The following is a 288,358-nucleotide window of genomic DNA, read 5'->3' as shown; positions in this document are numbered from 1 at the left end:
ATATCCAGCCTTCTCCTTTGGAGCACAATGCAGCGGGTATTGTACTTCAGCAGCGCCAAACTGCAGAGGGATGGGTGTTGAGTGCAGTGGTTAGTGGGAGTCCACGGTGCTGGACTGTGAGAAGGGAGAAGTGGAATGCTGCGGATAGAGACTGGAGCCAGGAGGTTGATAAGAGTGTGTTGGCGGTGTCTGGAGAGCACATGGGAAAGAGTTTTGCGACAGCAGCTGCAGGGGAGGGCAGGCATGGAGCTGCTCTGTTTGAAGAGCTAGTATCACCTGGAGCATGTCTGCTTGATGCTCCATAACATTTAAGAGCCACTCCATGGATTTTTTTCTGGCGTACCGCGTTCTCCTTTCGGTCCCTCTTCTCGCTGTCCAGCCACTCCTTCAATTCCTGTTTCCCGGTGGTGGAGCACATCATATCCTCACACAGAAAGTCCTCCTTAGTTCTTCTTGGCTGCCTTTTATTTCTGCGCAGCCATTCTGCTGCCGATAACAAAGAGGGAGGCTGGGCTCCCAAGGTCATCTCTGTGAAGTTTAAATGCAACATTTTACAGAAGCAGTATTGTTTGCAACATACACAACACTGATTCAGTGCTTTAAAACACAGCCAGTACTCACACACCTGTCACTAGCTGGCAAGCACACATGAGCCACAAGACCCCCAAAATGGTGAGTAGCCACAGGGGCAGGGTAAATCAGGGTTCCCGGACCCTGCTGTACACTGGGCACGTGGCTCTTGGGGAGAGCCAGCACTGTAGGGGGGAGGGGAGGGCTGATAATCATTCCTGTCCCCACAATTTCCACAGGGGGTGATCATAATGGAAGATATCTCACTGCTGAGGGTGAGCAGGGAATCAAGGGAGGGTCTTCTCCAAGCCTGCGGCTTCCGCCCTGGCCCCATGCGGCTCGCCTGTGTGCAGCAATTGTCGTCTCCCTCTCTCCCCTCCTCCCCGCCCCCGTGACAGCACAGTGGCGTGGGAAAGTTACCTTAATGGGGCAAGAAACAAAGCAGCTCTGCCGAAGAACCTGCATCAGTGGATTGCCCAGTATCTCCACGAGAGTTTCCTGGAGATCTCTGAGGGAGATTCCTGTGAAGTGAGGGAGTCAATCAACAGCCTGTTCCACCGCTCAGACTAGGCATGCGGTGGGAGACAAGCCTGCTTTCTGCAACCCTCCTGCCCCCAACAACTCGCTTCAGCAATTTCCAAAATCAGATCCACTTACTAGGGGCCTCCTCTCCTGTTTGCGCTTCACCAAGATCCGACTGCTGTGACTGGCTAGGCTCCTCCGGGGTAGAAAAGAGCTCCTGGCTGCTTGCATCTCTGGCCTCCAAGTCATCCTCTGCCTCTGGGTCCCGTCCCCCGCCACTCCACATCCTCATCCAAGATTTCCTTCTCCTAGCTCAGTCCAGTCTTGACTGGCAAGCGAGCCAAGGAAGTATCCACAGGGGCCTTTACAGTGGAGGTGGGGTCACCACCGAGTATCGCGTCCAGCTCTTTGTAGAACCGGCAGCTCATAGGTGCAGCACCGGAACGGCAGTTTGCCTCCCACGCCTTGTGGTAGGCGTTCTGCAGCTCCTTCACTTTTACCCTACATTGCAATGTGTCCCGGTCATGGCCCCTTTCTATTATGCATCGTGAAATCTGTCTGTAGGTATCATAATTCCTATGGCTAGAGCGCAGTTGGGACTGGACAGCCTACTCTCCCCAAATGCTGATGAGGTCCAGCAGCTTGGCATTGCTCCAGGTGGGGGATCGCCTGGTGCGTGGAGCAGGCATGGCCACCTGGAAAGATGCGCTGAGACCACTGCACGCATCACCGAGCAAACAGGAAGGGGATTTTCAAATTTGCAAAGGAATGTACGGGGTGGGGCTGACGGTTGGTCACCTGAGGGCAGGGCAGTAGAGTTCAAACCGAAGACCAGAGAGGTGAGAACAGGCATTGTGGGACACCTCCTGGAGGCCAATTGCAGCACTGTAGTCGCCACGGTGTCTGTACTGGCACTGAAGCGCTGTAGCCTTGGTGCACAAAGCTCTACGCCTCTCAGGGTGGTTTTCTTAAAGTACTACATCTGCACAGTTTCTGCACACTAAGTGACTTGGCATTGTGTACACCTCGGGAGTTACAGCACAGAAAGCTGCTTTACTGCGCAGAAACTTGCCAGTGTAGATATGGCCTTAGATGCATTGCCATATATCTATATCTATTTTATGAGCTTTTTCATATATGTGATGCATAATAATAATTAGGCTGTCAATTAATCGCAGTTAACTCATGCAATTAACTCCAAAAAAATTAATTGCGATAAAAAAGTTAATTGCGATTAATTGCAGTTTTAATCGCACTGTTAAACAATAGAATACCAATTGAAATTTATTAAATATTTTGGATGTTTTTCTACATTTTCATATATATTGTATTCTGTGTTGTAACTGAAATCAAAGTAGATATTATTTTTGATTACAAATATTTGCACTGTAAAAATGATAAAAGAAATAGTATTTTTCAATTCATCTCATACAAGTACTGTAGTTTGATCTCTTTATCATGAAAGTGCAACTTACAAATGTAGATTTTTTTTTGTTACATAACTACACTCAAAACAATGTAAAACTTCGGAGCCCTCAAGTCCACTCAGTCCTACTTCTTGTTCAGCCAATCGCTAAGACAACCAAGTTTGTTTACATTTACAGGAGATAATGCTGCCCTCTTCTTATTTACAATGTCACGAGAAAGAGAGAACAAACATTTGCATGGCACTTTTGGAGATGGCATTGCAAGGTATTTACATGCCAGATACGCTAAACATTTGTACACCCCTTCATGCTTCAGCCACCATTTCAGAGGACATGCTTCCATGCTGATTACGCTCGTTAAAAAAAATAATGCGTTAATTAAATTTGTGACTGAACTCCTTGGGGGAGAATTGTATGTCCCCTGCTCTGTTTTACCCGCATTCTGCCATATATTTCATGTTATTGCAGTCTCGGATGATGACCCAGTACGTTCATTTTAAGAACACTTTCACTGCAGATTTCACAAAACACAAAGAAGGCACCAATGTGAGATTTCTAAAGATAGCTGTAGCATTCGACCCAAGGTTTAAGAATCTGAAGTGCCTTCCAAAATCTGAGAGGGATGAGGTGTGGAGCTTGCTTTCAGAAGTCTTGAAAGAGCAACACTCCGATGCAGAAATTACAGAACCTGAACCACCAAAAAAGAAAATCTACCTTCTGCTGGTGGCATCTGAATCAGATAATGACAATGAACATGCATCAATCTGCACTGCTTTGGATTATTATCAAACAGAACCCATCATCAGCATGGACACATGACCCCTGGAATGGTAGTTGAAGCATGAAGGGACATATGAATCTTTAGTGCACTTGGCATGTAAATATCTTGCGACACCGGCTACAACAGTGCCATGAGAACACATGTTCTCACTTTCAGGTGACATTGCAAACAAAAAGCCGGCAGCATTATCTCCTGCAAATGTAAACAAACTTGTTTGTCTGAGCGATTGGCTGAACAAGAAGCAGAACTCAGTGGACTTGAAGGCTCTAAAATTTAACATTTTACGTTGTTTTATTTTGGAATGAAGTTTTTTTGGTACATAATTTTACATAAGTTCAACTTTTATGATAAAGAGATTGCACTACAGTACTTGTATGAGGTGAATTGAAAAATACTATTTCTTTTGTTTTTTTTTTACAGTGCAAATACTTGTAATAAAAATAAATATAAAGTGAGCACTGTACACTTTGTATTCTGTGTTGTAATTGAAATCAGTATATTTGAAAATGTAGAAAACGTCCAAAATATTTAAATAAATAGTATTCTATTATTGTTTAACAGTGTGATTAGTTGCGCAATTAATCACAATTAATTTTTTTAATTGCTTGACAGCCCTAATAATAATAAACAGAGGCACAGGAAAAATCAAACCCATGAACTTTGAAGTAAATGGAGATACTCTGATTTACACAAGACAAGGATCTGTCTAACAAAAATTATACTTTGCATTCTGTAGATTTAGTGAAGAGAAGAAAGCAAGAGTCACACCGACTAGTTACTCAGTTAGGGAAACACAATTGTTTGTCCTCTGTTTTGATGGCTGCTTGGCATGATGATAAGATGATAGCACGTCAGTTCATTTCTAACCATGCTTTACTTTATAATCCATCAGATCTATTTAATAGTATTGTCCACATCAATGTAATCTAACTTTTCTAATAACATCCCACTGGCACTGCATTAAATGATGTATTAGTGTAGTACAGTGGTCTCCAACCTTTTTACGCCCAAGATCACTTTTTGAATTTAAGGGCAACCCAGAATCTACCCCACCCCTTCCCCGAGGACCTGCCCCTTCCCCAAAGCCCTGCCCCACTCACTCCATCCCCCCCACCCATTGTTCGCTCTCCCCCACCCTCACTCACTTTCACCAGGCTGGGGTGGGGGGATTGGGGTTCGGGAGGGGGTGCGGGCTCTGGGCTGTGGCCGAGGGATTCACAGTGTGGTAGTGGGCTCTGGGCTGAGCATGGGGCAGGGGATTGGGGTGAAGGAGGGGGTGAGGAGTGCAAGCATTGGGAGGGAGTTTGGGTACAGGAGGGGGCTCTGGGCTGGGGCAGAGTGTTGGGGTGTAGGAGGGGGTACAGGGTTCTGGCTCTGTGAGGGGGCTCAGGGCTGGGGCTTGGGGTGCAGGAGGGGATACGGGGTGCTGGCTCTGAAAGGGGAGTCAGGGCTGGAGCAGACTGTTGAGGTGCAGGAGGGGGTGTGGGGTACTGACTCTGAGAGCGGGGTTCAGGGCTAGGGCAGGGAGTTGGGGTGCAGGAAGGGATTTGGGGTGCTGGCTCTGGGAGTGGGCTCAGGGCTGGGGGTTGGGGTGCAGGAGGGGGTTCGGAGTACACGAGGGGGTATGAGTGCTGGCTCTGGGAGGGGGCTGGGGGTTTGGGTGCGGCCTCCCGCCAGGCAGCATTTACCTTGGGTGGCTCCTGGTCGGCGGCGCAGCAAGGCTAAGGTAGGCTCCCTGCCTGCCTGCCCTGGCCCCACGCTGCTCCCAGAAGGGACCAACATGCCCCTTCGGCAGGGCACGTGGCTTCATGCGATGTCCCTCTCTGCAAGCACCGTCCCTGCAGCTCCCATTGGCCACAGCTCCCCGTTCCCGGCCAATGGGAGCTGCAGGGGCGGTGATTGCAGACAGGAGCAGCGCACGCCCACCCTCAGGGCCGCAGGCTGTGCCGTCCACTTCCAGGAGCGGCGTGGGGCCAGGGCAGGCAGGGGGCCTGCCTTAACGGCAGCCCCGCTGCGCCGCCAGAGATCGCATTTGACTGGGAGATCCTCTAGGATTGACCAATAAATCGCAATTGACCAGTTGGTGACCACTAGTTGTAGCAGATAATCTGACCTAGATTGTCAAATAAATGCGTAAAGCAACAGAAATGGCAGCCATATAAAGTTAATATTTACCAACATTTACTATGTCAGCATCTGAACTACAAAAGGTATTACCTTTTCTGAGCATATGGAAATACTTTGCAATATCACATTCCATACTGCACTAACTGTCTTTTTAATAGTGACAACTGTGTTTCTGTATTTACCTAGTAGTACTATGTTACTCACAATTAGAGCTGTGCAAATAGTGGATTTTTCAGTTCATTGGCAATTCCAGAAAAATCAAAAAATTGTTTCAGGTCAAACCCAATAACAAGTTTTTCAAAATGTTCAGACAACTGGCAAGTTGAAAAATTGTTTTGGATCAAACAAAACATTTTTTTTTTTTTTGGACCCAAAATGTGTTTTCTATTTTGAGCATGTTTAACACTTAATTTAAAAAAATTAAAGGAATTTCTAAATAAAGTGTCATTTTGAACTAATAAATATAAATATTTTATTTCAAAATGAAATATTATGACTTTTTTGTTTTTTCCACACAAACAATTCAGCGAAACCAACCTTTAATTCAAGAAACATTTTGGGGTTGCCAAATCTGCATTTTGCCAATAAAGTTTGGGCTGCAAAATTTCACCCAGCTCTACTCATATTGTTAATTCATGTTGTAGTTGTAATTCATGTTCATTTGTTATTGATGGCTTAGATTTCAGCCACTTTGAGGATTATAGTTATCTGAAGTCTACTAAAGGGTGAGTCACAATGACATGCAACTCTAAAACATTAATAGCCCATGGATGAGGGGTAGCTGCAATGGGAAAAAAAATCTGTTTCTGTCATATCTGCTGAGGGACAGAAAATGTTTACCTATCTTTTGGGTTCTGTTTTTACTAATATGGATGTATGTTTGAAGTAAAACTGTTGCAACTATTTATTATGAAACTTTACTTGTTGTGACTAAGAAGAGCTCTGCAGGTTATAATAAGGAGGAAGTGAATAGTGCTTTGTTGGAAGAATGAAACTGAAGACTGATGCAAACCTTTTTTTGTTGCAGTCCATCTATATGATATCTGTTGGATTCCTGGCATACGCTAATTTTATTGTATTTTTACTGAAAGAGGCTAATAGGTTTGTCTGGTGTGGACTACTTTCCATAAACTTATGTTGCTTATTGTTTATGCTATTACTATACATTTGGTATTTGCAGACTTTTCCCTTAATATTTATTCCATTATTTTAGTAAGCATGGTGTTAAACAAGATGATAGTCACAAAGACCAAGTTCCTCCTTTTTAAAAACTGTTACATTAATTCATTAGTGCTTCTCCAATCCTTTGGAATCTCATCTGTCAGCTATCTGTCTTTAAGATACTTACATGGTCTCCATTACCATAGCATCTGAGCACCTCACAATTTTTAATGTATTTATCCTCACAACACTCCTGTGAGGTAGGAAAGTACAGTATTATTATCCTATTTTAGGGATGGGAAACTGAGAAACGGAGGCTAAGTGACTTGCCCAAGGTCATACAAGATGTTTGTGGCAAAGCAGGGACTTGAACACTGGTTTTTCACATTCTAAGCTAGTGCCCTAATCACTGGACCATCCTTCCCATCCTCTTTTTACATAAGACCTGAACAAAATCTAAAAATAGATAATCCATTTCTATTTCTCCTAACTTCCACTACAAACATGCAGACTGAACACACAGTGACACCAGTTTTATCTTCTGTTGTAGCATTAGAATATATTGTGGTATCTGATATCACGATGAGCTAAGCGTGAATAAATGTAGACATACTAATAGTGACTGTTGTATGCATCTAAAGCCAAAAAACAAACCTGCATAATTTCAAACCGAGTCCTTCCAACTTTGTGTCATTGTTTTGAACTGTATCTGTGTGATTTTTACAATGAAGGCTCTTTGAGGCAAGTACTGTCTTATTCTAGGTTTGTACAGTCAAAGCACTCTTTTGTCTCATAGTAACAATAATACCTGGAAAGCTATGGTTTCAAGACAAGAAATGTAGTATAAACAATAAAATGTGGAGTAGAATTTTCTGAAACATTTGTAGATTTAAAATAATCTACAAGTTCAGACTATTAGCAGAAAATCTTGTTTTGAACTTACTGGACTTCTAGGATACACAAACTTAATATGTTCAGTAATGTAAATACTGAAATCATGGGTAATTAAGGCAATCCAGTGCATATTTATTATTATTATTTTATTAACTATTTTACATTTCTAAAGCACCCATCTCAATAGTGTCTAGGCACTGTATAGTATATATTGGGGCAGGAGGGAGGGAAAAGTTAGGATGACGTTAAGGTTCAGAGCATGTATCAGTAACTAAGGGTAAAAAATATTTCAAGGATATGTAATAAACCCAGGAAATTCAGAGTTGATGTTACACTTAGAAGAAATCCAAGCAAGTTAAGGTAAGAAATAGACAGTCAAGGCACTGGAACCACTTTAACTCTTCACAGTAGTGATGTTATGCAATAACCCTATGATGATCATTATGACATTTTAGTATTTGTGGTCCTAATTTAATATGTCTTTAAAAATCAGTTTCATCTAGATTTTTCCACATTATTCCCCCTCACGCCATCAACACAGGGAAGAGTTAAGGTTGGTGACACAACTGTTTTTTTTATGCAACATTTCTGAATTTCTTTTAAGCATAACTTTAAATTTCTTGGGCTTATAATAAACTCAAGGTTTGACCACCAGGCCAGCCAGATTTCCCTGCAGTTGTGCTTCCATAAGAGAACAGGCACTGGAGGCACAGCTAACAACCAAATTTCACAGTATGAGTTCCTAGAAGGGAATACTAGTAGTACGAAATAACTAGTCAAACTGACCTTTTAAATTTGATTCCTGGAAGAGTTTGCATGTGTGGTGACTGGGATGGGACTGGACAATATAATTGAAAAAGGAAATAACAGGCAGGAAACTCAACTCTTTTGTTCTTGGAGCGACTGGCTTCTGGATGTCCAACTCATTTTTGCTCTTTGACTCACGGCTGCAGCTAGCTCTTTCTTTTTCCCTGGATGTGAATGGTACCTGGGAGGCAACATACAATTTTGTTGTTCTTATTGGGACTACAGAGGTCTGAATTGATCTTCCTCATTCATTATTGAATTATTTAACAACATAATTTGGCTTTTCTTCTTTGTGATGTGGTCTTTCCATGATTTAGCTCACAATCATAGTGTGGACTACTCCATCGTCTTAACTATTTTGTCCAATACTTTAGTTTATAAGGTGCAGTAAATGTTGCTGCTATTTACAGAAAATAAACTGGACAAATTATGTTAATTTCGATCACTGACATGTTCCTCCCCTCTTATGTGATATTATCCTCTCCTTCCATCTCCTACCTGATTATTTCTTCTCTCACTCTAGATTATTTACCCAATGCATTGAATCATTGCCATTAGCTTGAACCGCCATTAGAATGCAATAATAGTGATCTTTTGGACTATGGTCATTCAAGAATTAAACACCTGCAATTTAGTGTTACCTGATACCTATGATTTCAGAAAATGGAAACAATTTAAAAACTGACACAAAGGAAAGGAAAACAGTAATAATGAACCACATCCCAATCTCATAGATGTAAATCCATTGCCTTCAATGGTGGTGTTTTGGTTTTTCACTATGTAAGATCAGAATTAGACACACCCCCGCCAACAGCAAAAACAACCTCCCACCAAAACATTAATTTGAAAAACAGCTACACAAACAGTGACAGCAGTAACAGGACATGGTTCAGTTCTCCATTTGGTCTTTATAGCATGCAGAGAACACTTAAAAATGCTTTTGACTGACACTCCCCCCCCTCCCCCCAATGCTATCAATTGAGCATTATCTATGAAGCTTTCCAATGGTTCCAGTTTAGGTCCCAGTTCTGCTCCTACTGATTTAAATGGGGGTTTGGCCTTTATTTTGATAAGGTGCAGACCTGATCCAATGCCTATTGAAATTAATGGAAAATGCCCTCTTGATCAATGGGAGTTGGATTGAGCCCTAAACCGTTTTTCACGGATGGTGCACTTAAGGAGAAATGGCAAACACTACTGCCCTTACAGTCTGATATTTCCAACATTTTCCACATTTTTTCTCTGCCATGTCAATAATTAATATAAAGCATAATAGGGTGGGGAAGTTAAATCATTGTGATTTTGAACACTTTCCAAGCAGGGCATTAAAACTGTATTGCTACGATAAAGATCTCTGTATGAGGAGGCACATTTCCAAAGTTCTCTTCATTCAGTGTGTTCTTTAAATAATGTAACAGGCTGGATGCCTTGGATTCATGAAATTTGGGCCCCTTTAAAAATCGACCCAAAACGGCTGCAGATCTAGAAATTCTTTTGACTTCTTCTTTTTTCTGAAGGCCACAGCTAATGAACGTTGCTGCAGTTAAGGGGCTCTTCCCCAGGGGAGAGACACGTTCACCCAGGTATTCTCCCTCCCCCTTTCCACCCTGCAGCAGACTGCCACAACCGTTTGAATCTGGTCTACACACTCCTATGGCCCCCTGTTGGTTCCCTGCGTGCCACAAGCTACCCCTTAAGCTGAATGGGAGTCCTGGGATGTGATGGAAAGCAGGACCCGTTGCAATACGGGTGCAGCATCCCTTTGGCCGGGGGCGGCCAGGCTGCAGAGCAGTTGGGTGGATGAAGGTGATTCTAAAAGGAACTCGCCTTTGTTTAAAAAAGAGGCCAGCGTGCGCCGGACCACACCCCAGCCCGGCCTCACCCTCTCCCCTTGTCCCCGGCAGGGCAGGAGAGCGGGGCGCCACGGCTTGGGGGCGCATGGCCCTCGGAAGGGCGCCGTCTCCTCAGCTCGACAGGAGGAAGCAGGGCCCGTGTCCTGGCGGGGGGGAGGGGGACAGTTTCACTTCTGCAGCGAGAGCAGGAGCCGAAGTTCCCCCAGAGGAAGGAGCGGGACCCGCGCGTGGGGGCGGGCGGGGGCTGCAGCGGCAGGTCGGCGCTTCCGGACCTGGTGGCAGCAGCTGTAGGCTCCGCGGTGGCGGTGGCTAGGGAGGGGGCGTCTCTGCTGCTCGGGCCGGAGCGACCCTGCCGGCTGCGCTCGCCCCCCGGGCTCCACCTGCCCCGCGGAGAGGGAGGCAACGGGCCGCGCCCAGCAGGGGGACGATGACGAGACCCTCAGGTGGGTCGGGGCTGCTGCCGGGATGGGGTGGCCGGGCCGGCGTGGGAGCAGAGCGCTCCGGGTGGGGAGCGAGCTGCAAAACGCCCTGGGCTCTTCCTCCTCCCCCCCCCCCCGCCAGCTTGGCTTCCCGGGGGGGTGGGGTGTCCTTCCCTGCCCCCACACCAGCTTGAGAGAGGAGGGGGAGGGAGGGAGGGAACAAAGGTGCTGGAACTGGGGGTGCTGCTCCAGCTCTTCTTTGAGTCCCCCAGCCCAGGCTGTCTCCCACCTGACTATGCCCTTTGGGCCTGGTGAACACCGAAGGGGAGACAGGGACCCACTTCTCTTCTTACCCCACCCCCCGCCACATGCTATTCACTAAAGTTTCACCATTATGAACCCCGAGTCCTGCTAATGAAAAATAGAGTATGACCCAACCCATCAAATATTGCTGGGCTGGGGTGATGCTATAAGAAGAGTGAAAATGTGCGTCACTGGGGATCTCTTACTTTGCTTCCTGAAGCAAAGGATGGGTAGAGGAAAGCCTACATTTTTATTTTGCAAAGTGTCTAATGTAGGAGTGAAAATGTCAGACAACTTTTTTTTTTTTTTTTAAATGGGATTTGTAGTAGAAGACTCTTGGAAGAGAGTTCTTGCATAGAGGAGTAGCTTAGCTGTAGGGACCATTGCTTATTTACAAAAGAGTAAGTTGTTTCCTTAAACAAAATGAATGCAACTGGTATATGCGTTGTTAAACGGTGAACAATAGTGTGATTATAATCTAGGATTTCTTTAGTGAAATATAATTGTAGACTTATGTCTTGGAAATATACAGCCCCTCCAGTTTGGGCTCCTAACATCATATCTAGCTAAGTACAACCACTTTTAGGCAAAGCGGGTGAGATAATATTTTTTTTGGACCAACTTCTGCTGGTAAAAAAGACAAGCTTTCGAGCTACACAGAGCTTTTCTTCAGGTTGTACTGAAATGAAAAACAAGGTCTAATGCCCGCAAAAACTGGATAGGGTTGCCAGGTGTCCAGTTTTCGACCAGAATGCCCCATCAAAAAGGGACCTTGGTGGCTCCGGTCAGCACCGCCGACCGGGCCGTTAAAAGTCTGGTTGGTGATGCTGAGGGTCTAAGGCTGGCTAGTCCCTACCTATCCTGGCATCGTGCTGCACCCTGGAATCGGCCAGCAGCAGGTTCGGCTCCTAGGTGGGGGTTCCACAGGGCTCTGTGCGCTGCCCCCGCCCCGAGCACCGGCTCTGCACTCCTACTGGTCGGGAACTGTGGCCAGTGGGAGCTGGGGGGTGTGGTGCCTGCGGGCGAGAGCAGCACACGGAGCCTCCTGCCCCCCCAGCTAGAAGCTGGGCCTGCAGGCCGCTTCCAGGACACAGTGCGGAGCTAGGACAGGCAGGGAGCTTGCCTTAGCCCCGCTGTGCCGCTGACTGGGAGCTGCACATGGCCCAACCCTGAGCCCCCACCCCTGCCCTAGTCCTGAGCCCCCCAAACCCAGAGCCCCCTCCTGCACCCAAACCCCTCATCCCCACCCCAGAGCCCACACCCCCAGCTGGTGGGGGAGAGCAAGTCACTGAGGGAGGGGGAATGTAGTGAGCGGGGGGTGGGGCCTCAGGGAAGGCGTGGGGCAGGGGCGGGACCTTGGGGAAGGGGTAGGGCTAGGGTGTTCAGTAGATTTCACCTTGTATTTCACTTGATTCCCATGAATATTTTAATATATTTTGTTTTGGACATTTTAATTTGTTAGTACCATTTCTCTGAGTGTTTTATATGACAAACTAAATTTTACTGATCACTTTACTGAAGACGACTACCATTATTATTCATAAGTGTTTAGCACCACAAGCCCCACCTATAGTTTTATATAACTGCTCCCCCCCAAAATATCCATCAATCATATGATGGTTCAACTTTAAACCTATGTATCATTACATACCAAAAAATACATTAAAAAAGTTATTTAAGGTTGCAAAGTCAAGCGTTTGAAAGTTAGGAAAGGCTAGAATTAAGGTAGAATGGGCAATTTAAATTCGGGTCCCTTGGAATGTGGATTGTCACATACTTTTTAATTAGATGATCACATACTATTTTTTCCATCTCATTCAATACTCAGGATGGACTGTGTTCGGTGATCAAGGCAGCTAATTCAGTATTTCTTTTTATCTTCATAATTCAATTTGTGATCTTCAGCCTTATTTTCTGCACACCATCCAAACCCTGCACTGAAGACAGAATTATTCATTTTTTCATGGTCTTTTTTTATGGGGTACATTGCCATGGCATCCAAGTGCCTTACAAAAATTAATGCATTTTTCTCCCAAACTCCCTTGGTATAAGAGTATTATTTCCATTTTACAGAAGGGGAAACTGACACAAAGAACATAGTAAATCAGGGTCAGATCCAGGATTAGAATTTAGGACTCCTGGACTCCCAACCTTGACCACACTGCTTTACTGAGGAAGGTACTGAGTATTTACAGCTCCCACTGATTTCAGGTGGAGTTGAGTGTTCAGCTGCACTTTTGAAAACAAGGCCCCAGGTGTTTTAAATTGAGCACCCAGAAAATGAGAAACACACAATTAGTGACCACCTGCCAAAAATTGGGTTTAAGTGACTTGCTTGATATCACATAGTAAGTCCGTGGCAAAGGCAGGGATCTATTTTCACAACTCTAGGAGACAGAAAAGTATTTTTACCCTCATCTTACCTATGAGAAAATAGATATGAAGGCCAGAATTTGTAAAAGTGTCACTATTTTCAGTGCCAACATGATTGGGCGCTCGCTCTGCATGAGACACCCAGGACTTTTTATTTTCTTTTTTCCCCAGTGTTTTTAGGATTTTATAGCACTTATGTTCAATACCCTAACTGATACTCACAACCCCCTTATGAGGTACAACAGAACCTCAAAGATATGAGCATCAGAGTTATGGCCTTACTGATCAACCAGACACCATGTGGAACTGGAAGTAAGTGGACACCAAAAAGAGGGGGGGAAAAGGCAGCAAATACTGTACTGCAGTGGTCATCAACCGGTCGATTGCGATCGACTGGTCGATCCTAGTGGATCTTCCAGTCGATCGCGATCTCTGACAAACTTCTTTATGCAAATTCCACTAAACATACTGTACCTACCGTAGATAAAGCATTCATGAATGGCCAGGGGTGAAAGTGAGCTGGTACGGGCCTGTATGGCGTACCGGTAAGAACCCGTACCGGCCCATACGCAGCCCACATTAAAGCGCTGCCGCTGCAGCGCTTTAATGTCCCTGCCCCTTTTGCCTCCCCCATCGGTGGCCCTGCTGGAAGGGTCCATACTGGCAGGGCCGCCGACAAGGGAAGCAAAAGGGGCAGGGACGTTAAAGCACTGACGTTAAAGCGCTTTAAGGACAGTCCTTTGCCGAGGCAGTGCTTTTAACGTTGCTGCGCCTCCCCATCGGCGGCCCTACCAGCAGGACCACCGATGGGGGGGTGGGGCACAGCAACGATAAAGCACTGCCGCGGCAAAGGACCCTACAGTGCTTTAATGTCCATACCCCTTTTGCTCCCCCTCGGCCATCGATGGGCGGGGGGGCAAAGGGAGCAGCTGCCCCGGGGCCGGCAATTTTAAAGGGCCCAGGGCTCTCCAAATTGCCACTGGAGCCCTGGATGGCACGGGCCAGGCGGCCTGGAAGGGCTGGCTGGGGGATGCTGACCTCTCCCCCCCACTCTACCCCTTCTGCCCAAGGGCCCACCCCTTCCGGGGGCCAGAGCGAGCCCCGGCCCGGTAAGTGTTTGGAGTTACTTTCACCCCTGTGAATGGCAGATCTTTTATGACATCTGTCTTCACTTATGGGATAATCCACTAATGGTGATGCCATACTTGAGTTATAACTCTTCTCCACATTCATGAAGATAAATGTCATAGCAGAGATTAGCCATCATGTATTCTTTATTTATATAAAGTGCACTTCTTGTCTCCCACTTGACAGAAATAAGTCATTAAAATTGATTGTGTTTGAATTGAATGTGTTAATCCTACAGGGGAATCTGGCCAATGACTAGGCTTGGAAACATTTGATTTTTATATTTCATGAATCAGAAAACAGCAATATATAATTCCGTATTTTTAATTTTTTAAATTAATTTAAATGTTTGCATTAATAGGAAATAAATAATCCTCAGCGCTTGACTTAATTCAAAATATATGTAAAGAGTGAGCTTTAGAGAAGATTTAGAAATATCACAGTATTTGATAATTATATTTAATATATTCTCAATATTTCTTTGAGTATAAAGAAATACTAAATTTTTTTTACAAGATCCTGTGGTGTGCATTCACACATGCATGCAATCGTGTTAGACAAAAAGGGTTTTTTGTGTATTAAAAATGCCCTTTCTATACATTTGCTTATTAATGATGAAAACATTTTGATAGTTTTTTTGGATGAAAGGAAAAATCTAGTCTTACTGAGATTTAAAGATTGAAATCTAATTATTCCAAGCCTAATATTTAAAGGTCGAGGTTAACCATTTCATCTCCATCCAAGATGCTATCCAGCTGCCAGTGTCTTCAAACCACCCCTACTGGCTGGAAACTTAACTTCCCTTTTTAAAAAACATTCAGCATGGTCATGGAAAGGAAAACATGTTCCATTAAAATAACATCCCGATGACCTAAAATATAAAGGACCAAGTTTTTTTCCTGCACAAAACTGGCATTAGAGGCTGGCATCATGGGTCATTCGCAGGCGAGTATTAACAGCTTGATAGGAATGAAAGACAATAGGTAGGGTGGGAATTGACTATGAAGGGCCTTAAAAATAAATACAAGCAGCATATGTTTGATGCAATAAAGAAGGGGGAGTCAGTGGAGGGTTTCAATGAGAGGGGTGACATGGTCAAGGCTATGGACTAGGAAAATTATCTTTGCAGCAGTATTCTGAATGGCTATGAGCATGGCAAGCTTGCATTTCTCAAGGCTAGAGAGAAGAATGTTGCAGTAATCGAGATGAGAGATAATGAAAGCTTGGATGTGAGTTTTAGCTGTGTGGCTGATTTGGAAAAGCTGTATGTTAGATGTGATGCAGAAAGAATTGGCACAATTCAAACATAGCCTGGATGTGAGGACCTAGCGCAGGGGTGGGCAAACTACAGCCCAGAGGCCACATCTGGCCCTTCAGACATTTTAATCCGGCCCTCGAACTCCTGCCGGGGAGTGAGGTCCGGGGCTTGGCCCGCTCCAGCTAGGGAGCGGGGTCGGGGGCTTGCCCCACTCTGCGTGTGCCATGGATCTGCACGACTCCCAGAGGCAGCGGCATGTCCCCACTCTGGCTCCAACGTGTAGGGGCAGCGAGGGAGCTCTGCACCCTGCCACCGCCCCCGCAGCTCCCATTGGCTCTGGTTTCCGGCCAATGGGAGCTGCAGGGGCAGCACCTGCGGATGGGGCAGCGTGCAGAGCCGCCTGGCCGTGCCTCCATGTAGGAGCCAGAGGGGAGGACATGCCACTGTTTCTGGGAGCAGATTGAGGTAAGTGCCTGCACTCCTGACCCCTCCCATACCTCAACCCCCAGCCTCAGTCCTGATCCCCCTCCTGCCCTCCGAACCCCTTGGTCCCAGCCCGGAGCACCCTCCTGCATCCCCAACTCCTCATCCCCAGCCACATCCCAGAGCCCTCACCCTCCTGCACCCCAACCCCCTGTCCCAGCCCAGAGCCCCATCCCACATCCTGAACTCCTCATTTCTGGCCCCACCCCAGAGCCCACTCCCCCAGCCAGAGCCCTCACCTCCTCCCACACCCCAACCCCCAATTTCATGAGCATTCATGGCCTGCCATACAATTTCCATACCCAGATGTGGCCCTTGGGCCGAAAAGTTTGCCCACCCCTGACCTAGCGAGAGGTCTGAGATGAAGATGAATCACAGTGTTTTTTATTCTTGCAATTTTTTCATAAGTCTTGTATTATTTGGTGCTTCTCTTAAAGTCCTAATTTCTGGAGTCATTTGGTTTAAGTGAAAATCTCAGCTTTTGTCAGAAAACAGTAAGTTCCAGCCTCAATGGTTTGTGGACAAAAACTTGAAAATGTGAATCCTAAAGGCTGAAGTATCAGAACGCAAATAAAAAGAACCCAGACTTTATTATTTTGAAAAATCCGTTGAGTTTTAAAGCCAGTCTTACGATTTTGAAAATCTTGATTTATGATTTTTGAATGCATGGGGTTGCACATATTGGCATCATAAACTTCAAGCAGAAACAAAGGGGGGATATTTTCAAAGATATTTGAAAATCATTGCTGAAAATCTGCCCTCCCATAATGATTTTTCTTTGTAGCTTGCAGCTGAAAAAAGTAAGAGTTCTATCAGAATTGAACTCACCCAAAGCAGTTTCCTTTCCTTCTCTGAACTCTTATTCCTCTCTCCTGTCTCTGGGAGCGTGGTCATCTCATATGCTCACTGAAGCTTAAAATAAGCAGTAGATTACACACATGTGTTTGGCACTGAAAAATTATGTCACTGAAGCCACAGTACAGGCAAAAGAAAGGGCAACAGTCTCAATTTCTAAAAGGAGGAGCATCTGTGTCCAGGGGGATGGGAAGCACAATATAAACACAGTTCTTCTACTCTCCTGTCTCTGTTTCTCTTGGTGCTTTCTGAGTGTCTGGTAAGCTTACATACTCCTATTTTTACACGTGCAGTAAAAAAAAAAAAAAAAAAAAAATTAGAACATTTGAACATAGTGCTGCAGTAGGCAGTACGAGGTCAGAATTTATATCTGTATAGGGGACCCATTCAATTCGGATTACTAGATAATCTGTTTAATGTAAAAGTAGTAACAGATTTTAAATGACATCTTAAGTATTTAAGCATTTTGAAAACAAATCCACATTTGAAATATTCCACATAGCCATGCAGTTAAGAAGGGAACAACGAATACTGAGGTCTGAAAGTCAAATAGAGATTCATATTATTTCCTAAGACAATATGGATCCTTATTTATCATCTGACACCTCCCTATTTAGAAATGAAACAAAGCCCTAATTATTCATAAAGTCACACTTCCATTGGTTCTGATATTTAAGGCAAGCTAATTTTAGATTTTTTTCCCCAAAAAGTCATAGTTATGTAGTTCTGCAAAGTTTCTGAGACTGTATAATCTTAAAAAAAATCAAGATATACTATATATAATATGGATATGTTTTGGTATGAGAGTATAATTTAAGCAATTGCATAGTTGAGTTTGGAAAGCACCCTTTTTGCTCTTAGATTACATGGTTAGCAGCTGTAACGGACTTGAAACTTTATACAAGTACTTATTAATAGCAGGAATTTGTGACTTTGATTCTCTCCTTATTAAAAGTTGGAGTGTGATGAACAGTCATTTTCATTATATGGCCAAACACCAAATACTGACTTCTTATGTTTAGCCATGTAATGAGTACCGTCAAAGAACCAGATTGTATAAACTGTATTTTAGCAGTGCTAAGAAATAACTTTCATAATAAAATAACTCAGAGCATCCGTAGGAACTATTACATAGTTATCTGCTGAATATAATCTATGTGAAAGGTAAGTACACAATAATTGTACTACTTTCATCATTCAATAATTACATATAATATTAGCATCCAATACAAGTATGGATTCATAGCACTGTAATACTAAAGTAAGCAATAATCTGAATTCTCTTACATGGTATGTTTTAATCTTTAATATAGTTTAAAAAATAAAGCCTATTAAACAGTTATTTGCTTTTTAACACGCTCTTAATAGTATGTCTGCACCTCACAAACAGAAAGAAACTGGATAGGTACTTAAATGAAGTGGACAGACTTTCAAAAATGCTCAGTACGAAAGAGCTCAGCAGCTATGGTGAAAATCTGGTCCAGAGATTAAGGCCAACTTTTTCAAGTGTCGACTTGTTCTGTGTGACTGTGTCTGTGTGCCTAGCCTTGGACACCCTGGGCCCAATCTTCAGACGTGCTAACCAACCATTGCCCCTATTGACTTCAAATGGAGTTGTGGATCCTTCTAAAAATCAGAGTCCGAAGTGGATTTAAAAAAAAAAAAAAAAAAAGGGGGTGGGGAGGAGGGACAATAAGTGGCCACTTTCGATTCCAAGTTGAGTTGACCTTTTATTTAAAATAAATAAAATAAAAAAGTTAGGGCACAAGTCTAAAGGGCTGACTCCTGAAAGACTGCCACCTTTGCCTCTCTTTTCTTTCATTCAGATTCTCATCTCTTATAATGGAAAGAGAAAGAAAAGGACCTTTGTTTAGTTTGTTTTGCTTAGAGAACCCCTCATATGCTATGAACTTGGAGGGAGACATTATAAACAACTTGAAGTAGGATCTGGTGGGGACTCAGGAGAGCCCTTAACACTTCCACATTTTGAAATGCTGAAAATGTGTTAATGTTCATGTAGGCATGAAATGTGTGCTTGCTGCGTAATGAGAGTGAAACACTGGTGCACAAAACAACTTATACCAGTGTAACAAATTGTCTTGAACAAACATTATATAAGTATAAAAAAACCAAATGTTTTAATTGGTGAAATGAAAAATTGGAACATTTCAGGCATCCTGAAAAAATAGTTATCAGGATACTATAACACCTAGTTTTTCACATGGACTGTGCTGGTTTAAAAAAAGAAATGACATCCTTACCTAAATGATTTGTCCAAGATCACACAGGAAGCACTCGACAGGTAGGAAGAGACCCAGAATTCTAGTGTAGCGTCTTAATCAGGAGACCATAATTCCTACAGATAATAATTAGAGTACAAACATATGTTGTAAAAATCATTCAGGGGGTCTTACCACTCCTTGAATTTCTGTGCAGCATCCTGACACAGTGGCCATGATTGTGACCCCTTAGGGAGTGCCTACAACATGCCCGTGTGAAGGCATGAAGCTACAGTGGAAGTGGCTCTGTGAGGGAGCTACATTGTGCTTCTCCAGTGGTGATGCAGTGGCTAATCACCTCTAGGCCGGGCACATGGAAGGAGTGTATTTGCCTCAGGACTACTGCCTCTGGGGTCTCTAACTGGGTGTTTGTGTCTTCATGCTGTTGCCTGCTGTGGTGTGTAGCTTAATGCTACAGCTGAGCCCTTTAGTTTGTAGCAAATAAAGACCCAGACGTTAATACTTGAAATTTGTTGTTGGTAAATGGTACTTTAAAAATAAAGAAAACAAACCAAGAAAACCTCACAAAAAACTCAGCTCATTGATGATCTGTCAATATTGTAAACACTTGCTCAGTAGCGTTTAACATATTCTATGTACTGGTGGGGGGACATTGTGTGAATGCTTACAAAGAAAAAGGGTTAGGGACTGTGGAATCTAACTTTTTTAATTACTTAAACAATTGTACCAAATCTGCAGATCCAGATTGACGATAGTATGAAATTTACTGCTTACACCTCAGTGCTGAATGTTTTGATACATAAGCTACTTTGTACTGATTGAGCATCCTGTGGTGACAATAGATTACTTCTTCTGAGGAATCAAGATGTTTTCCCTTTATCACAAGTCTGTCTGGATTGGTTCAGAGCTTCCCAACTTCCTTCGGTTTAATCAGAAAAACTCTAGCCACTCTATCCCCAGCTCACTCATTAGTTCCTGGACACATTTACTATTATTATTCCCTTTGTCTTCCATGGAACTGGCTCCACCACTTCCAAATATAGCATAGGAGTTTGGGGAAGGATGTGAAAAGAGAGAGAAAGAGAAGGTCTTTGCATATTGAGTCTTTGCTCTTGCACCCAGAGGATCTGATCAAATGGCTCCACAAAGAGACAAATTTTCTTGAACTGATTCTATTAAACAAAACCAGTTTCTCATAATTTTGGAGGAAGTAAACACTATCTAGCAAACAAAAAACAAACCAATATTAATATTAGCCAAGAACACTAACAATCTCTTATACCCAAACAAAGACAGAGCAGAAAACACTGAGCCCCTCCCTCCGCCCAAGGTTCTTTGTATCTGTCTGTTTACATCCCTGATCCTGCAAACACTTACGCATGTTACTTTATGCCTATGGTTAATTGCCTTAAGTTCCTTGGTACAGGGACTGTGTGAACTTCTTTGTATAGTACAGAGCAAACACCATGGTAGGCACAAATAATAAGTAATGATAGCTCCACTTGCTGGATACCTGTATGTTTAATTCCACAGAAATTATACTGAATATCAGTATATCACAGCATTCAGTTTGAGTGCTCCATGGAATGGAGGAAGGTTAGCTGCTGTATTGAATAGTAATAGAACTCAAGTTGATTGCTAGTTAGTCAAAGGTAAATGTTTGAAAAATACTAGTATTTGTTAACAAATAGAGTTCTTATAGGATATAGATCACATCCCTAACAACATTTAAAGTATTAAAGTGGTAATGTCTTTGTCAATGTTCAAACCTTTTAAAGATTTTGCTGAATAGAAAATGAATCAATGGACTTAAATTTTATAGAATTGAAATATATATAAGTCATGTTTTCATATCATGTATGCTTATTATTGTTTTGATTTACCCATTAAACATTTTACACTTGGTTATTTGAAGGATGAAAAAATACAATTGTATGCCTGGAACAAGTTCAACAAGAATAGCTGAAAACTATTTGAGGACTGAAGTCAAAAGACCCAACCTTTAAATAACATTAGTTTCTTCCTTAAAAATAGAAGCCTAAAAAGAGTACAGGACTCAATTAGTTTAACACTAAGGCAATACTGAGCAGTAAAAGCAAACAAATACCACTCCTATCAGCCCATACAAAATGTGGCATCCTGAAGATTGTACTGAGGTTTGTATTAATTCAAAGATCAGTCACAGTTGTTCACTTGTTAAACAAGTCATAATATGCTTGAGTGACAGAAACTACATGTTAAGTTAACAAATCATACATACAGTAGAACTGTCAGATACTGACTTCTGGTTCTGTTTATCTTTCCTTTTAAAATGTATAATATGTGCTAAAACTGGTAAATACTGTACTCACTATTAATCGGTCTCTAGAGACATATTCAAATTTACCTGACCTACTGTGCAATTTGGTGTAATTACCAGAAGTAAGTCCTGATGGTGTTATTTGTAGGAACAGAGCCAATGTGTTAGGGTTTCCACCCTCCCCCCGAGGCTTTAACATTGTTTTCAGTAATGTTCAAACAGCCAGGGCCAGATCCTCTTCTGTGGCCGAGGCACATGCAACATCAGTCAGGTGTGTGTGTGTGTGCACGCACACACGGAAAGAAGCCCAATCAGTTAATCATAATCAAGTAGTATAGAACTCTCCAGAACACTTTCATCCTCATGTAGGGCCCAGTTTAGCCAAGTGCTTGAACATATACTTAGTTGAATCAGAGCTTTAACTTTTTATTCAACTGTTCAGTTAACTTGAACATAATTTTTTTTTAAATCTATTGTGACAAAGTTCCTCCTCTATCTTGGTGGGTCCTGTGCTTATTGGCAGGATTTCTTGCCTCAGAGATTCACCATGTGGGTTGGGGAACAGCCCAGAGACCTTCCCCTCTGGAAGAACCCACAGTCGAGGTCAATTGGGAGGTTTGGGGGGAACCCGGGCCCGCCCTCTACTCCGGGTTCCAGCCCAGGGCCCTGTGGACTGCAGCTGTCTATAGTGCCTCCTGTAACAGCTGCATGACAGCTACGACTCCCTGGGCTACTTCCCCATGGCCTCCTCCAAACACCTTCCTTATTCTCACCACAGGACCTTCCTCCTGGTGTCTGATAACGCTTGTGCGCCTCAGTCCTCCAGCAGCACACCCTCTCACTCTCAGCTCCTTGCGCCTCTTGCTCCCAGCTCCTCACACTCCCACCACAAACTGAAGTGAGCTCCTTTTTAAAACCCAGGTGCCCTGATTAGCCTGCCTTAATTGATTCTAGAAGCTGCTTCATAATTGGCTCCAGGTGTCCTAATTAGCCTGCCTGCCTTAACTGGTTCTAGCAGGTTCCTGATTACTCTAGTGCACCCCCTGCTCTGGTCACTCAGGGAACAGAAAACTACTCATCCAGTGACCAGTATATTTGCCCTCTACCAGACTCCTGTACCCCACTGGTCTGGGTCTGTCACACTATCTTTAGTCCATCCAAGTTTTGTTAAAAACAGAACTGAAGTATGGTACCCTAATGATTTAAGGTTTGATCCAAAGCTCATTGAAGTCAGTGGGAAGACTCCCATTTACTTCAGTGGATGTTTGTTATGTACCTAAGCAACACCAAATGAACCGAAACCATATTTTTATAAGCCTAAATGGCTTTACCTGCATCTAGAGAACTACATTTTGGGGAGGGCAGGCCAGGAACTTGGGGAGGGTATCACAATATTACATTTTCATATCCAAACCCAATTTGTATCTCATTCACACTCTTATATTGATCTGAAAGTTAAAATAAAATTTCTAGCTCAAAAAGTAGGGTTAGATACTGTAGAATTTAATAAAGATTTAATTAGAATACACAACAAATAAATCTAGCTTGGAATGGGATTTCAAATCTAGCAAATCCAATAAAAAAATGCAAAAAGCTCAATACCACCCGTATTTTCAGGAATTCCAATAATTCTATTATAGTCTTTCAGAAAATTTCCCATAGCTTCAAGTTTCCTGCATACAGAAGCACTGGATGAGTTTCCCAGCTGCTGTAAATCATTATAGCTCCATTGAAGTCAATTGCAGAATGCTGATTTCATGCCAAATCAGGATCTGGCCCACTATCTTTAATCAAAATTCCACGTAAAGATTTCATACTAGCATTCTGTGTTTGTAATTCGGTAATCTTATCAAAAGCTTCCAAAGGTTTTCTTCCCCCAAGAGATTCTGTTCACTGTTCAAGATTAACCATTTTAGAAGAGGCCAAATCTAATTTGGACTTGAATGCATCAAACCTAGTCTGTAATGATTGAATTGGAGAAAAAATATTTTCTGCAGAAGCTTTTGAGGTTGCTTTTACATTTGTCAATTTAGAAACCGAACCCTTTCCTGCTAACACAAAACATTCAGGTCAATTTATTTTTAATTTTCTTGTCCTGCCCAATTATTGTCACCTAGTCTTCTACAAGAGCTTAAAACAACTCTATTTCATTGACAGACTCTTTGCCTATTTTTCACATCTGAGAAGGTGTTATAATTCATTAAAATGGCATTCCATATTCCTATATTTTAGCTTTTCAGATATATTGTATATATCATACATTTTGTACTCCCACATGCCAGAAGGCCCTTGATCATGGTGAACCATATATATAATCCTTATCATGAATCTCACACAGGAGCCCTACCTAAATCATACTCTAGATCACATGCCCCCCGAAAGTAGAACTGTACTCAACCTTACTATGGGCTTGTGACCTGCACATTCATAATGTTTGAAACATAGAGCCTTTAGACAACCATTGATTAGAGAAACTTTGATATGAGCAGGAAGTTGGTATGATGTTTGAATTTAAGTTACGATTTGTCTTTCAGATAGAAAAAGGTGATAAGAAACTGAGTCCCTTTAAATACTAAATATGAGGACAAGAACTTTACATCTAATACACAATAGTGAAAAGTGGTCCAAAGTCTAATTTCACAAATCAAAACATTGATGAATTGACTCCTGATTTTTTCAGCTCTTTTTGTACAAGACTGATCATTTTTTCCAGGAGCCAAGGAGCGACTGTAGAGAATATTTGAGATGATTTTTTTAAATAGAATTTTACTGTTTCCCCCCCCGCCCATAATTATCACAGATTAAATTTATGAAATTTAAGTTCCCCAAATTCACATTCTCACAAGAATAAGCTCTATGTTTTGCCTCTGAAAATTGTCAAGGCAAAGACACAAGCAGAGTTTCACACCGTTCTAGAAGGGACATTACTGTACATTTAATAATCCAGAATTAGATAATTAAGTTAGGTTTCTAAAGCCATATTTAGGCCTCTAAATGTTTAGAGGCCATAATATGGATGTACAAACCTTACTCATGGTACTCAGATGTGAAAATAATGGCCTATGAATTTATTATTCTACCTTGTCTACAAACAATTCAGACATTAGTATTTTTATTAGGCAAAACTGAGGCTTTTAAAAACTATTATTAAAGTGGGGTTCTTTTCTGAAAATGACTGTAAACATGTTGCTTTCTTACTCTACCCCTGTACATTAAGAGTCATAACTGTTGAATTTAGTGATAGGAGAAAACATAAATTTTACTGTTTCTGTTATCCCTGCTGATCTAACTCAACTGAATGTGAGTGGATTCTATTCCTTGTTACGCCTCATGAACAGAATTATTTAAGTTCCAGTTATAACTGTGCAAGTTCATTAAAACCAATGGAATTGCACAAGTGCCACTTGAGGACCTACTTTGGCTACACTGTTATAAAATCTTGTAACGATAGCAATGAGTTAATAAAATATATGACTAAAAAGAACAAAAAAGTAGTAGAACTGATAGTCTCAAGATGTTACCTTTCTTTTTATCTTTCTAATTGGCTAACCATTCAAGGAGAAATGAAATGAGAAGCTTGTTTTAATATGCAACTACTGTGAGATGCAGAGTGTCACCTATGAGGTCATAAATGTTTTCCAGTGCCATTGACTTCAGTGGGAGGAGTAGACACTCAGTACCTCACAGGACTGGCTCTCTGGTGGTATTTAGACAAGAGTGCAGGTACTGGATTAAAATCTAATGTAGTACTGGAAGGGTTTGTTGTTTTACTTTGAATTCCTATACATTTCTGAATATGTATGTATGGGAGACTGCATGCATCATGGAAAAATAAAGTGTCCTGTGAGATATTTTTCAGTATTATTCAGAATCATCTTGCAGCTATCTAACCAAGAAAAATCCTAGGAACAGTAAAATATTACGGGCAAAATCCTGTCCAGAGAGCCTATTCCAACTCGCATTAAAGTCAGTGAATTCAATAGGAGATAAGTCCCTTTCCAAGAGTTTGCAGAAGAGTGCCAGGGAAAGGCACTGGGGCAATATCCTGGGGACAATGCATTCTGCAGTGCACTTTACTGCTTTTCTAAAAAAGGAGAAACATATACTACTGCTGTTCTTCTAGTGTGTGATCCTATTGCAGCATGTGGGGTGTATTTATGCCCCTAAACAAGCTCTCCAGGCCTTCTTGGTACCTTGAAGCACCTAGAATATTTTCTGTTTTTCACCCCCATTAATGGTTGTGGACTTTAGTGCAAAATGTTTTTTTTTTTTTTGCTTCTGTATGTTAAATAAATCCCATGAGTTGTTGAAACTTATTATTTCCTATCTCTAAAAAATACAGGCTTTGTTTTGAGAGCATATGCCGTGAATTGAGAATTAATATGATTTTAGCGGTATTAGTTGTAATTGGTGTGTACCTGGTATGGAGCATGGAAAGCAAGCCAGAGGTGTAGTGAGCTGAACTATTTCTAGATATAAAAAAATATAATATAATTTGCTAAAACTTCCCAAAGAAAATCGAAGTCCGGTTATAATCTTTGTAATTTACATATGAATAATGTTTTCCTATGTGGTTTCCAACTCTCCAAAAAGGAAAAGAAAGGAGAAGAGAAAGGAAAAGAGAAGTTTGCAAAAAGCAAAGTTGACAGAAGGACAACAGTTAAAATGTAGCAGAAAGAAGCAAGACAGAGCTAAGTGTCAGAAAGAGAAAGCAGAGGGAAGTAAAATATGTGAAGTAGAATTTGAGAAAACCAGAGCATAGATGTCAGTACAACTTGTCAAGTAGTATGCAGCTGCAAAGAAAAATACAACAGAAAAGTTCTCTCTACATAGGAAAGTTGGGAACTAGTCAACTCAATACTTTGGGTTAGAGAAAAAGGTGTTTACATTTTAAGAGGATTATTTGGACACCAATGTGTTGTCCAGTGATTTTTGCTGGTTCCAGTAACCATGTCCAGAGGGACAACCCTGAGACAGTGATAGAGAAGAGAGTTGAAAACCCTGCATCTCCAGTCACCGTGGCAGGTTCCTGGAAAGCCAGCCAACCACACAGACTGTTCCCTCACATCTTGAAGTTTAGGACCTAGCTGGAATAAAATTCTACTTTAATATCCAAGTCAGAATTTTTTTTTACAATCACATATAGATTTTCAGGGTCACGTCCTGCAAATGGATCCTCACAGGTGCAGGTATGACGATATCACTGGATTAAGAACATAAGAATACTATACAATGGTCCATCTAGCCCATTATCCTGTCTTCCAACAGTGGCCGGTGTCAAGTACTTCAGAAGGAATGAACAGAACAGGGCAATTATTGAGTGATCCATCCCCTGTTGTCCAGTCCCAGCTTCTGGCAGTCAGAGGTTTAGGGGCACCCAAAGCATGGGGCTGCATCCCTGTCATCTTGGCTAACAGCGAAGATTAAGATTTTGTCACAGTTATCTTTAGTAAAAGTCACGGACAGGTCGCAGGCAATAAACAAAAATGCATTGAAGCCTGTAACCTATCTGTGACTTTTACTAAAAAAAATAAATATATAATGGTGGGGGCCTAATGGGCAGAGTGGAGGACTGAAGCCTGAGCCCTGCAGGGTGAGGGGGGAAGAGAGCCCAGGACTCACTGCAGGGGGTGAGGAGTCTAGCACCCCACACAGTGGCTCAGAGCTCTGGTTTCCCCAGCGGCAGGCCAATGGCTCTGGGTGCCCCTGCCATCCCAGTGCTGAAGCGGGAAAATGTCCCCAAAGTCTCTGAAATTCATGGAATCCCTGACTTCCATGATCGCCATGACTTAACCTAATCCTTAGTAATAGCCATTGATTAACCTGTCCTCCATGAACTTATCTAATTCTTTTTTTGAACCCAGTTGTACTCCTGACCTTCACAGCATTCCCTGGCAATGAGTTCCATAGGTTGACTGTGCGTTGTGTGAAGAAATATTTCTTTTTGTTTGTTTTAAACCTGCTGCCTATTAATTTCATTGGGTGATCCATTGTTCTGGTGTTATGTGAAGGGCCAAGTAACACTTCCCTATTAACTTTCTCCACAACATTCATGATTTTATTGACCTCTATAATATCTCCCCCTTAGTCGTCTCTTTTCTAAGATGAACAGTCCCAGTCTTTTTAATCTGCCCTCATATGGAAGCTGTTCTATACTCCTATCATTTTTGTTACCCTTCTGTATACCTTTTCGACTTCCACAGTATTCAAGGTGTGGGTGCCATGGATTTGTTTGGCAGCATTATGATATTTTCAGTTTTATTATTTCTCTCTTTCCTAATGGTTCCTAACATTCTATTAGCTTTTTAGACTGCTGCTGCTCACTGAGCAGATCTTTTCAGAGAACTATCCATGACTCCATGATCTCTTTCTTGAGTGGTAACAGCTAATTTAGACCCCATCATGTTGTATGTATCATTGGGGCTATTTTTTCTAATGTGCATTACTTTGCATTTACCAACATTGAATTTCATCTGCCATTTTGTCTCCCAGTCACCCAATTTTGTGAGATCCCTTTGTAACTCTTCGCAGACCATTTTGGACTTACTACTTTGAGTAATTTAGTATTGTCTGAAACCTTTGCCACCTTGCTGTTTACCTTGTTTTCCAGATCATTTATGAATAAGTTGAACAGCATATGTCCCAGTACAGATCCTAGGGGGACCCCGCTATTTACCACTTTCCATTGTGAAAACTGACCATTTATTCCTACCCTTTGTTTCTTATCTTTAACCAGTTACTGATCCATAAGAGGACTTTCCCTTTTATTCCATGACTGCTTAGTTTGCTTAAGAGCCTTTGGTGAGGGACCTTGTCAAAGGCTTTCTGAAAGTCCAAATACACTATATCCCCTGCATCACCCTTGTCCACATGCTTATTGACACACTCAGAGAATTTAAATAGATTGATGAGGCATAATTCCTCTTGACAAAAGTTGTGTTGACTCTTCTCCAACATATGATGTTTATCTCTGTGTCTGATAATCCTATTCTTTACTATAGTTTCAACCAATTTGCCTTGTACTGAAGTTAGGCCTATTGACCTGTAATTGAAAGGATCACTTCTGAAGCCTTTTATAAAAATCAGCAGTACAACTGAAAAGCATAAGTCTCTACTGCTGCTGATAAGGGACCAGGACTGTTTGCTCATAGGCACTAGGTTACTCGTATACCTCTGTTTGTGGTCTGGCAAGACAAAGACAAAGAGACGGACTGTGCTAATGTGTGCTACACAGGGGTCTGCCCATGTGTATCCTTTTGTAGGATCAGGGTATAAAGCAGTAATATGAGAACCCACAGTTTGTAAGAGAAGACAGTGATCACATGAAGTTAACCTTCTACTGAAAAAAAAGTGCTTGCTGGAAGAATGTATCTTAAATAATTAATAAACTTGAATGTTATTTGGGCAGGTTGGTTGATTTTGCAATATAATGTTTGAATTGTCTTAATACACCTCAACCCTGATATAACGCCGTCCTCGGGAGCCAAAAAATGTTACCATGTTATAGGTGAAACCGCGTTATATCAAACTTGCTTTGATCCGCCGGAGCGCGCAGCCCCACCCCCGCGGAGCCGCTGCTTTACTGCATTATATCCAAATTTGTGTTAGATCGGGTCGCGTTATATCAGGGTAGAGGTGTATATGGTGGTATAATGTGATTAAATAAGGAAAGAACATGTTAAAAATTGCTTAGACAAGATAGATGTTTTCAAGTTACCAGGGCCTGATGAAATACATCCTAGAATACTCAAGGAGCTGATTGAGGAGGTATCTGGGCCTCTTTAGCGATTATCTTTAAAAAGTCACAGAAGACCGAACAGATTCCAGAGGACTGGAAGAGGACAAATATAGTGTCCATCTATAAAAAGGAAAATAAGGACAATCCAAGGAATTACAGACCAGTCAGTTTAACTTCAGTATCCAGAAGAATAATGGAGCAAATAATTAAGCAGTCAATTTGCAAACACCTAGAAGATAATAAAGTGTTAAGTATGGATTTGTCAAGAACAAATTGTGTCAAACCAACCTAATAGCTTTCTTTGACTGGATAAAAAGTCTTGTGGATAGAGGAAAACAGTAGATGTGGTATATCTTGACTTTAGTAAGACTTTTGATACTGTGTCACATGAGTTTCTCATAAATAAACAAGGGAAACACAACGTAGGTGGACTACTCTAAGGTGGGTGTATAACTGGTTGGAAAACCATTCCCAGAGAGCAGTTATCAGTGGTTCACAGTCAAGCTGGAAGGGCATATCAAATGGGGTCCCATAGGGATCAGTTGTGGGTCCGGTTCTGTTCAATATATTCATTAGTGATTTAGATAATGGCATAGAGAGTACACTTATAAAGTTTGCGGACAAAAAAAGCAAACATCATTTTGGGATGTATTAGCAGGAGTGTTGTAAGGAAGCCACAAGAACTAATTCTTCTGCTCTACTCCGTGCTGATTAGGCTTCAGCTGGAGTACTGTGTCCTGTTCTGGGTGCCACATTTCAGGAAAGATGTGGATAAATTGGAGAAAGAACAGAGAAGAGCAACAAAAATGATTAAAGGTCGAAAAAGACATGATTTATGAGGAAAGATTGAAAAAATTGGGTTTGTTTAGTATGAAGAAGAGAAGACTAATGAGGGACGTGATAACAGTTTTCAAGTATATAGAAGGTTGTTACAAGGAGGAGGGAGAAAAATTGTTCTTGTTAACCTCCCAGGATAGAACAAGAAGCAGTGGGTTTAAATTGCAGCAAGGGCGGTTTAGATTTAACATTAGGAAAAACATCCTAGCCGTCAGGATTGTTAAGCACTGGAATAAATTGCCATGGGAGGTTGTGGAATCTCCATCATTGGAGATTTTAAGAGCAAACACCTGTCAGGGATGGTATAGATAATACTTAGTCCTGCCATGAGTGCAGGGGACTGGACTAGATGATCTCCCAAAGTCTCTTCCAGTCCTACGATCCTGTGCTTGATTATCTCTTTTGGTGGGGGGACGGGAGGTTTGCTGACTGGTGGGCAGTAATAAAAATAATATCTAGGTTATTATATGGGTGGAATCCTGAGTCCACTGTCTTAAGTGACTGTGCGGGGACACTAATTAATTTGGGCTTTTGTGTAGGAAAGTCTGCTTTCTGATAAAACTGTTTAAAAGTTTTACAAAATGCTTGTTTAACTTGGTTTCCAAGTGACCACTAGACTCATCATTGCAATTTTGTTAAATTATGTTTTTGTTTTCTTTGGTTTACTGGTAAACAAGATACTCCTGTTTCACTTACGTCCTTCTTTGTGCATGACTGTCATTAATGATGTCAATAGAGCTCAGCTGTAGGATAGGGTTTAGCTAACTTGTGCACCCTTTACTGGCAATAGAAACAGCATAGACTATTAGAGGTACTGTACATAGACACTGACTAGTGTTTTGATTCCCCCCGCCCCCTCCTCTCCCCCCCCCCCCCCCGTGCTAGTGGGACATTTGAATGAGGGATTGGAGTGGGGAGGATATTTTGAATCCAGAGGATCTTCCCTACTACATTAAAGACATATCATGGACTGAACATAAATTACTTTTCACTGTCCTTTTAAATGCTGATAGTGAAAATTCAAAACATCTAAAAGAGGACAGACAAAGCCAACAAATAAGGGTGGATTCAAAGCCAGTGTACAGAAGTAGATGAAGATCATGCAAAAAGGTAGCCAGACCCTTCTTGCCTACCCTGAGGATACTCTATTGACTTCTGACAAAAATTAAAGCATATTTGGCAACAGATTTTATGGCAGTGAGGACATAAGATTATTATATTAGAGGCTGTGACTGGACTAGTATGAGTTCTGTTTCTAGGGGAGTTCTACCGTGTAGATTTCCTGTGTCAGTGATTGTGTCTTTGTTTTTCTTAAGAATTGTTGTAGTGTTGTCATTGGTTAATACAGCACACTTGGCCCTACTTTATAATGAATTGAAAATAGAAATTGCTTTGAGCAGGAATCGCTTTAAGTAGTGGTTATTGCTGAAAGCGGAGTGCCCCAAGGGTCGGTCCTGGGGCGGTTTTGTTCAATATCTTCATTAATGATCTGGAGGATGGAGTGGACTGCACTCTCAGCAAGTTTGCAGATGACACTAAACTGGGAGGAGTGGTAGATACGCTGGAGGGTAGGGATAGGATACAGAGAGACCTAGACCAATTAGAGGATTGGGACAAAAGAAACCTGATGAGGTTCAACAAAGACAAGTGCAGAGTCCTGCACTTAGGACGGAAGAATCCCATTCACTGTTACAGACTAGGGACCGAATGGCTAGGAAGCAGTTCTGCAGAAAAGGACCTAGGGTTACAGTGGACAAGAAGCTGGATATGAGTCAACAGTATGCCCTTGTTGCCAAGAAGGCTAACGGCATTTTGGGCTGTATAAGTAAGGGCAGTGCCAGCAGATCGAGGGACGTGATCATTCCCCTCTATTCGACATTGGTGAGGCCTCATCTGGAGTACTGTGTCCAGTTTTGGGCCCCACACTACAAGAAGGATGTGGAAAAATTGGAAAGAGTCCAGTGGAGGGCAACAAAAATGATTAGGGGGCTGGAGCACATGACTTATGAGGAGAGGCTGAGGGAACTGGGATTGTTTAGTCTGCAGAAGAGAAGAATGAGGGGGGATTTGATAGCTGCTTTCAACTACCTGAAAGGGGGTTCCAAAGAGGATGGATCTAGACTGTTCTCAGTGGTAGCAGATGACAGAACAAGGAGTAATGGTCTCAAGTTGCAGTGGGGGAGGTTTAGGTTGGATATTAGGAAAAACTTTTTCACTAGGAGGGTGGTGAAGCACTGGAATGGGTTACCTAGGGAGGTGGTGGAATGTCCTTCCTTAGAGATTTTTAAGGTCAGGCTTGACTAAGCCCTGGCTGGGATGATTTAGTTGGGAATTGGTCCTGCTTTGAGCAGGGAGTTGGACTAGATGACCTCCTGAGCCTGATATTCTCCTGAGCTCTCCTGTCGACTCCTGTACTCCACTGCCATGAGAGGCACAGGCGGAGTCGACAGGGGAGCGGCAGCAGTCGACTCACCGCGGTGAAGACACCACAGTAAGTCAATCTAAGTACGTCGACTTCAGCTACGTTATTCATGTAGCTGAAGTTGCGTAACTTAGATCGATCCCCCTCTCCTGCCCCCTCCCCCCAGTTTAGACGAGGCCTCAGGGTCACTGATCCTTCTGGTAACATCAAAATAGAATCACAAAAACAGGGCCTTTGCACAGATTAAATTATCTTCTCTACAATATACATTTTCCTGAATTTAAAAAGAATTTAATAAGATATGTTTAGCTCTTCTCCCTGATGAAAGGAGATCTTTGGCAACCTACAGGAATACACAGTTTTCTTTGGCTCTTTCTACACAGCAATTTGAAATGGTGTTTCCACCTTTCTAGAGTGCTGCCTTTGAATAAGGTATTTGCCAATAAAAGGACATAACAGAGCTTCCTTGGATAGCATAGACAGGATCTAACCATGTTAAAAGTGGCTTGGGACAATTCCATTTTCTCAGCCTGTTTTAATAAAACTAAGGTTTTATCCCAATTTCAGAAGAATCCTGATCAGCATATCATTCTGGGTACACTACCATTTGCTATATTTGCCCCACTTTTTTCAGTCTGGAATGGGGAAGGGAGATCGGCTACCAATCCTCTAGCTTTCCAAATCTCCCCCACTCAAGGAGTCCCTAGTTTTTCACTTTGAAAAACTGGTCATCTAAATGGCAAGTTGCTGCCTTATGAGAGCTGCTCAGTTTCTCTCTCTTATGTATGGCATCTGCAGAGCAACATTCTATAGATAAAATTAGGGCAGTCACTAGTCAGGTCCATAAGCCATTTTAAAGCATCTTCTCTGCTCAGTGACCGGTGTGAAGCAAGTTGGTGCTCTGTGTCTAGTGGACAGCTGTCCATGACCCATAAACCTCTAAACCAAGCAGTCTTGTTGGCTGTCTCAGCAGAGGCGCCAAGGACAGAGTGGACATTGTTGCTGAATATCTTTTACAGTTCTAAATGAAATGAGGAAGATTGGATGAATGTCGCCTAGGCTATAACTCTTTGGTTGATAGTGGACTTCATTCTCCATAGTTGTCAATACAGTACTTTTCACCAATGCTAAAAATCACAAAAAATAACCACATATTTTCTTTGGAACAGAAAGATGGGGCCAGGGAAGTGCTAGGCTTTTAATAGTCAAATACGCACCTATGTTGTTATCTTAAACCTGGATTTCCACTGGCAGAGAAGCTAAACAGAATGCCATCCTAGGTGAAGATGTGCCATGCTCTCCCACTATCCCCAATTCCACTGAAACCCCTCTCTCCTAGTCTGCAGGGTCCTGACTCAGCAGTAATGGAGAGCTGCTTGGGGTTGAAGAGTGTGTTACTGGGAGTGGGTGCTCTCTGCTGCCTTATCCCCTCTTGAACTTACCAGGATAAAGCTTTGCAAAATAATGCTGACCCTGTCATTTCTTCATGCTGCCTATCAAGGAGAAATTAGGGCAGTCACTAGTCAGAAATCATGCTATAATGAGACAAGAGTGTGATGGAGAGATGTGCACAGGCACTGGTCTCCATGCGAAAGCCCCAGCTCACCACAGATATAGAATTTCTCCTCAGTATAAAATCCCTGTAATTTCTTGGTGAAAACCGAATGAGACTATTAAATTTAACGTTAATCAGTGTCCCTGAGATAACTAATTCTCTCCTCCCACATCAGGAGTGAATTCACCAGTCAAAGTACCTGGCACACATCCAGTAACATATCTCACTATGCATCTATCTATGACCTGCTAGACCTCAACAAGGCAAATCCCCTGAAGCAAGCCAAAATGGATTTGTGTGGGAGGGACAGCAGAAAACACTTTAGAGCTATGCTTGGATAATGGAAAATGTTTTCCCATATTGCTTCTCAGAGATTTGGCACTAATGGAAATGAAGATTACAACTATTTGCTTGTAAGCTTTAGAGTGAGATCATGAAGTACCTAAAATGCGGCAAAGCAGTGGGCACACCTGTTTCCGTTAAAGCAATTATCTTAGAGGAAGGGCATTTCTGCCACCACCACATGAACTAGCTCGGTGATTGTATTTGTATTCTCAAATTTCTATTAAACTATTGTGTAATGCGTACATTGTCTGCATTTCTTTGCCTTCAATTGCTAATTGCAATGATATTTGTGTAAGTAAATGCCTTCTCTTACTGTACATAATTAGCCTTCACCTCTTGACCGTTGCATTCAGTGATATTTAGTAAGGTTTTTGATACTGTCTCGCGTGACCTTCTCATAAGCAAGTTGGGGAAATACAACCTAGATGGAACTACTATAAGGTATGTGCATAACTGGTTGAAAACCCGTTCCCAGAGAGTAGTTATCAGTGGTTCACAGTCAAGCTGGAAGGGCATGCCACCTAAAATCCCTGGGTGCCTAAGTTTCACTGCTGAAGTCCCCATAGGCACCTAAAAATCTGCCAGTGAGCAGCCGCCTAATGTGTACAGCCGTCTAAGTCCTGTCTTATGCTTAAACCTGGGAGGGGGTCTTCAAACTAAGTGTTCCCCCACCCGTCAAGCTTGTGGGGCCTTATCCACTAGACATTCTCAGAGGTTGCGTAACAGATTGGGTCTGGCACACACACAAAAAAGCTGCCAGAGGAGTAGGCGGTAGTGCTGTTTAAGAAAGATGGATTCAAACTGAAACAGGTGCAGAGAAAGGCTACAAGAATGATCCAAGGAATGGAAAACTAGCCTTATGAGGAAGACTCAAAGAAGGATGAGGGGAGATATGATTGCTCTCTATAAATACATTAGAGGGATAAATACCAGGGAGGGAGAGGAGTTATTTAAGTTAAGCGCCAATGTGGACACAAGAACAAGTGGATATAAACAGCCTCATCACCAAGTTTAGGCTAAAAATTTCTAACCAGAGGAATGAAGTTCTGGAACAGCCTTCCAAGAGGAGCAGTGGGGGCAAAAAACCTAACTGGCTTCAACCCTGAATTTGATAAGTTTATTGAGGGGATGGTATGACAGGACTGCCTACAATGGCATGTCGTCCATCGGCTACTGAATGTAGCAAAAATCCCCAATGGCAGGGGATGGGACACTAGATGAGGAGGGCTCTGAGTTACTACAGAGAATTCTTTCCCAAGTATCTGCCCAGTGGGTCTTAGAATCATAGAAGATTAGGGTTGGAAAAGACCTCAGTAGGTCATCTAGTCCAACCCCTGCTCAAAGCAGGACCAACACCAACTAAATCATTTCAGCCAGGGCTTTGTCAAGCCGGGCCTTAAAAACCATTAAGGATGGAGATTCCACCACCTCCCTAGGTAACCCATTCCAGTGCTTCACCACCCTCCTAGTGAAATAGTGTTTCCTAATAGCCAGTCTAGACCCCTCCCCCCACTGCAACTTGAGACCATTGCTCCTTGTTCTGTCATCTGCCACCACTGACAACAGTCGAGCTTCATCCTCTTTGGAATCCCCCTTCAGGTAGTTGAAGGCTGCTATCAAATCCCCCCTCACTCTTCTCTTCTGCAGACTAAATAAGCCCAGTTCCCTCAGCCTCTCCTTGTAAGTCATGTGCCCCAGCCCCCTAATCATTATCGTTGCCCTCCGCTGGGCTCTCTCCAATTTGTCCACATCCTTTCTGTAGTGGGGGGCCCAAAACTGGACATAGTACTCCAGATGTGGCCTCACCAGTGCCGAATAGAGGGATATAATTACTTCCCTTGATCTGCTGGCAATGCTCCTACTAATGCAGCCAAATATGCCATTAACCTTCTTGGCAACAAGAGCACACTGCTGACTCTCATCCAGCTTCTCGTCCACTGTAATCCCCAGGTCCTTTTCTGCAGAACTGCTGCTTAGCCAGTCGGTCCCCAGCCTGTAGCGGTGCATGGGATTCTTCCATCCTAAGTGCAGGACTCTGCACTTGTCCTTGTTGAACCGCATCAGATTTATTTTGGCCCAATCCTCCAATTTGTCTAGGTCACTCTGAACCTTATTCCTACCCTCCAGCATATCTACCTCTCCCCCCAGCTTAGTGTCATCTGTGAACTTGCTGATGGTGCAATCCATCCCATCATCCAGATCTTTAATAAAAATGTTGAACAAAACCGGCCCCAGGACCGACCCTGGAGCACTCCGCTTGAAACCGGCTGCCAACTAGACATGGAGCCATTGATCACTACCCATTGAGCCCAACGATCTAGCCAGCTTTCTATCCACCTTATAGTCCATTCATCCAGCCCATACTTCTTTAACTTGCTGGCAAGAATACTGTGGGAGACCATATCAAAAGCTTTGCTAAAGTCAAGGAATAACACATCCACTGCTTTCCCCTCATCCACAGATCCAGTTATCTCCTCATAGAAGGCAATTAGGTTAGTCAGGCATGACTTGCCCTTGGTGAATCCATGCTGACTGTTCCTGATCACTTTCCTCTCCTTTAAGTGCTTCAGAATTGATTCCTTGAGGACCTGCTCCATGATTTTTCCAGGCACTGAGGTGAGGCTGACTGGCCTGTAGTTCCCCGGATCCTCCTTCTTCCCTTTTTAAAAGATGGGCATTACATTAGCCTTTTTCCAGTCATCTGGGACGTCCCCCGATCGCCATGAGTTTTCAAAGAAAATGGCCAATGGCTCTGCAATCACATCCGCCAACTCCTTTAGCACCCTCGGATGCAGTGCATGGACTTGTGTTCGTCCAGTTTTTCTAAATAGTCCCGAACCACTTCTTTCTCCACAGAGGGCTGGTCACCTCCTCCCCATACTGTGCTGCCCAGTACGGCAGTCTGGGAGCTGACCTTGTTTGTGAAGACAGAGGCAAAAAAAGCATTGAGTACATTCGCTTTTCCCACAACCTCTGTCACTAGGTTGCTTCCCTCATTCAGTAAGGGGCCCACACTTTCCTTGACTTTCTTCTTGTTGCTAACATACCTGAAGAAACCCTTCTTGTTACTCTTAACATCTCTTGCTAGCTGCAACTCCAAGTGTGATTTGGCCTTCCTGATTTCACTCCTGCATGCCTGAACAATATTTTTATACTCCTCCCTGGTCATTTGTCCAGTCTTCCACTTCTTGTAAACTTCTTTTTTGCGTTTAAGATCAGCAAGGATTTCACTGTTAAGCCAAGCTGGTTGCCTGCCATATTTACTATTCTTTCTATACATCGGGATGTTTTTTTCCCTGCAACCTAAATAAGGCTTCTTTAAAATACAGCCAGCTCTCCTGGACTCCTTTCCCCCTCATGTTATTCTCCCAGGGGATCCTGCCCATCAGTTCCCTGAGGGAGTCAAAGTCTGCTTTTCTGAAGTCCAGGGTCCGTATTCTGCTGCTCTCCTTTCTTCCTTGTGTCAGGATCCTGAACTCGACCATCTCATGGTCACTGCCTCCCAGGTTCCCATCCACTTTTGCTTCCCCTACTAATTCTTCCCGGTTTGTGAGCAGCAGGTCTAGAAGAGCTCTGCCCCTAGTTGGTTCCTCCAGCACTTGCACCAGGAAATTGTCCTCTAAAGTAATTTTCTCCTCAGTTTTCCAATTATTTCCTACTCTCTTTTACTCTATTTTTCTTCATAATCTCTTCTAATCTCTACCTTGGAATGAAATTCCACCCTCCCACCTGCAAAAGTTCCTGATTTTCCTCTCTACCAGCACCATGCAAAAAAACACATTTTTTTTTTGGTTTCTCCTGAAGCATACTAGATTAACATTTTTCTTTTCAAACCATGGTTTAGAGGGCACGTTTTATGGTAGTGTTGTTATGCTTTTATGGGTGACCACACATCAGTAACCTACAGAATACTTTGGCTTGTCAGAAAAGTCCTTTCCTGCTATGGATGACTACATAAACTTTCCTACTGTTTCTCATTGCAGAATTAATAATACATTTTATTTCTACCTTTGACTCTGCTTCCAAGTATGAACAGTTGAAGCATAGCTTAATTTTGTCAGGTGGTGATAGTTTCTATTACATTAACTTTCACAGGAACACAGTTCTTCTCAACTTTATACACAAAATGCAATAACTTCAAAGAAAAATAGTGAGAGATAAAAACAGTAAGGGGAAAATTCTTGGTCAAAAGTGAAATACCTGCTATTCTGTATTCACCATTGAGAGCTATTGAATTATATCTGGACTTCATCTTTTTCTGTACCCTGTAATAATTATTTTACTTTGGGGAGTGAGGGAGGAGATCGAAGTCTGGGTGTAATGTAGTTTTCAAGTAAGCTTCCTTAGAGAATTACATCTATATTTTAAAGAGAAATATTTCTACAGGGAAAAATAATATCGTGATATACAAAGATGAATGTTTGGGGCATACAGTAGGTTTTTGGCTTTGTAGAGGCTTTTAACTGTTACTTGGTCTATAACTAGTGAGTTGGTGAACAGTTGCAGAACCTTTCATCTCTAAGAAACTGAGTCAAAACCAACCTAGGTGAAAGAAACAAATAAATCCTATCTGTTGAGTGTTATATGTGAAATACTGGCTCCACTGAAGTTAATAGCAAAAACTCCCTGCCTTACAAGGAATAGATTGGTGGTCTCTCCTTTTGTGAATGATGGATGGTTATGACAGCAGTTCAGGGTGCAATGAGGAGTTGTGTCACTACTTGCCCTGCAACCCTGGGTGTGTCACAATGTTTTGCTGCTGTAGCTGCCAACTTGGGATGTTCACAACAAGCCCACAAGCATGCAAGTCACACTCTGAGTGTCTGTGTGCTAGGCAGACCTGATTCAGTAGCTTGGACCCCAGCAGCCTATCTACAGACCCACAGCCACCCTCTGGCTTGCAGCAGCCTTGGTTACTACTTGCAGGGTAATACACACTCCCAATCCCGAATTTTCCCCAAACCCTGTGCTCTGTAATATCCTTCCCTCCACTGGACAGTTCAGAGAAATAAGGTTTGTTCTTGTAAAGAGACAAAAGCACATAACAGTTTAAATACACCCTTCCATTTAAACACAGAAGTGAGTTGATTTATAATGGAAAAAATGTAACACATTTATTAGCAATTGGACATAGGTTAAGTGATGCCAAGTAAAAGAAATAGTTTGAAAGGTTTACGGGCAAATAAAAGAATAAACATGCATCAAACTGTCTAAAGCTTAATCTAGCAAGGTACATTCTTTGTGTAAGTAGGTTTCTCATCTATATTCAGTTCCCGGAGACTGAGTGAAATACTTGCTATACTGTATTCACTATTGAGTTCTATTAAATTATATCTGGACTTCATCTTTTTCTGTACCCTGTAATAATTATTTTACTTTGAGGAGTGAGGGTGGAGGTGGAAGTCTGTGTGTAATGTAGTTTTCAAGTAAGCTTCCTTAGAGAATTGCATCTATATTTTAAAGAGGAATATTTCTACAGGGAGTATCTATCAATCTTTGGTTGAGGGACCCATCTTTCTCAGCTTGCAAGAGTTCTGGCCTCTTGTGTCTGTTTAGTGATGGATGCCAAAGATGTCGCCTGTCCTTGCTTATATCTTCCAAATTTCAGTGACCTTGCTTTAAGAGGCAGGATGACCTGATGCTGTTTTTCCCCTTCCTGTTGGCTTCCCATCCCCTTGCATGTAAAGTGAGGCTTCTGTTGTTTTGATTCCACCATGCTTAATTTGCATAGGAGACAGGTAAATAGCTGCCTTCTCTCTTGTCTGGGAGAGCATTTGTTTCTTCATGTTTGGACACAGACTTTAAAACATAATATCACTAAGTATCCATATTTCCTCATATAGTGTTAATACAAACATTTCACAATGCTGTTAATTAACAGTGTGTCATTAGCTTTCCGAAAAGACTTCACTCTATACACTTTATAACAGAATAATATTGTATAAATTAGTTGGTTCAATTGCTTATTCTTGAGGTTCAGACCCCTTGTCTTTATAGACCAATAAACCTTTGAAGCCCTTCAAAATAAAGTTTATGAGAAAGGGAACCCTGAGTCTGATGAAGGAAGCTCCATGCTCTTTCTTCCTCCATTTGTGTTTGCTGAAATGCAAATTGTTCTATTTCCTGCCATATCCTTCCGCAGCTGACTTGATGGTCCTGTTTACTGCTTATCTGTAAATTGAAGTAAACAATAGACCTGTTTTAACAAGTCCCTGGCTATACCTGGCTTACACATACTTTAGTCATAATTCCAGCATATATTCATAACTCTTAATATACATCATGTACATGCATCAAGCAAGAATATTAATGATCAGAGAGTTGTTAGTTTTCAGATGATACCTTACAAGGCACATTTTGTACAGATTATTACAATAGTGTGGAGGGTGTGAATACAGGAATACTTAGTGTCACAATGGGTTGTTGAATCTCACTGTGGCTGGGGAAGATATCTCATCTGATCACTTCCTGTAGGCTCCTTGCAAATATTCAAAGTAAGGGCAAAATTTTGCTCACAGTTTATATTGTAATTCTATAGTAATTTCACTGACTTTAATGAAGTTACTCTGGATAAGTAACTGTGAGTAGCAGTTAACCCTACATTTGATCACATATACCACTTTAACAGTGATTCCTGCCAGCTTTATAATAAATGTAATGTGGCAAGGCACCTTCTCAGTCTCACCAGCCTCAGCTGTTTTTTGCCTTGGTGAGATGGACTTGGGGTAAAACAGTCCCTCTTGGCTGCACAGGGGCAGTCCGCCCTTCTCTCAGCCAGTGTTTTGGGCTTGTTTTTCTCCCTTATGGGAGAAAATGCAGCCTCCCCTCCTGGAGAGGATTGCTCCCTTACTACTACTTGTTTACTGCTAGCTTGACAACTCACTCCTTTCCTTTCTTTTCCTCTCCTCTCCACAGGGGAGGGTTTAAAAAGGTCTCAGGCAGCCCTTAGTTGGAATCAGCTGATCCTAATTGACCTCAGATAACTCCCTCTCAGCTGACCCTGATTGACCTGTAGTCACCCCTCGTCAGTTGATAGGGAGGAGGGCCTTTTAACCTTCTGGGACTGTTTTCTACCCGCCCCCCCCGTACAGCCGTCTGTCCTGAGTTTATCATAGTAATTAACAAACACAGCTCTTACATTCATTATTAACAAAAAATGTTAAATTGAGACTGAGAAAGCAACAAATCAAATGGCACAAATTAAAAAAATAAGAGGAACACATAATGCAAAACAAACCCACTTTGTCTCCCACCTCTAAATCAAAGACAGCTGTATGTAATTTAATAGCACTTGCCTTCTTATTTAAACAATAAACATTTCACCAAACTGCTGTAATGAAGTACCAGTCCTATAAGTCTCCCCATAAACAAAAGATCAGGAAAGAAAAATGTCTTAAATTAAAGTTTATATGATACATGTCTTAGATCCCTTTCTCCAGCAAATGTATAATAGATACATCTCACTCACTCCCTTTCCTTACATAAATACACCATTGTGTGTTTTCTCCCTTTAAAAAACATCAATATTGCAACAAAGAGATACGGCCCACCTCTCAGTAAACAACTTAAAACTTTGAATATTAACCCAATCCTTCATACATAATAAGTAATGTATGATGTAGTATGTGAAAATTTTATTGTAATTTTGCCTTAATAAAAATCTTAAACCCCACCCTTCCCCAAACCACCACCTTTTTCATCTCCACTAAACAGAGGACATAGTCACACACTCACAGTGGAATTTGGGGTTTTGTATTCTGTCACGAGATCCCTGGGGTGCAGCCTGGGACTGTGGGACTGCTGTGCCCACTTAATTCTCTCCAATTCTTTCACAGTGCTTTGCTAGAGACCAGCAGCAAGCTCCTCCAGGCGCTGTGATCACTCAGCACAACAGCATGTGGAGCCCCACACCCAGCTAGATTGCATGAATGCTCCCAGAGACACTCATGAATCACACACAGAAAAGCACCAGCCTAATCCCCCCAACTCCCAGCACTGCACCTCAGGAATATACCATCTTGCACTGCTCAAAATGAGCAGTGCAAATTTATTAATTGGTTCAGCACTTCATCAATGGAAAGTGGATATACACCAGCCTTTGCAATACCTGAGCATATTTGCCACACACTTCATACAAACTCACTGGTAAAGATAAACAGTAAAACAGATTTATTGATTACAAAAGATAGATTTTAAGTGCTATTAAGTGATAGGCAAAAAGTCAGAGTTAGTTACCAAAATAAAATAAAATATAAGCACGCAGTCTAAACTCTCAACCCTATTAGACTGGGCAACAACTAGACTAAGCAGTTTTTCTCACCCCACTGGATATTGCAGCTCATAGTACTCAGATTTCCATCTCGAAATCTGGGCCAGTCCCCTTAGTTGGAGTCTTCAGAGTGTCCTTGTTGCTTGCAGCGTAGATGGGTGAAGGAGAAAGGCCCAGCATGTGGCCACTGTGTCTGTTTTATACTCTCAGTCCAATGTTCTTGGCATTGTCCAGGCATGTCTGGGGGCATTGCTGAGTCTCCAGGCAAGGTTGAGCAATTCCCCTGGTGTGGCCTCATGCAGGTGAGTCATTACATTGTAGCTCCCTTGCTGGACAATGGCTTTTTTTTTTGTTTTTTTTTCACTTTATATTATTTTTATTACAAATATTTGCACTATAAAAAGATAAACAAAAGAAATAGTATTTTTCAATTCACATCATACACATCCACTCAGTCCTATTTCTTGTTCAGCCAATTACTAAGACAACCAAGTTTGTTTACATTTATGGGAGTGTACTTATTGGGTTCCGGGAAGTGGGCGGCAAAGTCCGCCCACTGCTAAAGGATCCCCCCCCCAGCCTAAGGGGAAGATCTACAGGTTGTTTGACACCCCTCCTGGGTGTTGGTTATTTTCCTTGCTGTTGCCTCTGGGGAGCTAATATCTGGCTGATTCCCCAATGTACAGCATGTTTTAGTGACAACCATACAACACAATTCTCATAACTTCATATGCATTAATGATATACATATATGGACAGAGAAATGACTTTCAGCAGATCATAACCTTTCCCCTGATACCTTACAAGGCATGCTTTATAGGTAAGATCACAATTATATTGAAATGAGGAATATGGGGGTTACAGGACACTCCCCCAAGTTATAGAATGTCACATGTTCCCAAATCACTTAGGCTCTTTTGAGTATGAAATTTCTATCCAGGTGTATCATATCCACATGTGGTCCAGTTGTTTGCACAATATTTTAAAACAAAAACATGCATTTGGAAAAATATAAGGCTTTTTCATATTTCATAACTTAAAGGCATCTTTCCCACCATTCCTTCATCTTCAGACTGCGACTTCTCTTAAGTCTTGGACCGAGACAGTGCATAACCTTTCTGATGTCCCTCTGCACAGATATGAATTTCACCTTTTGTGTATATGATTTATATTTATGTAACACTAAAGGACTCAAAAGCACTTCACAGACATTTCTAGCCATGGGTTCAATGCTGCATGTCTGCCATGCATAGAACTCCTGCTGAAACCAACCTCTCTTCTCTTCTCTTCTCGTCTCTTCTCTAATTACTGGAAGACTGTGTCCAGTTCTGATGTTCACAAAAAGGATGGTGAGAAACTGAAAGGGATTCAGAAAAAAGTTACAAGAATGATTTGAGGTCTGCAAAGTATATCCAACAGCAGGCTGAGAAGTCACTTGATCACAGTCTAAAAGTACCTACATGGGAAAGAGATTTCTGATAGTAAGGCGTTCTTTAAACTAGCAGAAAAAGGCAAAATGAGATACCATGAAGAGACAAGAGAGATATATTCAGACTAGAAGGTGAAGATTTTTAACAATGAATACTTAACCAGTGGAATAATTTACATAGGAGTATGGTGAATTCTCCTTCACTTGAAGTCCTTAAATCAAGACTGCATGTCTTTCTAAAAGAAATACTGTAGCTCAAACACAAATTATAGGCTTGATGCAGAAATTGCTGGGTGAGGTCCTGTGGTCTGTGGTATAGGAGATCAGACTAGATAATTATAAGGGTCTTTTCTATCCCTACAATTTGTGAACTTCCATCTCCTCTTCTGACATTCCTTATGTAACTCTGACTAATAACATTTTTTTCTTTTATCCTTTTCTTCTGTACAATTTACCAAAATCAAGACAAGGATCTGAAAAAAAAAAAAAAAGCCTCACAGCCACTCCTCTTTCTTAAACTACTGTAAAACTGAAACCATTTTGCTTAGCCCAGTGTCCTATAACCAAATTCACGGTCCATTTTGGTCAATTTCAGTTATAGGATTTTAAAAATAGTAAATTTCATGACTTCAGGTATTTAAATTTGATATTTCACAGTGTTGTAACTGTAGGGGGGCTGACCCAAAAGAGGATTGTGGGGGAGTCACAAGTTTACTGTAGGAGGGTTGCAGTATTGCCAATCTTATTTCTGTGCTGCTGCTGATGGCAGTGCTGCCTTCAGAGCTGGGCTGCCGGAGAGTGGTGGCTGCTGGCATGGCGCCTAGCTCTGAAGGCAGCAGTGCAAAAGTAAGGGTGGCAATACCATACCATGCCATCTTTACTTCTGCGCTGCTGCTGGCAGGGCGCTGCCTTCAGAGCTGAGCGCCCGGCCAGCAGCCACTGCTCTCTGTCCACCCAGCACTGAAGGCAACACAGAAATAAGGATGGCAATAGTGTGACGACCCCCCCCCCCCCACACAATAACCTTGCGACTACCCCACCTCTTCTTTTTGGGTTAGGACCCCCAGTTTGGGAAACGCTGGTCTCCCCCGTGAAATCTGTATAGTATAGGGCAAAAGTACACAAAACAACAGATTTCATGGGGAGAGACCAGATTTCACAGTCTGTGACGCGTTTTTCATGGCCGTGAATTTGGTAGGGCCCTACCATAGCACTCAATTTTAGCTCTAAGTAAAATGAGAAATATAGTATTATAAAACACTTTTTATTAGAATTGCATTTTAAAACAGGGATGGAGAGCTATCTTGCATAAGGTTGATTTCACATTTTGACCATAGAAAATATGGAGGCCTCTATTTCAAATGTATTTTGAAAATTTTCAATCACCCCGGTTTGAGAGTGAGCAGCAATTCATTGTCAACCATTCTGGGATGCTATTATGTACTATACTATATATAAAGGATGAATTATTAGAACAGGTCGGCAACCTTCGGCACACGGCCCATCAGGATAATCTGCTGGTGGGCCATGAGACATTTTGTTTATGTTGACCATCCGCAGGCATGGCCCCCCGCAGCTCCCAGTGGCTGCAGTTCGCTGTTGCCGGCCAATGGGAGCTGTGGGAAACGGTGCAGGCTGGAACCGCAAACCGCGGCCACTGGGAGCTGCAGGGGGCCATGGCTGCATACGGTCAACGTAAACAAAATGTCTCGCGGCCTGCCAGCGGATTACCCTGATGGGCCGTCTGCCAAAGGTTGCCAACCCCTGGATTAGAAGCTAAGAAAGGAATGATGGTCCAGTGGCAATACACTTGACAGATATTGCAGGCGATCGCAGTATCTTTGCAGACCATATTATTTTATACCTATGAATAGTATTATGTATGACTGTTCTACTCCATGATGGAGGGTTAGCACAGCTTCTCTAGGAACTACAAATGGTGGGAGGGACTAAGGTGAATTACTAAGACTAACCAACTCTAGAGACATACCATACCCTGGATTGCTTTGCATATACTGGTTTAAGGTGGGTTTTCCAGCGACCAGCAGAAAAAGGGCTTTTGGCAGAAAAAGGCTGCAGGTAAACTGACTCAAAGCCTTTTTTTCGGATCCAGCAAACGGACAGAGTCTTCTGTCCAAGGGAGGGAGGCTCGACCCTTGCCAAAGAGTTGGAAGAACTTTGACCTACTAAGACCCCATAGATAATGCTGTGAGTCTGTCACGGAGGTCACAGAAGTCACAGATTCCGTGACTTTCTGGGACCTCTGTGACTTCTGCAGCAGCCGTGCGTCAGTCTCGGGCAACTACGCCTCCCCCCAGCAGCAGCAGGGGTCTCGGGCCTCAAGCTGCCAGCCCGCCCCCAGAGCACCCATGGTGCCTCTGGACCGCCCCCTGAGTACCCAAGATTTAGTCAGGGGTATATAATACAAATCATGGACTGCTCACAGGCCGTGAATTTTTGTTTACTGCTCCTGACCTGTCCATGACTTTTACTAAAAATACCCGTGACTAAAATGTAAGCTTTTTGCATGAGTATACGAATTTTTGTTGTGTCCTTATGTTTGTTGTGTCCTTATGTTTTGTCTTGTGTAATGCCTTTACCTTATGTAATGTCTTTACCTTAAGAATAAAGGTGCTTGCTTAGAAAGAGCAGCGTGGTAACTTGTAACTGCTGGCAGTATGCTGATCGTAGCCCTCGGAGAGAAAGCAAAGCACAGGCGCTGAATTTTTGGCAGGCTGGCTTGCTGGGGATATCACAGTGTAAGGCAGGGAACTGTGTAGGCTTAAAAACCCCTGGTCAGAGGACAGTGTTATAAGGGTCCCTACATAGAGATAGGTGATTGTGGGAAACTGGAGACCTGACTGGGAACGCCTGGAGTGTATCACAGAACTGGTAACACAGGAGCCATTACCCTGAAATGGTGATATCGCTAATCTAGGACTCTTGAGATCTGGGCTTTCTTCCCTGCTGTGCCCTGTGTGACTTTGGACAAGTCATTTAGTCTCTCTGTTCTTTAGCTCTCTATCTGTAAAATGGGAATAATCACCAGAGTGTTCTGAGGCGCTTTCTCTCTGTGAGTATATATAATAAAGATTGTGAGGTGCTCAGTAACTATGGTGATGGGGCCCTATAATTACCCAAGTTAGACCTTAGGATTTGACCTGAATAGACTCTGCAGAAAATCTTCATTACATAAGCATTGTTTCTTGCACAAAGGGTCATGTACTTATGCCACTGTTCTCCTGCACATGTAATATATTATATAAATGACAGAGGATGTTTGATTTATGAATTTTTAATTCTGTAATTGGTTAGTATTTATTGTTGGTGTGTGCTGTTGTGTGGTATGTGTTTATATGTCTATAAGAGCTATGCAGCTCCCATGGCTAAGCTTTGTTTGTTTACAGTATTTTAAAAAATCAAAATAACTCGTGTATAGTGGGATAGAAATGAACTTTCTGTTCATTTGGTGCTTTCTATTAAGAGAAATCTAAAACCGGAGCTTTTAAATTAATATAATTATCAAATATGTTGGGCCAAATTCTGTTCACACTTAAAATGGCATAAAGCAGGTGTAATTTCGTCAGTGTTGTTACTTCAGACTTACATCATTATAACTGAGTGTCGAATATGATCCATAGCATACAAACCTGTATTACTAAGCTAAAACTATGTAGTCTGTGGATGCTGTTGCTTAGAACCAGCTATGATTAACTTTGTGACAATTGCTATTAGAATATATTTCTATAATCCTTACAACATAAAAGAGCTTAAAGGGATAGAACTGTATTAATTCATTTGATGTCATATTGTATTTTGCTGTATACTGTTGTTGATCAATATATCAGTGGTGTCAATGGCATCCTATCATCTATAATGTCAGCATCATGGGTGTGCCGTTACCTACTTTATTTGACATTTCCTTTTGTTTCTCTAGCTGCAGCAACTTGCCAGATGCTGAACTATTCCCAGTTTTATTAGATTAGCATTTACATTAATATTTTAAAATAAATATATAGAAAAAACAACCAACCCAGTTCCCAACACGTCAATTGTTGTAGTGCATAAAATGACATACCAATCATCTATGTCAAGTCATGTCATAATGTGGTATGTCATATTATGAGGACAGAATATACTCAAAGTATTCTATTACTTTTTAGATCAAAACACTTCCTTATTTTCTAGATTAGTGTCTCCTGTTCAAGTTGTAATTAAACAGTTTGACACTTTAACAATTATTTTCTTATTGAAAGTGTCAAACTACTTCATTACATCACAAACAAGAGACATTTTCAACAACAAAATAAGGTGCTTTAATCTGTATTAAGTAGCAGCTGCACCAATATTTTTTTTGTAAATAAAATACAATAAAAATAAGAAAGTAATTGTTTTGAATATTATACTTTGTCTGCATAATATGACATGATATGTGAGATGCACTACTACTACTGCTAATGAGACATAATGAAATATAAAGACAATAAATACTATGAAAAGGAAAACATTAAACATATTTTGTTTTGAAACAATTTCAAAAATTTTCCTAAACAAAATTTTCAAAAGGGATATTTTATCAGAATTTCTATTCCACAGGAAATTTCAAAAATATTTATGTTCTGGTTTGGAACATAAATTTCAATTTTTTCTGCAAACAGTTGAAAATCCAATTTTCTATCTCTACCATTCTGTTTCAGATTACAAAGAGAAAAAATCTAACATGCTAGCTGTGGATATTAGATAAAATGGAGGTTAAAAATGTTTTCTTTCCTACAGAAAATACAAAGGACATTCTGGTGATTTATGAAGAAGAGGCAGAAGAATGGGCTCTGTATTTAAAATCGCTTTTCAAACACATTATAAAGGAAGAAGGAATCTTACTTTACAACCTAGAGACTTTATCTTTTCAGCATCTGGGGTCACACTCTCTATCCTGTTATAGATGTAAACTGCTCATACTATCAAATGGACTTCTAAAATGCCTGGATCAAAATAGAAGATATTTCTTGGACAGGGTCCTTGAGCCTCCAGGTAGGGTAGTGATTCTACTTTGTGGGGTGGAGAACTCAGACGTTCTACATGAGATACTGACCTTAGACCAAAGAAGCCAAGAGATCTCCACCGATCAGGATCCCGAGGAATATCTCTCCATTGTTGCTGGTGTTATTCAACAAGGTAATTTTAAATTTTAATCCTGCTGATGATATATTTGTCACTTAATTATGATTAAAGTTATCCTACTCTTAGATCCAGAATAAGTAGTATGCAACTTTGGAAAGTCTAACACTTCAGTGAATGTTCTTCAGAAGCTGTCTGGTGAGCTTAAAGGGATGATATACTCTTGTTTCTCTGACCCCTGGGTTCAGATAATTATATCAATCTAATGCCTGCCATTAGTATGGCTGAAAAATGTGTATGCATGTGTAGTGAGCCGGTGTGTCGCCCCTCCGTCCTGCATAGGGCCAAACTTCCCCTAACCCCAACGTGGGCGGAGCCACCGGGTCCGGCGCCCGCCCCTCCGAGGTCACGGCCCCGACCCGGAAGTATAAAAGCCCGCCGGCAGAGCTCAGTGGAGCCCAGGCCGGCAGAGAGAGCAGACGTCCCGGGCTGAGCTCCCGCTTGTGAGACAGCCGCAGGCCGCGAGCCGCCTGCTACCCCACCGCGCCGGTCGAGCCTACCTCTAGCCAGCTACCCCGAGGAGGACTGGCCAAGCCTGCCCCGGGCCAGCTACCCCGAGGAGGAGCCAAGCCTGCCCCGGGCCAGCTACCCTGCTGGAGAGCTGCTGGACCGGCCCCCAAGCCCCGTACCAGAGGAACCGATGCTGCTGGACTGGCCCGAACCCGGCGTCGCCGACGAGGTAGGCCCCGAGGGGAGACACGGAAGTAGCCCGGGGGTAGCCGACCCCGGTCAGGCTGCAGAGACCTGTGAGCCGATGTCAGTGTGTTTTGGTCAGGACACCCCACTGACCAGCAGCGGCAGTAACCGCTGCTAGGGCCCCGGGCTGGGACGCAGTGGAGTGGGTGGGCCTGCGTCCCCCCCTGCCACTCCCACTCACGGGTGGCAGGCTTCCCCCCTCACCCAACGCTCAGGTAGGAACCTGGGCCTGCTTAAACTGCTTGTCTGCTCAGCCCCTGCATCCAAGGGCCTGAGCTGTGACTGTTTGTGCCCCGCCCTGATCCAGGGCCTGGGCTCCTTAACTGCTTGTCTGCTCAGCCCCTGCCCCCGAGGGCCTGAGCTCCTTGACTGATTGCTCGCTCAGCCCTGCCCCAAAGGGCCTGAGCTGGGACTGTTTGTGCCCCGCCCTGCTCCAGGGCCTGGGCCTCAGGACTAACTGTTTGTCTGCTCAGCCCCTGCCTGAGGGCCTGAGCCCAGAGCTAACTGTTTGTCCGCTCAGTCCCTGCCTGAGGGCCTGAGTCCAGAACTAACTGTTTGTCGCTCAGCCCCTGCGTAAAGGGGCCTGAGATTTGACTGTCTGTGCTATAGTGAGCTGGTGTGGCGCCCCTCCGTCCCGGAGGGTAGAGCCCCGGCGCGACCCTACTACAGCATGTCTCATAACTTTCAGTAAAAACAACGAGGAGTCCTTGTGGCACCTTAGAGACTAACAAATTTATTTGGGCATAAGCTTTTGTGGGATATAATCCACTTCATCAGATGCATGGAGTGGAAAATACAGTAAGCAGGAATAAATATACAGCACATGAAAAGATGGGAGTTGCCTTACTGAGTGGGGGGGGTCAGTGCTAATGAGGCCAATTCAATTAGGGTGAATGTGGCCCATTCCCAGCAGTTGACAAGAAGGTGTGAGTATCAACAGAGGGGAAATTATTTTTCCACTCCATACATCTGATGAAGTGGGTTATATCCCACGAAAGCTTATGCCCAGATAAATTTGTTAGTCTCTAAGCTGCCACAAGGACTCCTCGTTGTTTTTACTGATACAGATTAACATGTTTCAGAGTAGCAGCCGTGTTAGTCTGTATCCGTAAAAAGAACAGGAGTACTTGTGGCACCTTAGAGACTAATAAATTTATTAGAGCATAAGCTTTCGTGGTAGCCCACGAAAGCTTATGCTCTAATAAATTTGTTAGTCTCTAAGGTGCCACAAGTACTCCTGTTCTTTTTACAGATTAACATGGCTACCCCTCTGAAACCTGTCATAACTTTCAAATTGTCTTGATTTCCTAGTTCAGAACTTCCTAGGCAATGTGCTAATATGGGAAATATGCCAGCCACAAAGTTTGGGCTCACTTCAGTCATTCTTTTTTTCTCCAACGCACACACAAGCTGAAACAGTATGCTAATCTTCTGCACCAGCTGAAACAAGAAGTTTCTGTGAAATAGAATTGCATCCTGTATATGTTTGTTATATGGCTGCTGAGGCAGATCAGCACTGAGCAGGAGGTCAACATAAGAGTTCTTTTAAGAGCGTAAGTAGTAAATAGGTCTTGTGCTGGCCCATTGCACAGGGTTGAAATTCATTTGCTAGTACTTTACTGTGCTGTAGAAATGGAACTGAGGAGTCACTTTGTACCTAGCACCATCTGTAGTCCGTTTTGTAGGAAGACTGTATCGCAATCAATTTGGGGAGGCCACTCCAGTAATATTATCACAGGCTCTACACACATCACCCAATATGCACTCCGATAGGCATTTGCTGCTGCTGCTTTTTCATAGCCTCTCAGTCCTCTGTCTGCTCCCTAACTCCTTCTGTTTTGTGTGGTTATACTACTCACACACACTCTTGCCCCCATATAAGTTAGTTTTTTGTTACAGCTGCTGTTCGAAAACTTTCATTCAGCATGCAAAGTGCACACTCAGTGAAGCAGGACATGAGCCTTGACCTCAGAAACTGCACATTATGTGCAGGGTAGAATGTTGTGCTGCTATCTAGCAAGTAGCTCCACATCAGAGTTTCTTTTCTTTTACTTTCAAAAAAAAAAAAAGAGGAATGAAAGTCCATCAAAAACTTGACATTAAACATTTGAAGGTTGGAAAATGAAGTACTCAAAAGTCAGGGAATATGAATTAAATCATAGCGTCTGATTTTTTTCTTCACTCCCTTGTCCCAGTCTTATGCTAGAGCTACTCCACCAAAGTGCTGTCATGAAGTGGAGTTGCACCAGTATAAAACTATGGCAGTGGTGTGGAGAAGTAGACCCACAGTCTTTAATTACATGAACATGGATTTACTCTGCAGTAACACTGGTGTGTAACTGAAAGCATGCTGGGACCCGAGTGAACGGACATGACTGTACTTACAAACAGAAGTCCTAGATCCCCTCCTCTGCATAAGCTTCTTTCTGCACATTTCCTGACGATTAATATTTCTCCCTGTAGGACAGGGGTAGCCAAACTGCATCTCACAAGCCACATGTGGCTCTTTTACAGTAAAAGTGCAGCTTGTGGAGGCCCCCCCCCTCCACCTGCCAGATTGGGGTGGGGGGAAGTGGGAGAACTTGGGGCTTCTGCCCTGTGGCAGGGTGGTGGGACTAGGGCCTTCTGCCCAGTGGGCGGGGGTCTAGGCGCCTCAGCCCTGCACGAGGCACCTACCCTCTTGCTGAAGGCCCAGGCCCTGGCAGGCGCCCCACTACCCTATCACAGGGCAGAAGCCCCGAGCAGGTGCACCTGGCTATTGAACTTCTGAAGATTATCATATGCGGCTTGGAGGATCAGTAAGTTTGGCCACCTCTGCTCTAGGAGCTCCTACATTTCCCTCAAGGCCTCTCTTTCCTTTTATGTTCTGGAGTAAAGCTAATCAGAGTCACCCAAATTGGCTTCCAGAAGGAGTCATCAGAAAAGTTCTGCACCTTCCTACAGTGCATTACTGATGCTTGACTATTAAATGGGAGAGAGCTCTTCGGCCCAGTAACCTCGTCATTCATGGGAATTAAATCAATGGGATCACACCAGAATAGCTAAGAGGAGAATTTAGCACAGGGACTGTACTTCCACATCAGTGGAAACTACAAACAGGAAACTGCGAACATTTATTAAAAAAACAAATATAGTTTCTTAGAAGAAAGGTGTTTCTTCATTTTGGTCAGTTGTCACAAAGCATTTTTTTACAGTGTCAGATTGCAGAATATGACAATGTAAAGTGACAAGGCACCCACAATATCCTGTCTCTAATAGTGGCCAGTATCAACTGCTTCAGTGGAAGGTGCAAAAAAAAAAAAAAAATGCTGTAGTGGACAAATATGAAAATCACTTGATTTACAATGAAAGTTTCTTCCTAATCTGTATCAGTTAGTGGTATGCCCTGAAGTGTAAAGATGTACATCTCTTATATTGGTTACATCTGTCTAATGTAGTTGTGGATGTTTGCATTATCCATGTTAATCTTTTATTTAGAATCCTGCTAAGCAGCCTCAATGATAACCTGTGGCAGTGATTTTTCACAGATTATTTTACGGATGTTGTAAAACCTTTTTTTCCTTTTATCAGTTTTAAATTTGTTGCTTTTTAATGAAAGGACAAGTGATACATTTGATTTACCTTTTGTATACCAATGTTTTGTATGCCTCCATCATGTCTCCTCTTACTCTTCACTAAGCTAAATACTTTCAAGGTTTTCAGTCTCTCTTCATGTGGTAGCCTGCCCACACCTAGGGTAACCAGACAGCAAGTGTGAAAAATCAGGACGGGGATGGGGGGTGGGGGCAGTTGGTGCCTATATAAGACAAAGCTCCAAATAGTGGGACTGTCCCTATAAAATCGGGACATCTGGTCAGCCTACCCACATCTCATTTTAATCTTCACACAACGCACAGTCAATCTGTGGAACTCTTTGCCAGAGGATGTTGTGAAGGCCAAGACTATAACAGGGTTCAAAAAAGAACTAGATAAATTAATGGAGGATAGTTCATCAATGGCTATTAGCCAGGATGGGCAGGGATGGTGTCCCTAGCCTCTGTTTGCCAGAAGCTGGGAATGGGCAACGGGGATAGATCACATGGTGATTACCTGTTCTGTTCATTCCCTCTGGGGCACCTGACAGTGACCACTGTCGGAAGACAGGATACTGGGCTAGACGGACCTTTGGTGTGACCCAGTATGGCCATTCTTATGTTCGTATTTTCATCACCTATCTCTGATCCCCTCTGTTTCTGCAACAACTTTTGACATAGTGACCAAACAGAACACAAAATTATATATATTTTACTCCTTCCTTTTCCATTTTCTCATAACATTATTCATTGCTGCTAATTTGTTCACTCTGCACATTTGTACCACCTTGCACACTACCTCTTATGCCTCCTAATCAATATTCATAAAACTAGGGCTACCATATGTCCGGATTTCCCCGGACATGTCCGCTTTTCGGTCTATAAATAGCCGTCCGGGGGGGGGGGGGGATTTTTAAAAATCTAAAAATGTCCGGGATTTCCCCCTGGTCGGCTATTTATAGACAGAAAAGCGAAGGCCAAGCGCCGCTGGGCACCCAAAGTCCTTTTCCGGCTCCCCCCATCCCCTGCAGCCTTACCACGCTGTCCGGCCCCGCAGCTGTCTTCCCTCTCCTCCCTTCCCCTGAACGCTCCGCCCACCTGCTCCTCCCCCTCCCCTGCTTCCCGCGAATCAGATCTTCATGGGAAATCTGAAAAGAAGCAGGGGCAAGCGGGAGGCAGCAGCAGGTAAGCAGGGGCGGAGGGGCGCGAGGAGGAGAGCTCCGGGGAGGCGCGGCCCTGGCCGAGCGGCGCCCGGCGGCCCCAGCGGCTCCGGTCCAGCTCGAGCCCCAGTGGCTCCGGCCCCGGTTCCGACCCCAGGGCGGCGACCCCGGCTCGGGCCCCAGCTCGCCCGGCTCGGGCTCCAGCAGCGCCGGCCCTGGTTCCGGCCGAGCGCGCCGGCCCAGCCCCGGCCGAGCACCCCCAGCAGCGCCGGCCCTGGTGCCGGCCCAGCCCCGGCCGAGCACCTCCGGCCGGGCCCCAAGCCCCGCAACCCCGGCCGGAGTGCAGCCCGATTCCTGGGCTCTTTAAAGCCGGCCCGGGACAGGGAGGGGGGGTCGGATGGGTCGGGAGTTTGGGGTGGGGGCTGTCAGGGGGGCAGGGGTGTGGAGAGGGGTTGGGACAGTCAGGGACAGGGAGCAGGGGGGGTTAGATGGGTCTGGGGTTCTGGGGGGGCTGTCAGGGGGCCAGGGGTGTGGAGAGGGGTTGGGACAGTCAGGGACAGGGAGCAGGGGGGGGTTAGATGGGTCTGGGGTTCTGGGGGGGCTGTCAGGGGGGCAGGGGCGTGGAGAGGGGTCGAGGCAGGCAGGTAGCAGAGGGGGTTGGATGGGTCAGGAGTTCTGGGGGTCCTGTCAGGGGGCGGGGAGCAGTTGGATAGGGCATGGGAGTCCCCGGGGGTCTGTCTGGGGGCAGGGGTGTGGATAAGGGTCGGGGCAGACAGGGGACAGGTAGGATCGTAGGGGGTTCTCAGGAGGGGGCAGTCAGGGGACAAGAAGCAGGGCAGCTTAGATGGGGGTGAGGTCCTAGGGGGCAGTTAGTGGCAGGGGTCCCAGGAGGGGGCAGTCAGAGGACAAGGAGCGGGGGGGGGGTTGGAGGTTCTAGGGGGGGGCAATCAGGGGGTGGGAAGTGGGAGGGAGTGGATGGGGGCGGGGCAGGGGCAGGGCTAGAGCGGGGCTCCTCCTCCCCCGTGTCCTCTTTTTTTGCTTGTGGAAATATGGTAACCCTACATAAAACTCTCCCATTCTTCTCCTTAAAACCCATGTATTCCACGGCACATTTCAGTATTAACTACCTGACACCACAGCATCAGTTCTCTGCCCCTGAGTTCCATTCATTGCAGGGCACAGGAGGCCATTTGGCAGCTGATTTTGGCTCCATGATTCAGTACTGGGCTAGTCCAGGCATTAGATAGAACAGAAGAGGGTCTGTTCTGATTTATATCACTGGTTTACAGTCTCTCAGACATCAATGTAGATTAGGTGTTAACAAACTCTGCCCTGCCGTGCCACTACGTCAGAGTGGGTGGCTGGCACAGAAGCAGGGTTTTCTGGCTTTACGCCTGGAGGGAGTTCTGGGCAAGGGGATTCTCTGCTAGTTAATTTCCAGCGGGACTCTATTCTCTTTGTGCTGTCTGAACAGCATGAAGTGGATAGAATGGACCAAGAAATCCAGCTCCATATCTCTTCATTTGGCTGAAATATCCTTTACCACACCATATTGTGCCAACTTCAACCCTTTGGCATTGCTCTCCAGCTGTGTAAGCTTATTGTGCTAGCCAAATAAATAATACTAATTAACATGCACACTTCAAATAAAGGTGTTAGTTGATAGTTAGATAATGTACCCCTAGAGATCCAGTTCACAGCATAGCATGATTCAAAGAAAACCTAAAATCAGGAGGGTTTGCTGTCTGTGGTTGAGAGCATACATAGGGGGAGCAAATGAGGAACTGAGACTCAGAGATTATGCTTTGTAACATATGTTTCCTGGATGGTGGCAGGTTTTACTACGTTCCTATTTAGTGCTAGGAAGAATGCAAATATTTTTGCTGTTAAGAGATTGGCATAGCAAGACTTCTTAAAAGGTGTGAGCATTTTTACAATGATGTTCTCTTGAGCAGCTCAATTAAACCTTTTCTTCTGGGTTTTTAACTGCCTGAATACTTGTCATTAGAAATATAGGCTGTACAGAAAAGTTAGGACTTAGGAGGTTGTATTTTCCCAAGCTAGCAACTAAGATTCTATTTACTCTTCTATATAACTGTGTGTTCAATTTTAATGCAAAGTGACTCTATTAATTTAGTATTTTGACTTTTCTTTGCCTCAACTTTTCTTAATATTGATGAAAGTACAGTTCAACACTGTGTTTTACTCTATGCCTTTCCCCCTCCTCTCTTCCCCCCCTCCCCTTCTCACCACTGTAGAGTAGCAGTCAATGTGACACTGCAGACAGCCAAGATTCTAGGCACGTACTTTCGCCTAGAAATTATGGTTACTATTATATATTCATTAAGAAAGAGATCCTATTGGCCTGGTTTTTCAGCCTAGACTTAATTGGGCCTCTGGTTTTATTCCCGCAATCATTTGTAGACACAGTTTAGACAGATTCTGCGACTAAGTACGGTAATTGATTTGCATGTGCAGTTAGATACTTAGATCTCTAAATGCCTTAAATTGTTTCTGCAGTTATTTCTGTCCTCATCTTGCAGATGCAAAAAGGGAGGGTAGATTTTGAAAATTTTACGCTCTATAGATACCTCTCTGTTAATGTTTCTAAAATGAGCTTATTATTTTAGGAGACTGTTTGGTAGGACTTTGAATCTATCTAGGACTTGGGAATCTTAGCATCTAGCACTCTCTTTAATGGCTCTATTTTATTTGATGGTGTTGACAAAAATAAACACAGCAGTCCTTTTCTCTTCTCCTACCAGCCTGTTCCCAAAGAAAAAGAGGGCCCTTTTTTCATGACACAGGAGAAATCCATTTATTTAAAATTGAGCACTTAAATAATGCCTAAATCTATATTTAGCCACTTACATCAGCCCCATAGATACCTAAACGAGAAATTAGGTGACTGTGATCAGACATGCCCCTATCCCAATGACAGCAAGTCTAACAACCATTCCTGCACTCAGGCAGTGCCAATTAGGCACACCTGCAGAGCATGCGCTACCTGGAGAAGGAGAGCTTAAAAAAGGTGAAGCTGGCCACAGAGCAGTTGCCTAAGAGGAGAGGCTACTAGCAAGTCTAGGCTGAGGCAGAGAGTAGACGCCCCTTTTTCCTCTCTTGTTTAGGGTAGACAGACAGGCACTGCAGCCCTGAGAGAGGTGCTCTGGAAGTCTGCTCTTTGACAGTGTCCTGTAGCTGGACCTAAGGAGCAGTGCCAGGGACTGGAGGTATTTGGACTCAGAAAGGACCCCGAGAGTGAGCTCAGCTCCTGTGGGGGAACCGTAAACTTGGCAGGTGCTGGGGTTCCAGAGGTGACCCAGCACAAGAGATGTAAAGAGATGACAGCTGAGCCTAGGCTGAGAGCTGGCTGACAGCAGTGATCAAGGTTGAAAATTGTACCCATACTCTCCATTGGCTTAGTCAGTGAACCTCACAAAATGAATACATATCTTCTGCCTGAGACAACAATATGCCATTGACTTCTAATCCTTGACTAAAATGTAATGAGTATACTACCACACACGTTGGTAGTATACACGTGTAAAGAACAACATTAGAAAAACTGCTTTTGCATCAATTAACAGGGTGCAGCTCTGAAACACTGCAGTATTGCAAATTTATAGTTGTCATATAACTAGTAGTCCAAAATGCAAACAAGCTGAGGCAAATAGAGCTTAAAATAGGCAAAGATTCACACCAAATTCAAGTTCGTTGCTTACTACACTTTCTCAGGGTAGAGGAAAAAGAATTAAACCCCTATATTTCTACTGAACCTGTTGTTGTATCAGTTTCCTGATATAAAAAGGGTAACATTCATTTATTGCTGGTGTAAAGACACTGATTTCACTGGAATTGCACCAGGGATAAATTTGTCCCAAATGCTCAAATACCTGTTCTACTGAGCATTTTGAATCCACTATGACATGTATTATGTAGACCCTTCATAACATTATAAATCATCTTATTTGACTACAAAGACCAATTCACACCAGTGCTGGACTATAAATAATTAATAAAAATGTGAACTTTCTTAAGCAAACAGCAGGCTACTAGTGCTAAATAATTTTTAACAAGGGGGTGAAATCCTGGCCCCAGTGATTTTTTGCCATTGACTTCACTGGGGCCAGGATTTCACCACGTTGACAATAGCAAGCAGTCTATCAAAAAACAAAAAAACAAAACCCCCCAAACTGAAATGCTAAATGATACTAAACTTCAACTAAAAAGGATCCACAGTGAGAGAGCCCCTTTGTCTGAATGGAACTAGGCCTTGGGGAAATGCTGACCTTTCTTGTGGACCCCACTCTACGCGATTTAAGTCAATTAAACATACTCAGTGAGCAATGTCTCAAATGCCAATTAAATGTTCTGTTTTAAAACAAAAACAAACTGGGTGAGTTTATTACTTGTGGAAGGGGCTTTTGGAGAACTGAAGTCCTCTCTTCATCCACAGACTCACACAGTAAGCTTTTCCATTTTGCCCTGCCAATATATCTCAGAACTATTCTGAGGGGACAACTCCTAGGACTTCCGGAGATGTTCATCTCCATGATATGTCAAACTTTAGCTTCGCAGACTGATTACAAGGGTGCCACTGTGATGGTGGCATTATATTTGTGATGTGGATATTGTCTTGCTCACTATTACTGACTCATTTCATGTGGGGCATGATAATTTTTATGGATGTTTCTAACAAGGACTGGAATTGAGCTGGAGGTAAAAACCTCTATAGCCAATAACCCAGCTCCCGAGACTGCCAGTCTCTTGCTAATTAAACTTCTTGACTTCCCCCTTCTTTTCTTAATCCTGAAAAAGCCAGAGGCCTTTCCTCATCATATAATCAGATTTCTGTAACTTTTTTGGCAGTTTGAATTTTGATGTGTCTAACCATTTGTGATGACCTGTGCCCTTGGATAATGAAGTATGTATAGAGTATGCAATGTTTTCCTCTTCTTTCAGACACTAATTGGATGAAAACTGCTTACACCTGGTAAAGTGAATACACTGACATCTTAAAAAAAATTTCTCAGCTAATAGGACAAGTTTATAAAGAGTTTTACTGATGATATATCTCAAATGAATAGAAAATTAAATGTTGCTGTCTTATACTGTATGCACTAAATCTAATGAACAGATTTAGTTTACTAACATTTGTTTATATGGGTTTATGCATTTCTTACTTTTTAAATTAATTAATGGTTTTATGCTTATTTTCCCTCTAAGTCCAAGTTTGTTTGCATTTAGAAATGAACTGTATAGTGTAAAGAAGGACAGCCATTAGTTAATATTTAATTACAGACCTGAGAGGTTTTTTAACTCTTCCAAATAGCAGGGGCTTAAGATTTCCAGCAAGTATTTTGGAAGGTTATATAATCTAGGGCTATAAAATGGTGGTGTGTATCTTCCTTGTAAGATACCACTGACATTTTTCTGTATTATATTTTAATCATTTTTATTAATTAGCTAAGAATTAATTAGCTCAGAAGAACATTTGAAATGCATTCTTTGTGTACTTTTTGGCACACTATTTTGACTGCAACTTTAAGCATCATTTGTAGTCTTCATGGGGAAATTAGGAAAAATAAATGTCATTATGTTTCATTGAATGAAAAAGTTGTCATGGGTGCTTAAGATAATACTAAAGACAATCAACCTTTAGGATACCAAAGTACTGGTGTAACTGAGAACAGAATTTCACTTAGTCTTCAGTGAAATTACTGTTACACACACAACCACTCCCCTCCCCACACACCCTGTGTTAAAAGCACATTATTAAGGTTACAGAGTTAGGCAAATCAAAAGTAGGAAATGCCAGAATTAAGGGTGGCGTCAGGGCGGGCGCGAGCACCCACCGGCACCGGGGAAAGTTGGCGTCTATGTGCCCAGCATTTCTGCAAATTGGACCCCAGGATCTTAGGTTGGGTACCCACCAAATGAGGAACACACAATTAGTTGACCATCTCTGAAAAGCTTGGTTTAAGTGATTTGCCTAGTATCTCATAGGAACTCTGTGGTAGAGGCAGGAATAGAATTAGAGCTAAGCCAATAACTGATTTTTTTTTTTTTTTTTTTTTTTTTTTTTTTTTTGCTTCATTGGCAGTTTCGAGAAGTTGAAAAATAAAATACTTTTTGGGTCATACAAAATGTTCTTTTTGACCCAATATGAAACCTTTAGTTTTAGATTTTGAGCATTTTAAAACATTTTTGATTTGTTATAAAATAAATTAAAGGAAATTTTGAAATGAAAAGTCTTTTTGAACTGAAAAATTGAAATGTTTTGTTTTAAAAGGTCAAATCAAAATGTTTTGATTTTTTTCTCAGAATATTTTTGTTGTTTCTACACAAACACTTTGGCAAAACTGACAGGAATTCATTAAATGTTTGGGGATCACTGAATCTGCATTTTTTTTTTTTGCCAAAAAATTTTGGTAGAAAAATTTCATCCCGCTCTGGATAGAATCCAATTCTTCTGAACAGCATTCAACTGCCTTAGCCACAAAACCTTAACCATGAGACTATTCTTTCTCTTTTTGCAATCCCGAGCCTCACTCACCGCACACCTTCCAACTTCTGTAACAAATGAGGCAGAGGTCCTCCAGACAACAACCTCCTTCACTACACAGCCACAAATCACCTCCAGAGCAGGTCCATCCTCCTAGGACATATGAAAAAAATAATATGTGATTTTTGTAATTAATGCACATGCACAAGGGGGCTGAATTAAAGTTACACAGGCAATCTTAATTCTGGCATTTCCTAACTTTTGAGTGAGAGATTCCATCATGTGGCATCTAAGTAATGTCTTATTTTCCACCCTCCTTTTTTCCCCTCCAGCAGCCGTTGATTTTTTTCTTTTACCAAATTTTCCTCAGGACTTGTCCTGCTGCAGGGAGAAGCAAGGAGACCCTCCCCACAAAAGTTTACTTTCATTTGCAAATGAATAATAAAACTGTGAAACAAACTTTGTATTGTCCCTGCCAGGCTCCTACAGCAGCATAGCTGCTACACTACTCATTGAGGTGACGGAGTGCAGAAGAATGTTGGGGTTGAAGTGACAGGTAGAGACTGTGAAGACTGAACCACTGACCATATGGGCTTAGAGTGGCAAAGCTTTGCATTTCATAGTATAAACTGTGCCAGTATAGTTTTCTTTTCTCACTCATGCTATCTTATTACCTATTCCACATAGTAAAAAATTTTTTTTACTAATTAACTAACATCTAATACATTACTCACTCCTAGTATGTAAGTTGAGGTATGTAGCTGAATAACAAGCAGGGTTCAATATTTTGAGGAAGAAAACCTCTGTTGTAGCTTCAGTTAAAAAAAATCTGTAATATATACTGCCAATGCCCTGGAATTAACTAGTTGTCCCAAAGTAAGTTGTTCCTAAAGTAGTTCTCATCCCACCAATGATCATCAGAGCTGTCCTTGCTAGAGTACAGAATTAAACATTTTAATAAACAACTTAAGAAGCAGTGGGAGACTGGCCAGGGAGATGCCCATTTCAAGATGTTTTCAGGGAGATGTCATCCATTAAAGGATTTTTCTTTTCTTAGATGAACCACAGAATGAAGAAGCCGAGGAGTCACTGTCTTGCATCTATGAAACAGTTCTTGCAGATGGTGAGTTTGAAATTCCCTAAACTACATGAAAATAGAGCAAATAGAGTTAAGTGTCTTTACATCTTGTGTGACACAAAAGGAAGTGATCTAATCTTTCTAGAATGTGGAACTACATAGAGGAACCTGTCTTGTTACTCACACATCCACCCGCCCATCCCTCCATGGGGTTCCAGAAGAGGAAAAGGAGCTGACAGAACCATTGCTCACCTCTCTCTTCCATGCTGGTGGGGAGGGAAAGATCTTCCTGAGGAGGAAATGAGGTTGATATGAGTCTTCCAGTTTGTACAGTACTTTTTCTCCTGTCAAGTGTCAGTGCTGCTTCACTTAAAGGCAGGTAGGCGTGGAGCCCAATAAACTCCCCAGCCAAGTACCAGTTCCTCCTGGTGCTTTCCATTCTAGATTATTTGCTTAATGAATGCTTATTTCATCAGTCAGTGCTAAGAAGCAGGAGGAGATGGAACGTGGAGAGATGAATTCCCCCCCAAGCCCAGGAGAGTAAGAGAAGGTGGAATTTTCCCTCTGCTTTTAGCAAAAGAGTTCCCACATAGCATACCCTCTACTACCAACCCTTACTTAAAGGCCTCTTCAGTAAATGTTTATTGCAGGGCTGATGTCAAGTCACACCACTATGTGAAGTCACTAGCTCGGCACCATCAACTTGCTGGCTGATGAAAAGGCTTTGGTGAGATTACTAAGTGTCTTTGGGAATTCCTGGCTTAGCACCTCCATCTTGCTGGACTCATGGCAAGGTATGAGCTTCTCTGAGGTTGCTGGATCAGCAGCTCTGCCTTGCTGGCATGATGTCAGAGCACAGGATGCTGTGAACTTTTAACTTGCTAGACTGAATTTAGGTCACATATATGTGAGGTATCTAGTTCACCATTTCTGGTTTGCTGGGCTCATGTCAAGATACAGGTATCTGTAATGTCACTAGCTCAACACCTCAATTTTCCTGATCTGATGTCAAGCAGCAGGCCACTGATGTCATTCACCGTCTTGGCACCTGTAGCTGACTGGGCTGATGTTAAGAAAAAGGGAACTCTGAGGTGACTAAGGCCCTCTGTCTTGCTGGTCTGAAGTCAGGGAGAAGGCTTTTCTGAAGTCACTGGTTCAGTATGTCCAGAACACTGGGCTGATGTACAGTCTCTTTGAGGTTACTGCCTCATCCCCTGTATCTGAGTGAGCTAATGTGGAGTGGAAACATACTGGGAACATACTGGCTAAACACCTCTAGCTTGCTGGCATGATAGGAGGAGGAATAGACTGGGGTGTGAGGAGGGAGAGCTGATCTCCCCGCTCAAGCCCAAGAGAAGAAAATAATTAGGAGCTGCACTTCCCTGTGCTCCCTCTTACTTTGATCCCTGACTCTGCTATAGCCTGCCTTCATCCTGCCATATTCTCCCTTTGGTAGCTAGAAAAATCCTTGGGGAGTCACCTAGGATGTTGTATAATCCCTAATGTATGGCACTTGGGAATCCCCAGTGTTTCCTGTTACCTTGCTAAGCAATTTATAAGGCTTCCCCTGTAATCAGTGTAGAAGCCGTCTGCAATGAAAGTGTTTCCCAGTTTCTCCTCTCTTGTTTGGGGAACAGGCTGCTTCCTGCCCTCTGAACACACTTTAGGGTTTTTGGGATCAGGGTTTCCTCCTTGATGTTGCAATAGGAAATAGCCACTTGACATCCCTGGAGATCCATGGATGGGGAACCTGGCCCAAGAAGGAAGAGGGAATGGGATGTTTGGCCACTAGCATGTCAGTGTCTCAGAAATCAGTCAAGATAAGGTGTCAAGGGGCAGCTGGTCATTCCCTTGAATAAGTATGTGAACCTCACAAACTAACCAGCATGGTTTGGCTCAGTGGTGACAGTTGCAACGTGAATCTTGTAGCTTTGCTTATCTCTAATAAAAAGGGAGCTTATCCAGTCACAAAACTGTATAAAGCCTGTGCTACATAGGTGCCAAGGAGCTTCCAGTTTACCTTAGACAAATATGATCTCTGGGATAAACAGCTAAAACACAAGTAGTTGTGGAGACATTATCTGAGAGAGAAACCTGGGATGATATCATGAAAGAACTAACTTTTAGGAAAGGATTTAAAAGGAGGTAGTCTGGCACACTGGAAGTTGGACTCTCTCTCTTAAGTGTACAGTCTGTCATAGAAAAGGCACAAGCTAAGAGTAGGATAATTTAGGCTTTAGCTGGAATGAAAGGTGAACAGATCAAAAGTACAAAGCTTAAATGAGAACTATGAGGCAACAGTAGTGGAAAGAACAGCAAGTAGCTGACAAGACAAATGGAAAGAAAGCAAATCATGTATCTAATAAAGCAAAGATAGATGGGGAATGAGTGAGACCTAACAATCAATAAGAACTGATTGACTAAAGTGAATTGTGTAAGTCCTTAAGGGAAAAGGTGAGAGTGTACATTGGAAAATAGAAAAACAATATGATCTCTGAAATCCTTTAGGGAAATATGAGTTGCAAGTAGATGTGAAAACAACTGATTTGTTAGTACCTGGGAGTGATGGAAAATATCCAGTGATAGAATGCTAATCATAATAATGTGAATTTATGAGGGTTCATTCCTGTATCTGATAAAAGAATTCTCATGAGCAATTTAAGTCAAAGGTATAGAAAGTGAAGCTGAATAATTCTGAGGCCAAAATAGTCTGAACAACTCAATGATTTTAGCCACTCACAACTATTCTTATATATTTACTTTGTTTCATTTCAGTGTTTTCATTCCATGTAAGAAAACAGACCAAGCTATATTAAAAAATTTTTTTTTTTCAAGAGATCTTATAGTTCCCTGCATAGCCATTATGGCAATTTATAAACTGAGTTGGAAAAAATGAAGTAATCTTGCTGGCTTCCAGGTATATTGGCTATAATAATCATTTAACCATGCAGTTGAAAATGTTTATGCATCATTGTTGAACTAAGAGAAGGTGGGAGAGGTAATATCTTTTATTTGACCAACTTTTGTTGGTGAAAGAGACAAGCTTTCAAGCTACATGGAGTTCTTCTTCAGACCATTGTTGAACTGACATTAATTAATTTACCTAAAAACTAGAGCTACCTAAAATTAAAGTACAGACGCTCCCTGACTTACACAAGCATTCCGTTCCGGAATGCCTTGTGTAAGTTGAATTTTGCGTAAGTTGGGAATGTATACCCAACAATTACGCCCCAAAAAAAAGAAGCTTACGGAACTTTTTCCGTAAGTGCGGATTTGCGTAAATTGGGTTTGAGTAACCTGGGGAGCGTCTGTACACATTCAGAATAATTCAACAGAGACTGTTCCAGTTTCATATTACAAGTTTGCCTTTTTACCATTGACCTAATGGACCTGTATTGAGTAAATAAAGAGATTAGTTCTGGGCATGATGTTAAACTGCATCATCCACTGCCTTGTGGATACTTGTTGGTGAAGAATGGCTAAAGGATCTCACCCTGACAGAAAAGGTGCTCACGCTGAAGTGATAGGCAGTTAGCAGCTCTATCTGGGTTGGCTCTCTGGCAGACGCTACAACCTTTGTGTCACGGAACATCCAGACTCACACTGGCTTTTAGATTCTGGCTCAGTGGTCTAAAGGGGGGGGACAACAGGTCTATGGCAGCCTCCGCTCCTCCATAATTTTGCCTAGGCATGTTTGCTGAAGGTCTTAGCAAGATTGTTGCAAGGATCCGAGAGAGGTTTATCGCTCAATTTCTACCCGCCGATTCCGGCGGGTAGTGAAGACGTAGCCTTGTTTAGAGATGGCCTGCTTGCCTTGTGTGAGGGTGGCTCTAGAAAAGGTGGGTTAAATAAGTCTTGCCTCATTGTTTACATCCTGGCTCAACTGTTTTCCAGAATTGCTTGCTGGAATATTTGGAGTTTGTCCTCTGTATACAACTTTGATCTGAATTCAGATTTGAGGAAAACAGTGATGTTGAGTAACAAACTTGCATGTTTCAGAACTGATATTGCAGCTCTTTTGGAAACTCAGGTTCTCAGATACAGGCTTCGTAAGGGAGAAGAACTACACCATTTACTGGAATGGCAAACCTGGAGGAGTAAGGAGGAGTATGATGAAGGTTTTGCTATCAGAAATGAACTTTTGTCATTGTGTGAAGCTCCGATTGCAGTGTCCTTACGTATCATGACACTTTGAGTTAGTTTACAGAAGGGATTCATCAACCTGTTCAGTGACTATGCTCCATCTCTACAAGCTAGTGGTGAGGAGAAGAATAGCTTTTACCAACAGCTAGAAGAATTGATCAGCAGGAATCCATGGAAGGAACCCATCCTAGTACTTGGAGACTTCAGTGCAAGTAGTGGGTCCAATGCTGAGATCTGGCCTGGAATTCTGGGTAGGCGTGGCATTGAACATATAAATGACGATGGTCAGAGAGTTCTCAAGATCTGTGCCAGTCAAGGCTTATCAGTGACCAACACCTTCTTTGCTAGAAACATCAGAAGAACATCATGGAGACACCTGAGGTCCAAGCACTAGCACCAGCTGGACTTGGTACTGAAAAAACATACATATTTGAAAGATATCTTACATACATGATCCTTCTAAAGTGCAGACTGTGACACAGACCACTCTCTTGTCTGCTGCAAAGTGAAATTTCAAGCGAAGACAATCCACTGTAACAAAACTGCTGTACAACCTCGTATTGACTTGTGTCGAATCAATGATCCTGTCAAGAAATGGCTTTTTAATGAAGAAGTAGCAAAGATAGCTGGAACGAATGAAACTGCGTCAGATGCATGGGAAGTCCTGAAGACAATTATGTACAATGTGGCAATCAAGAGCTTTGGAAAGAGTACTTGGAAAAATGTAGACTGGTTCTTAGACCATTCGAAGATACTGCTGCCACTCATTGAGAGGAAAAGATCTGCCCTGATCACCTACAAGTCAACTATTACTGATTTGTTCAACAACCTAAGAGAAGCTTGTAAGGTAGTTCAAATAACTTCCAGGAAGTGTGCTCAAGAATTTTGGCTGGGTCTTTGCAACAGAATCCAACAGTCAGCTGACGCAGCTGACAGTTGACAGTTGTATGAGGGCATTAGAAAGGCCATTGGGCCAATATAGAACAAGACAGCTCCACTGAAAGATCTGGATGGCAATATTATAACCGATAAAGGGAAGCAACTGGAGAGGTGGATTGAGCACTATGGAATGATATACTCAAGGGAGTCCTTAGTAGACCAACGTGTGCTGGATGAATTGCCTGAGTTTGAAGTTATGACTTTGCTGGATGTCAAATCTACACAAGAGGAACTTGAACAAAGCATCAAAAAGATTTCCAACAAGAAATCTCCTGAAGATCTGACTGTTTACCTGCTGAAATCTACAAATGCGCAAAGACTCGCTGCAGAGATTGCATGAGGTATTGCTACTCTGTTGGAAGGAAGAAACTGTTCTGCAAAATTTTAAGGATGCACATTTCATCCAACTCTATAAAAACAAAGGAGACAAGTGACTGTAATAACCACAGGGGTATCTCTCTTCTTAACATCTTGGAAAAAATCTTAAGTCATATTCTTTTACCTAGACTTCAAATTTAGCTGAGAGAATCTACCCTGTGAGCCAGTGTGGCTTCTGCTCGGGAAAGACCACCATATACATGATCTTCTCTGTAAAAAACTGCAGAAAAAGTGAAGAGAGAAGTGTATTCCACTGTACATGGCTTTTATAGATTTAACAAAAGCCTGGTCAATCAGGACTTTACATTGTTCTGAAGAAGCTTGGTTGTCCACCTATATTGCTAAACCTTGTGAAATCCATACACGATGGCATGAAGGCAACTGTAATGTATGAAAACCAAGAGTCTGACTCATTTGACATCAAACAATGGAATGAAGCAGGGTTGCATACTGGTTCTTATATGATTTAATATTTACTTCTCATTCCTGCTTCAGTATGCGTTCCATGATGTTCAAGAGGGTGTCTATCTTAGCATGAGACATGATGGAGGTTTGCTTAACATCGCAAGGTTCAGAGCTAAGGTGAAGGAAATCATCGTAAGGGACCTGTTTGCAGATGATGCAACCCTTGCAGTTCACAATGTATACAACATCTACAACATCTTATTACCAGGTTTTCTGATTCATGCAAAATCTTTGAGCTAGCATTAAGCTTGAAGAAGACTATCATGCACCAAGGCTCTTCAGAATCCGTTCCAGATATCAGCTTATATGGTATTCCTCTAGATGTTGACCAGTTTTGCTACTTTGGCTCTACTGTTACCAGCAATTTAGATTTTGATGCTGAGCTTAATAGTAGAATTGGCAAGGCAGTCAGGAACAGAGCACTATGTTGCAAGACAATGCCTGGAATAACAAATTGTCAACTAAAGTGAAAATCTGTATTTACGAGGCATATTTATCCACCCTTTTATATGGCTCAGAAACATGGATGACTTATACCAAAAGACTAAACAGTTTTCATATCAGATGTTTGCAAAAACTTCTTCTAAGAAAATGGCAAGACAGGGTGACAAATGTGGAAAGTGTTAAATCGTACTGGTATGTCATTCATGGGAACGTTGATTAGTAAGAAAAGACTCAGGTGGCTTGGACATGTCAAGTGGATGCCGGATTACAGGATCCCGAGGAGTGTGCTGCTGTACTCTGAAACTTACAAAGGGTCTAAAAAGGGAGGCAGACTGCTGTGCAGATTTCAGGATATTTGCAAAATATGATTTAGTATCCTTTGAAACCTCTGTGGATGATTGAGAGAGGCGTGCGGGATGCCGCTCTAGTTGGTGGAGTCAGCTTGTAGATGGAGCGAGTGCAGGATGCCGCTCTAGTTGGTGGAGTCAGCTTGTAGATGGAGTGAGGCAGACTGGATCAAGCTTTGTGATGACCAGTGTCAGAGGAGGAAAAAAATCTGTTGCTCGGATTCAGAGCATTGTTAGTGCATGGGAGTGCCCTAACTGTGGATGGAACTGTCACTCACGCATCTGACTCAGCAGCCATCAAAAAACGTATCCGTGCATACACGATGCTCTGTAAAGAGTGATGGTGCCATTGAAGAAAAGAGCTGGATAAACTGGGCATCACAAGATGACATTGATGCCTAATGGCTGACCACTAGAAAGTTTAACTCCAGATATATGTGTCTGCTCAGAAATCTGATCTAACCATGAACAGCATGGTTTGTTGAAGGATAGGTCAGAGCTCCATAACAAAATTGATGGTGCAGCTTCTGAAGGTTAGGCAGAAGAGCTCTCAGACCACCTCTGATCAAAGTAGCCCATGCTGTAGCCTGATGGTTTTCTTTATAACCCCTTTTGATAAAAAATGCCTATCCCAGACTCCAGGTAGTATTGACATAATTAAAAATATTATGCCAAAAAAAGCCTGCAGCTTTCTTTCATCCCCAAACCAGAAAATAACTAACACAAGATTAAACCAAACACAAACAGTATTCTGTATGACCTAGAGACAGCAGTCCTTATTGTATCGCTAAGTAAAGTGATAGGCCTCGTAGCATACCGTACAGGTCAACAAGTTTGGGCTATTTCAAACCAGAGGTGAGAGTGAATTCCAACATGGAGAGTCCCTTATGGAGAATGCTCTGCTGACAACCCACTTTAAAAATAAAGTTATTTCTGTCCTGAGTCCTTCTTCTGACAAGGTCCCTCACCAAAGGCTCTTAAGCTGCCATGGGATAAAAGGGAAGGTCCTTTCATTTATTGAGAACTGGTTAAAAGACAGGGAACAAAGGGTAGGAATTAATGGTAAATTCTCAGAATGGAGAGGGGTAACTAGTGGTGTTCCCCAAGGGTCAGTCCTTGGACCGATCCTATTCAACTTATTCATAAATGATCTGGAGAAAGGGGTAAACAGTGAGGTGGCAAAGTTTGCAGATGATACTAAACTGCTCAAGATAGTTAAGTCCAAAGCAGACTGTGAAGAACTTCAAAAAGATCTCATAAAACTAAGTGATTGGGCAACAAAATGGTAAATGAAATTTAATGTGGATAAATGTAAAGTAATGCACATTGGAAAAAATAACCCCAACTATACATACAATATGATGGGGGCTAATTTAGCTACAACAAGTCAGGATAAAGATCTTGGAGTCATCGTGGATAGTTCTCTGAAAATGTCCATGCAGTGTGCAGAGGCGGTCAAAAAAGCAAACAGGATGTTAGGAATCATTAAAAAGGCGATAGAGAATAAGACTGAGAATATATTATTGCCTTTATATAAATCAATGGTACGCCCTCATCTTGAATACTGCATACAGATGTGGTCTCCTCATCTCAAAAAAGATATACTGGCACTAGAAAAGGTTCAGAAAAGGGCAACTAAAATGATTAAGGGTTTAGAACGGGTCCCATATGGGGAGAGATTAAAGAGGCTAGGACTCTTCAGCTTGGAAAAGAGGAGACTAAGGGGGGATATGATAGAGGTATATAAAATCATGAGTGATGTGGAGAAAGTGGATAAGGAAAAGTTATTTACTTATTCCCATAATACAAGAACTAGGGATCATCAAATGAAATTAATAGGCAACAGGTTTAAAACAAATAAAAGGAAGTTCTTCTTCACGCAGCGCACAGTCAACTTGTGGAACTCCTTACCTGAGGAGGTTGTGAAGGCTGGGACTATAACAGAGTTTAAAAGAGAACTGGATAAATTCATGGTGGTTAAGTCCATTAATGGCTATTAGCCAGGACGGGTAAGGAATGGTGTCCCTAGCCTCTGTCTGTCAGAGGGTGGAGATGGATGGCAGGAGAGAGATCACTTGATCATTGCCTGTTAGGTTCACTCCCTCTGGGGCACCTGGCATTGGCCACTGTCGGTAGACAGGATACTGGGCTAGATGGACCTTTGGTCTGACCCGGTACGGCCTTTCTTATGTTCTGCTGACAGACGCTGTGGACAGTATAGCAGGTTGGCAATGGGTCCAAACCTGAAGACCTTACTCAGATAAAACTTTAGTGACTCTAATGCTGGTAGCTTAAGATTCCTTAATATTATATTTCAGCTGAATAGCTGGGCAGGTATCCCCTTCATGTAGAGAGGCTGGAAGATGGATTCTGACTTCTTGAGGTACTCCTCTCTCCCTATTCCAGGCTATGTCATCATGTAGAGGAAGACACAACATGGTTTAATGGATAGGAAACACTGGATTGGGACTCAGAATACATGGTTTCTATTACCAGTTCTGCTACTGACCTATGTGGCCTTGGGCAATTAGTCACTTTACCTTACTGTGCTTCTGTTTCCTCTCCCACAATTGGTCTATCTTATGTGTCTAGTTTGTAAGCTCTTTGGGAGAGGGGCTGTCTCTTACTATGTGTTTGGTACAGTGCATAGTATTTTGGCCACATGATTAGTATTAAATTAGTGCTTGGAGGCCCCAAGAGTGTTAAAGACTTGTGAGTGACTTTGATACATGTAATTTATATTAATGATGTAGCCATGTGTACATGCATGTGGTAGTGCATGCACAAAGTATGTATGCAATTGTGTATGCAGACTTTGGAGCTGGAAATCTCACCCTTATTCTAAAACCACAGTCTGGTTGGTAATTTCAGTCTTTTTGATGTCACACCCATAGACTGGTGTGTGATCAGTGTGTGGCTGGCAATCAGCAATGAGAAACCATATATAGTAAACTGTGTCTTGCTGGGAATTTTATGGCTTTTAAAGGAACTGTCTGTCTGATGCTTACTTTATTTTTGGTGAGCAACTTTTCTTTCAGACAACAGGACCATTTTGGATTCATAGACAATACTGGCCAGTTCACAGATAACACACATGAACATTAATTTTTGATAGAAGAGCTCAAGCGTAGAAGTAGAAAATGGGATTGAAAATGATTTTGAGCAAAACAAACCAATCCATATAGTGTGACACAGGCATTCAAGTATAGTCTCTCCTTTGTTCACCTACACATCCAATAAATGCCAATGGAATTGTCATGTTGCTCAGGTATCAGGACTGCTTCAAAGGAAGGTCAATATTTTTGACATAAGGATCATAAAAATGTGGGGGTGGGGTTATTTTTTTACAAATTGGGAATAATTTCTGTTAATATGCCGCGCAGATTTGTATTTGCACTTGAAGTGTTTTAAAATGGAGAGTTTCTCAGGGCCTCTGACCATTAACAAAAGAAGTCTTCCTTCTCAACAGAGCAGAAAGAGTCAGGCTAGTGATAGTCCCAAAGAAGTGAAGGGGTTGGCTTTGAAATGATGTGATTGCAAGAGATTTATAGTAAAAAGGAAATTAAACCCTTAGTTTCTCAGGTTACGTATAGGGACCCCTACTGCCTCCATGTCCCTCTCAGTCCTCCCCGCATCAGTAGCAAAATGGCTCACAGAGTTGCCATGTTGTCGTTGGTTCCCATCTAGCAGATATACCCATGTGAGCCCTCTAAAGGGGCAGAGAGCATTTAGAATTAGTTATCCCTGCTCCAAGCAGCACTAGCAGGCATATTTACCTGGCATAAATTTATGCTGGATTATAAAGGGAACACAAAATGTATAGAAATGATTCCTTGATTCCTCCACACTCCAACAGGCTTTGAATTATTTTTCCACAGAACTACTCTGAGGGATTAAATTCCCAGTCCTGAAAATCACTTACACGTGTGCTTTACAAGCCGTTTGGTGGATTCAGTAGGACACATAAGCACATGCAGATCTTTACTCACATGAGTGATCCCATGGAATCTAGTTGTACCACTCACAAGCTTAAAGCTAAGGATTCTCTTAAGAACTTTGCCGAATCAAGGCTAAATACAGTGGGGTTGAACACATCACAATCTGAAGGACCTGTACTGCCTAAACACCTTTCCAATCTGTATTGCCTTCTTAGCCCAATGCATGATTAAGTCACTTCCGATCCTCTCCATTGCTATATGATGTAAGGGGACATAGGGACCTTGTTCAGTAGATGAACATACACCTTTGCTTTTCAATTAAAATCGCTGTACCACTTTCAGTTCTCTACTGAGCACCACAGGGAGGTTCATATGTGTAAAGGCTGAGTAAAAACTGAGTAGGGATCTCAGGCTTTGGCCACGAGCCTTTTACCATGGTAACCTTAGAAAAAATATGCATGTTTCATTAAGTTCTTTTGCTGTTTTTAACACCCAGAGCCTGTCACACACATTGTTGATTCAAAGTATATAACGAGCATCAAATATCAAAACAGAGATAATTTGTGAACTTTGTAGGCTGCAATAAGGATTAAATAGAGTACATTTGAAAGGTTAGAATTCATTTTGGGCAGGAAGTTGGATGTCAAGTGTAGGTTGTCAGGAGCTGTGGTAAGGCATTCATGAAAAATTCTGTTTATGCAGAGGAATACAATTTCAAAGAAATTTCATAAGTTCACTTGAGAATGTGGAATTGAAAGCTATAATGTATTCCAAAAGGTTTTGCATAAAATATACTGGAATATGTCGCATAATATGAATTAGGAAGAAAGATTGAAATAAAATTGAAAGCATCAGTGCAGAATCCAACAAAACAAATAACTCTTAAAGTGTATGTAATAGATACATAGCTAATATTTGGTTACTGGGTTATGAAGCTAAACTTTTTATATTATTCCTTTTTAAGTATGAAAAACAGCAATAGATATTTGTCAAAAGCATGCCAAAGAAAGCAGCCTGTGAGATAGAGTATTACCTTCTATAATGGACTATAATTCTCAGGAGTATCTTAAATACCCCAAAAGAACAGGAGTACTTGTGGCACCTTAGAGACTAACAAATTTATTTGAGCATAAGCTTTCATGGGCTACGGCCCACTACATCGGATGCATAGAATGGAACATATAGTAAGAAGATATATATATATATATATATACACACACATACAGAGAACATGAAAAGGTGGGAGTTGCCCTACCAACTCTAAGAGGCTAATTAATGAGCAATTTTCAGCAGGAGAAAAAAAACTTTTGTAGTGATAATCAAGATGGCCCATTTTAGACAGTTTGACAAGAAGGTGCGAGGATACTTAATATGGGGAAATAGATTCAATGTGTGTAATGGCTCAGCCATTCCCAGTCTCTATTGAAGCCTAAATTGATGGTATCTAGTTTGCCTATTAATTCAGTCAGATTTGCGTCTATTTATTCTTTTGCGTAGGTTTGGCCAATGTACATCGCAGAGGGGCATTGCTGGCACATGATGCATATATCACATTGGTAGATGTGCAGGTGAACGAGCTCCTGATGGCGTGGCTGATGTGATTAGGTCCTATGATGGTCCAGCAGGGTCCCAACTATGGGATCTTTTTTGTCCTCTCCATCTTGATGTTCTCCTTCCCAAGACTCTCTTCCTCCTCATCAGCACAGAGACTGTCAGCCTGGGGGTGGGACTGCTCTACTGTGTCCCTGAACTCCTCCAGTTCAGTTACTCTGGTCTCTGAGAGCCATGTGCGACTTGCGCTGAATGCACACATATAGCACCTGCCCACAAGACAGATAATCATGCATGTTGCATTCAGTGCAATAAGATGGGTAGCCCCCAGTCTGCTCCTGGACTTCCGCCTGTATTATTTTTACTCTTGCAGGGTTGTGTGTGTAATGTGTGTGATGTTTTTTGCACAAGGAGAGTGTGTGTGTGTGTGGGGGGGGGGCGTTATTGGCCAAAGTTTAGAGAATATTTATTAGGTATATCTGGCTTTCACAATCCCTCGTTGAACTCCCCTACAAAAGTCCCCTGTTTGTTTGCTAGCTCCTGATAGCATTTGTGTTCATTTGACATCACTCCAAACACTGTTCATCACACTAAGTGGTCATTCACTGGCTTGTTTGTTCCTGGAAAACTCAGAGCAAATTCTACTTCGCATATAGCAATATGTCTTAAACAGGCATTATGCAATTTACAAAAATCAAACATTTTGATTGATAACATGAAAAATCAGGGATACTTCAGGTGTCATGGAATCATAGAACTGGAAGGGACCTTGAGAGGTCATCTAGTCCAGTCCCCTGCACTCATGGCAGGACTAAGTATTATCTAGACCAGGGGTCGGGAACCTTTCAGAAGTGGTGTGCCGAGACTTCATTTATTCACTCTAATTTAAGGTTTCGCGTGCCAGTAATACATTTTAATGTTTTTAGAAGGTCTCTTTCTCTAAGTCTATAATATATAACGAAACTATTGTTATATGTAAAGTAACTAAGGTTTTTAAAATGTTTAAGAAGCTTCATTTAAAATTAAATTAAAGTGCAGAGCCCCCCGGACCGGTGGCCAGGACCCAGGCAGTGTGAGTGCCACTGAAAATCAGCTCGCGTGCCGCCTTCGGCATGCGTGCCATAGGTTGCCTACCCCTGATCTAGACCATCCCTGACAGGTTTTTGTCCAACCTGCTCTTAAAAATCCCCAATGATGAAGATTCCACAACCTCCCTAGGCAATTTATTCCATTGCTTAACCACTCTGACAGGAAGTTTTTCCTAATGTCCAACTTAAACCGCTCTTGCTGCAATTTAAGCCCATTGCTTCTTGTCCTATCCTCAGAAGTTAAGAAGAACAATTTTTCTCCCTCCTCCTTGTAACAGCCTTTTATGTACTTGAAAACTGTTATCATGTCCCTTCTCAATCTTCTCTTCTCCAGACTAAACAAACCCAGTTTTTTCAATCTTCCCTAATACGTCATGTTTTCTAGACCTTTAATCATTTTTGTTGCTCTTCTCTGGACTTTCTCAAATTTGTTCACATCTTTCCTGAAATGTGGCGCCCAGAACTGGACACAATACTCCAGTTGAGGCCTAATCAGCGGAGAGTAGAGTGGAAGAATTATTTCTCGTGTCTTGCTTACAATATTCCTGCTAATACATCCCAGAATGATGTTTGCTTTTTTTGCAACAGTGTTACACTGTTGACACTATTTAGCTTGTGATCCACTATGACCCCCAGATCCCTTTCTGCAGTACTCCTTCCTAGGCAGTCATTTCCCATTTTGTATGTGTGCAACTGATCGTTCTTTCCTAAGTGGAGTACTTTGCATTTGTCCTTATTGAATTTCATCCTATTTACTTCAGAACATTTCTCCAATTTGTCCAGGTCATTTTTAATTTTAATCCTATCCTCCAAAGCACTTGCAACACCTCCCAGCTTGGTATCGTCCGCAAACTTTATAAGTGTACTCTCTATGCCATTATCTATTCCATGACTTTTCAAAGATAATTAGTAATGGCTCCGATATCTCCTCAGTCAGCTCCTTGAGTATTCTAGGATGCATTTCATCAGGCCTTGGTGATTTGAAGACATCTAACTTGTCTAAGTAATTTTTAAGTTGTTTTAACTTGTAAAGGGAAAGCAGCATTTTTTTTCTTTATAGTAAAATTTCAAAGCTGTATTAAATCAATGTTCAGTTGTAAACTTTTGAAAGAACAACCATAACATTTGTTCAGAGTTACGAACATTTCAGAGTTATGAACAACCTCCATTCCTGAGGTGTTCGTAACTCTGAGGTTCTACTGTATTGAGATGAACAGGAAGGGATCTACTTCCAAGGGATTTTACTTTCTCACCCCTTCTATTCACTGTGTAGATTGACAAATTTTGGTCTGCAGTTTTCTTCATATACTGATAATAGCCTGCTCTGTCTCTGTAATTGAACCTTCTTTCTATAGACTTTCCCAGTATCTCTCTCTGATATTCATTAGGTTAGGGATATTTCCAATACCAGTCAGCAATGTTAGGGGCTGTAGAGTAGACAGCTTGCCACATTCCTTCATCCCTTAAAACTCCATATTGATTAGTTCTTGTATGACAAAAGTTTATATTAATAAGATAATCTGTCAGCTATAATCTGACTTGATAATAAATGTACAGTATTGTTTTACACAATAACATGTGCACAAGCTGTTTTATGACTATCTGTTCACTGTGTCAGTCAGAATTCTCTGGGTCATTTATGATACAGGGGAAATTCTGCACCTGTTTTTGTAGTGAAATGCATGGCTGCCTGCAATGAAATTCATTGTGCAGAAGTTTGAGGAGCTTGATTTGGAAAGTCCTTGACGAGGTCTTGCACCCTGTACAGACTGCGGAAGATGGGAACAGGGTAGGTCAGGGGAGGAGCTGGAGCTGGGTTTGTGGATCTGAAATTATGTATATTCACTGGTCATCACTCCTTATCAAGCAGGGGCACAGCAGTAGCAAAAGCTCCTGCATCCACAGGGTTGCAGTAGCAGCAATGTAGTGGCACTGGGGGAGGACATCCCCTTTCCCGTTAAAGTCTATGCATGCAAGTCTGGCTACTGTGACAGACCCAGACCAGTGGGGTACAGGAGTCTGGTAGAGGGCAAATATACTGGTCACTGGATGAGTAGTTTGTCACACTACACAATTTGTGTGAGGAGAGAGGGGGCAGATTTTGCCCATGGTGAGGACCAATATTTGAGCTAAAACTGTATAATAATTACAAAAATAATTGCAATGTTGTCACAGGCTCAATGTCTCCTACTTTGAAAGCAATTATTTTGTCTTCTCTCAACACTGGCATTTATATAGCAGTAGTAGGCTTTACAATGTGAAACTGACCCAAGAAGTTTATTCTTACGTGTATGTAGAATGTTCTTTATCCACAGTACTCTCTTTCTTTTCTTTTTAATAAATCTTAGATTAGTTAATAAGAATTGGCTGTATGTGTATGTTTGGGTAAAATCTGAAATATTCATTGACCTGGTGGGTAATGCGTCCGATCCTTTGGGATTGGTAGAACTTTATATATGGTGAATAAGGTTTTAGTAATCCTCAACATATTTGATTTGGCTGTCTGGGTGGGAGCCCAAGGCTGGATTAGTAAGGGAGACTATTTTGGGGCTTCTTGGTAACCAGTAAGGAATTATAGAAGCTGTTTTGTTGCTGGCTTGGTGAATCTAATTATTAGAACAGATCACCAGTGTTGGGGATCATCTGCCCCATTCTTTGCAGTTTGCCCTGATTGAGCAATCTCAGCATGGCCACTCTCCAGCAATCACGGTCACAGGTTAACTGGACTTTCTGGCCTGCCTTAACCCTTTCTGGGCAAGTGTGAGGAGGACACCCCATCAGACACCTTTAGGGCTTATCTGAACTAAACCAAATTCCCAAAATGTTGAGGTCTGCCCATCACGAGTTTGCAACTCAGTGTTGTCTGGGTTCCATAATTTACAGTAATACAAAATGCTCTGGTCCTCTGACTGCTCACAGAATCCTGACTGGCTGATGAGAAGCCTGAAATATCATTAGACTACATTAAATGTGCTGCAGAATATTGGATAATCCTGCATCATTACGAATGTGCTGCTGTCCTGTGAGATAAGGTGGTGAGACTGTCTAACGTTTTGTACTATGGCAGAGCTAGTCAGTAGAATGGAGTAATAATGATAGAGCTGAGAAGTAGCAGGTGTGAAGAACGGCTTTTTCTAAAACACAGTTCTGGAGAGGCAATTGCCAATTCTTCTATGTTTTCACATTAAAATTCTGAGATGGGATGAAGGGCTCATGCTACAGCTCTTCCGGCCGTACTAGGATTGTGGAATAAAGAAGAAACCCATCACTGTAAATTGCACAGCAAACTAAATGGGATGGTATCTTATTTTAAAGTCAGAATATCATCTTGCACAGATAGTGTATATGTTTAGGATGCTGTGAGTCCAACTTGTTAGATGTGAATGACAGACGAAGGAGCACTAGCTCTGCTGCTCATTACATCCACTACATATTTATGGAAAAGACCTTTGTCTATGCCAGGGATTTGCCCTGGTTAGATGATCCATCGGTAGCAGCTCACTAGTGTAGCTGTCCTGAGGCAAACCCCTAGTGTAGCCAGACAAAGCTGCAATTGGTCAGAACACACAGGTGAATGAGAACAGGCACAGAGGTGGATTTAATGGCTGAACACAACTCCAGTGTCATCTGCCCCATTTCCCCTGACTCATGTGTACCAGACATTTAAATGGGTCAAATGCGAGGGTTACAGGGCTCCCACCATAAAGAACATAACTCAGAGTAGACTAACCTCAGCCTATCCCTAGGATTCAGCTCACTCTGGTGTATCTTCTCACCCTCCCCACTCTAATGGGGACAGACAGTACCAAAAGAGGGACCTCAGTCTGCAAAGACTTCAGGTCTCCCCTTCTCCCAGAAGCACAAGTCCACCAGAGAAATCCCAGTTCTCTTACTTCAGGGAACTGGCCATTTTGGCCTTTTTATCCACACTGGACACCAGCCACAAGTTATGACAAACTAAACATTCGCACAAGTTACTAATATTTATTTCTAAGTCCTACTGCCATTTAACATAACTGTCTCCATGGGGCTGTAAGGAAGGTGGAAAAAACACAGCAGGCCCCTCTCCATTTTGCACCAATGGGAAAAGTTCCTTCCTAACATCCCGAAAGAGGCAATTGGTTAGACCCACAAATCCTAAAATACACAGCTTGTATCCTAAAACTACAGAGGAGGAGGGTAGGATAGCTAAAATAGACCTGGGCAAAGGTTTAAAATAATGGGGTGGGGAGAAGAAAGGGGCCAATCACCTCCCATCTCCCTCTGGCTGGCCAATGGGAGGCAGAGAAATCCTGGAGGAGAAAGGGCCCACCTTTTGTGTTCTGGTATGTGTTCCCTCCCCCCGCCCTTTCCCCGTGGCTGTCTGCCCCAGCAGGTCCTATAAAGTTTCCTACCTGTTGAGTCAGGTGGGTGGCATTTGTATCAGTAAAGCTTAGCCCTGTTTGAAACAAGGATAGGCTGCAGTGGTGAAAATCATTGCTTATCTCAATTTACCCTGCATAGACTGGGGTTTGCTCTGTTGCAACTATACTGGTGGCAAATCCCCACTATAGACAAAGCCAAATTCTTTTGCTCTCAGTGGGACTTCATCTTGATAATCTTTACTCACATGAGAATATGGGTTGTGGGATCTTTTGGACAAGGACACTGGATGAAATCCATTGACTTCAATGGGGCCAGGATTTCATCTACTTTCTTTTATTTCTTCACATCAGTAGCATTTTGTAAATAATCATCGTCTAGCTGTTTTCAGCCCATCACATTTTATTTGTGTGGGATGACTAACAATACATTTCACTCAATATTATATCCTGCAGATTACCGAGATCACTCTGAAGTTAACTTGCAGTTGGATGAAGGAGGAGTATCAGTGAAAACAGATGTGAGTTTGGAAACTGAGGTAGTTTCTGAAACGTTGGAAACTATAAGACCATCAGTATTGGTGCTACCAGAAAGGATATCATGTGAGGTAAGACCTTTCAATGCTAAAAAGTTAGGCACAAATATCGCTCCTCTGCCCTGCCCCTGCTACAAGCTCCTTCATTGCAGGTCAGTTCTGGGGGGCAGATCACTACTCTGGAGCACAAATGAGAGTTTACCTGCAGTGGGAGTGATGCTGCCTGTGTGTCACATTCAATACAAACATCTACAAACTAATATGGATTTGGGACAATCACTGCAGGATTTTACTTCAATTAAAAATTGTTTGGCAGATTGGGTCAGATATAATTCTGCTTCAACATGTTTCATTGCAATGTAAAGGAAAACTAGTGAGGAACTTTTTCAAAAGATATGAATTGCTTCTCAGTAAGAATCAGGTTTGGGGTGGTAGATGTGTGTGTGCGAGAGAGAGAGAACGCAAACATATGAATGCTCATTTTAAAAAATCAACACCGTATGTGAGAAAACACAAAAGCATGAAAACTGTGTAAAGAGTGCAACATCTGAAGCCCAACCCTGTAGCCCTTAGACAAGTGAGTGGCCACAGTCATGTGAGGGCTGAAGAATCAGGCTAATAATGGCATGGCAGAGAAGTGGAAGGAATGTCGCACAGTTTTGGCTGCTATGTTACAAATAGGCTATTCCATGCCACTGAGTAGCAGTGGTTCAGCCAACCCTAGCTTACAGCTGAAAATCCGATGAAAGACATGCAGATAGAACATATTTAGCTTAAAACTTTTACTATTTTGGAAAACTCTTTCAGTAATCAGCACTGATTAAACCAATAGGTCTCTATATAAATTACGCTAAAACTTATAGAACTGAATAAAGAATTACAGTTAGTATGCTTTAAAATGTGTACTTCTGAGAAATACTGTTTTTCCTCACTGGAAAACCCCATTATGAAGATCGAGAGTATTATTCGAAACAGTAGAAACTTGCAATAGAATTTTAACCAACACATTGAATTTAATAATGAATATCCCTTCTATAGAATTCTCTAGGTTAGTTCAGATTTATTTATTTTTGGAAGAGTTTTTCATTGTCTGTTAAGTTCTATAGGACCTTTCCATAATATAAATTAGGAAATTATTATTTTGGGAAGGAGGGTATGCTAGAAAGTGTAAAACTGCTTCTCTAAACAGTGAAACATATATATTCCCTTTTGACTTTGGGGAAATCTTTCTGGTTAAAAAGATAAGAAAAACAAGGGCCTAGATTATCCCCCTACCCCCCAGATTGTTGTTCTGAAGGGTTCCTTCATGCACGGATCACCCCATCACATTCAGAAGTGAGATTATGTAGTGATATAATGGTATACATTTTGTTTTGAAGGACTAATAAAGAGATTAAGGGTGAAATTTAGTTCAGTTTTAGCTGATCTGAAGGGTGGCAAATATACCTCAGTGAATTGTTCATAGTGAATGATTGTTCTGACTCTTGTTCTGTTCTTCAAAGAACATTAGCATGTGTGTATATTTTCCCAGTGAAAATATATAGATTTGCCACAAATCAGTGGGCCAAGTTTAAAGGTGTTGAACAGTGCAACATTACAAACCAGTATGACAGTCGGAGTCAGCATGACTGAGTATAAACTAGTGCACTTGCATACAGAGAAGGTTGAACAGTGCATGGAGAACAACTCAGGGGCGGGTGCAGGAAGGCGTAAGATAAAGTAGTCAGCTTGTTTTATCTTGTACCTTCTTGTTAGCTCCTTGCCTTACTATAATTCTGCCTTTAGTATTTAAAATGCACCAGTTTACCCCTAAAACTGAGATGCAGTTTTACACCGCCTCTGAGATGCAACTTACACCATCTCTAGGTCACCTTTGAATTTGGCCCATCATGTACTGTAGCTCACTAATGTTCTCTATGTTGAAATTCACCCTTGCTCAGAGGTCTGTAGAAGACCATTGTACCACTTAAGTTCCTAACCCATGAATCAATTCTGAGGGTTTAAGTGTGTCTTAAGTAGTGTAGGGGTCCCCTGAATGAGGGGAATTTCACCCTTTGTGTACTGGAAGTGAATATATGATAGCCTCACAGTGAAAAGAATTTCATTATATATGGTTTTAGTAAACAGAGTTCAAACTATTACAGTAATCCTGTCAGTTTTTTACTTAGAGAAACATAAAGGATAACTTAATGAAATAGCATTACAGCTGTTATATAACAATATTTCAGGATATAAAGCTATTGGTAAAAGAACTTTTCTTGCAACTTACATTAAAGCATATGATTTACATTTTATGGTTTCAGTATAATTTGGTGAAAGGCTAATGGGAGCATATTTCTCACTTTATAGAACCCTGGTGAAATATTCATTCTTTTGAGAGATGAAATAACTGAAACTGTAGAAATTGAATTCATAACAGACAATCAACGAATTAGGACACAACCAGCCTTTTGGAATCAGACGGTCAGATGCATGAAAGCTTTAGGTAAGAGAACATTGCTGTAGCTTTAAATAAATAGAAAATTTTGGTCCTGGACTCTCTTCACTTGTCTTACAATAAGTATTTTCACTTCCCATTAGATTCTAATATTATTTTGTAAGTGTTTCCTGTGTATGGGTTTTGCATACAGAGCATTATTCTTTTTATTAATACACCAACACAAGGGCTTGTGATTTATGGGAAACTGGATTTTATTGGGTTGTTTTTGTGTGGTTAAGTGGCAGGTGGCATGCTTTAAAATGTCATTGATTAGTCACAGATTAACATTCTTAATAAATTCCTGCTATAAAATGCAAAGCTAATATTCTTATTACTGCATTAGGTTTAACAAGATGTTTTGTCTCTTATTTTATTCAGCGAAGTTGTTTTTTCTTTTTGCCCATATGCCTGTCTATAATTCTTACTGACATCTGAGAACATTTCCTTTCTTTGCTGTGATTTCATATCCATCCCGTTTCTCTATATTACTCAGTCCCCCTTGGTTTCTCTGGGTTTTGTCAATCACTTCATCCATAATATTAGCTATTCTATTTTCTTATTTTGCCTGGAGCACGATAAACAATACAACAACATTTTTCATTGTATGAGCTTCAGAATGCAGAGGGAATGGCCATACCTCCCTCACAGTTATTGGACTAGAGGTGTGATGGAAATATTCAGCTAAGAGTTCAGGATTCAATTTGCCTCTCTGTAGCATGTTGTGAATTCCCAAAGGGTAGTATATAATATTTTATTTTTAAAAACCATGGTAATACCACATCATTTAGGAGGAAAACACTTAAGCTACAGTTTTCAAACTTGGTCGCCTGAAGTTAGGCCCTAAAATCCATATTTTGGCATCTTTGTTTTGTCGATGAAAGCTGACTTTTCTCACCAAAACTGTGTAGTGTAGACAAGGTTTAAGTGGCTTAATTTTTCGGGGATGCTAAGCACTAGCAAATCCCATTGTTCCCTCTTAGGCATATGTGATCTGTGGGTGACAGAAGTGTACATCAGCTTCTCTTCACTCCCATGGGAGCAGCAGCTCTTTCTTGTATTAGTGTTCTCAGATCATCTCCTGTGGGAGGCTGCATCTCTCTTTGCAGGGAAGAAGTTGATCACAATCACTGACCTCATTCCTCTTCCTTTAAAGGAGCCACCACTGGCTCCCTCTCACTGGGGATCATAGGTGGCTTTGATAGTAATAGTTGTACTTAACATTTCTATGGTGCATTCAAAGGGCTATATGGACACTAATTGATCCTTAAGACACTATTGTGAGGTTAGATGAGTAGTATTATTCCCATGTTACAGAGGGGGAACTGAGGCAAGGAAGTTGTGATTTGACCAGTAAAACAGGCAAGTCAGTGACAGCTGGGATTAGAACAAGAGCTCCTGGGGTCCACCTCTCTATGAAGTCCATTCAAGTATGGAGGCACTCAGAGGTGAGGTTGCAAGTTGCCTGATTATCCATATGCTTGAGAGTTATTCATTACCAGGATGGCTCAATGGGGAGGTAGGTGGTGATCTGAAATGTCTATGGTTGGCCAGAGGAAGATCTTGGTGATGAGGCATCTTTCAGGAAAGACAAACTGAAATTCCCATTGACTGTATTGTGGGGGCTCCTCCAGGCATATCTTCTGGGGAAATTATTGGGCCAGGGCAGATAGCCGTAAGTGGTATAGATTAATAAACACAAAATACAAAGCATAACTAATAAGTTCAGTTTCTTTTTGTCCCAAACCAAGGTTAGTTTTTTGTTCCATTGGAGCTTTTAAATAAAAAGTGTTTGCCATTCCAACAGAAGCACTGGTTTTCCCCCATCATTGTTCAATTTAGCTTCTTTGTTATTTGTCCCCCTCCCTCCCCCCGGCAAAAACCTAGAATAACTAAAGTACAGGAATGCCCATTTGGACCAAGGATCCAGCTGATTTCATTTTAACAAAGGAAAGTAAAATGAGTTTGTGCTTGTTATCATTTAAGTGAATTGAGATACTGATTTCTATTAATCTGAGTTTCTTTGACTCTCCATTTCTTCTCTGTCTTCAAGTTTGTCCATTTTTAATTCTTTTGTGAGGAGAGCTAGAATTTTAGTTCTGCCGTTGGTAGGTTCAGCAGGACTCACGGCACAATGAATACTAATGAATTATAAAACATACTTATAAAGAGGGGTCATGCTGCATACACAGAGCAAGTTGTTCTAAAGTAACAGACTATACAAATACCTCCTTCCTCAGCTTTCAGTAGATAAACAACTGGAATGGAAGTAATTAAACTGTAATTTCTACAAAACTCAATTCTGAGAGGCTTGTCTGCAATTAAGAAAAACATTTCAAAAGATGAATAGTAAATCTGTAACTTGTAATAAATGACTGAATTTTTACTTAATCTGTAGGCAGAAGGCAGCTGATTATAGAGCATCAATCCATCAAAGGGAAGGTTGAAATGTGAAGCATTCTGTTTTCATCTAGCTTCTAATTTGAAACAATACATAGCTATATTTTATAAGAATTTACAGATATGTATTTTTGTTGCATTTTTGTGTTAAACTGAAGGATTTGGTTTAAAAATTATTGCATTGAAACATCTGTGAAATGAAAATCTTATTTGTTACTTTTTATGTGGTGTTTGTGATATTTCTCTGTTCTTTTACTTACTCCCTGAGACCTCCAGTCTGGCATTATAAAATATTTTCAGCTGCCGTTTTTGTTTGTGTTTTATAAGATTTTCCTGCTGGCCCTGTAAATGTAAATGTCTACTGTGGGGGAGTCATTAAGGCCGTGACACAGATTGAATACTACACAGCAGTAGAGGAGATTGAACGCATATTTAAAAAAGTGGCTGATCCAATAGCTTTTGCTTGTCAGGTAAGTTAACATCTCCATTAAGTTAATAAAAAAGCATAAAAGTGCCAGTATGAGATAGAACGTATACTGTGCTATAAAGGCTATTTTGATAGAATAATAACGAGCTATGGATCAACAAGAGTGGAAAGAAGCCAGTCTTTGAGATGTCTAGTTGTAAACAAATCAGACAAGTGAAAACAAATCTCTATTGAGCTATTATTAGTTGTGTTTTGTTATTTATTGTTTACACAATGACATAAATTTGAATGATTCTCTACAGTCATAGACTAATGTCCCTGCCTCATAGATGAAAATAATAATAATTAATTTCTATCAATCTCAAAAAAGAAACTGCTGAGTCTATTCTGAAACCAAGGGAAAATGTGCTTAAATCACACAAGTGGTTGGGGAGGGAGAGTTTTGGATCACAGTATATCCATTCAGCAGTAAATCCCTTCTTTTGGGTTGGTACTGAACACTGAAAGCATATGTATGGAAAATATTAGCTTACTATGCATATATAGACTGTACACAGCTATTCAGTTATAACTCATGAGGTCTGCTGGTTGCCATGCAGATATTTGCACGTGTTTAGAAGAATTCAGGCTTTGAAGCTGGACTTCATATTCAGCACTGCAGTATAAAGCCTCTGCAGCATGAAGTCTCCTTTACCAGCAACATGTAAAAAACAACAGGAAAAGAAAGCAGTCTTTAGAATGGACAGAAACTGAAATATCACTTGTACAAGGATTGGTAGTTTGAGCATATTTGACACGTCTATATTGTAATGACAAAGAAAGAACAACAACAAAAAAGTCTGTGTGTAACATAGACAAGTCTCATTTTCCTGTGACAAATATACCTTATCTACCACCTAAGGCATTACACTCATAACAAAAGAATTAATAAAAAATGATATATTTCATTATTAGTATTCTGTTTAAATACAGTGGTAGATTCCTTCCAAATACAATTCACTTTTGTTCCTGGAAAATAAAATAAAATAAAGTGTAGCTTATCCAGCCAGTGCACCTCCTGAAGTCTTTACAATATCTGATCATTCTTAAATCTCTAGATTAAAGGCCATCTAAAATGACCTTGATCTGGATTTAACAAAATTTTCTGTTGAAAGGTTATGGTGTGAGACTGAGTTTTAAAAAAATAGTGAGGTAGCAATACCATGTCTGTCTTAAATGTCTATAGGTTATTAGATTCTTTTGTTCATTAGGTTGGCCCCTCATCTCAACAATGTGACTAAAATTCAGTAAGTAAGACATATACAATTTTAAATAATATTCAAGTACAAATTGCAAATTTTCCCCATGCACAACAGTATGTGCACTAGGAAATACAATACTAGTGTTTTGAATGCCAGGCATATTTTAATGATCTCCTAACCTTTACTCACCTGAATAATAAATGGGGGTATAAATTTGGAGCTACTGTAGGTCTGGCTATTTAGTTTTATTTGCTCTGGGTTAGTATAGGAAACATAAGTCACTGCCAAGAGACTTTTTCATTATCAATTAAGTGGTCCTATCCACACAGCATGATGGCTGTTCTGTGGGAAAGAATGGTAATGGGAAATCCATTTTGTGTTGTTATTTTTAATGATGAACACCAAGCCATGGAGCAATGTAACTGCACTAGCTAAACTATTTCACACAATTTTCAAACTCCTTTAACCTCTTATTTTAGCAGCAGAGCAACAGCCTTGTTATACTTAAGGTTAAGATGAGCTTTCTGTTTAAAGCTTGACTCTTTAGTTTTGATATGCCTAATGGGAGCGTGGGTTCTGTTAGTGGTCCAAATTTGAGGACATTTGAACAAGGGGTTCCTGAGATAAAGCCCGTGGAAAATAAAAACAGCTTTTCTTAAAGTTCAGAGATTCTGACAACCTTTTTAGCTCACACATAAAGGTCAATCCAGGGCTCAGACTATTGGACCAGGGTCTCAAATGCTCAAGGTTATCCCAACAGAGTGCATGGCACCAGCCAGCCTTTTGTGGGAAATCAGCTGAAACCATTATTTGAAAAAGATGTTGCTTCTGCAGTTAGGCTTCCTGCAAGCCGCGTGTGCTTATTTTCACTCCTAATAGAGTTCACGGAACATGTGCAAACAGAGGCGTTAACAGGATTGTTAGCCAACCAAGTTTTATGCCAGTTGGTTAGCTCAAGGGGAAAAGTAGTGGTTCTTTGAATCTGACCCACCACCTAGAGTCAGTTTGAGCCCTACCTGGGGCAGAAATCTGGAAAAGGGGGAGAGGCTTATTACTAAAATCTGTCTGTCAGGATTTTTAAAAAATGATTATTTTTTAAAGTGAATGCTCGCTGGCAGGGAAGAGGTATCTGAAGGGGTGGAGGAGTGGGGGAAATAGGAATGAGAGGAGTTTGGGGCTGCAGCAAGGGGAGGGGGATAAATGGGGATGTGGAGGTGAGAGGGTTTGGGGGACTTAGGTGATGGAGAGGGACACTGGGAAAGAGATAGATGGGAGTTGCAGGAAAGCAGGGGGAGAAGCCCAGGAGCACCCATCAGCCTCATATTTTCCCTTTCTCTGTATGGCAGGATCTGGAGATCTGAGCTTCCTTCTCTCCCCACCCCCATGTGGACTTGTAGTCCCTTCCCCCTGTTGGTGTCTGAACCATAGTCCCTGTTCAAAGTGTGTGACAGGATGTGGGGGACCCCGCCCTTCTGTGGAGGGAGCTTAGAACAGGTATGCTTGCAGCATGCACCAAGAACAAGTGGCTGATATTGGAATAGGATCTGCGAAGGGGTATGCTTGACACACATCAGAAATTCTCCTCCTGCCCTGGGGAGAGGGGAAGGGAACACCCGCTGATATGAATAGATCAGTTCACACATTTCAGGGCTATTTTTTTAGGCTGTATTCATCCACATTGAGTAGCCTTTCATCTGAGAACATCTCATCGAGATGAATGGGCTACTGCTCACCTCTTTGAGCATGCAACTTTTAAGAAATCTGGGCAGAAATCTGAGAATGAACTGTAAGCATTTGGGGAAAATCTGCCTTTGACAGGCTTTTTTTAGTTAACCCTCTCCCCTCCCCCCCCCCCAAACCATCATCTGAGTATAACAGAATATTCAGAAGGTGCTGAAGCTCCTTTTGAAAAGAAATTGCACATGTGAATTCTCATTGGAGGGGAGGAATGAAGAGGGGTTTGTATCTGCAGTGAGGGATGGGTGTATTATGGGGCCCTAAATGGAAATGGATATTAGGGGAGAGAAGAGGGGTTGGGAGGTTCAGGTGCGGGGGAGGAGAATGAGGGGTAGCAGAGGAAGTTGGGGGTTTATGACTGGTGGGGAGACTACTGCCAGTTCTGAATTCTCCCCTCTGCAGGGGTCTGAGCCCCTCTCCCTGCCATTATGTGTTCTGAGATGTGGGGGATCTGGCTTCTCTTGGGGTGTCTAAGCCCCTCCATGTGAGCTGCGATCTGGAGTGGGGGGACTGAAATTTAAATATCTGAAATCCAGAAAATGAATAGGTAAGATACACATCACCCCACTGGGGATTGGTCCTGGGATCTGGCCAGTGTGTGGGAGAGGGGCAGACTGGATGGACCTGGGGCATGGCTGGGGAAGCAAGCTGAAGCAGGGACAGGATTCCCAGCTGAGGGTGGGTAGCAGGAGTGAGGAGCCCAGCTCCGTGTGCATCTCAGATCATGTAACCAAGGTAGCCTGTAGCTTTGAAGTAAACTGCTACCTGTGATGTGTACACACAGTAGGGTTGCCAACTCTCCCGGATTGGTGGGAGTCTACCGGAATCGGCATTGATCTCCTGGTGAGTACTGTAAGCAATCCGAGAGATTTTAATAGGCTGCTAAAAGTCGGTCAGTGGCGCAGCGGGGCTAAGGCAGGGTCCCTGACTGCCCTGGCGCCGCACGGCTCCTGGAAGTGGCTGGCATGTCCGGTTCCTAGGCATAGAGTCAGCCGGGGGTCTCCATGCACTGCCCCCACCCCGAGCGCTGGCTCCGCAGCTCTCATTGTCCAGGAACAATGGCCAGTGGGAGCTGCGGGGGTGGTGCCTGCAGGCATAGGCAGTGCGCAGAGCCCCCTGTCCCCTCCACCTAGGAGCTAGACATTCCAGCCGCTCCTGGGAGCCGCATGGAGCAAGGGCAAGCAGGGAGCCTGCCTTAGTCCCGCTGCACCACTGACAGGGAGCCGCCTGAGGTAAGCGCCGCCCAGTCAGAGCTCACACCCTGAACCCCTCCCGCACCCCAACCCCCTGCCCCAGCCCTGAGCCCCTTCCCATACCCAAACTCCCTCCCAGAGCCCGTACCCCCTCCCACACTCCTTCACCCCAAATCCCTCATCCCTGGCCCCACCCCAGAGCCTGCACTCCCAGCCAGAGCCCTCACCCCCCCACACACACACCCCAACCCTCTGCCCCAGCCCAGTGAAAGTGAGCAAGAGTGGGGGAGAATGAGTGACGGAGGGAGGGGGATGGAGTGAGTGGGAATGGGGCTTCGGAGAAGGGGCGGGACAGGGGCAAGGGTGTTTGGTTTTGTGCAATTAGAAAGTTGGCAACCCTAACAGACAGCAGCATAGGGCAGGAGACAGCAAGGAGCAACTTTTTTACATGTTAATGGTTTCTACAGTGACAACTAATGACTCAATGGGATGGGAAGGGGAGAGAGAACTGGAAATGTTGGCAGGGGAGCTACATGTTGCAGGAAGTGGTGTGGCAGAGGATGGAGAAGAGAGACACACCAGGATTCTCTCACACCCTTAAAGTTATTGTAACAACCATGTAATAACATTGACAAGGTTTTGAGACATAGACCAGAGATTTCTCTCACTGGTTCTCTTAGCAACTACACATTGTAAGCATTTCAAAACCTGACCATTATTCCCATTTCACTGGAACAAAATGTCCACTGAGGAATCCCGTAGCAACCATGTGGCCTAATGGAAAGACTACTGGACTGAAACTATTTGTAGTTCTGTGCCTCAGTTTCCCATCTGTAAAATGGGGATAATGTATAAGGCTGAAAAGCACTATATAAGACTAGTTTTTTTTTTATTATCTAGCCACAGTATCATATGAACTGTAAACCTAGGTGAGAATTACAGCTGCCTAAATGACCACTACCTCCTGTCAACAAACATTTCTCTTTCTATTTAAAAAAACCCTAGGAAATTGAATGGCAAAATCTTTAACACAGAGTTAAGGTTGCCGAGTGATAGCCCTTCCAGAATGTTGACTTAGCAAAACTGAAACTTCTGAAAAACCAGGAAATACAGAGTAAAGGTAAATGTCCATCCAACCTTAACTTTGCCCTCTTTGTGCCATGCCCCACAACACCCATAACACTCTGCTTTTTCACTGTGATGGACAGGCACTGTTTGCATTTGCCATGTGTTCAAACACTGAGCCCATCCCCCTGACAGAATCCTACCCTTGTAAAATTCAGCAAAAACTTCATACAGTACCCTTCTGCAACCCATTCACACTCACACACAGGATGCCACCTAAACCTATGCTTTACCCTCCCCATCATTAAATTCACATTTCATATTTCACCTCACCACTGATAATACCAATGGCAAGAAGACCCCAGTTCCCTGCTGCTGCTGATACAGTCTACGCAATTCTATGTTGAAATGATGAATACTGGAACCTCAAGGTACACATGCATCTCTTTCCTTTGATAACACACATGGGGGTACTCAGAGGCAGATCTCCTCATATCACAATCACAGCTCTTCCAAGCTGTTCAAACTTATTCCTCCACCAATTCAATACAGCTAAACCTAACCCAATGAATGCTGCTGGAATGTGTGCAGATAATTTCCAGTGGCTATTGCCAGCTCTAGGGGGACAGTTATGGTTGCATGGGTGTTTACCATAACTCTGTATTTCTTGGTTTTCAGAAGATTGAGTTTTGCTGAACTTGACATTTTGGAAGGGCACAAGCTATTACTAGGTGACCGTAGCTCTCTGCTAACAAAGTATAGCAGCAGGCTACATTGTAAAGTCTCAGTTAATGGAACATCATCTAACTGAGCCTTAAAAAGAGATTCACATAAGGAAAACCAGAACACAGTTTAGGAAGATCATTAGAATTCCCATCAAGTAGAAGGAATAGCAGTAACTTCTATTTAACCAGTATAATTAAAACCTTTGAGACTAGCATTTTATCTACAAAGGTATCCTGGGGCAACAGCAGTTTATGTAGAGTAACAATCAGACACAACATAAAACAAAATTAAAGTAAAATACAAAAGCTTACAGCAATTATTGATCAAAGAAACAGCATTCTGTGATTTTAAGAAAAGTTCAAGTTTCTTTGCAATCTGAGATGCTTATTAAAATCTCTTAATGAATGCAAATTAGTCCAATAAGACATACCAAGAATGTCAGGTTTGGATAATATACTTTTAAGAGATTGTATCCTTTGTTGTTGACCTTTCAAATTATTTGTACATGATGTGCATTAATGTCCACTAAAAAAAAAATAGGGTTAGAGTGCTCAGTTCATTTTTTTTTTTTTTTTTTTTTTTTTTTTTTTTTTTTTTACTGTTGGCCAATTCAGGACATAGTCACCATTAGGGCTGATCAAAATTTTTTTACAAAACATTTTAAATCTTAAAATGATCGTTTTTAAAAATAAAATGTTTTGTGCAAAAATGTGCCTTTTTTCCATTTGCTTCTGAAACTTTTATCAAAACATTATTAAAACATTATCAAAATGTTTGCCACGGAGGTCGCGGAAAGTCACGGATTCTGTGATTTCCACGACCTCCATGACTTCTGCGGGGACCAGCTGGCTCGGGGACCAGCTGCTCAGGTGCCCCCAGGGACAGCCTCACCGGCTGCTGCCTGGCGGCCTTGGGCACCTGGCTCTGGGGACCGCCTGAGCAGTGGCCAGTGTGGCTGGCCCCGGAGACCGGCTGAGCAGCGGTCCCTGAATGGCTGGTGCAGCCGCTGCTGCCAGCCCCCTGGGGCGATCCCCGGGCTGTCGGAGCAGCCGCTTCCCCAAGCAGCCCCTGGCAGCAGTGCCCGGGTGGCCAATGCAGCTGCTTCCCCGGGCAGCCCCTGGCAGCGGCTCCTGGCAGCTGGTGCCATGGCTGGTCCGTACCCCCCCGCTCCCCCGCAGCAACAGCCTCACCATGGTGCGCCTCCCTCCCGGCTTGCCCCCCAGCAGCAGCCCCTCCAGGTGCCCTACCCCCCCCCCCCCCCCCCAGCAGCAACTCCCTTAAGGTTTAGTCAGAGGTATTTATAGTATAAGTCATGGACAGGTCACAGGCCCTGAATTTTTTTTTTATTGCCCATGACCTGTCCTTTTATTAAAAATACCCATGACTAAATCCTATGCATCCGAAGAAATGGGCTGTAGCCCACGAAAGCTTATGCTCAAATAAATTTGTTAGTCTCTAAGGTGCCACAAGTACTCCTGTTCTTTTTGCGGATACAGACTAACACAGCTGCTACTCTGAAACATGACTAAATCATAACCTTAATGATGAGTGCTGAAAGGACTTGGTATCGAGATATATGGGAGGTGGGGACTGCTAATGGTTTAATTATAAAAGTGGGAACAACAAATGCATATAATACTACATCAAAAAAGCTCTCCTAGGAACATATCTTATTATACTAACTCCTTATGTAGAGACATGATCATGTGGCTGTTATGCTTCATAATTAGAGTTTTGTTCCTATTTCATTATATAATTTTCTTTAATTTATGATTTCAACATTGTGTTATACAGCTTACTGATTTTTCCTATGAGATTTTTCTACTACTACAAATATTGATCTACTTATTTAGATTTTTTATTTTAAGATTTCCTTTGATTTCAGAATAAAGATGGAAACCAGTTGCAGGTGCTTAATATTGAAATTGTGATGCTCCTGTTAATTTGACTGACTTTGAATATCTAGAGAGGTTTAGGGAATCTTCACATCAAACTCTTTTTGAACAATATTTTGAGACATTTGATATATCAAAAGATGTTTTTATCATACACATTAAACATAATTCCAGTTACAGTATGTAAAGTTTTGGGGGAGGGAAGAAAAGATAATTAAATCCAGCCTTCTCTATAAAAAGTTATATGAAATAGATACGACATACATGCTGTTGTCTATGTGATGAATCGCAGAGCCTCACATGCAGTCTGCCTATGAATCCATTTCCTTTGGGACTAATTTTATTATTTGGCCTTTATAAACAACTTCAACAGCTACCATTTAAAAATGTTTCCTTCTCTTCCTCCAAATGTGGAATCTCCGCTCAAAATGATGATAGCCCAGAATGGACAATGGGTAAAATTTTCACAAGTGCATAAGTGATTTAGGAACCTAAATCCTATTTTCAAAAGTGACTCAGGCACTGAAGAGCCTAAGGGCTGGTCCACACTAACCCCCCACTTCGAACTAAGATACGCAACTTCAGCTACGTTATTGTAAGTTCGAACTTACCGCACGCGGCAGGCAGGCTCCCCCGTCGACTCCGCGTACTCCTCTCGATGGCGAGCACTTCCGGGATCGATCTGGGATCGATTTATCGTGTCTAGACAAGACGCGATAAATCGATCCCAGAAGATCGATTGCTTACCGCCGGACCCGGAGGTAAGTATAGACATACCCTTAGTCTCATTGAAAGTCAATGATACATATCAGGGGCTAGCCGTGTTAGTCTGTATCCACAAAAACAACAAGGAGTCCGGTGGCACCTTAAAGACTAACAGATTTATTTAGGCATAAGCTTTAGTGGGTAAAAAACCTCACTTCTTCAGATGCATGGAGTGAAAGTTACAGATGCAGGCATTATATAATGACACATGAAGAGAGGTGAGTACCTCACAAGTGGAGAACCAGTGTTGACAGGGCCAATTCGATCAGGGTGGATGTAGTCCACTCCCAATAATAGATGAGGAGGTGTCAATTCCAGGAGAGGCAAAGCTGCTTTTGTAATGAGCCAGCCACTCCCAGTCCCTATTCAAGCCCAAATTAATGGTGGTAAATTTGCAAATGAATTTGAGTTCTGCTGTTTCTCTTTGAAGTCTGTTTCTGAAGTTTTTTTGTTCAAGAATAGTTACTTTTAAATCTGTTATAGAATGTCCAGGGAGATTGAAGTGTTCACCTACTGGCTTTTGTATGTTACTATTCCTGATGTCCGATTTGTGTCCATTTATTCTTTTATGTAGGGACTGTCTGGTTTGGCTAATGTACATGGCAGAGGGGTATCGCCGGCACATGATGGCATATATAACATTAGTAGACGTGCAGGTGAATGAGCCCTTGATGGTGTGGCTGATGTGGTTGGGTCCTCTGATGGTGTCGCTAGAGTTGATATGAGGACAGAGTAGGCAACGAGATTTTCTACAGGGATTGGTTCCTGGGTTGGTGTTTCTGTGGTGTGATGTGTAGTTGCTGGTGAGTATTTGCTTCAGGTTGGGGGGTTGTTTGTAAGCGAGGACTGGCCTGCCTCCCAAGGTCTGTGAGAGTGAGGGATCGTTTTCCAGGAAAGGTTGTAGATCATTGATAATGCACTGGAGAGGTTTTAGCTGGGGGCTGTGACGGGTTGGATCACAGAAACCCCCTTGGGAGCTGCCACCTAATGTACCAAGACTACTTCTATTCCTGTTTTCCCTGCCAGCTCAGGACTTCTGCACCCTGTCTTGCTGAGCCAGACACTCCCGTCTGCTCCAACGCAGACCCAGGGTCTGAATATATCTTGCCCCAAAGCTGCAAGTTTACCTGAAAACAGCTCACAGAAGTGTGCTAGCACTCAGATGCCCAACTCCCAATGGGGTCTAAACCCAGATAAATCCGTTTTACCCTGCATAAAGCTTATGCAGAGTAAACTCATAAATTGTTCGCCCTCTATAACACTGATAGAGAGATATGCACAGTTGTTTGCTCCCCCAGGTATTAATACATACTCTGAGTAAATTACTAAATAAAAAGTGATTTTATTAAATACAGACAGTAGGATTTAAGTGGTTCCAAGTAGTAACAGACAGAACAAAGTAAGTCACCAAGTAAAATAAAATAAAATGCGCAAATCTATGTCTAATCAAACTAAATACAGATAAGTCCCTCACCGGTTCCAGAATGCTCCCTTTTACAGGCTAATCTCCTTTTAGCCTGGGTCCAGCAATCACTCACACCCCCTGTAGTTACTGTGGTTTGTTCCAGTTCCCTTCAAGTATCCTGGGGGGGTGGAGAGGCTCCTTCCTTAGCCAGCTGAAGACCAAAATGGAGGGGTCTCCCACGGGTTTAAATAGACTCTCTCTTGTGGGTGGAGACCCCCCCTCCTCCCTCCTATGCAAAGTCCAGCTCCAACATGGAGTTCTGGAGTCACCTGGGCAAGTCACATGCCCCTGCATGACTCAGTCTTTACAGGCCGAAGCCATTGTCCACATGGTATCTTGCATGTCTCCAGGGGGACTTCTTATGTGGATTGGAGCATTCCAAGATGCATTGTTCCCCAAGTGCTTCCTGATCAGGTACTTAACCTGGCGAATTCCTTCCTAAAGAAGCTGACCAAATGCCTCACAAAGCTTACTTAGAAACCAAGCAAGCATACAGCCCATATTCTTAACCTCAAGTAGAAAATGATATATATGTACAAATAGGATGAATAGATATAGTAGACCATAACCTTTACGGAGATATGTTACATGGCACAGGCAGCACAAAACATATTCCAGTTATATCATACATACATTTATAAACACCCCCCCATAAAGCCTTATGGGGTACGCTGTCACAATGGCCAGTGGTGTTCTGTTATTTTCCTTGTTGGGCCTGTCCTGTAGTAGGTGATTTCTGGGTACCCGTCTCGCTCTGTCAGTCTGTTTCCTCACTTCCCACGTGGGTATTGTAGTTTTAAGAATGCTTGATAAAGATCTTGTAGGTGTTTGTCTCTGTCTGAGGGATTGGAGCAAATTCGGTTGTATCTTAGGGCTTGGCTGTAGACAATGGATCATGTGATGTGTCCTGGATGGAAGCTGGAGGCATGTAGGTAAATATAGCATTCAGCAGGTTTCTGGTATAGGGTGGTGTTTATGTGACCATCACTTATTTGCACTGTAGGGTCCAGGAAGTGGATCTCTTGTGTGGACTGGTCCAGACTGAGGTTGATGGTGGGGTGGAAATTGTTGAAATCCAGGTACATAGAATATATTGTCTGATACATAGAAGATATTCAAGTATAGTTCATCTGTATGAAAATGTGACTTTTGTTGAGCTGCCAAAGTCAATGAGAAATATGCCAGTCTACTGTATAAGTATTGGCTGCACAAATTAAGGGTCCAAATCTATTAACACCTGAGCACAGGCTGTGATTCAGGAAAACATGTATACATCCCTATTCCGAGAAATACTTAAGCACATCCTTAACTTTAAGTATGTGCTTAGCTTCCATTGACTTCAATCAGACTTAAAGCACACACTTAAGTTAAATATATGCTTAAGTGCTTTCTTGAATCAGGACCATAGTGGTATGGGATTTCACATGGTAGTAAGCCCTAAAAGCCATATCCTGGGGCATAACTAATTGGTACACTATGCATGGTAGAGGTCTCTGTGCAAAAGTGTCTGGCCAAGAGCTGTAATAAATCAAAGTGGTAGCAGGAATTGGGAGTGAGGGGAGAGACCCTAAATTGAATCTTTGCCACTGGAAGATGACCTTTACATTTGTTAGGCTGGTCAGGTTGGCTTTGGAAACATATTCTGATAGCAGTGTAGTACTACTGGCCTCATCATACTATTGAAAGTAGTCCTACCTTCAGAAGTAGTTACAGATCCTAAGCAGCTTAAAATAGTGGGTTTGGGCATGATGGGATGAGTTTTTAAAATATCTTTCTAAAAATAAACGGTTATTAAATGTACAATCCTAGTCACATAAACATGTGTGGCTCAATAGACTTCAATGAAGTGTTGCTATCTTGCTTTTATTTTTTTCCTCTCAGCTGGTTTTGCAGCACATTAATAATCTTTTCTGCTGTATTTTGGTTGTATCTTCCATCTTTTGATTCTTATCAGAACAGTTAATTGATTACCTTATTTTCCATGTACAGGAATGAATTTGTAATAATTCAAAGCAGTAGCTTATAAATTAAAATATATCCTTATAGTTATATAGTTAAATTCTTTTTACCTGGTATTGTATGTGGGTTTTCCATTCTAAAACAGAAATCAGTGTCACTTTACAATGAACCCCCTCTCACCTCCCACCCCCCAAAAATGGCAGCGCTGCATGGCTGTCATGATAAAGCATGGAGATCTCTCTGGACTAAGTACAGTATTTTGTAGGATCCTTTCGGAGCTGCAAAAAGTTGGCTTCTACTTTAGTTTTGCTTCTTCTGAAGAGGATATCCGTGTGGCTGGTCTGCAGTCAGTGTTTTCAATTTTTGTTTTCTTTTATTAGTGCATATTTTTATGTACAGCAGGGCATGCTCAGAAATTTTCCCTCAGTAAAAGGTTCCTCAGCTGCCATGAGTCTGAGGGTGTATCTGTACTACAGTCAGAGATGTTATTGCAGCACAGGCTGGAATAACCTGCACTAGCTTTAATTTAGCTAGCATGCTAAAAATAGCAGTGAAGCTGTAGCAGCACAGACTTTGCTTTGGGTTGTACAAGCACCCTGGGCACTTTTGCTACATACTCACCTTGCTAGCCTGCATTGCATCCTGTACTGCCACATCTTTACTTTTAGCCATGCTAGCTAGATTAAAGCTAGTGTGGGTATGCCAGCTGGTGCTGCGATCACACCTCCAACTGCAGGGTAGACATATCCTGATAAATTTACAAAGTGATAGCTCAATGTGTAAATGTCACCCTTCAAAACCTTTGTTATGTTAAACATTATATAATATACTGTAAGCCTCTTTGTTTCAAACTCTTCTCTCAAAAATCATTTTAGGATAGTAATAGTGACAAGCCATTTTCTGGGGTTTGAGCTGATGGAGAGAACATGCAAGGAACTTTTGTGCAGCCCGCTCTAGGGCTTGCCACAATTTCTCTGCAGTCAGACTACTCTCCTTAGCACCTCAAAGGTGGCAGGGAGGAAATACAGCTCTGGGCCCTGCTGTTCCACCTGTTTTCCTAGCCCACAGAAGTATTAGCTGCATGGTGGAGAGCAGACTGCACAGTTCCCACTTTGCGCCAGGCTGCCATGAGGCACAGTTGCTTCTTCAGCCCTTTTGAGTGTGGGGCAGTGATTGGGACATTAGCTTGGATCATTGCAGCTAACTTAACTTGGTTCCTGACATGATTCAGTGCAGTATGAGTGTCTTCTGTAGCTAAAAAATGAGCCAGTCAAATTGTTTTGCCATAAGACCACTAATACTTTCCACACAGTTACCCCTGATCCTCAGATATGTGTAGCTGCTTTACACTGTGTCACTGGTGCAAAGTCGACCTAAAAGTGTTGTAACCAGCCATCTTAGGGGGGATGCCTATTTGGTGTAGAGCCAGGTAATTATACCATCCTCCTCACTTGGGTCAGCCTAGGTAACCTCCTGCCTTGTGATCCCCAGCTGCAGTATTGGCCTCTTGGGTCTATTGGCGGCTGGTATACATTAGAATAACCCCCACGCTGCTCTAAATTAGGTCAGGATACTGGCCCAGTGCACTGCTGAGCCAAGAATAGGAGGAACACAGAGGTTTCTTAAAGGCCTTCCCCCATCCTTCTGAGTTTAGTCACAGCTAAGACTTGGGGCCAAAATGTCCACTTTTCCTTATTTTGGTCAAATTATCTTGGTGGTCTTATGTCAGATTACTTCTCCTTTGTGGTCTTTCAAAAATAAACTAACCTTAATGAGACTGAGTTGATATTTATTTTGTTTAAATCCTTTGATTTACTGCCACTACAAGGACATGGTTAATAATACATAAGCACTACGTGATCTGAATTTTTCTCTTATCTTTCTTCTAAACAGGCTTTCAAGTTTTCTTCTGTGGAGAAGCTTGACAGTACTCTGACCTTCTTAGTGAAAAGCAAGGAGTCTGCTTATGAATTCAGCGCTTTCCCGAATGAAGTGCACCATCAACAAGCTAGTGAGTACATTCTCATATGCATTTATTTGTACACTACTGTTGTAACAATTGCCTATTTAAGACAAGTTTTGGATGTACGTATAGTGGCTACTAGTGAAATGCAGAAGCCTACGTTAAGGACACCAATAACCAGGAACATTTTAAAATAGCTTATAAACCACTGTCACATTGTCGACACATACATTATCTAAAAAATTGTGCATGTTGTCTGTGTTTGACCATGGCTGAGAGTTTAATTTCAAGCTAAGGGTACTGTATATGTAATTGGAAAGACAGGCATTAAGAGAGATACACCAATATTGAGGAGACAAAAGAGAGAGAGAGAAACTAGGTATATTTGCACTACTTTTTAATAATCAATCTCCTACATCCAGATATTAATTTAATTTTCCTAATTATTGTTGGGATGCAACCGTTCAAAATGCAAAAAAGGTTGAGTGTCTGAAGAGGATAGATGTATTTGAATATTAAAACTGTATTAAGTATCTATACTCTGTTTTAGGGAAATTGGGCTTAATAGTTTCCATTACTTTATTCTGGCAGAAAGGTAGTCCATAGAAAAAGCATCCAAACTGGCCATAAAACAGAAATATAAACTCTATGTAACTGGTTCATTGGGATATCAACACAAACTACTATTTAAAGCCCAAAATCAAAGTCTTGGTTGAATTCATTTAGCCATTTTATGTTCCTGACACATTTGAAAGTATATTGCAATAAACTGATGGTATTTTCTCAGTTTATGCTTCTAAAGTGTCATGTTGGGCGTTTGCAGGATGTCTGTCAGCCCTCAGTTTCTCCAGGGGCCTTGCTGCAAAGTTAGAAGCCCAGAAAATACAAGTTTTCCCTTTTCATATGACTGTCAGTTGTGTGGGGTATAAGTTTGAGGCATCAAAATTATCCACAAGAAAGGAATGCACTTTGGAAAACATAATCCCAACTATACATATAAAATGATGGGGTCTAAATTAGCTGTTACCACTCAAGAAAGAGCTCTTGGAGTCATTGTGGATAGTTCTCTGAAAACATCCACTCAATGTGCAGCGGCAGTCAAAAAAGCAAACAGAATGTTGGGAATAATTAAGAAAGAAAATATCATATTGCCTCTATATAAATCCATAGTATGCCCACATCTTGAATACTGCGTGCAGATGTGGTTGCCCCATCTCAAAAAAGATATATTAGACTTCAAAAAGGTTCAGAAAAGGGCAACAAAAATGATTAGGGGTATGGAACGGCTGCCATAGGAGAGATTAATAGGAGTGGGACTTTTCAGCTTGGAAAAGAGACGACTAAGGGGGGATATGATAGAGGTCTATAATATCATGACTGGTGTGGAAAAAGTAAATAAGGAAGTGCTATTTACTCCTTCTCATAACACAAGAACTAGGGGTCACCAAACGAAATTATTAGGCAGCAGGTTTAAAACAAACAAAAACAAGTATTTTTTCACACAACGCACAGTCAACCTTAATATATTTGAAGACAATTTTCTATTGTTTTTCATGTCCATTGGAGGTAGGACAGGAGGTAATTGGCTTAATCTGCAGCAAGGAAGATTTAGGTTAAAAATATTAGGAAAACTTTCTAACTATAAGGGTAGTTAAGCTCTGGAAGAGATTTCCAAATGAGGTTATGGAATGCCCCTCGCTGGAGGTTTTTAAGAACAGGTTAGATAAATGCCTGTCAGGGATGGTCTACATATACTTGGTCGTACCTCTGTGCAGGGGAAGAACTCAGTGACCTCTTGAAGTTCCTTCTAGCTCTACATTTCTTTGATTCTATGCCAGATCTCAGTCTACTCTATGCCATAATTGCTATTTTGCCTCCAAGGAAGAAAGAGAAGCACACATCCAGCCTTATTTTGGTATGGAGAGAGTCCAGAGAATCTTTAATTGAGCCCTTCTGAGTCTGTTGCAGATCTCCCATCAGAAGCATGACTGAAGGGTATAAATGTGTTGAGACCTGGGGGATTCAAATTGAGATCCTCATTTTGGAAAAGGCAATTATCTTTAATTTTGGCTTTGTATTTTGCCATTTCTATTTAATTTTATAGTAGCTTCTAGCTGCCACAGGCTCCTCCTAGGCACCCCCTTGTGGTCTCAGGGCAGCCCTGCAAGTGGTCCCTTACCTCAGTTACCCCCTTGGATCCCTTGTAACTTCATGGAATCTTGTCCTCTAGTCCTAAAGAAGTTGCTTAACAAATGTGTAAATATTCCATAACAAAAGTCCCAAAACAGTCCATATCACCCCAGTGCATGTAGTCCTTAAGATCACAGATCCTCTTGGGCATTACCATAATACTTAAGGCTGCGATGTTGGCATGGGTATTTTTAGTGAAAGTCATGGACAGGATGTGGGAAATAAACAATAAATCATGGAAACGTACACAAGCCTGGCATTAAGGGATAGCAAGCAAACATATACACACCAATGAGTTACCATCTAAAACCTAAGAGAGACAGAGTTGTAATGATCGGTCTATTCAAAGTGTCTTTCAGCACAGATCCAGAAGACAGCCCCTGGCGGTCTCTGGCAGGGCCGGCTCCAGGCACCAGCTTGGCAAGCAAGTGCTTGGGGCGGCCACTCCGGAGAGGGGCGGCAAGTCCAGCTATTCAGCGGCAATTCGGCGGACGGTCCCTCGCTCCCGCTCGGAGCGAAGGACCTTCCGCCGAATTGCCGCCGCAGATCATGATCGCGGCTTTTTTTTTTTTTTTTTTTTTTTTTTTTTTTTGTGGCTGCTTGGGGCAGCCAAAACCCTGGAGCCGGCCCTGGTCTCTGGTTTCAGTTTAGAGTCTGTCCCTTTAGAGTTCAAACAGCCAAAAAAGATGACGTTTCTTCTTGTCAGAGATTTTTATTCCTTTCCCCCAGAGTTCCAGATGATGGGACTAGTTCACATGCATGTTTCCTCTTCATGGGTGGTGGTGGTGATGAAAAATCAACAGTTTTTTATCCTCTGATGTTCCACAGTGGTTTATCTGATGTCTATGGGCAATCTTTTGTTGGGCAGGAGATAACACTTCTTGTGGTTTCACACTTAGTCATGCTTCTCTTCTGACTGGAGAGGGGTGTGGTGGTGGTTTACAGTTGCAGAGCTGAAAATATTACCTTATACCATGGGGTATGGATTATTATAAGCGAGATTATGAAATGCTTGTATCAGAGTCTAAACACCAAATACATTCTTATAAGACTAATTTGAGCAAATCTAAGATACAGGTGACCTGGTCTGGTCTCCAGCTACGAGGTTATCAGTTCTTAGCTAATGCCTGCAGCCTTGGCAAGAGCTGGCATTTGGCCTGCCAGTGTCACAGCTTTACAGTAAGGAGTTATGGTGGTGTGTATTGACTGTGGTAGGCAAGTAAATATATATACAGCAACAACTCACATATAGCCTTGCACATATCCATTAGAAGTTATTTTTAATCACAAGAAAGCATGGGGGACCAGATTTTCAAAGGTATTTAGGCCCTTAAAGATGTAGATAAGCATCTAGTGGGATTTTTTTAAAGAATCATCCTATTAGGTGTCTATGTGCATCTTTAGGTGTCTAAATATCTTTAAAAAACTGGACCTGGGTTACTCCCTATCCTTATACACTCTGTTTCCTACTCATGATCACTAGCTACCTAGTTAATACTCTACTAAGCTGGACATCTGCAATAGCTTTACGCTCTGATCACTGCACTGTTGCTTTTAACTTCCTTCATTGGGGAGTGATAATGGAAAGAATAAAGAGAGAGGCTTTCATCTCTAGGTTACCAAGTCAGGATTTACATTTTTAGTGACCAAAAATTGTTCCCATCCCCTAGATGTCCTAGCCTAAAGTGGACACACAAAAGTAGTTCTTTCTGGCTCTACAGCTAGTAAAGGTTTTAGAGATATTCCCTATACTTAGCTTCAGTATGACAAATCTGCAAGTTTAAGGATAGTTATTTTCCTTCTAAAGCTTTTGTGTGTTCAAATAATTACAGTACTTTGCTAGCATATACAACATAAAACCTCTTTTGTCCCTCATTTTAATGAGTTAAATACAGTACAGTAGAACAATTCTTTACAGTAGAACATCTCTAATTTGAGCTAATAGGGAACCCATTGCAAATTACTGAATGTTGTGGATCAGCAATTAAGTGAACAATTACTATTTTAAAAAAGTAAGCTAAGAAGCAAAGTACATTTTGTGATGCATTATCCTTATTCACTTATTTTGACAGGTGAAGATTTAGTTTTTTATGATGATATTTCACAGTATAGCATATTTTATAACTATAAAAAATTCTCAGCACCAGAGATCTCACTATGGGTCTCTGTTAAATATCAGAGAAGGGAGAGTGCAGATTGTGTACATATTAGTGAAGTGCAGATAAGCAAGTGTCTACTGTACAGCATGTGTTATACACATATATTTTTATAAAAATCTAGCTAAAATGCAATGCAAGATGAAATCTCTAGATCATTTTAGCCAGCCAGTTGTTCTATATCATCTGTATTATGACAACACACCATTAATGACATACCATAAATGATTGCGGATAGTCCTGTTCCCTCTTGCTTCAAGAACATTTGATCATTCCAAAAATTCTCATTGTAGCATAATTTCTAGTGGTCTAAACAGAATCTTTCACTTCAAGAGAAGATTATCTTTATTTAAGGGGGAAAAACCCATATTTACTATTCAGATGTGGGTTTTCACCATGCCATTTAAATGAAAGGTGTGCGTAACAGGAGGTACTGGATACTGACTCTAGCCATGTGACATGGTATAAGCTTCTGTAACCAACTCAGGAAGTCAAGACAGACCTTTTACTAGCACTCGTATGTGTCACACCTTTACTAAAGGTGGAGCTAAAATTCATGCCCCCAAGAAAGTAGTTGGAGTCCCTTATAAACAGAATTTATTTTCCCTTCCTCACTGACTTTTGAACCAGATGCCATGAAAAACTAGGGAAGGTGGAAATATGGAAGAAGCTTACTAGCACCTCCATAGTTCAGATCGCATGGAGATTTGTATTTAAAATGAGAATAAAATCCTCTAAATCACACTTTAACAATTGAATTAAATCGCTTTAACACAATAATGCTTCAAATTTTCTGCAGTATATTTTTGTGATTGATTCAGTAACGATGGCAGAAATGAGCCTTTTCTGAAATTACCCCAGAGAGTCATAGGGTTTTTTTGGGCCCTGTATAGCTAAAACACCCATAGTCATTATAAACTGCAAACTTCATATACATGTATATTTTCATAAAATCTCACATATTAGTAGCACAGTTTTCAAAAGTTACATTAAACACAAACTCCTCTTAGTCATTATAATCCAATGTAGAGCCATAAACAGAGAAGCTGATGGAGCTGCCAGATGTGCCAGCTCCATCTGTTCTCTCATGTAGGCCAGCTTGCCTTCTTGATTCCCCAGCTACGTTCTGTGAATTCGGGATGTCATAGGATGGAGAGGAAGTGGGGCTGTGCCCAGGAGTGGGGAAGGATGATGTGATGAGAGTGGGTTCTGCAGGAGGGACAAGGTGAAGGGAAGATGCAGATGAGAGAAGAGCAATATTCCAACAAGTTGCTTATAAATTGTTGGGGAAAAGCTGCATTCTTATGAATTGTAGGAAGTTTGTCAGATTGCAGCTCCTCCATGACCCAGTATGTCAAGTTAGCCCCATTCCCACCTCCGCCTCCTACTATGTGCAATCTCTGCTAAGATGTGAAATGTAAATTCCTCATCCAGAGTTTCTGAAAGCTGAAGAATTAGGTTGTATGAGTGCTTTGCACCATGCTGAACTCTGTGTGTTCAAATAATTGCTGCATGTGTGTTCAATTTCTCTCTGCTGACACAAAAGATGTAGGTTTACAAGATTAACAGTAGTAATTATCTGTAATCAAAATGTTGGGTTCTGGAAAAGGAATACATACTGCCCATTTAGTAAGTGATAACAGCAGGAGAACAGGCACTCTTATGTACATTGTATTTAATGAGTAAAATACATGTGTTGGTTTTGAATTGATAAGCCAAAAATAGGTATAAAGGACATGTTTTGAATTGTAAACATGAGCATATGGCTCACAAGGCTTCCTGGAACTTGATTTTTTTGAAACCTGAAAAGCATGGAGCCATGTACAAAAATGTGCATTAAATGTGTGTGCAGTTATCAAAGTTGCCAACACATTTCCTATCTGTGCACACAAATGGCACAGCATACCTGACAAGTGGCACATACAAATACCTCATCATTGCCATTGTTATCGTCATGTATAAATAAAGCATACGGTTATTGCCCTTGCCCCGGTCTCAAATTTTCAAAACCAGGCCCACACTATCTAAGGGTATTTCTCCACTGCAATCCAAGGTGTGACTGCAGCTTGGATAGATGTATGTGTGCTAGCTTTACCCATGCTAGTTTGGCTAAAAGTAACTGTGCAGATGCGTCACCACAGGCTTTAGCATGGGTTGCACAAGAAGGCTGGGAACCCTGTGTACCCACTCACATTGCTAGCCCATGCTGAAACCTGTGCCCCACATTGTTAGCTATATTAGCATGGGTATGTCTGTCCGGGCTTTAATCTCATCTCAAAGGAGATATAGTTTTAGTTGATCATCATACAGCGCCATCACTGGCTGTAAGAGAGATGAGCTCAGCGACACACCAGTGTAGGGTTTTTTCACTTTGACGAGCTTGTTCATGTTTTGACAGGAAACTATATTACTTATTTTCATTGTTTATTATTATTTATAGTCAGATATATCTATTATGTTACATTACACTACATGCATGTGCACACAAAATACATAGGGACATGTGGGTTTTTGTTCATTCTGAAATCTGGAGAGGGAAGCTTTTAAAATATTCATAACAATCTTGCTGAAATGCAGAACCACAACCACAAATTGTAGTTCTTATTCTTTCTGCTTCCATTTTCCCATCTTGTAGGTACACATTTTTAAACACTGCTGATGCCATTTGGATTAATTTCTCTTATCTATAACATAAACAAACAGAGCCTTGCCAAAGCATTTTGTTTTAAACTCCTGATCTGTACTGCTATCTGGTTCTGCTGGAATTTAAATTTGGGTGGAGTTCAAATTAAGATGCTTTTTAACTTTCATTTTAGTTCTGATAACTCTAATCTTGTGTAATGTTAAGAAATGGTTTGTTCATCAAGTGTGATAATTTAAATCTGCACTGACTTCCTGACAAGTTTTGACATTACAGATTTTTAATTTTAAGTAACTGCATTTCATCAAGATACGTGTATTATTGGGAATTAACACTGGTTAGATTATTTTTCCCTAACTACCTTCCAAATTAATGACAACCGTCTAATAAAATGTGTAACAAATTGTTCCAGTGCCTCTCTTTTCAACGCACTGAATAATATTTTGGTGCATTAAAATAGAATCCCAGTTTGGGAAGGAGATGATGGACAGATGAATCTGAGGAACTGCTACAGACATTGGATTTTAGAAATTTTGCTTTGCTGGAACTGGAGTGCGTGAATGGAAGGGGAAGAAACAATACTTTTACTTATGCTGGGCTACTGCATTCTGTTGACAGGCTATAGAGTCAGAGAAACTGCAAATAGATATTGTGGATGAAATCCTGGCCTCTTCTGGGTCAAGATTTCACCTCAGGGGCTAGATTCACAAGCGGGACTGAGCCACCTAGCTGCCCCTTTAGATTTCTAAGTCCAACTTTTAGGTGCCACTGGCATTCACAAACCCCCACTCAGCTGCTGCCTGACCCCGTAGGTGGCTAAAGTCCCATGGTGCCAAGTTCTGCCAGTAAAGTCCCAATGGCACCTACATTTCTTCTAGTAGGCATGTGCAAATCTATGTCCTAAATGTGTTTAACTGCTTAGCACCTAAGCCCCAGTGAGGTCCTCAAACCTACTCATTCCCCTGCTTATGTCACCTTTGGGGCTCAATCCAGTGGGTGTGCTCTCAGCACGCTTAGCCTGTGGGGAGTTGCTGGTGCTGCCCCTGGGATGTGGGAAAACTAGGTTAATATCTCCACTCTGCCTGGTTTGGAGCAGGGACTGGAACCCATGTTTCCCACCTCCCAAGAGAGTGCCTTAACCACTGAGCTATAAGGAGGGGGGGCTATCCATCTCTCCTGTTGAAGTTGTTCCACATTGTATAAATAATTCAATATTCATGAAGCCAGAGAGAGAGAGAGTGAGAATGACCCTGTACCCGAGTGGTCAGGACACTCACCTGGGAGACCTGGGTTCAAATCTCTGCTCTAAATCAGGCAGAGCAGGCATTTGACCCTGACTCTCCAAATCCCAGCTGCGTACTCTGAACACTGGGCTAGTGGGTGTGATGGGGGCATCATCATCATCAGCACCACCTCCTCCTTGTTTTGTTTTTTGCAAGGAAGGGCTGATCTGCCTTAGGTGCCTAACTCCAGGAGAGGGTTCATGGCTGTGAATACCAAGCAGACAGAGGACCTCTTTGTGACCCAGAGTTAGGCTCTAACTCCCTTCTGAGGGACTGGGCTTAAGTCAACCGTCTCCTTGTCATTTCCTACTGGGTGGTTCAGGTGGCTCCCTGCTCATCAAGCTGACTTCTGTGAATCCCTTTTTTAGGCACCCAATTCTCTGCAGGCATTGGATAGGGAGCCTGGGCACCTAACTTGAGGTTGTGAATTCCACTGTGCAGCAAGGCACCTGAAAGTTAGGTGCTGCAACACTGAATAATGTAAGGCAAGTCCCCCTGTGAAGCTAGTCCCTGGTGCCTGCATTCCTTCAGCACCCAAAACATCCCTTGAATTCAATGCAATTGTGCAGCAAATGTAAGAATGAGCCCCCGCCCCGAACAGCAGTGAAGGCACGACAGCATGGGCCTCAGTGCAGACTAGCAATGTGAAACATACCTAGTATTAGGGGAGGCTTGTACACCCATGTGGAAGTCCATATTGCCCCTGCTATTTTTAGTGTGCTAGCTAAAATAAAGCTAGTGCAGGTAGGCAATCACATCTTCAATTGCAGTGTAACTATAACCTATATGTCATTAGTATAAAAGAATCGTAAATGAATTTGCAGCATCAGTAACATGACTGATATACAGAATACACTATACTGAACCTTCAAAAGGCAGACTAGCCTGATTTACTATAGGTACCTTACAATCTCTCTCTTTATTCTGCCTTGTCTATCAGTATTTTTAAATAACAAGACTCTAATAATCAAAGGGAATTAATGCCTTTACCACATCAGACACTTCACAGACTTTAAAGTCATTATTTCATCATTAATGTAAAACAATCAATAATCATTCAATTCCAAGTTGAATGAGATAGATGGGTTATTCATCCTTGTTTTGGACTGTAAAAATTATTATGGTTTCTTTGTTAATGTTATGTTAATTGTTACAGATTTCATACATTAATATTAAACAAGAAACCCTTGGAGAATGCCACCTTGTGATATCACTAGCAAACGGAATATATGTAATAATGCTATGTACTATCAACTTTAATTTTTTACAATTTTTAACTTTTAAGGCCAGATACAGTCTCACTGGTACAAGCTGGCTGCTTAAATTGACTGGGGTAGCACAAAGTTTCTGGATCATATTCTGGTCAATCTGTCCTTTAATTTAACATACAGCATAAGAATTTAATACCAGTATAAAGGTTGGATCCAGTCCAATGACCATTGGGAACTAAGTGACACTTTTTATATAGTTTCCTTCACACACTGTCTCATTCCAACTAATAGATTTGTAGCAGGGAAAGTAGTTGGATAGAAATAGTAACGATTGGTTGTGTGATAAATGTCCCTCTTTTCTCACATCAGGACTCAGTGTTTCTCCCCCTGGCATTGAGGGGGACCTGGGGTAAATCAGTCCTACTCTGCAGATTTAATACTTCACATTGGCTTATTTACAGGGTAGGGCTTAAGGTTGGCTCAAGGGCTTCTTTAAACAAAAAATAAATAATTTTTTTAACTCCTCCTGGAGCACTGCCTCTTCTTCTGCTGGCTCCACCCTCTTTAAACTACTCTTGGCCCAGCTATTCTGGGAATCAAAGCCTCCCCCCCAAACAGAAATAAACACAAGATTTCCCCTTGTGGGGTAAAACAGCTCTTGACCTAGCAGAAACATTTTTCCCTCACTGCACACAACCTTTCTGCAGCTTACTTCTCATTCCTCCTCTCCTTTCTCCCTCACTGGAAGAAGTTTTTAAAGATCACAGGCTGCCCTTAATTAGACTCAGGTGTCCCTAATTAACCTGAGATAACCTTTCAGTTAATAGAAAAAAGGGCTTTAACCAATCTAAGACAGGATATATCTGCCTTCAACCACACCTCCAGGTCCACTGGCTCCTTGGATGCTTGTGAGGAGCAGTGGGAGCTGTCCGGGGTTCTCTGCTAGGTGTCCCCTTCTGGTTCCCTAGTTTTGGCCCTTTGACCCCCACGCCTGTTCCCGTTATTGCCTTTGTTGTCCCCCGAACTTGGTTGAGTTCTGGGTTCAGTAGCTCCTCCCTAGGCTGGGGGAGGGACTTTTAGCAGTGAACGAGCTAGCGCCCGTCCATGTCGCAGCGCTCAAAAGGACCACACCTCCAGGTCCGCTGGCTCCTTGGATGCTTTTGAGGAGCAGTGGGCGCTGTCCGGGGTTCTCTGCTCAGTGTCCCCATCACGTTCCCTAGTTCTGGCCCTTTGACCCCCACACCTGTTCCTGGTTTTTTTCTTCCTTGTCCCCTGACTTTACTTGAGTTCTGGGCTCAGTAGCTCCTCCCCAGGCTGGGGGAGGGGCCTTTTGCGCCTGCCCACTTCCCAGCACCCAATAAGACCGCACCTCCAGAGTGGACAGGACTGCTCCGGTGCCTCTCTCTTCGGGGGAGGGGACTGGTGCTCAACCAACTGGTCCTGTCCATGCTTTGGCACCAGCTCAACACCCTGTGCTTGACCTCGGGGTTCCTGGACAAGCTCCTGAAGCTGATACTGGAGTTCTTTTCACCAGGACTGCATGGGGTCTCTGCAGGGGTTTGTTGTCCCCCGTAATCTGTTGAGTTTCCAGGCTCAGTGGATCCTCCCCAAAGGTTGGGGGAGAGTCCTTTAGCCATAAGCCCGCCCACTTCCCTGGAATTTCAATAGGACCACACCTCCAGAACTGTCAGGTCTGACTTTTTGTCACAGTTGAGTTACCTATAATGTCACAATGGCTCCATTCAAGAGTGACATGAGCTAATAACCTGTCCCCAACAGTCCATAATCATAACTACTTGAAAAATTTGAAGATGCTGTATTATTCCATAATTAAGAATGTTCGGGCTAAAAATAAAAATCCAACAACTATATAAGTTAAAATTCTTTAAAATACCAATTTAAAACATTTTCACTAATAAACTTATTTATTTGTAAATTCTCAGAAATTATTTTATTACTCATCCTTTCTAATTGTGAGGATGTTCTATATTCTTTGTTCATGACAAAGAGATTGAAGTACTGCTTTAAGTGGAAAATTCAACCTTAACTTAGGAGTCTCAACCAGTGCCTCCATAAAATACTAAACTGTCACAGTTTGCATACATTATAGCATTTTGTTATGCGTATGTAGACAGTACTGTGACAAATGTGACAAAAACATCTAAGTTCAGGTGCTGAGATTCCCTCACTTCCCTTTGTGGCACCCCTTATGATGCATTTTGTCACTTCCTCCCATCTCAAGCAATGTGTGTGAGTGGAATTTATAAGATGATAGAATTAGGACTTATTTTGCATTCACGGCCAATTATATCTGGTTTAATTTAAAGGCATGGAGTTTTTCCTTAGACAATGTCATTAACATGTTGTAGAAGTTTTTTTGCATAAAATATTTGACCTCTTGAAGTATGCTTGCAAAATATAGGCTGGAAATTACATTTTTTTTGTTATCATATCCTCTCTAAAATTATCCTTTAACCTTTTTCAACTTTTATGTTACTGCTAGACACCTCCAAAGGCAGAAAGTTTAATATAGGCAACTCAGGGAAGAAATCTTTTTTGAGATGTTTTTGAAATACCAGCTATTTTTTAGACATTTTACTTGTAAAAGAATCCCACGTAATGTGCAGAATTAGACCTAGCTTTGATGTTTTTGGTCTAGTTTTCAAATTCCTTGCATATATTATACTGTTAGTGTGACATCTCCTGATAGTGTGTGTGTTTTCTCCAGAGATTTTTTCTGCTGTGTGTGGAAATATAGAGAAATAACTAACTACATTATGGATTATGTTCACTTTTCTAAGGGAAAAACATTTATAGTTATTCTAATATAGAATCTAGACTATGGAGTTTAAATAAGAAGGCTGAGAATGGCAGAGTAAACATATCATACAGCAGCTATTTCTCACAAAGAAGCTTTAGATATTTTTGTTGCTGGAGCCATTATTTTAAAATTACAATTATTGTAATTCTTAATAGACTTTTACTAAGAAGAATCAAAGAAATATAAAATTCAAAAAAACCCACAGCTACTGTATGGATATACACAGGAAAACAAATATTTTCTTAACAGAGGCCCAAATTTTTGAAGCTGTGTGCCTATAAATAGATGCAAGGCTCCTGAATCTATTTAAATATATATATTTAAGTGACTTGTTTTTTCAAAGGTGCTGAGCACTTAAAACCCCATTGTCTTCAGATAGATTTGTGGGTGCTCCATACATGTGGAATTCAGGCCTTTTATATTTAGGTGCTCAATCTTAGGTGTTAGCATTGAAGTTTTTTGCCAGAGGTCTCTTTCTGTTTCTCTCTCTCTCTCTCACACTCACACTCACACACACACACACACACACACACACACACACACACACACACACACACACACACACACACACACACACACACAGACTTGCTTACTTATGGTGGTTAAAAGCTTCAACATTATAGTCCACAGTACAAAGAGTGGTAACAGCTAGTTCTCCTCTCAGTATGATATAGTACAAATATTTCTGGGTTTCTCTGTTCTTGCTTCCTTGTCCAAAAGGCAATCAAGTATTTAAGTAACTACCATAAGAGTCCTTTCTGGGATCAGTAATTATTTTTTTCTATTGCAAGAACTTCCTATGTCTTTGCAATCCATCTTTCTAATGATGGTGAGCTGAGATTTTGCCATTCCACCACTACCATTGTATCATTGCTAATAATAAGTTCTGAAATAGCTGATTAATTCCAGTGTACCTACCTACCTCACTTATTCCTCAAAAGAGAAATACAAGAGACAATACGAATTAACGTCCCACTATTTCAGAACAATGGCTAAAAATCTGTTCCCCAAATGTAGAGTTATTTTAAAAACAAAAAAGTGGGCCTGATTTTCAGTAAGTTGATAGGCACACATTTGATACAATCTAGCTATATGAACATGCAAAACGGGTATTATATTACAGAATGCGTTACCTAGGGAGGTGGTGGAATCTCCTTCCTTGGAGGTTTTTAAGGCCCGGCTTGACAAAGCCCTGGCTGGGATGATTTAGTTGGGAATTGGTCCTGCTTTGAGCAGGGGGTTGGACTAGATGACCTCCTGAGGTCCCTTCCAACCCTGATATTCTATGATTCTATATACCCCTCTAGAAATGTCATGTTCAGGACAGCTACGGAGATTAAAAATGGCTTTAGAGAATTTTAGTAATAAATACTTACGGGAAGGTATGCCTATACTGTAGAATTTTCTTTCCCTGGGGCAGTGTCCAGCTCTCATTATTTATCAGTAGAAATAATTCAAGTGTTTTTTGAAATTCCATCTGTCAGAGAAAATGGGACTTCTTGGTTATGTTAAAGGAAGGTTAAGAGGCACCATTACTGAAATGTATGACGACTACTTGAATTATAAACTTTTAGTTACAAGAATTTGCTCTCTGAGGACCAATTCTTCAAGGACAGCTTTCATAACACTACATATTATTGAACCCTGGAAGTTTGGTAAAGGAGGGTGATATGTTTTATCTATAAACCAGGGACTTTTATAAAAAACCTTTTCTTATTTCCATATACAGATTCCTATTGGGAAGAGCTTCCTACACTTCTCCACTGTGCAGCTAAATTTGGATTAAAGAACCTTGCTACTCTTCTACTCCAGTATCCTGAGGCAAGTCAGGCTTGCAGAATAGCCAACAAACATGGAGAGAAACCAGCACATATTGCTGGAAAGCACGGGCACAACGAACTCCAAAAAATCATCCAAGAATTGTCAGTAAGTTTGTATACTTTTCCACAATGTACATAGAATATGTAAAACCAGCTGCCTACCAGTACTGTTACAGGATAGAATCTTCTTTGAAAGAGGTACTGATATTTGTCAAACCCTAATACTGTTGTCCTTCTCTTTAAAAACATTATGTGCTGGATTCCGCCTGCCCCAGCGTGGATGCATGACAGGTGGGGCAGGATACAAGAACCTTTCCCACTTTGTGCACTGACATAATGGGCAGCCAGAATGTCAGTGCTTTCAAACCCTAAGTGTAGTGGTATTGGAGGTGGAGGTAAGATAGCACAGTGAGAAGTTGTCCATATGGTATGTCTAGGTCTGTGCTGCCTGTAGAGCAACAAGCAATCACAGCCTTGGGACCTTGTGCTACTTCTCTAACGAGAAAGTAAGGAGATGTAAAAACTGCTTCCAAATTCTCCCCCCAGTGTCTTGAGAAGCATTCTGTCTGTCGTAACATTCCACAAGGAGAAATTCCTTTGGACACCTCTCTACTCTCACCTTGAGTATAGACCTGACTATAAAAGCCATTCCAGAGCCATAAACAAACAAATAGGGCCTGATTCTATTTCCCATACCCATACTAAGCAGCTCTTTATTCTACATGCTGTGCAATGGAACTTCTTGTCAATAAGGCACTACTCCACATGAGCAAAAATGATAGAGTATAGCTGTGATGGGGTATACAAACTCCACGCTGGCCAAGAAACGGTTAATGAGAGGCTGTGGGTATGTCCATATGTGCTGTACTCATACTTCTGACTGCAGTGTAGGCATACCCTAAAAGACGTAAAGCAGACTAAGAGTAGGCATAGGGATATGATACATAACCAGGTAAATATTGTGAAGAATTGGCTCAGCTTTGTGAGTTGCATGGCTTTTTGTTGTTGTTGATGCCTTGTGACGGGTTGGATCACAGAAACCCCCCTGGGAGCTGCCACCTGACGTACCAAGACTAGCTCTGCTCCTGTTTTCCCTGCCAGCTCAGGACTCCAGCACCCTGTCTTGCTGAGCCAGACTCTCCCATCTGCTCCAACACGGACCCAGGGTCTGAATCACTTGCCCCAAAGCTGCAAGTTTACCTGAAAACAGCTCACAGAAGTGTGCTTGTCTTTAGCACTCAGATGCCCAACTCCCAATGGGGTCTAAACCCAGATAAATCCGTTTTACCCTGCATAAAGTTTATGCAGGGCAAACTCATAAATTGTTCGCCCTCTATAACACTGATAGAGAGATATGCACAGTTGTTTGCTCCCTCAGGTATTAATACATACTCTGAGTAAATTACTAAATAAAAAGTGATTTTATTAAATACAGACAGTAGGATTTAAGTGGTTCCAAGTAGTAACAGACAGAACAAAGTAAGTCACCAAGCAAAATAAAATAAAATGCGCAAATCTATGCCTAATCAAACTGAATACAGATAATCTCACCCTCAGAGATGCTTCAGTAAGTTTTTTCTCAGACTGGACACCTTCCAGGCCTGGGCACAATTCTTTCCCCTGGTACAGCTCTTGTTGCAGTTCAGGTGATAGCTAGGGGATTCTTCATGATGGCTCCTCTCTCCTCTTTGTTCTGTTCCACCCCTTTATATATCTTTTGCATAAGGCGGGAACCCTTTGTCCCTCTGGGTTTCCACCCCCCCACCCCCACTGGAAAAGCACCAGGTTAAAGATGGATTCCAGTTCAGGTGACATGATCACATGTCACTGCAAGACTTCATTGCCCACTTGCCAGCACACACATATACAGGAAGACTCACAGGTAAACACAGCCATCTGTGGATAATGGTCCTTGCTAATGGGAGTCATCAAGATTCCAAACCATCATTAATGGCCCACACTTTACATAATTACAATAGGCCCTCAGAGTTATGTTTTATATTTCTAGTTTTAGATACAAGAGTGGTACATTTCTACTAATAGGATGATCACACTCAGTAGATTATGAGCTTTGTAATGATACCTTACAAGAGACCTTTTGCACGAAGCATATCCCAGTTGCATTATATTCACTTATTGTCAAATTTTTATAAAACTATCCCAGTTACATTATATTCACTTATTATCGTGTTTTTATAAAACCATATAGACTGCACAACGTCACATGCTTGTTCTGTTGGGGGGTAGATTTTGAGTGACAAATGGCAAAATTGTGAATGCTGGTGAGAAAGGAGATAAGAAAAGGAAGGAGGGACACGCAGGGCTTATCATCTGTCTAGCCATGATGATCAGGCAGGGTTTTATAGGCGTCACAGTAGATGCAAGTCTTAAAGAGGGATTTGAAGGAGGATCAGGTAGTGGCCCTGTGGATAATACCTGAGAGTTTTTTGCATGCATAAGGAGCAGCATGGGAAAAAGCATGAAGGTAATTAAGGGAGAAGCTGACTGGTAGGTAATAAAGACTGGGAACACTGATGAAATGAAAGCATGGCTGAGGTCATGATAAGTTACTAGTCTCATTTTCAAAAGTGACTAGGCACTTAGCAACCTAAGTCCTATTCAATTTCAATCTGGCCCTAGGTGCCGAAGTCCCTTCTGAAAATGAGATTTAAGCTTCTTAGTCAGTTACACATAGCAACAGTGAGTGGCGCAATGGCTAAGTACCTTTACAAATCTGGGCCCAGCTCCTTAATTGGTGTACACTGGAACAGCTCCCTTGACATCAATGGAGCTGCATCCATTTACATCAGCTGTGGATCTAGACTATAATTTTAAATACTGCAGCTGTGACTAGCAGTTTTAACCGTTCTCTCTCAGGGCCTCTCTTGAGATTAGGTGAAAAGTAGAATTTGACAATTCATAATATTCTGTCGGACCCTCATTTTGGGACTTTCTAATTTTGTACTAGTCTATTCTGGATCACATTTTTGTTCTCATTTACCTCCTGTCATGCTGTCTGGGGTGGCTCATGACTGTGAGTGTCTACATCAGGGCAGACTATCAAAAACAGGGCAGACAGCCCAAACTGGTAGTGGGTTCTGTAATTAGATTTCACCAAGCCAGTAACGCATATGAACTCCTGGATCACTAGAACAGTCCTACCATGGAGTTACAAACAGTCCTCTTAGCCTCTCCAGTCTATCTTGCCAGCCAGGCAAACTGGACTTAGCGATAAATGATCTCTTACACCAAAAAAATCACATAATATTCAAAAAGAATGAGGAGTACTTGTGGCACCTTAGAGACTAACACATTTATTTGGGCATAAGCTTTCGTGGGCTAAAACCCACTTCATCAATGAAGTGGGTTTTAGCCCACAAAAGCTTATGCCCAAATACATTTGTTAGTCTTTAAGGTGCCACAAGTACTCTTTGATACAGACTAACACGGCTACCACTCTGAAACCTGACACAATATTCAGATTGCTTCTAGTCCCAAGAGATCAGCCACTTACTCCAGATCAACTGGTACCCTAGATCTTACACCAGCACATTGCTTGCCCGCGCCGCTTCTCGCTGCCCCCATTGGCCCGGGACGGCGAACCGCGGCCAGTGGGGGCCGCGATCGGCCGAACCTGCCGCGTCAGTAGGTAAATAAACTGGCCCGGCCCGCCAGGGTGCTTACCCTGGCGAGCCGCGTGCCGAACGTTGTCGACCCCTGATCTAGATCCTAAGAGTGATCTATCAATTCAAAGTGTCTTTCAGAGCGAATCCAGGAGGTAAACCCTGGGGATCTCTAGCTTTGGCGATGTCTACCGTGCGCACCGTACTGCTGCAGCCATGCCGTTGTAAGGTGTGCTGTGAGGTCGCTCCAGCATTTCTGCCGCCCCAAGCAAAAAAAAAAAAGCCGATCGCGGCAATTGGGGAAAAAAAAGCCGCGATCGGCGGCGGCAGTTCAGCGGCAGGTCCTTTGCTCCTAGAGGGAGTGAGGGACCTGCTGCCCCCGAATTGCCGCAGGTGCCGCCCCTCTCCTTTGGCCGCCCCAAGCACCTGCTTGTTAAGCTGGTGCCTGGAGCCGGCCCTGCCCGGGAGAGAGCTCTCCTGGTGACAAAATAAAACCACCTCCAACAAGGGGTGGTATTCAGGAGGATGTTTTTTTCACGCCCCTGAGCAACCTTCAGTTTGGGTTCTCTGGCCCTGTTACAGTTCAAAAAGCAGAAGGGATGAAAAATCTTTACATCAACTGTTTTCATTTCCCTCTTCCAGCATTCACAGGTACTTCCCCATTGGTAGATGGGGACGATTAACAAAGCCTTTGTTTTATAATGGCCCAGTTAAATGTTGATAGTCCTCCTGGATGGTTGAGGAGGGGCGGGTGTGTTGGGGGGTAGGGAAACATGGAGGGGTGATTCCTTTGCCTGGGATCAGAAGTTCAGAGCAAACATTTTCAGTTATAAAGCAAAACTTACACATTTTCTTATAGCCTGGAATACAGACATTACAAGTGAGATTAATGTATGCAGCAACTTACAAGCATTTCATAGAGTCTAAACACTAGCTACATTCTTATAAGACTAATACCTATTTTGAGCAAAACTAACATACAGGTGAACTGGTCTTGTCTCCACCTCTGAGTTTTTAGTTCTTAGCTAATGCCTTCAGTCTTGGCAAGAGCTGCACCTGGTCACACCTCCAGTATACATTAAATGTGGGCAAAACTACATTACAGCAACCCTATGAATTAGTGAGACTTGCCAGTACCTGAGTGAGAGCTAGCTTGCAATTTATTCACAGTATCCCAGCTTTTTCTCCAAGAAGACCATTATGTGACAATGAGAAAATATTGCAGCTCACTGTGTTTGTTATAACAAGTTACAGCAATAAGAGTAAGCCAACTTTAATTGGTTATTGCACATTTCATTATTGATACTATATGTGGTATAAATTATTCTAGAAAATCAGCAAGGAACCTGATTTTAAGTGTGTTATGAAAGATTTACATCACGGGATGCTCTTTTTTAAATTAAAGCAGCTAATGGGATATAGCCATATCCCCCACGATCACTGTCAAAGTACTATATTGTATTTACACTCAGTGTGGGACAGGAGATTTGAGAGGACTTACAGTGGTGGTGGGGGGGGCGATGTCTTTCGTCTTAGAACACTGATTCAAATTCAACTCAGGTCAGTAGGTGGCAAGGCTTGTGTTTGCTTTTTTTTGCTCACATGATTTAGTTGTTTTTTAAATGAGAAATGTATGAACAGAAATGAAACAGGGAAGGTCCAAATAGGTCACCGAGATAATGTGCAAGCCTAGAAAATGATATGGCAAAGACATTGGTTGACATACTTTGTTGAAATGCTATCAAATTAAAATGTTCAGATCCAAAATCATCAAGAAAAAGTCCTTATGTGGTATGAACAATAGTTTCAGATAAAAAGCTCTGTATACCTCATTCACAGAATATCCAGTTCTGAGGCTGGCAAAACTCCTCTTAAAAATCAAATGGATGAAGTTTTGCCTGCCTAAGCACATAGCTCCAGCCTGACTCCTACTACATCTCCTGAATTCATAGTTGCTTTTCCACTTATTTTTATGACACACTCAGACTAAGGTCTCATGCAGTTCCTGTGTTACATTACATAACTACATGCTTTTCAATTTGCAGCCAAGTACTATGTCAGATATATGATTTCTGGCTGCAAATTGAGATAGATGTTTTAGTCACAAAAGGTATCAAGTGAAACAGTGGAGTTTGATAACAATCAAACACTGCACGTTCTAGTATATCAGGCACTGCAGGAAGAAAGATAAGATACCAGGAATGTGGTTTAACTCAGCTGCTACTTTATTAAGAAAGACATGTGGGAACTATCTGACAATAACTTCTCTGGTGCAGGTCATTTTGCCTATTGTAATCCCTTCCATCTATTGGAGAGCTACCATCAGCCCGCTACCCCATTAACCTGATCATGTATGGGATCCATGAAGTCTTGGCCGACATCTTTAATTCATTCCATTTGAAGAGCAAATGCTTTCAGTTGATTTCACAGCTTTGAAACTTTGCTATTACATACATTCAGTGTTCAAATTAGCTGCTGTAACAGGAAAGGAAGTTTCAAAGCTGTTAAATCAAACTATGGGGATCTCACACCTTAGATGATGGGAATCCGAGATGGTATCTCCATACATGCTTTTTAAATCTTGATTTCCCAATTCCAAAAGTCAATTTGAACATTCAGTTTGCTCAAGGAAGTTTTTTAAACTGGAATAAAAGCATGAAAATTGATCTGCCTATCAATAAGAATGTGTAACTGAATTTTGTGACTATTATGACGAAATATCCCACAGGAGATGTCTTGCACTGAAAACTATGATACTGTATCACATGATACATTATTGTAGCAAAACCCCAATGCCTACCCCCCTCTGAGCAATGGCCAGACAAAAGCTTTATATAAAAGACAGAATGAAAGTGTGGATTTTAACTTGCTGGGATAGAGAAAAAAGCTGTCTGTCATACAACGAAACAGCAAACATCTTAATGCATAAAATGCAGTGCTATTTACCACATTGTTGAAGAGATGGCACTATATTGAACGTTAAAGCCACCCTCATCCCAAATTTTCCCTGAAAGAAGCCAATCCCCCTCAAATTTTACATATTAGTGTATCCCAAGGTTTAATTTTAGAGGATGTTTATAAAAGCAATTAGAAAAGGAGTATTAAAGTTATGGCGTTATTTAAACCATTTCTTTATCATTGGCATTTTGAAAAATTTCCCAACTTTTTGGGCTTGTCTGTATCTCCAGAATGTCTTTAAATTGTTGTTTCATTTTTCATCCTTGCTTAAATGAAACCCATTTACTGTGGGTTTGTTTGGGTGCGGGGAATAAAGATAGTAATAGTGTGTGCATAACTCATATGGAAGTAGACAGAGAAGGGATTAATTATGAGCTCATTAATAGAGCAGATTAGAAGCAGGGATACATTTTGTGAGAATTGTGTCAATTGTTTTCTCCAGTTATTTTTCAGATTTTGAAATTTCAACCAGTTCTATTCATTAGGACGTCACGGAAACTACTCACATGCTTCAGGGCAAGCATATAGATCAGGGCCATAGAGATTGGATTTACTCTTGCCTGGCCCAGCAAGGAATCAGAGCCATGAGGTTCCTGAGCATGATGGTTAAAGAGGAGTTTAGGTTATGTCTGCACTGCAGAGCCTATGCTGGCATAGCTAGGCTGACATAGCAGATGCAGTGTACACTGACAGAAGGAGTTTTTCTGCCATTGCAGGAACACCATCTCCCCGAACGATGGTAGCTACATTAACAGAAACACTCGTTCGTTGGCATAGCTGCGTCTACTCTGGGGGTTTTGTCAGCACAGCTGTTTATCAGGGGTGTGTTTTTCACACCTCTAGCCAACATAGCTATGCCAATATAACTTTCAAGTATAGACCAAGCCTTACATAGGACTATATTGCTTGCAAGAGACTTCGTAATTAAAGGACTATTTGTTTCCTTTCTCCCCCACCTCCCTTACTGGAAGAAAAAGCCATTTTAGTTGGCTGTTTTGCTTTTTTTTTTTTTTTTCTTCTGTGTCCAGGCTGAAGAAAGCCCTAGTTCCAACTCTGGGCCATATTGAAGAAATGCTTTGTATAGAAGTGTGGATGCCCTGGCGTGGCTGGACAGAGTATTTTAGCTGTTATTCCTTTATCTCTTCTCCCTTTTTCCTGTGACTCACAAGTACACCTGAGATACATACTCGTACAGCAGTACCTAAAGCAATGTTGAATAATTTTTTTTAATAAGAGGAGTTGAGTTTTTATAGAGAAAGAGTATGTTTTCTGGTAGAAGATGGAGAAGGAAGTTGAAAATTGTTGGTTATGCTCCACTGAAATAGAATTTCATCCTGGACCCTTTTTTTTAAATAGGTGGCCAGATTCTGCCACCCCGAGTCATGTTGAGTAATAGTTTACTCCGTGAGCAGTCCTGTTTAAGAAATGGAAACAAAACATTGTGCTGTGAAGGATGTGTGAAAACAAAGGAACTACTTGTGGAGTGAGATACTACTCAGTATAAGCAAGATGACTGAATCTTGCCCAGAGTTTTGTTTGGAAATATATGGTTAAATATGTTGACTGTGCAGAATATTTCAATGTCCCTGCTGTCAAATCTTCCCTACTGGGCAGTGTACTCTCACAGGTTTTGGATGTTTACATTTTAGCAAATTGTGCAGCCAGTTTATCTACAATGTCCTGTAGAAGATGTAGGGATGCAGCAGCCCCGCCCCCGCCCTCCCCCGGAGTGCTGCTTTACCGCGTTATATCCAAATTCATGTTATATCGGGGCACGTTATATCGGGGTAGAGGTGTACAACAGAAATAACACATACTTTCTAATCCTGTATGTCAACAAATGGGAACTGACTGCATTCTCTCTCAGCACATCACCTATGTATTTTTAAGTATCAGGGGGTAGCCGTGTTAGTCTGTATCTACAAAAACAACCAGGAGTCTGGTGGCACCTTAAAGACTAACAGATTTATTTGGGCATAAGCTTTCGTGGGTAAAAACCTCACTTCTTCGGATGCCCAAATAAATCTGTTAGTCTTTAAGGTGCCACCAGACTCCTGGTTGTTTATGTATTTTTAAAGTTCCTTGAAGATCTTCTTTCATGTGTTGAGGAAATCTTAACACAGACACATCATGTTTTGCTAAGATTTTATACTTTTTTTCACTTTTCTTAGGTGGATATAGTCATTGTCCCTAAAAAGGCTTTCTTTAACAGCCTGAAATGATCATTTTATAGTTTAGTCCCAAGTATGCCAGCAATTTTAATAAGAATAAAGAATTTGTTATTTTAAGCAAAAAGTGAAACAAAACCACCTGAGAAACACTCACTTCCACTCCCTGCATGTTTCATTATAATCTAGATAAAGAAACTTCCTCTTCTTCTAGCATAATGAGGTTATCACATCACATACCATTATCTTTGCCCTGCATTGTCACTTTGTTGCCAGTAGCCTCACTTCAGCTGTGAATGCAGTGCCTGGGATATCTGTTCAGACTCTAGACACTTACAACAACCAGGGATCCAGGGCACGTCTTCACTACCTGCCGGATCAGCGGGTAGCAATCGATCTATTGGGGATCGACTTATCGCGTCTACTGAAGATGCGATAAAATCGATCCCTGATCGCTCTGCCGTCGACTCCGGAAATCCACCGCGGCAAGAGGCGGAAGTGGAGTCGACGGCGGAGCGGCAGCAGTCGACTCGCCGCCGTCCTCACAGCCAGGTAAGTCGACCTAAAATACGCAACTTCAGCTACGCTATTCACATGCTGAAGTTGCGTATCTTAGGTCGACCCCACCCCGTAGTGTAGACCTAGCCCCAGAGGCTTGGATTCCCTTCACAGCAGCCTGGTGGGCTGCTTATAGAAGAGCCTGACTGAATCACTGACGCTAGGTACAAATTAAAACCAAAAAATAGACAAGGAGTAACATTTTTAGAAGCTCCTAACTTCCATTTCAAAAGTAGGTCTAAGTCTCACTGAGAGTCATTTTGGTCTTTTATGTCTTATTATGGACAAAATTCCTCCCTCCAGCATTAAAGGTGTTCTGCTGCTCCATCTACTACAGCACTCTAGAGGTTCAGAGGGCCATAATTTGTCCCTTTCTGTATTTAGTAGTTGATGCTGATTACTACATGGGCCATAATCAGAAAATATATACTGTATCCCACTTGCATTATATTCCACAGATTCTGAGAAAATTCCAATTAAAAAACTGTTTTATTGATTGCTTAATGCAAATAGGCTTACTGATTGTTGGATTTAGCCCTTTAGTCCTATGGGTGGTGTCAGTACCATTTTATACAATAATTGCAATATTCATTTTTTGTGTTGCAGTGTCTAGACTGTGTGATGGCAAAATACTTTTGTTTTGAAAATATTAAAATGATTTTCATCATTTCAGGCTTGGTTGCCTAATTTTGATGAATAAAAAACAGGTTAATTGAGCTTTTTGAATCCATCCAAGTACCATTCTGAATAATGGACTGTAAAAGCATTTTGGATTTTTGTCTGCAAATATAATTTTATGTGTTTCCCTGCTTAATGAATCAGACAAGACCAAATTTATATATTGAGAGTGGTATACGTATGTGTTACTGAGCTGGTATAAGTCCTGAATGAATGTGATCTTTAGCAGCTATTGAAAAGCAGTAGGTGCTTGATCCTGTACCCGTCGGCAAAATTCCTATTAACTTCAGTGAGATTAGAATCAGGCCTTAAGTGAATCTGTGACTGTATTTGTTCTTTACAAGACCCTTATTCTTCAGCTAGGTACAGTCACATTAATTGATTCTATCAATTGACATGCCAGAATCTAGAATATTGTTGCTAATTGCTGAGGTTGCAGTTGTTAACTACTCCAGATGTGTCCTGATTAGTGTATAGATATTGGGAACACATCTGTGTTTCAGCAATTATAGATGAGAATTGTTTTCTGAAGAAGGGTGTATATATTTAAATGCCAGGAGAAATCTAAAATGATGGCATTTTTTCTGAAAGCAAGACCAGTATTTCTTTAACTGTTTAACCAAGGATGAATCTAAAAGACAATGAATTGGCAAATTCTAATCAGGCCCTCCATCAGTTAATGTAAACATAGGGGATTGTGACCATCCCTTTCACTAAAGCTGGCCGCTCAGTTAAGCTCCTCTCTGGCTGCATTGGTCTGGGCCCATCCTCCCTTCCTGCCTGCTGGCCCAGCTCCACATTCCCATCTTGCCCAGGTGGTCAGCTCAATGGCTCCCTATCCGCTAATGATAAGCGACTCTCAAGTTCTTCCCACCCCACTCACCCACTTAGAGGTAGGAGAAAATCACCCCTCTCCTCACTCTGAGGGCAAAATCAATCCCCCAACTCAGATTCAATATATATCACACAGCTTCTTCTCTGGGAGCAAAATTGACTCTGCCCCCTCAGTTGAGGCTGGAAATTGCCCAGCTATTGGAGATTAGGGATGCAGAAGAGACTTGCGGTTGGGGAAGAGAAAATTGAAAGGGGAAGAGAAACTCTCTTAAATTGAAGGAGGATGGAAATCCTACTCCCGTCTGCTGGCTTGAGATGTGGTGGGGGGGGGGAGGAAGAGAGTGAGAGACAGAGCGCAGCGGAGTCAGTGGAGTAGTAACTGGGAAACAGACTGAGGATAGGAAAGGAAACAGACTATTAGAGAACACAAAGGAAGTACTGTAATGAAAGGCTAAGAGGGAAAGAACAGAGTGGGGTAGGAGAATACAGTGAGGGAATTGAGAGAAATTGTTAAATATGCCATACCATCCATTGCCTCCTATCATCACCCCCTTTATTTGCTTACTACATCCCAACTCTTAAATCCACCTCTGTCTTTAAATCAACACTTCAAACAGCTTTCCACAAGTAATTAGTGGTGCATTCCACAATTAATATCCTGTGAAGTATTCAAGTCCAGGACTGGGTGCTGTTGATCCTGCTTCCTTTTGGCTCAATTGTGCAACTCAAGATGGTGAAAAGTTACAAGAGAGTAGTCCTATTGACTTCAATGGGACCAGTCTGTGAGTAAATGCTCTCCAATGTAAGGGTTGCACAATCAGGCTCTTTACTTATATGTAACTCCCGCTCAAGTCAATGAGACTTTTGCGTGTGGAAGAAATGTAGGATCAAGCTTGGTGTAGGGGAGAAATTCTGTCCTCAGATGCCATGTCCAGTTCCCATTTAAATTCAGTGGGAGCCAAATTTGTGCATCCAAGGGAAGAATTTGAAGCTCAGCTCTACATCTTACACTATCTGGTGCAGAGATGGGGAGTAGAGAGGTAGTCGGGAGAATCTTATGCTATGGAAATTCTTCCAGTCTGGATATTCTTTCTTACAAATAATTGTGCAGGAAGGCTTACTGAGATATGCTGCTTTCCCTCTGAGTAGGAGCACAGTACACTCCTGGCTAATACTTGCTGACACTGGCACGTGCACTTGAGAATGTTCTATGTGGGGGCCAGCATGGTAACTTGCCCTCGCTCAAGCTCTGGTATAAGACAGACACTATCCTGCTGCTGGTGTGCAGAGACACCATTTCCTACAAACTCTTCCCCTGCTTATGCACCACTGCTTCACCAAGCAGATTTTCACTCCTTTATGTGTACATTTAAAACTGACTCCAAATATACTCAGGACATGTGTGGCTGAAATGCACAGTAGAAAAAGTGTAGTGTGGTGCATCACTAATTGAAATTAGTGAAGGGGTTCTCAACCTTTTCTATACTGGGACTTCCCCAGCCCACCTCCCCCTCTTGCATTTAGTCAATATCTAGCTGAGATACTTCCTTAGCAATCTGGGAAGGGAAGAATGGTCATGAAGTGGGACTACCAAAAAAAGACACAGTCTGAGAATACCTGAACGCTAGTGGATCACTTTTATATATTGTACCACCATTCTACAGTCTAATTGTAGACTGCGTCTTTTCTTTTCAGGACTAATGTATTTATTTACCAGTATAAATTATATAGGCATCAGCCAGCTGCTGAGCCTGTGGAAAGCAGTCAGCTTCCTTTTTTTCATAGTCATTTCATTATTCCTGCATCTGACTGTATTGTAGCTCAATCTTGTACACCCCCAGAGGGTTTCATTCCATTTCTCATATAATGGGAGGATCCTCAATTTAAACCCATTGCTTCTTCAGTCAAGACGTTATTTCCCTCCTAAGATACAGTTACGTGGTGCTTGTGAGGAATCCATGCAAGAAGAGAAAGTGGAAAATATTTTTTAAAAGAATTCTAAATGTGTTAAATTTGATTGCTATCAATATTTTGTTTAATTATCTTAAGTGCTGCTGCAATAACACTTTGGCCCATTGCTCATCAGCATCAAGTAGCTGGGAGTGTATGTGAGAGAAAAGGATCAGTCAGATTTCTGGCATTTGTGCTATTCCAACAGTGATAACTCAGCAAAATCTGCTGGGATTTTACTCTTTCAACAAGATTTTAATATTCAGAACTGTTGATGGTTACATGCATCCTGCAGTACGTGGGAGTTACTAAGCTGACAGTGAATAAGATAATGTGATATTGTTAGATGTCTTTTAGTGGCTAGATATTTACAGCCCTTATGCAATTAAATCGGATTCTGAGCCCAGATTCACTGAGGATATTTGTACAGTGCAATTAGACATCCGCGGCTGGCCAGCTGACTCCGGCTCACGATACTCAGGCTAAGGGACTGTTTAACTGCAGTGTAGACTTCCAGGCTTGGGCTGAAGCCTGGGCTCTAGGGCCCTGAGTGGTGGGAGGGTCCCAAATCTCAGGCTGCAGCCTGAGCCTGGAAGTTTCCACTGTAATTAAACAGCCCCGGAACCTGAGCCATGGGAGCCCAAGTCAGCTGGCACAGGCCAGCCATGAGTTTTAAATGCAGTGTAGGCATAGCCTGAGAGATTTGTGAATTTGGGACAAGTATTAGGCAACCTTGGGCCATGTCTACACTAAAGAGCTTACAGCAGCACAGCTGTACCGATGCAGCTGCGTCGCTGTAAGATCTCTCATGTAGCCACTCTTTTATGTAGAGCTCTCTCCCATCAACATAATTAAACCACCCCCAACAAGCGGCAGGAGAAGCTATTCCGCCAACATAGCACTGTGTGCACACTACCACTTATGCCAGTTAAACTTATGTCAGTCAGGCAGGTGTTTTTTCACACCCTAGAGCGACAAAAGTTTTGCTGACATAACTGCTAGTGTAGACATGGCCTTGATCCCATGATTTGGATCATATATTCCATTCCACAGGATCCCTCTCTCCTAAACAGAATATAGGAGTGTTTTACTGATGCCGCCTTCCAATGGCGCACTTGCTTACCCTTTCTCTCTCATAGAATCATAGAATATTAGGGTTGGAAGCAGAGCCGTAACTAGGTATTTTTGCGCCCGAGGCAAGAATATAAAATTGCGCCCTCCCTCAGGGCCGGCTCTTTGGCGGCAATTCAGCGGCGGGTCCCTCAGTCCCTCTTGGAGGGAAGGGCCTGCCGCCGAATTGCCGCCGAAGAATGAATGAAGCGGCGGCGGTATAGCCTGTGATTTTGGGGGGTCTAACTCATGACTTCTGACTGCTTGGGCTGGTAATGTTGCTTCCAAGATGGTCTTTGGTTCCAGTCCAGTTCCAATCCAGAGAGGGACTCACAGGTTAAGAGAGGAGGGAGGTGCTGGATATCAGCAGTGGCCACTAGGGATCAGCATGTGTCCTGAGAATGCTGGGAGTTGAGGTTTGCAGGGCAGGATCGGGGTGGCAGGTTTGTAGAAATTTTGGTGGTGCCCAGAACCCGCCCCCGCCCAAACTCCGCCCCCCCACCCGCCCAAGGCTCTGGGAGGGAGTTTGGGTGAGGGAGGAGGTCTGGGATGCAGACCCTAGGCTGGGGAAGGGGATTGGGTTGCAGGTTCTGGGAGGGAGTTTGGGGATGGGAGGGGTGCAGGGGTGAGGGCTGTGGGTTGTGGCTGCAGATGAGGGGTTTGGAGTGTGGGGGGGCTCAGGGCGAAAGTAGGGGTGAGGGCTCTGTCTGAGGCTGGGAATGGGAGGTTTGGGGTGCTGGAGGGGCTCAGGGCTCATGCAGAGGGTCAAGGTGTGGGGGGGATGAGGGCTCTGGCTGGGACTGGGGATGAGGTGTTTGGGGTGCTGGAGGGGCTCAGGGCTCGGGCAGAGGGTCAGGGTGTGGGGGGATGAGGGCTCTGGCTGGGACTGGGGATGAGGTGTTTGGGGTGTTGGAGGGGCTCAGGGCTAGGGTAGAGGGTTGAGGGTGCAGTGGGGGGGTATGGGCTCTGGGCTGGGGCAGGGCTGGGGATGAGTTTGGGGTGCAGGCAGGCTGCTCCGGGACAGGGGCCAGAGAGGAGGACTCCCCCCAGCCCTTTCCGTGCCGGCAGCAGCAAGCTCTGGTGGAGGAGCCCCCCTTTCCTGCCGCCCAGCAGCACACTCACCCCCACCACCGTCACTGCATGTGCTCCTAGGGCCCCTCTCAGGTCCAGGAATCTCCCTCGCTTCCCCCGTGGTGGGTGCTGGGTGGTGCTGCGTGCCCCTCCTCCCCTGGTGTTGCCCCTGACTGTAGCCTCACTGGGGGTGAGGGATGGGGCTGCCTCCTTGCCCAACATGGGGTAGGAGTGGTGACTGCGGCCGGGGGGGTCCCCTCTGCTGCTGGAGGGTCCCATTGGAAAATGAAAGGGTCTGAGGGGGAAGGGCAGGCTCAGAATCAGTCTGCCCTGGCAGTCGAGATGGGGGGGCACTAGGACCCTGCAGCAGCAGTTGCTGCAGGGCACAGACAGGGACTCTGCTCCGGGCAGGGAAGGCGGGGGGAGGGGGAAGCAAGTCGGGGCTGGGAGACACTCAGGGGAGGCACGCGGGAGGGGCAGTGGGGGGTGGGGTGGGTGGGAGATCACCTGGTTTATAAAATATCCGTGCCAGCGGCTTTTTTTCCCCCCCTCCACCGCTTTCTGCGCCCCTCGGCTTTGTGTTCCCGAGGCAAGTGCCTCACTCGCCTCGCCCTTGTTACGGCACTGCTTGGAAGAGACCTCAGGAGGTCATCTACTCCAATCTCCTGCTCAAAGCAGGGCCAACACCAACTAAATCGTCCCAGCCAAGGCTTTGTCAAGCCAGGCCTTAAAAACTTCTAAGGATGGAGATTCCACCACCTCCCTAGGTAACCCATTCCAGTGCTTCACCATCCTTCTAGTGAAATAGTGTTTCCTAATATCCAACCTAGACCTCCCCCACTGCAAACTTGACACCATTGCTTCTTGTTCTGTCATCTGCCACCACTGAGAACAGCCGAGCTCCATCCTCTTTGGAACCCCCCTTCAGGTAGTTGAAGGCTGCTATCAAATCCCCCACTCACTCTTCTCTTCTGCAGACTAAATAAGCCCAGTTCCCTCAGCCTCTCCTCGTAAGTCATGTGCCCCAACCCCCTAATCATTTTTGTTGCATTCTGCTGGACTCTCTCCAATTTGTCCACATCCCTTCTGTAGTGGGGGGACCAAAACTGGATGCAGTACTCCAGGTGTGGCCTCACCAGTGTCGAATAGAGGGGAATAATCACTTCCCTCGATCTGCTGGCAATGCTCCTACTAATACAGCCCAATATGCCGTTGACCTTCTTGGCAATGAGGGCACACAGCTGACTCATATCCAACTTCTCGTCCACTGTAATCCCCAGGTCTTTTTCTGTGGAACTGCCGCTTAGCCAGTCAGTCCCCAGCCTGTAGCAGTGCATGGGATTCTTTCTTCCTAAGTGCAAGACTCTGCACTTATCCTTGTTGAACCTCATCAGATTTCTTTTGGCCCAATCTTCCAGTTTGTCTAGGTCACTCTGGACCCTATCCCTACCCTCCAGCATATCTACCTCTCCCCCCAGCTTAGTGTCTGTCATCTGCAAACTTGCTGAGGGTGCAGTCCATCCCATCATCCAGATCATTAATAAAGATGTTGAACAAAACCGGCCCCAAGACCGACCCCTGGGGCACTCCGCTTGATACCAGCTGCCAACTAGACATCGAGCCATTGATTACTACCCGTTGAGCCCGACAATTTAGCCAGCTTTCTATCCACCTTATAGTCCATTCATTCAATCCATACTTTTTTAACTTGCTGACAAGATTACTGTGGGAGACCGTGTCAAAAGCTTTGTCAAGATATATCACATCCACTACTTTCCCCATATCCACAGAGCCAGTTATCTCATCATAGAAGGCAATCAGGTTGGTCAGGCATGACTTGCCCTTGGTGAATCCATGTTGATTGTTCCTTAGAGGTTTTTAAGGTCAGGCTTGACAAAACCCTGGCTGGGATGATTTAGTTGGGAATTGGTCCTGCTTTGAGCAGGGGGTTGGACTAGATGACCTCCTGAGGTCCCTTCCAACCTTGATATTCTGTGATTCTATGATTCTATGATCACCTTCTTCTCCTCCAAGTGGTTCAAAATGAATTCCTTGAGTACCTGCTCCATGATTTTGCCAGGGACTGAAGTGAGGCTGACCGGTCTGTAGTTCCCCGGGTTCTCTTTCTTCCCTTTATTAAAGATGGGCACTATATTTGCCTTTTTCCAGTCATCCGGGACCTCCCCCGATTGTCATGAATTTTCAAAGATAATGGCCAATGGCTCTGCAATCACATCAGCCAACTCCCTCAGCACCCTTGGATGCATTAGATCTGGACCCAGGGACTTGTGCACGTCTCTCTCTCTCTCTCTCTCTCTCTCTCTCTCACACACACACACACACACACACACACACACACACACACACACACACACACACACACACACACACACACTCTCTCTCTCGCTCTCGCTCTCGCTCTCGCTCTCTCTCTCGCTCTCTCGCTCTCTCTAATATCGTCCTGGAACACTCTGCCTTTTGTGGGATGGGCTGATGAATAACACCTGTTCCTCCATACCCTTTAGTGTAAAGTGAGTCACTGACTGTATGAGCACAAGGGAGTTTGGACAGTATGGGAGTTTGGCTCAGAGGGGAGCAGACTGCTACATTAATTGTTAGTGGGCTAAAGTAAATAAAATCCATTAATTAAAGACAACTAAAAAAATCCTTAGCTTCCCACTTAAAGATAAAACCTTGTTCAACCTAATACCCAATCACAGAGTAAAACCCCTCACATCAACTTTGGAGATTAAGTTTAACATCCTTGGAGAAGGAATTGTACCAAAAATTTGTAGTGTGAGATTAAAGTTTAACAAGTGGTATTTCACAGAAATGAGGGAGTGAGTAAAACACCACCAACAACCCTGAGATCAAAAGTGCAGAAATTAAAATCTTTACACTTATTCTGGAGGCTACTTACGCAACTAGAATAGGGTCACAAAGGCATGGACACGTTTAAACAAAAGAGGAAGACAAACAAAAATTAATAATCATCTTCCTTTCCAAATGCAAACGGATGGACATCATACCAAATGGACTGAAGGTGAAAAATCCATTGCTATCTACATACTGCACAGACCACAGTGAGAGATTCCATCATGTGCCAGCAATGCCCCTCTGCTATGTACATTGGCCAAACTGGACAGTCACTACGCAAGAGGATAAATGGACACAAGTCAGATATCAGGAATGGAAACCTGTAGGAGAACACTTCAACCTCCCTGGTCACACAATAGCAGATAGCAACAGAGGGTCCTGTGGCACTTGCATCTGAAGAAGTGAGGTTCTTACCCACGAAAGCTTATGCTCCCAATACTTCTGTTAGTCTTAAAGGTGCCACAGGACCCTCTGTTGCTTTTTACAGATTCAGACTAACACGGCTACCCCTCTGATACAATAGCAGATGTAAAGGTAGCCATCTTACAGCAAAAAAACTTCAGGAAACAAAGACTGTGAATGGCTATCCAACTACAGAAGCAGTTTCTCCTCCCTTGGTGTTCACACCTCAACTGCTAGCACAGCACCTCACCCTCCCTGATTGAACTAACCTTGTTATCTCCATACTGATTTATACCTGCCTCTGGAGATTTCCATTACTTGCATCTGAAGAAGTGAGGTTCTTACCCACGAAAGCTTATGCTCCCAATACTTCTGTTAGTCTTAAAGGTGCCACAGGACCCTCTGTTGCTTTTTAAAAATTAATAAATTATTCAAGAGGTTATTTAAGCCATACAGGTATCCTCAAGAAAAAGAAAAATCCAGCTGGAGTGAAAGGAACATAAGCTATAGCAGATAATATGTAAGAAAATAACACTTTGTGGGCTAAGAGGGAAATTGAATGGCAATTAGCCAGAGACATTATAACAGTGAGAAATTCTTTAAATCTGTCAGAAGCAGGAAGTGTCCAAAAGTATCAGTGGGTCCACTGGAGCACTGTGGAATAAAGGGAGCTATAAGGGCTGGATTCAAAGCTCAGTGAAATCAATGAAAAGACTCCCATTGACTTCAATGGGTTTTGGATCATGCTGTAAATGAAGATAAGGGCATTGTTGAGAAACTGAATGATTTCTTTGCATCAGTCTTTGCCATGGAGTGTGAGGAGATACCTACTCTTTTCATGTGATAAAGATGAATTACTGTCAGAGAGCGAGATTTCAAAAGAAGAGGTGTTTGAACACACTGATAAATGAGGACCTAATTCAGAAGCCATTGAAGTCAGTTGAGTCTTTTATTGACCATAATGGGCTTTGGATCATGCACTTAATTAGCTACAAGTCAGCAGGCTTCTGAAGGAAGTTTAGAATGAAGTGGCTGAGCTGCTAACACAAAATGCAGTCTCTCTTTAAGAACAGCTGCTGTGTCAAAGGACTGAACGGTAGAAAATACTGTGCCTAGCTTAAAAAAAGGCACTAGCAATGATACTGGGAATTACAGACCAGTACATGTAGTTTTGTTGTAGCTGTGTTGATCCCAGGATATTAAAGAGACAAGTTGGGTGACCTGAAGAGCTTTGTGTAGCTTGAAAGCTTGTCTCTCTCACCAACAAATAAAAGATACTAACTCAACCCACGTTGTCTTTCTAAGAGTACAACTTCTTACTTCTATACCGGGTAAATGAATTGAAATAATACTTAAAAATAAAATTATAAGTCACCTAAGAGATCTTGATTTGACAGTAACAAACCAGCATACCTTATGCAAAGGAAAATCATTCCTCTCTAGTCTACTAGTATTCAGTCAATGTTTCAGTAAAATTGTGGATAAAAAGAAATAACTGACAATTTATATGAACTTTCAAAAAGCCAAGTACCTCACAATGACTATTAAGGAAACTAATTGTTTAAGTGGTTAGAAGTAAAATATTATCATGGGTTAGAAACTGGGAAAAAGACAAAAAGCAGAGAGTAGAAATAAAGGAAAAATGTTCAATATGGTAAAAATTTAATAACAGGGTGCCCCTAGGTTGTGTACTAGGACTGGTGGTGTTTAATATGTTTGTTGTCAAGAGAGCAAGTAACTTCAGGGGGATCTAAAAAAATTTGGTGAATGGACAGCATGGAAGCAGATTAATCCGTCTGCTGAAAAATACAAAAGTATGCATGTTGGAAGGAATAATTTGAACTACTCATACACATTTGCTGGGTTCTCAACTAATTGGAACCACTCAGGAAAAAAGACGTATGCATCACTGTAGACTGTTCAATATTTAACATTGGTGAAAAAAGCAAATAAAATGTCAGTATGCATTTCAGTTCTGAAGACTCTATACCTAAGAAGATATAGCAAGAATAGCAGGTGTTCGGACTTGGATGGTGAAAATCATTAGCAGCATGGAGAGATTTTTCTACAAGGAGAGCCTGGAAAGTCTGGGAACTGTTCAGGAGGGGGCAAATAATAGGAGACATGATAGTATCAAGTAGGCAAATCAGATGCTCCTGTTTACCCTGTCTTATAATACAAGAACAAGGGGAGAATTAATGAAATTGAAGGGCAACAAATTTATAACTGATAAAAGGAAATACTTGTCCACACAAGCCATACTTAATCTGTCTAATGTGATTAATTCAAAATGTCACTGAAGCCGTGATCTTAGTAGGATTCAGTAAAGGATTAGATATTTTCATAGATAATAGCAACATCTACATAAACCCTCATGCTTTAGGGTTCATGGCAGCCTACTAACTGAATGGCTAGGAAGAAACTTTCCCTGCAGGCGGTTATTTCATAATTGTCCATTAGGGGATCGCCTGGCATCTTCCTCTGAAGCATCTGATACTGGCCACTGTCAGAGGAAGGATGCTGGACTACTAGTCTGATCCAGTATGGCAATTTTTATGTACATATATTTTCTGATGATCAGGACACCCTCCTGACTAAGATGTAGCTGCCTCAGAAGCATGTTCAATGGACAGAATGAGCAGCAGCAGGAAGATCCCAAACTATTCACTGGATCCTGCTTCTGCTGCAAAAGCCCCAGAATACACATTGCTGGAGAATCCCAGATTATGGTCCTGCAGCAAGACAAGTTTACATTACAGGGAACATTTTAGACCTTCATCCTGTCAAATGGGCCATGGGAAGCCTGTCTGAAGGAATTCTAGTGATTTTGAGAGGACTGACTTACCTCCCTGAATACAGGTGATGTGTGGAATGTGCCAGCTGGCCGTCTCCAAGAGACTTAGGAACCAGACATCCGACACTCCCTACAAAGACATTGGATGTGAGGAGAGAAAGCACACCAATGTCCTACCCACTGCCTACAGAAAGCAGCAAAGGAGCTGGGTCTTGTTGGAGGGAGGAGAAGGGAAGCTAGGGAGAAAAGAGGTGGTCTGGTTTATGGTCCAGAGTATAAAGCATGTAAAATTTTGCAGTTTGGGCTGAATTTCATTTTGGGGGTTCTTTGAACCCAAAATTCTAAGAGAAACTTGGGGGAGGAGATGAGAACCCATGTATGGCAAAGCCAGATAAAAGGCTTGCTGCAACCTCTCTGAATCAAAGGCTCAGAGCTCTGCACAGCTCTAGGAGTGACTTACCAGACTTTTCTACCAAGTGTGATTTATTGCTTAATTAGGAAAATTGTCCTTAGGCTCTACATCAATAGTATGACCATTAGGAAAAATACATTTTTTCAAAGCTACTGAGCCCATTATAAGAAACTGCTTTTTTTTAAATCCATTTCTGTCCTATATAGTGTTAGTTTTGTTTAACATAGCTAGTTGCATTTTCCTTTTATAATTCTGACAGTAGGCTGTGCACAGATGCCATGGTCACTTTTCTTTCCCCACCGTTTGGTGTGTTGAATAATGGTAAATGATTCATTATTTCTTATAAAGTTTATAGAATATTTAGCAATGCTTGTTTGGCTTCCTCACGCCCTGTGCAGCCTGAAAAATGGTTTCTGGATTCTTGTACTTTTTAATACTCTGTCTAGCTCAAAAGAACAGAGTAGGAAGGCAGGATGCAGTAGAGTGACATGCATGTTCATTATCATGAAGAAACCTACTGCCCTTGTTGAAGGGTTGCCTAGCAAGCTGCTTTCTAACTTAAGAATGCTGCAAATTTTGTTTAAAAAGAACAAATACAGTAGTTTTTGATTCATTCTCTCTCTCCTTCCCTTCTCTCTCTCACACCATCCACTCTCATTTTAAAATGAAATGAATTTTTGAACTTCTTGATGACTTACTCCTGGAAGCTGACAGCATTATCACAGCTATGTAGCTAGAAGCATTACTGATGTTTCTATCCTGTATTGACTGGAAATGCTGCTTAATCAAACAAAAATTGGGAGTAGCTTAATAACCATGTTCCACAAAGAGTAAGTTTGGACCAGTAGTTAGGATGCTGCCTATGGTTTAAAAGACCTTGTTTCAGTCCATATCTCTGTCACAGACTTTATATGGGTGAGGTAATAACTTTTATTGGACCAACTTCTGTTGGTGAGATAGACAAGCTTTCAAAACACACACAGCTCTTCTTCAGGTCTGGGAAAGGTACTCTGATAGTCACAGCTAAATGCAAGGAGGAACAGATTGTTTAGCGTAAGTAAAACCAGACAACCATTACGCTCTCACAGACCTAAAGAAGAGCTCTGTGCAGCTTGAAAGCTTGTCTCTCTCTCCAATTGAACTTGGTCCAATAAAAGTTATTACCTCATCCACCTTGTCTCTCTCATATCCTGGAATTGACAAGGCTACAACTACACTTCATACAGACTTCCTGTGTGAGTTTGGGCAAGACTCTTTGTACCTCAGTTCACTCTGTTTAAAATAAAATATGAGGCTGATAGCACTTCCCTACTACAGAGGGGTATTGTGAAGTTAAATACATTACAGATTTGAGGTGCTCAGATGCTACAGTGATTGTGGCCATCTGATAGATATTATATTCTACTGTTAAAGTCCTCACCTTTTCTTTGTAAATGCTAGGATCGAACTGGCTGGTGTGTATTCAACGAGCCATTTGCACACCATCTACCTACAGCATGACGACTGAATCAAGTTATGCTTGTGCTAAATCAAAGTATCAAGAAGTGATAATGGTGTCCTTGAAGCTAAATTCTACTAGTTGGTTCAAGCTTCAACATTTGGATCCAGATCTGGGCTTGGATTTAAAACAGCCCCAAAGTTTGGGAGTGTTTGAATTAGGGTTGCCAACTGTCTAATCACACAAACCCAAACACCCTTGCCCTGCCCCTTCCCTAAGGCCTCGCCCCTGCCCTTTCTCCGAGGCCCCGCCCTGCTCACTCCATCCCCCCTCCCTCCGTCGCTCGCTCTCCTCCACCCTCACTCACTTTCACCGGGCTGGGGCAGGGGGTGGGGTTGGGTTGCAGGAGGGGGTGCGGGCTCTGGGCTGGGGCTGAGGTGTTTGGAATGTGGGAGGGGGTTCTGGGCTGAGCCCAGAGCTTGGGCTGCAAGAGGGGTGAAGGCTCTGGGAGGGAGTTTGGGTACAGATTGGGGTGCAAGAGGGGTGAAGGCTCTGGGAGGGAGTTTGGGTACAGGAGTGGGCTGGGGGCTGGGGTGCAGGAGGGGGTGCAGGGTGCAGGTTCTGGGAGGGAGTTTGGGTGTGGGAGGGGGCTCAGGGCTGGGGCAGGGGATTGGGGTGCAGGGGGGGTGCGAGTTGCAGGCTCTGGGAGGGAGTTTGGGTGCAGGAGGGGTGAGGGGTGCAGGCTCCGGCTGGGTGGCACTTACCTCAGGTGGTTGCCGGGCGGTGGCGCAGCAGGGCTAAAGCAGGCCCCACGCCGCTCACGGAAGCAACTGGCACGTCCCTGCCTGCAATACCACCCCTGCAGCTCCCATTGGCTGCACGGGCAGCGTGCGGAGACCCCCGTCCCCTCCCAGGGGCCACAGGGACGTGCTGGCTGCTTCCTGGAGCGGCCTGGGGCCAGGGCAGGCAGAGAGCCTGCTTTAGCCCCGCTGCGCCGCCAGACTTTAAGCGGGCTAATATCTCCCGGATTGGTGTCAGTAGCCTCCGGGAGATAGAGCCCGATTCCAGGAGCCTCCCAGCAAAACCGGGAGGGTTGGTAACCCTAATTTGAATTCAGGGTTGTGGTTCAGACATATCTTTAGAGAAAGTTAATCAAATTTCTTATTTTGAAATTTAAAAACCTCAGATTTACAAGGCTTTATGGAAAGAATTACCCTTCTTGGGGGATTACAGAGAGAAGTTACTTTCATGTATGTTGTTTTGAGGCTGTGTTGGTTGCTTGCAGGCCCTCTGCTGCAAAAGAGGTTGTGGCCACAATCTTCCCCCAATGGTGGACTTTCCATAAAGGGTACCCTCTGCCAGGCACTTGCACTGAATTTGGCCTAGGGTCTATTGCAGTTCTTCTCAGAATCATCTAAAAGCTAGTTGTCCCACTTCATTCTAACCCCAAAACACTAAAGCATCAGCAGAAGTCTGAAGGACAAAATCTAGTTTTTACAGTGATTCCTCCCAACCTAATTCCTGTATGTAATTCATTCTTCCTTTAACAGCTAAAAATGATTTCCGACACCAAAGAACAACACTGTTATCTAACTGCAATGCCAGACTCAATTCCAGTTTCAAAATAGTGTTTATTCTGAATTGTGCTACCCATCATACCGTTGGGAGTGTTATGTGAATATGGGAGGTTAAGAGAGGAAAGTTGTAGTTAGAGATAGGCGCTCTGCCATGAAGGCTATGTATGCAATAAATGAATTATCTTAAATGCATCTCAAAGATGGAAAAGAAATGTATCATAAATGTTTTTATCACAAGTCTCCAGATTTATGAATAATCAGTGAAAAAGCACTATTACTGTATACACTGTATTGCTTTATTTATAAGTTTAAATGATCAAATTCTGCCATCTTTGAATCTATTTGCTTCAATCACCAAATCTTTGGGAATGTTTGCCAGCCTAACATTTCTAATTCCACGCTTCTTTAAATATCATCAATTTAATTTTTCAATACCCTACAATCATTTACACTCTCAGTTTAAACAACATTGGGGCATTTTGATCATGACTTTCTGTCTTTAATTTTTTCTCAACTTTCTGCAGTCTTGAAACAAAGCTTTCAAGCTTATTATCCATTGCAAACATTGCAGCCTGCCTATTGCCAATATCTGCTAAGTTTTAATTTAATAAATCTCTTATTAAAAATATCATGTGTTTCTGGAAATTGTGAAGATGAAAGCAGGCAAGGATGTCTCCTACCAAGTGGATTGTAGAAAGAGAACTGTACAAGTAGGGTCTCTTTATTGCACTTACATGTGTTTCCAGGTGTTGTATCTATATCATACATGTAAATAACACTAAAACTTTCATTGTTAATTAGATCTCCTAAAGCCTCAATGATCTGTTTGGTGAAGCATGTGAAAAAAGATGCCCATAGACAAAATCTTATTTTATTTTTAAAAAGGACCGAAGAATGTGAACAAAATAATCTCTGGAGAACAAATATGACACTTAGCAGCTTTTCAGATGCATAAAAGTCAAGTATTGTGTGCAGTAAAAGTCAAAGTTGACAAAATCTCTCACCGATATATAGATCTGTTGCATGTAGCAAAGCCACAACCTAATCCTAGCCAACTTGTTACTGACTCCTCCACACCAGCAACAGAGTTACAGCAGAGAAATGTAGTGATGTTTATAGATTCTACGCTATGTGAGGAAGTAAAGCAAGTAATAACTATGGACATCCCAGAACTGACAACAGTTGACACAGTTCATCAGGATCAAGAAATTACATCTGGGTTATACACAAAAGATAATTCAGGGACTCTTTAAAACAAATGCTACCTAACTAGACAGAGAGAGAGAGATTTGCCCATCCATCTTTAAAGTTATCTATTAGTTGAAAAGGGTTAGATTGTACTTCTAATGCTTTTTATTCAATAAACTACTAAACTTTTGTGCATGTGAAGTAATGTTATTAAAGAATTTGCTAATGATATTTAGTGCAAATATTTTGTTAAAGTTAGTGGATTTTTGGGGAAGCAGCTGTAATGTATTGGACTGAGTAACAGAGCACCCTGTAATGGTGTCTATTGTTATTACAAAATGTTCTCATGTGTTCTTCCTGCTTGTTGTTTGTTCAGGACTGTACTCAATGAGTGTGCCTCAGACTGTATATTCCACCTTTAATTTCTATGATTTGAGCTCTTTGTAGTAGCTAAGATGCCTTAGTTTATTTATTTTTTCACTTCAAGCATACCTCCTGAAATCTTGCAAGATTTTAATTAATTAATCAACAGCTTTTGTGCTGTGTGAGGAGATAAATATCAAGATCTGTGATAAGCTGAATTTTTGAGCAAGGGAGAGAAACAGGTTAATCAGTCAGACAATGGTGTCCACTCGGTGTAACATTTTAAACTTTATTTCTTGATCCAAGTTGTTGGCTGTGACTTTCTTCTAAAGAGTCGTATCTATCTTTCTTGATGACTAATTTGCTTTCTCAGTACTGTTTTGTGTGCTTATTCAAATCTGGCTTTCCTTGAAGCATAAGTGAGCCAATAAATCCATTCCCTAAATGAGAATTCTCTATTCAACAACCTCAGTAAGTTTGTACATGGGTGGGTGCATATATATAATATGTTACAGAGGTATCAGTAGCAGCTTCATAGTTAATTATGTGATTAGTTTTGCAGTGATAGTGAAGGTTAAATTCTTTTGTTATGTGTTACAAAAATATGTATTAACCCTGAACTTACCACATTTGCTTTTCAGGTAGGTTAGAAGAAAATATAATCAGTAGTTCAAGAGTTACTGGAAGTTAAAAATAATTCATTTATGCTATGTATACTTGTAATCTAAGCTCTCCCTTGGGTCTAGCTAACAAAAAATTTAATTCTAACACTTCAAATGTTAGACCTATATAGCTCTAAACTAATTACAGACATATATTTGTTATTGGGTACAGATTTATATTGGAAGGGCCTGATCCATCAAAGTCTGTGATATAACTCTCATTGTCTTTAGTGCTGCTGGATCAAGCTCATGATGTGGTGGCATTTAGGATGGGAGTGTATATTATGTTGATTGTGAAGATTCATAGTTTGTGAATGATTTGGATGCTAATGTTTCCGTAACTTGTGATTTCCTCAATTTTCAGTAACTGCGGTGATGGGAAATGTACCCAAGCATACTTAATTCTAAGGGCATGTCTCCACTACAAAATTAAGTCAACCCATCTTTTGACTTTGAGCATCTCTCTTTTTTATATTTCTGTCTCTTACCTGCACATACTCTACTTTTCTTCTGGACAGGGAATAGATTGCCAACGGGGTGTGGGGAGGGGAAGTTGAGGGTAAATTGTCTGATACAGAGTTAGTACAAATTTTGTTCCACAGATTAGTCAAATGTAGCTGGCATGAAAAATAGATGTCATGGCAATAGCTGCACCACAAATAAAAGATTAATTAGAGATGGATCTGAAATGGAACCTCTAATCTGAACCTTTTAAATTTTGGGAACTTTTGAATCCAGATTCGGATTCTGATCTTTGTGGCTAGGGCTGGGGTAGTGACCTGGGGGGTGTCTAGGGTGCTGGAGGGGCCGGCACCCCCTCTGGTGCTGGGGGGGAGCGGACGGTGGCGCACAGCTCGGGACCCCACTGGTGCTAGGGAAGGTGGGGGGAGGTGCGTGGCCCAGGACCCCCACTAGTGCTGGGGAGGAGGGACCAGCAGCGCGCGACCCAGGACTGCGCTGGTGCTGGAGCAGGTGGGGGGGTGGCGGGGCTGACAGGCTTCCTACCTGGCTCCGCACCTCTCGAGAAGTGGCGACATCACTCAGCTCTGCGTGCTGCCTCCTCCCCGAGTGCCGGCTTCCTGGCCAATGGGAGCTGCGGGGGTGGTGCCTGCAGGTGGAGACAGTGTGAAGAGCCTCCTGGCTGCACCTCCCCCTGGGAGCCAAGGGATGTCGCCACTTCCGGGGAGCCCCCCCTCCCCGAGGTAAGCACCACCCAGGGCCCTCACCCCCTCCCACGCCCCAACCCCCAGCCCTTAGCCACCCCACCCAAACTCCTGCTGCTGCTGGGGAGAGGGGGGCGCGGTGGCATGAGACTGCCCCAGCAGCGGCCGGTGCAGCTGGCCCAGGGGCCGCCCGAGCTGCTCAGGCAGCCCCCAGGCCAGCTGCACTGGCTGCTGTAGAAGTCACAGAGGTCATGGACAGTCATGGAATCTGTGACCTCTATGACAAACTCAAAGCCTTACTCATGATGGGTCTTTTTGGGCGTCATGAATTCTTCTACCTGAGTCAGGAGATATGACTTTTCATCCATTCTGTAAAGCCAAGGATAGTTAGAAATGGATTGGAGGAAGGATGATTGTGTGGTTAAAACATTGGACTGGGTCTCAGAAGGGGAGGGGAATGTGAGATCACATACTTGGCAAGAAGGGGACTCCACCTCCCCTCCTTGGGTCTTCTACCTTTCTGTTGAATGTGACTGGGAGGAACCAGACTAGCCAGTTGGCTCCTGCATACCCCTCCCCCCCGCAACTCCATCTATTTTCAAAAGTCTCTTGCCTCTGTTAGCTGCCCCTTGACTCTTGTATTAGTTATAGCAGAAGCTGTGTTTTTGGGATACTGTGGGTCTAACCAATAACTTGGGATCAGAAAGGAATTTTTCCATTAGGCTAAATTGGTACAGGTCTGGTGGGTTATTTTGCCTACTTCACAAAGTCATGTAGGTACAGTTGGGTGACTTGAAAATTAATATTAGGAAAGATAGAACTATGGCTGGTGTCCGGTGTGGAAAAGGTAAAAGGGCCAGCTTCCAGAGGTAAATAAGACCCAGGATGTTCCTGGTGGACCTTGTACCTAGAGAGATGGGGAGACCTCAAGTCTTCATGGACTGAGGTCCCCCTTGATAAGCTCTACCCACAACATGTCTGAGGGAAGGAGAGAGGATTCAGAAAAGAGATGAGTGCTAGGGGTGAGCCTAGGTGGGTCCATCCTGAGTTACTGGTTTTATGGTGGGAGGCCTGTAACCCCACACTAGAACCAGTTATATGTGTGCTGGTGCATGACAGCTTTCCCCAATTTTAAATTAATAAACTTGTGGCCTGCTGCTTAAATCCATCCCGTGTGTCTGTTCATTTGCCTGCAGATCCTGGTCAATCTAATCTGCAGAAAATAGTTTCTAATTGGCTACCAAAACATAGAAAATAATTATTCTGAAATGTTTTTCCATTCTAACATCTCTAATATACATACTGTCTGAATACATATATGTGTCTAGTCCTACACTCATTAAAGTAACAGAGTCTGATTTGCTGTTATGCACCAATTCATTTATTCTGTGCTGGTGATGCAAGTTAATTTTGTTAGACGCATGGCATTATTTTTCATTTGATGAGGATTTCACATGTTTGCCTTCCTTTAATTTCTGAAATAGTTGAGGCACAGAATGGCATTTGACTAAGTTTGTATTCAGATGCTGCAGTTTTAGGGATCAGATTGAATTTATACTACATTTTCAATAGAGCAGCACTTTGAAAACTTGCTGACTATGACTTGTAAGCTTTACAGTAAATGTTTTATATTACAACCATCATCAACAACAGGAGAACATGTTGCTGCTGACTACACATGGTGCCTTTCAGTAAATTCGTTACTTACCTCTGAAGGCTGAGAAATTTGAATTTCACAACATGCTATGGTTTGTCACCTCTTCAGGAAAGGCCCCTGATCTGTTTAGTGAGCTCCTGATATTGCAGCACTTCTATGATAACATTAGAAGGGGATATTAGTGACTGACATAAACTCCAACCTGTTAGATAATTAAATTTTCTATTTTGTTCAGTGTAGTCAAGCTCTCAGCAGGAAACCTATAGCATTTAACCTCATATTTAGGATCAATTTGAACTTCTAAATCTAATATGGATATGATAATTTGATCCGGAAAAGCCAAAAAATCAGGATTTTCCCTTCTAATAGAAACTCCAAGGCTTCTGATATTTTTGGTGCAGATTCGGGTTTTTTTTTTTAATTATTTAATCCACCTGTCTGGCACCGCATTACATTTTACACATGGTATATAGTGACTCAAAAAAACTCTCACAGTCTCCCTCTGCATTGATAAGCAAAGGAACACTATGTCTGATTCAATGAGCTCTGCGCGACTAATGGGATTTTAGGCTTGATCTTTTTTGCCCTGTCTATGTTTTGGCCATTACTTCTTTGTCTGTGTGATTCATACTGAATCATAAAGTTGCTGAAGAGCTTCAAAACTTGTCCTAACAGATGTCATCAGAATTGTTTGCTGTGTTTGCCCAAGAGCTCATCAGAAGCATGTCTTTACTTGCAGCTTCTAGGGTCTGACCCCAATCTTTTCTTCTGTTTAATATTAAAAGAAAAAATACTATCATACATATTAAAGGCACTATGCATGATATAAATATAATTATCCTAATAACATAAACATGTTTTAAAGCTTATAATATCAAACTGATATGCCTGGTAGAATAATGTGATGGTGTGTTGAACATCCAAGTGATGGATTAATATAGCAAGGAACAATGTGAATCCAATTATCTTTCCAGACATTGTGTGTGTGTGTGTGTGTGTGTGCGCGCGCACGCACACTTTTGTAAGACGAGTTACTCATATTTTACCTCAAAGTATGATAGATTTAGGTGGTAACATACTATAAAGAGGAGGTTTAAAAGTGTTAAATACAAAAATAATCCTATAAATCATGCTTAACAGCCTGTGAAGTCAAGTAGTTTCACTATAACTATGCTGTTTGCAGTGTTGTTGTAGCTCTGTTGGTCACAGGATATTAGAGAGAGAAGGTGGGTGAGGTAATATCTTTTATTGAACCAGCTTCTGTTCATGAAAGAGACAAGCTTTTGAGCTTACACAGAGCCCTTCTTCAGTCTGTGCTGTTATTTACTTTGTGCTGCCTGCTTGGTTGGGAGTAAACCTTCATGGTGTGAAAATATGGTCACTGCAACCTCTGGGGTGTGAAAAAATAGTGCTTTCTGTGATCAGAGAGTCACATCCTAGGTTGATTTGAAAATAATATCTCACCTCGCACCCTCCTTACATTTCTTCTTCTGCATCAGAAATGTGTGCTTAATGTTAAAAACCAAGTGAAAAGACCAGTGACTACAGTGGACTAAATTGTGCCATTTAAGTACTGAGAAGACAAGGGTGGTGCCAAGCTGGACTGCTCAGGGAAACATTGTGCATCAGGAGTTACAACTACAGTATTCCCCAAACTCCCTGGTACACGGGGGTTATATAGTGAGGGAAGCCTGCTCCTCTGCTACACCAGCTACTTCAGCTGGCCCATCTGAAGTAGGGAGAAAGATAACCCATCCACTCCCTTTTGAGTGTTATGTGACCACGAAGGGCACACAAAGACAGCAGTCACTATGCACCCGTGAGCAGAGAGACACAGGGCGTTCCTTGAACTTGCCCTGTCTCCCTCCATGTCCTCTTCCTCCATACTAGAGCAAGGGACAGCCTGTCAGTAATAAATAGCTGTTTCAATCAGGACTTTTAAATGTTGTTTACTGTAGCTGATGATTCATCCACAGCTGCTTCAGTAGCTGTTACTGTAGCATGTACACATTTGTTCCTAAACTGTTAAATGAAATTTGGAAGGGACTCATTTCTATGAGCTGTTCTTCTAACAGGCTGCACTTTGTACAAGGCTATAAATTGTGCAACCCTTATCACATTGGTGAACACCATACGCTGTACTGACTTCAAAGAATGGCTTCAGTTCTCTTCTTTGTGGACTAGATTGTGGCAAAGCCACATGCCCTGTGAATGGGGCAGTGCAGGAAAGAGACTCAATCTCCTTCCTGCTTCCTCCTTGCTCTGGGAGTGAGGGTAGAAATATCTTGCTGGTCTATGCCAAGCAGAGGCTCACTCATCAGCCACACCTATGGTAGTAGCAGGAATGTAGCATCCATTTTCTTCTCTCCATTTAGATGTAAAGTCTGTGTAGCCCACACAGGAGGCTACGAGGCTGTTCTTACTTCCTCTTATGGCTCATCAGGTCCGCACAGCCCAAGTTACAATTTGGCACCAAATGCTGTAGCAGTGTGGTACAGCTGGATGATTGAAATGCATGGCAGATTTACTAAGGAAATTGTAAGGAGAACTATGTGGAATTGGCTAGTTACAGTTCACATGGGCTAAAACAAACATTTTTGTTGGTTCCAGTTTGTGTAATTTCCAGCCCTTTGCGTTTGACTTTGAGCTTCAGGGTCATTCAAATCCATTGCAGTGAGGATAAAATTTACGATAAAACAAGATAAGTTTTGTTACGCAACATACTGTTGTCCCTTTTGACTTGAGTGGCCAGCCAAAAATGTGTGGTTGTGTAGATTGTTCCAACTGTGAGGAGAAGTTGGTGGAGGAGTCTGGTACCATCCATTCAATCTTGTTTATTTATAAAGAATGTACAAAGTCCTTTTTCCTTGAACACAGGAGAAATGAAAACAACAGGATATCATTTCTTTGCCTACAATGCCAAACCTTTTAACCAGCACCAGATCCAAAAGCACTTTTTCTAGGCTTCTTTCTGGATTACATATTGTGCTTCTCCAGGCTGACTAGCTTTCTGCCCCTACTAGCTCTGTCTTTGTGTTGTCTCCTTTAGAGTCTGTTCCTGAGTGTTCCCCAGCCACCAACGGAAACTTACCCAAAACTATACCCAGCCAATCCCTCCACCCACAGTTCTAATGTCTCAGCGCATTCACAGAACCATTTGAAGTGCACAAATACACATTGCTTGCCTCAGCCTCAGGGCTTGTCTAAACAAACCTTTAATTTGCAGCAAACTGGGGTGTGAATCTACCCCCTGCTGATACATGTGAATTTGCCACAACCTAAATGTTCATGTAGACAAGACCTCAGTTGCTTCTGAAACCACGGGGAGGGGGAATGCTGTAGTGCAGGGGTCGGCAACCTCTGGCACGCGGCTTGCCAGGGTGAACACTCTGGCGGGCCGGGCCAGTTTGTTTACCTGCCGAGTCGGCAGGTTCGGCCGATCGTGACTCCCACTGGCAGTGGGAGCCGCGATCGGCCGACATGGCAGATAAACAAACTGGCCTGGCCCGCCAGGGTGCTTACCCTGGTGAGCCGCGTGCCAGAGGTTGCCGACCCCTGCTGTAGTGCTTGGCTCAGATTGCAGTGACTGGAGGTCAGGTTTGGAGAAGCTGTGGCTAAAAGAAAAGAAGGCCTTGACCAATGTGTTTTTAAATGGAAATATTTTGGGGTCTGACTGTAAAAAGTACTGAATTTTAGTTCTTAACCTGCAATAATTTTAACTAATGTAGCTCCATATCATGTCCAGACTTCATTATTTATCATCAGTGCACAATAGCACAACAGATGACAAAACATCATTCACCTAAGCAGCAAAGAGTCCTGTGGCACCTTATAGACTAACAGACGTATAGGAGCATGAGCTTTCGTGGGTGAATACCCACTTCTTCCAGGGGCAGGTGCTGCCCCTGGAAATTTCCACTACATGCATCCGAAGAAGTGGGTATTCACCCACGAAAGCTCATGCTCCTATACGTCTGTTAGTCTATAAGGTGCCACAGGACTCTTTGCTGCTTTTACAGATCCAGACTAACACGGCTACCCCTTTGATACTTGACATCATTCACCTAGTTCATCTCTAGTGTAATTCTATTGCATTCAATGCTTTACTCCAGGCATGACTATTTTTTTAGCACACTGTTGTCAACTATACACACCTTGTAGTGATTTTTACAAATTTCTCTATAAGAATAAAAGAATGCAGAGAACTTCCTCTCACTAGATGATAAATGTCAGGCCTAGTAACCTGGAGCAAATATCTCTTTAATACAGCTGGGTGTATAATACAAAAAAAACCGTGAATAATGGTTTTAATTTTTTAACTAATTCCTTATGACTGTGTATGTCTTGTTTCTGCTTTCCATGAGTATTCTAGCAAATGTGTTTATTGGCAGGAATGTTTGCTAAAACAGTCAATAGTGAGGACCTGATCTGGGCAAAATCAGGACTTAGAAAATAGAATATCCCCACTGAATCATCAGTGTCACTCCGTACAGCACTTTGGATTTTCTTTGGAGGTCCTAGTACTGACACATCCTGTCTTGTGTGTGCCCACAAGAGTACAACCAGAGCAGGCATGGCTGCTGGTAATATCGCCCTATTCAAGCACTGATCCCACTTTCATTGTAGTCCATGGCAAAACTTTGATTTCACCAAATGGTAAGTATTAAAACAAATTTCCAAAGATAGGATATTATCCACTATTCTGACTGTATTTCCTATCCTTGCATGTTACTTGGTTTGAACTTTGAGCAAAAGGGTATAAGAAATGACAAAGTTAAAGATTAAGTTGTATGTAAGAGAAGATCTCAAACAGACCTAGGGTGGGATTTTCTAAAGTACCAAAGTGTCTTAGGAGCATGAGTCCCATACGTGTGCTTCTAAGTCACTTTGGTGCTTTTGAAAACCCCACTCCTAATATTAACTACATAACTATTTAAATACCATCTTATTAGTGTTTGTGTTTCCCTGAAATCTCTGTGCTAGTTATCTTTTTGTGCATTAACCAAAGTAAGTATGTTAGATGGTGAATATCAGAATAATTCAAAAGAAGGACAAACTGATTTCTCCAGTCACAGTGATGTTTTTTCAGAGATGTTTCTAGTTTTTATATTATTGATCTCAAATGAACAGGGCCGGTGCTACCATTAAGGCAAATTAGGCGGTTGCCTACAGCGCCAAGATTTGGGGGCGCCAAAAAGCGGTGCTCCCAATTTTTTTTTACAGCGTTCCTACGCCCCCTCCCCGAGCGCGCAGTCGCCGCTCCACTTCTCCCGCCTCCCAGGCTTGCAGTGCCAATCAGCTGTTTGGTGCCGCAAGCCTGGGAGGAGAGGAGAATTAGAGCGGGGGCGGCGTGCTCGGGGAGGAGGCGGAGCAGAGGTGAGCTGGGGTGGGGAGCTGCCGCATGGCTCCCCAGGGGCAGGAGCTGCCGCGGGGGGGGCACCTCAGAGCAGGGGGGGAGCTGCCGCGGGGGGGCGCCTCGGGGGGGGCGGGGAGCTGCCGCAGGGCTGGGGGGGGGGGGGCACGCAAGGTGGAAGTTTTGCCCTGCAAATGAAGTAAGACAGACACCACTAATACACGAAAAGCTATTTTGTTATTTCCTGTGCAAATATTTTCTGATGACATATGCATGTGGGAAGCAGTTTTGTCAGAATGTCTCAAGCATGACTGTTGTAAAGACTTGCATAGCAGCAGGTCACTATTTAGCCATCATCATTCATGGCTAAAATATATTTTAGAGCATAATTTGACTTGACACTTGGCAGAAACCATCTGTCCTCTGTTGTTTTTATTGCTTCCTCCCTCTTGTACATATTTATAATATAAAATAGGCAAGCTATATATGTTAAAAATATTCTAGCAAGAAAATATTATTACTTTTAACCTCCAGACCATTGAACTTTAACTCTTGATTCTTTTCCTTTTTCATTTTACTGTGCCAAACATTATTTTACTAAAAAATAATTACATTGTTTGCAGATCAGTGCAATCAGGGCCACACACATTTTTATAAAGGAGACACAATGTCCATGGTCCAAAATATGAATGTAGTTACATGTCTAAAATTTCTCAAGTGATTACCCTGGCCTGAATTGAAAAAAAACTAACTAGTGACTTTTGGGTGCCTGACTAGAGACACATTGAAATGACCTGATTTTCAGAAGGTTGGAGTTGAACATTTTCTGAAAATCAGGTTCCTTTAAGGTGGCAAAACCAGAGGCGTCAAAATCACTAGATGTTTTTGAAAATTTAGGCCCACGATCTTGGGCCCCATCCTGCAAGATGCTGAGTGCTTCCAAGACATGTTGAGATCGCAGTGATCAACTCTTGACATTCCCTTCAGGGGTGGCTTAAAACACATTTAAATGTATTATGAAGGCCATTTTTTTATTAAATCAGGCCAATGGTCTGTATGCAAAAAATTTTGTGAACTCATATGGCAGCATTTTGCCATACTGGGAATTAAATGTGTTCTACCCGAAACAGAAGTGCTCAATACCTTGTAGGATCAGGCCTGTTATATACAAGTTGAGTGATTGCACATTTCAATGGCTACTTTGGTATCTTAGTATCCCATTCCATGCCACATCAGCTGATTTGTGCCTGCATACAAGATAATTGCATGGGCAAGTTACACAAGCAACTTGACCTGTTTTAATAAAAGGGTTCTTTCTAGAATAAATTTAACTGTAGTCACAGATACAGTGAAAAGTAGTGGAAAGCTGCTGCAAACCAGTTCTTACTAATTACCCTTATTTGTTTCTTGAAGGAAATTTATCTAGGATTTTAACATGGGAAGGGAAAGTGTTGATTAGTCTGATCATACAGCTTGGGATCAATGTTGCTAGTGCAATACCTCTCATTCCACCAGACTGACTGGAAGATTAGCATTACTGCCTGCATTCCATTTTTTATTATTCTAGTAAAACATTGGTCCTATTTTTAGAAATAGAATGAAAGAATTTCACAGAAATCTTTGACGTTAACTGTAGATATTTTTCATTGGCAGCTGAGGAAGTGCCTGACTTGTGCCAGAAGCTATCAGAGTAATAAGATTGTTTCCCTTGACCTTTGCATTGGTTGTAATATAAAAACATATCTCATACATCTGTTGTAGTACATAATACAGTATTGAAATGTAGATAGGATGTCAGTTTCTAGTTTAATGGGATAAGAAATGAATAAGATCTTTTTGTTCTACTATATATGCATATTTATTGTACATACTGTATGTGCACTGCTCAGTACATGAGTTTATTTCTGCATTTACTATAGTATATATTATGGTAATGTGTATTGTTGGAGAAAAAACAGGCCAGTTCCTACCCTCCCTACATGCTCTGAGGGATCACAGGCCTCAGACCCTGGCCCACGGGTCCCCATGTAACGCTTAAGCCTTGACTGCCACCCAGCAACTGTGGGGGGGAGTAACTAGGTGTGGGTCCAGGGAAGAGCTAGCTCACAGAGGACCGTGCCCTCAAAGCTCCTTATTGGGAGAAACATCCAGCTCCCCGATTGGCTAAGGAGTACTATATGAACCAGGAAGTTGTCTGAGCATCTAACGGAATCCTTCGCTGGCAGCTGCTACAGACCCCTCCTGCTTACCTAACTCCTGCATTCCTGCCTGCTGCTGGTTCCTGTCCTCCCATCCTAGACCCCAGTCTGCTTCCAGTTCCTGTTATCATGCCCTTGTCCAGGCCCCTGCTCCTTCGCCTTACCCCTGATACCGTCACCAGCTCGGACTCCTGGCGTGGCACCCGACTCTGTCTCCAGCTCTGACCTTAAGCTTCGTACCTGACGCTGTCCTTGGTTTTGACCCTCTGCTCTGACCATTAGGCCTGACTCCTGCTTAGGGTTGCCAGGTGTCCAGTTTTCAACCAGAGCGCCCGGTTGAAAAGGGAATCTGGCGGCTCCAGTCATCATCTCTGATCGGGCCGTTAAAAGTCTGGTTCCTGTCCGCAAGCATTACAATATGCTTATTCTTTCCAAGCTCACACTAAGCTATATACAGTGATATGAAATGCAACATATTTATATAACTTTACAGAAAAAGTTTCAGTTAAAACATAGAGGTATACAGTCTAATTTATTTACAATCACATTGGAAGAGAAGCATAAGAAAAGTGTAGCTCCATTCCATTATATTTTTTGCACTACAAAAAATATCAAAAGAGCAAGTGAATTCTGACAAGAATAAACATTGCAAACTGAGTGTGAATGGTCCCATTAATTTCAGTGGTTTTACTCAAGTCATGCATATGCATAATTGTTTGCGGTTGTGATATGAGTAGATTCCCTGGAATCTCCCATTGCTTCGGCAGATGAGCATTCAGCTAGCATTGACTAGAGTTCTGGGTTTCTTTCTTTTTATGGCTTCTCATGTGGGAAGTGAGTCTGATCCAGGATTTGAAAATGTGGTTGCATGTCTTGCAAGAGTAGTCATTGTTGGGGGGAGGGTTTGAGGTGTTAGCCTTGCAGCATACTCTTGTCCTGCAGAGACTTCATATGCCACTCCTCAAAAATAGTCCTGGCTTCATGGCACAGACCTCTCCTGGGTCTGTCGAGTGCAATAAGTTCCCAGGTTTTAATGTGCATCTTGCATGCTTTGAGGTTGGCCTTAAAGGTGTCTTTATATCTGAGATGGGTCGACCCTTAGAGCGGCTTCCCGTGCTCAGTTTGCTGTAGAGTACCACTTTTGGTACACAGGAAACCTCCTGTGGACCACGTGTCCAACCCTGCGAAGTTGAGCCCTGATGAGCATGCTGTCAATGCCAGGGATTTGGCTCCTCTCAAGGACTTCAGTTTTGGGGATCCCCTCCTGCTACTTGAAGTTGCAAATGGGTCTTAGGCAGTGAAGGTGGAAGCTGTACAGCTGTTTGATGCAGCGTTGGTAGAGAGGCCGTGTCTCGCAGCCATAGAGGTGTGAGGTGAGTACAACAGCGTGATAGATTTTTATCTTGGATCTGAGGCAGATTCCATGCTCCCTCCAGAGTCTGTGGGTGAGCTGCCAAATGTCAAGTTGGCCTTTGCCAGGTGCTGAATGATCTCACCATCCAACATGGCATTGCGGGAAAGTATGCCACCCAGGTAGCAGAATTTCCTGATCTATTTGAGGGTGTGTTGTCAGCTGTAATGATGGGATTATGGTGCTAGCAATGCTGATGATCTGGTGCTGGATGGTACGTGACCTTCATCTTTTTCAGGCTGATTGTGAAACCGAAGCATTTTGAGGCATCGGCAAAGTGATCCGCAATAAGCTGAATGTCCTTGAGTGTTTGTGCCATGAGGACACAGTCATCAGCAAACAGGAGCTCTCTTAGTAGCTGTTTGATTACCTTGGTGGGGGACCTGAGTTCCTGTAGGTTGAATAGACCCCAATCCAGTCTAAAATGGATGTGTATGCCTCTGTCAAAATCCTGGAATGCAAACAAAAGCATGGCTGAATAGACAATAGGAAAGAGGGCTGGAGCCATTACTCACCCTTGCTTGGTGCCATTGGTGACAGAGAAGGCTTCTGGTGAGTCACCACACTCCATTAGTTTGGCCATCATTCAGTGAGGGGATGACAGCAATCATCTTTTCTGGGCAGCCAGATTTACAAAGGAGTTTCCATAGGCCCTCACGATCCATTGTGTCGAAGGCCTTGGTCAGGTCAACACACACCATGTATGGGTCCTTGTTCTGTTCACAAGCCTTCTCTTGTATTTGTTGGACTACAGAAATCATGTCCATTGTGCTATGGCCAACACAAAAGCCACACTGTGACTCTGGGTTCACCAAGTCCACTAGGTGAGAGATGAGCCTATTGAGGACAACCCATGCGTGGATCTTCCCTACTATAGACAGCAGTGAGATTCCACGATGGTTGTTGCAGCTAGATATGCTTCCCTTCCTTTTGTATAGATAGACTATGAAAGCATCCTTATACTCCTGGGGCGTGGTATCCTGTTCCCATATAGTTTTGGAAAGGCTGGTGTTTCCTGACCAGGTGACAGCTCCACTTTTGTACACTTCAGGGGGATTGCTGTCAGGACCTGGAGACTTGCCTGTAGACAGCTGGTTGATGGCTTTAATAACATTGTCTAAAAAAGGGTCCATGGACAGCTCCACCAGGACAGGTTGCTGTGGGAGTGAGTCAATGCCTTCATTGGACATAGTCTCCTGAACTCACAATCCACTATCAAAGTGTCCTGCCGAGCGAGAAAGTATTGTCTTTGTCTGTGAGCAGCCAGTTACCATCTCCTGTAAGGACAGGGATTGTACCATACATACACTGTACAGAGACCTTCATAGGAGGCCTTCATATCATACTTGTCAACTTCTTCTTGCAGTTCTGCAGCCTTCTGCTCCCACAAGTGGTCCTTCATTAGCCTTAATTAGGTTTGTAGTGTATGTCTGGCTTCATGGTACCTGGCCTCCTTCATTATTGATTTCTTGTCCAAGATGGTCTGAACCTGACAGAATTTCAGGGCTGGTTTCCCTTTGGAATTGTACAGCCAGTTCATATTAGGAGTGAAGGAGTCAGATAATTAATTTTCAAAACAGCATTAATAGCTCCCATATTTGGTGAGCTAAATATTTAGGGCTGATGTACATGCTATTCTAGTAATCTAAGTATTTAGCTCACCAAATATGGGAGCTACTGATGTTGTTTTGTCAGGTTCAGACCATCCCTCTCCCAAATATATGAGAATGGAAAAAAATGTCTTGTAATGCAGATATCAAACTACTTAACCTTTCTGTCTAATTAAAATAGTAATGTATTTTGCACAATCAATGCATAGATTCTTTGGTGATTGGCCTCTTATAAATACCTTAGCTCCATTAATAGATAGAAAGGTTTGTAACTTTGTTATTTGAAAACCTGACATGCTGACTATATAGGTTAACCATTCAAATGCAGCCAAAGTCAGCAGTGACTGAAAGAGGTTGCTGTCTGATGGCTGGAGTGGCGTGTATGAAACAAATTTGGAACTCAGCCCAGTTCCTAGTGGAGGAGTGAGGAGCACAACCTTTAATGGAACACCACCATTATTTGGCACCCTTGCTGGCAGTCTCAGAAGAGAGGCCAAGGTAAAAACGAGCAGAAAAAATGAAGCATCCTCTTAATTCCTAGAGGTGAACCCTCTAGGTCAGGGTTGAAATTTATTGGCAGAGCAGTGTGGAAAGTCTGTGCTTTCTTCTTTTGCAAAGGGCTTTAGCTTAGAAGACTGACTGTCTAGCATCTTTGATGAGCAATCAGTTCCCTGACAACAACAACAACAAAGGATGTAAAAGGAAGAAAAGCATAAACCCTTTGATCTGAGACTAAGCATTCAGATTTCAGCCCCAAAGGGACATTTTCTGTGGGGAGAGTTATGGTGAATGACTGAAAAATAGGAAGGATTGAATAGAAATGTAAGCAAAACTTCACCAGGACATGATAGCTATATCCTTTTTTTATTAATATCTTAAAATATTTTCTTAGGATCTTAACTCTGTGGTAAGGTGACTGAAAGAAAACTAGACTTGTTGCAACATGGCAGAATTGTAGGGATATGAGGCAGAGCTAAGCAGAAGATATAACACTAAATGACAAGGATATATGGGAGAGTCTAATTTAATGGTCTGTGATATATAGGAAGTCAGACGAGATTATCTAATGGTCCCTTCTGGTCTTAAAATCTATGAATCTGAGTTGTCTTCCATTGACTTTGATAGTAGATTGAATTGTGAGACTCCTCTTATGTTGCGAAGAAGACCTGTTCTCCTACACTGATATTATTCACTAGAAATTTTAATAACATTTTAGATTTGGGACTTTTTAATATGCATAAAATAAGACAGGCTCCCCTTTTACTTCTGCTACAATGTATCAATTTTTAAAATGTGTTAAAGAAATAATAAAAAGCAGATTGCACTTAGTTTCAAGTGGTTTTCATGTTTTAAAAACAAGAACAGGAAGCAAGACTTTCAAGCCGTTAGCCAATAAAGGAACAACCAGAAGGGAAGCAACTCTAATGTCATAGTTTTGATTCACACATACAGCAGTAAAGGGTATCTCACATGCATTAAACAACAGACAATTGTTGCTGATTAGTAAATTAATGGAAAAGTCTATGTTATCAGAATTTAGGCTGAATACCATTCTCAGAGAAGAGTGGTGCTGCTTAAAGTGAACCAAGAACTTAATTAGCTGATTCCAGCACAGAGTATTATATTGTTTTGACAAATGGATGATTTAAGTTACTGAGATAAGTACTCACAGTGAAGCTCTTAGTAGAAAGGGTTTTGTCATAGGGAAGCCCCACCTGAAGCACTCTCCAGTAGCAGGCTGCAGCAGAATGGCATACCTGCCTCAGTTTCCCTCTTTCAGAGTCCCCAGTAACTGCACACAAGCTTTTTTGCCTCAATAATATCCCTCCTTGGGGCCTGTTTATTACAAATACATAGTGCAAAACAGTCCATAACAGGATCCAAATTTTTTTACCCCGCAGTGCATTGACCTTAAAATCCGATGACTTCTAGTTCCTCCACACCCTACATACCACACTCCAGCATCTTCCACCATATCCAGGCTCTTCACTGGTCTTCTCACCAAGTCAGCCACCCTCCTCTTTCCAACAGGACCTCCCAGTCTCTGCTGGGAGTTCATCCTCACCAGGGGAGCATCCGTAACTTTCCCTTTTACATTAGCCTACCATATCCAGATTAGCCAACAGGTAAGCCCCTCCACTGCCTCCCTTCCTTAGTTTTTTGCAAGAAAGGATTGATCTGATTTAGGCATCTGATTCTAAGAGGGGGGTTCATGGCTGTGAATCCAAGCAGAGGGTGGCGCCTCCCTCTAGCCTGGAGTCGCCTCCCTCTAGCCTGGAGTCAGGTGCCTAACTCCTTTTGAGAGAGCGGGGCTTAGGGTACACTTCCTCCTCAGCATTTTCTATTGGCTAGTTTAGGCAGATGCCAATAGAAACTGCTCAGTGTGCTGGCTATTGAGACTCCCATTCTTAGGCACCTCACTCTCTCCATGCATTGTACAGGAAGCCCAGGCATTTAACTTGTGTCTGTGAATTTCAGTAAGGCAGAAGGATACCTAAATGTTAGGCATTGCAATGCTAAGAATAAGGGTATGTCTACAGTGCAATTAAACACCCACGCTGGTCTGTGTCAGCTGACATGTGGGGTCCCAGAGGTTGGGCTCCAGCCCAAGCCCAAATGTATACACCAGAATTAAACAGCCCCATAGCCTGAGCTCTGCGAGCCCGAGTCAGCAACACAGGCCAGTCACTGGTGTTTAAGTGCAGTGTAGACATATCCTAAGTCCCCTTTGTGGATCTAGACTAGCTTGTCTTAGCTGGAGTTTCTGTATATAGAAGTGCCTTTGTGCAGTTTTGCTGTTTCCTGGTCCATCTCTGTTCAATGTAAATAGAATTCCATGTAGATTTTGAAAATAAATAATTTATACTAGACTATACCCTGAGTCTGTATCACTAACTTCTCTTCCAGTGGGAGACTGACATGCTGCAAAGCTCACAAATCTGCTACTTCTTGGCAAAGGGACAACAATTTATCACTCACCACTTTTTACTATATCTGTGAACCTTTATGTTGATTATATTAATGTGCTTTAACATATTGAAACTAATGTTAATAAAATGAGAAGAATGGCAACAAAAATGATGCATGAGTCAGATTTAACATGATACATTTCACTTAGATACCATTGGGATTTAAACCTGTCAGGTTTGTCTCTCATTTTCTTTCCTACATCCTCAGAGGATTTTTGGTTTTCAGCATAGTCTGCACAGTGCACTTATCTCCAGGCACTGAACAATGAACAGGCTGCTAGCAACTGGGTACTTCTAACTGTTCTTGATCACTGACTAACAAAAACCCAATATGCCATAGTTCCACATGCCGGGCTGGATTTGATTAAAGTGATTTAAATAGCTATTGGCATGCTGCTTTAAAAATTTTCTTTTCACTAGTTATTCTGTATTGTTTGCATTAGTTCAACTGGCAAATGGCTAATCAGTTATAAAAACTGAAAGTGACCCTCTGAAAATACAGGCTGCCAGGTACCCAATGTTCTGTTTGTTGCAGGTTTTTTTCCTTGACTGACTTATTTTGCTTAATACTTGACTAGTATAGTTTGAGATTTCAAAACTGTATTTTAACTGTTGTCAGCATTTAATAAAGAGATGAGAAATTTCCACCATCACCTCTTTGCAGACTGCTAATCAAAACCCAATTTAATCTTCAAACAACAAGAATTTCTTCTATTGTGCACACAGTGTATGTGCCAGTAAGTTAATAATATGGAAGTATGCAGTGGTCTGCTAAAAAGGGTCATCCACTAATGAATAGCATTAGCTCACCCATGCTATCTGAATAGGGAATACCAGGACTACTGCTATTAAGGCACAGTCACTACCTATCAAATATACTCCTAATTTCTGTACTAAAATTATAACCAGGTTAGTTTAGTGTTGTGTTATTACATCTATAAAACCTATGTTCAGTTCCTTACCCTAGGCAGTCTTTTATTGGCTGAGCTACCAGGAGCTCAGGAGGCAGCACATTTAAAACAAGATTTTCAAACTTGGGTGCCTAAAGTTAAGTACCTGAATCTATACCTAAAGAAGTGACCTGATTTTCAGAAGGGATGAGTTCCTGTATTTCCCATTAATTTCTCTGGGAGTTGTAGGTGCTCAGCACTTCTGAAAACCTGGCCACTTTTATTTTTGTGCCTAATGATGGATTTAGGCCCCTATTTGAGACACTCAGATTTGAAAATTTTGGATTTTGCTCTTAGAAGGGAATGTCATGTATTGCTGAATAGTGACTCACTCAGTCTGATTAAGGTGCTGCTTTGATGGTTGAGATGGACAGAGGAGGTGGTATGTGGGTCTGAATTAAGTTTAGGTGAGTGTTCACATTTGAGGCCAAATTAGGGTTCAGATTCAGAGTCAATTACACCAGGTTCACAAGCTGTTCTCTGAACTGGAAGCATAAAAAGATTCCTTTTCATTCTGTACTTGTGTATCTGCTCCAAAACTTAAAAGGCAGGTCAGATTCAGACCTGAAGATTGGAACCCAACCTACTTTCACCTTGCATCTTGTTTTCAAAATAGTTTGGTTTCTAGTTTAAACCCAACTCTCACTGATAGAACAGTTTTTCTTTTGGAAATAATCTATGGATATATACATAGGGTGGAATCCTGGCCCCACTGAAGTCAGTGGTAAAACTCCCATATGAGCAGAGTGAAGAAAGCAAGGGTTGATGGATGCCCCATGTAAAGCAATGGAGTGTGAGTATTGGTTAATAATAGTTTAGTAACCTTGTAGATTAACATGTTTAGCTTACAGAAGAGCACAGAATTTGCCTTATTAAATCAGACCTTTGATCCACTATGTCCTATATCTTTGCCATAATGCATTAATTACCCATAGATAAGCAGGTTTTTGTTGAATGTTTGTCTTTAGATTGAAGTGAGATAGGGAAACACATTAATGTGTGTAATTATAACTAATCATTTCTTAGTCCACTGTTTAATTCTGTTTTATTTGTTAATTTAGATTTTTCTAACACATATCTGGGAATTTAAACTCAAACACGACCACTCATAGAATACATAGAGATCTAGCAAAAAGAACAGGAGTACTTGTGGCACCTTAGAGACTAACAAATTTATTAGAGCATAAGCTTTCGTGGGCTACAGCCCACTTCTTCGGATGCATATAGAGTGAAACATATATTGAGGAGATATATATACGCACATACAGAGAGCATGAACAGGTGGGAGTTGTCTTACCAACTCTGAGAGGCCAATTAAGTAAGAGAAAAAAACTTTTGAAGTGATAATCAAGATAGCTCAGCACAGACAGTTTGATAAGAAGTGTGAGAATACTTACAAGGGGAGATAGATTCAATGTTTGTAATGGCTCAGCCATTCCCAGTCCTTATTCAATCCTGAGTTGATTGTGTCTAGTTTGCATATAGAGATCTAGTAATTTCTGAATATCTAACAGGGCCAGTTCAGACACATCTGAGGGGCTCACAAACCCACTTGATTAGGTTCTCCTGCTGTATATAATATATTTTCCACACACATACTTATTTATATCTGGTGTCAATGCTCCTATTTGTACCTTGAATACTACTTTGAGATTTTTATTTGCATTTATAGTAAGTTGTAAGTATTGTTTTTCTGAGCATTGATTTGACATGGCAGGTGAGCATATTTCATCAGAGGGTGACAAAAACTAAGGCCTGGTCTACACTACACCTTTAATTCGGATTTAGTGGCTTTAATTCGAATTAACTCTGGAACCGTCCACACAACGAAGCCATTTAATTCGAATTAAAGGGCCCTTTAATTCGATTTCTGTACTCCACCCCGACGAGCGGAGTAGCGCCAAAATCGAATTTGTCAATTCGAATTAGCGTTAGTGTGGCCGCAATTCGATGTTATTGGCCTCCAGGAGCTATCCCACAGTGCACCATTGTGACCGCTCTGGCCAGCAATCTGAACTCGCATGCACTGGCCAGGTGGACAGGAAAAGCCCCGGGAACATTTGAATTTCATTTCCTGTTTGCACAGCGTGGAGAGCACAGGTGACCACAGAGAGCTCATCAGCACAGGTAACCATGCAGGCTGATAATCGAAAAAGAGCACCAGCATGGACCGTACAGGAGGTACTGGATTTGATCTCTATATGGGGAGAGGATTCAGTGCTAGCTGAACTGCGTTCGAAAAGACGAAATGCCAAAACTTATGAAAAAATTTCCAAGGGCATGATGGAGAGAGGCCACAATAGGGACACAGATCAGTGCCGCGTGAAAGTCAAGGAGCTCAGACAAGCCTATCAAAAAGCAAAGGAGGCAAACGGTCGCTCCGGGTCAGAGCCGCGGACATGCCGCTTCTACGCTGAGCTAAATGCATTTCTAGGGGGGGCCGCCACCACTACCCCACCTCTGACTGTGGATTCCGAGCTGGGGATAATCTCATCAGGGACACCTGATGATTCCGCGGAAGGGGAAGAGGAGGAGGAGGAGGAGGACGAGCTGGCAGAGAGCACCCAGCTCTCCGTTCTCCCCAACAGCCAGGAACTGTTTCTCACCCTGACTGAAGTACCCTCCCAAGCCTCCCAAGCCAGCACCCAAGACCATGACCCCATGGAAGGGACCTCAGGTGAGTTTACCTTTTAAAATATAAAACATGGTTTAAAAGCAAGCATTTTTAATGATTAATTTGCCCTGAGCACTTGGGATGCATTCGCAGCCAGTACAGCTACTGGAAAAGTCTGTTAACATGTCTGGGGATGGAGCGGAAATCCTCCAGGGACATCTCCATGAAGCTCTCCTGGAGGTACTCCAAAAGCCTTGCCACAAGGTTTCTGGGCAGTGCAGCCTTATTCCGTCCTCCATGGTAGGACACTTGACCACGCCATGCTAGTAGCAAGTAATCTGGTATCATTGCCTGACAGAGCCTGGCAGCGTATGGTCCCGGTGTTTGCTGGCATTCAAGCAACATCCGTTCTTTATCTTGCTGTGTAATCCTCAGGAGAGTGATATCGCTTAGGGTAACCTGGTTGAAATAAGGGAATTTAATTAAGGGGACTGAGGTGGCCGTTCCTACTGGGCTGTTTGCCTGTGGCTGAAAAGAAATCCTTCCCTGCATTTAGCCAAGTGCAAGGGGGGGGGGAGGATTGGCCCAGAGCTTTTCGCGTTTTGCTAGCAGGGATCTTCCCTGATACCAGCCAGGCGGTGGGGGGAGGGATAAAGCACTCATCCCAGAGAATTCATGGCGGGTGGGGGGGGGGGGGTGTTAGTTTGGTTCCTGCAGGGATCTTCCCTGATACCAGCCACGCGGTGGGGGGAGGGATAAAGCACTCATCCCAGAGAATTCATGGCGGGTGGGGTGGTGGTGTTAGTTTGGTTCCTGCAGGGATCTTCCCTGATACCAGCCACGCGGTGGGGGGAGGGATAAAGCACTCATCCCAGAGAATTCATGGCGGGTGGGGGGGGGGTGTTAGTTTGGTTCCTGCAGGGATCTTCCCTGATACCAGCCACGCGGTGGGGGGAGGGATAAAGCACTCATCCCAGAGAATTCATGGCGGGTGGGGTGGTGGTGTTAGTTTGGTTCCTGCAGGGATCTTCCCTGATACCAGCCACGCGGTGGGGGGAGGGATAAAGCACTCATCCCAGAGAATTCATGGCGGGTGGGGGGGGGGTGTTAGTTTGGTTCCTGCAGGGATCTTCCCTGATACCAGCCATGCGGTGGGGGGAGGGATAAAGCACTCATCCCAGAGAATTGGATGGGGGGGGGGTGTTAACCTTCAGCAGCAGAAAACAAGCTAACAGGAAAACTGCAGCACAACGGGCTTTGCTTGGTATGTGGGAAAGCAGGGCGCAGAAGCCTAAAGACAGTGGCTTACCATGGCAGCATGCAAGGTGAATTCTGTTTCCCCGACCTGCGTCTGTGATCTCTAGCAGCAAAGCCACAGGCACTCAATATTAAGAGGCAAAATGCGACCTTGCACAGAAATCACATGTGCTATGTAATGTGAATAGTATACACCGTGAAAGAGTATAAGCATTGTTCTGAAAGATGTATCTTTTAAAAAAATTCTCTCCTTTTTTCACTCCCTCCAGCAGGTGCAAATGTTTCAAGCCTCCCTCCTCCTTCCCGAAGGCTATCCCAGATAAGGCGTCGTAAAAAAAAAACGAGAGAAGAGATGTTTTCCGAAATCATGCAATCCACCAGGAATGAAAGAGCTCATCTGAATGAGTGGAAGGAGACGGTTTGCAAGTATAGGAAAGAAGCCAGTGACCGTGAGGACAGGAGGGACCAACGTGAGGACATGAGGGACCAACGTGAGGACAGGAGGGACCAAAGTGAGGAGAGGAGAGACGCTCGAGATGAGAGGTGGCGGCAGGAAGATCAGAGGAGTCGGGAAGCAACGCTGGGGCTGCTGCGTGAGCAAACAGACATGCTCCGGCGTCTGGTGGAGCTTCAGGAACGGCTGCTGGAGAACCGAGTGCCGCTACAGCCCCTGTATAACCCCCCTACCTCCTCACCATGTTCCATAGCCTCCACACCCAGACGTGTAAGAACACGGGGGGGGAGGCTCCGTACACCCTCCCATTCCACCCCAGTGGACAGCCCAAGCAAAAGGCTGCCATTTTTTTAACCTTTTTTTACTGGGCTTTTCCTTCCCGCAGATCCTCCTCCCAAACCCCACTCAGGTTCTGTGCCGCTACAGCCCCTGTATAACCCCCCCTACCTCCTCACCATTTTCCATAGCCTCCACACCCAGATGTGTAAGAACACGGGGGGGGGGAGGCTCCGTACACCCTCCCATTCCACCCCAGTGGACAGCCCAAGCAAAAGGCTGCCATTTTCTTAACCTTTTTTTACTGGGCTTTTCCTTCCCGCTGATCCTCCTCCCAAACCCCACTCAGGTTCTCTCCCTCTTTTTATAATCAATTCATAAAGAATAAATGATTTTTAAACAATGGTGACTTTATTTCCTTTGAAAGCAAGCTGGGGGAAGGGGGAGGGTGGGTTCCTTACAGAGAATGAGTCAATAAAGGGGGCGGGTTTTCAGGAAGGATAAACAAACATAAATTTCACACTGTAGCCTGGCCAGTCATGAAACTGGTTTTCAAAGCTTCCCTAATGCGCAGCGCTTCATCGTGTGCTCTTCTAATCGCCCTGGTGTCTGGCTGCGAGTAATCAGCAGCCAGGCGATTTGCCTCAGCCTCCCACCCTGCCATAAAGGTCTCCCCCTTGCTCTCACAGAGATTGTGAAGCACACAGCAAGCAGTAATAACAATGGGGATATTGGTTTGGCTGAGGTCTGAGCGAGTCAATAAGGATCGCCAGCGACCTTTTAAACGGCCAAATGCACATTCTACCACCATTCTGCACTTGCTCAGCCTGTAGTTGAACAACTCCTGACTCCTGTCCAGGCTGCCTGTGTATGGCTTCATGAGCCATGGCATTAAGGGGTAGGCTGGGTCCCCAAGAATAACAATTGGCATTTCAACATCCCCCACGGTTATTTTCTGGTCCGGAAAGTAAGTCCCTTGCTGCAGCCGTTTAAACAGATTGGTGTTCCTGAAGACGCGAGCGTCATGAACCCTTCCCGGCCAGCCCACATGGATGTTGGTGAAACGTCCCTTGTGATCCACAAGTGCTTGCAGCACCATTGAGAAGTACCCCTTGCGGTTTATGTACTGGGTACCCTGGTGCTCCGGTGCCAAGATAGGAATATGGGTTCCATCTATTGCCCCACCACAGTTAGGGAATCCCATTGCAGCAAAGCCATCCACTATGACCTGCACATTTCCCAGAGTCACTACCTTTCGTAGCAGCACCTCCGTGATTGCTTTGGCTACTTGCATCACAGCAGCCCCCACAGTAGATTTGCCCACTCCAAATTGATTCCCGACTGACCGGTAGCTGTCTGGCGTTGCAAGCTTCCACAGGGCTATCGCCACTCGCTTCTCAACTGTGAGGGCTGCTCTCATCTTGGTATTCTGGCGCTTCAGGGCAGGGGAAAGCAAGTCACAAAGTTCCATGAAAGTGCCCTTACGCATGCGAAAGTTTCTCAGCCACTGGGAATCGTCCCACACCTGCAACACTATGCGGTCCCACCAGTCTGTGCTTGTTTCCCGGGCCCAGAATCGGCGTTCAAAGCCTATAACCTGGCCCATTAACATCATAATCTCCAAAGCACCGGGGCCCGCGGTCTCAGAGAATTCTGTGTCCGTGTCCATGTCCTCATCACGCTGGTCGCTGCGCTGCAATCGCCGCCTCCTCCTCCTCCTCGCCTCTTGTTTCTGGTCCTGTGTAAGCATAAACTCCACGAGAAAGCGCGAGGTGTTTATAATGTTCAAGACTGCGTTCTGGAGCACAACGGGATCCATGCTTGATGCAGAATGGAGTCTGCAGAGTTCACTCAGGAAAAAAGGCGCGAAATGGTTGTCTGCCGTTGCTTTCAGGGAGGGAGGGGGAGGCTGTACCCAGAACTACCTGCGACAATGTTTTTTGCCCCATCATGCACTGGGGTCTCAACCCAGAATTCCAAGGGGGGTGGAGACTGCGGGAACTATGGGATAGCTATGTAAAAGCTACCCACAATGCAACGCTCTGGAAATCGATGCTACTATGGTAGCTTGGACGCAAACCACCGAATTAATGGTGCCTAGTGTGGCCGAATACATTCGAATTTACAAAATCGGTTTCCTAAATTCGAATTATATAAATTCGAATTAATCCTGTAGTGTAGACATACCCAAAGTATTTCTTTTGTCAGGAAATAGCTACATCAGCAATATGTAGGCTTAAATCATACCGAGTCATGATTGGAGGATCCCACTGACCTACACATCTCTGAGAAACGCTCTTTTGAGGGACTCTTGCATTTTGCCACTAGCTGGATGACTTTGAGAGGTTGGCTCCTTGACTATTGAATTGGTCATGTTTGCTCTGGTTTTGGCCTTTACATATTTTTGGTAACCAATAGATTTTCTAATGTTTAATTTCTGTAGAAATGTATAGAAAATTATATGAAAAACAAAGTAATGAAACCCATTTCAACATCAAAGAGACAGATTCTCCTTTTACTTACACCGGTGTAAATTAGTAGTAACTCCGCTGATGTTAGTGTAATTACGTGTGTGCAAGACCTGGATCCAAGACCCTGATCTAGCAAAGCAGTTTAGGGGGAGATTTATTTCAAAGGCACACACCAAAAAAACCCCCCAGAAGTTTGGTGTCCAACTCTTTTTTGTGCCATTGAAAATCTGCCCCTCACATGAGTAGTCACATTGACTTCAATGGGACCGGTCCCTCATGTACTTAAAGATATGCATGTGCATGCATTCCTGACCTTGAGCCTGTGGGAGAGGAGAAGCAAGTCCTAAGAATTTGTCTTTTGGAGCATCAAAAAAAATTTACTTTTTCAAAGAATATCTGTTGTGCAAAAATAGTAAACTTGTTGGCTAAAAGAAAAATTACAATTTTAAATGAATGTGTTCATAATTTTAGCTTCTGTATACTAAGCAGAAAGACATATCTTTTGAGGCTAAATATGTTAAAAATAAGTGCCCTATTATATATCTATAATCTGATGTAAAAGGTTAGAATCTATAATGAAATGGTGTTCTGTGTGTTCTGCATTTATGTGCTAAGCAGATTCCTTATATGGTATCTAGGAGAAAAGCAGGACCACCTCAGGTTGTCAAAGTAAAATGAAAGACTATGCTTTAGAAGTACTATAATTAAGCTATATATTAGAGAAACAATGCTACATGGTATAATGTAATAACTTTTAAATTGCCTCTTCCTTTTTAATATATCCTGGTCAGTGTCATGAATTAATTTTGAGTAAAGTGGGGAAGGTTTCAGTGGCAGACTAATTCCTGAAACCCACAGCTGAAAGAGGAACTGTGGGATTTGTGTTTATTTATTTTTTGACTGCTTCTGTGTGGTGTAATTGCTTGGTAAACAGTGCTGCAGAGTACATAAACAACTCTGATTGGAATAAAGCGAATGTTACATGCAATGATATTAACCTTGGATGGTGCTAATGCTATTTTCCTCCTTTTAAAATGTAAGGCCTTATAAAAAAAAAAGGGGGGGGGGAGGGGAAATGTCATGAAGACAAAACCATGTATAAATGCGGAAAAGTCTGCCACCCCATTTTGTTAATGACTAATGCCACCCCCATATAAGACAGTGGCTCACTGAAGTGGATTAAATGAATGAGCTATACAGTAGCTTGTGCATTTACAGATATCTCAAACAATACACTTATTTAAAGCACCAGAAAACTATGCAACATTTATTGAATCAAAGCTTTAATGCTGTGCAAGTGGATATCTAATTTAGGGACCCTATTGAATTGGGTCAGAAAGAAGTGGCAGACTGATGTCACTCTCATTGTTCTATTACTTACCCTTTTTAAATGGCTTTAGAACACTGGACAAATACCGAGTTCTCTAATGGTTTACTAATCTGCCATTGTTGTAATATCATTGTCAGTAATTCCCCACTAAATGCATGGGCATGATCTTTTCTTTTAACATCACCATTTTATATAGTTTGAGACACTCAAGGTAATGTATTTTTTTAGTTAATTATTGCCTCACAATACACCTGAGGTATGTAGTAATCCTCCAGAAATGCACTGCCTGCTTAGTCTTTGCCTTGTTGCTTAGTTATAACAAATCCAAGGCATTGGAAGAAATTGCCATAGGGAAAGGTTTGTTTTCACAGTGTGTATTTTCTGATGGAAATTCTTTCTTCAGTATTAACTCTTCTGTTTTTTCTTGGCATTGGAGAAGACACCAAGATTTATATTCACTCTTCCCTACCCATTCTATGTGTAAGAGGAAAATAAATGTATTTTTCAGTCGCCTGATCCATAAGGCTGTTCATACTGAGGGACATCTTACTCTAAAAATAAGTTAAAACAAAAGAAATGAGCTGCATATATTCTGTCAAGCATTCAACCATAGTCCTCGCTTTTTTAGAAGTGAAATGGAAGAAATAGGCAGACTTCCTGAACTCATTAAAAACTGATTGGAAGGACCCCGACTCCTTGGAACATCTGCTTGACAACCTGTGAGAATCATCTCAGCCCTTCATCCTTCTGAGACAGATAAATTGCAGATCATGCAGTTGACTGCATGCAGTTTTCATGGAACCTGCCAGAGTTGTGCAAAAATGAAAGACTGCCTGACCCTTTTATAAGGGTAAGGATTTTGTTCCTGTAGATTTGACCAAAATTTCCCTTTCCTCCCCTGTTCCTTTTTGTGCAGTGTGCTATACACTATAATTGATTGCAGACCTGCTATCCAAGATGTGCATTTCAGTAGTGCTGTGTGTACTGGTATACAGAGCCTGATCCTGCATTACCGAAGTTTGTAGGAATTTTGCCATAGACTTCAATGGAAGCAGAATCCAGTTTCCATTGAGCTAGTGGTCTTTGGCTCAACCTCGATGTGTCAAGGTGCTTGCTAGTTATGTTAATATCTAATATCCTGAGCCAAAAATATAGAAAACTTATTGTCACCTGGCAGGATTTCACAGTGGGCATTAACCGAATGCAGGAGTGTATACTACTACAATAAAAGCTATTGCCATTTTGAGTATTTCAAGAGCAAAATAAGTTAATCAGAGAAATACTGTAAACATGCTCCCCATGAAATCCATGTAATATCCTCTGGAGCAGATTTTATTGGTCAGAAGGTGGCAGCGGGGCCTTGTGTCACAAAAAATAGGACATTTAGCTAGACAGCCATGGGAAGGTGTTGCAGGGCAAGCACATCCTGTCCCCTCTTGGGTGGGGTGAGGGTTATTATTTCCCCTGTCTGTACAATCAGTCTGTACAATGAGCCTGTACAATCACCCCTTGTCTCGGGATAGCATGACCTACGGACAAAAGTCAAAATGGCTGCCCTCTCTCAGGGCTGGGCAGCCCAATGGCCAGAATCAGTACAATTGTCTTCTCCCTCAGGGAAGCATGGCCCAATGGTCAGAGTCAGTATAATCCCCCTCTCCTTCAGGGCTGCATAGCCCAATGGCCAGAGTCAGTATAACCACCCTCTCCATCAGGGATGTGTGGCCTAGTGGCCAGTCAGGTGAGTGGGCCATCACCTAGGGGTGAGTGGCAGCCAGGTAGGGGGACACAGGCCCTCCCTGTTCCACTGGGTCCCAGCTTGGGGCCCTGACAGTGGCAAGTATGCTCACCACTGGGTCAGCAGGAAATCCACCCAAACATACTGACACCACCCAGTACAATGATTAGTCCCCCTGAGCTACTTCCTACCCTGTCCTTGGTGCAGTGGTCCTGGCATCTCCAGGCTCCTCAATCCATGAAGCTCTCAGCAGCTCCATCACACCTTGGGAGTCCGCCTAGGTCTCGGTGTCTCTGGCTTCCACTGCCTGGGGCCTCAGCGGCTCCCAGGCTGGAGCCTGCAGCATGCATCCTCCCTCCTCAGTGGTCCTGAATGAGCCGAGCTGCTCCCTTTTATACCTAGTCTCCAGCTGGAGCATGCCCAGCAGGGCCGAGGGAGTGTGGCCTCCTTGGCCCAAAGAATAGAGTTAACCCTTGCAGTACCAGTGCAGGGCAAGTGCGCCCTGTTACAGAAAGGCACAAAGTAGAGTGGCTTGATAGAAAGAGAGATATTCTACTAAAAGGAAGACCTCTGATCAGCATAATGCCAATAGCAAGCTTTTGCTGAACTCATATTGTGCAACCTTTTGACTGGCAGGAATTTCTCATCTCTTGCTATCTCAAAACTTACCTTGCAAAGGAAGGAAATGTGGGGGAACTGACCCGTTTCATTTGTTTCATATTTCTTCAGTGATATTGAGTGTAAGGTAGTTATTGTTCAGTTAACAAAGTTGTGGTGACCTAGGTCACTGGGGGTATGTCTACACTGCATTGTAAACCTAGATCTGTAGCACCTGGGCTTTTGGACTGGGTGTTTCCACACCCATGCTTGAGCATCCATACTGCCTTGTAAACCTGGGTTTACAATTGTTGGACCTGGGTCTTACGGCCATGCTAACATGTCCATACTGCACTATACAGACCTTCAGATTCAGGTCTGTGACTTAACTTGCATCCACACTTCAAAATGACAGAGCTTGGACCAAGGTCATAATGGGACTTGACCTGTTACCAACCCCGGTAGCAGGATCCTAGGATCTGGGTCTTGAGTGTTTGCTGACCTGAGTCAGACTGATTTGTGTGTGGACAGAAGGTGGGCTGGGCTCAAACCTGAGTCAGAATGCAAGTTTAGTGTGCAGAGTAGACATACCCTGGGAATTCCTTAATGGCTTGATTGTGCAAGTTGCTGAGCAGTAGGGTCCTTATCCAGCAAAGGCTTTTGTACCATGCTGAATCAGAGTCTTTGGGCTCAGCATCTTGCAGGATTGAGTCCTAAATCTTAACACTAAAACTCCATAGTGAGATGCACCATCTACAGGTTGGATTTTCAAAAGCATCTAGTTGTCTTAAGAGCACAAATAATTTCAATTGGACTTGTGCTCCTAAGTCACGTAAGCCACAACACTGAAAATCCCACCCTGTGTCTGCTTTGTCTCACCTTATTTTTGGTTCTCATGTTAGGATTCTGGATTCTAAGAAATAAAGTAGTGTTATGTTAAACCTTCCAGAAAGAGAATGTATGTTGTTCTCTAACTTCTCTGCGTGTATATTGTATAACTTCTCTGTGTGTATATAAGAAGAAAGCCAGCCCTAGAAAGTTTCCCACATTTTCTAGACTTATGAGAAGAGGGGATAGAAGTCAATACATTATGACAGCTCAATAATGCAAATGGTTAGGGCCTATTTCTGATCTCAGGACACTGATTTTATACTGGTATAACTTCACTGTTTACTCTGGAGCACAGGAGTTACTCAGAGTTTACACCAGTGTAACTGAACTGAGAATTGGGCTCGCAGAATATAAGCACAATAAAACCACCAGTTTTGTTCAATAATATAAGCACCTGAACTGATTTGTCTCTGGCACAGCATTTCCAGAGAAACTCTGAAGTGAAGATTAAAACCATAGCAAAAATGCCGGTGCTCGTAACAAGGCATAGGATGGCATCACCTTTCTTGTAGTTTGAATTTTTTCCTTCAGTGCAACCATGGAAACACTGAGAAATGAATTCCAAATAGGTGCTGTAGAAGTACACCAATCAAAATAGTTCTCTGTGTTTGGATTGCTCCATACCACTTGTTAAAATAACAAGTACAGTTTTCTGAAAAGTGCATAATATAAGGCATTTGATTTGGTAGTGTGTATAGTGTAAAAAAGGTCAGTTAATCATTGGTAAGATGTAGTAGCCAAGGAGTATCCATTCTGACAAAAGTTATACTGTGCTTTTCTTTTCCCAAAGGTTAGAAATGTTCCTTTTTTTTTTTTCATCTGGCATCAGGAAGGGTTTTTATTATTATTATTATATCTGTAAAATAAGAACCTTGAAAATGGATATAGTGGAAAAATGCTTTCACATTTGGATAACTCAGACAGCAAGAACAATTTTTATGAACCTTTATTTTAAAAAAACCACATATATTCTAGCCTGCTATAAAGTAGAAGAAGATTGTGCTCCAACGGTAACTTTTTAGTAAGTTATGGAGTTCTGGAGCCTTAAAATTCCACCTGTCATACTGGAAGGGATGGTGTTATTTTTTCACAGAACCTTATAACACCATCCTTTCCAACAAGTCCCTTTCAGAACAGGAGTAATTCTGCATAAATACTTTCGGCATATATACATAAAGGCCTCACTGTTTCATGCTGGGAAGGGAGGAAATGTAATTCAAGAAACACCGAGCCTGAGTCTGTGCTCACATCAGTTTTACATCATATGCTGTGTATTTATACCTCTCTACTGTATTTTCCACCCCATGTATCTGATGAAGTGGGTTTTAGCCCACAAAAGCTTAAATTTGTTAGTCTCTAAGGTGCCACAAGGATTCCTCATTGTTTTTGCTGATACAGACTAACACGGCTACCACTCTGAAAGTGGTGTCACTGAAATCATACACAATCCTTGATCACTCTTGGGCCAAGGCTGGTGCAAATCTGTTGGAATAAATTCCTTTTAAAAAACTGAGCTGTAACTCAGCACGTCAAATAGTAATGTAAAAACACGTTGTAAATTGCAGTTTGCGCATCATGAAATTCCACGAGTAAATAAGTAATAACAGTGACTAATTTCTCTTTGATATAGTAGTTTAAGGAGACCATGTCAAGCCCTTACAGAAGGAAGATGTAACTGTAAGCACTCGAGTCAATAGCAAATGACAGAGGTATAACCTTTTGTAACCCTGACCAGGGTACCGCAAGGGGAAGGGGGAAACAGAGGGAACAGCCCCCTAATCCCCAGTCCTGACTGAAGCTGGAAATCTGGCCAGGTCATCCCTCTATTGTGACAGAGGGGCAGCTGGGCTAAATTTGAGAGGTGCTGCAACTCCGTGTGCCAGGTCACAATGACACTTCGTCCCTCACTCATATGTGAGTGACATTGTGACTCTGTGCATGTACTTGGGTTCTCCCCAACCTTTGCCCCCAGGAAGAACCAGAGCAGGGGGTACCAGGAAGCCCCAGTCCCAAGAGGGTCAGAGGCTTTTGATGCTTCCTAGGGAAGCAGAGACACAGGAGGAGAATGGGGTCTGGGGCTCCCAGAACTGCCTGTCCCTTGGTGGGAATGGTGCACTTCAGCAAACTGCCTCTCTGAGTAAGAGGTTGGGGCTGGATGTGTGATGGGGAGATCTCAGGGCTGGGTAAGGGGCAATGTGGGGGGAAGAACATGGTGCAGGGTGTGGGGCAGCAGATAGGGAGGCTCTGTGTACAGCTGAGGATAGGGGAAGAGAGAGCTCTCTGGGCCCCCTCCTTAGGAAAATTCTGATTGTGTCTCTGCTCCATGACACAGCACTGGCTCCAGGAAATAAAGTAGAGTGGCTTACACTTTTTCTATATGGGCCAACATGTAAGTTCATTATTTTTATTATTTGTATTATAGTACCACTTATAGGCCAGGGCCCCATTGTTCAAAGCATTGTACAAATAAAAGAAAGACAGTCTCTGCCCCAGGGAGCTTACAAACTACATGTAAGACTATATACAATAGGTGGATAAAGCAAACAAAAGGCGGGAGCTCAAGGAAACAATTAATAGCTGTGAGCAACATAGTGACATCAGTTTTTAAGATTTCCTTGCTGAAATTTGCGTATAAATCAATAACACAGTGTCACTTTATATTAGATACCTACCTCGCCACTAGCCCTCTTCAGTGATTTGATTTTTTTTGACTGAAGGTGTTTAAAGGTCCCCAGTTTTCTTCCATTCTTTGTACTTTGGTTTACTGCATGCAATTTGCTGAAAAGCCAATAATGAAAAATGAGAAAATAACCATTATAAAGATCAGACTGCAATGTTCCAAAGGTGGTAAATTTACATACCCACAATAGCAATTGGTTGGTTGGACTTTATAGAGAAACAAGGCTCATAAAAAGTTGTGACAAATAGGCCAACTTTTATCTGTGTGAAGAATTGGAACACAACACAGGAAACATAAATTAAATGTAATGATCCAGATATCATCCATATCTTGTCTCAAAAAGCTTATTTAAAACCAAAGTAATTTAGAGATGCTAATCTAAGTGGATCCAGTCATCATAGGCTAGACTGTGAACCAGCCCAACATGACCAAATAACCAAGTTTAGCTAAGTTTATTAATTAAAGACAAAGCAGTGCAATACAGAAAGAAAAGAGTTAATACTTTGCCTGTTCTGCGTGGAAGCTTGTTTTTTGCAGTGCAGTTCCTTACCTAGAAGATGTGCTTTGAAATACACATCCAAGACTACCTATATTTATATTATAGTTGTTTATGAGCTAAAAGCACTTTGTACATCATCCAAGGGTATGTCTACACTACCCGCCGGATCGGCGGGCAGTGATCGATCCAGTGGGGGTCGATTTATCGCGTCTAGTCTAGACACGATAAATTGACCCCCGAGCGCTCTCCGATCGACTCCTGTACTCCTGCGCTGCGAGAGGCGCAGGCAGAGTCGACGAGGGAGAAGACACCACAGTAAGTCGATCCCTCCCCTAGAGCAGACCAGGGCCAAGACTAAAATTTACTAATTTGCTTTTTACCATTTTTTTGGTACCATGTTGTACCTTTCCTTATTTCTGTTTTAGATACTACATTTCAGACCAATTACTTGTGAAAGTACCTCCCAATTTGTACCACAACATAGAAAGTATGTATCTTGTCTTTGACAGGTTTTGTATTTTCCAGTGCTAAAGCTGACTTCAGCTTTGTAGGGTATTATTGGATATATATCTTGTACTCCTGAGAGTATTCTGCACCAAAAAAATAAAATTCTGTACCAAAAAAAAATGCTGTGCACAATATTTTAAAATTCTGCAAATTTTATTTGTAAAATAAATGTGGAGGCTCCCGCATGGCATTGGGGAGCACAGGCCACTGGCTGCACAGAGATGGGAGATCACTGTGCAGCTCCCCCGGGACACGGAGGAGGCTGTGCCCAACCCTGACTCAGTGCAAGGACCGGACCTGCCCCAGAAACACCCCAGGGCCCTGACCTTCCATGTCAGGTGCATCAGGTGTGGGCAGGCAGGCTCAGCAAGGCAGCATCCAAATGTGGAGGGGCTTAGTGTGGGGGATCCAAGTGTGGGTTGAGAGGGTTCTCTGTGGAGCAGAGACTCAGTGGAGGATCTGGGTGGGGGGGATCTGGATGCACAGGGGATTGTTGGGGTTTCTGGGTACAATGGTAATGGGACACTGCAGGGGTGTCCAGGTGAAGGTGGTTGGGGCTCAGCGGGGCAAGGGGGGGTCTGGGTATGGGGGGAATAGAGCTCGTCAAGGGGGGTCTGGATGTGTGGGGCTCAGTGGGATGGGGATCCAGGTGGAGCTAGTTGGGGCTCAGTAGGGTGGGGATCTGGGTGTGGGTGGCTCGTCATGGTGGTGCAGGTGCAGGGGTTGTGGGACTCCTCAGGGGGGGTTCTGGGTGCAGGGGAGGGGTGAGGCTCAGCGGGAGGGTCTGGGTATGAGGGAGTCTGGATGCATGGAGTTGGGCAGATGGGGGAGCAGCTCCCTCTACAGTGATCTCTCCCCCTGCAGCTGAGGAGCAATGGGTGCAGAAAGTGCAGCAGGGGGAGAGTTTGCAGAGCTTCCTACAGTCAGGGGAGAAATCTGGGGGCCCCAAATGCCATGTGGGGAAGAGGAAGTCCTGTCCTCCCCATCCCAGCTGGGACTAGCAGCTGAGCTTGGCGCAGGATAGGGAGTCACCAGCCGGGTCTTCCTCAATCCCACTCCCCACCCCACAGTGATTTACCTCTCTGCCAGCTGCCCTGGGCACCCGAAACATAGTGCTGGGGACGGTCACATGACCGCTCTTGTGGCTTCCCTTTGCTTCCCTGTCAGAAAGTAATTTTTCTGCAGGGAAGCAAAGAAATCTGCCGGGGACATAAATTCTGTGCATGTGCAATGGTGCAGAATTCCCCCAGGAGTAATCTTGACATGAGTAAAGAGAAGTGAACAGCACTGTGGGAAAGATGTAATATCATTCATTTAACATAATTACCCACATACTGGATATAATACAACATTAATACAGTGTGCACTATGCCTAACATACATATATTGGCTAACAGCCCCCTGCTTGGCGCCACGATAATTATTATATCAGGGTGACACCTTCGCTAAATGGATATGTGAAGCAAAGGTAAGAGCATTTATGTAAAATGTATACTGATTTAACTTACTATGTAAGCAGCAGTATGTGATTAGTACAATTAAACTAATATTTGTTGTAATGCAAGCAAAGCTTTGTAAGATGGAAAATTGAGACATGAGTTCACCCATTTTAGGCTTAATCAATTTTTCACCTTTATTTATACATTTTCAGAATCGCTGTCAGTTATAGTTTCTGATCATATATGTATGACAGACAATAAGATTGATAAGACAGAACAGGTAGGGGCCTAAATTACCTCAGTCTCTGGAGTTCTTCAACTTGGGTCCTTGTTCACTTATTTTTTTTATATATTAATTAGTCTTTCTGCATCATCCGACATCCCATATATCCAGTTATATGGTTAGCCAAACATTCATAATCTGTTTTTTCACTCTCCATTCTGTTATTGTAATTCATTAATATTATATGAACACAACTCAATTATCCTTTTACCATTCAACATACATTATCATTTACTGTTAAAATTAAATTAACAAAATGTAGCCTATATTTTTACCATTCCGCAATTTTTCATCTTTTAGTATCATAGTTCAGTACACATATATTATCCTAAATTACTCATGAACATAACCTTTATTTTTCTTAGAGTAGGAGTGTTATGGGGAACAACATTTCCTAATGTCAGCATAATATTATCTTTTCCAAACATGGGTTTTCAGTGGACTTTTTGCTCAAACTTTAACATCCATGCTTATAAATCATTAGAAAGCCTTGTCAGCAGTTTCACCTGTTACATTTTGAAGTGCTTATTCATTTGTCAGTTATCGAGGGCTTAGGTGTGTAATTGTTCCCCAACCACTTTAAATGCCACTTTTATTTAAGTACCATAAATTATTATTTTCAAATTATCATTATAGATAAGGTTATTTAGGCCTTCTTTTACTTTATACATGTAATTGTGCATTTGAATTATGTGAGTGTTTTTTGATTTAGTAATATTTTTAAATTTAAGGTTAGTGGATCAATATGTACATTAAAAACTGGTATATATTTTCAACTTTCTCCTGATGCTGGGATTCAATTTGAATTATGGATTTATTTTGAAAAACTGGAATATGTATTATCATAGTACATGAAGAGTAAAACAGAAATTTGGAGTAGTGACATTATAAGTCAGGTCTTTATACATATTTTTTTAATAATTTACTACACAGTACTCCCTATTCATATTATAGGCTACCATTACTGCTGTGAATTGCCAGTTGGTGAGCTTTACTGGGCAGGAGACAGGAGTGACTAACTTTCTGTTTTGTTATACTAGTCCAGGGCAGTGTGGCCACACTCAGGACTTGTGATGTTAAAAGCATTACATCTACACATATACTGATATTCCTTAATGGAACAACAGGCCATGTCTGGTGCCTTCCAAGTTCACGTTGCTGTTTGATAGAACAGTAGCTGAAGTAGATTTAAGCATTCCTTTAAGATGTTGTTTTTTAGGTAACCTACTGAATGGACAGTAGCTAATTTATTAAATACTGCAGTGTTACAATGCAATAGTGGTAAAGATACCACAAAAGAAATATACCTGGAACCTGGGCACTGAGCATCATTGCTTGGAACAGCATGTGGATTGATTTGTGTGCGGTGTCACTGATCCCACATTACAAATTTTGCTAAAGGGAATTTTACAGGACTGGACTCATTGCCAGTTTACAAAAGCCTTTGATATGTGTTGAGGAAAGTACCATTTAGTTAATTGCTTATTATTAACAACATTAGGCCATTTTCTTTTTTTGATATTGCCTAATAAACTGGTTATGATTATTAACACATAACCCCCATAAGTAGTGCAAATAATTTCTTTACCTACACAATTTCCCCTTGCTTTCTCATTATTTTGGTGATTACATTTTGCCTATATTTGGTTAAACAGCTTAGAAATCATCGTGCATATTAGACACTCTATACTATTTCGTATCAGCCAGGACTCTCAATGCCATGGATTATGTGTAGGCCTCCGTGTCTGTCACAGACGTTGTGGAAGTCATGGATTCCATGACTTTCTGTGACTTTTGCAGCAACCTGTGTGGCTGACCCCAGTGCCGCTCAAGCAGCTGGCCCCCAAGACCAGCTGCTCAGGTGGCCCCGGGGACAGCCACACCAGCTGCTGCTGGAGTGGCTCTGCAGCTAACTGCACTGGTTGGTGCTTGGGCGACCCCAGGCACCTGGCCCCGGGGCCGCCCAAGTAGCAGTCCCAGGTGTAGCGGGAGCAGCGGCGGGTGGGTGGCCTTGGTGGCCCCCGGCAGCTGGTGCCGCTGGTGCCTGGCACCCCTCCCCCAGCAGTGCCCCCCCCGGCACCCTCCCCCTGAGCAGCAGCACCTCCGACCCCCCCAGAGCAGCACACACCCCCCACTCCCAGCTAAGATTTAGTCAGGGGTATATAGTACAGGTCACAGGCCGTGAATTTTTGTTTATTGCCTATGACCTGTCTATGACTTTTACTAAAAATACCCATGACTAAATCGTAGCCTTAATTATGTGTTTAGAAACAGTTTCCACTGCCTGTGCTCAAAACAGTTAATGTGCCTTTTCATATTTTTTCAAATCTGCCCTGTTGCAAATGGACATCCCAGATCCAAATAGTCCCGAAATAATTTAATCTAAACTTTGGCGTCACCTAGTTTTGAAAAATACTAGACTACAGAATAGATTTTGCCCCGCTATTCGATGCTGTGCACATTTTTGAGATGATGCTATTATATTAATTAACAAAGAAATATATGATACATTTGCTTTTACACAATATCTAAATTTAGCCATATTCCAATGAGAGATTTAAAAGATGTATATGCATAAAATGTACATTATTAAGCAAAGTTACAAGTATGGATATAGCACTTAAACCACTAGGTGGGGCCCAGTTCTATCTTGGGCCATCATAACATTTCTGTAGGTGATTGCATACTGAATAGTGCATATAGGATAGGTTGAAATGCAGTTGACCAATCTGTTATTTGTAGGTTTATATCAATGTGGTATGCATTACACCTAACATATATGTATTGGCTAACAGAGCATTATGGCTTAGGCAGGAAAGGGGCAGATCCTTGGCTCCATCTCCTCAACTTGTCAGCCAGTGGAGCTGAGCTGATATTAGGGGAAAGTAAGCTTCACTTGGTAAAGTGCTGCAATAAAATACACTGCTTACCCTCAGAGAGAGTCACAGTTTCTTACCAGGAGATCTCCTGGGACTGTGCAGCTGTGCAATTCCTTTTACACACGGCTGAGCCTAAAAGTTCCATCCAGCCCTGTATTTGTTTAGATCTATAGCTGCAATAACAAAATGTGCATGAGAATTATTAATCCGTTACAGTGCCAGAAGCTATGGGGTACATTCTGTTTCAATTACTCTGGATTTATGCTGGGATTAACTTCACTGAAATCAAAGGAGTTACTCCAGAATTTATGCCAATGTTACTGTTGCAGAATTTGCCTGTATGGCTTTACCTCATAAAGACAGTTGGCTTAGTCCTCAAAATAAAAGGAAGTATAGATATGAGAAGAACAGAATTAGGCCTGTTGTATTAATTTTGATGGACTACATGGGCTCGAAGAGTCAAAGGTGTTAACATGACCCTGGCACTGTCCAGCATTAAACAAGGTTTGGTATACAGAGACCATAGCCTGCTTAGTATCATGGCAAACACATTTTTATTAAAGAAAGGAAAAAAAGAAAAACAGAGCATTTGAAATGTAAAAGTATTACAACGTTTTTTGTTCCTTTTTTTTAAATCGAAGAGAGTTTTGAGACCTATGTCCCCCCTTGTTTGACAGTCTCTTAGATCAGAGGTTCTTAAACTGGGGGGTGCCCCCCCCCGGGGGCAGCACAGAATGTATTGGGGGGGGGGGCACGAGAAGCTTTAGGGGAAAAAAATCTTACTACGCATGTTTTACCCCAGCAATGAATAACTAGCTCCAGACATATCAGGTCCTCAGGTGGCGCTATGCATCTGACTGTAGATGGTGTTGTGCATTTTGATGGATTTCTGTTAAGCTTGCATAGCATTATACAAAGTTGTTCTCATCTGTATGTTAATCCGTTTGCTATGATGCGATGTGCACATTTAATTGTAAGCATCAACTACAATTGCAATTTTGCTTTTGCTGTTATTACAATGGATCGTTTGCTCTGTTTGAATCAATGCCTTACTGTTTTTAATATTTAGTGAGAGTTGCATGTTGTTGTTTTTTTATCGTGTGGTGGGAGTAGATGGTAGTAACTGTCTTTTTGGAGAAAAGAGAAAAAGTTAGTTGAGATGGGCAAGAACTGTTGTTGCTGTTATTGTTAAAATCCGATTCCATCACTGAAGACAAAAGAAGGCCCACACATTGAAGAGGGGAGAGACGAGAGCAAAAATAGAAAATGCAGCTTCTGTCTCTAATGTTGACTGTCACTTGCAACCTCACGGCTGGAAAAACAAGGGCACAGCACACAGCCTTATTAGCCACTCTGAGACCAGGGAAACTTATACCATCATAGGGCTGTTGGGGCATTACTTTTACCTGCCTTTCTGCTTACAGCAGCATTGCAAAATATACGGTCTTGGCTGGCTAAGCCAGACTCTTAACAGAAGTCAATAGACAGGGATAGGAAAGAGCAGCAATAAAGTGGGGAAAGAAAAGAACACACGGAGGAGGGGGGAGACAGAGTCTCAAATCCCAGGTGGGGGTTGAGATTTAGTGAGAGCTGGTGGAGGTGGCAGTGTCATTTGAGCCCCTCTCTTTGGCCTGATCTAGTTAGGACATCTCTCAGAACAGGACAAGAAGGCACAATAGTGTCACACAGTCAGAAATTGTTGCATTCGCCTTTTTCTGTCCATATTTCCCCCAAAAATCTTTTTTGATTTTTAAAAAACCTCAAAGAATATTCCATCCCCTCACTATTTTGTTTACCAATGAAGTTTAATTTTCGACACTGCAATTTTGGTTCATTAATTTTCAGTCCCACGCTTTACTTGTTTACCAGGCATAGTTTTAACACAGTCCTTGAATTATATTAGTAGGCCTTTTTGTTTGGACTAATTCAGTTTATTTGTCTTCGTTTTGCATCTTTTCCCATTAACATTTATTGTTGTAGGTTATTGTGACACTTTATAAACTTTTTTTTTTTTTTACAGTTGAGCTTACAATTAGGGTAAATTTGTAGGCCCAATTACCACAAAAGGCCTAATGTATGATGTCACATTTTGGCCATAAAAACAATCTTCCTTGAATCAGTCGGCCAAAGATAAATGCTGTTTGGAGAATTCCATAAAGTAGCACTGCAATCTTACATACGTAATTCTTCTTCCTATTTAATTTAACAGATGGCTACTTAAACTTATTTACTGGATCAATTTGCTTCCGATGCTAAGATCTTGCATGACTTTTCTTCTTTGACTATATACCAGAGTAAAGGCTAAAGCAAGACACATGCTAATGTCAGAGACGGTCAATTCTTGCTTAAAGATGCCTTCTTTACTGCAAAGGGTTTGCTACTGCAATACTATTTCTCCTTCAAAAGACTATGGTTATATATTACCATTATTGTTGTTTTAACTTAATTATATTACTCTATTTCTTCTTGTTGTCTATTATTTCTGGTAGGACTGTCAAATTCCTAGACTGGTATAGCCTATTTCAGCTTGAATCCTTGTTATTCCTGATCCTGTTCTGCTACTTGTTCTATTGTTTCTGCTAATTTATCATGATATTTATCTTCTGACATTAGGAAAGTCCTATTACATTTTAAGCCCACATCTGCCATTACATATCCTACTCTTGCTATACCTGTATAAAAATACTCCTCCCTTCAGAGTATTACATATATGTAAGTCAGCAACAGCCTGAAAGAGAATTATTATCAGTTTTGTCTTAAAGAAAATGACCACAGAAGACTTGCGTTATCAGTTGGTGATATAAGCACTGTGCTTTTCCATTATTTCTGCAGAACACCATTTTGGGTCTTGTGTGAAGGTTAGGATTTGCATTTAAATGGGGGAAATCCTGAAACACAAGATCCTGTAGGTGCCAGATTTGTAATTTAACAAGAAAGCATTGTTCACAATATAGAGTGTTTTATTCAAAGACCTACTGATAACATATCACAGAGACAGGTATGTGCTTTACATTATCACCAAATAGACACGCACACATGTACCTTCTGATGCTTTACATTTTCCACCATGTAGTTTGCTTTAGCAAAAATGAATGAAAATGGTAGAGATTATTTACTGGATTTATACTACAATCCCAAGAGATCATGACAGAATCACAGCTTTGATTTCGGAGAACAGAGCAAGTGCAGAGCTGACTTGAATTTTTGTTGGGAAGTGGTTAGGGTGAGGCGGTATAACATTCCTGTACACTGTTATCTGGCTCAGCCTCAAAAATGAAGGAGCAGATTCGAACTCCTATTCCTTCTCACAGTATTTCCCGATTTCTGCTTCCCCCGGTTTCAGTTACCATCCTCCCTATTCCCAGATTTACTTTACTATAGTCTACAAAGATTAATCTTTTTTGGGGAAATTTGAAAGTAGATCCCCTTCTCCTCCAACCCCAAGCCTATGTTTGTGTGTGGCTTCTAAAAGAAAACACTTCTTCCCTTTCCACAGTTCTGGGCAGATCTGAGACAGCATAGCCTAGAGGAATGGAATTTCTGACTCCATGCCATGTTCGTTCCTTCAGAGTATATTGTCTTAGCTCTATCCTGAATTGGATCATGTTGAACTATAATATAGAGGGGGTGCCCCTTTTCCTTTCAACCCCACCCACTATACCAGGTACAGAAAATGTGTAAATGTGAAAATATCTGGGATGTCTTTATGCTGGGAAGATACTCCCATGGATATCTATGTCAATTTTAGGGCCACTTTGTACTCATTGTTGAGTGCAAAGCAGCCCTAGTGCTTGGCAGAACCTAGCCAACCATTTTATTGACAAAGAAATGCATATTTCATCATGCATGAGTTGAAGGTTGCCGTTTCCTTGATACTTGTGAACTAATATCAGCAAAAGATGACATTGTTACTACCCCCTCTGAGCTTGTATGGGTCCACTTCCCCCAATCCACCGAAGCAACAATTTCTGGGAACTGGGAATAGGAGTTTGATTGAACTATGTATCCGAAGTGCAGTAGCTGAGTAAGAGGAAACTTGGAGACCAAACAGAAGAAGATAGGGATTGTGGTGAATATAGCTATGAAACAGTGAGGCCTTTGTTTTCTTTAAGTTTCTAAAAACGCTGCCTATGGACACACTCAGCAACCATCTTGTTCTGAGAGTTGCTGCAGCCTAGAGGAAACACAAACGGTGATCTCTCGTGGAGACATTACCTTTGTTCTTTCTTTTTGTTGTTTTCCTTCCTATAAAATAAGTCAGACTGAAAATATATGGTTGCTCCTTGGGAACAGAAAAATATAACAGATTTGACTGAAATACACTAATATAATGAAATAGCTAAAAACAAACAAACAAGCTTCATTAAATCTGGCGTGGAGACTCCTTCATGTTACTTAGCCACAGGCAGACGCAACATTGTGCATTACATTGTGAAAATGACTAAAATAGTTCACTGAATAGCATCAGTGATCTTAAAACTTACTTAAAAGCTTCTTTAATAATAGAATCTAGAGTCAAGAGGTAAATGTATGTGTTGGTATTCATAGTTTAACGTGAGACTGAAACTCATGGGGCAGGTCTTCAGCTGGTGTAAATCATCATAGTTCCACTGACATCATTACAATGTATGCCAGCTAACTATCTGCCCCACAGAATCTCACAAAGGGAAGTATTACATGTTCAAGCACAACATTCAACATTTTAAGCTAAAATTATTGTTTGAGAGATCTATTGATCTTATATTTTTATACTGCCACTCATCGTTATAGTATCTGAACACCTTACACTAAAATCAACAGCAAAATACCTAGTGGAGGTTTTGTTTGTTTTGTTTTTGTTTTTTGTTTTGTTTAGATTGTATTAATTTTTTTAAGTGATTTGTTTTAGGGTAATTTTTTTGGCTGGTTGGTTAGATGTTTTTTGTGTTGAAGGGGGTGCATGCGACTACCAGCATAAGATTCTAAAGTGAAAGAATCACACAAGGAAGCAAACATTTGTGAAAGTACATAGTAAAAACTGTAATCAAAGACCAAATTGTATGCTACAAATGAAACAATGTTCTGTGCATGCTGCTAAAAACCCAGCCACCCTACACTTCAAACTCCTGTCCTTTCCATACCATATTTATTTTAATTTACTTTATATGACTTTCGTGTATCTCTAGCCGTTGTAATTTCTTACTTGAGGCCAGATTGTGATTCCCGTACTTACTATGAGTAGTACCTCATTCCACAAGTAGTCCCATTGGAAATAAATAGGGTTACTATTGGAGTAAGCTACTACTCAATGTGAATAAGTTTATCACAACCTGTCCTCATGGTAAAAATCTGCTTTAGTGACTTTTCAGCTAGAATTCTGACATTGCTTGCTAGATTCATAGGTTTTATTTACTTTTTAAGTTCTTCAAATTGTATTTTATTATTTTAGTTCCTCAAGTTATGTTATTTCTTCATAACTCTTCTGTACAACCCAGCACTATAAAATATGTCTTCCCAAACTCTAGGGGTAAGATCCTGGCCCTGTTGAAATCAATGGAAGTTTTCCTATTGACTTCAATGGGGTCAGGATTTCACCCTAGATCTCCACCAGTGCATCTGCAAGATCAATTTATATCTTTGTTTCATAGTCTATTGTGTGCAGATACTAGAAGATGATATTTGACTCAGCTGGGAAAGAATGCAAAGATTTGTGAGTAATATATGAATAAGTCTCTGCTGACTAGCATTTCTGCAGCTGCTCCGTAAGGTAAACTGGCAGAATGCTGGTGACCTAAGTTCTGTTTTTACCACCCATGTTTGGCAAAGGTCAATGAATGGAGAAATACTAAAAGGAAATACAGCACTTCTTTGTTCTGTATTTGTGCAAGTCATTGCCAGAGAAAGCCATTAAGAAATATACTGTGGGTGAATTTTAGAAGTAGTAGATCATTTCACAACCTCTAACAACCTCTGCAGCTATGCAGGCTGAGACAATGATATAGTGTTAATCAGATCTCATGTTTTAGGATGATAATTGCTTACTTGTAATAGTCAGGATGAAAACTTTTCCACTTCGTTGGCCTGATTCTCTGTTCACTTACACTTGATTAAACCAGGAGTAAGTCCATTGAAGTCAGTGGAGTTATGCTGGTGTACAACCACTGTGAGAAAAGAATGAAGATCTGCATCAACGAATTTTGAAAAAAGGAGGTTTGGTCCGAAGAAATATGGGAGTAGTCATTGTAAAGTCAAAGTCTGGTGGATATACATTATGCTGGAAAAGACAGGGCAAGTTACTGCGTAAAACTGATAGAAAAAAATGCTCTTCTGAGCAGAATTAAAGTGCTGTAGATTGCTGTAGCAAAATCCAGCTGGCACAGTTAGAAAATTTCATTTTTTAAACTATTATTTTCAGCAATATTCCTAACAATATTGTACCAGTAGAAATAAATTCATAGATTCTAATGCCAGAAGGGAACATCTTGATCATCTAGTCTACCTCCTGTAGAGCATAGGCCATAGAACTTCCCCAAAATAATTCCTAGAGCATATATTTTAGAAAAACATCCAATCATTAATTGTCAGTGATGGAGAGTCCACTATGACCACTGGTAAATTGTTCCAATGATTAATTACGCTCACTGTTAAAAATGTATGCCTTACTTCCAGTCTGAATTTGTCTAGCTTCTACTTCCAGCCATTGGCTCTTGTTTTACCTTTCTTCGCTAGATTGAAGAGCCCATCATTAAATATTTGTTCCCAATGCAGGTACTTACAGACTGTAATCAATCACCCCTTACCTTCTCTTTCTTAAGCTAAATAGATTGAACTCCTTTAGCCTATTGCTGTAAGGCACGTTTTCTAATCCTTAAATCATTCTCGTGGCTCTTCTCTTCTTATCAACATCCTTTTTTAATTGTGGGCACCAGAATTGGATACAGCAGCGGTCTCACCAGTGCCAAATACAGAGCTAAAATAACCTCTCTACTCCTACTCACGATTCCCTGTTTATGCACCCCAGGATTTCATTAGCTCTTTTGGCCACAGTGTCACACTGAAAGCTCAGATTCAGCTGATTATCAACCATGACTGCCAAATCTTTTTCAGAATCATTGCTTCCCAGGATAGAGTCCCCTATCCTGTAAGTATGGCCCGCTTTTTGTTTTGTTCCTAGATGTATACATTTACATTTAGCTATATTAAAATGTATATTGTTTATTTGCACCTAGTTTACCAAGCAATCCAGATCACTGTGAATCACTGACTTGTCCTCTTCATTATTAACCACTCCCTCAAGTCTCTTCCCTTTGAGTTTGGCAACATCACTACAGCCAGCCCTCAGGAATTCGGAGTGTAGGTTAGTTCATCTCCACTGTCTGCTACCCTCCTGAGGTGGGCTTCTCTCCTTTTGAGCTCCTCCTCTAAGCCATGCAAGCTTTACAAGTGTGATGGGGTGGGACTTCCTGGGCCCAGAGCAGCTGCTTAACCCCTTCCTTACAGAGTTCAGTAACTTTTTTAAATGATCATTATTAAACTTTTTATCATGTTCTTGAAATTCAGAACATGATTTTTTATTTGTAAATGGCATGTTTTGTTGATCGAGCCCATAAATCCCTGTCATAATTTTAAAAACTTCAGTTACAAGTAGGTAACTTTTGGAAATTATTCCACATTTCTTAATCTTCTTTCATTATTCATTTTGTGGATATTAGAATATTTTGCAATTTAGTTATATTTTACTTTGAAAATGTTGGTTTTTATCTTTTGGCAATAATCTAGCACTTTCTCTTGCTGTGGCATTTTTAGTGAATAACCTTCAGTGTTGGTATTTTTGCTGATGGTGTTTTTCTTTATTTCAACATTGCTTTATTTTGTAATGATTATTCTTTCCATTCTGATTTACACTCCACTTAGGGTGGAATTATCTAAGGGCCTGAGACTGCACCATTAAAGTCAATGGGAACTTTGCTGGAGGGTGCAGGATCAGACCCTAAAAATGGTGCACAGCTGGGATAATTGTACTGTGCACCAGTCACGTGTGTGTTGGAGCCGAGGAACAAAATGTTCAGTGCCAGCTTGCAGGAATAGCTACTGCTGCACCCATATGCCTGTTTGTGAACCAGGGGATCAACATACTTGGCAAACTCATTGGCCAGACCTCTAGCCTATTCCCTATTCCTATTCTCCTCTGTTTAAGACCCAGTGCAAATAGGCCATTGTGGAGCTCGGCTTTGTGACATACAAGGGCAGAATATAAGCAATCGCTCTGCATCTCACCTTCTTGTGCAAGGGAACCATGTTAATATGTTTCTTTGTGGGCCTCTGCATTTTCCCAGGAGTTACTGTGGTGGTGCTAATCCTCTGCTGTATATTTTGTTATTTACGCCATCTTCTTGGTTTGAAAAGAATAACAGGACAATCATTTTTGAACTGCAAAATTCCAGTATTTTGTATGTTTCTCATGATATTTTGCGGGGGGTGAGGAAAGAATTGTGTTCTATCCTTTGGAGTTGAAGCCAAAAGGAACTAGTTCAGTAAGGAAGTAGTTCAGGCAGGATGTGTCTAATGTACAAATATTTGCAGAAAGATATGATAGCTGTCTTTGGTACTGTAGAAATGCATTTATACTAATTAGTAAGTTTTAAGGAGGAAGTTCAAGTACCTTTTGTGAGTAATGAAAAGCAAATAAAGCATAAACAAATACCAAAGACTGCAGTAAAGATAGTTGATGCTTCAGAAAAGATGCTTCATAGCTTTTTCATTTATCAAATGTCTCAGATTTGTTTTGGAATTTAATCTCAAAATCTGTGTATCCTCTAAGTTTTACAACCATAATCATTTTCCTCAAGTTTTCTTTAATTTGTGTTTTCTAATGAGTACAGATTGAAATTATATACTCTGGAGTTTAAATGATGAAGCCATTAATTGTGGCTGAGGAATATGTGTAAAAAAATCATTATAAATTACTGTTTCACTGATATTAGAGAGACAAGGTAGGTGAGGTAATATCTTTTAGTGGACCAAGATATTACCTCACCCACCTTGTCTCTCTAATATCCATGGACCAACACAGCTACAACAATAGTGTATACAACATATTTCACTGATACTTGACAGCTTCTCCTTTAAAGAAAATGTACAGAGATGTGTCTTGCAACTGTTGGTGAGAGTGTGGAATGAAAGGTACCTTTATCCATAGTTGTTGTGAATGTTCAAAAGTGCAGAAATACTATATTTTAAATCTCAGAATGGATAAAGCAGAAGTGAAATTGCTAATGGATGCAATGGTCATGCTTTAGTGTGTCCCTAATCAAAATACCTATCCACTCCATAATACAAAATTGCTCTTGCACCTCCTGATAGCATCAGTGTGGGTTCTGGCAGAGTTTTGCAAGGGGAGGAGGCCCCCTAATAATGTTTTGTGGCTCAGAAGATATAGGATATTCTTACAAGGGAAAAGCTCACATATGATATGGGAGTTGCGGGGAGCTACAGATATCCCGACCATTTCTAGAATATGAAAATAATAAAACAAAAGAAAACGGGAGACCAAAGAAATACAGACATATTCTTTTACTGTAAAATATTTAGTCTTTACCTTCTGGTCTAGTAATATATGGAATTAATAGAATTGAGTATGTTAAACATCTTCTTCTGTATTAGGTATTACTCCAGATATCATTACAGTGCTATTATATTATTTGAAATAGAACCATGATAAGTTCAGAAAAAAATGGATAAGGTATCTACACTTAAACTAACATTTATGTTCTCCTCCAAAGTGGAAATTGCTTTCAAATTTTTATTGGAAGTTTAGCATTTAAAATTAACACCACTATAAAATGCTACAGCACAATATCTGCAACTATGAATGGATGTTATGCTGGTTTAAATAGTGGAGAATAGGCCCATTGTTTAGTTTCAGCTAGGTGCTTCAATTAGGGCCTGATTCAGATCTCACTTAGGACTTGTCTGAAATAACTAAGTTGTTTTAAATTCACACCTTTTGTTATTTTGGTCAAATCACTATGTGGACAATCTTATTTCAGATTAAGTGTCCTATATTGATTAACCTTAAATCAATAAAAAAACTGGTGAGACTATTGAAGAACATATGAGGTGAGTGTTAGAGATGTGCATGGATAGACAGTGATTTATAACCCAAAGGACTTGTATAAAGGATTTGTGTCTAAAGAGTTCTGAAGTTTAATTTTTTTTCTGGGAATGTATGACATTAACAGAGATTTCCACTAGGCTAGTAAATCATCTTCGAATGTATTAATTAGCTCACAGACATGAGATATTTCTGTCTTTCAAAACTTATCCTAAAATGATAAATGAGACAAGAAATAATTCATCTTCTAAAATATGTTGCTACAGCCACATATTGACATACTTTATTCCTTTCCTTTCCTTTTATTTTAACTTAAGTTGTTCACACAAAATGCACTTATTTGATGGTGGATTAGTTTCCTTCAAAGGGTTGCTGACAGAGAATTTAGGCTCAGTCCTGCAATGTTACCATGTTAAGTTGTTACATTCCAATAAATTTAAAAGTTTAATATCGACGATGTTAAGTTGATGAAGCTCCGCATGGGAACTGGGTCCTCTTGCACCAAATTCATTGTAGGTTTAGGGGCCTTAGGTTTTTCAAGATCAAATTTTAATATAAATATTTTCATAATTTAAAAAAATATAAATGAAAAGAGGGGTTTTGGGGATTTAAACATTCCCCATTCTACTAATTGTAGTGCTTGCCCTTCATACATGACAATACTTTACTGTCTGAGAATCAGAAAGGGAAATTGCCTGGAAAAAATGGACATTTGGCTTGACTGTTTTCTCTGGCCAAGCTGCAAAATATGCACAGTAAAATAAAGTGAAATAAAATAAACTATATCCTTAAATTGAGAAATGTAAATTAAAGTTTTTAAAATCTTCTACATTCCATTTTTAATAATGTATAGTGATATGTTATTTACATATAGTGGTATGTTGTTTATATGATTATTTTGATGATGAAAATGTTGAGCTGCACAGGAGAGAGGGAAGATTTTTTTGATTTGTTTGTTTTATGCAAAGGCCAACACACATGGGACATGCATCCTTTTGTGCCATTGAGCCCAGGTCCATGGGGGCAGCACACATTGGGTGTTAACAGACTTAGACAGACCTACAAAGGAGAGGGTGGGACCAGAGAATTTGCTTCTTCTTGGATCCTTCCCTCCTTCTCTATGAGGGGACATCATCCAATAATGAGTGTGATATTTTTGAATGTGGAATCATATCCCATTTCTTTGATATTTTCTTTCTAGAAGAACTAGAAAGTGTTTTTATTTTTGTCTTCACTATAGCATCTAATGTAAATTAAAGCATTTAGTGGATTTTGCATAGTCATCTACAGTAGTAAAATATATACCATTAGAGTCAATGGCAAAAGAAAGCAATGAATCAGAGGTTGTTCAATAACCATTAGTTCTTCAACATCTGTTCCCTTTTCCAATTCTTTGTACTGAAGCTCAATCAAATAATATGCAAAACCTTAGTGTAATGCAACTTGCAGCCACTGTAAAAGGTGAAGTACTAACAACAAATAATTGGTCTGGGCTTCTGAAGTGCTGACTTGACCAGATTTCTACAGATTTCTGCAATGTGAAAGCTTGATATATTATATGTTGAATCAGGCCCAGTTATCTCTGTCCTTTTCGGCTTTAGGCTATTAATGATTTATCTGTTTGTTCAGCTAGAGCCAGATCCAAAGGGTTTGGAAGTCACTTTAAGTCTCCACTCTCTCTTGGATCAGGCCCTGATTTCCTTGTTCTTTTATTAATTTCTGTTACTGCCTTTCTATTTGTGTGCTTAGTTAGGGGCGGGTTGATAACTCACCAAAATCACTAGTCACATCATCATAGTTAATCTATAGGGTGTCTTTAGATCTCCGAGTTCTCTGAGGAATGTCTTGGTTTTGTGGGAACATTTCCAGCCAAGTCTGTTGAACAGAATTCTGTTCAACAGAATCCCAGGATACCCTGCTCTCTGCTTCCCCACCCCTCCATTACTTCAGTGGAACTGTTGGGCTCCTGCAGTACAATGGCATCTCCATTGGAACCGCTCCTTTGGCCATTCTCAGAAAGAATGAAAAAGTCAATATTAAATGCTCTGGTGTTATATATTTTTCATATCCTTCCCTTCTCTCTTCCTCGTAGTTTCTACTAAGGCCTTCTATTAACAAATATATTGGATATTAAGGTTACATATTTACCCATAGCTATGGAATAAGCACAATTACATCACTGGATGCTCTAAAATTGCCAAAAGTGACAATAACTAACCTCCTTTTAATAGTAAACGAACGTTAAACAAGTGTTTCCACTTTCCACAATAAATCCCATTTCTAAACTTTCCTAGCACCACCTTCTACTAGATAAAGTGATATATACAGTGAGACTGTTCAGTGAGACATGAATATCCAAGACTCAGCCATCACAGGAATTCTGTGATACAGTTTATATGCATTTAGAGTTTCTCAAGAAGTAGTTCAGAGTAACAGTTGGAGAAATAAGAAGGCTGGCAAGATTTTCAGCAGTCCACTGAAAAACAATGTAAGAGCTCTGTGGTGAACAGTTTTTACCGTCTAATTTTTACTCTTCCATTGTGGCTCCTGCCTGCCAGGACATGTGTATTTAATAGCTGGTTAGCTGTGACAAGTGAACCAACGTGACAGTTGGGTAGCAACAGCAGTGGTTTTGTCAAGTATATTTTCACAACCCAACTATTATAGATTCAGTTTATATGCACTTAAAGCAGGAATTTTGGAATTTCTTCCTACCTACTGAATGTATTTAAATAAAAAATTAAAGGGGACAGATTCTTAGATGGTGAACACTTCAGTGGGCCCCGGATAATTTACATAGCAGAAGATCTGCCCCAAAGGTGCTAGTCCACGGGCATATATTACTATTGAGGAAACGATACCTGCATTACTAAATTATATTGCGGGGTATGGGAGGATACAATTACTATGAATCCTGTTGGGATATATTAGGCTATATTCGAGTAATGTAGTAAAGTAAAAGGATGGAATATTATAATTCTGTAGTATTGTGCCTACTTTTGTTGACACAGCTCTCTGCTGCATAGATGGTGTTTTATGATCACTATAATTGATAACGGTGCTGACGAATAATCTAATAGGTGTGGGAGTGAGCAATACCAATCCACTAATGGATTATATCTCAGATTCATGAGCATGTTTGATTCCAATGCAGATATGTCTGCCAAATGCAAAGTTTGGCCCACCACCCTAAATTGGAAAGCTCACAAAAAATGCATCCAGATTCTGACTCTGAAGGAAAAATTTAAGAGATAGCAAAGCTACTTGTAGTGAAATCTTAGTGGTGGTATTAAATTACTAGTAGGTTGTATGCCTGATGCCAAATGTTTATTATATTTTCTCCCTCCTTTTCTCTGTCTCTTTTTTGTTTGTTTGTTTGTTTACTCTTGTTTAATACTCCTCTTCCTTTTCCATTTGATTTTATTCTTTCCTCCTCTCTGAATAGCTGCTAGTGGTCTTCTTGAAAAAGATAGTCATTGAGGCCCACTGAGTTAGCAACAACTGTCTTCAAAAATTGTTGTCAAGTATATTTCTTATAGAACTGTGCTTGGACACCATTTAATAATGTTGTTTGCTGTATTGTTGTAGCCATGGCAGTCCCAGGATTTTAGAGAGATAAGGTGGGTGAGGCAATATCTTCTTGTATTGGACCAACTTCTGATGGTGAGAAAGAGAAGCTTTTGAACTTACACAGAGCTCTTCTTCAGCTCTTTTTGAGTTGTAGTTAGCATCAGTGCTTAATTTGTGCCAGGGCTTGTCAGGGCTGAGCCTGCCACCTCTAGTCTTGGCAGTTCATAGCCCTTGCACATCTGGGCTTGCTGCATCAATTATGAAAGTAAAAAAATTGCTTGATCCCCGGTACCTAATTGCTTGAGCCCCAGGACCTCTTTCATTACTAATTAAGCACTGGCTAGCATGGTTGTAGGCCAATTACCCAGTCCTGTTTTGATGATGATTTTTTCCTTTTAAAAATACTTTAGACTCTATGCTAGGTATTATGTAGAATAGTATCTGAACATGGTTATAACATGATTTTTTATTGTATTAGCCCTGAAGCTATAATAGTGTTAGGCTGCAACCATGTTTGAAAGTTGTTGCAATCATGGTTACAAGCCATAGAGCCACTCTAAACTACAAATAGCACTATGTAATTGGACCCAATCACTATTGTCCCCTAATTGGATATATCCGTTTCAATATGATGTGTAGCTGAGACTTTAACATTATTTCATAAACAGGAAATTCTGGTGAATTTAGCAAATATATAGTAGTTCTTTACAAATATTAAGTAATTATAATTCCATCATCAAAGCTAGAGGGATGTTTCTTTCATACAATCTTATTTGTTTAACCCCTACTGCAACAGACTGCTCTTAACTGAGTACATTGGGCTGTTCAACTCTGTTTGTAAAACAGAGAAGGGATGGAGCCCCCATATAACAGAAATTCAGATGCTTATGGTGTTTATAAGGGAAGCTGTGTCCCAGGAGCTCCTAAAACATAGGGCCCTGATTCTCTAAGAAGAGTCACACAGGCACAAGGTCCCTTGACACAATTCATCTTGCAGGACTGGGGCAAAATTCTGTTAAAAGATACAACACATGCAGCACAATAAACCTACAGTTCAAGATACAGTTTGACAAAAGCACAAAGTATTCTGTCTTCTGAATTCCAGCAGTGCTTCTTTTGTGTGAGTTCATAAACCCAGATTTTAAAAGGAAAAAAGAACATTCAAATTTAGTGTTCTTCTTTCTGTACTGCAGTGAGAAGGTGCTTTGACATATAAGTTATCATGTAGGAAAATATGGAATGCAAACTGTTGTGAAGGAGATCAAAATGCAGTGTGTACTGAAACTGGAAAACTTTGTGGAATAAATGGGAGATATTTTTGACCTCAGGTCAGAGTCCTACATTCCCCTGAGGCCTGGAACAAAGGAAGTTGTCAGGAGAGAGGCATGTGTGTATCTGAAGAAGCAGGAGATTGTGTAGATGGAGATAGGAGTTAAAATGTAGGAAAGCTTCATGTTATGGCATTCCTTGAAGGACATGAAAAAATGCTCAAACTTTACACCAAAGAATGGGAGCCATGGCAGAGATTCTTGAGGGAGCATTCAGAGCACTAGAAGTTTAAGATACAGTGGCATTCTTGGTGGATTGGAAGACAAATAATAGGAGGGGAGAGAAAGTTAGAAAAGAGGAAGATGTTGTAGTCAACTTGGCAAGCTGATAAGTCAGACAAAGCTAGGGAAGAGGTCACCACATCGGAGGGGAGGAGTGATTCTTTCAGAGAATCCCAGAAATGTAGGGCTGGAAGGCACCTCAACAGACCATCTAGTCCACCCCACTGTGCCAAGGCAGGATCATGCATGCATTCTAATCAAAGGTCAGGTGAAAAAATCAGTTGGACATAGGAGGAAGTCCCCATTTATAAAGGAAGGGAGTGTGAGTCTGATATGTGCACACATTTTAGAGCCCTCGGCTAACAACAGGATTTAAAGTAACAGGTGATACCAAATGGTGAAAATAATGTGGTGGTGCTGCGTTGAGAAATATTTGAAATCTATAATGTGTCCAAGTTAAAAAAAAACAACAACAACAACACACACACACAATCAAGAACGTAAAAAAAACAGTTTTTATAAGAAATGTCAATATTAAGCATTGAAATGCTGGTGGCCTTTTTAGCCACAGTTTTATCTCTTACAAAATTAGTATGAATGTACCTTTAACTTTTTATCCCCAAAAGAGATGTTCAAATGAAATATGCTGTTACTATCTTATAAATATAGTATATAACAAACCACTTGAAAAGAGTTAAAAAACTTTGTTAGTTCTTTTAGTTCCATGTCTTGACTTTAAACAGTATGTTTGAAATTTTCCCTCCCTTTTCCCACTCCTCCCGGCACCCTTCCTCCCCTCCATGACTAGGAGTATAGGCTGTTGTTGGGTTGTGGAAGCCAAAAAATATGAACTTTATAAAGTCTGCACGTTGAATGAAAAACTGACCAGAATTGCTTAGAACGGGTTTTTTTTGCCTCCCCCCACCTCTTTTAAAATAAATACTGAGTGCTTTTCTGAATTAACTGAGCGCAATTTCAAAGTAGTAAATACTGAATCCAACTTACTTTTCCACTGAGTGAAAATGAGTGCTGCTCAAAATGCCTCAAAGCAACAAAATGTCTTAAGTGAAAAATATCTGTCTGAAGAGTGATATGTAGACAGGTGAGTAGACTACTCATTGAAAGCATAGAATGGTTCACTGGGTGGTTTTTTTCTTTGAAGTACAACTCAACAGGAGGCAGATAAATGTCTCACCCACACAAAATCAATGTCAAAAAATCACACCCTATATCCCTGTGTGTGGTTCTGAAAAATCCTAAACTACAGGGAATGTGTTGCAGAAACTGCAAGAGTAAATATTATAGATTCATAGATTCCCAAGGCTAGAAGAGCCCATTGTTATTATCTAATCTTACCTCCTGTATAACAGGCTGTACAATTTCCCCCAAAATAATTCCTAGAACAGATCTTTTAGAAAAACATCCAATCTCGATTTAAAAATTGCCAGTGATACAGAATCCACCACAACCTTTGGTGAATTGTTCCAATGATTAATTACCTTCACTGGTAAAAATTATGCCTTATTTCCAGTCTGAATTTGTCTAGCTTCAACTTCCAACCACAGGATTATGTTATACTTTTCTCTGCTAGATAGAAGAGACCATTATTAAATATTTGTTCCTCATGGAGGTACTTTGAGACTGTAATCAAGTCATCCCTTAACCTTCTCTGGCCTTGTCTACACTACCGCGATAAGTCAACCTATGTTACACTACTCCAGCTACGTGAATAATGTAGCTGGAGTCAGTGTAGCTTAGGTCAACTTACTGTGGTGTCTACACCCCACTGCATCGACGGGAAATGCTCTCCCATCAACTTACGTTAATTTTCTCATTCTGGTGGAGTACCAGAGTCAACCGGAGAGCACTCTGTGGTCGACTTAGCGGGTCTTCACTAGACTGCTAAATTGACCCCCTCTGAATTGATCACAGCAGCATCGATCCCCAGTAAGTGTAGACATGGCCTCTGTCTTACACTAAATAGATTGAGTTCCTTGAGTTTATTACTATAAGATACGTTTTCTAAACCTTTAATCATTCTCATGGCTCTTCTCGGAACCCTTCTCTGAATCAACATCCTTCTTGAATTACGGACACCAGAATTGGACTCTGTTCCAGAAGCAGTTGCACCAGTGCCAAATGTAGCGGTAAACTAACCTCTCTACTCCTACTCAAGATGCCCCTGTTTTTGCATTCAAGGATTGCATTAGCCCTTTTGGCCTCTGTGTTTCCTGGGAGCTCATGTTCAGCTGATTATCCACCTCTACCTCCAAATCTTTTTTCAGAGTAGATGCAACTTAGGATAGAGTCCCCCATCCTATAAGTATGGCCTACATTCTTTGTTCCTAGATGTAAATATTTACATTTAGCCGTATTAAAACACATATTGTTTGCTTGTATCCAGCTTACCAGGCAATCCATATCACTGTGTTTTAGTGACCTGTCCTCTTCATTATTTGCCACTTCCCTGATTTCTGGGTCATTTGTGAAGTTTATCAGTGATGATTTTATGTTTTCTTCCAGGTCATTAATAAAAATGTTAATTAGCTTAGTGTCAAGAACCAGTCCCTACAGGACTCCACTAGCAACATACCCACTCAATGGTAATTCCCTATTTACAGTTACATTTTGAGACCTATCAGTTAGCCAACACTTAATCCATGTTAATTTTGTATCACTCTAGTTTTTTAATCGAAACGTCATGGGATACAAAGTCAAATGCCTTACAGAAGTAGTGTATTACAGCAACATTATTACCTGGTAATCTCATCAAAAAGATACTAGTTTAGTTCAACAGGATGTATTTTCCATAAATCCCAGTTGATTGGCATTAATTACATTACCTGCTCTTTAATTCTGTATTAATCAAATCCTGTGTCAGCCACTTCATTGTCTTGCCTGGGATCAATGTCAGACTGACAGGCCTATTATTACCCGGGTCATCCCATTTACCCTTTTTAAATGTTGGCACAACATTAGCTTTCTTCCAGTTTTCTGAAACTTCCCCAATGGTTCAGGAGTTATTGACGGTCAATATTAACCATCCAGTGAACTCCTCAGCCAGCTACTTTATAGTTCTAGGATGCAATTTATACAGACTTGCTGATTTTAAAATGTCTAATGTTATTAGCTGCTTATTTACAAAAACAAAAGAAGCAAACAACAAAAACTCAAGAGGTCCATATGTATATGTGACATTCTTCTACTGTATGTCCCAACTTTTTCACTTAGGTCTGCATCTAATGATAAACTGGTATCCCTTCAATGTCAATTTTAAAGTCAGATCCATACTATTTAGTAACTATATGTTACTGGAATCCACTTCCAGTCAAAATTTGAAAAGCTGATTCTGATCTGGCTATTCTAATTCAAAGAAAACACTGTTCAATATTTCTTTTAGTTATCTTTTACAGTGTAAAGACTCCTAAGACTATTGTGAACTATGCTATACAAATGCACATTGCTGGTGGAGAGGAGCCGAAAGAGGCTCCACATGGCACCTGCTCCAGGTTAAATTTGGGAGCTGAGCAATGCTGGCCAATCAGAACCTCTCCCTCCCCAACTAGCCATGGATGCCAGAGACTCAAAGAATGGGGAGGAGTGTCTCCCTCCCTCACAGCTGGAGCAGTCCACTTGCCAGCCCCATTAAGGTCTTCCACCCATTGAGGTGCGTGGATGACATTTGCAGAATATGGATGTATATTTCAACAAAGAGAGTAAGTATATAGCTCAAACTCTCGTAAAAGATTCTGTTGCTTTGGGGCATATGACTATATTTTCTGTCTTGTCTTCTGAATTATATAATGAAAACCGAAACATCTTCTCTTTATTACCACCAATTTCATTAATATGTTTGTAATTTATTATTTTTTATATTTTTTGCAAAAAAAAAAAGACTGAAATTCAATTGAACAATTCAGAATAAAGGCAAACTTGAGAAATTCAGCAAACGGGTATGAAACTGGGCAGTGGAAAACTTTTGTGCAAAATGCAAATATGTTTTGATGTTCATTCAAAGATGTTAGAGCTCTGCTTTCACTAGTTGGGAACCTTAGCTATGTTGTTGAGGTGCTCAGTCAGTGTCCAGCTTGCTGCCTTCTTGCTTGTGAGCTGTTGTGGACTTTAAAGTGTGGATGTAATGAGATTATCATTGTGTTTCTACCACAAGAGCTGTTATATTAGAGAAATGGGAGGGCTGGTTCAAATGTATTCCTGAATTACATATCGTTCCGAAGAGGATGATGGAATTTCATGGCTTTTGGTTCTACTATTTTTGTAGCATTGACTTCAGTGGATTTTGGCAATAACATCTGCACACACAAGGACATGGAACAGTTCAGTGTAGTATATAATTACAATAAATATAATATACCCGAGCTAAAAGGAGTTACTCCTTTTTCTCTTCTTTTCTCTGTACTATGTCTCTCTTCACTTGCCCCTCCACTGTTATCCACCATTTTCTCTCTCCCATCTGCTGCTTCCTTTCTGACCTGTTTATTCATCACGCCTTCATTTGGTTTCATGGCACATGTGGCTACAGCCATATATTTAAATACTAAATGTTGTCGTATTCACACAGTGTTCCCGAGTATAAAGCAATTCTTTTAGGGGTATAGAGCATATGAATCTCGGACCACCATTTTCTGTGACTGCTGAGATTAGCAAAGGTACACAATATCATGGTCCTTACATTGATACACTGGGTGAAATCCTGGTCCTGTTGAAGTCAATAGCAAAATTTCCACTGCTTTCAGTGAAGAAGGCAAGATTTCACTTCTGGAGCCTGGCAGCATGACATTTTTGATAGGAGTCCTCGGACCTGCAATTTGCTTCCCACTTTGGCTTATTAGAGAGGGAATCTACTGACTTTCAGGGCATTTTGCATGACTTACTCTGGCTTTTAATGAGGGATCAGTGGAACGGGGAGAGTTTCAGATTTTGCAGATTATGGAGTTATTTAGTTGACAATGTGTCAGTTCAGTTTTATTTATGATATGTATTTAATTATAAATTGTGTGTGTGCCTTGAGCATTTTTGACAGGTGCATTTTATAATTATTATTTTGATTTATGTTGATTTTAAAGAGATATAGCAACACTTTGCATTTCTTTCCAAGGATCCCAGAACATTTTAAAAACATTAATGAATTAAGCCTCAAAACATCCTTGTGAGATGGGTAAATGTTGTTATCCCATTTTACAGAAGGGAAAACTAAGACAGAGAGTTTTTGTCACCTGCTTAAGATTAAACAGGGAACTTTGTGGCAGACCATGGACTAGAGCCCCTGATTCACCATCCTTTGCTTTAATCCCAATACCAACCTTCCTTTTGCAAATGAAAATATATCTGAACTGGAAGAAAAATGCAGGATATATAGAACTAATTTTAAAATGAACTTTGTGCAAAAAACAGCAAACTAATTAAAGTAATGTGAATTTTAGGCTGCATTAATTCAAGTGACAGTTGTAAAGGATGAAGAATAAGGCAGCATCTGCAATAATTGTGTAATGCTTTTAAAAAGATGCATATTGCATAGGCTTATGAGGCAATGTTCAACATGTTGCCAGCTCTGCCTCAAGGCATTCTCAGCAATTTTATAATATTTGAATCTGAAAGCAAGTATTCACACAAACAAATGTTGGTGCATTCAGAATTAAGAAAACAATAAGAAAACCCTTCTTTGGCCTTTGAAAATTAAATGCCCTGCAGTATATAGCAATAATTGTTTGATTGACAAGAGATCTAGAATAATTGACAGGAAACATATTGCAAGGGAGAAAAAAACTGTTTCGCTGTATTTTTTGTTTTTATTTCAAAAGGAAATTTAATTTTAAATCTATCTTTCTCCAGAAAAATGTTTGTTATGATAACTTCCAATGCTTTGTGTACACACAGCCTGAGGACAGAAATACAGTAGCTTTTAACTGGTATAGTTCAATACAACAGTAATTATGGCTAAAATCTTCAAAGGGTCCTAAATTGAGTCTCCTAAATCCATATTTAGGCACCTGAATAACTTCTATTTTAGCTAGTATTCTTATTTCTTATTCTTATTACTCTTTGGAAACATAAATATGGATTTAAGAGCCTAACTTTAGGCATCCAGTTTTGACAATGTTAGCCATTTCAGCGATACCAAAGCACTTTACAGACTTAAGACCTATCCTGCTCCCATTTAAGTCAATATATAAAAACCTAAACTAGAAGCATGACCTAACTTAATTTGGCTTCTATTTCTCGGGAGCAGGATCAAGTGCATTAAACAACACAGAGAGTTCTTTATTAACCACCAAAATGCAGCCACTTCGGGGATGAAACATAGCATCTGTATAATATTGCACAGCAACACTTCACTATGTCTAAACATTGTAAATTCTTTTTTCATAACTGTAACAGGATAAACCACCTCCCGAGCACCCACTTATGACTCGGAGTGGGGCTCTGCCTCTGTTTTCCCTTCTGCTCAGGCCCCTTAAAAAGTCCATAGTACAGATATTCAAATAATTCCCCTTTTGGGGTCCAATTTATTAAATCCTGCATAAAGTCTTTCAAAATAGAACTTAAGCCTATGAAGTCTTCACACCAGTTTCATATGAGCACAGTCCCACGCTCTGAGGGTCTGTCTTCTCTTTAACATTCCTTCTTTCTTTCTCCCCAGTTGCAAGCTGTCTTCTTGCTCTTCCAGGAATTATTCCCTGGAATTTGCCTTCTCCACAGGCCTCCTTCCCAATTGAGGTCTCCTCCCACTGCTGACTCAGGGCCTGGTAATATCCTTCTTAGGGTACATGCAGACTACCCACCGTATCGATTTATCGGGGATCGATATATCGCGTCTCGTTAAGACGCGATATATCGATCCCCGAACGCGCTCCCCATCGACTCCAGAACTCCACCGGAGCGAGCGGCGGTAGCGGAGTCGACGAGGGAACCGCGCCCGTCGATCCCGCGCCGTGAGGACGGGGGGTAAGTCGGAATAAGATATGTCGACTTCAGCTACGGTATTCCCGTAGCTGAAGTTGCGTATCTTACATCGACACCCCCCCCCCCCCCGAGTGTAGACCAGGCCTTACTCTCTGTGCTGTCTGCAGGTTTCTGCCCACACCCACCTGCAATGCCTTCTCTCTCCATGCCTCTTACTTATCTTCTGCAGTCCTCATTGGGTCATCTGACCATCCTCACTCTCCCCATCTGAGGAGGAAAGTTGGCTATGTCACTGACAAGGGTAGGTTTGTGACAATAACCCTTCACAGAGATGACCTTTCATATCCATCAACACAGCTAAAACTCTCCTCCAAGCTCTCATTATCTCGCATTTCAATTATTGCAACATCCTTTCTCTGTCCTTGACAAATGAAGTCTTGCTCTACCCTTATGCATTCAGAATGTTGCTGAAAAGATCGTTTTCCTATCTTATTACTTTCACCATCTCACATTTCTCTTTGCACCTCTCCACTAGCTTTTCTCAAACATAAGCTGCATGTCTTCATTTTTAAGGCCCTTCGCAGCCTATCCACATCCTATGTATCCTCGCTCTCATTCCCTCTTGAAATGTCAGCTTCCATTTCCAATCAGCCCATGATACCAGCCTCCATTGCCCACATCTTCAGTTTTCAAACAAGCACTTTCATCATTTCTCCCATGTTGCCCCTTGTGCTTAGGAGGAACTCTCCATAAATATCTGCAAAAGTAAACATCCACAAAACTAACTCATTAGCCGTCTTCAAAATCCTCCTAAAAACTCTGCTTTGCTGTGATGACTACAAAAAAACTTGACAGTGATTAGGTTGCTGGTGTGCTGATACCACTGCATGTCATGCTGATCAATACTGTCTCATTGTTTCCCTGTTTTACCTCATCTGTTTGTATCCATCTGTTGTCTCATCTTATACTTGCATTGTAAGGTCCTTGGTGCATGGACTGTCTTTTTGTCCTGTGTTTGTCCTTAGCACAATGGGGTCCTGATCCATGACTGGGGCTCCTAGACACTATGGGAATACAATATTAAATATAAAAGTATAGGACAGAAAATGAGGAATAACAATGTAAATATGGAATTAATTTACAGTCCTGTAGTATATGTTGATTGCCCTGTCACTTGAACATATGCAACTCATGCTGAGTCCAGGAAAAGTTGTATACTTTTAACTAAAAACCTAATCAGATCCCTGAAATCTTGAAATGTGCCCTTCTTGCAAGACAGGAGTGGAGGTTTTTTTTTTTTTACAGGAACTCAGTGCTATTCAATTCTATTCATCATGCAGGCAGATGGAATTGTAAAATCCCAGGCCTGTAGGTAGGCAGAATATTTTACTCAAGAACCCTCATCCTGTCCTGTTTCTTTCCTGTAGATCATGGATATCTTCACTGGTAAAATTTGTTATTAAATACACAGCAACTGGTTTTTCATTTTAAAGTATGAGATCTTCAAATGTTCCATAAAGCTTCCTTACAGCCTGGTTTTCCCTTAATCAATGACCCATTCAAGCTCGTCTTTCATCTCATTGTTTAACTACTGTACTGTACACCTGCAGTACATGAAGCATTCATACATCCAGTGCAGCTCTGATTAAAATTATGGTCATCTAAAGCATAATTATGTTTTATGAACGAAAATCTCTCATCCAGCAGCAGTGATAAGATGGCAAGTAAGAGAGCCAAAGGAAAAAAATGTCTAAAGGCTGGGGGGCCTATATTCCCCTGGAATTATTTTTTTTTAACTTAGCCAGAACCCTGCAAGTTTGGAAAAAGAAAGTAAAAAAATGTTGGGACCAAACTTCTCCCCTGTTCTGCTCCCTGCATGGCATTCTTCTTCTTCTTCTTTCGTATGAAAATAGCAACATAAGTTAATTAACATAACATAATTAATTATAAGTTAATAGAAAGGTTTGAAATCCATTCAAGAGCTTCAGGAGAGTGCACGTTTACTAGACCTCATGGACATGAAAAGGTGGGGCAGTGTGTTCACAGAGTGTTCGAGGATTTGGAAGTCTCTGTGTGATGGGTTGGATCACAGAAACCTCCTTGGGGCTGCCAACTGATGTGCCAAGACTATTTCTGCCCCTGCTTTCCCTGTCCTCCCAGCTTGGGACTTCAGTGCCCTGCCTGGCTTGAGCCAGACCTGCTAGCCTGCTGCAAACCCAGACCCAGGTCTGAACCACGTCCCCTAACAGCTGTAGGCTTAAACTGAAAGCAGCTTAAGAAGTGTTCCTTTCTTTAACATTCAGACTCACAATGGGGTCCAAACCCCAAATAAATCCGTTTTACCCTGTATAAAGCTTATACAGGTAAACTCATAAATTGTTTGCCCTCTATAACACTGATAGAGAGGCATGCACAGCTGTTTGCCCACCCCTCCAGGTATTAATACATACTCTGGGTTAATTAATAAGTAAAACGTGATTTTATTAAATACAGAAAGTAGGATTGAAGTGACAGACAGAACAAAGTGAATTACCAAGCAAAATAAAACAAAACACTATGTCTAATACAGTAAGAAAACTGAATACAGATAAAACCTCAGCCTCAGAGAAATTCCAGTAAGCTTCCTTTTATAGATTAGTCTCCTTCTAGTCTGGGTCCAGCAATCACTCACACCCCCTGCAGTTACTGTCCTTTGTTCCAGTTTCTTTCAGGTATCCTCAGAGGTGGAGAGGCTATCTCTTGAGCCAGCTGAAGACCAAATGGAGGGGGTCTCCCAGGGGTTTAAATAGACTTTCTCTTGTGGGTGGAGACCCCCTCCTCTCTCCTATGCAAAGTGCAGCTCCAAGATGGAGTTTTGGAGTCACATGGGCAAGTCACATGTACATGCATGACTCAGAATTTACAGGTAGCAGCCATGGTTCACATGCTGCCTTGAACGTCCTCAAGTAGACTTCTTATGTGGATTGGACCCTTCCAAGATCCATAGTCCGTTAAGTGCTTCTTGATCGGGCACTTAACTTGCACATTCCTTTCTCAAGACGCTGACCAAATGCATTACTAAGGCTACTTAGAAATCAAGCAAATACACAGCCAATATTCATAACTTCGAATACAACAATGACACATGCATACAAATAGGATGAATAGATTCAGTAGATCATAACCTTTGCAGATATCTTACATGGCATATGTAGCATAAAACATATTCCAGTTATGTCATATATACATTCATAAGCATATTTCCATAAAGCCTTATGGGGTGCACCGTCACACTCTGCATTCACATTTTGGCAACTCCCTGATTCTCCATTTGTATATGAGGTGCATGCATCTTCCATGTAATGCCCTAATATGGTACAGTAAGTTTCAGGCGATACAAAGGGAGTGGAAACTGCTATTTGTCCCTCAGCCGGGGATTCCTTCTGGCTCCTCCAGAGCCCCTCCCTTCCCACACACAAATCTAGACTGGCAGATGGAACATGTCAGTAGTGGGAAGGAGGCATGGAACTTGCTGTGCTCCTGCAGTTCCCAGCTGGAAGATCAATTGATGGAGCTCAGAGCAGCCTCAAGGCTGGGCTCAGTACTGGGAAAAGGGGAGGAGGTCTCCTTCTCCTGAGCCTGCGCTTACTTCCTGGCTGACACAGCCTGTGGTGAAATTCATCACTGTGAAGAGGTCCTATACACTGCTTAAGATCGATTTAAGCTCTCAAAATATATTTTAAGTGAGACTTAAGTGCTGAATAAGCCTTTTGCTGGTCCTTGGCATAGGGGTGTGTTTCACCCATAATGTGGCTCAACTGTGGGCTGCAGGGAGAGGAATGGGGAACCACACAACAGTGTTTTCCCTGGCCCAACCTCACTATGCCCATACCTACCTGGACTCCCTCACCCTCTGCATACTGCTGTGCTGGACAGAACATAAGAACATAAGAAAGGCCGTACCGGGTCAGACCAAAGGTCCATCTAGCCCAGTATCCTGTCTACCGACAGTGGCCAATGCCAGGTGCCCCAGAGGGAGTGAACCTAACAGGCAATGATCAAGTGATCTCTCTCCTGCCATCCATCTCCACCCTCTGACAGACAGAGGCTAGGGACACCATTCCTTACCCGTCCTGGCTAATAGCCATTAATGGACTTAACCACCATGAATTTATCCAATTCTCTTTTAAACTCTGTTATAGTCCTAGCCTTCACAACCTCCTCAGGTAAGGAGTTCCACAAGTTGACTGTGCGCTGCGTGAAGAAGAACTTCCTTTTATTTGTTTTAAACCTGCTGCCTATTAATTTCATTTGATGACCCCTAATTCTTGTATTATGGGAATAAGTAAATAACTTTTCCTTATCCACTTTCTCCACATCACTCATGATTTTATATACCTCTATCATATCCCCCCTTAGTCTCCTCTTTTCCAAGCTGAAGAGTCCTAGCCTCTTTAATCTCTCCTCATATGGGACCCGTTCCAAACACTCCTGTGGAGCTGGGTCTAAGCCTTGAAGGGTATGCAAATCCCTTATGTTCTTTCCTGACTCCAGCCTCCACTTTCGCCACCACCTATTGCACTGCCAGAGGGATCTCTGAGTGTTCTGTGCATCAGGGACTGAATGTAGTGTAGCTGAGTACACTAAAAGCTGAGCCACCATAACTGGCATACGGCAAAAGAGAAATGCTCTGTGGGATGGCTATTCTTCAGCCCAGTTAAAAACTAAGGAGGGGGAAGCAAGAAAATTTTTGACTCCACATGATTGGCAAAATAACTTGTTGGCATGATGGAGGTGCTTTTGAGGAATTTGTAGTGATTACACAGCTTGTCAAACAGCAGTGGGTATTTTGTTCTGCAGAATTAGTGCTCTGTAAGATTTGGAAGTCTTTGAGAAAAGTAGTATGGGGGTATGAAAAGTGAGGAAGCAAGAACAGTAGTCAAAGGAGAAACAACAAAAATAAATCTAAGGAGGATTGTTATTTGTGAAAGCTAGCTTGCTCAGAAGAGAAATCCCTTAGTATTCAGTTGTACAGAATAGCACAAACCAAACACTTAAAAAAAGAGAGAGGTCTTCAACCGAAGACTGAAGAACCGTCAGTAATTTAATAAAAAGGTCTCTCAATATTAGCATTTATGTGTGTAAAACTAAATTTATTTTACTCATTCCATTTTCTCTTTTCTATCTCCAGTAGTAATGGTGTCAAAAACAAATCTGAGGTTATTTGAATGTCTGTACAATATAGTATATGACCATTGGGAATGAAAAACTTTAATTCAGCTAAAATATATAAAACTGTGGGAGTTTAGAGGTAAGTCATTTATGAAGAGCTGAACTGAAATGATAACAATAGTGTTTTTGAGTTGGTTTTTTACCTCCCCCCCCAATTTAAAGGGACAGTTACAGGAAGTCGCAGAGAAATTTACCTAAGTGTTGTAGACAGGTACATAAAATACACATCAAGTTATACAAGATTAAATGGAAAAAGACTTCAGGTTTGCTCAGTGATGGTTCATGTCCTTACCGAATGTTGAATTCAGCAAAATTCAAACTTCTGAAAACCAGGAATACAAAGTTATTATGTGATTCCTCAGTACTTCTCTCCCCCTCCCCCCTCCCGCACATTTTGGTATAGTGGAATGGGGATAATGGTCATGCTTTGAAATGTTTGCAATGTGTAAAATGCCACCATATCTAAACAGCAGAGTAAAAGAGGAGGTTAGGGGCAAAAAGGCATCTTTTAAGAATTGACAGTCCAGTGGACATCAGAAGCAGGATGCCTGCCAAACAGTCATTGAGGCCACTGGGCAATCAAGGAGCTAAAGGAACACTCGAGAAAGACAAGGCTGTTGGAGAAGCTAAATAAATTCTTTGCATCAGTTTTCACTACAGAGGATTTGCGGGGAGATCTCCACACCCAAGCCATTCTTTTCAGGTGATTAATCTGAGGAACTATTCCAGATTGAAGGGTCAATAGAAGATTTTGGAACAAACTGATAAATTAAACAATAAGTCACGAGGACCGGATGGTATTTACCCAATAGTTCTGAAGGAACTCAAATATGAAATGGCAGAACTACTATCTCCAGGATGTAACCTATCACTTAAATCGCCATCTGTACCAGATGACTGGAGAATAGCTATGGAATGCCGATTTTTTAAAAAGGCTTAAGAGGCAATCCTGGCAATTACAGGCCAGTGAGCCTAACTTCAGTACCAGGAAAATTGGTTGAAACAATAGTAAAGAACAGAATTACCAAACAATAGATTAATATGATTTCTTGGGGGAAGGGTCAACACAGCTTTTATAAAGGGAAATCATGCCTCAGCAATCTGTTAGATTCTTTGAGGGAGTCAACAAGCATGTACAGAAGGGTAACCCGGTGGATATAGTGTACTTGGACTTTCAGAAAGCCTTTGACATGGTCCCTCACCAAAAGCTCTTAAGCAAACTAAGCAGTCATGGGATAAGAGGGACCATTCTCACATGGATTAGTAACTGGTTAAAAGATAGGAAACAAAGGGTAGGAATAAATGGTCAGTTTTTAGAATGGAAACAGGTAAATAGGGGGTCCCCCAAAGATCTGTACTGGGAACAGTGCTGTTCAACATATTATAAATGACTTGGAAAAGGGGATGAACAGGGAGGTGGCAAAATATGCAGATGATACAAAATTACTCAAGAAAGGTAAGTCAAAAGCTGGCTGTGAAGAGTTACAAAACAAACTCACGTGACAGATGACAAAATGGCAGATGAAATTTAATATTGATAAATGCAAATTAATGCACTGTGGAAAAAATAATCCCAACTGTATATACAAAATGATGGGGGCTAAAGAGCTGTCACCACTCAGAAAAGAGATCTTGGAGTCATCATGTATAGTTCTCTGAAAACATCTGCTCAACAAGCAGTGGCAGTCCAAAAAGCTAACAGAATGGCCTTCCTTAATGGTTCCTAATAAAACAGAAAAAAATCATATTGCTGCTAAGTAAATCCATGGTTTCCTCACACCTTGAATACTGCATGCAGTTCTAGTTTCCCCATCCCCCCAAAAATATGTAAAGATAAAGGCAACAAAAATCATTAGGGGTATGGAACAGTTTCCATAGGAGGAGAGATTGAAAAGATAGGGACTGTTCAGCTTAGAAGAGAGATGACTAAAGGGGGATATGATAGAGATCTATAAAATCATGTATGGTGTGGAGAAAGTGAATAGGGAAGTGTTATTTACCCCTTTACATAACATAAGAACTATGGGTCACTTGATGAAATTAATAGACAGCAGGTTTAAAACTAAGAAAAAACTACACAACGCACAGGCAAGTTATGTAACTCATTGCCATAGGATGTTGTGAAAGCCAAAAGTATAACTGGGTTCAAACCAGAGTCAGAACCTGACTCACCGGAGGGGGGCAAGGAAGGGGTCATCACACTTCTGTAGATGCTCATGGCAGACACATAGGAGAGAACCTGAACCCCCAACTCCTCTCCCCCGATTCCTACCTACTCTTGCACCCTGTCATCCACCCCTCCCAATGAGCATTTGCTTGTGAAGGTTTTTTGTTTTGTTTTGTTTTGTTAAAAGTTTCAACGCCTTCTAAATATTCTGCTGTACTCAGAATACATTTCCCCAAAAATAAAAAGCCTCCTTTGATAGAGGCATATTGAAGCAATATGCCTGCTTTTTTTTCATAGTGCCTGGGGCAGTGCTCAAATCTGGTGACCATGATATATCCTCAGAGCCACCCACATCCTGGGATGAAAAGGTTGTTTTCTAAATAGTTGCCTTCTTTCTATACATGTTTAGTGTAATCCCTTAAGCATGTGAGCCTCAGTGCACCTAAATGGAGAAGCAAACTCTTTTTCAAATCATGTTTTAATTTGCTTTCCCCCCAAGGGCTGGTTGGTGCCATGCACTCTGGTGGGGTAGACCCTCGAGCATTTGAAACCCATGTGTAATGATTTGATCTCTATGAGCAAAAGAACATTGCCAGAATGTATCAACTTTAAAAAACAGCTGTTTTGTTTTTCAGGGGTTGTATCTTGGGAGCCCATTCATTAAATGGCGCCAAATTTGGATCACTGACCATACCCCATGCTGCCATGAGGCACACCAAATTTCAAGGCAATCTGATTAACTGTACAGTTTGTTGAGCTCTTAGAACAGTCAAGCTTTAAACAGAAAGCTGGAGCTGGTCTTAACCTAAACTGTAGCAAAGCTGTTGCCTTGCTATAATAGTGCTGTAAAGAGGGATCACAGCCTATTGTTCTGCTGATATTTGGTGCAATGCATCAGTTTGTAAATCAGTATCAGGTAGCTATGCATGTGAGTCCGTTTATATTCAGAGTTTGTGAGGTAATCTGTACCTGGGTAGGTAGTTCAGATGTTTGTTATAGCCATGTCATATTTTCAAGGAAAGCCAGACTCTTTTAGTGCTGGTGTTTTAATATTTTAGTTTGAGGCCAAGGGTGTGTATCCATTGCTGACTTTTTGTTTGTTCGCTTTGTTGTTGTTGTTTAATATGCTGTGAGTGGTGTGTTAAGAACAATATTTCCTCAAACTGGTTCTGAGATCATTGGATTTGGGCTGTGATTTGTTCCATATCTCATATTCCTTGTTCTTTTCTAATCACATCTCTTTTGTGAGCCAGACCATGGTGATATATTTCCGATCAGCTCCCATTAAAATTTGAACAGATTTTGTTTTCTTAAATTTCCCAGAAAGTATGGTAGTGCTTGGGATTTTTAAAGGCATTTTGTAGGCTGTTGTGAATGTATCACCAGAGATGGCTGTTTAATCCTCAACCACTAACTTTTAAATGGCAATGGTCTGATTTTCTTCTCTCCCTACTTTTATACCAGTGTGTCACAATTGATTTGCACAACAAATAAATAAATAATGAATAAATGCCGTAATTCATTAAGTCATAATGAGGCACTCCTGATTTACAGCAACATGAGTGAGAGGAAGCAGGGCAATTACATATTGAATGACCATATCTATTAATAAATAAATAAAAAGAACACATTCCAAGGAAATTAAAACCATGCTGTGGGAAACATGATAATATGCAGTGTATGTGAAAAAGTGTGTATTTGAAAGATAAAATGATGTGTAGCAGTAATGCTGTGCTTATGTATTACTGAGATGCAACAACATTGCTGCTTTTGTTACCTCCAGCAGCAGTGTAAACAGAGATATTAGAAATTAGAAAGTCAGCATAGTATTACAGTAAATTATGACTACAGACTACTGTGAGAAGCATCTCCAAGTGATGGTTTTCCCTCAGTGTCAACAAAATCATCAAAATGATCAGCTTCATTCAAAAATAGTATTATTTTTTATCAAAATTACTGATCTTAAATACTGGTCTTTTGCTTTCTGACTTGTGTGGCACAGCTTCAGGCCAAGTGCTTCTAGCTCACCAGGCTAATGGATGCTGGTTGCACCGTGGAAGCTGGCATCCTTTACCTGAGATCACAGATCTTATTAGGAGATGGGAAGTTATAAGAAAAAAATGGAAAAGAAAACAAAGCAGCAGAAGTACCAATATGAAGGAATAGGAGAACTCTTTCCCTGCACCTGCTCTAAAATTTAAAACCAGTAAGGGGGAATATGTAGGGCCTAAAACTTGATCCGGCTAACTGTGCTTGATACAGGTATGCCAATTATACAGCTCTCTGATCATGGGCTCAACTAGAGGTCAGTATGTCCGCTGGTGCATGTTTGAGTAGGCTTAAAGTCAGGGATACAACCAGGGATCACTATGTTTTCGAGGCACTTTCCCTCCCTGCAGGTTTTTTCCTACAAGAGGTGAGCCTTGGGTTCTTAGGCCCAGATCCTCAAAGTCATGTAGGCACCTAACTCCCATTGAAATCACCTAAATATCTTTGACGATCTGAGCCTTAGATCTAAATCTTAATTGCTCCTATGCAAGTGTGAAAGGGCTGAATGAAGAGAGGTAAGAGAGTCTTTCCCCCTCTCCTTGTACACCCATGCAGAGGGCATCAGGAATGCTAGTGCTTCTCCTGCCTGAGCATGAGGGGTTGAGGATGGCTAGCACATCTGCTGCACAATCCCCGAGTCATGGCCAAGAGGATTGTTCAGAGGTGTAGGAATTGCCTTGAGGTGCTCTCCTTTTTAGCAATCCTGTAAGCCTTCAGTCTAATTCAGCATTCTGTAGGCAGAGTGCCTCCAGCCACTGTTGCTCTGGTGCTCCACCTCTTTAACCCACTCTCCCCACTCCCCAGAGCAGTTCTCGCTGTGAAAGCCAAAACAAATTCCTCAGTATATTTTACCTTCGGTTATAACTCAGTGTTTAATGACTTTCACTAACATCAACAGAGTGTCTGTCCTATCTTTCTCATAACAAGAGGACAATAACTTTAAAATAGATCATGTAGGAAAATCCATGTCAGGTTATCATGAGCTTTCTTGCTGGTGTGAACAAACAAAATCAAACTCAAATTAGAAGGCAGTAAAATACTTTAAATAGATCATACTGATGAACAGCAGTGCTGATTCTGTCCATGTGCATGTAAGCAATTTTACTAATCTAATTTCTTCATTCATTTATCCAGGTACTCATACAGTTCTCGGGGGGAGAGGGGAGGATGGATAATAAATTACTTTTTGAGTATTTTACATTGTTGTCTAGCTCCTTCCCCAAGGTATGGCTCAAGCCTCCTCCCTGGTTCTTCCTACTTCAAGTGGTTTCTTCCCTCTACTCGGAAGGGCTGGGTCCTGAGTTCTTTTTTGTGCTGCCTAGTGTCTCCACACCTTGTGCTGTCCTTTGGGAAAATGAATAATGCTACCACTGCTGGCAAGGAGTATAAACCCCAGTACACCCCCCCACCCCAAAAAACAAAAAACAATCAACACAGACCCCAGCAAAGAAATAACACCCCCCTCCCAAATAACACTATAACAATGGGGGACTTTATTGGGAGCAGGAAAATAGTATATGGGGAAGAAAGTGTTGGGTTAACTAATAAATACTAACACATCCAAAAATCAGCAAATTTCCCACCTCCCAATACTCCCAACTCTTCCCAACCCGCAGATCCCTCCCTGGCACCTTCCCAGGCAGATGGTATGCTGAAGGTGAGCCCAGAGATGAGTGTTGCAGTGCTGAGAATGTTGGCCACCTTAAACAAACAAAGGGTCTTCTTACAATGTCTTTGCTCCTGGGTGGAATAGGTTCCTCTCCTGGCTCCCTAGTCTGGGAATCCTGTGGAGGGCTCAATTGGCTCTCAGAAGTCAGGTTGGATCTCTGTCGCTCTGGACACTGGTCTCTGCGGGGCTGGAACTTCCAGACTCATACACTTGATTCCAAAGCAGTTCAGAGACTCCCTTCGTGGGGTGTTTGAGTTAATCAGAGGGTCCCTGAGCTGTTTTGCTTCTCTCTCAGCTCCCAAAAGCTCAAAACAAAAACTAAACCTAATCTGTTTGTCTCTGAGTCAGGTTGTCCCCTTGGACAGAGGGGCTGAGCAGCCCTGGCTCATCTTTGGCCCAGCAAACTACTTGTCCATATCATCCTATGCAGAAAGGTCCCTAGTGGCCTCTGCAGGAGTTTCTAGTCCATTCCTGACTCCAAGTAGAAATGGTGACAGAGGGCTCTGGTAGCTGGTATTGTTGTAATCCATAGGATAGGACCACCTAAAAGCTCAGTCTAGGGTTTTAGGAACTGGCAAACTCCAAATGGGGGTTACAGTAGATTGTATGAATAGTAGTAACATTAATGCAAAGTGGAGAGTAAGAACAATTTTTAGAACCAAAATGCCTGGTTGCTAGGTTACAACACAGAGATATGGGTGGTATTTAATGAAAGAGAATATTTATGAAACTAACTGCTTGCATCTCATGCAGCATGGACAACTCGAATGAAAAGGTACTGTCGGGGAACATGCAGCCCCCACTTCTGCAGGTGGGAGAGATCGTTCTGGCGATGGTACCAGAGGGTGGGGGACAGAACTAAGATGGTCTGTGCAGAGGCTGTGCATCCCATGTGCTGCACAGATCCAAGCTCCATGACAAATCTCTGTGTGGCAGAGTGTAAGGCAAGGGTGAGTTGGGGGAGGTGGGGCTAGAGAACATGCCCACCTCTGAGCTTCCTACCAATGCGTTAGCGTCCTTTTGCTGATGTAGTCTCCACAGAGTGGTTCTGCAGCTGTTCCACTGCTTGCAGGGAGGAAGCATGGGGAAAGGATTTCTTTCTCTCTGCAGAGGCACCCAGCACACTACTAAAGCTAAGTGCTGGGTCCTGGGATTCTGCCACAGGTAAACTGCAGTGCATTATCATTAACCACTCATGGAATTAAATAGCCCACTTTGTCAGCACATTCACCAAGTACAATATTTTACATTTAGGCAGCAGTGCTTTAGTGGCATTATTCTTTTAAAGAAAGAACCTGTGGCAACAGTCCTCAAAGTGGGGTCTGCAAACTAATTGCTGGTCTTCTGTGCAGAGTGGCTATGCTGGGATGATGTTCAGTCACCTGTGGAAGAAAAGGCTATCTGCATACATGGGAGGAGGAGATGGTCCACCCCTATTTAAATGTGATTCAAGCTATGGAAGCCCAGATATAGACTAAGACTAAAGGCAAGGACTAAACTCAACATATAATGGAACGCTCTAAACTTCGGAGATGAGTGGACAACTTACAGCAGTGATCTCCAACATTTTTACGCACAAGATCACTTTTAGAATTTAAGTGCAACCCAGTATCTACCCTGCCCCTTCTCTGAGGCCCCACACCTTCCCTGAAGCCCCGCCCTGCTCCCTCTATCCCCCCCCACCTCCCGTCGCTCGCTCGCCCCCACCCTCTCTCACAGGGGGTTGGGGTTCGGGAGGGGCTGCGGGCTCTGAGCTGGGGCCGAGGGATTCGGAGTGTGGGACGGGGTTCCGGGCTGAGCCAGGGGCAGAGGGTTGGGATGCAGGAGGCGGTGCAAGCTCTGGGAGGGAGTTTGGGTGCAGGAGAGGGCTCCAGGCTGGGGAAGAGTGTTGGGGTGCAGGAGGGGGTATGAGGTACAAGAAGAGTATGCGGTGTTGGCTCTAAGAGGGGGCTCAGGGCTGGGGCAGGGGTTGGGGTACAGGAGGGGGTGCAGGCTCTGGGAGGGGCTAGGGCAGGGGGTTGGGGTGCAGGGGGTGTATGGGGTGCTAGCTCTGGGAGGGGGCTTAGGGAAGGTGTGGGGGGGTGAGGGTTGGGGTGCGGGCTCCCGCCGGGCGGCACTTGCCTCGGGCAGCTCCCAGTCGGTGGCACAGTGGGTCTAAGACAGGCTCCCTGCCTGCCCCAGCCCCACGCCACTCCCAGAAGGGGCCAACACACCCCTGCGGTCCCCAGGGTGGGCACATGACTCCGTACCCTGCCCCTCTCTGCAGGCACCGCCCCGGCAGCTCCCATTGCCACGGTTCCCCATTCCTGGCCAATGGGAACTGTGGGGGCAGTGTTTGCAGGCAGGAGCAGCGCACAGAGACATGTGCCCCTCCCCCGGGCCGCAGAGGCATGCTGGCCACTTCCGGGCTGGGGTACGCAGGGAGCCTGCCTTAACAGCAGCCCCACTGCACCACTGGACTTTTAGTGGCCGGAGATCGCAATCGACTGGGAGAGTCTCCAGAATCGACCAGTCAATCGTGATCTACTGGTTGGTGACCACTGACCTATAGTCTTGTCCAATAAAAGCATTTCATTCTTACTCATGCACATAATGTCATTAACTCCAGATAGTGGGGACTGCTTACAAAAGCACATTTGCAGAATTAGGCCCTTATCAAGTAAAAAGTGTTTGTGTCATCCAGATACAATTAAAATTAAAATTTGAACAAAACTGTACATTAGATCACAGAAAGCCCTTGGAAGTATATGATGACAATGTTTTAGTGCAGGATATGGAAAAGAAAAAGAGTTTCCAAATTAGCCTGATAAGATCAAAAGCAGTAACTGGCTCAGTAATGAAACAGGACCTTGTGTGGAATCTTTTTAGAGATACTTTTCTGTTACTGACAGCAGGGTCATCCATGTGTAGGTCTTGGAATGCAAAGTGCAGCACTTACCCAAAGAATCAATGTAGGAAGCTTTAGCATGTGCTTTCTATAGTCTGTCTTAACCTGGCACCTAGGCCACATGAGGAAGTGGATTTTGTTTGCAGTCTAGCTTTTCTACAGACTTCCTTCCTATTGTGCTAAATTATGAGAGGTAATTTTATGCTGTCAACTATTTCCTAATGTAGATTGAGAAGTGACTGCCAAAGTCCCCATTAGGTCAGGAAGTCACATAGACTAAGACCATGAATTTATCAAGCAGTGGTATTATTTTAGAAGACTTTTTGTTTTCTTTTTGAACTACATGGAAAAGACTTCCTTCCTCTCTACGGATGACCATTCCTGCCTTTGCTATAATTCTTGAGAGAGGGGGTGGAAAGGGAAATCAAAATTATTTTACTATCTTTGTTTTTGAAGAAGTTGACCTTTTTATAAGAATGACAACTATGCAGAGACATTTTTTATTCATTGGAATCAAGCCAGCACAGTTTATTTTGACACCAGTTCATATCCTTTCTGTGGAGTAAATAGATGAAATTCCACCCTCCGCAGATGGATTAGAGAATCTTTCCCAATCATGTTTGAGTTTTAATAAAAATTAGACACTGTTTTTATAGCTACTAATTTAATTCCTTTTGTTATCCCCAATCTGAAGGAACTCCAGTTTATTGTAATATTCTGCAGGTAACTGAAATTCCCCTATGACAAGTTAAATGCTAATGGTATTCATGCTCACCTTTTTATATCTTTGTCTTGACCAGGATTCTGTTGCTCTTTCAAGGCTAATCTCAGGGATCATACCATATAGCGGGATCAGCACCAGCCATTTTAGCTGAGGTTACAAAATAGTTTCCATTCTAATCTGTTCTTGGGTGCTCAGAACTGCAGATAAGTTAGCTTTGTAGTTAACTGCCCCATCCCCTGAGTTTTGCACCTAAGGTAGGTTTTACTGTTGATTAAAAATAAGTTGCATATTGCATGGCTGCTGGCTACATTATTAAAATATATGGCACAGAGATTAGAGAAATTGCCATATAAAAGTCTGAGTCAATAAATATATTCAAGATGATCAGGGGAATGAGAGGAGACTAAAGGAGATTGACTCGTTTAGTCTAGCAAAACAGAGGCTGAATGTGGCTGTGATTGCTCTCTATAAATACATCAGAGGATAAACATCATAAAGGTAGAAGAGCTATTTAAACTAAAGGACAATGTTCGCACAAGAAAAAATTGGTATATTCTGGCCATGAATAAATTTAGACTGGAAAGTAGAAGATTTCTAACAGTCATGGAGCGAGCATCAGGTACAACTTTTCAGTATGAGTAGTGGGGGCAAACAACCTAATTAGTTTTAAGATGGCAGCTTGATTCATTTATAAATGGGCTTATATGATGGAGTTGCCTGCAATATTAGTGGACTGGACTCGGGGACCCAGGAGATCCCTTCCAGTCCTAAATTCCTATGTTGAATCCCTGTGACAAGGAGAAAAAGAAAAAAGAATGAAAACAAATACAAGATCAACACAACATATGTGCCCCATAGACTGTACAACAATGTATTACATTAAATTGTACGATCTAAAAACAGTGTGTGATCATATAATTAAAGTCTACGTCATAATTCAAATACACGCGAAGGCAGAATTAAGGTTATGCATAGAAATTTAACTTTGTGATTTTCTAAATTTTTTGTGTTTAAACATGCAACCTTAATGTACTCTTAAAGTGAGACTGTCTCTTATCCAGTGTGCCTGTGCAAGGGATAAGTGAGTGTAATGAGCCCCTTTTCTTCACTGTGCAGGCTACACTTATCACAGGTAGCGGCATCAGAGAAAGAACAGCCTTTTCCGGGCTGTTACACCCTACACTGGGGAGTGGATGCGGCTTTGGCTACACCCCTTGCTCTTAAATGCACTGTCCAGCACAGCTAAGCTGACCCAAAGAGGGGAGCAATCTGTGCCAGGTATAGGGCTGGCATAGATCACTTCTCCCCCTTGGAGCAGGGGAACTAGGGAATAGATTATGAATCTGAGTCACAATCTGATCTCTGGTCTGCTTCTGAATCAATGCAGTTGCCCGCTGCCCCTTAAACAGGGCTTGTGACACCACCACAATTCATCCATTAATATAGTTTTTAATAGATGTTTTATATGAATCTGTCTCAGTTCTGTTGCAAGGATCCACCATTAAAATTAGCAAATTGTAATACGAACTATAATAAGAGTCTTAAATCATTAGGCTCTGTTCCAAGTTACAATAAGTAGTGCAATACAATGAGAATTCCAACAGAGCTACAACTAAGAAACAATGATGCATTAGGTAGATGCTACTGCAGTTAAATCCATGAAGGTCTTAGTGAGTTTAGAGTCAGCAGAGTGATGCCAGATGGGGCAGTGTCTCGCTGGAGGCAAAGATGATGCTAAAAAGTTGTTCTGACCTCAAATGGCCATATTTCAATCACTTCCTTTCTTATTTGGAATCCCAGGTAAATGTAAAACAAAAACAAACAGAAAGCCCAAACAAATATAACATTCTCCACTAAAATATGAATGGATTTAAGAGGATGCAGCTGTCTGTAGAGATTAGACTATTCCAAACAGTGGAGCCATTTACTGTCTACAAAGATAAATCTTGCACTCTCAAATGAGCTGCTTAATGCTTCATGTACTGAGTCGGTACCAATGCATGTCATAAATCCTTGACGGGTTAGTAACCCACTTCTAGCTAACACTGGCTGCCACAGCATCTCTTTTCTCCTATGTGGTCAGCTTCAGGGAATTAGGGCAAATTTACATTGCTGAATAACTACCTGTTTCTAATTAGCGATCAAGAGTAACATCCCAGAAGACTTGCCATGGTGTCCTCAGCTCCATTGCAACTGGGAATGTAATGTAAGTGGAATAATGAACTCAATGGTGAGGAGTGCAGTTATGTTACTAACAAGAAATGGGTTGGCATATGTCAAGAATTTCTGCTATGAAGCAATGCACGTTCCCTCCCTTTAGGATGTGTTTATAACACAGCTAAGTTCAGTAAATCACCAAGGCCACATGGGGTTCCCCTAAGGCTTCCAGAGAAACTAAAATGTGAGATGGTTTGAGCTAAAAACAATATGCAGAAAATAACGCATCTCTCTAAAATATAGTTGTCCAAATTCAGTCCTCAAGTGAGCAAGCACAACTCCTTTAAAAATGAAGCTTCAATTTGTCCCAGTATGTATATCCCTAAAACAGCTATTGTTTCTGAAGAAAGAAAAATAGACAACTAACAGAGTATGGGATGAAATACTGTTATGTATTAAAATCTGGCTAAGCAATAGGAAACAAAGAGTCCATAATGAATGTCAATTCCACAAAGTAGCTCAGGGATAAGAGTTCTTCAATATATTTAAGTGTTGGAAAATTAAATGGACAGGGAGGTGGAAAAATGTAACAGTAATACAATGGGCTCAGAAAGCTTGGGTTTAAGTTTTGGCAAAACATCAGTCAACATGGTTTGGTTTATAGGCTAGAGGAAGATGTGAAAGACCGTAATCCTTGTTAGGCAGACATAAAAAGATAGGTATTACATTTATCTTATTTGAGTAGAGTTGTTTGAGGATTTATGCCATTCACGTGGTAAACTCCAGCGAGTTCTAAATTCCAGTATGAGACAGAAAGTGAATGAAAGAAGTGAAATAATAATCTATTAGAACACTCTGAAACATACCTTTGAAGTCATTGACACAGACGGGACAGTGAGAGTGAATGACACTCAGTGTAACGTGGCTGAGTTTAGTTAGGTTTTATGCAAAAGATATCCATAGATCCAGATAAACATTTACCCCAAGGCTGGAAGAGTGAGTCAGAAACTCTGAAACAACTTTCACAATAATCAAAAACATACACAAACCTTTACAGAAGGTACACTCTGCCTGCCATCTACTGATGCAGAAGGCCATGATGTGACCTAGAGACCTCAGTTTAAGTATATAATCTCTACATCCCAGAACCACAACCCCAAATGGATGAGATTTATGCTTTCTTCTACAAGTTTGGAATAGGAAAGGAGTTGCAAAAAACACAACATACACAAATCCCATACCTCAACCATTTATTGAAAAATTGTTACAAAAGAGCATATTTAAAATACCGTCTCTCCCTAGAAAAATACAGGATTCCCTGGATAAGAAAGAACATCTGTGTCCTAATTCAGCTGCCATATTTCTTTGGCTACAAACAGGATTCTTTCAGTAACAGCAAGGCTTATTGTATTGTTTTGGTTTGGTTTTTTGCTACTGACAACTTTTTCCACAGCTACTACAGTACACTTTGCTGTGCACTTAATCAGTTCTATCAGTTTTATTTACTGATTTGTCACGGAAATGATATTGCCTCAGTTAAATAGCTACCAGTTAAAGAGGTAAAGAAAATGTCTGCTAAGCATAGCTTGGGACCTCATCTGCCAGCTATGCAAACTTTAGTACTGTTGTTCTGTTTGCAAAAGAATAACCCTTCCTAGAAAAGCACATTGAAGCAAAATTCTGTTCTCACTCACATTGGTGTAAATCTAGAGACATTCCCTTGATGGTCCTGATGTTAGAACAGAATTTGGCCCTCTTTGCATATCAGCCAAGGCTACCAGACCTGCAGCCTCCTGGTTCTCACACCAAAACAATGATGCCTGGCACACCTATTGTTGAATCCCCAAGGACAAACATGGAAGTGGCATAAGCAGTGGTAGGGCTGAAGGTGCTCAAAGGAGTACAAAAGGTTAGTATGGTGAGGCGTATGACTCTGTTGTCTCTTAACCTAGTAGTATCTCATTTATAACACTGATCATAGATTTGTCGTCATGTACGTACTATTTTGGTATCCTCCCAGGATCCTGAAAAAGCTTATAAAGTCCCCTTTGGTAAACACAAGTTTTGAGGAAAGCCTACTGAAAAGTTTTCTTGCTTTTGCGCTAAAGTTTGTATTTGTGCCTAGATAGTATGGTGACAGGCACACTATAACTGCATAAATTTAGATAAGGATTTAAGTGAACTATACTGTGTTCCCTTCTTACAAGGAACACATTGTAATATCCTAAAACAGAAGAACAGCCCAGAAAAATGGTTTGCTGTGAAAAGTTCATTACAACTAGAGTTTGGAAATAAGCATTGTTTGTGCCTTCCATTACTTTCGGTAACAGAGATAAATCTATAGAGATGAGGGGGTGTAAAACTTGGGAATCTGTGTGTTCAGAATTAAAACCAAACTAATTTGAGCCAAACTCCTGAAGGAGTCAGTGAAAAACAGAAAGTCCTTTCACAGCACAATCGTTTCAAACTGCCCTTATTGGCATTTATGTCAATATGCTGTCATATGGAACCTCAGTGAAATAACAGTGAAACAGCACAAAGAATTTGATTCTGTGGATTATTGCAGAGTTTCAGTCTGGTTTCCAATGAGATCTGTTTACTGGAAATGTCCATACTCTTACACAAAACAAATGGAGCAGCCCAAGTAAACAAAAAACAAAAAAAGGTATGCCCAACATTCAAAGTGAGACTGAGGGTGTAAAAGATTAATTCTAGTTCTAGAGAGAGACCAGTTTTAGCTGTATTCTCTATTTTAAGTACAGGGAATATTGCGGGAGCTAGTAATATATCTAGTCTGGAATGAATATTTTAAGCATGCCCACTGTATGTGCTTATGTTGCATACTGTCTCTTTTTTTAATTTTGGTTGTTTTCATCCCATGGAAATGAGAAGTGACTTTGGAGGGGAAAGGAGTCAGTTACTGGAATAATACTAGTCAAATAAGTCATCCCTGGTCTGAATCGGAAAGATGTGTTTAAAATAATTTATAGGTTGCCTTTCACACCTGAGGTTCTTCCATGCTGCTCCTTAACCTTATCCATATTGTTCTGTGTTGACATGATGACCCAAGGATGATGGTAGCTTCAAGCTTATCTTCTCTTTTCAGTTTAGGTGCAGTGTGTTTGTTGCATCCAGGACTGTACTGTGTGTTAGGATATAGATATTCAGGCCTGTCTTTAAGAATTTAGATGTATTCTTATCACTTAGCTAGTTATAGAGGTATAAAAGAAGAATCAAAATCACTGTCTGTCTGTCTGTGTAAGGCCCTTCTCTTACTGTGACAGTCTGAGGCCTGGTTCTTAGGCTAAGGACTTCGGCTAAGCAGCAGAGGCCAGCCATAAACTGGGAAGTGTATGGTCACATCCTCACATTCCAAACAAGTCACATTGAAATAAGGTGCTATTGGACTGTTAGGAATACAATCCTGTCCTGATATTCCTATCACCTCCAGAGAAAGGGAAGAGCCTAGAAGATGTAAAAGGAAACTTAGTTTGATAGCATCCTGTCTGGCAAGAACTCACTTATCAATAGCTGGGATGTGAAATCCTCATTTCTGTATTGTTCTATCACTGTAGTCTCCACTTCCCTATTGTTTGTCTGTATAATCTCTGTCTGGTTCTGTGATTGTTTCTGTCTGCTGTATAATTAATTTTGTTGGGTGTAAACCAATTAAGGTGGTGGGATATAATTGGTTAAATAACCATGTTACAGTATGTTAGGATTGGTTAGTTAAATTTCAGTAAAATAATTGGTTAAGGTATATCTAAGCAGAACTCAAGTTTTACTATATAGTCTGCAGTCAATCAGGAAGTAAGGGGGGAATGGGAACAGGGACTGGGGGTGGGGGAATTGGGATCATGTTTTGCTAAGGGGGGGGATGGGAACAGGGAATGGGAACAGGAACAGGGACACAGTCAAGGCTCTGTGGTGTCAGAGCTGGGAAGGGGGACACTAAGGAAGGAAACTGGAATCATGCTTGCTGAAAGTTCACCCCAATAAACATCGAATTGTTTGCACCTTCGAACTTCGGGTATTGTTGCTCTCTGTTCATGCGAGAAGGACCAGGGAAGTGAGAGGGTGAAGGAATAAGCCCCCTAACACTGTAATTGTAAACATAGAAGAGGGAAAATGTCAGTTCTCAATTCAGCCTGCGAGACTGTTACTTATTTCAAATGGAAAGCTGTGGGTTTAACTGGATTTTCATCTCTACTGCTTAATCAAAGTCTCTATTTTTATGGAAAAGATTTCTTTTAATCTCAGCCTATTTACATGGACCAGCTAGGGTGGTATGGGTGTAAGTGAAAGCAGAATTTGACCCCATAATTTTGTAAGAAAAGTAATTCAGAGACAATATGAACAAGAAGTGCCTGTCTGTTTGTTCTACCAGATAATGCTTATTTTCTAATAGTAATGTAGGGTAATCTTAGTGGGAAATTGCTGGTTTTGCATACAGGGTCCTCTGTTTACAGTTTGAATGAGATTACAGAAGCCAGCTGCTTCTTTGCCATTAAACAAATGAAATGTCCAATATCTGTGACACAGTGACAATCCTAGTGCTTCATTACCACGCTTGGCTTCTTTCATTTGATACTGTTGGATACATATTCAAAGCATCTCTGGCTTGGGGACAAGGAAAACATGGCCTACCAGTAATGTAGAACAAAAACCTGTCCACCTTTGAGCCAACTCCAATTTGGCATCTTGGAAACAGGCTTGCAAAAGTGATAAAATCATATAATATTTGGATTCCATTCAAGGTTTTACATTTAATTGCACTTTAAGAAGAACCATGTGTATGAATTACTGAAAAGAACAGAGTGCGATATTTGTTTATGGGCAGTTTGCATGCACTTTCCCCCCCAAACTTTACAATCTTCTTTTTCTATTAACTTTTGAAATGTATACTATGCAAGACATGAATATAAACAAGAATGATAAATGTTAGGCTAGTCAGTAGAAAAAGACACTTGTCATACCATCAGATTATTACAGAGAATGTATATTCATGAGAAGCCTATAGTACCATATTGCAGTAAAATACTGAATAGAACTAAATTGTTACACGCTGTCTGGTTTTTGCATGTGCCAAAAATACTAAAATAACAAATTTTCAGACTAAAAGATACCAACTCGTCAATTTCCCAAAGAACATCCAAACTTTAATGTAGCTGGTCCATCATTATTCTGTACAGTCCTTCATTTCAAAATCTGCTTGCTCATCCCATATTCTAGTCTTTTATACTTATGAGCAAGTATCTTCTGTGTGGTTCATGCTCTTCCCAATTACCTGAACTTCTTGTAGCTTGATTCTCCTCTCATTTATATCACATTTACAGCAGTGTAACTAACAGGCCAGATTCTCAACTGGTGTAAATCAGCATAGCTCCATTGACTGTGGTGGCACTAAGCCAGTTTACACCTGCTGAGGATCCAGCCCATTGACTTCCATGGAATTACATCAGATATATACCTCTGTATAAGAGAAGAAAGTCAGTCTCATTATAAAATATGTGCAGTTGCAGAAAGGCCCATAAGGATATTCTGACTATCAGCATATTCACAAAGATTGCATCTCTGATTTTGCTCCTACTTATATCAGTTTTACAATGGGATAAATCCATTGACTTTACTGGAGTTACTGTTGGTTTATGTTGATGTGAAAGCTGACGCTCCCCTTGAATGTCTGATCATAAACCAATGCCTGATTTCACTTAAATATGTTTTGTTGTTAAGGCATATGGTCAAGATGTGAAGTTCAGATCCACTTCAAGGTTTGAGTTCCAAGGTGTGCATCTGGAGTTTTGGTTTGACCCACTGTAAAGATAGGGGGTCATTTGCACAGTTTGTACCCAAATTCAGCTCTGGATTTCAACACCACAAAATTGTGTGTGGAGGTGGGTCACATGCACAGTTTTCATTCACAACCATTTCTAGAATCCACCTTTGTAATTAAAACAAGATCGTATTTGGCACCCAAGCAGTGTGCACTGACTGCAAAATATAATCTTATTACGAGCAGACTGACATTATGACCTCTTCCACCATCAGCTCCTCATGCCCACAGAAAAACAAGATGAATTACCTTTTGTGAAGTTTATTGCTAGCTAACATTACATTATTTTTATTAATTCTGTACTGACCATGTGATTTTTGAAAGCCCACAGCATGAATAAATGGCTCCATATTATTCCATATGTAGCATATCTTAAATCTTCCAATATATTGCTAAAGTTAGCTTAATGTCATATTATGGAGTCAATTTCTTAGGTTATAACTCAGTTTTTATTCACTCCTTACTAAAGTAAACCTCTCACTGAAAGAGTCAATGAGAATTTTACATAAGAATTGTGTAAAAACTGAATGACAACTAGAGCTGGGCAAATAACCAATATTTTGGTTTGCTGCCTGTTATGGAAAAAAAATTGGAGTTCAGGTCAAACCAAAAACAACATTTTTCTGAATTTTTGATTAATTAAAAAAGTTGGAAAAGATTTGTTTCAGATCAAGCAAGGTGTTTTGTTTGACCCCAGACTGACTTCTATTTTCAGACATATTTAATCTTTATAAAAGCAAAGGAAATGAAAGGCTAGATGCACAAAACTGAGGAGGAGGAAGCGGTGGGCGTGACTGTTGTATTCCCAGTATCCCATTCCACTTGTACAAAATTCTTGAACAGTACTCATTTCAATATTTCTCCTTTTTTTTCTTTTTTTCATTTTGACTGAAACAATTCACTGAAGTCAACATGAGTATGAGAAATGCTTCAGTCAAACCAACCCTGCATTTTTCAGCAAAAAAAGTTTCTAACAAAATATTTTGCCTAGGTCTAATGATGACTTCAGGATTTGTTCCATGTTGTATTTTCATAATTGTCACAATTCAGGGAAATTTAGGGGCTATTATGTAGCATGAAGAATTCCATAATTATATGTAGAAAGAATAGGTGAGGTTTGAAATCCATTGAATGTTACATTTTTTTAAGCAATGCCAGTTTGATCAAGTACAATAAACTGAACCAGAAGCATGTGGGATTCTGGAAGCTATCATCAGAAGAAGTTTAATTACTCTATGGAGAGACCAAAATATAATTGAATTTTCAACCTTGTTTGTAAATGCCATTTTTATAATGATTAATCAGGAACAGGATAATGGGTAGTACCGAGCCCAACAGATAAGAAACAATTGAATTAACCCTGTGTGTTCAACCAAACCCCATGCATTGTCCAAGGCCTAACTTAAACTTGAAGGGTTTGATTCTTCCAAGTCCTTGTGCAATGCACAAAACAGAGTACAGACTTGTTGCCCTCCAGTGCCTCTCCCTGGTTTCTATACAGCAGGGGTGGCCAACCCGTGGCTCCGGAGCCACATGCGGCTCTTCAGAAGTTAATGCGGCTCCTTGTATAGGCACCGACTCTGGGGTTGGAGCTACAGGCTCCAACTGTCCAATGTGCCGGGGGTGCTCACTGCTCAACCCCTGGTTCTGCCACAGGCCCTGCCCTCACTCCACCCCTTCCTGCCCCCTCCCCTGAGCCTGCCGTGCCCTCGTTCCTTCCCCTCCCCTCCAGAGCCTCCTGCACGCCACGAAACAGCTGATGGGGAGGGAGGGCAGGAGAGGCCCTGATTGGTGGGGCTGCTGGTGGGCGGGAGGTGCTGGGAGCAGGGAGGGGGAGCTGATGGGGGGCTGCTGACGTATTACTGTGGCTCTTTGGCAATGTACATTGGTAAATTCTGGCTCCCTCTCAGGCTCAGGTTGGCCACCCCTGCTATGCAGGGTTAAAAAAAAAAGTGAGCTTTTTGTGAGGTGAAGTGGCCTTAGGCATGATCATCAGCATGTAAATTAAGTGCTTTGTTATGGGCTGCCCTCACTGGCTTCAAGGCAGGTGTAATGTGGTGGCAGCCAGCAGTGCTTTCATTAATGCAGGATTGGATTCCCTTGTGCTTCTTTTGTTCAGTTCATCACTGTTTGCCTGTGCATGGATGTGGAACACGTCACATCTGTGCAAGATCTAGCCAGAAGAGGCTTTCTCAACCATTGAGGTGGTCAGAATTTTTTGACCCAAGTGTTGTTTTTTTTTAATGGGAAAATGGCCTTTTCTTGAAAATGAAAAAGTTTGCAAAAAAAAAGTTGATTTTTTTTAAATTCCATTTTTCATTAATTTTACTATGTTTTAAATTGAAATCTTTATTGAAGACATTATTGTAACTCATCCAAATGGTTGTAAATTGTTTGATAATGGTCTCGATAACAATTTTGCTACAAAAATTAAAAATTTAGAAAAAATGAATAACATGTCAGTTTCAAACCCTACAAAATAGAAATAACTTTGACATTTCAATTTTCGGTGTGATTTTTAATTTTTTTTTTTTGTGTGTGACTACCACTACATAAAGCTTAGTTAGCCAGTTAGAGTGGATAACTAAAAGAAAGCCATACCCCACCATATAATGTTAAAAAGTGGCATTTAACCTTAGCAGAAGTGAAAGCAAAATCAAATTGTGAGGAAATAGGCCTGATTCTTCATTAAGCGGGCAATGGTGAGAATAGAACTATGTTTCCTACTTCTGAGACTCCAAATGGACTTCATTCTTCTCTCCAGTATAAAACAGGAGAGAATGCCACTGAGTTACACTGGGATAAGTTAGAGAAGAATAAGGCATAATATCTACCTTTTATTTGTTTTAGACCACATCTAATATTATTTCAGTAACATTATTGGCCCAGATTTGCCCTCTGAAACCCAGCTGATGGGGAGACTTCTCTTCTTTGCCAAATGTGCCCAGGGCTCAGTCCTGAGGCAGAGTAGGCCCACTGCTAGATTAGTGGTACCAGAAATGACAGGTGGCAGAGGTCACATGGAGGTTAATAAGTTCTCTAACCTGAGCAATTCAGACCTAGGGAAAGTTGGACTGACGAGGTAAAAAAGAAAAGGCAACATTTCCAAATCCATGGCTGGGCTAACCAACCCTGCAAGCCAAGGGTTTAGAAAAGAAGGAAATAACATGGTAGTATCCAGTGTCTTAGAGGTCTTTCATTTCTAACCTGCCTGCTGCATCTTGAGCTAAGACTACCCAACTACCATAGGGTGCAGACTCAGGTAAGCAGACCTTGCCTATTAATTTACAAGCTAAGAGTTTCAAATCTTAACAGACCTCTTGAGGCAGCCCCTCTGTTGACACTAGAAGAAGATCTTTCCCTCTAATTGCCAAACTCGTTGCCAACAAACCAAAATTTGGGGTTGAAATGGGGGAAAGGGTAAACACCCACAAAAAGTCCTACAGTGTGTGCCAGAAGGGCTAAAATTGTATTTCAGCCGTTCCAGGGTAAAGGGTTCCCTCCTTCACTAATAAGTCTACAGAGTTATACCTCTCTGACATAAAAGGAAATAAGAGAGAGCATAGAGCTTTCTGCTTTAGAATTAACGCCAAGCAGAAACTCTCAGATGGGCTGAATATGTCTCATATTTGTATTCCCCAAGTGACTGGAGGATTATGTCCAGTTTTGAACCTAAAGCCCTTAAACCTCTTTAGAAATGCCAAGCCATTTCATCAGGACAGCCTCAAAGACTTTAAAATCATGGAGTGAAATCCTGGCCCCATTGAAGACAAGGGGAGTTTTGCCATTGACTGTAATGGAACTATGACTTCACCCAAGGTTTACAAAGGAAATTTTCTAGGAAAAACAGATCTGAGCAAATTGAGAAAAGTTTTACTTAGCTTTCCCATGTCTCCCAACTACAGGAAACTTGTAAACTTTTCCTGAAAAGCAGCACTATGTCAAGGAGCCAGATCAGCTACTCACCCCCTAAAATCCAGAGAAGTGAAAATATGTATTTACTTAGATAATAATTTAATTGCATCAGTCAGAAGAGCTCCTAATGGCCACAGTCCTCTTGTTGGGATCAAGGAGACGCGGAGTCAAGAGGTTTGTCAAGCAGGCGTCCCAAGCTCTCTTGAGCTGGGGTTTTTATTAGTAATTAGATCAAAAGGCATGAGATCATAGTTACTTGTAACATATTGATTGGTTCACCCATAGCCATCTCCCCTTGTGCAATAAATCATGATTGGTGAAGGGGCTACGTGAACTATTCAAGGGGACTACGTGAGCTATTGCCTAGTCTATGCTTAATCAATAACCTGAGCATAGCTTTACCTTGCATTGCTTACCTTGAGAATAAGCCAGGAGTAAATGTAATAAACACGTGTGTGGTTTGCCAGCACAGCATGTTTCACTACACCTCCCCCTTTTTGTTTTTAAGCAATTTGCAGGCATAATGAATGCTCTGTTTAGTATTAAGTCGTTGCCAAGGGCAGCCTTGGACAAATAGGCTAATAAGGGAAGGAATACACTGTAATATACAACAACAAACTATTAATCCTATAACTATAACAATAACATATGCAAACATTTGCTTTAGCCAGTATAGGTCTGGCAGCCACCCAGTAAGCCAGTCCCAGAATCCTGAAAAACCAACATCCATTGTAACTTCTTTTGTTAAAGTATGTAGTTTTACAATTTGGTTGTCCACTGCTTTTTCATTATTGCTTAGGTTAAAGCAACACATACCATCCAATTTTTCACACCCATAATGATGTTGCATTAAAAGATAATCTATGGCCGCTCTGTTTTGCAAAAGTCCATGTCTTAATTCGCTCTGTTCCTCATTTAACAAGGCTAGAGCTCTAGACGTTGTATTTAAGGCTTTTACTGCTGAGCAGGCTAAGGCGTTAATGTTTTTACTGTTTCGTGCCGCCAGACCGGGCACCCCAACCAGGGATACGGCCAGTGCGACGTATTCGGCCTTACTAATTAGGGCCGCGTGACTATTACAGCTTTCATCAAGGAATACACTTCGTTTTGTCTTAGTGAGTGATGTACCCTTAGCTTCCTTTTGAGGCAAAACCAAAGACAGCCTACTAAGACAGCATGGAGTTTCATGACTGATGTTGGCTGGAATGTAGTTAAAGGTATATCCGGGGCAGGACCAGAACCAGCCCCTTGGCAATTGTAGGTACTCATACATATATGATATATTAACCATACTTGAGCAATTGAAGTTCCCTTTTGGGAATTGAATACAAGTCTTTTTGGTACAATTAACCATTCTAGCACAACTAACATTAAAGCTAGCAACATGCGGTGTTAACAGGGTAACAGCAAAACGCGGCTTGTGTGTTAGTCGATCTCCCCAATTATGGTACCCAGGGTACCCTAAGGCCCTAAGGGTAGAATTTTGTTCTAGAGAATTATAAAACCATGTATCATTGTTGATGTCTGTGGGATTATGGCACACTGGTATTAGGCAAGATCCTAGCACCTCCCCCACCGCCCTCTGCTCCGTTAAGCAGAAGGTACTTAGGTTTAAAGTCTTTGCAAATACCTCCCATATATTAAGACGAACCCCCCCAGTCACTACCGGCCCCCCTTCTGTAGGGACTATAGTTAAACTGCAAATAATGATTGTTAACAAAAGTACAGAATTGGCATTTAAGGAGGCTATTAATGCCATCATATAGTTCTCTGCCGTTTTTTCTTGGTTTGTTTTTTCCAACAGTTGTTCAGCCTGATTAGCTAGGTTCTTCACTTGGCCCCATGTGGCAGGTGCATTTCGTTGGCCCCCTCGTTTTCGGCCCGTTGTCACTTTTCCTTGTTCATCATATAAGTGTATGTTGAAGTCAGGGATGGGGTTGCTCAGTCCCTGATGCCACGCCATCCTTGTATGGTCGAACGTATCGTGCAGGTACCCAGAGCGGGCCGCTTGGTGTTGATACAGCTGCGTAACCGCGCCCCCAGGTGATTAGTGGCACAGGTTCGCTCCACTCCGGGCCAGGTAGCTGACGATAGGTTACCTTTGGAGCAGGAAGAACTTCGGTCGTCCGATAATGCCGTTGTGCCCTGGTGAAAAATTGAGAATTGAAAGGTAATAGATTTAAATGATTGAGTGTAAACAGTACTTGAGCCAGCCATTCTTCCTTTTCTGTCAGGCTGCCGGGGACAATTCCCCCTTTCTGTTTTTGCCGCAGGAGAGCATTTTTTAATGTGCGATTAGCTCGTTCTACAATGGCTTGTCCTTGGGAATTGTATGGGATGCCAAAGGTATGCTTGATTTCCCATCGCGTGCAGAACGCTGCCATTGCTGAAGAGCAATAGGCTGGGCCGTTGTCAGTTTTTAAAGCTGATGGCTTTCCCATCACTGCAAAGGAACGAATGAGGTGATTACAGACGTGTTTTGCCTTTTCCCCTTTTTGTGGCGTTGCCCATATATATCCAGAATAAGTGTCTATGACTACATGCAAATAGGACCAGGGAGCTAATGGTGGGAACCGAGTGACGTCCATTTGCCACAATTGGTTTGCACCTAGCCCCCGAGGATTTACCCCGATAGCGGGTCCTGCGAGGTTTCCAGTACACTCAGGGCACTGCTGAATAACAGCTTTTGCATCAGATAGTGGTATGGAAAATTGCTTGGCCAACGCCCTAGCATTTTGGTGATGTAAGGAGTGACTTTCCATAGGAGAGCAGGGGAAAGCCTTTAAGGCGTTATCAGCATAGGCATTGCCTTGCGAGATTTCTCCGGGGAAAGGCTGATGACTTCTAACATGTGCGATAAAAAATAGATGTCGTCGGTGACGTAATATCAGTTGTAGGGAAAGAAATAAACCAAGCAAATTATTATCCAAAGATGCAGTAACACAACTAGAAGCAATATTACTAACAACATTTGCAGCATACAAACTGTCTGTTATGAGGTTAACTGGTTGATCAGAAAATGTGTTAAAGGCAAGAATTAACGCAGCTAGCTCCGCACGCTGAGGAGAGCGTTGCGGTAAGGTAAACTGGGATTGCCACTGGTCATTTTTCTTCCAAGCGACCACCCCTCTGGAGGGGCCACCATCGGTGAAAATGGTAAGAGCTTCTTTTATGGGAACGGGAGATACCAAGTAGAATACTTTCAGTGGAATATGTTGAGCAACTTGGAGACGAGGATCCTTTGGAGTATGGTAAGTTACGCACCCAACATAATTGGCTAGTGCTATTTGCACCTCCTCCGAGTGCATGCATGCAACTTCCCAGGTGGCGATGGGGATGGGTATAATAATGTTTACTAAATCCATGGCAAACAAGTTTAATGCTCAATTGCGTCCTTTAGTGATTAATTGAGCAATCATTCCAGACAATGGGACGAGTGTGTTTTTGTGTGTGTGTGGTAAATACATCCACTCGAGGATAAATTCTCTTTCATTTGTATGTTGAAGTAATGCCCCCATGAATTGCTTAATGTCCCCAAGAATGATTAAGGACGGGGGCACATTAGGTACTGCTCTATCTACCCACCTTTCTGCCATGGCTTCGTTGACCTTATGCACTACCTCCTGTTGTTCGTTTGTCAGTGATATTATGTCTCCCGGTTGCTTTCCTAATTTTAGGGCATTAAACAGTGGAGTCAGCATAGATGTGGGAATCTTGTAATACGGTCTTATCCAATTTATGGATCCCAGAATTTGCTGTAGCACTACATATGTTAATTTTTTTGGCAAGGTAAGTTTTGGAAGTATGGGCATGGAGTATGCTGCAAGCATTTTATGACCTAAATATTGAAAAGGTTCGGCTTCCTGTATTTTTTCCGGGGCTACTACCAGACCCGATTGACTTAAGATATCCGTTAACTCACTTTTCCATGTGGTGGGTAGGGGCCTACCGGCTATTAAGATATCATCCATATAATGGTAAACAAGTAGCTTTTTGAACTTATTTCTGAAAGGTTGAAGAGCAGTGTTTACAAAATACTGACACATGGTAGGGCTATTTAACATGCCCTGGGGTAACACTTTCCAATGATAACGTGTTGTGGGTTGGGCATTGTTTAGGACTGGCACTGTGAATGCAAAATATTTTTTATCCTTTTCCTGTAATGGTATCGTAAAGAAACAATCCTTTAAATCAATTATTGCTACCTGGTAGTCATATGGGATTAAATTTGGATTGGGGAGGCCACACTGCAGGGGGCCCATTGGTTCTAGTATTTTATTAATTTCACGCAAATCATGAAGGAGCCTCCATTTTCCTGATTTTTTCTTAATTACAAAAACAGGAGTATTGTACGGGCTTGTAGTATGCTCAATGTGTTCATCTTTTAATTGTTGCTCAACTAATTGCTGCAAAGCTTCTAATTTCTCTTTAGGTAATGGCCATTGTTCTACCCAGACTGGCTTATCAGTTTTCCACTGTAACGGAAGAGCCTGAGGCTTACTCATCTTCCAAAACCAGTTTTGCCCCTATCTGTTCTAACAAATCTCTTCCCCAAATGTTAAACTGTAAAGGCAATATGCAGGGTTGAATATATGCTATTATGGGGCCTTGTTCCTGGGATTTTACTGGTAACCATTGAGAGCTCTTTTGAGATGCTTGGCTTCCTCCTACCCCGAATACCGCAGGGGCTAGCTCAGAAGGCCATGTAGGCTCCCAATCCTTTTCAGCTATGACAGAAACATCCGCCCCTGTGTCCAACAAACCGGTCAGCCACTTACCTTGGAGTGTATACTTACGTTGAGGTTTTTGCAGGGATATTCGGTGTACCAATGCTGCCACCTGTGGGTGAAAGGAAGAATCGCTGTCGCCTTCAGTACGGGTGGATCCGAATCCTCCTGTGCGTGTTACCTGTGATTTTTCTCCAGGGAGCTCATATGGCAACAGTATCCTCTGTGCCCAGGAGTCCCCTTGTCTTAAAGTAAAAGGCAGGTGACTCCAATACTGAACATATATTTTTCCCTGATAATCAGCATCAATCACTCCTGGAACTACCATAATTCCTTGTTTACTTGCTGATGACCGAGGGAGTATAATGCCCACCGTCCCTTCAGGAAGGGGCCCTTTCAGTTGAGTAGGCATTAAAAGAACTTCCCCCGGTAAGAATGAGGATTTTTCTTCTTGATTATACAAGTCTATTCCAGCACTGCCGGTCGTTGCCGGTTGTGCCCTAGTCAATTCTTCCGCCCCCGTTGTTTTTCCGGGGCCCGGGGAGGGCCCGATTACTGGTTTCCCTGCCCTAGTCCTGATCGACATTGATTTGCCCAATGATACCCCTTGTTGCATTTAGGACATTTTTTGGAGGGCCTACCCCCTTCCTGGGGTCTTCCTTTATGTGCTCCTCCCCCGGGTGCCCTACACTGGCTTTTAAAGTGTCCCGGTTTTTTGCAATTAAAACAATTTCCTGCTGGTTTATTACCTTGTCTTATAGCCCCCGCCAAAAGAGCCATAGCATGGGTTTGACTACCGACATCAGCGCAAGCCTGAATCATGTCCGCTAAAGTGTACGAGGGGCGATGTATTATAGATTGCAGTACCTTTTTGCAATCAGCATTAGCCTGCTCATAAGCCAGTCGCCGTAAAAGCTCTGTCTGTGCCTCCTCGTTATCGATCTGCCGCTGTACTGCTTCCTTGAGCCTATCTATGAACTGCGGATACGGCTCTGTAGGCTGCTGCCGGGTGGCTGTGAAAGACCTAGTCGGTTTCCCACTTACAGGAACCCTTCTGAAAGCTCTCATAACACTAAGTTTAGTACGAATATATGTGTCTGGGTCTAACTCCAACTGTCTCTCTATAGTGCTAAATTGGCCTGCTCCATAAATCTGGTCGGGTATGGCAGCTGGGGTTGAGTAACCTACAGCAGCTAACCTGAACTCACTATCCCACACCATATACTGGGCGGGGGTCAGCACCATACGAAATAAGTCTTTCCAATCTTGTGGAGCCATTGTGTAGCCATTTCCAATTCCTTCTAAGATGCCTGTCACGAAATTAGACCTGATGCCTGTCTCCGTGATAGCTTTTCTCACCTCCCTCAGTACTGTATACGGTAGCGCCGTCCACTGTCTGACGGCATTGCCCTGTGCATCGACTTCTGCCGTTATAGGCATTAGCATGGGCAACTCCCCCTCCCACTGATGTTCTTCCTCCAAACTCAATTCCCCTGTCTCACGCGCCAACGCAACCGCCGCCCGGACGCAGCCCCCACGATTCCCCCGGAAACAAGGCTGATCAGTTCCTTTATCAATGGGGGGATCCGAGGGCCGCTGCCCCGTATCCGACACCGCAGGCGCTGGTGGTAGCACCCGCGGGTACGGAGGCGGTGTCGTCAGCGTGAGAAGCGGGGCGGCAGTGAGAGACGCCTGTAGCCCCAGTTTTCCCACTGCCTCAGTACAGCGCTGCCACATGAGCAGGTGCTGCACTGCTGCTCTCGGTTTCTCAAAGAGCTGTGTTCCTCTTTTTTGCCAATCTTCTTGCTGCAGGGACCCCTCTTCGGGGTACCAGGGGCATTGACATTCTATTTCCTTAACAAAATCCTCTACATGCCGCAGCGTAACCGCTGGGCAACCGCTCCCCTCAATGAGCTTAAATGATTCCTTAGCATGAGCCTTTTGTGGCACTGATAAATCACCCCCCATACTCACGAGTGGCTGTTTCCAGCGGGTGCACCTAGACTATTCCAGTCGGATGAGCAGGGGTCCTCGGGATCCGGTGAATCACGTCGGGGTCACCAGATGTTGGGATCAAGGAGACGCGGAGTCAAGAGGTTTGTCAAGCAGGCGTCCCAAGCTCTCTTGAGCTGGGGTTTTTATTAGTAATTAGATCAAAAGGCATGAGATCATAGTTACTTGTAACATATTGATTGGTTCACCCATAGCCATCTCCCCTTGTGCAATAAATCATGATTGGTGAAGGGGCTACGTGAACTATTCAAGGGGACTACGTGAGCTATTGCCTAGTCTATGCTTAATCAATAACCTGAGCATAGTTTTACCTTGCATTGCTTACCTTGAGAATAAGCCAGGAGTAAATGTAATAAACACGTGTGTGGTTTGCCAGCACAGCATGTTTCACTACACCTCTTTGAAGAGAATTTGGGTTTCTTGAAAATATAGAAAAGTCTACATTAATCACATCTCCCATTTAGGCTTTCTGTGATTCGTGGGATTTCCTTCATCAAAAATTGATCCATAACGAATAAGTACCAGGAGTTAATGGTTGCTCCCTCCATCTCCCAGAGGCAATTAGAAAAGCTACTCCAACAGCTCCACTCCCTGCCTTCCCTCTGGGCATTCTCTACTAAATATGTATCCATAGGTGCTTACTGGTTGCAAGGCTAAGGGTAAACAACTGGGAAGTGTTTCCCTTTTGCAGGTCTCCGACATCACGGAAGGGGAACTCAGTGTTTTTAGCACTCCACCGCTTTCTAGGCCCACATTGCACAGATCCTCAGGAGTCATGTCTCAAAGTCGTGGCTTCATGTTTCTCATCGCAGGGTCAGTGGACCATGGAACTTGTCAGAGGCCCCTCTTTGCAGCTTATTGCTACTATTAGCACAAATTGTGCATATTAACACAGATTATAGCTACTTTGTGTTCTGGAAAAGTCTCATTTCAGGGCTTCCATATACATGTTTTTTCAGACATCAGTGCAGTAGTGTCCTATATCCCCAAACTAGGGGGAACCAATTGAACAATGGGGAAGTTCTGCCAGAGCATAAGACTCTCCAACTGCTAAACACATTAGATGGACATAGAATATAGGGCCAGTGCTTGGTTCATGGGGACAGATGACCTGGACATATTCCTTAAATTGTGTTTACTGTTTGGAGTGGGTAGGGAGCCCGTGGCACTGGATCTGACATTCTTGAAATTGCCATACACAGCTGCAGCGGGAAAAGATGATTTCTTGGTTCCCCCAGAGAAACCCACAATTTCTCATATTTGTTTTCCCTTTCCCCCTATACTTTACAAAGATCTGTCAGAGGTGATAAATGATGGCCCAGCTTGGTGCCTCTTGATCTGCTCACTGGGTGAAGTTCACCCCATGGCTTCATTCTGAAACCCCCATAATCCTAGGGAAGTTAAGCAGAGTGACCCAGGAGCAGAAGGTCAGCTCTTCAGTCAAAGACTCTCTGCTGATTGCATATCTGCTCGCAGTGATTCCTTGCAAACTGCAGGATTTATGGAGCACACTGTTAAATTCCTGCTTTCAAGTTGGTAGGGACTTTGTTGTGTAGGCAGAAATCAAATGCAGGGGATTAATATTCCTTTTCAGGATTCAAGTCTCTAATCAATGACGATTGAGGACTCTGTTCAAGCTACTGTGATGCTCCTTAAGATGCGAGACTCTAGGCACCTCTAAAGAATCCTGCTTTGTGCACTAATGACTGCTAGATAGATGCCTAAACAGCGGTGTGTGCATGTTAATCAGACATTTTTGTATGTGCAATGGAGGCATATATTTCCATACACATCTTACTGAAAATCAGGCTTTGAAGGACTACAAGTTTCTTTTGTTGAGGACAACCAAAACTGACTGTAATCCTACTCTGCTTTGTCTGGTCAGAGACTGGCAGAAGTTAGTATATCCTCCTGCTTATATAAATACAGTGAAAAGGCTATGGACATTGTTAGTACAAACACTGGGCCTGAAACTCCTCCAACTGAGGTTAATTTGGACACTGCAAAATCGAGAGCTTTAATGTTTTTTTCAGAAGCATGATAGAGTAAGCACCTAGCTCTGCTTTGATAGTAAGGCAGACCCAGCTAACATACCTGCAGTTGTGTGACCTGTCCTCTAGTCTCCTGTGCACACGCAGCATGCACTCAGTAGTCTACTATTTTCAATTAGCCCTCCAAAGATTGTTGCACCCTGACCATTCTGGGCTACTCCACAGTGCCTCACAGACCCTCTTCTCATCTGTTACTGTCCACACCCTCCATCTACCCACCCACCATGCATACTTCACAATTAGAATCACACACACACACACACACACACACACACACACACACACACACACACACACACACACACACACACACACACAGTAAACAGAGTTAGATTCATATATCACTACCACTATCCTGTCTCTGTTTTCTCCTTAGAAGGATTTTAAGGAATTTATCAGTAGGCATTAGTACTGAGGGCAAATGAACCTCTGCAAAATATGAAATGAGGGCATTTTACAGAGAACTGAAAGAAAATGATTTGGCTGTTTTCCCCCCAGGGCAATAGCTCTTCTCTTTCATACTGCACTGATGTGCTTATGGATAATATCACCAAAAGATTTGCTCTGCTTAATCTTCTTTCCAGATTAATACAACCGATAAAGAAGATGGTGATCAGGAGGAGGAGGAGGAAGATGGAATTTATGTGGCCATGCTGAGCTCAGCCCCTCACATTACCTCTCGTAAGTCATATTGTCTGAAAGGTTTCAGGTACCATGTCCTGATACTGTGTGGTATTAACTGAGAAATGTTGATATCTAGAGACTGTAGGGGACTGTATACACACACAAGAGGACAAAGTTATGGTTAAATGCTCAACCTTAACTTGCAGATTTCCTGACTTTTTAGCGCTTAGCTGTGTGACCTAAGGGCTCAGGCATGCCTTTAAACACTGGTCCATGGGGGAATGTACCTTTTGCTACACACTCTTTCAAGGGGTGCAACATGCTTTTCCCTTGGAGGCCACCCAGATCCGCGGGCTGATGTGGAGAGTAGCAGATCCATTTCTCTCCACCCCTCCTGTGCTCTATCGGAGAGCAGCCCTTGTGCTAGAGGAGGGCAGTGCCTACAGTTGCCATTAGATCCTGCATGGAAGCACAATTGGGAAGCTCTTTTCAGCTTCCTCTTCACACATCTGTACAAACATGGACCTGGCCCTTAATGTTTCAGTAATGTTGGCTGAGATTTGCAAAGGAACATAAAGGAGTAAGGGAAGAGCTGCAGGTTTTTTTGCATTTAGCAATGACACTTATTCCACAGATCCATGATAACTGTGTAAGAAAGGCCAGCCCATATTCTGTTTGTATTTTACTGGATACTTGATACCTTCCCAGTTGTCTCACCTTCTGTATTAGATTGCTGCGCCTTACAGGCTAAATTATGAGCCTCTTCCTCCAACACACCTAGACAGTGGGCAGCCATAATTTGACTTCAAGGGCTAGAAGTCTGGCTAGCACTGTTAGTACTTACTGCCCTAGGTGGGGCATTACATTACCCTGCCCTGGATGTGGATATAAAAATGATGGTCCAGTTTGCAAATGAACTGAAGTACTGTACTCAGCACTAGGAACAAATATTCATAACAGATCCTTCACGGAGAAACTAAATGGATTCTTTGCTTCAGTCTTCATGGCTGAGGATGTTAGGGAGATTCCCAAACCTGAGCTGGCTTTTGTAGGTGACAAATCTGAGGAACTGTCACGGACTGAAGTGTCACGAGAGGAGGTTTTGGAATTAATTGATAAACTTAACATTAACAAGTCACCGGGACCAGATGGCATTCACCCAAGAGTTCTGAAAGAACTCAAATGTGAAGTTGCGGAACTGTTAACTAAGGTTTGTAACCTGTCCTTTAAATCGGCTTCTGTACCCAATGACTGGAAGTTAGCTAATGTAACGCCAATATTTAAAAAGGGCTCTAGATGTGATCCCGGCAATTACAGACCGGTAAGTCTAACGTCTGTACCGGGCAAATTAGTCGAAACAATAGTTAAGAATAAAATTGTCCGACACATAGAAAAACATAAACTGTTGAGCAATAGTCAACATGGTTTCTGAAAAGGGAAATCGTGTCTTACTAATCTATTAGAATTCTTTGAAGGGGTCAACAAACATGTGGACAAGGGGGATCCAGTGGACATAGTGTACTTAGATTTCCAGAAAGCCTTTGACAAGGTCCCTCACCAAAGGCTCTTATGTAAATTAAGCTGCCATGGGATAAAAGGGAAGGTCCTTTCATGGATTGAGAACTGGTTAAAAGACAGGGAACAAAGGGTAGGAATTAATGGTAAATTCTCAGAATGGAGAGGGGTAACTAGTGGTGTTCCCCAAGGGTCAGTCCTCGGACCGATCCTATTCAACTTATTCATAAATGATCTGGAGAAAGGGGTAAACAGTGAGGTGGCAAAGTTTGCAGATGATACTAAACTGCTCAAGATAGTTAAGTCCAAAGCAGACTGTGAAGAATTTCAAAAAGATCTCACAAAACTAAGTGATTGGGCAACAAAATGGCAAATGAAATTTAATGTGGATAAATGTAAAGTAATGCACATTGGAAAAAATAACCCCAACTATACATACAATATGATGGGGGCTAATTTAGCTACAACAAGTCAGGAAAAAGATCTTGGAGTCATCGTGGATAGTTCTCTGAAAATGTCCACGCAGTGTGCAGAGGCGGTCAAAAAAGCAAACAGGATGTTAGGAATCATTAAAAAGGGGATAAAGAATAAGACTGAGAATATATTATTGCCCTTATATAAATCGATGGTACGCCCTCATCTCGAATACTGCGTACAGATGTGGTCTCCTCATCTCAAAAAAGATATACTGGCACTAGAAAAGGTTCAGAAAAGGGCAACTAAAATGATTAAGGGTTTGGAATGGGTCCCATATGAGGAGAGATTAAAGAGGCTAGGACTCTTCAGCTTGGAAAAGAGGAGACTAAGGGGGGATATGATAGAGGTATATAAAATCGTGAGTGATGTGGAGAAAGTGGATAAGGAAAAGTTATTTACTTATTCCCATAATACAAGAACTAGGGGTCATCAAATGAAATTAATAGGCAGCAGGTTTAAAACAAATAAAAGGAAGTTCTTCTTCACGCAGCGCACAGTCAACTTGTGGAACTCCTTACCTGAGGAGGTTGTGAAGGCTAGGACTATAACAGAGTTTAAAAGAGAACTGGATAAATTCATGGTGGTTAAGTCCATTAATGGCTGTTAGCCAGGACAGGTAAGCAATGGTGTCCCTAGCCTCTGTCTTTCAGAGGGTGGAGATGGATGGCAGGAGAGAGATCACTTGATCATTGCCTGTTAGGTTCACTCCCTCTGGGGCACCTGGCATTGGCCACTGTCGGTAGACAGGATTCTGGGCTAGATGGACCTTTGGTCTGACCCGGTACGGCCTTTCTTATGTTCTTATGTTCACAACTAAGGATCCTTTAATAAGGTGCAACAAAAGCTGCTTCTCCTTCTATTTCCCTTGGTACCTCTGGGGGCATTCTGTCTTGTACAGACGTAAAGCTTCCTTTCACACCTCTCACATACTACCGATGTTTTCCCCACCCACCCCCATTCCACTGACTCAGGGGACCATAATTTGGCCTTTTTTACAAAGAGAAAAAAATAGTGATGAATGGGTTTGTCTATTATATTTAGAAGCACTCATCTTTCCGTCATGCATGAGGCAGTGCAAAGTAGTCAGGTGTTTTGGGGGGGTTCTAGACATTTTTTGGAAAATACCAAGAATGGAAAAGAAAGAAGTTTTCCAATAAATTCTATCTCAAACGCGCCCTAAGTGAAACAGCTTTCTTAAAATATTAACATATAAATTGTGGGTTAAAATTGAGAGGGTTGGCAGAAGAATAGAAACATATGTAAGTTAAATGCTTCTAATATTGGAAATAATGGAGGGTCTTCATAATGTTTATTAGATAGTCCAGAAATGGATACAATTTTAAAAGGGGATGGAGGGAATAAGTTACATGGTTTCCCCTTGTTATTTTAGCTAAATCCTTATGCTGTACATGGTGCTGAAAATTTACTGTTACGTATTTCTCCACTATATCCTTATTTTTGGTCCAAAGGCCACTAAAGCCATAAAGCTCACTACAAACCACATATCCCAGGGGAAATATTTATTTCATTTTAAAGAATGTTAAATGATAAGCAGCCAAACTACAGTATATTAAAAATAAGTGATACAGATGCATGAGTTGTAGCATATTTTACTAACTCATGTGGGCTGTGCTGCTTTGAAAATCAGGCAGTACAGATTGTGGGGAAAGGGTAGTGCATGTGATTCCACTCCACCAATATCTCTGAAAAATCCTACTGTTATTGTATACATGAATATGTTGTGTACTGAGGTAGCAAGATATAATGAAAGCTTCCACTGTTCATTTGGTAAATATTTTAAAAGCCATTCACTGAAGTTATACATTTGACAACTTTCCACTATATTAGTTCATAAAAGTTTTATTAGCAGTGCTGGTACTTCTACGGAAATCTGTGAAACACAAAATGCTTCCAGTTGGCAAATTTTAAATAAACAATGCATTCTTTAGCATTAACAGATAGACAGAGCGTAGGAGACCAGAATGGAGTCAGACAGAAAGCCTGGGAGGAATCAGGCAAGAGGGAAGAGGAGAAGAAGGAAGAAAAGGAAGAGGAAGCTAAAGAAGTCAAGGGAGTGGAAGAAAAGAAAGATGAAGAAAATAATTCAGAGGAAAAGTCATACAGCTTTGATGACGACAATGACAATTTATATGCCAGCATACCTGATAACGATCCTGAAGTGGGTGGAAGAGACTCCTTTTTCCTGGACAAGCCACCCCTACCTCCTCGAGATCCATCTCCCACTATAAAACAAGATTATATTCACTACTTTTCACAAGGTATAGTCTTGCCAAAAAATAATTTTTCATCATATGTGTAATACTTGTTAAATGCTGCTGTAGAGATTCTATATGGATGTGGCTAATGGTGGTTGGCTAGTCAGTAAGGCCCTGATTCAGCAAAACAAACAAGTGCTTAATTGCATTGCTGAGTCAAGGCCTAAGTCACTAAGTACTACAGATAGTGTAGTGATGGTAGACTGTGGAGCACTAGTTCCAGGCAGAGTTTTCTTCCTCCTAACCCATCTCAGAGATTCATAAAATAATACATGGTGCATAGGATTATAAGGAAGGTTTTAGACACAATACTGAATTAAGATGTTAGTTAACTTATATTTAAATTGTTGTTTGTTTGCGAAGCTTGCAATGCCACAGGTAAAATTAATAGAATTTACTTTATGCATTCTAATAGGGAAAAGTAACCCAATATTGTGTTAAGTATAAGTTCTAGCTAATATTGTAGTAGAAATGTAGCCATCTGTTGAATTATAGAGTGGACAATGATCTTGTTATTCCTGTTTGTGATGAATGGCTGATATCATGACCATAATGCACTGACAGGGCTGTCACATGGATTTTTTAAAACCTGACTCATGGAACAAAAATCGAAAATTAAATTTTGTAGTTTGCATTCCCCCTATGGAAAGGCAAAAAAAAAAAAAAAAAAAAGATGATGTGGTGACACTTCTAGAAGGGTGATAATAGTTTTCCTAATGGAAAAAAATGGGAAAGAGCAAATCCTTAAATGCCAAATGTAGATGTTGAGCTAATAACAAAAATAAGCTTGCCCTTTGCAGACGCTATCTGTATCCAGCTAAGTCCATTCTGAATTTGCTGCACAAATGTTTGTCTTTAATAGATGATGAAAATCTGAGAACTCTGACCATAATCTCTGGTTCTTCTTTGAGTACGAATCAGTGTAGATCCCACTGTAGGTGTGCATGCTCCCCAGGCACGCAAACGCAGATTCTTTTTACTAGCAGTGTCCATTGGGGCTGTGCATGAACCCTATACCTCCTCATGCTTCCATACAAGGACAGAAAGGGTGGGATGCCCCTGGCGGTCTCTGTTTCCTCTGTCCACCCATGGCAATGAGACAGAACCTTGTGGTATCCTATCTGCTGACAACTCTATTATTATATCTTCATCTAAACTTCTTGAAACACTTCAGAGCAGCCTTCAGTCTCTTACAACATCTTGGACTGAATAATCCTTGGCTGGATATAAATTCTTCAACCTAACCCCTCCTGTATGAACGAATGAACAAACAGACACACACACGACTCCTCTGTAAAAGGATCTTAACTTGGTGGGTTCAAAACCTGTATGCTTCCAGCTGTGCCCAACCAGTGATGGACTAATTCCACTTAAAGATGGGTACAGCAGGTGCCTTTTCTGCCAGGGTAAATTCCACATTCTGATTTGCCTTTCTTTCGCTGCTTGAACCCCAAAATCGTGAGATGCAAAACTCAAACTCCATTTTTACAACAATCCATGAGAGTGGACTCAGAAGATCTGGGCTCAAACTCCCATAGTAGCCAAACCTTCATCCTCCTGTGCTCCGTCAAGGGGACAGATGATACCTAACACTTCAGCAGAGAAGTTGGCACCAAGTGAGGAACCATCACCAACACCGACCACAGCACTGGCTACATCAACACTGACCAGAACTGCTGAGGGCATGGACAGCAAAACCTCAGACATCAGAGCAGGTCACTGAAAGAGGCCACCTAGAACACTGAGGCAGGAGCTTCAGGAAGAGCTCAGTGTCCTCTCATGTAGAGACACACAGGAAAGCATCAGGGATAAATCATCAAACTCTCCCAGCACTGAAGATGAGTGAAAAGGAGCAAACTACAGTGCAGCAGATTTCCTTGGTTCTGGACCCCACTGCCAACTCCAACCTTGGTATTATGGGGGAACAACTGTGGACTGCAGAATGGTCATCAGCACTGAGATGTCCACTGGTACTGACAGAAGCACCTGCACCCCTGCCCAGTGGCGGCACTATACCCACTGGCACTGCCCATGGGGGACACATACTCATCATCACTGGGGCACATTTCACTAGTATCGAGCAGGAAGCTGTCCCCCTTAGGGTCACTGAAAAAAAACATAAGAGTTCTTCAGAACTCAGCCACTGCATCAGGACTGGCATTGGTCCTGTCAGCAACCTTCCAACCACCTGTATTCATACGGGATACCTGTCTGGCCCTTCTTGGGTCAAACGGTCCTCCTTCACAAACCTGAAGGAGCCACTCTTCTCCATCAAGAAAGAGAAGATCTCCCTCTCCGGCAGCCTAACTGGGAAGTCTGCAGACCCCAGAGTACCAGGAGGAGCGGGACCTGTAGGCACAAATCCATCAGCATCTGGCATTGCCCCTCAAAGACCTTTCCTAATCATCAACCAGCAAGGTGGTCACCTCAGCATTGATACCAATGCTGGATGATTTCAAAGCATTCCAAGAGCTCCTAGTATGGATCGCAGACACACTGGAGACCCAGACTTCAGTCATATCTGAAAAATCTCACAAGCTATTCATTTTCCTAACTTCACCTTCCCCATAAATGTGGGATTGCTAGATCCAGCATGAACTCCATGGCAACTGCTGGCCACTGTATCACTAACAACAAAACGTATCAAGAAAAGATACCAGGTGCCCCCTTCCAGGTTCAAGTATTTTTATTCTCACTCTAATCCCAATCTCTAGTGGTCTCAGTCATCCAAGAAAAATTGCATTTGGCCAAGAATATGCATAAAGATCCCAAATGATTGGATCTGCTATCTCTAGATCACCAGTGAGTGGTGGCTAATTGCCAGGCTCTCCTAGACAAATGAGAGTTTCTTACATGGGACAGAGCAACAAGCAACAAGCTCCCTCAGAAGGCTTGAGAGGAGCTTAAAGACATTGGAAAAGATGGACAATTGGCGGCAAATATGTCCCCGCAATCCACAATGGATGTAGCTAGATACACAAGCACTGTGGTGTTAGTGAGGAGGGCATCCTGTCTCCAAGCTTAGGGAATTCCTCATGAAATGCAAGCCATAACTGAGGATTTGCCATTCTCACTCTGGACATTGCCAGAGCCCTACAGGCGAGTCTCATCTTACGCGGGGGTTCCTTCCACGGTTAGCGTGTAAAGCGAAAACTGCGTATAGTCAAAATTACATTGAGTTGAATGGTGGGCGGAATCGCCCGCACTACAGGTACAGTATTAAAATTGTTCTTTTTCTTTTTTTTTTTTTGCCGACCGCGTAAAGCTGAAATCGCGCATGTTAAATGCGCGTAAGATGCGACAGACCTGTATTTTAATACCTAAAGAGGAGTAAGCCCTTCCAGCACTCTCCCTGTTTCTTTGTGTATTGAAAGGCAAAGTGATCTCTCCACGGAGACTCTCCAAGTGGATTACACGATGCATTTCCACTTGTTACTATCTGGTTGGTGAGCCTCACATGTGAACGTCAAGACTCACTTCACCAGAGCTCAAGCGAGCAAGTCGGCATTTGTCAGAAATGTGCCAGACTCACAGAGCTGTAAGGCAGCTACATGGGCAAACCCACTGACCTTCTTTAAACATTATGCACTTGACATGCAGCCAGGGCAGATGCCAAGTTCCAAAGAGCAGTACTTCGTTTTTTATTTGATTAGCACAGATGATACTCCTCAGACCCACTCAGGGGGACTGGAACAATTTGTATAGTGCGGGTGCTGAGAACCATTGAACCAAACTGTAAACCCCGGGATATAATGGAAACCACTTCAAGCCAGGGCATACAGCAGTACCTCCAGCACTCTTAGTTCAAGTGCCAGGGTACCCACTATCCAAAAGATGAAACTGCTTGCCAGTCACATACAGTGGGATTCACACTGACACATGCTCAAAGAAGAAAGAAATGAAGCTTACTTCTTTGAGGGAGCCTCTCCATATTCCCATTTGTGGGATCAAGGTGCCTGCACCACAAACTTCTGGAACCTTCTGACAAGCAGTATCCATTGGGGCCCCTCACTCCTCCCTTTTCCTCTGATCCTGGAGGGTTCTGATGGTGTAAAAGTGTGGAGTGGCCCCAACCACCCCTCAGCTCCTTCCACTAATTTGGGAATTCTTGCCCTGAGACTCCAATGAAGCGGGGAAGATGGGCAGGGAGTGTGAACATGCAGAGACTTCTCTTGTAGAACTTCAATTACAGGTAAGTAACCTTTATTTCTTCTTTGCGTGGTCTCTGCATATTCCCACTTGTGGGAGTTAACAAGCAGCAGAAACCGCAGGAAAGTGGGCTGAGGAGTTCTAGGTAAACAAGGACTGCAGAACGGCCAGAACAAGCTTCAGCTCCGGATGCCAGGTCAAGAGTGAATAGATCAATCTTCTCACTCCCCCAAGATAAGTTTTAACTGAAGGAAATTTTTTTGCTAAAAACAACGTATGTAGCTACTTATCTGTCATGCAGCATGGTGTGATGAAGAAAGCATATGGGCATGCTGTGGACGTGGCCTTTCTCCTCTCTCAGTGGTGCAGCAAGGGCACCCGCCCTCAGGCTTCCAGTTCCCCAGCTGTTGCCTTTCTGGGTGGAGACCCCCATCTCTCTCCCTTCTGAATGGGCTGTTTCCAGACTGCACAGTTCCCTGCTTTCACAGTGCATTTCGCAGCACTGACAGGTTGCCAAAGGGCACCTGCTGACTGTCTCTTTAGACAGTCTACTTACCATAGAGTAAGTAATTGTTCTTTATTTTTTCTGAATAAGGACTTCAGGATTTTGTTCAGTATGAATTAAACTCTGGCAATTCTACATTATGTCTGGTTATTGTATAATAAATGTACTGGCGATTGCGCAATAATGTTGGCAGCCATTTTAAGTTTGGCCTAGCTCCTTTCCACTGCCTAGATTATAATATAATATAATATATGGAGATATACCTATCTCATAGAGCTGGAAGGGACCCCGAAAGGTCATAGAGTCCAGCCTCCTGCCTTCATTAGCAGGACCAAGTACTGATTTTTTGCCCCAGATCCCTAAGTGGCCCCCTCAAGGATTAAACTCACAACCCTGGGTTTAGCAGGCCAATGCTCAAACCACTGAGCTATCCCTCCCTTAAACCAGATTGCCTCTCACCTCTAATCCTCTGGTTTTACAGATTACCTACTTCCTAGATCCTTACTTCCTTCACAATTTACACTCCATAGTCTTCCCACCCCACTCTACTGTATAGTTTTTTCTATCTAATCTATCCCCATCTTCATGTCTATCTGAGTGGCTATGTGTTTTATAGCTTGCTATTCTCCAGGATGTGGGTGGGTTTTTTTGTTTGTTTGTTTGTTTTTTTGTTTCAGTGAGATTTCCTCCAGTCCTCTAACGTGAAAGAAAAAAGCTGGTTTAATGCAGGATGCTACAAGTTTATATGCATATATTAAAAAGATTACAAATGATAAGCACATCTGCTTACCATGAGGTGGTGAACTGCCACCATGACCCCCAAATGCCCCTTCTCTTGCAATACCCCCTGTTCTCAGTAGCTACATACATGAGAGGGGTAAACTTGGAATAAAGAATTTCTCGGTATAAGTTTGGATTAACCTGCATAACTCATATGTGGCTACACTATGCATTAGTAATGCTTCCATCTCTGTCTCATGCCTATAAAACGTAAATATGAACCTGAGCAGATAGATAGATATGGACATACAGAGCACAGACAGTTAACAACCTAGGGATAATATAAGGTTCCTCTGAAACAATTCCTATATGAATCCTTCATTTAAAACGTGCTGTGTTTTCATGAAGTATTAGCTTTGGTTTCATCGTTACAGCTTTCTGGGGAAGGGGGAAAGGAAAATAACATATGAGGATCTTCTCTAAATTAGGATGATAGTTTCTTTTCAAAGAGAAACTGTAATGAGTCATTGCTACACATTTTTAGAGCCATTTACTGCAGGTATTGCTCAGGACTAGATAAAAGGCATTCTAGTGCTGAGCCCTTTTTCAGAGAGAGGTTTTTTTTGCTGATGGCATAAGAGTGCCCCCTATTGGAGTTCCGAGAATGAAAATGCCCACTGAGACAGAAACGTGGAAACAGACTGTCTATTTCTCACATTAAGTATAGAATATTGCAGACTTTTTATCCACCACAGTAGATGTTTTACAATATATTTTTATAGATAAGAAATCCAGAGTACACAGTAGATGATAATTATGTAGCTGGTTTACATGAACATAGTATCACTTTTAAAACTTACTCGCTTGATGGAGTCCCCAAGACACACAAAATGTTTCTCACTCTAATCAGCAGCAGAAAGGTTTTAAGCATTAAGAGACATACACGGGATCACAACAACATAAAGGGAACCCCGATTCATTACTAAAACCTACTAGGGGATCTTCTGTTTGTTTGGGAACCGTAGGTAGACAGCAGTAGGCAAATGTAAACATTCGTCATTTCAGTGGCCTCAGAATCACTCATTAATAAATTGTGCTAAGTATGTTTGTGACATCTGTCCAAGTGTTTTTAAAACCACTGATTTAAAAATGAAATGTCTACCGGCTGCTGTTTTTAATATCACTTTCTCTGCACAAGCTTCTAATATATTGCTGTCTAAAAAATTAAATCTGGGATATTATTAATTCTGCCTACAGCTTTTTAAATAGAAGTGAAAGCTAAACATGAATGCAATGGGCAACCAGAAAACACAATATATGGAATATGGGGAATATGGAAGGTGGAAGCAGAGGCTTAGGAAACCTTTTTTTTTTTTTTAAGGCATTAACATGAATTACAAAAGATGATATACAATAGAACTATATGTCATGAGCTGTAAAAGTACATCTGGGGACCCTTTCATCAGAGCCATCCCTTGGGTACAGCAAATCGGGGCAACCGCCCCGGGCCCCACACTTTGGGGAGCCCCGCGCTTCGAGAAAATCGTGAGGAGCGGGCGGGGAGATGAGGCAAGAGACGGGCGTGTGAGCAGGGTGAGGAGGTGAATGGGGAGGTGAGCAGCAAGTGGGCGGGGGAGGCGAGAGGGATCCCTCCTACCAGAACCTCCCCCCCCCCCCCCCGCGCCTCCTGCTCCCCAGCGGGCCCCACCGATCAGCGCCTCCACCTCCCTCTCAGTGCCTACCACCAGCCGTGGATCAGAAGTTTAGCCGCTTTTGCAGCGTCAGAGGGTACTGGGGGGGTGCACAGCGCACTTGGGGGAGGGGGCAGAACTGGGCGGGGAAGAGGCTGGGGGGTGGAAAGAGGCTGGACAGGGGTGGGGACAGGATCTGGGGGGAGCACCTCCTTAGGGATGGCCCTGCCTTTCATGGTTTATAATATAGTACTGTAGTACATCTTGGTCAAAGTCAAAAAACAGGTAGTGTTGCAGAATAGTTGTCCCATTAAAGGAAACTGGGGTTGGCTCTCCTGTTCCAGTCCAGGTGGATGATGATGAGGGCAGGGAAGCACCTGGGGACTATAAGGGTATGTCTACACTGCAATTAAAAACATGCAGCTGTCCCGTGCTAGCTGACTCAGGCTAGTGGGGGTTGGGCCGCAGGGCTGTTTCATTGCAATGTAGACTTCCAGGCTCAGGCTGCAGCCCAAGCTCTGGGACCCTCCCACCTCACAGGGTCCTAGAGCCCGGGATCCAGCCTGAGCCCGAACGTCTACACTTCAATGAAACAGCGCCCAAGCCCACAAGCCCAAGTCAGCTGGCACAGGCCAGCCATGGTTGTGTAATTGCAGTGTAGACATACCCAATAAGGTCTTGTGAGCAAGAGACCAGGAGAGTCAGAGCAGACTGGAAGGGCAGGAGATAAGAGCTGCCAGAGACAGAAGGTGGTTCCTGGGAGAAGGATGAAGACAGGAGAGCAGCCAGAAGGTTTTGCTGGCTGACAGGTCTTAACCCAGAGAGCCAGGGCTGGAGAAGGCTGAAGGTGACAGCAGCAGAAGAGGGAGATGCCTGCTGGCTCTAAGCCAGAGAGATGGAGCCAATGGCCATAGGGGGCTGAAGGAAAGGGGAGCAGTGAAGGGGCTTACCCACTGATGTCTCTTTGCTGGAGAGCTGGACCCTGAGGAACAGTGGGGAGTGAAGGCATGGGGAGTGAGAGGTGCTCCCAGCAGAGAGGCTGTGGGAGCTCCCGCTGGGAAGAACAAGATTGCACCCATGAAGGAAGGGCTGGACTCTCCTGGCAAAGGGATGGAGATGTGGCAAAAGACACTGGCGTATGGTGAGAACAAAGCTGGATTTTTTAAGGACTGATTTCACTGGGGTGACATGCTGTGGGAGATTTGTGCTATGTATTGTTAATAAATGTTGATGGACTTGAGAACATGTTTGCATGGATTTGCTGGGGATCCAAGAGGGAAACTGAGGTGAGGGACCACATGCAGGGCTGCCCCTAAGCCAGGAGGGAGCACCTGGGAAGAGGCTTCATGTCTACAGAAGGCATGTGGGAGACAAAAGCTAAAATTTTCAAATATGGATAGGTAAAATTAGACTACTAAGGTCGTATTTGGCACATACGTGAATTGATTTTCAAAAGTGCTGAGAACCCCACAGCTGCCATTTATTTTGCTTTACTATTAAGGATAAGAAACCTTTTATATTCAGTGGAAGCTGCTAGGTGCTCAGTATTTTTTAAAATAAGGTCATTTATTTAGTTACCTCATTCTTGGCTCCCAGTCTCAAAAACTTTAGCAAAAACTATGAAGAAGAAATGAGAATGCAGTGCTTCCCCTAGAAGCCATTTGTATGGGCTTTAATAGGAACTGTGGGAAATCAGTTTTATTTAGGCGCCTAAATTGAAAATCTTGGCATCAGAATGCAGCTTTTTGGAGTCTGAAGACTGAAACAACTGAAAACAACTTGTCTATGTTGCAGCAAGGAAATGGGATGAAGACAGAAAGGAAAGAGACGAGACTTCTGGTCATCTGGAAGTATACGGTGGAGAAGAAGATAAATCTGAGGACGATGACGAGGATCCGTATACTTTTGCCGAGTTGGATGAAAGTGTGTATGATATGATACTGGCATCTGATGAGGAGAAAAGAAAGCAACACGGATCCTTTATTATAAACCGGCCACCAGCACCTACCCCTCGTCCATTGAGTTCCCCTAAAGAAGAGAACACTCCCTATATAGTACAAGGTAAGGTTAGTTTAAAGATATTTACTGGCAGATAAGTGTTGGTCCGAGTAGAGTTGTCTGTTGTGAATGATGAATATTAATTTTCTAAAGATTATCTTCTACTTGAGGCTGAGGTCCTTGGCCTATTAATAAACTTGAATCAACCTATTCTGTCTTTGAAACAAACTGAAAAAGTATCCAAGTTGTGGCTAATTTCAATTTTGCATCTAAAAGGATGCTGCTTTTAAAAAAAAACCTAATCAAAATTACTTAAAATAGTAACACAATATGATGGAAGATGAAAAATTACTAGACCAAATACTCAGCTGGTGTAAATCAGTGGAGCTACACCAGTTTACACCACCTCAGGATTTGGCCCATTCTGTTCAGTGTGTCCTTCAAGCGGTTAACAAAGGGTGCAATATATTGCCAAAGTAACAATATAAAAAAAATCTTTCCTTTCCCCAACCCCAGCTTCAGAACTTTCTTTACTGTGGTTCTTCCCTTAAATCCCATTTACCCCATTTGGAGTTACATTTTGAGACCTACCATTTAGCTAGCTTTTAACCCATTTAATATATGCCCGGTTAATTTTTAATCTAAATGTTGTACAATGCCAAATCAAACACCTTACAGAAATCTATGTATATACACTCTTACCTTTATCAACACAACTTGTAAGTCATCAATAAAAGACATCAAGTTAGTTTGACAGGATCTACTCTCTAGAAGCCCATACTGATTGGTATTAATTACATTATCCTCTTTTAATTCTTTATTAATCAAAAGTCCTGTATCAGCTGCTCCATTGCCTGGGATTGATGTCAGAGTGACAGGCCTATAATTACGCAGGTCATCCTGTTTACCCTTTTTAAATATTGGTACAACATTAGCTTTCTTCCTGTCTTCTGGAACTTCCCCAGTGCTCTAAGAGTAATTGAAAATCAACAATAACAGTTCAGCAAGTTCCTCAGCCAGCTTCTTTAAAACTCTTGGAGGCAAGTTATCCAAACCTGCTGATTTAAAATTCTGTCCATTCTTCTTTCATCTATCACAAATCATCAGTAAACCGTGTTGAACTCGGGAAGAAGATGTGGAAAAGAGCATTTAGGAACTGATGTTTCAGTATTTATGATTAAACATTTCTGTATCCGGAGTGCACACAGCATTTCCTTTCCTAGCAATCTTATTGTGGCATTAAATTAGCATTTTGAAATAAAGTATCTTAAAGGTTTTTGTATGCACAAATTGTCATTATGATAGTTAATGAGTGAACCTCAAAGATATAGAAGCTCATTTTGGTAGGAATAATTACACATAAATTAGGATGTGTATCTGAACTTTATCAAAGTGATCTGAAATTCCTGCTTCTGAAAAATTGGGTTGGAAATCTCATGGGAGCAGGCGTTCTGGTGAGATGTCTAGTACTTCCTGCTTTTGTTCCGTCAGAAATACTGTGAGAACAGTGTTTCCTTTTCTGTTTGAATTACTTGAAAAAGAAAAAAATCAGTGAAAAAGTTATCCTGATTTATTTTTTTAATTAAACTAAAATCATACCAAGTTCAGTTTGAGTTTTGAGCCAAAGTTTGGGCAGGTTCTTAATTTATTCAAATCAGTTCATCCATCTCTAACAATTACAGAAAACATTATTCCACAATTGAAAAGCCCCTTTCTTCAGTTCAGTTTTATGTAAATAAGGATGATTCTGAAATATAATACTGGAGTTTAAACTACGCTGAAGGGATGGAAATGAAAGAGAAAATATACAGTAGCGTGATTGGTGTTTGGCTGGGATGGGGCTAACACTCTGTCTCTAAAAAACAGAGTTACCTCAGGTGTCTCTACTCATTACAGACAAAGCCAAATATGGTTGAATGTAGCTGGACTCATCGAAGACCAGTTGAATTATGGGGCTGGCCATAAAAAGAGAGAGGTTGTTAAGAAGTGGTTTGTCAAATGTGCTGGAAGTGTAGTTTGTTTTGTTTGGGATTTATGATTTAATTATTAATACACCGACATTTTAATTTTACTATGGGTAGTTTGGCATATTGTATTTTGCTGGCCTTTAAGTGTTTGTCTCCTAACATTTCCACAGAAATCTTAGCTGTATAAAGAAAAGCCATTTTGCTACACTGAATATTCTGCATCTGCACCACATTCGCCAAAAGGATCTTTTCTTTTACAGAGCTATTATGAATGGTTGTTGGTATCATCAGCATAAGCTATTTCCCTCTAGGTTTCTCAGAATTTAGCTGGATGTAAAAGAATTGCACTAATTTCTTAGAAAGTCATCACTTCATTAGAAAACTAATTTTCTTCCAGCTTGTATTCTCTGAGAGAGGACTTGGAAGATAAGATTCTTGTGGTATGTTTAATTTAAATTCCCCATTCTCTTTATTAAGGACATAACCTTACATTTATCCAATAATGGCAAGAAAACTATAACAAAAGTCATGCCTTTCTTAAAGGCAGGGCTGGTAGCACCACCTCTTATTAAGATTATCCAACACTTTCCATTATAAGACCCTGATTTCAGTTTTTTGAAAAATTCAGCCAAAATGGTTCAGCTGTTTTGGAAAATGAGAATAGGGGAAAATACATTGTTTTGTCCATGTTGAAAGAGAGTTCTTTGAAATGCTATAGTGCCCCCATGCTGTGGAGTAGGGACTGACTGACTGGCATCTAGTCAGTGAAGAGAAGGAATTCTGATTCATCTGATTCAAATGTAGAGGGGACAAAACCTGGATCTTTAGGAAGGAAAAGGAGTAGATTGGGACCAGGAGTCTTGTGAGCCTGGGACTAGAGGAGGGAGAGAAATTGTGACTGTGAGTTGGAAGGGGGAGGATTGGGACTGGCTGAGCAAGGAGGATGCAACTGGGAGCCATGTGGGGAACAACTGCTATCAGTTGCTCCATTAGCTATAATGGCAGAGGTTTCTGTGATGGATTAAAAGGTTCCAACCCTGCTGATGAACAGCAATGTGGGTTTAAATATGATGTCACAAGATGGAATTTGTTTTGTCAGTTGGTTTTTAAAAAAAACAAAAAACCCTCAAACCTGTGTTAAAAGAACATTATTAATGTTGTAAATTCAAGCACTCAAAAGTTAGGAAATGTCAGAATTAAGGTTGTCTGTAATTTGGCCCCCTTGTCCATATGCATCAATTACATGATCACATTTTTCCCCCACAGGACCCCTGGGTGATTCAGTCCACAAGCCTATTTGGTCCTGCTCTTGAGATGAATCAAGGTTGAGTAGTGTTGTTTGTAGGACCTTTGCATCATTAGTTGCAGCAAGATGGAAGATCTATACTGAATAAGACATGGGATTGCAGTAATAGAAAGGATGGTCTCATGTTTAACACAGTTGAATGCTGCCCTGAAGAGTTGAATTCTGTCCCTATTTCTGACACAGAGTTTCTGTGTGGTGCTGAGCAAGTCACTTAAACCAGACTATTCACAAGTGGTCACTAATTGTGTGTTCCTCTTTTTCTAGCCCAACTTGAGATCATGGGGCCTGATCTTCAGAAGTGCTGAGTGCTCACATTTACAACTGAAGTAACTGGGAGCTGTGCTCTGAATGTATAAAGTGCTAAGTACTCTGAAAAATTGGCTCCTCGTGTCTCAACTTGGCATTCAAATTCAGTGGATAATTTTGACCTTAAGCTCCGTGCCTCAGTTTCCCATCTGTAAAATGGGAATAACACCACAGTTTACCTCACAGGGGTGTTGCATGGGCAAGCTTAATTACAGCATCTCCTAACTTCTGAGTGCTTGATTTGGAAAGAATAGTAAGGTTGCAATGTATTTTTTGTGTGAAATTTACTACGTAGACCACTTTGGGAAACTTTAGCTAAAAGGTGTTATTTAAATGTAAAATATTATTGCCAAGGCCCTGATCCTGTATTGTGGACTGGACAGGTGTAGCCCAATGGTGAGTGTGGGATAGTGGGGGCTTGTCCAGGATTCTGAATTGTTGTGGCCCTCAGATGCTCAGGATGACAGTCCCCTGTCAACAGGAAGTAGGTAACCTACTGGTCAGTGTGTGTTGTCCTCTTCTATACCGCATCTAGAGAGGATACAAATCTGTTACTGCTACCACTTACAGAGTCTGCTTCTTAGAGATCAAGCGGTGGAGATGCATGCTATTAGCTTAGCAGATCCCCTCACATTCAGTCCTGATGCCAGCCAAGAGTGAGGCCATTTCACAAGTAGATCCTTCTTGAAGTCAGTAGCATTCCACATAGGCGAAGGGTTATTCCCACAGGGCCTACTTGCAGAAGCAGGGCCCAGTTTCTGTTTACGGTGCTCACTCATAGAGAAATGATCAAATTGCATGTACCACCATTTATGTCTGTACAAGTACAGCCTGGACTCCAGACTTTAAAACTGTCTCATGACACACTGTCTGCTGGGCACTTTGGCCAGTCTAAAATGCAGGGCTTGATTTCATAGAGTTTCTCGTGGCCAAGTTTGAGTTCTTGTGACAGGGTACTATGTGTAGCACCGTGGTCACTGGGTTTGCTTCAGCACTGGGAAGAGTGCAGGATTCATTGAAGCCAATTATACACTTTCTGTTGTGGGATTGTGCATACCTGGTTGATAATCTCTGGGCTAATGAGGTAATTGGATGGAACAGGAAGCAAGGGGCAGCTCAGAAGGGTTGCTCAGAGGGTGAGCCTGGGCTGCGGAGTGAAGGTGTCATGGAAGTCTCCCCTGGCTGTAAGCCTGCATTACACTCTGTTACTTTGTAAAAAAGAATAAATACACACCTTGGTGAAAGATAATAACCTGGTGTGTGTTTGGGCCCATGCAAGCACACAAACTGAGCAGGCGGTGAAGTACACCAGATAGTGACAGCTCTTATTTCAAGAAATACATTAAATTCTATGACCTTTGGCTCACAGAAGAACCCATGCTCAAAGTCACTTGGTCTTCTCCAGCCCTTGCTCACCCCATCCCATCCTTGGTCCACCGTGTCTCTAGATTTCCTTGTGGAGCTGCCCTGCTGTCATGGGTGCATGGTGGTGCTAGTCACGGTCAACCTCCTGACCAAGATGGCACAATTTGTTTCTGGCCACAAAATCCCTACCGCCCAGGAAAAAGTGTGCCTCTTTTCTAGTTCCATGGACTACCAACCAGTATCGTGTCAGACTGAGACCCACACTTCATCTCCCACTTTTGGTGTGAATTTTTTAAGCTCCTTAGCGTGGAGCCCCCTCAGGCTAACGGGCAGATGGAATGGGTCAATCAAGTCCTGGAGCAGTATCCCTATTGTTCCCTGAACTGCCAACAAGGTGACCCTATGCGGATTTTGCTTACAATAATTCAACCCAGGCCTCAGCACGATAGAGCCTGTTCTATGTCAGTTATGGCTTCCATCCACGCTTTCACTGAGCCTCACCCACAGGTTCCCCCATACCTGCAGCCATATTAAAAAAGCATAACTTTAGAAGCAGCCGGAAACAAGACTCACTGGACCGGAGAAATATGTGACTAATCAGCTTTTCCATAGATCACCAATAAGTGCTCTGCAGACCACAATTTGGGATTTGTTGATTTAGAAGCAATGAACATAGGACCCCATGATACCATTTATACACAGCCACTTTTCAGAGTAGGACCACGCTTTGAAGGATGATGGTCAGATGCTCAGCTGGTGTAAATTGGCATCGCTCCACTGACTTCCACAGAGCTGTGATAATTTATACAAGTTGAGTATCTTGGCCCTGTGTCTCCCAGCAGATGAAAGTAAAAGATCTGTAATTTAATGTTTTTATGACCCTTCAGCTAGGAGACTCCCCTCATTATTTTTTAAAATTGTTATGAGTTCTAATAAGGTTTCTCTTAATTTCATGTAATTTTTTGCCAGATTATACTGAACATGCAAACTTTTATACTGAACACTCCACTAAACGTACTGCATCTTTAATAAACAGTTGAGTGTATCTCTGCTTGTTGTTTAATGCACACCAGTGTAAATATTCTGTCTTTATATGAAAAGTTCATCAAAAGACGAAGCTGCAGAGTGGTGCCAAACAGCGCTTTGTCCAGATGGTGCGCATTCCCTGTGTGCTCCCTCTCCATTCCTTAAATTCTTAATATTCCTTACCAGGTTATTTCAATATGTTTCCAGCTATGTTCTGTCAAAACAATTGTTAACTAAATGTATTAAGGGATTTTATTTTTATTTTACAGTGAAATTGCAATGCTCATTATAAGTGCCAGATTAACAGTCCTGCAACCCAATTTTCTCAATTTATCCTCACAACAGGTGCAAGCTTTCCCACAATGCCCAGCAGTGTGCCCCAACTCAGACTTTTGAGGACTGCCTAAAGGGTTGAGGGGATACTTTTAGTATCCCTCATTGACCAGTCACTTACCTCCTTGCTGAACCTACCAATGAGGGTGCTAATTGTCATCGGTGTTGTTTGTTATGTGGACACATGGTCCAGCAGGAACTAGAATGAAGCCACAAACTTGTTTCATATGTGTCGTTAAAGAGCTCTCAGGGGGCAAAGGCTTTTACTATTCTGCTTCACCCAACCAGTGACATGCTGTAGTCTGTGTCTCATTACATATCCCTGGAGCCATATAGTCCTCCCCAAGTACATGAAAACATTTTAGCATCTAAAAGTGGCTATCCCTGGGACAAATTTCAAGCCAAAAAGTCAGTAGTGGAACAATATTCCAAAATCTATTCCAGAATAGAGTACAAGTTGCACTCTAGCATCTCATTTAAACCATATGAATTTGCACCACATGCAGCAACCAGTGGGTGGGTTTTCAGGGAACAGGACTATTCCATATAAGGAATAGGCAGTGTTTACCCAAATGCTGTAAAAATCCCTCATTTCCAGCGCCTCAGAGACTCAAGAAACAACAGATTTCTTGTAACTATAGCAATCAATTCCAGTGTGAGAGATCTCTATTATACTAAGCACTGAGATTGTTTAATGCTCTAGTAGTTTTACTGTCTAGAATGGGGATTTTTTATTCTGCTTGTAAACTGGTGTGCTAACTTTATTGGCTAGATTGGTAAACTAAGCTTAGATTTTAGATGAGCAAACTTTGGGGCATTAAGAAATCTACTGAAAAGGTGCAATGGGAGGAAATATTTTTAGAATGCCCTACTGTGATTGAAAGCTGAGGAATCCATCTGAGGCAAAAAAAGGGTGCAGTTTCATCAGTCCTCTGGGAGAAAAAATGCTACTTTGTATTAAATAATTAAATATTAATTGGGCTAGAGTGAGAAAGACACATAACCCTGTGGCTGGGGCACTCGCATGAGAGGTGGAAGACCCCTGTTCAAGTCCCTTTGCCTCATCAAGCACAGTGGGGAATGGCCATTTTGAGTAGAGTTAGACATGCTCCGAGCACCCCTAGTGATTGAGTCCCAAAAGTGAGATAGGCAAGGGGAAGGCCTATCTTGACTGTCTTTGAAGATCGCGCTGGCACTTAGGTGTGAGGATAAATACTCAGACGTCTGCCTCAGGCAGTAGGATGCATGCCCAGTAGGGTGACCAGACAGCAAGTGTGAAAAATCGGGACAGGGGATGGGGGGTAATAGGAGCCTATATAAGAAAAAGACCCAAAGATCGGGACTGTCCCTATAAAATCGGGACATCTGGTCACTCTAATGCCCAGAGGTGAAAACTTAGGTGCCCAGGGAACTTTTACAGTGGAAATTTAGGCACAGAGTGAATTTGTGCATCTACAGAGTTAAGACAGCAGACAAGAGGGAGTTTTGTGAATTGCAATAGCACCTAAATTGGGGACATAGGCACCTAAACCTGAGGGTGCAAGTTCCTAAGTCCTTTTGTGGATCCATATCCCAAATAAGACATAATTTTGTTTTCTTTCTGATCCATCTGCAAGTACTGTATGCCTTTAACTGTCTCTCAGCATAAGTGACCACATGCTAGCAATAATATTTGTGGAGAGGAATAGGAGTAATTTGAAACTAAGAATTGCTTAAACTTCGCATTTTCTCACTTTTTGAACTGCTTTGGAGGGTGTGATGAGGTGTGTACTCCACACAGGCTCTGAAGGGGTTAGTGTGGGCCTAAGAGGCCAAATAACATACCTGGCAGCACCTGAGAAAGAGAGAGAGGGAGGCTTAATGGATGACCAAAGCCCAACTGGGATGAGGCTGGGTGGTGATTATAAAGCTAGGAAGTTTGTAGCACAAAGAGGCTCAGGGGATTTGGATAGATGTGGCTGGCTCTCTTGCTGGGGCTGAAGTGGAAAGCTGGTCAGGCTAAACTGCTGGTCAGGGGGAGATGGAAGTGATAACAAATGATACTCAAACCAGGCTAGAAAATGTGGATAGGGAAAGCATTGAGAAAAACTGGATGAAAACAAGGAAAAAGAAAAGGATAGATTCTTTAGAACCAGCAGAAAGAACAGCAAGTGGGAAGGCAGCAATGGGACATGGGGGGAAATTATGTAACAGTAAAATCCCTAGCTAAAGAGAAAGTTAGGGTATGTCAACCACCTGATGATTGTTGAATGGTTCAAAAAAAGTGTTGGAGACATAGTAAGAGCTGGGAAACTACCTGGTGGAGTCTTGTTAGTGGAATGCAAAAACAAAGAACAAGTAGGGCAGCTCCTTAAGACAAAGGTGCTAAGAAAGCTAAAAATGAACTGTTAGCTACCTGGATTCCTAACTGAAACAAACAGGGTAGATGCTACAGGTGTCAAAGATTTGGTCACATAGCAAATAATTGCAAAGGGAAATTAATGTGCAGCAAGTCTGGAGGAGACCATTCATATGATAATTATGAGGAAGGGACAGAATAAAAATGTAACTGTGAAGGAAAACACAGCTCAACATATGGAGAATGTACCAAGGCAAAGCAAGTTAAAGGAATATAAAAACAAAATCATTAACATCTCATATGCAGAAGCGTTAGGAGACACCTGGAGGGAAAAATAATACCCAGTTGGGGGCAGTGATTAGCAAGCAACAAAATACTGAGAAGAAAGTAATGAGTGCCATTGGGGTAAAATGAGATGATATACTACTTATAGAAAAAGAAATTGCATCTGTGACTGAAGTCATACATTGTACTTCTTTCAGACAGGAAAGAAAATAGAAAATGAGACTTATAGTTAAAGCTGCTGAAAAGTACCTATGAACTAGCAATCTATCAGAGGAACATCTCCATACTTTCCTAAGTGAAGGAAGTATTGAAGGTTACAAGAAGGGGGGTGACTATTTTTATCTGGAATGCACATAGTCTTATCGCACATGGACCGGAATTAAAGAAATGTTATTGATATGAAAACAAAGCCTTGATATACTATGCATAAAAAAGACTCAGCTAATAGAAAAACTAAAATCACACATATAGATATGCTAGAGAAATAGGAAAGGGTGGGGGTGTCTGCACCTTTGTTAAGGAGAATCTAAACTGCCTAGTTTTAGAGTTAAAAAGTTAAATATCAAGTATAATGCTGTTGAGATACTGATACAAAACACCTCTGCATCTCTCAAACTATATAATGTTTATAACCCCTGCAGAAAACTAGAGACTATAGAACTGAAAGAATTAACTGCTCATACATTATCTGCAGTGATCTGAACAATCACAATGGACTGTGGGAAAGTTGGAAAAATATAAGAATGGAAAATGTCCTAGAGCAATTTTTTGAAGATAATAATTTAGTAATATTATGTGATGGAAGACCTACCAGGTTCACTGCAGCAGGCTGAAGCCTTTCTTGCCGAGACCTGGGAATAGCTTTTAGTAACCTAACAAGCAAATGTATCTAGGAAATTTACAGAGAGGAGGGAATGGGTAGTGACCAGTTTCTGACATTCATTACATATCAAAAAAGAGAAAATACAAAGATGAGACTAATACCCCCACTTGGAACCTGAAAAAATCAAATTGGAAACTCTTTAACATGAGGAACATGTGGGCAAGCAGTGTATAAGTGAGGATACTAAGGAAATTATAAAGACAGCCAGCCTAGATATACCTAGGATACCAGCCTTTATAAAAGATAGAAAAGCATACTGTGGTGGAACAAGATATACCTATCTCATAGAGTGGAAGGGACCTTGAAAGGTCATCAAGTCCAGCCCCTTGCCTTCACTAGTAGGACCAAGTACTGATTTTTGCCCCAGATCCCTAAGCGGCCCCCTCAAGGATTGAACTCACAACCCTGGGTTTAGTAGGCTAATGCTCAAATCACTGAGCTATCCCTCCCCCTTAAGGAATGTGACCAGTTAATTAAGGAAAGGAACAAGGCATATAAGAAACAAAAAACAATAAATGGTGAGGACTTAATGACGTATAAAAAAAAAGTAAAAAGCACTTGCACATAGAGCTATAAAAAGGGCAAAAAGAGAGAGCTGGAGGAAATACTGTGGAAAAGTACGTAAAGATATCAATACATCAGAGGTACACAAACAGTTTCAGAAAATGAATGGAATAAGAATAAGAGCAACACAATATGAAGCCTTGCAGTAGAAGGCCATAGAGTAATAAGCTCCAACAAAGAAAAAGCAGAAATTTTGGCCACCGTGTTTCAAAAAGTCAGTTATGATGAGGCTCAGGGGATAGAAATTAGGGAAAGGAAAAGAACATTCCTTAATGATAATTATGAGATAATGAATAGGTGGGAGGAAGATGTTGATCTTATTTTAAATGAAAAATTCAGTATTAAGGAACTCCAAAAAGTGATAAGGAGCAAAAGCACCACATGAGGAAAGGACAAAAATAAGCTTTGATATGCTCAGATACTTCATACTAGGTGATGAAAGCCTGAGGATAATACTAAAATTAAACAATAGCATATAGAGGAAAGGGAAAATATCTAGGGACTGGAAACATGATTATTGTCCCAGTGAAACAACCAAGCAACGTGCACTCTGGGCCTGAGGCATACAGACCAATTGCCCTTTCAGCATATTTAGGTAAAACTATGGAAAAACTGATGACAGACAGATTAGTAACATACTTAGAAAGAAATAGTCTCATAGATGGAACACAAAATGGGTTCAGAAGAAGTAGGAGTGTGACTGACTACATTGTACTGATAGAGACAGAAGCACTTAAAAGCTTGAAAACCAAAGAGTACATAGTAACCTTCTTGGACATAGAAAAAGCCTACAATGAAGAGAGGGATTTTTGTAAAAAGTAGCAAATATGGATATTGTAGGAAGAATGTATAGACAGATAAGAGATTTTCTAAGCAAAAGAACTATAAAATTCCAGATGGAAGGCCTTTTCCACCATATTCTGGAGTACCACACTCACTTTTTCTGCAGCACGCAAAAAAGATGAGCATGGTGTGGATATCACATTACACATGCACATACACAAATTTCAGCCCACTGTGTTTTATTGTAAGACTGCAGTTTTTCAGACACTAGCAATGAAGAAGCTATAGATGTAGATATACATAGAATAATGTTCAAAGCAAATTCATACAGTATCACTTCTCTCTGTACAACAAAAATGGGACTCCAAAGTCTAATAAATGTATCCAACGTTTTAGACTTAGGTAAATTATGAAAATGGAACAATTAGCTAATATTCCTGAGATGTACTGTGAGAGGTCTTCCAACTTCTAACTATCATATGTTTACTTACTAATAGGGCATGGCTACACTTGCAGATGTAGAGCACTTTGAGTTAAACCAGCCTTCATAGAGCGCAGTAGGGAAAGCGCTGCAATCTGTCCACACTGACAGCTGTAAGCGCACTGGCATGGCCACATTAGCAGCTCTTGGAACCAGGGCTTTGGAGCAATCAAATTTTTGAATTGCTCCGCTCCAGCTCTGGGGAAAAACCTACTGGTCCAGGCTCCAGCTCCGGGCTCCGCTCCAAAGCCCTGCTTGGAACTGCCACAGAGAGCAGTGCATTGTGGTAGCTATCCCAGCATGCAAGTGGCTGCAACGTGCTTTTCAAATGGGGCGTAGGGTGGGGTGGTGGGTGACAGGCAGTGTGTTTGTGTGTATGTGGGGGGAGAGAGAGTGGGTTTTTGGGGGGCTGAGAGCATGTCAGCATGCTGTCTTGTAAGTTCAGACAGCAGCAGACCCCCCCCCCTTCCCTCCGCCCCTCTCTCTCTCACACACAACATTCCACAGTAATGGTTGCTTTGTCTCGGAGCAGATAAGCAGCCGGCTGTCAGAAACGGAGCTTACAAAGGGGATATCGGCATTCCTGCAGCGATTACAAAACAATGGCAAGAGTGGCCATTTGACTTAAGGGGATTATGGGACGTTTCTGGAGGCTGATCAGAGCGCAGTAATGCAACACCTCGTTCACACTGACGCCCGGGCATTTCAGCCGGTGCGCACTAAGCATTAATCTTCTCGCCGAGGTGGAGTACCAGGAGCGCTCTAGCCCTGGAGTCAGAGCGCTCTACGTGCCTTGCCAGTGTGGACAGGTAGTCACAGCAGGGTGCCCGGGCTGCTTTAATGCGCTCTAACTCACAAGTGTAGCCAAGCCCATAGAAGCTGCAGAGCAAGAGTTCTTGGGGTGGTCTCTTGCCTAGCAAGTAATTAGCACCCAGCAATTTAATGTCACATTCTATTGATTAATCAATCCACTTGACTGTTTTCCCCAGTATTCTCTTATTGCTGGAAAACCCCATAAGCTATTATTATATAAGGTTCTGGTAGTACTTTACAACCAAATTTGTCATCTTATATCTGACAGATTCTGACAGAGTATGATAGCGAATTGAAAATAGAATTGCTAGTGAGTTTTGGATTAATGTTTTCACATTGTCATTATTCAGTGATATACCTTTTAATATTTTTTATGCTTTTGATCTGAGAAAAACTAAGGATGCTCTTGACTAATTAATTACATAGTTACATGAGACAACGGATGACAATCTGTGTAAGTTGAGATGAACAATTATGACACTATTTTTTTTCAGCAAGTGTGCTGTGGCCTTCTGCAAACAATATTACTGATATAGTAATTCTATATCAGATGACGTCTGCAACTATTTTGAAGATGTCTTTTTAGCTGCTTGAAATTCTGTTAATAAGTGGTTGCTAGACCAGTATTTATGATCTGTGTGTTTATTTTAAAGAAATTACTTATTTTTGTTGTGGATTCATATAGGGCTAGATTGTGTCTTTAGGCACAGTGCATACCAGCTGCAAATTACACCCTCCCCAACCTGCTCAGCTGTGTTAGACAGTTTATTCGTTTTCTTGATGACTTATTCCTGTGCACTTGGATCCAAGGTCCAGGTAGCCTATGCAGGACTATGAGGGGGGATGCTGAGTACCCATTATTTCTGTGGATGGGTGTGTCCCCCAAGCAACTGTCTAGCCCTCACTATTCATAACTTTTCATTCACCCTAGTTGATTTCACTTTGTGAACCCCAAGATTTTTAAAATTTTATTTTAATATTTTAAATGTGCAAATTTTCCCACTGGGCTTATGAATGTTAGAGACCAGTGACCTTATGCAAAATTCACTTTTTTTCGTTAGCCTTCCACTGATGACCTCTACCCTAGCTTCCATTCCAAGGCAGTGCTCCAAATGTTAATAACAAACTAAATATATGAAAGAACAAAACAAAAGAAACCAAAAATATCTAACAAGATATGAACATAACAGTCAGTATAACTTATGACCCCTAACTGTGTCAATCCTCATTCTTCCATATTCCCTGCTTGCTGTCCTCTGTTTACTGACATCTCTTGCTGTATTTTGTCTAATTTAGATTTTAATCTCCCCCAGGTAAGAGACTTGTCAGTTTTATTTTTCTAAATGCCATGCACACCTGGGATGATCTTTAAGTAATAAAATAATTACACTAAGTAAAGCTAGAAATAATTCTGTACATACATCTATCTATACACCATAACTCTGAGTTGTAACCTACCCCTACTATTTCATTGTTGGCCTTCTCTTGATCAGATGCAGTCATTGTAGTTAATTGTGTGATTGTTTTATGATGTGACCAGATATTCAGTAAGGATAAGTTTGAAACTAACAAACTTATTCCGATCGGTGACCTAGTTAAGATGTGAACGTTGATATTAAGAAGTAAAATCCTGGTGTATAAATTAACTCACACTATCATTTAGCCCTGTATCCCAGTGTAGAATTTTTTTCAAATTTTGTGATTAGTAATTGTCAATGTTTCCTAAGCAATGCAGTTCTTGTTATAGGTAGCCTGCTAAGAACAGACTCGGTGAAGTTGACAAATAAATTCAACTTGAATAGCCATGATCAAGCTGATTTTAGATGAGTGATATCCACCGTTTTGTCTCCTTCTGCTGCATCATGTGTATATTTTACTGAAAGTGTTGAATAGGTGACATTATGCTGATTTTCTGACTCAGTCACATTCATCCTCAAGAGCACAATTTCACGAAAGTTGCCTCATTCATATCAATAATGGATTATTGTAAAAATCAACACAAATTGTATATATGTCATCAGTGATTTTTTTTTTTGTCTTTAGACATGGTGTCGCTAACACAACAATCAGTAATTTTCTTGTCTTAGCCTCCTATTTTAGACAGCTAAAGAGGAAAATAAGATTAGAGACCTTTAACTAAATTCATCAAAGTTTACATCTCTCATAATGGAGCTTTTTTTCTCTCTGAGGTGACTATATTGTTAATCATGCCATAATTTTATTGTTTTCAAGATGTCATCACTGAGTAAATTTTTGATCTTTCAAAGTTCAAATGTAGTTGCCTATGTCAATCCCTTATTTCAGTTTTGCATTAGAAATTGAGCAAATCTTAGGGAGCCAAATTCCAACTCCTCCTTTAGTCTGCAGCCACTGTGCAAACAGAATACAATAACCAGGGTCCTGTGTACATTCTGCAACTCCTATTGGCCAAAGAATTCGCTGTGGAAAGTCCCCTTTGCCATAGAATTGTGCTCCAGAATCTCAGATTTCATTTTTAAAGTATTTTCTAGTCTGTAGGGTTATAGAGAGATGCTTGGTTCAAGTTATCAAGGTTGAAATAGTGTAATATTTCCTGCCTGCATCTGCAGAGCCTGAAACAATAACTTGAACACGTGTGAACTGTCCCGTTCATCTCAATCAGGGTCCTGTGGATTCTGTAATTCTGCAACCCTGTCATTTGGCATTTTTCCAAGGTGTCACTGCAGTCATGCTTTGAAGTATTTGTTTTCTGTTTCTCTTCCCTGCTGGAATCTGCCTACATCTGCTTTTTGCTCTCCAGCTTTCCTTACATGAGAAAGTTAATTGGATTACAGTGCATGCTTAAAAGAATGCCAGACATGTTATGGAAATGCAGCCAGGGCATCTAAACAATTTTAACTGTCTTGTAGTGACACCTGGGGGGACGGGGGGGAGGAGAGAGTTAAAACAAATATAATGTTTCTTTAGAGATCAGTGTAATCTAATCTGAGATTGCAAACTCTGAAATGCCTTAATCATAAACATATGGTTAACGCATAATGTGACTATAGGGCAGAGATAAGGTTATTTAGGTACACTACCTGTGCATTTTCATACTTACTATGTTTGTATTTCTTTTTAAATTGAACCTGGAAAACTGAATTTTCAGGGTTTATAATGCTTTTGGTGGGGGGTGATTATAACATTCCTGTAATGCATTGTACCCTAAACTAGTTACAGGTACTCTCAATCTTAACTCCATTTTGACATAGTTTTTCTCTGGGATATATGTATCTATGTATTGTATGTAAAGTGTATTGGTTTTTCATTTATAGTTTAAGTTGGATTTCTGTTTTTTGACATACATGCACTACACACAGGCCTTAATCAGCCATAATATGAATATACATTGAAAAGATGTATACATATACATCTTCTTAGTATTTTAGAGATCATTGTAGGTACAGGTTGGATAAATAAGTGTAATGGAAGTGCATAGCTTCTTAAAATTACCTGAAGCAGAGAGGCTCAGAAAATAGACACCCTGCCTTGGATGGAAATAAATTATGATATCTTGGCCATCAAAATGAGGGTTTGTTTTACTGATGCCCTTTGCACCTTTTTATTCTTCTTTATGTGGGAAAGGACAGAATAATCTTCCTCTGTCACACAAGCAAGCCCTTTCCCATATAGTACTTCAACCGTATACCAGATGTTACAACAGGGGTGGGCAAACTAAGGCCCGAGGGCCGCATCCGGCCCTCAGATGTTTAAATCTGGCCCTCGAGTTCCCACTAGGGAGCGGGGTCGGGGGCTTGCCCCACTCTGTGCAGCTCCTGGAAGCAGCAACATATCCCCCCTCCAGTTCCTAGGCACAAGGGCAGCAAGGGGGCTTTGCATGCTGCTCCCACCACAAGCGCAGCCCCTGCAGCTCCCATTGGCCAGGAACAGTGGCCAATGGGAGCTGCAGAGGCGGCGCCTGCAGACGGGGCAGCACGCAGAGCTGCCTGGCCACGCCTTCGTATAGAAGCCGGAGTGGGGACATACCGCTGCTTCTGGGTGCTGCTTGAGGTAAGCGCCGCCCGGAGTCTGCACCCCTGACCCCCTCCCGCGCCTCAACCCCATGCCTCAGCCCTGATCCCCCTCCCGTCCTCCAAACCCATCGGTCCCAGCCCAGAGCATCCTTCTGCACCGGCAACCCCTCATCCCCAGCGCCTGCACCCCCAGCTGGAGCTCCTGCCCCCCCCTCCCCCCTCCCGCACTCCAACTCCCAATTTCGTGAGCATTCATGACCCACCATACAATTTCCATACCTAGATGTGGCCCTCGGGCCAAAATGTTTGCCCACCCCTGTGTTACAACATATGGGTGGTAGAGCAAATTGCTTGATTCATCTCTGTACATGTCCATTGTATATATAGCATTATGCTTAGACATCTTTTCAGTCATTCCAAAAATTGGACTAATTTGTTTTCACTTACTTCGCCCACACTGAGCGTTTGTTGCCAGCTGAAATCATTTCAGCAAGATGCAGAGTGGTTTTAACGATTTTACTTTCAACAGCTGGAAGACTAATTCCATTTCTGATTACTCCAGCATTTCAAAGCTCAGCAGAAATCTCAAAGCCTATCAGTTAAAGTACTTCCCAATCAGGGATATTGTTGAGAGTACCCATCCTGGACTCACTTCATTTCCCCTATTGATGATTTTGCTAGAAACTCTGCTCTTAATTCTCATACCCCAAGCTATTGATTTAACAATCCTGGTAGAAAATAGAGTACAGATGCCTTTTTATGCAGTAATAATCACAACTTCACCTCGATGTTGTGGTTACTCTATTGTTTCCTACTTTAAAAAGAAAAAATCCTTTGAACACTAATAACCCTATACATACAAATAGGAGAAAACGCCCACAATGGAGAAAATACTGCAGTTGGACTAGGTGGGCTCTATGGAGATAAAGGTGTGAGAGTCAGAGAGGTGAAATCTAACCCCCTAAACTGAAGCTAGGGATGGGTCTCAATAGGGCCACTTCTAGGGTGGGTAAGCAGGGCAGTCACCCTGAGTGTCAACATTCAGGGGGCTCCATACTACTCAGCTGGGTTTTTTGTTTTGTTTTTCTCAGCTGGCCATTTTGGTTCATTTGTGTTTTGCTCAGCTGCTTGTTTTGGGGGTGACACCAAAATCCATTTTCTGTCCTGGCCGGCAAACCCCCTAGGGCCATTCCTGGGCATTGGTCCAGTTTTTCAGTGTATTAACAACACTTGTGCAGTGTGTTGGAATTGCATTCCCCAGAACATGAAGCTTCTGGCCACTCCCTTGGCTTGCTTCCATCAGCACCTTCCTTACCATTCTGTACAAGGTCAATCTGAAGACCCATCCTGCAGTACAGAGGCACTCCCTTCATGACTTCCACTCCCCACACATGTGCAAAGCCCAAGTCGTGAGCTTAAATGGCACTGAGGCCTGGCCCGCTACATTATAAGTAAATGTCCCTAGTAAGAATAGATGCCTCTTAGATAATTCCATATGTTTGGTAACATAAAGATAACCCCATACTAGCATGTGTAAAAGTTTGGGGACAAATTCTATCCCAAAATGCACATGCACAGATTCTGTTTTCATCTATGGAAATGGTGGGCTTACTGCAAGGACATAATTTTTCACTTTTATTTGGACAAAGATAACTCCCTCTCCTCTGGTCCCTCCCCACACTTTATCCTTAGTCTCATTCACAAACGAGGAATTGACATTTTGCTCCTCACAGGGCAAATCTGACAGCAGCAGCAAGAAACTGCAATAATTGCATTAATAGTGAGCAAGTCAGAATGTAACTCATGAATGTAATGATCAAACATACTCAAGAGCAAGTTAACTTAAATAGATTAAAATATTATCCAATAAAGTTCACAAAACAAACATATTAAAGGTTAATGCTAGGAAAAGCTATGCTTTAATCATCTTTGATATAAGATACCTGAAAAAATAGTAACAAAAGAAAGATAAATCAAGATGATATATAGCAAAGAGAGTTAAACTAGGATACCCAAAAATCTTTACAAAAAAACTTTAAAATCCATTGGGCAAATATATTTGTATTAACATCTAATATTACCTCCTTCTGGAAAAATTACATGAAGCAAATTATGAGCCTTTACTGAAAAGATTTTTAAAATATTTAATGGCAGAAATGACCATTTTGGGTCTTCTTTCAAATCCTTCCAATAGAAATCCCCATAAAGATATTAGAATATTGCAATTTTCTATTTTACAATATATTTAGTGTAATAAGATCATTAGGGTTAATTAAAGAAAATGATATAGTGTTGGTGGTATGTAATGTAATGGGCTTTGATAAGATTGTAAGATGGAGGCAGTCTTGAACACCAGATGAAGGTTGTAAAAGTTCCTTCACTGGAGGTTTTCAAAAGGAGACTGGTTAGCCATCTGTCTTGGATGGTTTAGACACAACAAATCCTGCATCTTGGCAGGGGATTAGTCTAAATGACCCTTGTGGTCCCTTCTAATCTTATGACTCTGACTCTAAGATGAAGCAGGAAGATTTCAGTAACCTTTTACGATATATAATGTTCTTATTAAAATACCTGAAACTTGCTGAAAAGGGTCCCCATCTGTTTTAAAATTCTGGGACTAGATAAGGATTCTTCTCTAACAGCAATTCCCCCCAGGAGATACTCATCCCATGTTTAACAAACGAGAAAAAATTAACCTGTAAAACAGTCAACCTGTAAAGAGGAGGGGAAGTAATTAGAGGGGAGAAAATAATGGACTCAGAGACATTATAAAGAGTTTTCAATACAGATATACTAGTATCTAACTGTACACAATTAAAACATTTTATTTCAAATTCTTGACAGAGGTAGGCTTTAAGAGATCACTCACCGAGATTAAAAAAATCATAGCCTCCAAGGGCATAATTTTAAAACTATATAATGAACTTTTATTAAACTTGCTGTAGGGATAATTAAGAAAATAAAAGAATTAAAGTTAGGTTTTTTTGGTTAAGAAAATAATATATTTGCTTTATTATTCATGGCTAATAAAGAAAAGGTCCCAATCAGTAAGTAAAAGAAGGTTGTAGAATAAGAAGACATATAAACTGGCTATTGCTTATCATGTGGGAAGGATGTATGGTTCAAAAAGTAACTAATAAAATAAAGAGCTGCAGTAACAAGACAAAGAAAAACTGTCTTAAAAGAAACAAGCACAACCCTTCCCACTGTTCTGCTGGTGAGCAAGAAGGGGCGAGGAGATAAGAAAGGAAGGCCTTGGCTTAGAGGAAGGAAATTGGGTTTTTGCTAAAGTCAGCAAATTAACTGCAGGTACAAAGAGAGCCATGAATCTGAAGGTTCTTTGTCAGATCCTACCTGATCATGCTGGAGTTCACCAGGATGAGATGGTTTTCCCCAGCTCTGGCCTATTTGTAAGTATACTGATTGCATGCTTATGAATACTTCGTTACTTTATTGGGTGTAGTGACTGCTTATTTTTAAGCTGTTAGGCATGCCTATAGCAATTGCATAAAATACCATTTGGCCTTTGGCCTTAATAAAGGAATTTATGCTTAAATTAGTCAGGTGGTCTCTGATATTAATATTAATAATTTCAAATATTAATTATTCCAACACTTGCCATTGAAGACAAATGTAATTATATTAATAAGTGGGAAAAGTTATAGATAAGAAAATTCCCTGTGGTCTTGATTCAAAGCCCACTGATGCCAATGGTAATCTTTTCTTTGTCTTTATTGGTCTTTGGATCTGGCTCCTAGAGCTGTGGTCTCTTATTTGCCATACAGCAGCTCCTCTTTCGTATGTGTAACTATAAAAGAAAATAATCATAAGTCCTATTAAAGTGGTACCTGACAACCTCTCCTTTAAAGGAAATCTACAGAGATGTGTCAGACAACTCATGCCTTTAGCTATATTTGGTAGAAAAATTCCTAAGCACAGGAATATTAGTCAATTATCTTAAACTTCATCATGGACAGAACAAAAGAGAAATTACCAGTGGATCTATTAGTAAAACTTTGGGGGCTTACAGATAAAAAGATCTAGCCACTCCATAATAAAAAATTGCTCACACCTTTTGATAGCATCAGATCTGCGTTTTGCAGTGTTTTGGATGAGAAAGGAGCCTTCTGACAATATTCTTAGTCTTAGAAGAGTATGGGATAGTCTCATAATGGAAAAGCTCCTGGATGATATAAAACGGGGGGAGATTAGATTCTTACAGGTCTGGCTATCAATTTCTAGAATATGAAAAAAATAAGATGAAATAAATAGAGGCCTTGGAAATACAGAAATATATTGACTTCAGTAGGGGTACTCATGCTTAAAGATATGCATGTGCTTAAAAGCTTTGCTTCATAGGATTTGATCATGAAAAGATGCTGAGCTCACTCAATTCTAAGGCTACAGGCCCACAATTTAATGCACTATATGCACTTAAATAGTCCCACTGAACTCAATGTGTCTGTTCACATGAATAAAATTACTCACATGTTAAATGTTTGTAGGATGGGGACTCAAATGCTTTATCCTTAGAATTCTATGTGACTACACATTCTTTTTCATATAGTTGTATTACATACGTTATTGGGCACTGTGTATTGTGCAGATATCATATGTAAATTGCAGAATTCATTTACTGCATCTTAATTTTGTTTCTGATTAAGAAACCAACTAAATTGTAATTGCTGGTAATTAGGAAAGGACAAACAAACATTAGCAATTGCTATTAATTCACGTTCGTTTAGATTGTTTTCTTCTGTTTACTGTTATAAGTAATAGTACGTAGCACTAACATAAATGTTTTCTATTTCCAAAATACTTTTAAAAAATGGTTTAATTAATCATTTCAGTTCCCCATGTGAGGCAGCCAACAATTGCGCCCTATTTTACAGGTTGCAAAGCTAAGGCAGAAACGTTAAACAACCTGTCCAGTGCAATAAACAGAATGTGTGCCAGAGATGGAATTAAAATTCAGGAGTTCCATGGGTTCAGACAAGTTTTAAATGCTGCACTATACCTTTCACTCTTGGGTCCAAATTCTGATCAAACAGTGTTAACTCCATTGACTTCATTGGGGTAATTCAATTTGCATCAATAGAACGCAATATGTGCACCAGTTTAACTGAGCTCAAAAGCAGGCCCATGATGTTTAGCAATTATTTGTAAACATTGTAATACAAATTATATGTCACTAATGTGATAATGTGTCTATTTATTATTAATTATTGTTTTGTTTTATTGTTTTCTAAAATACCCTTCACCATAATATGTGGGCACTCTGTGGCTGGCTAAAATCATGTCTCTCTATGCAACAAAACAACTTTACAAATTAGTAGTAAAAAGACATAACTACAAAAAAGGGTTAAAAGAAAAATCATGATTAGACATGTACAAAAAAAATTTCTTCTCCACAGAGTTTCATAGGAAAGATCTGGGTATTTTTGTAGTCAGTAGCTGTGTTGTCCAGTGCAAGCTAAATCCAAACACACACAGAGGTACAGTTTTAAAACTGTTATTAGGAGAGCTGTAGTAGCTAACAGCTTGTGCACTCTTAATAGTTCTTGTGGCAGGTTAACTAGTAGTGGTGCTAAGGTTCTCAGGTTGCAATACTACAGCGGTCTTAAAGAGGACAAATAACCCTTTTTCAATGCTTTACAAAGGCTATCTTCCTTCCAGCCCTAACGAAGGAATCCATAGGTGGTTGTGGGGTTTGTTTGTTTTTTTGGTCATAATAAGCAGTGTTACTACACATCTATAGACATTCTTCATTGGTCATCCTCTCCTTACTCTGGTCACAATTAAAAGATTCCTTGCCCATTTGTTTTCAGGGGGCCTGCTTTTCAAAAGCTTTTAACAGACTGCTATGATCTGGAATCATTTCATTATAAACAGGCTTTCTGTTCCTTTTGTGATTTTGTGCAACTTTTCCCACCATTAAGAACTAGCTTTTCTTTTCTCGTCTCTCTGAATGACCCTGAATGGAAGGCAGAATACATGTTTCTTCCTGGTACTGTCTTTTCTCTCTGTTACTGGCAAAGCACATCCAGACATTCTCCAATAGAAGGTTTTTTTTTCCCCCCTGTGTGTTTTGCTCTTCGCTTGCACTGAGTCTCTGCACATTTTAGCACCTCTTTAGTCTTCTCTTTCATAAATATCTGAATTTGTTCCTGCACCTTCTTGTGCTTGCAAAAGAGTTCATTCTTTGGACTTCAACTACTTGAAGTTGATTCTGCTTTGTCATTGAGTCTTCCAACTACTCTATATCACTTTGGCATCCAGTTTCCTTTCCACAGCATTACTTTTTGTGCATTCTTCTTTCACATGAGCAAATTCCAGAAATGCTTCTGGTATACATTGAGAGAGAGATTTTTTTCTCTTCCATCTTATTTTCAATGGTCCAAAATTACCTTGCAGGACACTGAAGTTCTGATAAGCATTGAGCTATCTCCTTATTGTGTAATTGTGACCAGCTTCCTAACATTTTTAATTTTGTTGCAGTGTTTCAGCAAAAGGGCTCCAGAACTCAGAGTGATAACGAGAAGATGTACTATGCTTTCAGGAAACAAGGTGTGGAACCTCATTTTGCTATTTTAACTGTCTTGATGCTCCTTAATGGGACTATGAGAGTTTTGCTCTGGCTTGACTTTTTCTTGGATTATTTAATATCTTTTTTTTCCTACCAGGATGGCCTAAATCCCCAATAGTATTTCAGCTTATAAAAATCAATTCAAATAAATAAAAAGTTATTATTTTAACAAAGCAAATCAGTGAGGGGCTTTATAAAAGCTTTTTGGAAACATATGAAAAAGCAAAAATGACTTTGCACTTTTCTATCAGCTTTCGCTATAATGATTAAAACTAAAAAAGGAGGAACTGGGTGACTTATACGTACGCTGTGCATCAGTTCTAACCTGTGTGACAGACCCAGACCAGTGGGGTACAAGAGTCTGGTAGAGGGCAAATATACTGGTCACTGGATGAGTAGTTTTCTGTTCCCTGAGTGACAAGAGCAGGGGCTGTACTAGAGTAATCAGGAACCTGCTAGAACCAGTTAAGGCAGGCATGCTAATTAGGACACCTGGAGCCAATTAAGAAGAAGCTGCTAGAATCAATTAAAGCAGGCTAATCAGGGCACCTGGGTTTTAAAAAGGAGCTCACTTCAGTTTGTGGTGGGAGTGTGAGGAGCTGGGAGCAAGAGGCGTAAGGAGCTGTGAGTGAGAGGGTGTGCTGCTGGAGGACTGAAGAGCACAAGCGTTATCAGACACCAGGAGGAAGGTCCTGTGGTGAGAATAAGGAAGGTGTTTGGAGGAGGCCATGGGGAAGTAGCCCAGGGAGTTGTAGCTGTCATGCAGCTGTTACAGGAGGCACTATAGACAGCTGCAGTCCACAGGGCCCTGGGCTGGAACCCAGAGTAGAGGGCGGGCCTGGGTTCCCCCCCAAACCTCCCAATGGACCTGGATGGTGGGTTCTTCCAGAGGGGAAGGTCTCTGGGCTGTTCCCCAACCCACATGGTGAATCTCTGAGGCAAGAAAATCTGCCAATAAGCGCAGGACCCACCAAGATAGAGGAGGAACTTTGTCACACCTGCCTGAGTCAATAGCAAGTGACCAAAGCTTATCTCATGGCTGCTTTGTGGCCCATGTAAAATGAGTTGCTGGTCCTAGCCCAACTGCTATTTGAGAAGAGTCCATATCACTAAATAACCACCGCAACTGGCATTAATTGGTATCCTAGCATAACTAGCATTGTTACTGTTAAACGAATGCACATGGAGTAGAGACTGAATTATCCTTCCAGGAAATAGCCCCTCTAGGTCAGGATTAGGGCGTATTAGTTGAAGCAGAGTAGGGAAGCTGCATTGCAGTTGTCTGTTCAGTGAATAAACCGAGAACGCCACTTGCCAGTGCTGTCAGTGTCTCTTTTTGCACTAAATTCATTAAAAAAATGTGTTGAAATATAGGATGTTTCTGGGTAATGATTCAATAACTGCAACATTTAGTAATGGAGCATTGCTAGTGTATCCCTACAAAGGTTATTCCTGTAAAACGTTTTAGGTTTGATTTTTCCACTGCCTGGCATCTGGTATAGTAATTTGCACTCTCTTAGCACAAATGTAAATGATTATCAGAGATGCAAAGTGGTGGAGATTCATGGCCAACGTATGCTGGTACTTAATATTCTTGGAAAAGAGCAGAATGGGGCTCAATAATGACTTTTTTTTCTCTTCATCAAGGTATATTTCCCTTTGCACAGCTGGTCATCCCTCATGTAGAACAAAGGGATGTCATGCATGGCACAGTAAGGAATCAGACATAATCAATTAAGAGCTTACATGTAGGTAAAGACAAATACTATGGCTCCAATTCTGAGATTCAGTCTAGCTGCATTCTGTGTAGGAGCCAAGGAGAGGGGACCAGCAGTGGTATTATGCCACCTTTTTCAGTTCCCTGATTCTGGGGCTGACAGAGCTATTTCAGAATCCCTCAAAAAATCAAAGCAGCCTCTGGGCTGCTTTAACCTACTCCCAGCTGCCTTTGCCCCCAAGCAGCCATTCCAATAGCTGAGAATACTAAGAACATATGGGCTAAACTGTGAGGGTGGCAGCATAGAACTCATATTACTTCCCTTCAATTGCACACCTGTATAGGGATTAGTTAGAATCTAGTCCTATGAAGCTACATATAAATTATAAGATTTCTTTTTGACCCTGCATATTTTCTGATCATTATAGTTGAGTGAATTATATGAAAATTCAAAACAGCTTCTAACCTACTCTCAGCACAAGCTATTGGGAAATATGTTATGTGAATTTGGGGGGAGAGGAAAATGGATATTGATGGGAGTTTGGGGAGTGAGGGAAATGGATATTAATGGGAATTTGGGATCTTCCACTCCTATCCCCAAGTAATGTTATGGTTTATAAAGCCAATAACTTGGCATGATCTAAATGGCTCTTAGCCACGATGGTCACGGATGCAACCCCATGCTCAGGGTGACCCTAAACCTCTGACTGCCAGAAGCCAGGAATGGAATACGGGGTGGATCACTCCATAATTGCCTCATTCTGTACACTCCCCCTGAAGCTCTTGTACAGGCCACGATTGGAGACAGGATACAGGGCAAAATGGACCATCGTCTGCCCCAATATGGCAGCTCTTATGTCAGGACTTCCTTTTGAATTCTGTGGAATTTCATAATTAATTAATGGTACGGCACTATCTCAAAAGAGGAGCTGCTACATAAACTTAATTTAATGAAGAGTGAACCAATCAGGCAAATGACAATGAGTTTGAAAGTTTTGTTCACCAGGACACACTACTTCAAAAGAACACTAGCAAATAGCTCATTGCATTTTTCTCTATAGAGCTTGGCTGTAAACATGGTTACGATGGTAAAGATTAATTGCCATCTCCTTACAGATTTGCTGCTCACATGGTCTTGCTCAAAATGAGCTTTCATTGAAAAGAAAAACAGTTTTCGAAATGAATTAACTGTTTGTGCCTTTTTTTAAACTCTTTACACTTGATAACTACAGACAAAGTTCGAACTGACACTTCCACCTATACGACTTTGAGACACAACATCCCTTCTGGACAGGAAGAACTGATCCTTTTGCAGGAACAGGTGAAGAAGGGAACAATTACTGTGGATGAAGCACTTGAGAAATTTAAACAATGGCAGAATGAAAAAAGCAGATTAGAAGTTCCACAGCAGGTATACTTTTGAAGGATTATGTTTGCTTGTAGGGCACCTTGTCCAAGAGTTTCAAAAATAGGTACCTAAATTTGGAGTCCTAAATCCATACTTAGGCATCCAAATAAGCGTACATCTATACCGCAGCTGTGATTCCCAGCACTGGCAGACAGACTTGCACGAGCTCTGCTTGAGCTAGTGCACTAACAGTGGCAGCATGGACATTGCAGTGCAGATGCGACTTGGGCTAGCCACACAAGTTCAAACCCAAGAGTTCAGCAAGCATAGACTCAGGCAGCTAGCCTCAGCCTCCGCCTATGCTGCTACATCCACACTGCTCTTTTTAGCATTCTAGCTCAAGCAGAGCTAACACAAGTCTGTCCACACTGGGAATCGGGCCACCCAGCTGTGGTATAGGCATACCCAGGGGCCCTGATTTTCAAAAGTATTGTGCACCCAGCAGCTGATTTCAGTGAGACCAAGGGGGTTCTCAACACTTAATGTAGGTTGAGTATTTTGGTACCTAACTATGGATTTAGAACATAGCTTTTGCACCAGTTTGTTGATGTTTTGTTTTATTTTTTTAAATCTTGTTCTTATTATTTTGACCATCTATGAAAGCTGTGTAACACGTATGAAAAATTATCTTTGAATTCTTCTCCATAAGCCTTCTCTCACCGAATAAGCTGAACCCTTCTCAATTATACGCAGGAGGGGAACCAACTCCCAAAACGAATAGAGCCAGTTAATGGAAGTTTTACCATTTCAGATATATGACATAGTGTTTTAAACAGGTCTCAAAGAACTTGCATGCAGAATTACGCGCTACAGTCTGGTATATACATATAGGGATCATTGTATTCCCACCCACCACTAAAATGGAACCACTTTTGTACTGCAACAAAGAAATCATTATGCTGGCAGTAGCCCCACTAGCAATTATCAGAAGTACAAAGAACTGAAGTGAAGAATAGGATATCTTCCAGATCCCTTAGACCATGATTCTATTACCATATCAGTATTCATGCTGAATAGTATTTTATTCTGCGAACAGCCCCATTAAAATGCCTGTTTCAATTTGCAGTTCACAAGTAATACATGGGCTGAAATTTGTTCACACTAAACATTTGTTTTAAACAGAAAATAAATATTTAAGACTCAATATGTCTTTGCAGACAATCAGTTGGATTACTTGCATAGTAAGTTGCTACTTATCATGAATAAAGATGGTAGGATCAGATCCTAAAGTTTCTTTCTACTGGCACCTTATTTCTCAATTGGCTAGAAAATGACTACCCCTTATTATGGCTACGAAGACCGATGCAGACTGTCTAAATCTATGTGGATATCAGTGTAACTGTCTAGCCCTGGATACGCCATAACTTGCTGATGGCTTGGGGATAAATGCTGAAACTAAAAGGCTGCACCTATAGAGCAGCATAGCATTCTTCCTAGCCTTTTTAAATGATTTTCCTGTAGTGAGAAGCTAAATGTTCAGAATACTAAAAAGCCAACCTTTTCCAGCTATTCATTCATTATTTTTTTACAATCAACCCTAGTTATTGATTTTTATTGTTGTTTGTGTGTTTCTTTTTTAAGGAAAAAGTACGCCAGCTCAGAGATAGCATTATTGGGAAAAGACCAGAAGAAGAAATTTTGTATGGTAAATTATATCTAAGTAGCATTTCAATACAATGAAGACATGAATTGTGGGATAAATATGCCATATCTCTGCTTAGGTACCAATCCAAATCCCAGGTTGGCCTTTAGATCAGGCCCTAGTGAGCACTTTGTGTATCTTGGTTTAACTCACAGGTATTATTTTAAATGTAATAAAGACTTGATCAACTTTTAGGATAAAATCCTGACCCTTCTGAAGTCAATGGGAGTTTTGCCATTGACTTCAGTTGGGGCCAGGATTTCACCCTCCATGTCTACTGCTCAGCTTTCCTGTAATGCACTGTGTTTCTTAATAAAGTGTTGGGACTAGAAATGGGCAATCGAGTTCCTAATAACAGTTTATGTGGTGAATTTAGTCTTTTTTTTTTTTTCTTGTTTGTGACTCACATTGGTTTTTACTAACTTGTTCGCTGTTCAAAATGATTCATATTTAGTGTCTGTGAATTGCTCAGGAACTGCTCACTGCAAGAGCTTTTTCACATAATTGGTATTCATTATTCATTATGTGAGCTGTTTTTTTTTTTTTTTTTTTTTTTCCCATTATTTAAAGTTATACTATATTGTTTTCTTCCTGATGGGATGGCCTGCACTTTATAAACTACTTGCATTTCTTCCCCAATCAAATTTCATTCTGTCTTGAAATTAAGTTTGTTTCACAGTTAGACAAATCTTGAGTATGAACCTGAAATTTTCCCGCAAATATTTATACAAACAAAACTCCATTCACAGAACATTTGTTAAAAATAGGATGTGAACACAGTCAATGCAAAATTCTATTTCTAAATCACAAAATGTTTGCAAATTATTTTTCTCTGCTTCCCTAATCAGGAAATCACCCACACTACTGCTTTCATGATTACATTGGAAAACAGTGCACTTACGTAGATTTGATGGTTAATGTGTTGTAGTAATTTTGATAAAACTCAGTATTCGTTGAGTACTCTTTGGAGTAACAAGGAGCATTTTTAAAGTAAATATAAAATAGGTACCTTTAAACAGGTAGTCACTCAGTTAACTAAAATCTGTTCCTAAATATTAATGCTAATTGATTGTTAAGTGGAGTGTATGTGAAATCCCATGAAAAATAGTTCAATTTGTCCTGCGGTTTAATTTTGACAATTAGTACAGAATAGTAAACTGCTTAAAAAAAAAACTGTCCTTCACATATAGCTATAGGGGGGGGGGGTGTACAAGCGATACTATAGCTATATATATTTACACACCTATATATTTATCCAATCCAAAGAGGGAAAATACACACACACACACACACACACTTGCTCTAATGCCAGAAAGATAGTAAAACAAATTCTAACAATATTTTTTTCCTCCTGACAGACAAAATCACCATTGAACATCATCCAAATGGTAAGTGATACTAGCTTTAAAAATTCACCTTAGCATAGGTACTTTTCAGATTGCCCCTCTGGCAAAAACTACTGCACAGAAATTCCAGGTTATATAGCTGATTCCTTAGATTGAAATAATGCATTTTGGTTAGCTGAATGATATAGTAGTAACCTAGAGGATTCAGTCTGAAAGTCCCCACGTTGCCAGGAGCTTAGAGTACTGCGCCTGTGAAATGGTTGAATCCCTATCAGCTTTCACAACAGAGCACACAGACCCTGAGTTAGTATTCAGAATCACACCCTTCCTAGGGTTTGATTTTATTGGTAGTTCACAAACAGTTACTTGATATAGACCTCAAACTAAGCTTTCTCTCTGAGCTTGGTTGTCTCCTAGTGTTTCCCTCCAGGACCTCCTGTTCTCCTAGTTCTCTCTCTCTCTCTCTCTCTCTCTCTCTCATATCAAAATGAACCACACCTCCCACCTGACCTTCAAGGTCAACAAGAGAGCCCTGCCATTCTGGGTGAAATTCTATTGTGTGCATTAGACAGGTCAGACTAGATAATCAGAATGTTCCCTTCGAGTCTTAACATCTATGAATCCTGCTACAGTGTCTTATATTGCTCTGAAGTGAGTCTCTCTAGCTGGCATTCAAAATGGGTATAAGACAGAACTTCATCAACCCTTCTTGGGTGGGAATGACAAGGCAGAGATGTAAAAGGAGGAGAAACTGGGAAGAACCTGAAGGGATCCCAGATCTTTTTGAAACAGATTTTAACTATTGAGGACCTAATCCTTGAGTTCTTACACAACTCCCACTGAGTTAATTGTCAAAATGATGAGTGTAAGGCTGGGACATTAGAAGGTTACATCTCTGTCCACCCAACAGATGTTAATTCGTGGCTTGAAACAAAAATGACAGTAGCATATCTTCTCTTTCTTTAGTTTGTGGGGAAAACCTTCAGTTTAGAGACCTGCTGTACACCACACCATTTAACAAACTGGTACGTATCGATATTTTCATAGCTCCCACATTTGTTTGTTTGAATTCATTTGCAATTGAAATATGGAGATACCAGTTTTCAAACAGACTCCTTAACCATATCTCCATATCCCACTTTTAGACTCTCAGATTTGGATGTCCTATTCAGTAGCCACGTTTGAAGATTAGATTTAGCATGCACACTTATTATTCCATAAACTTATTCAGGAAGGAGTTTAGTTATTTTTGTAAATGAGCAGGGGGATAACTGAATTTTGCTTTTTATAGTTACGAAATGTGATTTTGAATTTCTTGATATTGCTGCTGATCTTCCTCCCACTAAATTCAGTGGAAACTGTGCTATAAACTTCAGTTGAAGCAGGGTCAGGCTCAGTCTTCTACTACATTATTTCAGTTCTTCCTATCTTTGGGTCCCCAAGTAATACTTTATGTGGCTATTAATATATGATTTAATCATAAAAAATATGCCTTTTGTGGGCAGCAGGAGAGTTTATCTTGATTTTTTTTTTCTGGAAAGGCAAGTGGGATTAATCTGATTTTAACAATTACTACTACTAAATAAGGAGTAAGTATGTGGCATATGAATGCACGTGCTATTTGCTCAAGCACCGAATATGAACATAGAAAACACTTTGGTTTTAATAAGGCTGATTCTCTGATCACAATTAAAATGACGTCCATTAAGGCATGGATATGATCACATTTTTGTTTCATTCTTATAGAACTGGAGACAAAAATGAATCACCAAAGAAAACCTCCTATAGTAAAGTTTTCAAAAATACCTAAATGACTTAGGAGCTGAAGAGCAATTTTCAAAAGTGATTTAGGAGTCTAAAAGTCCCACTGAGAGTCAATGAGACTTAGTCTCCTAAATGCCAGATTTTTAATGGTATTTAGGTGCCTAAAGATACAAAAAGGTGCTTTAGATTTTCAAAACACATAGGCACCTAACTATCATTGAAATCAATGGAGTTAGGCTCCTTGGCACTCCTGAAAATCCCACTAAGCCATTATGCACCTAAGTACCTTTAAGAATCTGGCCAAAGGCACTTTTGCAACATTTACGCATTATCACATACAAACTGCCTTGAGTTTTGTTTGACATTTCCCATAATTTAAAAATCATCCACAATCATGTTCTAAAAATAAATGAGATGATTCAAAGTGATCAGAGGTGATTAAAGAAAATAGTTGTGATTCATGATGATTTGAACTGCCTGTAAATTGTTGTCTTCTGATGGCTCTTTGGTAATTTTTGTAGAATGAACTCTTCTTAGGCCAGTTCTGGGTGGACACGTTTCCACATCATAAAACTTGCCATCAAAATTGAAATTACCATAATTAGCAACCTCGTTGCCAGTCTTATTGCCAAGGATGGGCATGTAGTACCATTCTATCACTCAGAAATGCACTTATGTTTTAAACAACAGTAGTCTATTGTGCCCAGACCAACAGTGCTGCCCCATGTGCTGACGCTGAAAGCCCTGCCGCCCGTGATGTAGGAGATTACCTGATCAGAGGTGCAGAGCCTCTGTCTGAAAAATGGAAAGCAACAACAGGGCCAGATAGAGGCTCCAAAACATCTGAAGTTAACATAAATTGTATTTGAAAAGACCAAAAGGCCAGGTATTTGGGGGGGGGGGAAATATGTTTCATCAGTGTGCATAGTTGCATTTTGAATGAACATAGGTCTCCGGAAACATGTCAGACTTATACACCTGGAAATTGTAGTCCTTTGGTCACAGTTCTGCCCCATGAATATTCCTCTAACTTATTCTGCTGGAGCCACAACTGGGGTGAGATGGTAACTCAGTCTTTATGCCCATTCCAGCCTTGGCATCTTTGAGACCACCAATGTGGGTGACATGCTGTGGCAATTTTGATGGTTGTTTTGTCCTGTGAGTGCTTGTTCACTGGGAACTGGATGGAAGTCATTTTACATAGGCCATTCAATAGCCAGCACATAATTATGACTTCAGACACTGCTGACTTTTTAAATATGAAAGATGAAAGTGCATGTTAATTTATTCATTTCTCTGTGAGGAAAAAGCTTAATCTCCAAGGACTAGCTTTATTTCACCACGTGCTGCTATATTAAACATTCTGTCCTCTTATTGTTATAACTGCTCCAATACAGCTCAACTCCCCCAATGTACTGCACATGGCCAGGTCACCTACTGGAGTAAAGCAATCCTAGGGTATATACTTTTTCAGATTTCACAATCTGAACCTGTGGAAGCCCATGGCAATAAAGCATATATGGTTTAATTAAGTTTGCCCAACTGTCTGCCAAAGACCAAATTGCTTCCATAGCTTCATCCAAAAAGCCTTCAGAATAGCATTGAGCTTCTTTCACAAACTGTTGGCTTATTGATTATGAGTACTATCTTGATTACCTGGATGCATTTCCCCAGCTCTTCATCTCTCACCAGCATCTTGTTTCTATTCCCACTGCTGGCATCTATCTTAGTAAACTCACTCACTTGATAATCAGTGGACTCCATTCTGATAGGGAAGGGAATGCATATACAAAAATCCATAAGACAGATAAGAAGTAGAGATGGGCCTAAACCATAAAATACACACCTTTATTTTGAACACATCCACCAATTCAAAGTGTTCATGAAATATGGAGCCAGTTATTGGATTTCAAATCCTTTGCTTTTCCCTGTTGTTAGGAGTGAAATAATTCAAAGTGATGCCACTCAGTGGAAGAGCTCACAAACTCAGTGTTTCCTTGGAATTATCCCATAGGCAGGAATGGGAGGCGGCATCACTTAAGCTCCATGGAATGACCAAGACCCAAGATGTTAAAGACCATGGCTGGGATGTTCTTAGAGAGGCCCGGTGTCTTTACAGTACTCCCCAACCTCTCAATCTCCCTCAGACGCCACTCCATCCTTGCAGCTGCACATCCCCAAACAAAGAGGAGGGGACTCTTGTATAGTCAGAGGCAAGGGTCAGACCCACCCCAGCTCATTCTCCAACAAAAATGACCACTTTTTATAGAAGTTTCACAGTTTTCCCCATAGCATTTTCCATATTTAACACCTTGGAAGAAAAACATTACTTAAGTGGCTGCCAGAAATATAGAAAGGATATTGTAGAAATTAAAGGAGAATTTTAAAAATTAACATATCACATTCTGTAAAAACAATCACTCACTCTAAATATAGACTTTGTGACCTTACTAGATTTTTCAACATTCTATATTGTCCTAACTGCTCATGTCACATTCATGGCTGTTTGTAAATTGTATACATCTTTTTAGTCTCCACCTCGAAACCCACCAGAAAAGGAACAGATGCCTAAAGATAATTAACGGAGGTAAGAGCATATATAAATTATTTATTTTTGTATAAAACAATTCCTAATAAAGTGCTTTATATCAGTTATGCATGCTCCTAACCATGGAATAGAAGTGACATCTCAGCCGTAATCCTGGCATCATTACTGCAATAAGCAGGAATGCACATAGTGCTATAGTATGTAGTGTTATGTATTATACATTATGGCCCTGATTTTTAGTCAGATTTCAGTGTGCCCTCAGTAGTACAGCGGCAGATTTGCACTGAGTCAGAAACACAACTGGCTTGTGTGTGCAATTAAAAAGTGGGTGCAGTTGTAGGTACAACTAATTACACCAGCAAAATTAGAGGCTTTGGGGGAATATGTAGTCTGATATACTGAACAGATATATATATATACTATCGTACTATACATATACTGTCACAAAGGTATTGAATGAAAACCTGTGCTGCATGTAACTAAAAACCATCATAATCCAGATGTGAGCAAGATCAGAAATAGACCTCATATCTGTGTAAATCAGTAGTGACTCCACTGAAGTGAATGGAGAATGCAGGGGTAAGAGTGGTGCAAGATCAGCATTAGGTGAACAGTGTCCCCAAAAGAGGATTGTGTTTGGTTTTTGCAATGGCAGGTGTGAGCTACCTAGACTGGACAACTAATATATTTTTGTTCATTTCTAGAATCTTTGGAGATTTCTTTAGGTTGCCTGAAAGGGTTTGCATTTTTGTAGTAGGCTTGTGAACTGTACATCCTGCAAAGCAGTATCCAGAGGCCTTGAGACATGGGAAAGGGTATTCACCAGAAATTAGTGACAAACAGTGAAGGCTTTCTATCACTGGGAAAGCTGGGATACTGCTACCCTGCGAGAAATAAGAAAATCAATGTACCTTTGCCCAATTCTGTGTATAATTCACAACTGATAATTTTATGTATGAGAGAGACAAGGGTGGTGAGGAAATATCTTTTATAGGAGCAACTTCTGTTGGTGAGAGAGACAAGCTTAGCGCTACGAGATGAGGGATTCCTATGCAGCAGTGGCTCTGGGTCCCCTTATTAAAGTGCACCTTTCAGTAAGGGGATTTCAAAGCAGCAGTAGTACTTCATTAACCAGCCTCTCAGACACAATATAGCACTGAGGGGCACTTTCAAATGTCCCCATTATTAGTGAACATATGTAATGGAATGAAGGGAAGTTAGTATCCTAGCATAAACCTAAAATGCCTCACCAAGGACCACCACTGACATCAAAGCTAGCCACTGAGTTCATACTGGCTCTGTGTGCTAGGGACTACATAGTTGTACAGATATATCCTCTAGGACCACAGGTACCTCACTTCTATGGCAGAACTAAATCAATGCTGCAAATTATTTTCACGTAAGGGGGGCAACTTTAGACTCTAGCTGGGATACCGTGAGAGATGAAAGCTGTCCAAGGAATGCACTCAATCAAGCATTTTCTAGGTGTTCTGGACTCACCCCATCTCTGGCCAGCCTTGCACACTTGTGGGTTACACCTGCACTTCCAGGCCCTTGGCAGAACAGGGCGGGTTCAGGTTGCTTGCACCTCTGTATCCTAATTTAGGTGCTCACAGCCTGTGTCTTGTATTCAGAAGTTGCTGGAACCCAAGGAGTGACCCAAGCCGAAAGTCATTCACAAACAGCGAAATATACAAATGTGTAGTAGAAAGTGTGAGGAAGATGGGAGATATCTGAAATGTTTTTATTGATATGCTGTGTACCTCTTCTATTTGATTGCACCCATGTATTAGACAGCATGATAGTAAAGAGTTAACTCAGTCTTGGGTGGTTTTACACATCTGCAGAAAGGCAGACAATGGTTGTAAATCCTTGATACTTGACAAACAATATGGGTGTCAAAAGATGTTGCTCTTTTGTCACTATCCAAGGGGAGCACAACCACCCCTAGCTTATGGCAGGACCAGAGCCCTGCAGAGAGAAAGTCTGAAGAAAGAATTTGGAAATTATTAAAAACACTGGCCCTGAAACTGAAGGCAGAGGCAGGTCTGCAAAAAAGATTGTAATCCAGTCCCCAGGAGAGTGGGTGTAAGGGCTAAATTGGACCTAACTTAGGCTTGGTCTACACTAAACCCCCAAATCGAACTAAGGTACGCAACTTCAGCTACGTGAATAACGTAGCTGAAGTTCGAAGTACCTTAGTTCGAACTTACCTCGGTCCACACGCGGCAGGCAGGCTCCCCCGTCGACTCCGCGGTACTCCTCTCGTCTAGCTGGAGTACCGCAGTCGACGGCGAGCACTTCCTGGTTCGACTTATCGCGTCCAGACAAGATGCGATAAGTCGAACCCAGAACTTCGATTGCCAGCCGCCGAACTACCGCGGTAGTGTAGACCTGGCCTGAGAGAGAGCTCAGAGATAGAACTTATCCTGAAACAATGACAGTGGGGTACAAGAGAATGACCCTATTATTTTCAAAGGGATTTCCCTTCACCAGAGAATTTGGAGCTGTAACTGGAAAGTTAACCACTGAGGTTTTTTGCTGTTTCTTTTTACATTATATTCTGTTTGTATGCTGTTTATTTCCAGCACCACAACTGGTTAATAAAGAGATCACTGAGGTAATACAAAGGTATTAATGCAAAGAGACTGTTCAGAGAAACACTAATTAGCTATCAGCTATAGCGATTCAGTAATCTGTCATTTAAATGATGAGAGGATTATGTGTATTTACTACTCCCGTTTTCAGCAGCAGCAGAGTTTGCTGATGGGCTTTGTTAATGAATGTGACCTTTTTACTTTGGGCATCTCATTATATCCTGTTGGAATATTAACTGCTCTCTCTAGTAGTTCATTGACAACCTATCCTATTGCATATTGTACCTCAAGGACTCTGTTTTAATCACCAGTTGCTACCTGCACTTTCTTTTCTGTTCCGTATATTGCTTTTAAAACTATTTTAAACATTGTGGAATGATGAGTCATTAGGATTGATTGCTTAGAATAGGGATAGTCAACTTATGGCACGTGTGCCAAAGGTGGCACGCAAGCTGATTTTCAGTGGCACTCACACTGCCCGGGTCCTGGCCACCGGTCTGGGAGGCTTTGCATTTTAATTTAATTTTAAATTAAGCTTCTTAAACATTTTAAAAACCTTATTTACTTTACATACAACAATAATTTTGTGTTATATTATAAACTTATAGAAAGTGACCTTCTAAAAACATTAAAATGTATTACTGGCACACACAACCTTTAAATTAGAGTGAATAAATGAAGACTCGGCACACCACTGCTGAAAGGTTGCCGACCCCTGGCTTAGAAGATATAGAGATAGATAAATAGAATATTACTGCATTCATAGTCTTCCTGTCAATGCAGTCCTTGGCCTCTCTTCTGAGATTGCCAACAAGAGCTGAACTGAGACCACCAATTAATTTCACAGAATTTATCAATTACTTTTCCTTCATTCTGGACCTATGGTGAATTTGAACCAATTGCCTAGAAATGAAAGTTGCTACATCCTGTTGCCAGCCCACTGAAGAACCCAGTCCCTCTGAACAAGTTAATGAGTTATGCAGCCTTACACCGAGAAGAATGAACATGTCATGAAAGCACAGGGCTGAGAGTCAGATCTACATGCTGTTCCTGAAACTGCCACAGTCCTCCTTCAACAAGTCACCTGTGGCCTGATTTCATGCATGCTGAGCACCAGCAGCTCTTGTTGATGTCAGTGGGGGCTGAGTGTACACAGAAGCTCTGAAAACTGGAGCATTAATCTCTTGTGCCTCAGTCTCCCATCTGCAGAATAGGCTAATAATACCTACCTGACAAGGATGGTCAGACTTCACTTTAAAATGTTTAAGTTATAAAGGTGAAAAGTATTACTATATTTACTGATATATGATATGATATATGACACATTAATTGCAGAATTATGTTATAATGAGGAGATAACATACCCTTTTAACTAAAACTAATATTGCATCTGTCTTCAAAAATAGGCTATTGTAAAGCTCAACTTTAGCCAACAATTACCTTGCAGTGCTATTTGAGTTACTGCACTAAGCAAGGGGGAACACTGCAGTATACTATGTTAGAACCACTGTATGGTAATGGGTGGCACGACCTATTTTCAGACTTTAAAAGTAATCTTAATATGAAGCGCTCTTGAAACTTGCTGTCCTTCACTTAAATGAAGGAGGGTGGATTGATAGTGTTCCTGTTGTGTTTCCCGTTAGTGTCAGTGAAACTGATGGATTTCCTGCTCTCTAAAGTGCAATATTCAGGTTCTTCCTAGATTGGACTGTCAGTCAGTTTCATGAACACTCTGCCGCTGCTGCTACAGCAGGGAAGTAACATGGGAGATGGGAGGGAGACCACCATACGGAGAATAAACGAACAATAGGGGAGACATTCAACATAGGGAAGAGAGATGGAAAAGAGACATTACAAGAAAATAGATCTTCCTCCTGAGACTAGGTTTCAATCACATTCTAATCTCTTCTCCTCCGCGGTGGTGTCACTGCTCCCTCTCTCCTGATAAGAAGGGGATGGTTAAAACATCAATACTTTTTGAGGCATGAAGATAGAGGCAATCGTTATTCTATCACATTCTTTTCACTAATTTCTAGAGTGTACGGGGGGAGCAAGGTTGGAGAACAGGTTTGCCAGGAAGAATCTACATACCTTACACGGCTAAGGTTGCTGACAGTTAATGTTGGTTGAAGCAATATTTACTTCTGCTCCTTGCTCTGTGAACCCCCTTGGAAAGATCACAGACTGTAACCATGAAATGGCCAGCCAATGCATTATGCTGCCAATTGCTGGTGTACCGGGAGACTGATGATGACGATGATATAAGAAAGGGGGGGGGTTGTGCTGCTGACTGAGATCCATAAGCTTGGGGTATTATTGTTCTGTGGCCTCTTGCTCTCTGCTTATATTTGCAGCACTTCCGCCTTTGTACACCTGCCAGTGCCACACCTCATGGGAAAGAAAGCACTTCCTCAATGAACACAGCAAAGCACCAAAGTTTTTATATTAGTTCATTCCCTTCCATACCATTTTGCCCAGGAGTAGAAAGTACAATATGAGCCAATATCTATAACAATGCCATTTATTCCCTTTGTTTAGGGTTTTTGAGCCCACATTTCTAAAACTCATCTCTGTGCTTCATCAATAATATAGTTTAAAATATGACCCTTTTTTTTGACTCACTGCAGCTATAGCTTTTAGCTGCACTTTATCCTGTTTTATTGTTGCTTCTCTAATCAAACAGAGTGTTTATGTGCCTTTTGGGATTAAATGAGCCCTCAGAATTGTCTGGCCACTTCAGTTTATCATGCATTACTCAGCCTGTCTCCATCCAGCTGGCTTCATTTCCAGTGTCCCACAGATCAGTGCCTTCACTTCCACACACCATCATTGCACCGAGAGACTTCTGAAGACATTCATCGCTCTTTCATGCAGTTCCCATCTGGATGAGACTTTAAAGATGAACAGGAGTACTTGTGGCACCTTAGAGACTAACAAATTTATTAGAGCATAAGCTTTCGTGGGCTACAGCCCACTTCTTCGGATGCATCCGAAGAAGTGGGCTGTAGCCCACGAAAGCTTA

General features: G+C 41.8%; 1 protein-coding gene across 1 annotated transcript; it reads left to right on the top strand.

Annotated features, from left to right (window-relative positions):
- Window positions 1-48,840: 48,840 nt before the first annotated feature.
- Window positions 48,841-282,773, top strand: BANK1 (B cell scaffold protein with ankyrin repeats 1). The gene is made up of 16 exons (XM_065405166.1): window positions 48,841-49,270; window positions 62,264-62,329; window positions 80,395-80,546; window positions 82,824-82,959; window positions 85,678-85,820; window positions 99,717-99,834; window positions 113,818-114,014; window positions 235,916-236,012; window positions 239,897-240,226; window positions 249,083-249,349; window positions 272,227-272,295; window positions 275,264-275,442; window positions 277,021-277,084; window positions 278,440-278,469; window positions 279,394-279,452; window positions 282,723-282,773. The coding sequence occupies exons 1-16, from the start codon at window positions 48,841-48,843 to the stop codon at window positions 282,771-282,773; spliced, it is 2,388 nt and encodes a 795-aa protein (XP_065261238.1).
- Window positions 282,774-288,358: the final 5,585 nt, after the last annotated feature.

This window comes from Emys orbicularis, chromosome 5 (assembly GCF_028017835.1).
Source record: "Emys orbicularis isolate rEmyOrb1 chromosome 5, rEmyOrb1.hap1, whole genome shotgun sequence".
Taxonomy (NCBI): Eukaryota; Metazoa; Chordata; order Testudines; family Emydidae; genus Emys; species Emys orbicularis.
The sequence above is the reverse complement of the archived record's forward strand: the minus strand, read 5'-3'. Positions and strand labels throughout refer to the sequence as shown.

Excerpts from the sequence above, each read along its gene's own strand:
- BANK1 (XM_065405166.1), top strand. The coding sequence starts at position 48,841 with ATGGAGGTTAAAAATGTTTTCTTTCCTACAGAAAATACAAAGGACATT. Across the intron at positions 240,227-249,082 it reads TATTCACTACTTTTCACAAG|CAAGGAAATGGGATGAAGAC; the intron begins GTATAGTCTTGC and ends TCTATGTTGCAG. Across the intron at positions 249,350-272,226 it reads CACTCCCTATATAGTACAAG|TGTTTCAGCAAAAGGGCTCC; the intron begins GTAAGGTTAGTT and ends ATTTTGTTGCAG.